The 269,794-nt window shown below is 41.0% G+C and overlaps 4 protein-coding genes, 1 non-coding gene and 1 pseudogene across 10 annotated transcripts; 3 read left to right on the forward strand and 3 right to left on the reverse strand.

The window, feature by feature from the left end:
• Positions 1-71,853: 71,853 nt before the first annotated feature.
• On the reverse strand, positions 71,854-72,515 carry LOC130867986 (glutathione S-transferase A2-like; annotated as a pseudogene).
• Positions 72,516-85,491: 12,976 nt separating this feature from the next.
• LOC130867597 (trophinin-like) lies at positions 85,492-96,580 on the forward strand. 3 transcript variants are annotated; one of them, XM_057759656.1, is made up of 13 exons: positions 85,492-85,756; positions 87,062-87,133; positions 87,409-88,563; positions 89,166-89,270; positions 89,380-89,443; positions 89,609-89,688; positions 90,146-90,237; positions 90,884-90,963; positions 91,051-91,093; positions 91,493-91,555; positions 92,008-92,122; positions 92,875-96,203; positions 96,381-96,580. In XM_057759656.1, exons 2-12 carry the CDS (start codon positions 87,089-87,091, stop codon positions 96,190-96,192), a joined length of 5,160 nt encoding a protein of 1,719 aa, XP_057615639.1. In that variant the 5' UTR covers positions 85,492-85,756; positions 87,062-87,088; the 3' UTR covers positions 96,193-96,203; positions 96,381-96,580. The 3 variants fall into 3 exon arrangements, with proteins under 3 accessions (XP_057615639.1, XP_057615640.1, XP_057615641.1); XM_057759657.1 differs by lacking the exon at positions 85,492-85,756 and adding an exon at positions 85,964-86,084; XM_057759658.1 differs by lacking the exon at positions 85,492-85,756 and adding an exon at positions 86,831-86,952.
• Positions 91,725-91,849, forward strand: LOC130868740 (small nucleolar RNA SNORA11). Its single transcript, XR_009056556.1, has one exon. It is a non-coding gene; the product is annotated as a small nucleolar RNA SNORA11 (small nucleolar RNA).
• A 2,185-nt stretch (positions 96,581-98,765) lies between the features above and the next one.
• Pfkfb1 (6-phosphofructo-2-kinase/fructose-2,6-biphosphatase 1) lies at positions 98,766-162,158 on the reverse strand. Of its 3 annotated transcripts, XM_057759566.1 has the most exons (16): positions 162,143-162,158; positions 161,472-161,571; positions 160,429-160,560; positions 132,455-132,580; positions 127,260-127,353; positions 126,205-126,271; positions 125,193-125,267; positions 124,717-124,773; positions 122,149-122,270; positions 115,936-116,143; positions 110,584-110,730; positions 108,312-108,416; positions 103,409-103,538; positions 100,580-100,642; positions 99,393-99,457; positions 98,766-99,063 (listed from the first exon to the last, which is right to left on the reverse strand). In XM_057759566.1, the coding sequence occupies exons 3-16, from the start codon at positions 160,454-160,456 to the stop codon at positions 99,004-99,006; spliced, it is 1,347 nt and encodes a 448-aa protein (XP_057615549.1). In that variant the 5' UTR covers positions 160,457-160,560; positions 161,472-161,571; positions 162,143-162,158; the 3' UTR covers positions 98,766-99,003. The 3 variants fall into 3 exon arrangements, with proteins under 3 accessions (XP_057615549.1, XP_057615548.1, XP_057615551.1); XM_057759565.1 differs by lacking the exons at positions 160,429-160,560; positions 161,472-161,571; positions 162,143-162,158 and adding an exon at positions 155,477-156,284; XM_057759568.1 differs by lacking the exons at positions 98,766-99,063; positions 99,393-99,457; positions 100,580-100,642; ... (2 more) ...; positions 161,472-161,571; positions 162,143-162,158 and adding exons at positions 106,845-107,055; positions 155,477-156,284.
• On the forward strand, positions 158,460-176,642 carry Apex2 (apurinic/apyrimidinic endodeoxyribonuclease 2). 2 transcript variants are annotated; one of them, XM_057759564.1, is made up of 9 exons: positions 158,460-158,954; positions 160,491-160,690; positions 161,577-161,694; positions 162,278-162,638; positions 163,232-163,315; positions 164,188-164,368; positions 164,875-165,021; positions 165,687-165,756; positions 175,482-176,642. In XM_057759564.1, exons 4-9 carry the CDS (start codon positions 162,485-162,487, stop codon positions 176,397-176,399), a joined length of 1,554 nt encoding a protein of 517 aa, XP_057615547.1. In that variant the 5' UTR covers positions 158,460-158,954; positions 160,491-160,690; positions 161,577-161,694; positions 162,278-162,484; the 3' UTR covers positions 176,400-176,642. The 2 variants fall into 2 exon arrangements, with proteins under 2 accessions (XP_057615547.1, XP_057615546.1); XM_057759563.1 differs by having other exon boundaries at positions 161,577-162,638.
• Positions 176,643-177,521: 879 nt separating this feature from the next.
• On the reverse strand, positions 177,522-201,215 carry Alas2 (5'-aminolevulinate synthase 2). The gene is made up of 11 exons (XM_057759638.1): positions 201,162-201,215; positions 196,169-196,364; positions 194,842-194,964; positions 193,815-193,925; positions 190,444-190,666; positions 189,551-189,735; positions 187,097-187,276; positions 183,201-183,365; positions 181,952-182,220; positions 180,582-180,744; positions 177,522-177,804 (listed from the first exon to the last, which is right to left on the reverse strand). Exons 2-11 carry the CDS (start codon positions 196,347-196,349, stop codon positions 177,641-177,643), a joined length of 1,764 nt encoding a protein of 587 aa, XP_057615621.1. The 5' UTR covers positions 196,350-196,364; positions 201,162-201,215; the 3' UTR covers positions 177,522-177,640.
• Between the last annotated feature and the right edge of the window lie 68,579 nt (positions 201,216-269,794).

Consider the following 269,794-nt stretch of genomic DNA (forward strand, 5'->3'; position numbering starts at 1 on the left):
GAGGGCAGAGACCTGTGTCCGCATCACCTTCTCCCCAACACTGCAAGACCAGTCTGCCTTCTCCAGCTCAGGCATCATGGCTGACTTCAGAGTCCACTATGATGTGGTCATGGAGGACATCATTGGAGACGTACAGGTACCTGGACCTGGGACATGCAGAGTTCTTTGGTACATAGTCACTCGGGTCAGGGTCATGGTCTGGGCTACAGGAAATGTCCCTCTGAGCCTTACAAGGTACCTGTGAGAGCCAGTCATCAGGAACAAGGTGAGTGACTGCATTCCTTGGGAATCCTGTAAGCAGGCCACAGGGACTCAGAGCTGGAGGACTTGAAGCAGGGCCCGAATGGACGCCCCTAGCTGTGTCCTTCATTAGCCAGCTCAGAAGCAGGCAAGGCATTGCTGAGTATTCTGCCTTCCATGCTTTCTGTAGCTCTCAGACTGTCCTGTTGTCCTTGGCTTTCTTGCTGTGGTTGGCTTCTGAACACTTGTTCCCCATCATGAGGCCCTTTCCTGCACAGGAAGTGTGTCAACTCTGAGCCTGCACACCCCTGGAGAGAGGGGAGCTCCAGTGTTACAGCTGAGCAGGGCAGCCCTGACCCAAGACCTCACCCTTTCCCCACCCCGGGCTTGCTGGTGAGGTTGGCCAATGACTGGGAAGTCAGTTCCCGAGGCCTTTCCTGCCTTTCCTCCTTCCAAGCACAACCCCACCCTGCTGAAAGGTTCCAGGGCACCAAGCACCTTTCTCTACCACTACCTGAGCCAGTCCCGCAGAGCACAGGAGCAATGATTTGCTCAGGCTCACTGATGCCCTGGGTGGGATTCCTCTACATCCTCCACTGCTCAGCATCTGCTTTTCCACCCTGAGTCCCTGGTAAACTCCTTCCTATCTATATCCACTCCAGATCTCAGCATCTCCATCCCCTCTTCATGTCTGCATCTCCATCCCCTCCTCATGTCAGCATCTCCATCCCATCCTCATCTCACCATCTCCATCCCCTCCTCATCTCACCATCTCCATCCCCTCCTCATCTCACCATCTTGATCCTCTCCTCATCTCACCATCTCCATCCCCTCCTCATGTCAGCATCTCCATCCTCTCCTCATGTCACCATCTCTATCCCCTCCTCATCTCACCATCTCCATCCTCTCCTCATCTGATAATTTCCATCCCCTCCACATCTCACCCACAGTTGAACTCCGTCATCCCATACAGTGCAGGGGACAAGCCTGGTCCTTCATCCCTCTCTTGATACCCTGCAGCACAACTACTCCAGCCTAGGGACCAACTCATTGCCGCTGGACACTCAGAAATGATTGGACTGAACTCCCTCTCTCTCTCTTGGCAAGCTCCTGATAGTGTAACAGACAGATCCATGTTGGCATCAGAGATAAATACCCTGTAGGTGCCATGCTATTCTGTGTTCCCAGGCCTGGAGGCTCAGGACAGTCTGCCTGAAAGAGCTAACAATCACAGTTCTATGGCTAAAGTGAGCAGATCTTGCTCAGAGTACAGGAAATGCCTCAAGGGTGGGGTGAGGCATGAGAGCAGATGCAGGCTATGGTAGAGTCACATATGTAGACTCATGGAAGACATGACCGTTGCAAAGAGGCAGGGATGGAAGGACTCCAGTAAGACCAGGAATCTGACAAAGGTCAGTCTTCACTGTATGTCTTGGGGTGCCCGGATCCAAATTCGAAGGGCCTGCTCAGAGCCACTTGTCCCCAGCAGCTTCTTTCACTCTCTTAAGCTTCTCCTGTGAGGGAAACTATCTGGAAAACTTTGGAGAGCTGTATTGACTGGGCTGGGGATGAAGGAACCCAGAGAAATAGCTCTGAAGAGGTGGTCTGTGATGGCAGGAGAGAGCTCAGAGTCTCAGAATCCCGAGGTTACAGGTGGGCAGCACATCAGTGAGGTGGGGTCTGCTCAGAGCCCAAAGGCATCTACTGGCTCTGGAAACAAGCTTGTCCCAGCTGCCTTGGTGTCAGAAGCATGAGTCCAGGGTGGGAGTAGCACATGCTGTGGGTTCAACAGGAATGAATTATTGGTAGGGGACTCTTGAGGCTACCCATGTCTTCAGCCTAGGATGCTCCCAGTGGGAAAGAAGCTGGTTAGCAGTCTGAGGGCAACTGGGAGCAAGAGCTTGTGTCAGTATGTGGAAAGCACACACTTGCCCACACTCTGAGGAAGACCTGGTGAGCTGCATGCCGGGAGAGCAGTTGACACAGAGATGAGTGGTTGGCCTCATGCAGGGTCCATGGCAAGAAGACATGGCCCTCTTCAGGAGGCACGTGACCTCCCATGATCCAGGTGCTTATGACCCGGTGCCCTTCAGAGTTCTCAGGGGCTGGGATCATGGCCTGGTTGACGAAAAGGGCTGTGGGAGTTGCTGGGCACTTTGTTGCACCCAGGCTACAAACTGGCCGCAGGAGATCTGGTTAGAAGGCAGGCCAGTATGGTGGGCACACAATCATCCCCCATGTATGCCAGGTACATGGGAGCCCCCAAGGATTCTGCCCATAGCTTGACAGCGACAGGGTCCTGAGTGACAAAATCCTTGGGGAAATGGAACAGGGAGCCAGGACTGTGGGAAACAGGCCTGCAGTGCCTGTGAATTAATTCAGAGGCAGGGATGGAGGGGCAAACATTTTCCTCTTCCCTTTATCCTGTCCTCTGGAAAAGAAGGGAGCTCCCAGGCTGACTGAAGGAAGACAGGAGCAAATCCTGCTTTCCCTGGGAGGCCTCAAGCCTTAGGCCGAGAGCTGTAGGCTCCGGGCTTGCTCAGACCCGACCCCTAGGCAGCCTAGGCCTCCCTGGCTGGAGAGGACACTGGTCCTGAGGGGCCTCCAGGCCCTTCTCCTTCCCTTCCCCTCCACTGACCCAGCCCTCAGGCTCTGCAGAGGGAAAGATGGAGTGTGGGGGCAGGGGGCAGGCAGCCAATCACATCAGGACAGCCCAAGGCATCTGTACCTGGTGCTAACCAATCCCCTCTGCACAGACAGCTCTGCTGGCCTCTGCTTCCTCCTCCCTCCCTGCTCTGCCCAGCAACAGCAGAAAGGAGTGTTTAGGAGGAGAAGGAGGCCCTGCAAGCTCCCAACCCTTGGCAGCAATGAGCTGGGCCCCCGGCTCACTGTGTTGAGGGAGGTTAAAACAATACTTTCCGTTCCTGGAGCCCAGACAAACGTCCCCGGGGACTCTCAAGCCTGTGCAAGTCCGGCTGTCTCAGGGACAGGAACTCACATAGTACAGAGATGCTGACCCTCGTAGGCCTGGGCCCCAAGCTTGTCTTCTCCTCTCTGCTGCTCTGAACAAGGCCTGGGATGAAGGGCTCAAGAGCAGAGGCTCAGTTCTGGTGTGCAGACCAAGGTTGAGCCAACTGACAACCAGGGAGAGGGAGCTGGCCTGGGAAGGAGAGAGCAGGGTGTTATGCAGGAGGGTGAGGGGCCTGATTTGGCCTAGCTTTCACCCTTCTTCTTGGCTCCTTTCTTTCTGTCCAGATCTATGGTGGCTATTTCATTCACTACTTTGCCCCCAGAGGCCTCCCGCCAGTGGAGAAGAATGTGGTATTTGTTATAGATGTCAGCGGCTCCATGTTTGGAACTAAGTTGCAGCAGGTAACAAGATTTCCCCTTCGGCCTCTGAAATCCATAACTGTCTCCCGTTTTGATAGCTTCCAATGACTGTTAGTTCTCCTTTTTTAAACACCTGATGCTCTTTTTCTTGTACTAGCCCAGTCTGCCCTCAGTCTCATAATAAGTAGCTGAGGATGACCTTGAAATTTCATCCTCTGGCCTCGACATTCTCAAGTGCTGGAATTATAGGTGTGCACAACCGTGCCCAGTTAATGTGCTGTAGTGATCGAATATCAGGCTGTTCTATTCACTGCTTTGCCCTTTGAGGCCTCTGGTTCCTAGAGAAGAACGTGGTGTTTGTTAGCGATGTGAGTAGTTCCATGTTCACAACTAAGTTAATGCAAGTGATTCGTATCCTGTTAGTGTTTCTTAGTTCATGCATTAGACAGCACAGAAAAATACCTGGTTAGGACAGTGGGACTCTGATCCAGGTGTCTTCCTTTCTCTCCATCCTGGGTTTTATGTGTCCTCTCTCAAGCCCTGATGCTTTGCATGATAGGAAGTCTATAGTTCTTCAGCCACAGAATCCTAGTACAGCGATCTCTAGGCCGGACACTATGCAGAGCCTCATCCATTTTGGTCCAGTCTCGGTATTGTCCTTAGTTCACAGATCACCTAAGCTTGGGTGGTCTGCCATCCCAGGCTTCTCTTCCAGTGCAACCTTAGTTATAAAGACTGTGATTCTTCCTGAGGACATTGGTTTTGGTACCTTTATTTTTTTTTAATCTCCAGATTTAATGGTTTGCTCTGCTACCATTATTGTGCTAATAGCTGTAGGGTTCCGCGGCCATAAGCTTGAGTATATTTGCTATCATATCTGCTAACCTTGAGTTAGCCCATTAGACCACAGCTCAAAGACAACTGCACTCCATTGGCTCCTTTTTGTAGTGTTCCTGCTGTGATGTTACAAATCACGATGCTTGTATCCCTAGATAGAAATTTCAAGTGTCCCGAGACACTGATCCTTGGTACTGTAAAACTTTTGGGTCCAGAGTCCTTGAGATATAAAGAAAATGTTCTTTTTAGCAGAGTAAACTAAGCTGTGGGAAGCAATGGTCAGAATCCAGGAAGGCAATGCCCAACTCAGGCCCTCTCTAGCCTCCGTTTCCTACTTGAACGGTTCAGGGGTCTGAAGCACTGGTGAAGGCCTTATCTCAGAGTCACTAGCTCCCTAAACAGCTGAGACCTAACCATGGAATTACTTCCTGTTCCCACAAGCTGGCATAGCACACCAAGTGGGCTCTCGTGACTAGCTTAAAGAGCTGTAATTCTTGGGCCTTATTAAGAAACAATCCCGGGGCTGGAAAGATGGGAGAGTTCAAAGTCCATGCTGGCCTTGTGGAGGGCTGGAATTCTGTTCCCAGCATTCATGTAAGGTGGCTCCTCAGTGTCCATCTCCCAGCTCCAGGAGATCCAGCACTCTTTTCTGGCGCTGTGCCCACATCCACATCCATGCACAAGTACACATAAATTGCATAGAAATGTTTCAAAGGCATCAGTCATTAGGGAAGGGCAAAATCAAAGGTACATACAAACCAACAGACGCTGAAGTGAGTTTTAGCTTCTGACCCCTATAACTACTGCCAAATGTGTGTAACTCCTAGCCAAAGCAGGACAGGGCCTCACATTAATAGTCTGTTTTCCATACTTTCGTTGGCCTGATACATTAGGTCTGTTTGGCTGTAAAATTATGAAGGCATGCTGAAAGGAATGAGACCCACCCCCCTGCCATATAGAGATAAATATGGCAATATCAGCATTCTCCAAAAAGTGAAAGAGCTTGGGATTTGCAGAGCAAGAATTTATTTTTATCTGCTATATTCTGCTTTATTTTATGAAGGGAACAAAAACATGTCTGACAATCTTCCACATGAAATTATTATTATCAGTTTGTAACCTTTGTCTATTCTGTCATAACTGGGCATTTTTTTAATTCAGGGAGCTATGCCATTTATTGTTTGTAAGTCATTATTCTTAGTATATTCAGGCATATAATTTTACCAATCTATTTAAATATTACTAACATTATCAAAGCTAACTTATAAATGAATAATTAACACATAATTTCATCACTTTCCCCCTTTCCTTTCCTCCCAAGTCCCGTCCTTCCAAATCCCTCTGTTCCCAGCCTCACTCTCAAGTTGATAGCCTCCTTTTCTCTGATTATTATCTTTATATGTATGTTTGTAACAATTCATAAAAACATACATGTATAAGTACTCACAAATATGTAAACTCAGCCTGCTGAGTCTGTTCTTCTTGTTGTTTTACATATATGTGCTGCAGGCTGACCACTTCGTCTTGGATAACCAATTAGGGCTCCATCCCTAGGAGAGGTTAATGCTCCCTCTCTCAGTAGCCATCAGCTGCCTGTAGTTCTTTGTCTAGAGGTGGGACCCAGTGAGATTTTCCCCTTCAGTGTTAGCATGTCTCTTGATATGGCTATTGTTCCAGTCTTGTTTGTGCAGCCATTCCTAGGAGAGACTGTTTCACAGTAGACTTTCTAGTGTTCTACCTCTTTCAATCTTTTTCACCCCTCTTCTAAAATATTCCAGGTCATACTTGTAGGAGCTAGGGTTCAGATGTATCTACTGGGACTGGGGTCCTCACATTCCATTAATCTGTGCCTTGTGTCCAGTTATAATTTTCTACGATGATTTCCATTTTATGTAAAGAAAGGCTTCTTTGAAGAGGGGTGATAGTTATACTTATCAGTGAGTATAAGAATAAGATTTATTTAGAATGTAGTAAGAAGCATACTGGTCTAGCAATGTAGCAGTAGTAGATTCTCTTCTACGATTCTCTACCTTACTAGCCCTGGGAAGTTAGTTAGGCTCCAGTACCAGGCATGTTTTCCCTTCTCTTCAGTGGGCTTTAAGGCCAATTAGACAGCTGTTGGTCACTGGAGCAACAGCTGCGTAGGCGTAACATGAATAATAAAAATCCAGAGATAGATATAGGGCTTAAAGTTGAAGATCAGAGAAGCAGAGCAGTAAGCCACTAGAGAGACCTTTTACCTGTCCCAAATCTTCAAACTGAATCCTCAGACTCCACACTTCAGTGAGTTCCTGTCTCTTCCCTTTTATATGCCTCTCTCCACCCAGCCGTATCGCTACTGTCTCCACCTCCCTAGTGCTGGGATTAAAGGTGTGTGACTCCAAACACTGGGATTAAAAGTGTGAGCCACCACCTGGATCTGTTTCTGGATCAATCTTGTGTAGCCCAGGGAACTCACAGAGATCGGTCTGCCTGTCTCCTGAGTCCTGGGATTAAAGGGTGTGTCACCACTGTTTGGTCTCTAGTGGCTTAGCTCTGCACTCTGATCTTCAGGCAAGCTTTATTTATTAGAACACAAATAAAATAGCACTACAGGTAGGACTATTAATTGATTCCCTCTCTTGGCAGCTTGCATGATACTTTCTGGTGCCATGAAAGCCAGACCTCAGGAAGAGGCTTTTACATTAGAAGCCGGAAGGAGGCTTTCACAATAGATCAATCTTGAATAATCGAGTCCTGTGTCCTAAGTGTGCAGCATTTTTAGCAATAGGGACTTAAGAGTCTACCTCTTAGAGACAGTCAAAAGGAAGAGCCATAGTCTACATTGTTTGTGAGTCAATTACATCTTGACAAACTATTCTAAATGAAGTTTCTCATCCTTGGTATTGGAGTTTTTGTTAGTGTATGGTTCTTGGGGGAACATCCTCAGCTCTAGTATGTATATATATATATATATATATATATATATATATATATATATGCACACACTTCTATGCGTTGTGTATAATTTTAGGTAAACATAAAATAAGATTCCCTGAGGCTTTTAAAATGAGAATTCTCAGACAATGAATAAAGAAATAGAAGAAAACACTAGAAGATGAAAAAACTGTGCTCATGAAATTGTAGTATTAATATTGTGAAATGGCCATATTACCAAAAATGATCTACAGATTCAATGCAAGTTCTATCACAATCAAGGTAGGGTTTTATTCTTTCTTGTCAGCTACTGCATTTGGGCTTGGTTTGTTCTTGTTTTTCCAAATTTTTGAGTTTTGAGATGAAGTCAGTTATTTGCACTTTTCTGATTTCTTCTTTGTCTCAGTCATTATTCAATAATGTGTTGTTTAATCTTCACGAGTTTGTGTAATTACTAGAGATTCATTTGTTATTGCCTTTAAGCTTTATTGCATTGTGGTCAAACAGGATATATGGAGTTATTCCAATTGTCTGAGTTTGTTAAGATTTTCTTTGTGCTTAACTGTGGATCTCTGTATCTGCTTCCATCAGTTACTGAATGAAGGTTCTATGATGACATTTACGGTGGTCATCAATCTGATTTATAGGGGAAGGCCAGTTCAGGCACCCTCTGCACCATTGCTTAGGGTCTTAGCTGGAGTCATCCTTCTCGGTCCTGCCTCAAAGTGATGAGCCAGACTTTGTTGACTCCCCATGGGAGTGCTGAGACATGGATGGGGGTGGAGTGGGGGAAAGTGGGATGGGGAGAGGGAGGAGGGGAGGGAGAACTGGAATTGGTATATTAAGTGAGAAAAGATTTTTATTCAAAAAATAAAAGATTTCCTTTGTGTCTCAGTATGTGGTATATTTTAGGGAAGCTTATTTGGTGTTCCTGTGAAATATTCTATAGATAACTGTTAGTTCCACTTGATGTCATTTAATTATGATATTTTTGTTTATTTTCTGTTCAGAAAGTAAACATCTATTAGAGAAAGGGAAGTATTGGAATCACCCGCTCTTATTGAGTTGGAGTTAATCTGTATCTCTGAGTTCAGTAGTGCAATTTTTATGAAATTGGGTTCACCAAAGTTTGGTGCATGTATATTTAGGATTGTAATGCTTTGTGGGTTAATTGTTCCTTTATTAAAATGAGGCATCCCTTAAAAAAAATCTTCTGATTAGTTTTATTAGAAGTCTCTTTTGTCTGACACCAGAATAAAGACACCTTTGTTTATTTCCTGTGCCCATTTGCTTGGGATAGTTTGTTATTTTAACCATTTTTTCTTTTTTTATGCAGATTGTATTTGTGTATTTAAGAATATATACACATATATGCATATGTATATACATATATAATACAACAACAATCAAAAAAAGAGGCCATGAATTTGAGAGAGAGCAAGGGGAGGTACATAAAAGGGCTTGGCAGTGGGGGGGAGAAATGATACGATTACATTATAATGTCAAAAATTATTTTTAAAAATGTATATTATTTATCCTTGTATTTTTAGCATCAATTACCATGTTTTCAATTTAAGGAAGGTTGTGCCTATCTTTGAAGATGAGTTTCTTGTAGAAGATAGAAATAAGGATTTTGTTTATTTTTGTTTTTATTGAGCTATATATTTTTCTCCACTCTCCTCCCTTCCTTCCTCCTCCCCTTCTACCATCTTTCATGATCCCCATGCTCCCAACTTACTCAGGATATCTCATCTTTTTCTATTTCTTATGTAGATTAGATCCACGTATGTCTCTCTTAGGGTCGTCTTTGTTGTCAAGGTTCTCTGTGATTGTGAATTGTAGTATGGTTTTCCCTTTGCTTTATGTCTAAAAGCCACTTATGAGTGAGTACATATGATATTTGTCTTTCTGGGTCTGGGTTACCTCACTCAATATGTTGTTTTCTAGATCCATCCATTTGTTCACAAATTTCAAGATGTCATTATATTTTTCTGCCGTGTAAATGTACCACATGTTCTTTATCCATTCTTCAGTCGAGGGGGCATTTAGGCTATTCCCAGGTTCTGACTATGACAAATAATGCTGCTATGAACATAGTTGAACACATGTCTTTCTGTTCATCCATTGGGTATATACCCAAACGTGGTATTGCTTGGTCTTAAGGTAGGTTGCTTCTTAATTTTCTGAGAAATCACCATACTGATTTTCAAAGCAACTGTACCATTTTGCATTCCCACCAGCGATGGAGGAGTGTTTCCTTTACCCTACATCCTCTCCAGCATAAGTTGTCATCAGTGTTTTTTATCTTGACCATTTTTACAGGTGTAACATGGAATCTCAGAGTAGTTTTGATTTGCATTTCTCTGATGGCTAAGGATGTTGAGCATTTTCTTAAGTGTCTTTCAGACATTTGAGATTTGTCTGTTGAGAGGTCTCTGTTTAGGTCTTTACCCCATTTTTTTATTGGATTATTTGTCCTTTTGATGGCCAATTTCTTGAGTTCTTTGTTTATTTTGGAGATCAGACCTCTGTCCGATGTGGGGTTGGTGAAGCTCTTTTCTCATCCTGTAGGCTGTCGTTTTGTCTTGTTGACTGTGTCCTTTGCTTTACAAAAGTTTCTCAGTTTCAGGAGGTTCCATTTCTTAATTGTTTCTCTCAGTGTCTGTGCTGCTGGGGTTATATTTAAGAAGTGGTCTACTGTACCAATGCATTCAAGTGTACTTCCCACTTTCTCTTCTATGAGGTTCAGTGTGGTTGGTTTTATGTTGAGGTCTTTGATCCATTTGGACTTGAGTTTTGTGCATGGCGATAGATATAGATCTATTTTCATTCTTCTACATGTTGATATCCAGTTATGCCAGCACCATTGGTTGAATATGATTTCTTTTTCCATTTTATATTTTTTGCTTCTTTGTGAAAAATTGGGTATTTTTAGGTGTGTGGATTGATATCCAGGTCTTGAATTCGTTTCCATTGGTCCTCCTGTCTGTTTTTATGCCAATACCAGGCTGTTTCCCATACTGTAGCTCTGTAGTAGAGTTTGAAGTCAGGGACTGTGATGCCTCCAGAAGTTCCTTTATTGTACAGGATTGTTTTGGCTACCCTGTTTTTTGTTTATTTGTTTTTGTTTTTTCTTTTCCATATGAAGTTGAGTATTGTTCTTTTGAGGTCTGTGAAGAATTTTGCTGGGCTTTTGATGGATATTGCATTGAATCTGTAGATTGCAGGATTTTGTTTCTTAATTCATTCAACTAACCTTTGTCCTTCAATTCAGGAATTGAGACCATTAATATTTAAAGTTATTATTGAAAAGTGTATTGACAGTAGTCATTTGGTTGTTGTTTTTCTGCTTGTGTTCTTATTCGTATTTTGTGCTTCAGTGATTACAGCATCATTTGCTTCTATAATCTTAGCTATCCTTATTCCTCTTTTAGTCCAATGTATTGATTCCAGCATTCTCTGAAGGGTTGGATTGATGAAGACAAATTCTTTCATAGCTTCTTTATATCATGGAAAGTTTTTCTTTTTATCTTCAACTATGGTAGATGCTGTGCTGAGTACAGTAGCCTAGGTTGACACCCATGCCCTTTCAGAACTTGTTATATTGCTTCAGGCTCTCCAGAAGTTTAAATTTCCCGTTGAAAAATCAGCTATTATTCCTGTGGGTTTTTCCTAGATATGTGCTTTTTAGTTTTTCTCTCAAAGCTTTCAATATTCTTTCCTTATTCTGCATACCTATTTTGTGTTTTAACTATTGTGTTGATTATTTGTATTAGTGATTAACTCTGAGTTACCAAAATGTATTGGTGTTAGATTAAGGAAAGAAATAAAAGCTCTTCTCCTTGGAATTCTTACGAGCAAGACCAGATTTCAATTCTTTACTTCATGTTCTCTGTGAAGTCCCATCTTCGGTCTGTCCATGAATCTGAACCTGTGCCTGCCTGAAGAAGGCTGTCTTGAGAATCATATCTGTGTCTTCTGTTTATGTATGTTTGTCCCTAACAAGAGGTTTCAGTCTTTATTTATTGAAGAACACAGAAAGTATCACATGGGGGAAGGAATGGGATAATTTACAGAATTCTTTAACAGTTTTACAAGGGATTAAGTCACTGGCTCCAACTAATCCCAGCTGATAAAGACATCAAACATTATTGTTGATCAACCGATATCCACAAATTGTTGCTTTCAGCCTTTAGGGCAGATTTTAGGAAGTTGTTTTCAACTTCTGTGTTTGCTGCTTTCAGAAAGTGACACACATGCATTACACTGGGTCAGGGACATGAAAAAAAGTAAGTAAATAACTTAAGATTGTAGCTAGGCATTGCCTTAGGTTGTAAAAGTTGATTACATGGGAAATCCAAGGCAAATAAGGTCGGTTGTTAAAGGCAGGTTAAACAAACAGGGTGAATACACAGTAGGATAGCAGTCTTAAGTGACCTCAAGGTGTATTATTAACTTCGGCTGTGAGGTCCAGCAAAATTTCTAGTCTGTTAGAATATTAGAGATATTTTTATCATAATGCATCACCACAAACTGTAATATAGGGGAGCTTCTTTTTCTGTTCCTGTCTATTTAGTGTTCTGGATGCTTCTTGTATCTGAATGGGTGTATCTTTCCTTAGTTTATGAAAGCTTTCTTCTATAATATCATTAACCTGGGGTTCTTCTTTTTATTCTACATGTACAGTTTGAAGATTTGGTCTTTTCATGGTATCCCATAGTTTCTGCATGTTTATGTGTTTAATTTCTTTTTTCATATCCTTTTATCGAATGGTCCAAATTCCTCTACTTTATTTTCAAGTCTTGATATTCTAGTTTTTACTTGATCCATTTTCCCGGGATGGCTTTCCCCAGAGTTTTCTAATTTGATTACTATTTTTTTTGGGGGGGGGAGTTCCACCTTCAATTCAGTTTGAATTCTCTTCAATTTTTAAACTCTTCATTAAAGTCAGTTTTTAAAACATGATTTTGTCATCTCATCTATATACACACATACATAATGCATATATACATACATATATACATACACACATGTTTCCCTGGCCCTCACTCAAGCATTATTTCTGACCTGATTGGTCATGACTTCTTAAAATTGCATGCATTCTTTATTAAGTTTATGATTAAACTCTGTGTCCTGGAGTTCATCTAGGTAATTCTAATCGGAGAATGTATCTGTAGAAGTAGTGGGTTGGCAGCAGGAGCATATTGCCTTGTCTTTTGATTTTTGTGTTTTTGCAGTGGGACCTGGCCATGTAGTCTTCTTTACTTGGTTGTGTGTCTCATGTGAGAGTCCAGCCTGCTTCAGGCTGGGCTACTGTAGGAGCTGCATGATCAGAGATAGACTTGAAAGGGTGAAGATGGTGAGGGCAAGCTTGACTCTAGGATATTTTCAGTATCTGGAGCATGCATCTGTCTCTGCATTCACAGATTTTCTTGCAAAAGAAAGTTTCTCTTTTGAAGAATGAAAGTACAATTTGTCTAAGTATAAATATAAGTATATAGAAGACAGCTTGGAAATATATCAATTTAGCTAAACTATAATTGTACATACCTCCTAGGACTTAAGACCTCCTTAGTCATGGGATCCCCTCTTGTGAATTTAACCTCAAAACCACTCAGAGTACTTGATTGCTCCCTTAACTGTCATGTCACTATTGCACCAATGGGCACACCTTGCCTGGCAGACCTGTATTATAGTCCACAGAATTCTCATTTGGATAAGACCACTGGATGTGTTTCCTCTCCTAGCAGACTACGTAGCCTGTACTGTTTTGGAAGCCACTGGAGCTCTTGACTTAGAACTCACAAGGAGGTATCCTGAAGCTGGCACTGAAATTTATTTCTTTTAGGCAGGGAAGAAATGGATTCTGTTATCTGATCCAACTAGCCAGTCTGCGTATTTTGACAGAGTGAGACCATTGATATTCAGACTTATTATAGAAAGGTGTGTCATATTGTTCCTGTCATATCATTGATTGTTTAATGTTTGTTATTTTCTTAGTCCTCATTTTCTTAACAACTTTCTTAGAATATTTCTGGCCTACCTACATTGAGTGGGTATTTGAATATGTACTACCTCAGCTTGGTTAGTTTTGGATCAGCTAGGTAATGTTTCAAGTTTAGTCAAGAAAATACTCAGTACCGATTTATGAGTGGAGTTACTGCATTGGTCCATATTCACCTAGTGGTGTCCAATCTCTTACTTCACTAGCAGGCATACTGTGTGAGATGTCCAGGGTCAGTAAAGTGTGGGTTCTGACATGAGTAGGAGTAGTTCCAGTGGGGTATTTTGCTTAGAGTCATGGAGGTTGAAGTGCCATAGACCATCAAGGGAATAATATTGATCTGGGGAGCAGACAAGTACTTTGCGTGGTTCTGAGTGTCACTGAAAGTGTGTGGTCTCTGACCTAGGGAACAGGTGGCACTCCATGGGATCCTGCGTTTGGTCTGAGGTGGGAGCTGGAACGCTGGACATTGGTGGGGTTGTGTGGTGTAGGAGGTTCTTCTGTCTATGTGTTACTTTCATTGGCCAAATAAAGAGACTGCCTTGGCCTTTTGATAGGGCAAAACTTAGATAGGTGGGGAAAAGAGAACTGAATTTTGGGAAGAAGGCAGGCAGGGAGAGCCGCCCACCATGAAGCTGCTAGGTTAGACATGCTGAACCTTTCCCGGTAAGCCACGGCCTCATGGTGACATACAGATTATTAGAAATGGGTTGAATCAAGATGTGAGCGTTACTAATAAGAGTCTAGAGCTAATGGGCCAGGTAGTAATTTAATTAATACAATTTCCATGTGGTTATTTCGGGGGGTTAAGCTAGCTGGGTGGTGGGACGCAGCCCGCTCCCCCAGACTACAGTTGTGGTCTCTGACCTGGAGAGTGTGATCTTTTCAGTGTGTTGTTAAATTTGATTTCTTGGTATCTTATTGAGTTTTTTTTGTTGAGTTTATGTTCATCAATTACATTTGCCTATAGTTTTGATGTTGTTGTTGTTGTTATATCTTTACCTCATATATCCAGTCCTGATTCTCTTCTTATACAGTGATCTTTTGTAGTATTTGGTAATATTTTATAATATTAAAAATTAGAAAAGATTTGATATTCTCTGTGTTTTTAAATATCTACAATAGAGCCAGTGAGATTTCTTATTAAAGGGACTTATACACCAAGCCTCAAGATTCAAGTTTGATCCCCAGAAATCACATGGTGGAAGGAAAGATCCAATTTCAAATAAATGTCTTCTTACCTCCACATGTGTGCTGTAGGCCATGCATGTGTACATGTGTGCACACATATATAAGCATAAATATAAATGAATACAACTCCCAATGGCATGATATTTTAGCTCATATAGTTTTTCTTTTTCTTTAGGGTATGGTAAACATGAATACAAGAATCAGTGCTTTTGCTTTTCTTGCTAAGGAAATTGTCAAAAGTGATTGATAAGGTTTTTATAGTATAGCTTAAGGACATATTTTTCCTCTAGTTTTTGCTCTCAAACAAAATTTTCCAATTACAGATCATGTGATAGTTACTTGGGTCTCTTCAGAGAATTTATCCTGTTGTACAAGAACTATTTAATTCTGACCAAGGAATATATCTATATGTGTAGATGGCTTATGACTATGATAATGAATTACACTTATATTTCCTATGCCATCTATGCTACACTGGGATACTATTTCTTATGTGGGCATATGAACATATACTTGTCTATGAACCCTATCATACCTTTTTTATTCAGAGGAGGGTAGAATCTTTTAGATATCTAAACTCTAAACTTTTTAGTGGATAATATAGCCTTCTAAAGGATGTTTAAAAGCTTCCAGAGTGAAGCTAGCACATATTATTTAGGAGAACTTTTAGGATTCATGACTGATTCTCTTTTGTGTATACTCCCCAAACAATAATTCCCACACTGGACTAATACAAATCAAAGAGGGGCTCAAACCTTCCTTCTAAGAGTACTGTAAGACATAACTAATACTATGTCTGCTCTTGCAGCTCAACAAATTCACATAATTATATTGTCATATAGCTCTTTATTCCCAAATGAAGCGGCCAAGAAGGAATTTGATCTGTGTCAAATCCTTTTTATTATATCTCTATAAAACTTCCTAGTAAAGTAGGACAATCTGAGTAGGTGAGGAGAGAAAAAGATGGGATCTCTAAATTAGAGATGGATTCTGTGACAATTTGCATTGCCTATGTTTTGTAATTTAGGTTCATAATATAGAAACCAATGACAAAGGCTAATAGTTTTGTTTCCAATGGCTCTTTTACCAATAGCAGCCTACAGATTTGGTACAATCTTTGTAGAATTCTAGTGACATTCTTGTAGAACAACAACCAAAAAAAAAAAACCCTTAAAATTCATATGTAAACTCCAAAGACCCCAAAAGCTCAAAGTAATCCTAAGCAAAAAGAACAATGCTGGAGGTAGCACAATATCTAAGTTCAAATCAAACTACAGTTCCATAGAAACAAAGACACACTGTATCAGCACAAAAATACATAGTGAAGTTAAATAGAAATAGAAGGCCAGGAAATAAATGCACACAGCTACATCTTTCCAATTTTTGATATAGGTGCTGTTTTAGCTAGGGTTACTATTGCTGTGATAAGACACCATGACGAAAGAAACTAGGAGAGGAGAGGGTTAATTCAGCTTATGTTTCCACATTACAGTTCATCATCAAAAAAAGTCAAGACAGAAACCGAAACAGTAGGATCCTGGAGGTAGGAGCCAATGTAGAAGCCATGGAATGGTGCTGTTTAATGGCTTGCTCCCCATGACTTGCTCAGGCTGCTTTCTTTTTTTCTTTTTCTTTTTAGTTATAAACTGATTGGCCCATTAGCTCAGGCTTCTTATTAACTCTTATAACTTATATGGCCCATTTTTAGCTCATTATTCTTATCTGTGTTAGCCATGTGGCTCAGTTCTTATTCAGCGGGGCAGTCACATCTTGTTTCTTCTGTGGTCAGGTCAGGACTCTGCTCAGGCTGCTTTCTTATTGAACCCAGGATCACCAGGCCAGGGATGACACCACCCATAATGGGCTAGGCCTTCCCATATCAATCACCAGTAAGAAAATGGCCTATGTACTTGCTGACATCTCTATCTTATAGAGGCATTTTCTCAGCTGAGGCTCCCTCTTCTCTGATGACTTAGATTGTGCCAAGTTGACATCAAACTAGCCAGTACAGGCATGAAAAATTCATTCTAGAAAAAGACAGCTTCAACAAATGTTTCTGACAAAACTGGCAATTTACATGCCAAACAATGAAATCACATCCTTATATCTCAATTAAAAAAGAATCAAAGACCTTAATATAAAAGCCCAACCAGCGAAACTGCTGGTCTAAAACAGGGAAACACTCCAAGATGTAAGTATGGTATTCCCAGGGATCCCATAGGCCACTCTAGCCAGGGAAGCAGGTAGGCTGACCACAGAACTTCACCTCTCCTTGCAGATCTTCACTTCCCTTTTTGCTCCTCCAAATATAACCCCCCAGTCTCATCCCCAGCTTTATAGCAGACCACCTGCTGCAGCCTCCTTTACCCTCTACCCCATCTCCAGTGATCATGCAGATCTTCCCTTCCAAACACACTTTGACCCACTCATTGCTTTATTCTAGACTACAACTCCAGCAGGCATTCTCTAGGAACCCTCCAGCCAAGCCTGCCAGAGAAGCAAGTTGGCCAGCAAAGCAGGTAGGGAGCTTCAGCTCTCCACTTTCCCTCCTTTCCTCCATAGCTAATCCTCCAGTCTCATCCTCAGCTCCATAGCAGACTATCTGCTGTTCCTTCTTCTCCTCAGACTCTGCTCCCATTCCCAGGGGATGAAACAGATCCTGGTGGAGCACCCTGGTTTCCCCCTTCCTGTGGACTCCCTCAACAAGCCCCTCAAAGCCTATCCCGATTTCTAAGTGTCAATTCTTCAAACCTAAGAATATATTTTATTAGGAACCTCCAGAAGCCACACCTATCAGGATCCCAGATGAATTTCTTACCAGGTGACACACAGCCATCACACGCTCTGAAAATCAGAGAGGAAACAGACACCAAGGAAGAAAACACCCATCCAACAAAGACAGCCCCTAGAATCACAACCTTCTCAAACCCAGATGCCCAGATACCAGCATAAACACACAATTAATAAAAGCCAGGACAATATGTCTATACTAGAGCTCAGGATCCCTTCTACTGGAGACTCTGAGTATTTCAACATAGCTGAAACATGAAACAAAGACTGTAAAATACCCTTTATGCATATTATAGCAGTCCTTAAAGAAGAAATGAATGAATTTCTAAAAGAAATCTATGAAAATACAAACAGTGGGAGAAATGAATAAAACTGTTCAAGCCCTAAAAGTGGAAATAGAATCAACAAAGAAAATTCAAACTGAAGGAAATATGGGAATGAAAAAATTAGGAACTTGAACAGGAACCACAGGGATAGGCTTCACCAACATAATGCAAGAGATGAAAGAGGGGGTCTCAGGCACTGAAGACATGATAAACGACATGGATACTTCAGTCAAAGAAATTATTATATATAAAAAAATCTTGGGGAAAACATTCAGGAAATCTGGGACACAAAAAAGACCAAATTTGAGAATAATGGGAATACAGAAAGGAGAAGAAACCCAGGTCAAAGGCCCAGAAATGATTTTTAACAAAATCATAGAAGAAAATTTTTCTAGCACATAGTAATCAAAGCTTGAAATGTACAGAACAAAGAAAGAATATTAAAAACTTCAAAGGAAAAAGACCAAATAAACATATAAAGGTAGATCTATTAGAATTACACCTGACTTCTCAATGGAAACTCTAAAAGCTAGAAATGGCCTGGACAGATGTGTTGCAGACTTTGAGAGACCACAGATGCCAACCAGCCCAGACTACTACACCAAGAAAACATTTCAATCACAATAGATGGAGAAAATAAGACATTGCATGAAAAAAGCAAATTTAAGCAATATCTGTCTACAAACCCAGCCCTACAGAAGGCAACAGAAGAAAAATTTCAACCTTAGGATCATTATATCCAAGAAAACAGAAGGAATAAATAACCCATCCCCCCTCACACACACACTACCACCACTACCACAATAACTGAAATCAATAAACACTGTTCATTGATAGCAATAGTCTCAATTTCCCAATAAAAAAGACACAGACTAACAGAAGGGTTGCATCCAAGAAACACACCTTAACCTCAAAGATAGGCATCACCTCAGGGCAAAAGATTGGAAAAAGATATTCAAAGCAAATGAACCTGGGGTACAAGCTGGTGTAGCCATTTTATTATCTTATGAAATAAAATTCAAACAAAAACTAATCAGAAGAGATAGAAAAGGACTGATTCTTATCAAAGGGAAAATCCGCCAAGAGAACATTGCAATTCTTAACACCTATGCCCAAACATAAGGGCACCCAAGTTAATGAAAGAAGCACTACTACAGCTTAAATCTCATATTGACCCTCACACACTGATAGTGGGGACTTCAATACCCTGCTGTTGCCAATAGACAGATCATATACACAAAACTAAATAAACAGAGAGATGCTGGAGCAAAATGCTTTTATAAACTAAATGGACGTAACAAATATCTTACAGAACATTTCATCCAAATGCAAAAGAATGTAACTTCTATTCAGCACCTCATGGAACTATCTTCAAAATTGACCACATTATCTGTCACAAAGCAAGTCTCAATAGATAAAAAAATTGGAAATAACTCCCTGCATCCTACCAGACCATCACAGATTAAAACTTCATATAAACAACAGAAACAACAGAAAGCTTACAAGCTCATGGAAACCAAACAACTCTACTGAATGAAAAAAATGGGTCAAGACAGAAATTAGGAAAGAAATTAAATATTTTCTATAATTAAATGCAAATAAATAGACAAACTTTCTCAAACTTATGGGGCACAATGAAGCTGTTCTAAGAGGTAAATTCATAATACTAAGTACCTACATAAAATATTGGAGAGATTTCATGGTAGAAAATTAACAGCATGCATGAAATAACAGTTCTACATTCAAAGAAGAATTAATGCCAATACTCCTTAAATTATTCTACAAAATTTAAACAGGAGGGACATTGCCTAATTCTTTTTAATAGGCCACAATTACCTTGACACCTAAACCATATAAAGATCCAACAAATAAGAAATTATTTTCTTATGAACAAAAGTTCTCAATAAAATAATTTCAAACTGAATCTAAGAACACATCAAAAAGATCATTCTCCGTGATCAGGTAGGCTTCATGCCAAAGATGCAGGAATGACTCAACATATGTAATTCTCCTCCCGGCTTTTTTGTTGTTGTTGTTGTTGTTGTTGTTGTTGAGAGGGTTTTGATGACAGCTTCTACTTTCTTGCAGATTGTAAGTCTATTTAAATTGTTCACCTGGTCTTGATTTAATTTTGGTATGTGGTACCTATACAGAAAATTGTCCATGTCTTTTACATTTTCCAATTTTGTGGAGTACAGGTTTTAGTAGTACAACTTAATGATTCTCTGGATTTCCTTGGTGTCTGTTATTATGCCCGCTTTTCAATTCTGATTTTGTTAATTTGAATGTTCTCTCTCTGCCTTTTGATTAGTTTGAATAAGGGTTTGTCTATCTTGTTGATTTTCTCAAAGAACCAGCTCTTTGTTTCATTGATTCTTTGTATTGTTTTCTTTGTTTCTATTTTATTAATTTCAGCCCTCAATTTGATTACTTCCTGTCATCTACTCCTCCTGGGTGAGTCTGCGTTTTTTGTTCTAGAACTTTCAGGTTTGGCATTAAGTTGGTAGTATAAGACTTCTCCACTTTCTTTATGTAGACACTCAGTGCTATGAATTTTCCCCTTAGCACCGCTTTCATAGTGTCCCATAGGTTTGGGTATGTTGTACCTTCATTTTCATTAAATTCTAGAAAATCTTTAATTTCTTTCTTTATTTCTTCCTTTATCCAGGGGTGGTTCAATACTTCACTGTTCAATTTCCATAAGTTTGTAGGTTTTCTGAAATTAGTGTTGTTGTTAAATTCTAACTTTAAACCATGGTGATACGATAAGATTCAGGGGTTATTCCACTTTTTTTGGTATCTGTTGAGTTTTTCTTTGTTACTGAGTTTGTGGTCAGTTTTAGAGAAGGTTCCATGAGGTGCTGAGAAGAAGGTATATTTTCTTGTGTTTGGGTAAAATGTTCTGTAGATGTCTCTTAAGTGCATTTGAGTCAGGACATCTGTTAGCTCTCTTATTTCTCTGTTAAATTTTGGTCTGATTGACCTGTCCATTGGAGAGAGTATGGTGTTGAAGTCTCCTACTATTAGTGTGTGGGGTTTGATGTGTGATTTAAGCTTTATTAATGTTTCTTTGACATATGTGGGTGCTTTTGTATTTGGGGCATAGATATTTAGGATTGAGACTTCATCTTGATGGATTGTTCTTGTGATGAGTATAAAGTGTCCTCCTCCAAAGAAGGGAAACACACACACTACTACCAAAAAATAACAGGAATTAACAACCACTGGTCATTAATATCTCTTAATATCAGTTCACCTATAAAAAAATCACAGGCTAAGAGAATGGATATGAAACAGGATCCAGCCTTCTTCTGTATACAAGAAACACACCTCAACCTCAAAGACAGACATTACCTCAGAGTAAAGGATTGGGAAAAGGTTTTCCAATCAAATGTACCTAAGAAACAAGTGGATGTGGCTATCCTAATATCTAACAAATTAGACTTCACTAAAATCAATCAGAAGAGATGGAGAAAAGGACACTTTTTACCTTCCATGGAAAGAAAAAAGTCTAGGATAGCCAAAGCAATGCTTAATAATAAAAGAATTGCTGGAGGTATCACTATCTCTAATTTCAAGTTGAACTATAGAGCTATTATAATTAAAACAGCATAGTATTGGCACAAAATAGTTAGGTTTATAAACTGGATCAAATTGAAGATATAAATAAAAATGCACTCACCAATAGACTCCTGATTTTTTATAAAGGAGCAAAAAAGTGGACAATGGAAAAAAGACATCTTCAACAACTTTAGCTGGTCAAACTTAATGACTACATGTAAAAGAATCCAAATAGACCCATAGATATCATCCTGAACACAACTCAATTTCTGTTGGATCAAAAACCTTAACATAAAACCAGGTACACTGAACCTTAAAGATGAGAAAGGGGAAATAGCCTTGAACTTATTGGCACCGGAAAAGGCTTCTGAACAGAACATCATTGGCACTGGCACTAATAAACAATTAATAAATGGGACTTCATGATATTGAAAAGATTCTGCATGGCAAAGGACACTGTCATTCAGACAAAGCAAATGCAGAGAAGGTGCCACTAAGGAGTGGGCAGAGGATTGAGAGAGGAGGACAAAACAAACAAATAAAACAAAAAGCATATATGAAATTATCATAATAAAACTGATTATTTTGTATACTAATCCATAAAAAACAAAAATAATTTTCTGATAATTTCCTATTTTGCAGTTGGCTGACTTATACTATCCAAAGTCTTAAATGCCACACACATCTACTGTCATGTCAGAATAGCCAATAAATGATCTTCCAATAACAGGAGCAGGAAAGACTAACCTTGAAACAAGTACAAGTGACATTCAGGAGATATCCTTCTTATCTTAATTAACCAAATCTCGGCAATGGTGAAATCTGGATACGGTAGATTACTGTCCTACAGTCTGACTTTGTCCTTCAATGAAAATGGAAAAAAGCCAGAAGGAAGAGAGCAGCTACTGACATCCAGTAACTGTTCTGGATCTAAGGCCACATTGTTCTCTTACTAGACATAAATAATTCTGCTAAATTTTGACTCTACTTTGATAATATAATAAAATGAGACCTAGCTTATAAATAACAGAAATGTGTTTTCCACAGTTCTGGTGGCTGGAAATCCTGACAGGAAGGTACTGGAAGATTTGATATCTAGCAATGGCATGCTTACTGGTTTGTAGATGGTCATCTTTTTGCTGTATCCTTACATTGTAAAAAGGCCAAGAAGAATTACCGGGTGTATTATCTGTAAGGAAACACATTCCATTCACAAAGGCCCTATGCTTATGAGCTAATTACTTCCCAAATACTTAACCTAAGTTGCCAGGTTGGGAATTAGGATTGTAACATACAAATTTTAGGGAACACAGATATTCAGTTCAGGACAGAAATACTGTTACAAGCTTATGTATGCTATAGAAAATCCTACAGCCAGTAACCTTTAAGTTACCCACCAACTTGGGCAAGGCCTCTTATACTATTTATGCTGATGTAAAGTGTACATCTCTCTTTTTCAGCTGCAGGATTCTGATTTGTGAGTCTACCCCTAAAAAAATAACCCTCAATTATTCTCAATTCTGAGCTAGTGTGGGATTTCTTTTAAGTGTCCATCTTCATCAGGCACCCATGTGGATTCGGACTCCACACCTACCAGGTGGACAACCTAAAGGCCTAACCGGTCCATGGCCCAGAAAGTCTCCCAACCTTGCCTTCTTGGCTTGCTTGTACCTAAGCAGTTGTTTGTAGAACCCCCACCACAGCAGAGCTACTGCATGCAGCGACTTGGAAATTTCCCAAGCTCATGCATGGCCCCTGCCCCGCACTGCCATATTCCCTGGCATGGTTCCCTGGCATGGTTCCTTGCCACGTGGTGACTTGTTCAGCTTTCAGTTTGTACTCCCTTCCCATGAATTCTGGGTTTCTTGCTCCGTGTATTTCTTATTATTTAACCAGTACCAAGGCAGTAAACTAAAGTGGCTCAGAACCATTCCTATCACCACCGGTTGCATCACTGCTAGTCACAACTCTGCAACCACGACACTTGCTGGACAATAAAGATTATTACACCTAAACCAATTTATCGGCTCTCATAACAGTTAATTAATAAATCAATATGGCAGACTACATTAATATTGAAACCTTTAGTAACTTTTTTTTTGCTAATACTATTGATTGTATTCTGCAAGGCTTATATGGTTATGGTGATACTTCCATTTATTGGATATAGGGACTCAGTTTTTTCATCATATTATATCCTTAAAAAAGAATGTGGCACTTTCAGGAATGATACAGTCTTTATAGATTAATAATGAACAGCTATTTGACAAGATTAATACCATAAAAAATCAAAAGTTACCTGAAAAATTAACATATTAAAAAGGGTAACATTAATTTGATAGACAAAATTGAATCTATGTCTACAGGTACTGAGAAATTATCTGAAAGAATTCACAGTATTGAATTTGACAATCAAAATTTGTTTAAAAGTTATGATAGGAGGAGTCGCCATGATTCTCCCACTCCAGACAGACGCAGGTTAAGATTCTCCCTGGGCTTTTCATGATAATGAGACACATCTGCTCCTGGCAGCACCAATCTACTTCAAGAGGAAGATGGGCACCGAAGAGGCTCCTTATGGAGTTTGATAGCCATTTGGACAAGAAACTGCTCTTGCATGGACTGATGCATAAACTGGACACAAAGAACCCGCAGAGAGAGGACTGCTAAACTTGCCTAAAGGTGAGATGGTCTTTCGGGGTTCCTGACTCATGAAAGAGTCTGCAAGACATTCTGCAGGACACAGCAAAAAGTGACTGAACTGTCTTTGAAATTTCCTGCTTCATGGAAATGTCTGCTGAAAACTATGGGCCTGTAGGCCGAAGATGGATGCCCCAACGGTACAAAAAAACTTTGGGTGACTGTCTAGGCAGCAAAATGTTTCTGTCATTTCTAAAGTTTTGGATTTCTTGTTTACTCAGGTAATATTATATCCTTCTGGAGTCTTTGATGGAGTTAAAGAATGGATAGATAGTTATAGTTTTCCTTAGTTATGATAAGAGATAAAATAGATATAAATATTGTAACTGTAATTCTTGCTTGATAACTGTTTTGCTATATGTAATCTTACTATGTTAAAGTGAAAACCTTTCTTTTTTGTTTAAACAGAAAAAGGGGAAATGATGGGGGTGGTTCTTGTATTTTATCTGTTGCTTTCATTGGTTAACTAATAAAGAAAACTGCCTTGGCCCATTTGATGGGCCAAACCTTAGGTGGGTGGAGTAAACAGAAGAGAATGCTGGGAGAAAGAAGCCGAGTCAGGAGTCGCCGTGATTCTCCCACTCCAGACGGACGCAGGTTAAGATTCTCCCTGGTAAGCCAGCTCGTGCTACTACACAGAATATTAGAAATGGGTTGGATCAATATGTAAGAGCTAGCCAATAAGAGGCTGAAGCTAATGGGCCAGGCAGTGATTAAAAGGAAAAAAAAAAAGTTATGATAGGTTAGCAGATAGATTATCTCTCCAGGATGGCAATCTGCATGCTATCCAAAAGATGTCCAAGGATGAGGTGTTATTTTTAAAGGAGAAAATTCAGACCTTAGAATCACATGTGCAGAATGAGGACCAGGTACCTCAATGAAATCGCTAGAAATATGTACAGGCCAGGAGATCCAGGCTTTACAAAAAACAATAGTAAAAAGATTTGAAATGATTGAGGAAATTATTGGAACTGATGAAATTAAGTAAGCTGTCATAACTTATGGCTTGCATTCCAAGACATGGGCTTTTAGCATTAAGGTGACACCACATGACTGGCTTCAGTTAGCTTCAGCAGTCCTGGATGACAGGTCTCAATTGATGCTTAATTGTTACTTCAGGGAAGAGGCTAAAATCTTAGAACAACAGGAAAAAGCAAAATGACTTGAGAATTCCCAAAATCAAATTTTTGGTGAGGGCACTTATGCTGACCCACAGGTTCAAGCTCTTTAGGATGAACAAATCTTGTCCCTGTGCCACAAAGCAGCCTTAAATGCTTGGGATAGAATTCAGGAACTAGGAAAACTAATTAAATCATATACCAGGATTAAACAGGGCCAGAGAGAAACTTTAGTGACTTTTTACAAAGATTAACTAAGTCTGTACAAATAGGAGTATCAGACCCAGATGCTAGATGAGTACATATTGAATCTCTGGCTTTTGAAAATGCCAACTTAGAATGCAAAAGATACTTGGGCCTTTAAAGGTTAGATTGGCACCTATGGATAAATAGATCCTGCATACAATGAACATTAAGACATTTGACTATAATTCTGAATCTTGGGTAGGAGAAGCAATTTCCAAAGGAATGCGGAGACATCAAAATGTCAAATGTTTTAATTGTGTTAGAATAGAACATCTGAGAAGGGTCTATAGACAAGGAATAATATCTCCTCTGGGAATGGCCTATATACATAACACACATACGATCCCATACAGGTCTGCCAGGTCCTCTAGCACAGGTAATGTAGAAATTGATCAATTATTGATTGGAAGCATGTTGCTGGCCTCAATATTTCATAAAAGACATCATATCAATCAATAGTAAAGGTTTAAAGAAAGAGTTTTCTATTACATGCAACAAGCTAAGGAGATTATAAAGAAATGTCATATTTGCTCTTTCTAAAACCAAACATCATTGCCTGCAGGGACTAACCCAAAGGATACTCAAAGGAATAAAATCTGGCAGATGGATGCATTCCACTTTGCAGAATTTGGAAAATTAAATATGTACACCACACCATTGACACTTATTCATGTTTTCAGTGGGCAACTGCTTTGAGCTCAGAAAAGACTGATTCAGTTATCACACATTTATTAGACGTTATGGCCATCATGGCTATACCTGCACAAATAAAGTCCAACACATGTCTCTAAGAAAATGAAACAGTTTTTTACTTATTATAATTTAAAGCATATTACAGGTATACCACACAATCCTACAGGTCAGGCAGTCAAAGTAAGATCAAATCTAAGTATAAAAAATATGTCAAACAAACAGAAAGGGATGGAAAATACCCCCAGAAATAGATTACATAATGCTTTATTAACCTTGGATTTTCTTAACACTAACAATAAAGGGACAACAGCAGCGGAGAGACAATGGATAATAGAAAAGTCTTCTGAATTAAATAGCCAGTGTATTTCTAGGATGTGTTGGCCTCACAATGGAAGTCAGGAGATGTGCTACGTTGGGGAAGGGGTTTTGCTATTGTTTCCACAGGAGAAGAAAAACTATGAATACCATCAAAATTAATAAAGATTTGTCTTGAAAAAGAGAAAACTCTTGAGAAAGAGAAATGACAGCTCATTCACAACAGTCACAACCATACAAGCGGTAAGGAAAGCATAGGGGGTTGGGGCAGGGCTCTGCTCTTATCTTTACAGAAAAAATACACATTTTCAAAAATTCAAGTGACCCTTGATGTTTGAATGCTGATAAATGGAAAAATAACTATCCACTAAGGATCATCGAGAAAAAGGAATACGACTTATGAGGTCCAGGTAAATGATACACATACATTTAAACACACACACACGAATATATAGAGCTGGCTTTGGAGTTGTACACTGACTCTGTTGTTAAATAAAAATTCAGAGTTTCTGTCTCATGTCAGGAGCCATGATATGGAACAGAAAGAAAAAAGAATTTAGAAAAAATTTTACTTTTTTTCATACCTATTTTTGTCTCTATCGTGCCTTTTCTTGAATATATATGTCTGTATATGTATATATAAATAATGTTTAAGTTTTCCACAATGAACAATGAATGCTCCTGCAGTAATCTTTGAAGTTTCCAGAAAGAAGATGAGGCCCCACAGCAATGACTCCACCTGGTTGATATGGCATCATGATGCTGATAGCGCTACTATAAGACTTGTTTTGGGTACCAGTTGCTCAAGATGGTTCCAACTTGGCTAGCTGAAATGGTATACTTTTTTTTTTTTACAACATTCTGGCCAGGACTCCAGATAGGAACCTAAGAAAACTCCTACCAAATACTCAGAGACTATTTGCAATTATTCCAGACAGTAATCTTGGAATTTAACCATCATTTTACTTTCACAGGATCCCATAGAAAGAACATCGCCCCCATGACAGCTGGAAGTAATTCTAGAAGATGATATCCCCTCTAGCAACAAAGTTTGTCCTCCGGGTTAGGGACATCATTTAGGGGTTGATTATAATTGGTATGGGGTTGGGGCTTGGGGGGAAAATTATGTAGGCTCAGGGATCTCCTTACAAAAGGTGGGGGGATTGAATGGGATAATAGATTAGTGTGAGCTTACTCACTCTAATAATAATAGTGAGTAATAGGGTGAATACTTGTGAGCTATTATTTATAGGCAATTTACATTGGTGTAGATTCTGGTATATTGATACAAACAAATTATATTGAATATGTTCCTATTTTTGTCCACAATGTTTGTATACCTAGGAAAAGTTATTTGTCATATTGTATGCATGCATGCTTCTACCTCTGCTTAAGATATTTTGTATATTGATACAATTTTAGAATATATTTATCATATTCCAATGTACATTTCTACCTCTGATCGAGATACTTATACATTGTTTATATTTTGAGGTCATGGACCTCATTTGTTGCACAGTTGTTTATTGTATAATCTTTCAATATGAAGTCTTAGTCTTTATGTTATATAGGTATTAAGAGTTATAAATCAATAGTCATCTATGTTTGTCATATTTATATTTAGATTAATCAGGTTCTTTAAATACATAGAGATTGTATTCTGCATAGATAAGTAATGTTCAACCACTTCAAAGAACTGTAGAATATGACGTTTAAATAACTTAGGGTTCTGTTTACATGACACACAATTGCTCCTGGCAGCACCGATATATTCCTGACAGAATGTTGAGCACCAAAGGCGCTCCCCTTGGAGCTTGTTTTCTTCTTGGCAAATTGGCCTTTGGGCAAGGAACTGCCCATGCATCAATCACTGACAAGGTACATGGTATCCAGAAACGAATAAGCAGGATTGTCAAATCTTGCCAAGACAGGGTAAGACGATTTTGAAAAATTTCCTGCCTCTGAAAATCGTCTGTCAGTTATCCTAGGCCTTAGCCAAAGTTGGTTGCTTCGACATTGCAAATGAGACTTTGGGTGATTGCCCAGGTAGCCAGTTGTCTCTGTCATTTGTTGCACATTTTGGAAGTTGTTTGATTCCACTTCCTTCTTACTCAAGTAATAATATTTCCCTTCTCGGATCTTCAATGAGTTTGGAGACTAGATAGTTGTAGTTACTCTCCTCTTATGATTTGGCCAAGTTATTTATTTATTTATTTATTTATTTATTTATTTATCTATCCTAAGTTATTTATTATACAAGACTTAAACTCTTTAGGATAGGATAATTATTGAATATATTTGTTCTTATTGTATATACTTTTGTATTAGGCTTAGAATGCTCTTATTTTAACAAAAGAGGGAGGTGATGCAGTAAAACCTACAACCAGTAGCCTTTAAGTTACCCACCCACTTGGGTGTGGCCTCATACTATTTATGCCAATGTAAAGCATGCGTCCAGTCTCTTTTCTGGCTGCGGGATTCGGTTGCTGTTCTCCATTCCAGCAGAGAATATTGATTTGTGAATCTACCCCTAAATAAATAACCCTCTATCATTCTGAATTCTGAGATAGTGTGGCATTTCTTTTAAGCATCCATCTTTACATGTATTTCCAGATAGACTTACAGTTACAAACATAAATGCATACATACGCCAGGGAATTAAGTAAAAGGTAGAAGCATAAAATAAAACAGAAATCTATGGAACTATGCTGACAAACTAAACGAGTGAGGCCATAGAGGCTAAGAGAAAGCTTTTTTGCTTTAGTAAACTGTTGATTAATAAATGTAGGCTAATAATGAAATTAGAAAATTACTGTTTGGAACATACCATGGCCTTAAATGAACGGATCATCAATGGATACTAAAATAATTAGATAAAAAGTTGATGATCAGCAAGATTTTATATGTTCAAACAACTGCACAAAACATACTTACACAGTTGAGACTTGCAGATTAGAAGGGAGGAAGGAGGCAGACATACTAACAAAACAATCAACGTTACTAATGGTACAAACATGTTCCTCTTGAAAATGCACTGAGGGCACAGCATTGCTTATGTGATAGATACTCCAGCAGAACGTGAACCTACTTGCACATAAGCAAATAATCAAGTGAAAATTCTTTGTGTCCCCCAACAAAGAAAGCCGCGTGTGGCTATATTGAAGATGGAACCTCAAAAGAAGTAAATAAGGCTAAATGGTACCAATCATTGGAAGGTCCTGATTTAATAAGCTCACAGTCCTAACAAAATGAGATACCAGAGAACTCTCTTCTCTCTCTCTGCTCATGTGCATGTGTGTCTGTCTGTCTGCTTGTCTGTCTTAGTCAACGTTCTAGTGCTGTGAATAGACACCATGACCAAGTCAACTCTTAGAAAATAAATCATTTAGTTGGGGCTGTCTTATAGTTTCAGAAGATTAGTTGTCCTCATGGAGGAGCCAGGAGGCATGCAGGCAGGCACTGGAGCAATAGCTGAGAGTGCTACATTAGGATCTGCAGGCAGGAGGAAGAAAGAGAGTTAGGCCCGGTTTGGACTTTTGAAAACCTCAAAGCTCTCCTCCAGTGACACCCTTCTCCCAACAAGATCACACCTTTCAAATAGTGCCACTCCCTGGTGACCAAGTATTCAAATGTATGAGCCTGTGGGAGGTCATTCTCATTCAAACCACCATGCTGTCTGATTTTCTCTTTTTGAAACACACACACACACACACACATACACACACACACACACACACGGCATATGAGTGTAGAATATTTCAAGGTAATTTCACCAGAGAACACAAGGACACTCTTTAAAGCCTAATAGAAAGTCTATATTGCTGATGAGCAGCTTCATGGGGAACTTGCCCCAAATCATGCAGCCCTGAGCTCCATTGTCTTTTGTGCACAACACCCACATCATGGTTGACACACTTCAGTAAGCAAGAAGAGTTAGCAAGAAGCAAAACTACAGAAGCAATAAAGCAATGTGAAGTTATTGCATTTCGGGTCTTTCCTGGATCCTGAACTATGGACTAAGTCTTTGATGGATTAGGTCTTTGCTCCTGTTTTGGCAGATGTTGGAGTCTGCATGCTGGGTTCTAAGGTCAGAATGGTGCCTCTGGCATGGTGCCAGTTGTGCTCAGGTCTCAGGGCAAGAAGGCAAATTCTGGAAAACAGTTCCTCCTTCTATGATGTGGGTCCTGGGGATCAAACTCATGTCATCAAACTTGGTGCCAGGCTTTACCTGCTTGTGCCATCTTCCCAGCCCAAGACATGTGGTTTCTATTCACACTGAGATCTCAGATCTGTTTGGGATTTATCCTTGTGCCAGTTAGTTTTCCACTTGACACAAACTAGGGTCGCCTGAGAAGAGGGAATCTCAATTAAGGAATTGCCTCCATCAGACTGTCTTATGGGCATAACTGAACTGCTTGTCTATGTTTTGCTTTTTGTCTCATGTGTCAGTAGCACAACGTTTTATTTTCTTAAGTAGTATATGACTCAATTTGAAGAGTTTTATAGTATTTTAAGAAGTCTTGTATGATTTGTAGTTTTCATTCTTTCCCTTCTCTTCTCTGACCAAAAGTATCTTCTGAATGCATATCACTTTTCACCAATTGCAAGCAGAAAAGTCGAATGTTTAGCCACATTAAGTCAGGTATGATCCGTGTTTTTATATACTTTTATTTATTTAAATAACTTTTTTCATTTATTTTACATACCAACTGTGGTTTCCCATCTCTCTTCACCTTCCACCCCCTCCTCTCCTCCTGTCCCATGATCTGTATTTTAATTTGAGTGGAGGTGGATTTACAGCTTTTTAAACTTTATTCTCAACAACAGGTAATGGGACTGATGGCTTATTCATTATCACAAAGCACCTGGAAATTCCGAGGATCTAGCTCAAAATAAAAACTGGAAAATTCCTTCTTTAAAATCATTGATAATATCAAGACCGCCAACAGTAATGCTGTAAACCACTATGAGGCATTTCTAAGTCTGGAGCCAGACCTGTGAAAATGTGTGGCTCATACACCCAGGAAACCGCCCTGGTTATCTGCGATAGGAAGAAATCATTCCTTTTCTTTGTCTTCTGGCTAACGGATTTACATCTTTACAGTGTTTGGTTGTCCAATATAGGAAAAGAGAGTCATTGATGAGGTCATTGTATTAACATTCAGGATGATATATGATAAACAACAGAATTTAATTTCACACACTTTTGGAGTCTAGAAAGTCCAAGATCAAAATTCTGATGAATTTTGTACCGGATGGGAGCTTGGTTTCTGGCTCACTGTGACTTCTTGTGTTGGAAGGGTAAAGGAAAACTTCTAGACTATGTAAAGACAGAATCCCAAACACCCACTACTATACTCATTGATCAAAGACCTTTCCACAGGCCCCAGCTCCTAAGAACATCACCTCAAGGGGAAATATTTCTTTTTTCTGGTTGAAAAAGATTTTTTATACACTATATTTTTATCACGGTTTTCCCTCTTCAATCTCCTCCCAGATCTTTTGCACATCCCCATTCACCAAACTTCACACCCCTTCTTTCTCTTTCTTTAGAAAACAGAGGCAAGAAAAAAAAACCACAAATAAAAACACACAAAGAGAAAGCACAAGAAACACACACACACACACACACACAGAGTCCACAAGAATGCAAAATAGGAAAACGTAATATCAGTAAGATAAAATTGCCCAAACAAAGAAATATGAAACAAAAAGTCTATAAAAATACCTTCGGGTTCATTCAGTGTTGGCCATCTACTATTAGATATGGAGCCTGCCTTAAGTGTGATTTATGTGCCAGTGAGACTCCATTGGAGAAAACTAATTTTTCCTTTGCAAGTGATGTCAACTCGAGAAAACTTCCCATCTTAGAGTAGGAGCCTGTGTCCACTTCTTCCTGTCAGTTCTGAGACTTGTGAGGAACTATTTCAACAGATGAATTTTGGAAGGACACAGACACCAAGACAACAGTAGTGTTTCGACTATTCTATTGTGTACCTTGAACAGGAAATATAAGATTTGGGTTCTATCATGGGAAATCAAGATTTATAATACACAATGTGAATAGGGCATTAAAATGCTTAAATTACTCCAGGTAATGAAGATTTACCAATTTAAAAATTCGTAGATAAAATTTATCCCAGCCTAATATTGGAACCATACATAACATTATCCATTTACTTGGAAGACAATATAAGTGCTTCAATAAAAGTTGTGCTGGCACAATTAGAAAGCCATTTGAGATTCAAAGCTATCTGTACGTTGGCCCCATGGATCATGGCATATTGGAAAGAGACAGCACAGAATGGGGTGCAGATTTTGCCTTTGTTATTAATTTTTTGTTCTTAGAGCTGGTGTAAATTGCATTTCTGTCTACAAAGGAAAAGAGATCCGAAAGGATCACTGGGGAAACAAGCAACAATATCTGCAAAGCATTTGGCTGTAGCCAAAGAAAGGCAGCAGAACACAATCGGAGCATCTACTTAGCATGTGCATTCTGTGAACTAGGTCCTGGGCAAATGCCTTCCACAGATGGTCTCATTAAAACTCTGTAATTGCTTTCCTGTATGAATATATCTAGTTTCCCCAGAAATAAAATTCTGAATCCTTTCTTTGTGTAGTACATGTATTGAATATAATTTGCATGTTTCTCTTTATCCGTTTCAGATAATAAATATTTCTCCACTCAAAAAAAGGAAAGTAGACCAGTTGAAAAGTGGGTGCGTGTCCCACCTGCCAGCTGGACTGTCACCACCCTCTGTGTTTTGTTCCCCCAAGACCCAGTCTGCCACCCAGCCCTCCCTCATCATCCTCCTCCCTTTGGCCATCTCTTCCTCACAGCTCTGGCAAACTCCAAAGGCCCAGGTACAGTTCATAGCAGTGGAAGAAAAGGTGAGTGACCTGCCTCCCAGCTGAGCTGCGCTACTCCCCAGACCCTGATCTCCAGGGTATTTCCTGAGGTCGTTCCTTTCATCCACAGCCCTGGAAGCTTTCCTAGAGACCAGGCTGTTCCTAGGCACCCCAGGTAAGACACAGTACACTGCCCTCTAACACTCCTTAAAGTTCGTCCCCAAACCCCAGACTGTACCTTCTCCCCTGGGCTCCATATTCCTGCCTACAACATTAGAAGAAGACTGGCTACACTGGATGCCACATCGGATCTAGGGACCCAAGGTAAGACACCACCTATCATCTGGTAACATTCCTTAAAGCCTGCTCAACATCTCCCAACAGCACCCCCTCTCCTAGGCTCCATACCCTAGCTTACAATCCCATCAACTGTAGAGCCCCAGAGGCCAGGCGGTTCCTAGGAACCTCAGGTAAAACACTGCTCACTACCATTCATTAAAGCCTGCCCAATAACTCAACCCAACACTGCACCCCTCCCCTGGGCTCCATATTCTCATCTACAACTTCAGAAAAAGACTTTGGCTTTACCAGAGGCCAGGTTATATCTAGGGACTCAAGGAGGTTGATTATAAATGGTTAATGGTCACAGTTTCTTTCTAAAGAAAAAAAAAAGATGTGATATAGAAATGAATACTACATTGGCAAGAACTTTGGTCTATTGATACAAATTTAAAGTCAATATTGTTATTTGTATATTTCTACTCTAGTTTAAGGTATTATATTTATACAGCTCATTTAAAATGCAATGTATAATTTTAAATTACGTATTAATAGATAGCCACATATAATAGTCAAACTTTTAGTTAAGTTAGTTAGGTTTTCTAGATATACAGAGATAATTACAGTTAGATAATCTTCAGCACTTCAAAGACCTACAGAATATGGCATTTAAAGTGTTTTAAGAAATTGGCTCAGAGGTTAAGAGCATTGCCTGTTCTTCCAAAGGTCCTAAGTTCAATTCCCAGCAACCACATGGTGGCTCACAACCATCTGTAATGATGTCTGGTGCCCTCTTCTGGCCTTCAGGCATACGCACAGACAGAATATTGTATACATAATAAATAAATATTTAAAAAAAAGAAATTACACTTTTCTCAACAATGAGACATGTCTGCTTCTGGCAGCACCAATTACTTCAGAGAGGTTGATGGGCATCAAAGACACTTGTTATGGAATTTGCGTTTATGTGACAAGGCTTGCCATTTGAGCAAGAAACTGCTCTTACCTAGACTGCTTGATGGTATGCGATATAAACTGGACATGCAGGACACACAGAAAAGTGACTGCTGAACTTTCCAAAAGACAGGATGGTCCTTTCGGGTTCCCCCTTCATAGAAGAAACTGTTAGACATTCTGCAGGACATAGAAGAAAACAACTGATGAAATTTGCCAGTATAAGTCAGAAAAGATCTTCAAATTTACTGATATCCTGAAAAGTGCAGATATTATGGGCCTAAAGGCTGAAGGTGAATGTCCCAAACTTACAAAATAACTTTGGGTTACTGGTCAGGCAGCAAGATGTGTTGGTCATTTCTAGAATGTTGGAAATTGCATAAAATGCATTTCCTGTTTACTTGGGTAATATTATATCCTTCTGTGGTCTTTGATGGAGTTGAAGACAGATAGTTATAGTTTTGCTTAGTTATGATAAAAGATAAATTAGATATAAAACTTTAGACTCAAAAGATAGGATAAATGATAGACTATTTTTCTTTTTATATTGATTTTATTGAGCTATTCATTTTTCTCTGCTTCCCTACCTGCCTCTCCCCACCCCTTCAACCCTCTCCCAAAGTCCCCATACTCCCAATTTACTCAGGAGATCTTGTCTTTTTCTACTTCCCATGTAGATTAGATCCATGTATGTCTCTCTTAGGGTCCTCATTGTTGTCTAGGTTCTCTGGGATTATGATTTATAGGCTGGATTTCTTTCCTTTATGTTTAAAACCACTTATGAGTGAGTACATGTTTTAATTGTCTTTCTATGTTGGGGTTACCTCACTCAAAATAATGTTTTATAGCTCCATCCATTAGTCTGCACATTTCAAGATGTCATTATTTTTTTCTGCTTTGTAGTACTCCATTGTGTGGATGTACCACATTTTCCTTATACATTCTTCAGTTGAGGGGCATTTAGGTTGTTTCCAGGTTCTGGCTATAGCAAACAATGCTGCTATGAACATAGTTGAGCACATGTCCTTGTGGTACGGTTGAGCATCCTTTGGAATATATACCCCAAAGGGGTATTACTGGGTCTTGAAGAAGGTTGTTCCCTAATTTCTGAGAAGTCGCCCTACTGATATCTAAAGGGGCTGTACCAGCTTGCACTCTCACCAATAATGCATGAGTGTTCCCTTTACCCCACAACCTCTCCCGCATAAGCTGTCATCAGTGTTTTTGATCTTAGCCATTCTTACAGGTGTAAGATGGAATCTCAGAATTGTTTTGATTTGCATCTCTCTGATGACTAAGGATGTTGAACATTTCCTTAAGGGTCTTTCAGCCATTTTAGATTCCTCTGTTGAGAGTTCTCTGCATACAGCTGTACTCCATTTTTTATTGGATTATTTGTTCTTTTGATGATCAATTTCTTGGATTCTTTGTATATTTTGGAGATCAGACCTCTGTTCCATGTGGGGTTGGTGAAAATCTTTTCCCGTTCTGTAGGCTGCTGTTTTGTCTTATTGACCGTGTCCTTTGCTTTACAGAAGCTTTTCAGTTTCAGGAGGTCCTATTTATTAATTGTTTCTCTCAGTGTCTGTGCTACAGGAGTTATATTTAGGAAGTGGTCTCCTGTGCCAAAGCCCTCAAGTGTACTTTCCATTTTCTCTTTTATGAGGTTCAGTGTGACTGGCTTTATGTTGAGGTCTTTGATCCATTTGGACTTGAGTTTTGTGCATGGTGATAGATATGGGTCTATTTTCTTTTTTCTACATGTTGATATCCAGTTATGCCAGCACCACTTGTTAAATATGTTTTCTTTTTTTATTTGATATTTTTTGCTTCTTTGTCAAAAATCAGGTATTTGAAGATGTGTTGTTTAATATCCGGGTCTTCAGTTCTGTTCCATTGGTCCTCGTGTCTGTTTTTATGCCAATACCAGGCTGATTTCAGTACTGTAGCTCTGTAGTAGAGTTCGAAGTTAGGGACTGCGATGCCTCCGGAAACTCTTTTATTGTACAGAATTGTTTTGGCTATCCTGGATTTTTTTGCTTTTCCATATAAAGTTGAGTACTGTTCTTTCGAGGTCTGTGAAAAATTTTGCCGGGCTTTGATGAGAATTGCATTGAATCTGTAGATTGCTTTTGGTAAGATTGTTATTTTTACTATGTTAATTTTATCTACACAAGAGCACGGAAAATCTTCCCATTTTCTAGTGTCTTCTTCAATTTCTTTCTTCAAAGGTTTAAAGTTCTTGCCATACAAGTCTTCCACTTGTTTGGTTAGAGTTACTCCAAGATATTTTATTCTATTTGTGGCTATTGTTAAGGGTTATGTTTCTGTATTTTCTTTCTCAGCCATTTATCATCTGTGTACAGGAGGGCCACTGATTTTTTTGAGTTAATCTTATATCCTGATACATTACTGAAAGTGTTTATGAGTTGTAGAAGTTCCTTGGTAGAATTTTTTGGGTTGCCTGTGTAAACTATCCTATCATCAGCAAATAGTGATAATTTCACTTCATCTTTTCTGATTTGTACCTACTTGATCTTCTTTTGTTGGCTTATTGCTCTAGCCCGGACCTCAAGAACTATATTGAACAGATATGGAGAGAGTGGACAACCTTGTCTTGTTCCTGATTTCAGTGGGATCACTGGGAGTTTCTCTACATTTTGTTTGATCTTGACTGTTGGCTTGCTGTATATTGCCTTAATTATGTTTAGGTATGTTTCTTGTATCCCTGCTCTCTCCAAAATCTTTATCATGAAGGGAATGTTGTATTTTGTTGAAAGCTTTTTCAGCATCTAATGAGATGATCATGTGGTTTCTATTTTTCAGTTTGTTTATGTGGTGGATTACGTTGACAGATTTTCATATGTTGTACCATCCCTGCATCTCTGGGATAGAGCTGACTTGATCATGGTGGATGATGGTTCTGATGTGTTCTTGGATTCGATTTGCCAGCATTTTATTTAGTATTTTTGCATCAATGTTCATGAGTGAGATTGGTCTGTGATTCTCTTTCTTAGTAATATCTTTCTGTGGTGTGGGTATAAGGGTAGTTGTAGCCTCATAAAAAGAGTTTGGCAGTGTTCCTTCTATTTCTATTGTGTGGAACAATTTGAGGATTATTGGTATTAGTTCTTCTTTGAAAATCTTGTAGAATTCTGAGCTGAAATCATCTGGTCCTGGCTTTATTTATTTATTTTTTTGGTTGGGAGACTTTTGATGACTATTTCTTCAGCAGTTATAGGTCAGTTTAGTTTGCTTATCTTGTGTTGATTTAATTTTGTTAAGTGATATTTATCCAGAAAGTTGTCCATTTCCTTTAAGTTTTCTAATTTTGTGGAGTACAGGTTTTTGAAATATGACCTTATGATTCTCTGTATTTCCTCTGTGTCTGTTGTTATGTCCCCCTTTTCATTTCTGATTTTGCTAATTTGGATATTCTTTCTCTGTCATTTGGTTAGTTTGGGTAAAGGTTTGTCTATTTTGTTGATTTTCTCCAAGAACCAACTCTTTGTCTCATTGATTCTTTGTATTATTTTCTTTGTTTTTATTTTGTTTATTTCAGCTCTCAATTTGATTATTTCCTGCTGTATAGTTCTCTTGGGTGAGTTTGCTTCTTTTTGTTCTAAAGTTTACAAATGTTCTGTTAATTCACTGGTGTGGAATTTTTCCAGCTTCTTAATGTAGGCATTTAGTGCTATAAACTTTCCTCTTGCCACTACTTTCATTGTGTCCCATACATTTGGGTATGTTGTGTGATTATTTTCATTGAATTTTACAGAGTCTTTAATTTCTCCCTTGGCCCATTGATGATTATTCTGATAGGTCTCCCTTTATATGTTGTTGCGGGAGGTCCTTCTGCTCCTCCAGCCAATAGCCGCTGAGATACCAGCCCATTGGGGCGTGGTCTCTTTCCCTTTAAAAAAGCGGCTACTTCCCTCCTCTCTCTCTCTTTACTTCCTGCTCTGGTTACGGCGACTAGACTTCTTCCTAATTGCGCAGAGGGCTGTTGTCTGGGACGGTGATCTGTAAGTTTATTCCCCTTTAAATAAATACCACCCTATTAATCATAATTCCAAACTGGTGTGGGATTGTTTATGACTTGCGCCTTCAATACGTTACTTGGCCTTTTCCTTTGCATTTCTTAATATTCTTCCTTTATTCTGTATGTTTAGTGTTTTGAGTATTATGTGACCAGTGAACTTTTTTTTTGATCCAGCCTATTTGGTGTCCTGTATGCTTCATGTGTGCCCCGACCTGCAGAGGACCTGGCCCAGGCCTACTCCTTCAGAGATCCCAGACTCAGGCCCTGACCTGCAGGGATCTCTGGTTCCTGCCTACTCCCTCGGAGGTCCTAGACTCATGCCAAGACCCACAGGGTCCTGGCTCAGGTCTACTCTCTCAAAAGTCCCAGATTCATGCCAGGATCAGCAGTGGTCTCTGACCTCTAATTCTGGCCACTTACTCAGAGGTTGCTCCCCTGTACCTGCTCCTATTGAGTTTGCTGTCTTGGGTCTGCTCTGGTCCAGGTTCAGGATGTCCATGTTCACAGTGTTATCCTGCCAATCCATGATCATGGGAGGGCTTTCTGACTTTTGGTAGCTTCAATTTTGCTTCTTCTGAGTCCTGAACTTTTCATTATACAAGTCTTTAACTTACTTGCTTAGACTTACTGGAAGATTTTTTCGAAGGGTGAGAGCTATTGCGAATGACATTGTTTTCCTGATTTCTTTCACAGTATGCTTGTCTTTTGTGTTTAGGAAGGCTACAGATTAATGTGAGTTCATTTTGTATCCTACTATTTCTCTGAATGTGTTTATTGGTGTAGGAGATTTCTGGACTCTTTGGGGATCTTTCATGTATAGAATAATGTAGCATGACTAATAAAAACCCAGAGAGACATATTGGTGTTCAAGCTGAAGATCAGAAAAGCAATGTAGCCAAGCCACTAGAGAGATCTGATGTGGGAGTGTCATATCAATCTGTTGATTTCATTGGTTAAGTAATAAAGAAACTGCTTGGCCCTCATAGGTTAAAACATAGGTGGGTGGAGTAAACAGAATAGAATGCTGGGAGGAAGAGGAAGTGAGCTCAGATGCAGGGCAGCTCCTCTGAGAGACAGACGCCATGCTCTCCTCTCCAGAGCAGACACGATGAAGCTCCGACCCAGGATGGACGTAGGCTAGAATCTTCCTGGTAAGCGCACCTTGGGGTGCTACACAAATGAATAGAAATGGGCCAGGCAGTGTTTAAAAGAATACCGTTTGTGTGTCATTATTTTGGGGCATAAGCTAGCCAGGCAGCCATGAGCTGGGCTGTGGGAAGAGGCCCGCAGCCCCTACTACAGAGATCTTACCTCTACCAAGGCTCAGACAAACAACTGGAGATCCTGCAATGTTCTCCACCAACCTCAGACTCCAAACTCCACTGAGTTCCTGTCTCTTCCCCTTTATATTCTTTTCTCTGCCCAGCCATATCATGCTTGTCTCCACCTTCCTAGTGCTGGGATTAAATGCATGTGATCTCAAGTGTGGGAAGCACCTTTGTATGAGCTCTGGTTATCTTTTAGACAAATTCAATTTTGTGTATCCCAGGATAACCTTGAACTGACAGAGATCCATCTGCCTCTGTCTTACAAGTCCTGGGATTAACGGTGTGTGCCACCACTCTATGGCCTGTGTGGCTGACTGGTATGACTGATTTGCTCTCTGATGTGGTATGGAGAGCATGGGGCCCTTTTGTTCCATCCCACCCAGCTATCTTACACCCAAAATAATCATACAGAAATTGTATTAATTAAATTACTTCCTGGCCCATTAGCTCTAGCCTCTTATTGGCTAACTCTCACATCTTGATTAACCCATTTCTATTAAATCAGCATATCACCACATGACTGTGGCTTACCGGCAAGATTCTAACCTACATTTATCTCAGGCTGGAGATTCATGGCATCTGCCACTCTGCCCTCCCTCCCAGAATTCTGTCTTCCCCATCTTCCTGAGATATGCCCTATCAATTAGGCCAAGGCAGTTTCTTTAATCAACCAACAAAAGCAGCACAAATACAGAAGGACCTCCTACATCATTTCTCCTTTTCTGTTTAAACAAAAAGAAAGGTTTTAACATAGTAAAATTACATATAACAGGTATCAAGCAAAAATTACAATTACAATATTTATATCGCCTTTATATTTTATCATAACTAAGGAAAACTATAACTATCTATTCTTCAACTCCATCAAAGACCCCAGAAGGATATAATATTACCTAAGTAAACAAGAAATAAGCAACTTCCAAAACTCTAGAAATGACAGAGGCATCTTGCTTCCTGGACAGTCACCCAAAGTTCTTCTGTACCATTGGGGTATCCATCTTCTGCCTACAGACCCATAGTATCCAGCAGACATTTCCATGAAGCAGGAAATTTTAAAGACAGTTCAGTCACTTTCTTTTGTATCCTGCAGAATGTCTCGTAGACTCTTTCATGAAGCAGGAACCCCGAAGAGCCATCTCACCTTTAGGCAAGTTCAGCAGTCCTCTCTCTTTGGGTTCTTCATGTTCAGTTTATGCAACAGTCCAGGCAAGAGCAGTTTCTTGCCCAAATGGCTAGCAAACTCTATAAGGAGCCTCTTCGATGCCCATCTTCCTCTGGAAGTAGATTGGTGCTGCCAGGAGCAGACGTGTCTCATTGTCATGAAAAGTCCTAAGTTATTAAACATTTTAAATGCCATATTCTGTAGTCTTTGAAAGATATAAAGAATACCTATCTAACTGAAATATATCTCTATAAATCTAGAAAAATCTAACCAACATGACTATAAGCTTGACTATTATCAATGATTATCCATTAGCAACCTATATTTCCTAATTATACATTACATTTTTAAATGAGCTACACAATCACAATACCTTAATCAAGAACAGAAATACATATACATATAACAAAATTGACCTTAAACTTGTATCAATAAATCAAGATTTATACCAATGCAAATTATTTATATCTATATCACTCTGATCTTCAGGCAAGCTTTATTTATTAAAATACAAATAATATACCACTATATTTCCCTTTTGTCTAAAATAAAAAGGCTATAACTAATATAAGAAAAACTATATACAGTAAGTACAATAACTATATACAATATATACAGGCAATAAATCCATCAACAATGTCTAGTCCATTTGCATTTGACAAATTCAGAGAAAATATTCCATATCTATCCTATCTTGGTGAGTCCAAAGTATTTTATCTAATTTACTTTCTATCATAACTTGCTTTCTTTGTCTGGTAAACAAGGAAAACTATAACAATCTGATCTTAAACTCCCTCAGAGAACCAAGAAGGAAATAACATTAACTAAGTAAGGAGGAAGTGCAACCAAGAGAATTCCAAAAAATATATCTTTGTTTGACCTTGAAAACATACCTAATGTTACTATATGTTCAATTATAATAGGTGATTAACTATTAACCACTGCATTTTCTTATTATCCTAAACAGTTTGTAACAAAAATTTTCAAGGGCTAGAAATTTGTATTACATTGTTAAATGAATTGTATAGGTACAATACCTTGAACAAGAGTAGAAATATACATACAGTATGTCGTAACAAAAGTAATCTCAAATTTGTTTCAGTATACAAAATTTGTATATAATATACAAACATCCAATTCAATGTAAAACATTTAAAACTAGTAGTTGCTTTTTTAAAAGTAGACTCAATAATCTAACTTTTTATCTTATCACATCTATATCCACCTTTTCCTCTTCAGAATTGATTCAATAATGTGCCTTTTATTCTATCATATCTATATCCCCCTTTGTTCTTTTCAAAACAAGAACCTTGAATCTAATTTCCTTTGTTCAACTTTCCTCCCCATAATCAATAACAACTTGTAACCAATCTCTTGAAACGATGACAAATATCCATAACCCAATGAATGACAAAAACCACCCACTCCACCTCTTGGGAAATGTGGGCATCATATACTTAAATTTACTTCCTGCTGTCTGGGGGGGGGGTGGTATCTTTATGGGATTCTAAAAAGGAAAATTTGGGTTAATTTTTAGGTCCTGCGAGAGGTAGCTGTATCATTTGTTGTCTACTCTCTACGTAATGGGAAGGTACAAGGCTTGTCTCAAATCCTGGCTAGAGGGGACTGTGAGGCTGGATCATCTCAGCTAGCTATTTCAAAACTGTTCTGAGCAATTTGTTGTCCAAAAACCCATCTTTAGGTGGTGTTTTTCAGCTTAGTGGCATTATCACTGTCCTGGAGGAATCATCATTGTGCAGACTTCAAAGTTGCCGTTAAACATGCTTATGGTTTTCTGCAGAAAATTGATGGAGACTCTAACCAGAAGTCATGTACAGGAAGATAGAAGAAACCTTTTTCTAGAATTAGTACTCTATATGACCATTAATATCATGATAAAAATTTAGAATGTATGTGTGTCTGTGTGTGTGAGAGACTATGTGTGTGTCTTTTTTTAAATTTATTTATTTTATTTTTTTATTCTTTTTTAATTAATATTTCCACCTGCTCCCCATTTCCCATTTCCCTCCCCTCCTCCCAAATATTGCCCCCTCCCCCCACTCCCCTCCCCCATTCCCACTCCTCTTCTCCTCCCCCCACACCATTCCCCCTCCCTCTCGATACTGAAGAGCAGTCCAAATTCTCTGCCCTGCGGGAAGACGAAGGTCTTCTATCTACGTCCAGGAAGGTGAGCATCTAAACAGGCTAAGCTCCCACAAAGCCAGTTCATGTCTTAGTCTTATAAAAGTTATTCCTTGCCGGGCGGTGGTGGCACATGCCTTTAATCCCAGCACTTGGGAGGCAGAGGCAGGCGGATCTCTGTGAGTTCGAGGCCAGCCTGGTCTACAAAGGGAGTTCCAGGACAGGCTCCAAAGCTACAGAGAAACCCTGTCTCGAAAAACAAAAAAACAAAACACACAAAAAGTTATTCCTTAAGTAAAGTTTTTAGGCACACAGCAGACCAAGAGGCAAGTGGTCAGTCATCTAGCTGGGCACCCCACTCTCTAGGCCCTCCGTACCAGGGCAAAAGCCCGGGCCCCTCTCCCACCTGCCTCAGCTTCTCTAGTCAGCCAGCAGGCAAGCTTCCTACAGGTAGGCTGCTTCAACAACCCCCATTGATCAGATCCTGTAAGCTACAAGGCCCACTATATCCCCAAACCCACCCATCCCCTGTCTTCTCAGAGGACCTCTGAAGCACAGGCTGCAGCTGCACACAGCAGACTAAGAAGTGAGTGATCAGCCAGATGCAAACATAACCAACAGAATACAAGAGATGAAAGAGAGAATCTCAGATGTTGAAGATACTATAAAGGAGATAGATTAATTGGTCAAAGAAAATGATAAATCCAACAAATCTTTTTTTTTTCCGAGACATAGTTTCTCTGTGTAACAGCCCTATCTGTCCTGGAACTAGCTCTTGTAGACCAGGCTGGCCTTGAAGTAACAGAGATTTGCCTGCCTCTGCTTCCCAAATGCTGGGACTAAAGGCATACACCACTGCCCAATTTTTTTTTAAATTCAGCAAATTCTTAACAAAAAACATCCAGGAAATCTGGAGCACCAAAAAAAGACCAAGCTTAAAAATAATAGGGGTAGAAGAAGGAGAAGAATTCCAACTCAAAGGCACAGAAAAATATATTCAACAAAATCATAGAAGAAAACTTTTCTAACCTAAAGAAGGATATGCCCATGAAGGTACAAGAAGTTTAAAGAACACCAAATAGATTGGATAAAAAAGTCCTCTTGCCATGTGATAATCAAAACACAAAACATACAGATTGAAGAAAGACTATTAAGAGCTACAAAGGAAAAAGGCCAAGTAACATATAAAAGTAGACCTATCAGAATTACACCCAACTTCTCAATGGAAACCATGAAAGCCAGAAGTTCCTGCACAGATGTTCTACAGATACTAAGAGACCATGGATGCAAGCCCAGACTACTATACCCCGCAAAGTTTTCAGTCACCATTGATAGAGAAAACAAGATATTCCATGACAAAATCAAATTTAAATAATACCTACCCACAAACCCAGCTTTACAGAAAGTACTAGAATGAAAACTCCAATCTAAGGAAGCTAATCGCACCACCCCCAAAATAGGCAACAGATAGAGTCACACCAACAATCCCCAAAGAAGGTACAAAGAAATAGAAGTCCTCATTAAAAGCCCCCCCAACCAAAAAATGCCCAGGGCCCAATGGTTTTAGCACAGAAATTTACCTGAACTTTAAAAAAGAGCTAATACTTATACTCCTCAAATTGTTCCACATAATAGAAACAGAAGGAAAATTGCCAAATTCTTTGTATGTATGAGGCTACAGTAACCCTGATACCAAAACCTAATAAAGACTCAGCCAAGAAAGAGAATTACAGACCAATCTCCTTCATGAACATTGATGCAAAAATACTAAATAAGATACTGGCAAATTGAATCCAAGAACACATAAAAAAAATCATCCACCATGATCAAGTCAGCTGCAATCCAGAGATGCAGGGATGGTTCAACATACGAAAATCTATCAATGTAATCCACTATATAAATAAACTGAAAAAAAATCATATGATCATCTCATTAGATGCCAAAAAAGCATTCAACAAAATCCAACACCCTTTCATGATAAAGGTCTTGGAGAGATCAGGGATACAAGGAACATATTTAAACATAATAAAAGCAATATACAGCAAGCCAACAGCTAACATCAAATTAAATGGAGAAAAACTCAAAGCGATTCCACTAAAATCAGGAACAAGACAAGGCTGTCCACTATCTCCATATCTATTCAACATAGTTCATGAAGTTCTAGCTAGAGCAATAAGACAACAAAAGTAGATCAAGGGATACAAATTGGTAAGGAAGAAGTCAAATTTACTAATTGCAGATGATATGATAGTATACATAAGTGACACCAAGAATTCTACCATGAAATTCTTACAGCTGATAAACACCTTCAGTAATGTGACGGGATACAAGATGAACTAAAAAAAAAAAAACCGTAGCCCTCCTATATAAAAATGATAAAGAAGCAAAGAAAGAAATCATAGAAATATCATTATTCATAATAACCACAAATAACATAAAATATTTTGGGCTAACACTAACCAAAGAACTGAAAGACCTGTTCCACAAGAACTTTAAGTCTTTGAAGAAAGAAATTGAAGAAGATATCAGAAAATGGAAAAATCTCCCATGCTCTTGGATTGGTAGGATCAACATAATAAAAATGGCAATCCTACCAAAAGCAATCTACAGACTCAATGAAATTCCCATCAAAATGCCAACACAATTCTTCACAGACCTTGAAAGAACAATACACAACTTCATATGGAAAAAAAAACCAGGATAGCCAAAACAATTCTGTACAATAAAGGAACTTCCAGAGGCATCACTATCCCTGACATCTAGCTCTATTATAGAGCTACAGTAATGAAAACAGCCTGGTATTGGCATAAAAACAGAGGTTGACCAATGGAATTGAATTGAAGACTCAGATATTAATCCACACATCTATGAACACCTGATTTTTGACAAAGAAGCTAAAATTACACAATGGGAAAAAAGAAAGCATCTTCAACAAATAGTGCTGGCATAACTGAATGTCAGCATGAAGATGAATGCCAATAGATCCATTGTCTGAGGTTTTCTGTCTTGCCCGGTTCCCGCAGTTGTTAAGTCCCAAAGAAATTGCACAGAGGTCTACATTAACTATAAACTGATTGGCCCATTAGCTCAAGCTTCTTATTAACTCTTATAATTTATATTAGCCCATTATTATTATCTATGTTAGCCACATGGCTCAGTACCTTATTCAGTGAGGCAGTCACATCTTGCTTGCTCTGTGGCTGGTTCAGGACTGTACACTAGGACACTAGGATTTCCTTCTTCCCAGAATTCTCCTGTTCTTATTGACCTGCCTCTACTTTCTGTCTGGTTGTCTCACCTATACTTCCTGCCAAGCTACTGGCCGATCAGCATTTATTTAAAATATAATTGATAGAATACAGACCATTGTCCCACATCAATCCATACCTATCTCCATGTACAAAATGCAAGTCCAAATGGATTAAAGACCTCAATATAAATCCAACCACACTGAACCTGACAGAAAAGAAAATGGGAAGTAACACCTCTCTAGTGGTGGGATACTGGGACTAAAGGTGTGAGCCACCACCATCTGGATCTGTTTCTAGATTGGTCTTGTGTAGCCCAGAATACCCTTGAACTGACAGAAATCCATCTGCTTCTGTCTCCTGAGTCCTGGGATTAAAGGTGTGTGCCACCACTACCTGGCCTGTATGGCTGACTAGTATCACTGCTTTGCTCTCTGATATTTAGGAAAGATTTATCTATTAAAACACAAACAATATACCAGTATAGAATCATATCGGCAAGTTAGAATACTTTGATTTCTCCCTTTCATATTTGTATCCCCTTTATCTCTTTCTCTTTTCTTGTTACTCCAAGACTTCAAGCACTATATTAAACAAAAGAGGAAATAGTGGATGGAGATATTTGTGTTGTTCCTGATTTTAGTGGAAATACTTTTTGAGATTTTCTCTATTTAACAAGATGTTAGCTGTAGTCTTGCTGTATGTTACCTTTATTATGTGGAGATAGATCCGCTGTGTTCCTAGAGTCTATAGAACATTTATCACTAAGGGAGGTTAGATTTTTGTCAAAAGCCTCCTCTGTTCTAATGAGACGATCATATGGTTTCTGTGCCTAACTCTATTTATATGGTGGATTATCTTTGTTGATTTATGTATGTTGAATCATGCCTACATCTCTGGGATGAAGTTGACTTGATCATTATAGTGGTCTGAATGAGAATGACTCTCATAGGCTCATATGTTTAAATAATTGGTTCCCAGTTAATGGAACTGTTTGGGAAGGATTAGGAGGTGTGTCCCTATTGTAGTATATGTGGCCTTGTTGGAGCAAGTACGTCAATGAGTATAAGTTTGAGGATTCAAAAGTCCAGGCCATCCCCAGTCTTTCTCTCATACTTGAGTTTGAGGATGAGGATGTGAGTTCTTGACTACTGCTGCATTGCCATGTCTGCCTGCTGTCATCCTCCCCTCCATGATGGCCATGGATTGACTCTCTGAAATGTAAGCAAGGCCCCAATTCAGTGCTTTCTTCTATAAGTTCCTTTGGTTATGGTGTCTGTTCACAGTAATAGAACAGTAGTTAAGGCAATCATGATTAATTATTTTCTCATGTGTTTTTGAATTGGGTTTGTAAGTAATTTATTAAGAAGGGGTTGTGGGGTAAAGGAAACACCCCTGAATTACTGGTGGGAATGCAAGCTGGTACAGCCCCTTTGGATGTCAGTGTGGCGATTTCCCAAAAAATTAGGAAACAACCTTCCTCAAGACCCAGTAATACCACTTTTGGGTCTATATCTAAAGGATGCTCAATCATGCCACAAGAACATATACTCAACTATGTTCATAGCAACATTGTTTGTCATAGCCAGAACCTGGAAACAATCTAAATGCCCCTTGACTGAAGAATGGATAAGGAAAATGTGGTACATTAACACAACAGAGTACAACACATCCAAAAAAAAAAAAAAAACCAACAACAAAACCAACATCTTGAACTTTACAGGCAAATGGATGGAGCTAGAAAACATCATTTTGAGTGAGGTAACCCAGACCCAGAAAGACAATTATCACATGCACTCACTCATAAGTGGTTTTTAAACATAAAGCAAACCAGCCTAAAATCACAATCACAGAGAACCTAGACAACAATGAGGACCCTAAGAGATCTAATCAACATGGGAAGTAGAAAAAGACAAGATCTCCTGAGTAAATTGGGAGCATGGGGACTTTGGGAGAGGGTTGAAGGGGTGGGGAGAGGCAGGGAGGGGAACAGAGAAAAACGTAGAGCTCAATAATATCAATAAAATAAAAAAGAAACATTTTCATTCATGTTTATCAGAGATACTGACCTATAATTTCTCTTTTGTGTTGGGTCTTTGTCTTGTTTTGGTATCAGGGTGAAACTGACTTCATAAAAACAAAGTAGAAATGTTATATTTTTTCTATTTTGTGGATTAATTTACGGAGTATTAGTGTTAGTTCTCTGAAAGTCTGGTAGAATTCTGCGCTGGATCTATCTGGCCCTGTGACTTGTTTTAGTTAGAAGATTTTAAATTACTTCTTCTATTACATTGGATGTTATAGGCCTATTCAAATTATTTATTTCATCTTGATTTAGCTTTGATTGGCCATATAAATCTAGAAGTTTATCAATTTCTTTTATATTTTCCAGTTTGGTTTGGCAGAGTATAGATTTTAAAGTGTGTCCTTATGACTCTTTTAATTTCTACAGTGTCTGTTGCGATACCACTCTTTTTGTCTTTAATATTATAAATTTGGATCCTCTTCCTCTTTCTTTTGACTAATTTGGTTAAAGGTTTGACAAACTTGTTAATATTTTCAAAGAATGAACTCTATTCAATTGATTCTTTGTACTTTTTTTAAAAATTAATTTCAACCTTTATTTTGGTTATCTGTTCCTATCTACTTTGGGGAGCATTGTTTTCGCTTATTTTTCCAAGGCCTCAGGTGCATTATTTGCTTATTTATCTAAGATCCTTGAATCGTTTTGAAGCAGGCACTTAGTCATATGAAAAAAGTTTATAGCAGCGTTTTCATTGTGATTTTGGTATGTTGAATTTTCATTCTCTTTCAATTCTTTTAAATTTTTTTTCTTCTTTCTTTCTTTCTTTCTTTCTTTCTTTCTTTCTTTCTTTCTTTCTTTCTTTCTTTTTTTTTTTTTTTGGTTTTTCGAGACAAGGTTTCTCTGTGGTTTTGGAGCCTGTCCTGGAACTAGCTCTTGTAGACCAGGCTGGTCTCGAACTCACAGAGATCCACCTGCCTCTGCCTCCCGAGTGCTGGGATTAAAGGCGTGCGCCACCACCGCCCGGCTAAATTTATTTTTTTTATCTTTCAAGGTAAAGCTTTTTTTATTGCAAAAAAAAAATTCCGCCTCCTCCCAGCCTCCCATTTCCCTCCCCCTCCTCCCCCTCCTCCCCCCTCCCCCCACTCCTTTCCCCCTCCCTCTCCAGTCCGAAGAGCAGTCAGGGTTCCCTGCACTGTGGAAAGTCCAAGGTCCTCCCCCCTCCATCTAGGTCTAGGAAGGTGAGCATCCAAACTGGCTAGGCTCCCACAAAGCGAGAACATGAAGTAGGATCAAAACCCAGTCTCATTGTCCTTGGCTTCTCATCAGCCCTCATTGTCTGCCATGTTCAGAGAGTCCGGTTTTATTCCATGCTTTTTCAGTCACAGTCCAGCTGGCCTTGGTGAGTTCCCAATAGATCAGTCCCTCTGTCTCAGTGGGTGGGTGCACCTCTCGCGGTCCTGACTTCCTTGTTCATGTTCTCCCTCCTTCTGCTCCTCATTGGGACCTTGGGAGCTCATTCCAGTGCTCCAATGTGGGTCTCTGTCTCTATCTCCATCCATCACCAGATGAAGGTTCTATGGTGATATGCAAGATATTCATCAGTATGGCTATAGGATAGAGCCATTTCAGGTTCCCTATACTCAGCTGCCCAAGGAACTAACTAGGGACATCCCCCTGGGTACCTGGGAGCCCCTCTAGGTTCAAGTCTCTAGCCAACCCTAAGATGGCTCCCTTAATTAGGATATATGCTTCCCTGCTCCCATGTCCATCCTTCCTTTATCCCTACTATCCCAATTCCCCAAGTTCCCCCCATTCTCCCCTTCTCACTTTTCTCTCCCCATTTCCCCTTACCCCTATACCACCCCACCCCCAAGATCCCAATTTTTTGCCCGGCAATCTTGTCTACTTCCCATATCCAGGAGGATAACTATATGTTTTTCTTTGGGTTCACCTTCTTATTTAGCTTCTTTAGGATCACAAATTATAGACTCAATGTCCTTTATTTATGGCTAGAAACCAATTATGAGTGAGTACATCCCATGTTCATCTTTTTGGGTCTGGGTTACCTCACTCAGGATAGTGTTTTCTATTTCCATCCATTTGCATGCAAAATTCAAGAAGTCATTGTTTTTTACCACTGAGTAGTACTCTAATGTGTATATATTTCACACTTTCTTCATCCATTCTTCCATTGAAGGGCATCTAGGTTGCTTCCAGGTTCTGGCTATTACAAATAATGCTGCTATGAACATAGTTGAACAAATGTTTTTGTAATATGATAGGGCATTTCTTGGGTATATTGCCAAGAGTGGTATTGCTGTGTCCTGGGGTAGGTTGATCCCGAATTTCCTGAGAAACTGCCACACTGATTTCCAAAGTGGTTGCACAATTTTGCATTCCCACCAGCAATGGATGAGGGTACCCCTTCCTCCACAACCTCTCCAGCAAAGGCTATCATTGGTGTTTTTGATTTTAGCCATTCTGACAGGTGTAAGATGATATCTCAAAGTTGTTTTTATTTGCATTTCCCTGATCGATAAGGAGGTTGAGCATGACCTTAAGTGTCTTTTGGCCATTTGAACTTCTTCTGTTGAGAATTCTGTTCAGTTCAGTGCCCCATTTTTTAATTGGGTTAATTATCATTTTAAAGTCCAGTTTCTTGAGTTTTTCATATATTTTGGAGATCAGACCTTTGTCAGTTGTGGGGTTGGTGAATATCTTCTCCCAGTCAGTGGGTTGCCTTTTTGTCTTAGTGACAGTGTCCTTTGCTTTACAGAAGCTTCTCAGTTTCAGTAGGTCCCATTTATTCAATGTTGCCCTTAAAGTCTGTGCTGCTGGGGTTATACATAGGAAGCGATCTCCTGTGCCCATATGTTGTAGGGTACTTCCCACTTTCTCTTCTATCAGGTTCAGTGTGTTCAGATTGATATTGAGGTCTTTGATCCATTTGAACTTGAGTTTTGTGCATGGTGATAGATATGGGTCTATTTTCATTCTTCTACAGGTTGACACCCAGTTGTGCCAGCACCATTTGTTAAAGATGTTTTCTTTCTTCCATGGTATACTTTTAACTCCTTTATCGAAAATGAGGTGTTCATATGTTTGTGGGTTAAAATCCGGGTCTTCTATACTATTCTATTGGTCGACTTCACTGTTTTTATGCCAATACCACACTGTTTTCATTACTGTAGCTCTGTAATAGAGTTTGAAGTCAGGGATGGTAATGCCTCCAGAAGTTCCTTTATTGTATAAGATTGTTTTGGCTATCCTGGGTTTTTTGTTTTTCCATATAAAGTTGATTATTGTACTCTCAAGGTCTGTGAAGAATTTTGATGGGACCTTGATGGGGATTGCATTGAATCTATAAATTGCCCTTGGTAGAATTGCCATTTTTACTATGTTGATCCTCCCAATCCAGGAGCAAGGGAGATCCTTCCATTTTCTGGTATCCTCTTCAATTTCTTTCTTCAATGCCTTAAAGTTCTTGTCAAATAGATCTTTCACTTCCTTGGTTAGAGTTACCCCAAGATATTTTATGCTTTTTGTGGCTATCGTGAAAGGTGATGATTCTCTTATTTCCCTCTCTGCTTCCATATCCTTTGTGTATAGGATGGCAACTAATTTTTTGGAGTTGATCTTGTATCCTGCCACATTACTAAAGGTGTTTATCAGCTGTAGGAGTTCTTTGGTGGAGTTTTTGGGGTCGGTTATATACACTATCATATCATCTGCAAATAACGAAAGTTTAACTTCTTCCTTTCCAATTCGAATCCCCTTGATCCCCTTATGTTGTCTTCTTGCTATTGCTAGAACTTCAAGCACTATATTGAAGAGGTATGGAGAGAGTGGACAGCCTTGTCTTGTTCCTGATTTTAGTGGGATGGCTTTGAGTTTTTCTCCATTTAATTTGATGTTAGCTGTCAGTTTGCTGTAAAATTCTTGATTTGATTATTGACCCAGTTATTATTCAATAGTGTGTTGCTTAGTTTGCATGAGTTTGTCTTCTCTCTGTAGATCATGCTGCTGTTAAAATTCAGCTCTATTCAATTGTGATCAGTTAGAATGGAAGATGTGATTACAATTTTCCTATATTTGTTGCTTTATGTTCTAATATTTGGTCTATTTTGGAGACTCCTACAGCTGACAAACACCTTTAGTAGTGTGGCAGGATACAAGATCAACTCCAAAAAATCAGTTGCCCTCCTATACACAAAGGATATGGAAGCAGAGAGGGAATCAGAGAAGCATCACCTTTCACGATAGCCACAAACAGCATAAAATATCTTGGGGTAACTCTAACCATGGGCTAGTGAGAAGCACTTCGATACTTGGGTGAAATTTTCTATAGATAACTGTTAAGTCCACTTTATTTGTGATATATTTTAATTCTAGGGTGTCTGCATATTTCTGGATTACCTATCTACTGTTGAGACAGGATTACTGAAATCACTATTACTATGCTGGGATCAATCTTAGATTGACTTCCTTATTTCATTAATCTCCTTGTCTTTTTTGTCTGACTATGGTTATGTTCACGCTTTTGAATTCATTAAGATTAGGGGTCATTACCATGGATGGGATTTGCATTTTTGGAAGGTGATATATTTCTTTGGTTGTGTGTGTGTATGTGTGTGTGTGTGTTTTAAATTTATGTATTGGAATTGGTGCTTTCAAGTTAGTTTGCTGCTTGACTTTTTATTTCCTTTCTGTTAAAGTCATCTTTGTTCTTTTGGCAGAGGTGTTTAGGATGAGACTAATAAATAGTATGTTTGAAAATTGGACTTCTGTCTGGTAATTGGGGATACAGCCGCTATTCTGACCTGTTTCTCTGCTACAGCCTGATGTCATCAGTAATTTGGTCAAGAAGCCCTGGAATAAGTTTCTCCTGGCACTGTAGACTGATTCTGGGTCTCAACACTGGATAGGGAACTGGAGAATTCCATCTGAGCAACTAGCAGGGCACTAGGACGCTGGGTCACGTGTGACGGCTGGAGGGTCCATGGTGGAGATTAGGCTGTGATGAGGTGAGTCCTGGAGGGAGGATGAAGAGCCCAGAGGTGGGTGTCCTTGGATAGCAGTCAAGGGACTTGGCCACCCAAATGAAGGGTGGCAGAGATTGAGAGTACGGGAGCCTACCCAGGCCTACAACAAGTGTGGTGACGATAGAACCCCTGATAGCAAGAGAGTCTGGTATAAGGAGAGTTCCAGAAGGAGGGAGACCAGCTGAGATGCTAGTGTGTCTGGCAAATAGCAAAGGACTTGGGTAACCCAAATGGAGGGTGTCATGAAAGGGGAGTGCTGGGAATCAGGATTATGTTCTCGGTTACTGCCACCTCGGTCTCTGCCACATGTGGTGGCCACCCTGACTAATTTAATTTAGCACAATAGTCGTAGTATTTCCCCTTGGTTGGTACATATCTCCTTTTAGTTGTTAATACTTTTCTGCTTGCTGTGAAAGTATACTTGTCCAAAGCAACTTAAAGAATGAAGGGTTTCTTTTGATTTACAGGCCAACAGGGCTATGAAAGCAGCTCTAGATGGCGGCAGGAGTGTGAGGGGCTGGTCACACTGTGTATGCAGTGAGGAAATGTTGCAAGGAACCTCTTGTTCATTCCAGCCACCTAGAACGGAAATAACCACACAGAAACTGTATTGATTAAAACATTGCTTGGCCCATTAGCTCTAGCTTCTTATTGGCTAACTCACCAATTAACTTACATCTCAATTTAACCAATTTCTATTAATCTGTATATCACCATGAGGTCGTGGCCTACCAGCAAAGTTTCAGCACATCTATCTCCGCTGACAGCTCCAGGACTCTCTCTGACTCAGCCCTTCTTTCTCCCAGGATTCAGTCCAGCCCTCCTTACCTAAATTCTATCCTATCAAGCCAAGACAGTTTCTTTATTCATTAACCAATAAAAGCAACATATAGACAGAAGGAATTCTCATACCAAGCAAACAAAGAGGAGAATTCCACACAATTTTGTATCCCCACCAAAATGGGTACAACTAGGATTCCAGTTTCTGAAGGTCTGCAGCAATTTGGGGTAATGGCTATGCCAACAAATATGAGGCAGTATTTCATTGTGGTTTCGATTTGTATTTCTCTGTGGCGATTTTGAGTATCTCTTTACATATCTGTGGGTCATTTCTATGTCTCTTTAAATAAACGTCCATTCAAATCCCTAGCCCATTAAGATTTATAGTATGACATTGTTTTGCTTCTGAATTATAGGAGGTGTACTTGAGTGTTAAATATACCATGTCAGTTCTGGTTTAGTTCTCACTGACTGATACTTCTCTTCATTATCTGTCAAATACTCTTATTTTTGGATTAGCTGACATTTGGGTGCTGATACCATTTATTTATGTGGATATAATTTATCTTTATCCTGGAACAAAGTTAATGGGGAAATAAATAATGCTTAATTATTTGAACTTACCTCATTTGTTGCTCATTTTTGAGGATACTTTTCTTCTACTTTCTAATAACTGAGATCTTCAAACCTGCTATTCCATTAATTGTGACCTTTAGGGGCTTCGTTAAGTGGTAGAATATGTCAATTTATTGCTCTTTCATCTTTTCCAGAAGCAATACCATGAACAAATATTCTTAAGCCTTGAGATATAAATCCAGCACCTTGGACCCTTCTTATTAAAACGTAAAAGCTAAGAGAAGAAACTATTCTATAAGGATAAAACAAAACAAAGAGCCCTGGAAGGAAGGAAGCACAGGGAATGTATGTGAGCAGGCTTCTCAGAGCATGGGGGCTCAGTTTGCCCCTAAGCTTCCTGACAGCTGTAGCAGGAAGGAGGGGGGGTAGAAGTCCCCAGGCACCATTTTCTGGAGAAAAGGAGATATTTCTAAATGGACACTTGTCTTGAAAGAAAATTCCAGAGGCCTTGATCTTGCAGTTGGTTCAGAGAACGTCCAGAAGCAAAAGGCAGGAGTGATTTCAGGAGACCCTACAAGGCTCATTCACATGGTGATTCTGTGTGGCAGGGGCAGAGGGAGAAGAAGAGCCAGGCCTGTGTCCCAGAGGAGATCCCTACTATCCTGCCCTGTCTCACAGCAGGAAGGACAGGAGAGGAGCCCAGCCCTGCCCTGTGTCTGTCTCTGTCCTCCCCACCCACTACACTGTCCCTCTAGAGGAGGACACTGAGATCCTGGTGGAGCTGGGGACAAGAGAGTCCTCCAGAGACAGGACTTGGGTTGGGTGCGAAGTGAGGCAGGGGAGGTTATGAGTGAAGGACAGACCCTCCACCTCCAGTGCAGGAGCTGAGGGAGGGCTGGGTCTGGCAGGCAGGGTGTGATGAGTGGGAAGGGCAGGAGCTGGCCACAGGGCTTGTGACAGAGTGGCAATGGGGAGCTGGAAGGGCACGCTAGGCAATTCGAGCAGCTGCGGGAGTGAGGGATGGCCTCCCCACCCTCCACACAGTGCCCCTCTCACTGTCCCCCTTCCATGGCTTTTCTCTTCATGCCACCTCAACATCCATACAGGTGAGGGTGACTTGCCCCCATCTACCAGGATACAGAGGGCAGAGACCTGTGTCCGCATCACCTTCTCCCCAACACTGCAAGACCAGTCTGCCTTCTCCAGCTCAGGCATCATGGCTGACTTCACAGTCCACTATGATGTGGTCATGGAGGACATCATTGGAGACGTGCAGGTAACTGGACCCGGGACATGCAGAGTTCTTTGGTACATAGTCACTCGGGTCAGGGTCATGGTCTGGGCTACAGGAAATGTCCCTCTGAGCCTTACAAGGTACCTGTGAGAGCCAGTCATCAGGAACAAGGTGACTGACTTCATTCCCTGGGAATCCTGTAAGCAGGCCACAGGGACTCAGAGCTGGAGGACTTGAAGCAGGGCCCGAATGGACGCCCCTAACTGTGTCCTTCATTAGCCAGCTCAGAAGCAGGCAAGGCATTGCTGAGTATTCAGCCTTCCATGCTTTCTGTAGCTCTCAGACTGTCCTGTTGTCCTTGGCTTTCTTGCTGTGGTTGGCTTCTGAACACTTGTTCCCCATCATGAGGCCCTTTCCTGCACAGGAAGTGTGTCAACTCTGAGCCTGCACACCCCTGGAGAGAGGGGAGCTCCAGTGTTACAGCTGAGCAGGGCAGCCCTGACCCAAGACCTCACCCTTTCCCCACCCCGGGCTTGCTGGTGAGGTTGGCCAATGACTGGGAAGTCAGTTCCCGAGGCCTTTCCTGCCTTTCCTCCTTCCAAGCACAACCCCACCCTGCTGAAAGGTTCCAGGGCACCAAGCACCTTTCTCTACCACTACCTGAGCCAGTCCCGCAGAGCACAGGAGCAATGATTTGCTCAGGCTCACTGATGCCCTGGGTGGGATTCCTCTACATCCTCCACTGCTCAGCGTCTGCTTTTCCACCCTGAGTCCCTGGTAAATCCTTCCTATCTGTATCCACTCCAGATCTCAGCATCTCCATCCCCTCCTCATGTCAGCATCTCCACCCCCTCCTCATGTCAGCATCTCCACCCCCTCCTCATGTCAGCATCTCCATCCACTTCTCATGTCAGCATCTCCATCCCCTCCTCATGTCAGCATCTTCATCCTCTCCTCATCTCACCATCTCCATCCCCTCCTCATCTCACCATCTCCATCCCCTTCTCATGTCAGCATCTCCATCCCCTCCTCATCTCACCATCTCCATCCCCTCCTCATCTCAGCATCTCCATCCCCTCCTCATGTCACCATCTCCATCCTCTCCACATCTTACCATCTCCATCCCCTCCTCACCTCAGCATCTCCATCCCCTCGTCTTCTCACCATCTCCATCCCCTCCTCATCTCACCTTTTCCCCAACACTGCAAGACCAGTCTGCCTTCTCCAGCTCAGGCACCATGGCTGACTTCATGGTCCACTATGCAGGAGGCAACAAGCAGTGGTGAGGCTTCAACTTCTCACCATCTCACACACTATTCCTCTTGTCGTCTCTATCTCTGACTTTATAAAAACCTAGACATCAAAACAAAGCAGCTGTACTTCTTAACAGGATATCATCTAATGTTTTAGTATGCACACATCCTATAATACTTAATATTTACATCATTCATTTGTCATTTCTTCATGACGAAAATTTCAAAATTGTCTTTCCTTTTTTAATTTTTTTTTAATTTTTACTTAAAAATTTCCACCTCCTCCCCTCCTCCTCTTTCCCTCTCCCCCATTCTCTTCCCCCATCCCCTTCCCTTCCCTTTCCAGTCCAAAGAGCAGTCAGGGTTCCCTGCCCTGTGGGAAGTCCAAGGTCCTCTCCCTCCATCCAGGTCTAGGAAGGTGAGCATCCAAACAAACTCTGCTCCCACAAAGCCAGTACATGCAGTAGGATCAAAACCCAGTGCCATTGTCCTTGGCTTCTCAGTCAGCCCTCCTTGTCTGATATGTTCAGAGAGTCCGGTTTGATCATATCCTCCATCAGTCCCAGTCTAGCTTGCTTTGGTGAGCTCCCATTAGATCAGCCCCACCTTCTCAGTGGGTGGGTGCACCCCTCGTGGTCCTGACTTTCTTGCTCTTGTTCTCCCTCCTTCTGCTCCCCATTTGGACCTTGGGAGCTCAGTCCAGTGCTCTAATGTTGGTCTCTGTGTCTAGCTTAGAAATGTCCAGTGTATTGTTTTCTGTCATCCACCATGCTCCCTGCTCTAGTTAAGACTCCCGGTGCTCCACACTCCCATTCCTTGTCTTTTTTTTTTTTTTTATCAAGTTAGGGTTTCTCTGTAGCTTTAGAGCCTAACGTGGATCTCACTCTGTAGACCAGGGTGGCCTTGAACCCATGGAGATCTGCCTGCCTCTGCCTCCCGAGTGCTGGGATTAACGGTGTGCACCACCAGCGCCCAGCTTCCTTACCCTATCTTTTGTGCCTATTGAGTCCTCCTTTCTCATTCACTCGAAGCACCACTGCATAGAGGTGAAGATGACTGGCTCCCATCTAGGAGGACTTGGGGAGGGTGGACGAAGCCTATATTTATATCACCTACCATTTACCACTTCAAGCCTAGTGGTTTTCACCAAATGGGGCGTTTTGGAAAACTTAAGGTCCATCATTGGAGATGTGCAGTTGAGGAGTCCTGGAGAAATAGTGAGGGAGTGGGCTCTGGAATTGATATTTCTTCTCTGTTCCCTAGCTACATAAGTGTAGCCAAGTCCCATAGTATGCTAAGGTCTCTAAATTCACAGGTGACTAGAATACTTAACATGAAAAGCCAAAATATCAAGTCACATTTGTACTAAACAAAATGTAATTTAAGCTTCACGTTACTGAATGGGATGAAGAATGTTGCCAATGATGACAACATGTTCCACTTTGGGAGGAATTATAGAAACATAAGGGCCAAATTACTGCCACAAGAAACAATAGAACAAGAAGTAGAAACATGCATTTACTGTAGACATTTACATTCTGTTATGTCAAAATAGAGCACATCTAGCAGGAAAAAATAAAAGAATTGAATTAACCTTTATGGGTGAAGTAAAAATATATAATTACATCTTTATAATAAAGACATTGATTTTTCTTTACATAACCCTAGAAACATGTTCTTGAACAATCCCTGAGCTTTCACAATCTGTCTGGCCTCTGCTTTCTAAGTTGGAAACCTCAGGATTAGTTGAACTTAGATTCTTGCTCTTGATGAGCTAACCATATTTGAGAAGGCAGATATGGAGGAAGTGAAGGGAATATTTGATGTGGATGACACTAAGACATCAATATTAACGGAATACAAGGGAGAAATTCTACATATGCTAGAGGTGAGACACCATAGACGGGGAAACAAAAAGTGCCTCGCTTTTATTTGATTGTCACGATTCTTCAAGGATGGTCCTAGTCAGAGAGGACATGATATGGAGAAACACCACATACAGAGGACCATGAAACAACATGGCAAATGGATAGAAACCTTACACCCCTCAACACTGAACAGAGTATACTGCCACCAGGTGGCTGGAAGAGTTAGTTTACTCTCTGGCAGATGTGATTATTCAACTTAGAAATATTTGGGCTTCACCCCTGACACTGCCTGGAATGCCAGGACCCAGAGGCTGGATGGCATGGAGACGTAGGGTAGAACCAAACACGATTGAAAAAATATCAACACAGTGATGCCTAACAATATTCTTCTATACTCATGGAGTGGTGCGTAGCCCAATTGTCATCAGAGAGGCATCACACAGCAACTGATAGAAACAGATGCAGAGACCCGCAGTCAAACATTAGGCTGAATTCAAGGAATCCTGCGGAAGAGGGAGAGGAAGGATTGTGTGAGCCAGAGGGGTCAAGGACATTACAAGAAAACCCATAGAAATAACTAACCTGGCTCATAGGAACTAGCTGAGTCTGAACCAACAACCAGTGGGCAAGCATAGGACTAACTGAAGTCCTTTACTAATATGTGACAGTTGTGTAGCTTGGTGTTTTTGTGGGACTCCTAACATGGGAGCACGGGCTGTCACTGACCCTTTTTCTGTTTTTGTTTTTTGGGGGGGAGAGACCTATTCTTCATACTGAGTTGCCTTGCCCAGTCTTAATACAAGGGGAGGTGCTGAGTCCTACTCCAACTTTACATGCCATGTTTTGTTGATCTCCATGGGAGGCCTGCCCTTTTCTGAACAGAAACAGAGGAAAAGGAGTGGATGGGGGACAGAGGGAAAGTGGGGAGGAGGAAAGGAGGAAAAGCTGTGATTAAGATGTAAAATAAATATTTTTTTTAAAAAAAATAGAAATGTTTGGGCTTTTCCATTTACAACCATTTCTAAACTTACCTGTGTTAACAGTACAGAATCAGACCCACCACTTTAAAGGTATAAGATGCACTTGTCTGTTTCTAATGTTGATCCTTTCTTTCACTATCACATTGGATGGTAGACACTTAATTTTATTTACTTGATCACCCCTTCCCCTTTTGACCCTCTGCTGTTCATATTTAAAATCGGGAGCAGAAGTGTGGAGTTGGGAATCTAATATTTCAAGTTCTTTATCTACCAATACTGCATCATTGAGATATGTTCTTATTCTTTGGCTTTTGGTCATTTTTATGCTAGTCTCTCATGTATCTTTGTTTTCCAATCATAGACCAGTTTCCTTTCCTAGGAAATATGCCATTGTCTATGTGGTGCTCTCAACTACAGGAAATACGAATAGGTCTATTTGCCTAAATCCTACACAGACAATTCTTTACTCTTGTAAAATATGATGCAACAAGATTTTGGAACCTTGCCAGATACTTGGGGGGGGGCAAAGTGGGGAGAGGCTGTATTTTATTCTCTTTTCTGATTTTCAGACCAATATGTGAGCTTGACATCTCAGCCTAGGTTTTACCAAGGTTATCGTTTCTCTCTTCAGAATCCATAGTGACACATAAACATTCTTTATAGTTAAGACTTCCTGATCTCTCTCTCTCTTTCTCTGTCTCTGTTTCTCTCTCCATATATATGTGTGTGTGTGCAGTTTTGATATGCTGAAAATTAGTAAGGATTAAATTATTTTAGTTTATGTTTCTACTTCCTATCATTTTTCTAAATCTAAATGGTTCTTGGCTTCTTTGCTAAAATATGGTTTAAATCTGTATCTCCCTTCTTAAACTGAAGGAAGTTAGTTAATCCAATCTTAAAGGAAAAATGTCTGGCTGTATGGGGGAATGCCTCACTGCTAGATCAAGGCTTTTCAGAATCAGTAGTCAAGAATTTGCTTAGCTATTTTCTTCCTTTCTCTGCAGCAACCTGGTTGAGATATAGAAAAGGCAGAAGACATTCTAAATAGGGATATATCTGATAGAGCTACGTATCAGAGTGGGACAGAAAGAAAGCAAAAGAGAGGTGCGGATGTGGAGAGTGAGAGGAGCTGCTGAGCACAGAATTACTACTAAATTCCAGGCCATGCATGCGAGGCCTCAGGAGAGGCTGGCACAATGGACCGGCACTGAGTCCTTCCAGGGAAGTGAGTGGTTCCAGACAAAAGATCTGGAGGGAGCTAGCTGAGGGACTAGTTTGTGACTGGGCGGTTTGCGGGTATTTCTAAGGTCTGTGGGGAATGCTGCTAAAATTACTGTGCTGAAGACAGAGCACAATAATATATGTTTATCTTCAGAACAATAAGCCATTTCAGATTCAAGCTGTTTATTATTTATATGGACAATAAATGGCAGCATAATAAAACATGCCAGTTCCCCACAGCTCTTGTCTCATACATTTAGAAGAATGACATCACCACAAGGAGGTCACTTTGTGACAGCACAAACCGTGGCATCCCCCAGGACTGAGGAGGCAATTCCACACTTCAGCTACCCAGTGTTCTTCATCACAGTTCTGAAGAAGGTAATGCCAGACGCTCCACACCTTATCAGAACCTCTCGGGAGAGTCAGGAAAGCGAGGGGAAATGGTTTTGTTCCATGCACCTCACAGGCCTCCCATCATTTCATATTTAGGAAGCATGCTATTCAACCACGATATGGCCTAACTAAAGTTAGATAGATATGTGTTATATAGGTTTGAGGCCAGTCTGAGCTTCATAAGGAGCCTCCACTTTAAACACTACAATTTAAGACTTTGCTTATATGAAAGAATGTCAGAGTGCCATGGCAGAGACTCCTGCCTACTGTCCTTTCATCTCTGAAGAAGGAAAAAGCAGGCTCTAGCACTGGAGTCATAGAGTGATTGAGGGCAGGGAAGAAGATGGAATACTTTCCCAAGGTAGGATTTCAGGCCTCAGACTCAACACTGCACGGTAGCCTCAGCCCTCAGTCAGCCATGGACTCCCTGGCTGAGTAGGTAGTGGCCCTCAAAAGCGGCAGGGGTGGTAGTGCTGCTGGCCTTTTCCCTTCCCTCCACTGACCTAACCCTCTGGCTCTGCACAGGTAGAGGTGGAGGGGGGCACGGGACCAGCAACCAGCCACATCAGGAGAGACCAAGGCATCCACACTTGATACAACCAATCCCCTCAACACAGCAGCTCATCTGCCTTTGCTGCCTCCCCCACCCCTGAGCTGCCCAGGAACTGCAGGAAATGGAAGAGGGAATCTCTGCAGGCTCCTAGCTCCTGATAAAGACGGGAGCTGTACTCAAGGCTTATTCTCTTCGGTAAGTCTTGCTGTGTAACCCAGCCTGTTCTTCAACTCACAATCTTCGGCCTTCGTTTCCTGAGTAGAATTACAGGCATATGCCACTATGCATGGCTTCCAAGCTCACTGCTCGACAGAAAGAATATAGTTGTGTAGTGCTCAGAGCCCAAGATCACTGTGGTTACATATTCATGGAGACACTCATGCGTTCTTAACTCTAATATCTTGTAGGGGGGACTAAAGAGTAGTGGGAAGAGTGAAGTATAAAGGAACATTTATTTATTCAAAGTCCATGAGCCTCAACTTAGCTGGAGAGACAGGAGTCTTAAATTAGAGAGGACCGCATTTTCCATGTAGAGTCCCTGCCTTGCCTCAGAGAATGATGATCCTTCTCCCCACCACTGTGGTGACCTTACTCTCATTTCACCATTATAGATCCAACCTGGGTTTGTAATAGAGAACATGCGGTATCAAAAGACAAGAAAAGCCAGGAGGTGGTGGAGCATGCCTTTAACCCCAGCACTCAAGAGGCAGAGGCAGGCGGATCTGTGAGTTCGAGGCCAGCCTGGTCTACAGAGTGAGTTCCAGGACAGCCAGGGCTACACAGAGAAGCCCTGCCTCAAAAAACAAACAAAAAGGATAAGAGAGCCATACAGGGCCTGATGCAATAGGATTTTTTAGTTGGCACCACCAGACTAAAAGGGATAATAAAATCTCTTGTGACCTGGAGACGGCTCCTAGAAAAGTACTAGGCTTTAAGGAAACAAACTTCCAGAATGGGAGCCTAGCTACAGGACTAGGAAAAAGTATCTTGGGATAAAGAAGAATGACACCAATTAAAGGTTCTGTGGACTTGGCTACTGTGCAGGAGAGGCCCAAAGATATAGTGAAATTTTTTGTGCCATAAAAAGCTCGTCTTGTTGTCAGACCATGAAAGGGCTAAAAACGGAGAGATTCTGTAGAGGAATCCCTGGCCTGCCTTTGGATGCACTGTGTACAAATGGGAGAAGAACTGAGAGGAAGCAGAACCTCTCCCCGAGGTCTTTGATAGCAGCACTGAGGCTTACTCACTGATTTCAGTGCAGACTGGACCTAGATCCTCCCCGCTGGAAGAGAAAGCAAGATCGAGACACTCTAGTCAGGGATTGCTGGGGATTTTATAACCACATTGTCAAAACTACTCATCTCTGGGGCCAGAGGCTCAGCAGTTAAGAAAACCTGTTCTTGTAGATGACCTGGGTTCAGTTCCCAGCATTCCCATACTACTCACAACTGTCAATAACTCCAGTTCAAGAAGGCTTGCTCCCCTGACTTCCATGGGCACCAAGCATCCATGTGGTGGTGTACAGACATACATGCAAAACACTCATACACATAGAACAAATAAATCTAACAACAACAACAACAACAACAACAAAACCTTCCCAGCTCCTCTGGAAACTGAGAAACAACTCACTGTGGTGTTGAGCTAAACCCATGTGCACATTGGGAAAATGGCTTTAACTAGATTTGGAACTGACTCAGATCATACAAGGGAATGATATAATTTTAGCGTAGGTCATCTGGGGCCAATGCACGTTCAACTGCTGCTAAATGAATTGCAGGAAGAGATGTGTTAAGTATGTGCAAAACTTCTCTTGCTTCTCGATGATATTCCAAATGGGGAGAATTCACAATTATAATAGCACTAGTTGGTAAGTGCACCATTGAGAGCCTGCCTTGCTCCTCCAGCCCACTCACACAACATCAGTAAAACAGGTTAGGAAAGCCAAAAAATGGAAGATAACAGGGAGGCATACCTCAGTCCATGGGAAAGCGCTAACAGAGGTAGTAATTTCTAATTCTGACTGTGCTCTGTCTTCCTCACAGAATAATGGACTCAATAACAGAATCACAATGAAGGGAATGCTATTCTTTGTACAGAGAATAAGGAGAAACTAGGAGTATTGGCTCACAGATCAGCTTCTAGTCTGAACAAAGAACGGAAGTCCTTTTAAGAGCAAGGGGTTGGAAGGAAACACCCAGGAATTTACAAGGTTGACCGCAGCTAAGACTTCTAGAAATAGTGGATAGATAGCCTGAACTGGCCATCTCCTGTGACCAGGCAAGACTTCCAGTGGAGGGACTGGGACACCAAGCCGGACACACAACCTTTGTCCCACAGTCTATACTACCTATGGGATGTGCTGGGGTAAAGGTCGTGCAGAGATTGTGGGAGTGGCCAACCAATGACACACAGCTTGAGACCCATGCCACAAAAGTAAGTCCATCCCCTACACTGCCTGAACTACCAGGACCCAGAGACTGGATGGATAGAACCAAACACGACTGGAGAAAAAAATGTCAGTGTAATGATGACAAACAATATTCTGCTACAGTCATAGATTGGTGACTACCCAGCTGTCATCAGAGAGCCTTCATCCAGCAACTGATGGGAACAGATGCAGAGACCCACAGCCAAACATTAGGCCGAGCTTAATAGAGGGAGGAAGGATTGTAGGAGCCAGAGGGGGTCAAGTATATCACAAGAAAGCCCACAGAAACAACAAACCTGGGGTCATAGGAGCTCACAGAGTCTGAACTGACAACCAGGGAATCTGCACGGGACTGAGGTAGACCCTCTACTTATATGTGACAGTCGTGTAGCTTGGTGTGCTTGTAAGACTCCTAGCAGTGGAAGCAGGGACTGTCCCTAATGCTTTGGCTGGCTTTTGGGACCCTATTCCTCATGCTGGGTCACCTTGCCTAGTCTTAAAGCAGAGAGAGGTACTTAATCTTACTGCATCTTGATATGCCATGTTTTGTTGATATCCATGGGAGGCCTACCCTTTTCTGAATAGAAAGAGAGGAGTGGATGGAGAGAGATGGGGGAGGAAATGGGAGGAGAGGAAGCTGTGGTTGAGATGTAAAACAAATAAATTTAATAAAAACGAGTTATAAAACAGAGCAAGGGGTTGGTAATAAGGGAGAAGGTTATACATGACTTCTTCATGGAAGGAGTGACTAGACGGTCAATTTGGCATCTTTCATGTCTCAAATTCATTTCGTTTGGTTCTGTTCAGCATCTGGTTTGCAGCAGCAGTAGCTGCAGCAGTAGCAGTAGCAGCAGCAGCAGCCACAGCCCCAAATGTCTGTTTGGCTGACTAGGTATTGTCGGAAACGAAACACTGGTTAGCAAAAGGAATTGTCTTTCAGGGTTTGGGAGGATGTTTTTCTAGTGATAACAGAGACAAACTTAAGAAAATGATTATACAGACTGCACGAACTACCTTTCCACTTGTATCAGTCATTCTCAATGAGCCGTTTAAGCTCCCAGTGTCAGTGACTAAGGAGTATACGAGTAAGTGGTGACAATACCATGTGGCCAGAAGCCTATGGTGCTTCCTGGGGTACTGGACACAGAACTTGTCATACATGACCACATTATGTACCCCATTTAGCACTGCACAAGATATAGTAATTGATCTGCAATTCAGAACCGGGCCCCCAAACCAAGATGTAGTCATTCCAGAACACAAAGCCTGAAAGTCTGACAAATGTTAGACTAACAGAACAAAGCCAAATGAGAAAGGGGGGGCACATATGCAAAGGTACAAGACTTAACCATTTATGGAAAATGGGGTAGCTATTTACAGCCTACACTTTGGTTTTGTGGTGCTGAAGACAGAACCCATGGCCTCAAATATGCTAAGCAAATGCTTTACATTGAGCCACACCCCAGCCTCCCTGCCTCTTGAAAATACTATTGGCTCCTACACTGACTTCTGCAGATAACATTTAATGATATGTTGCTGCCATCTCTGTGGACTGGGGTTTCTGTCCCACCAGGTCCCTCAGTCGTTCATTCCCAAAGAAACACGCAGAGGTTTACATTAATTATAAACTAATTGGCCTAGTAACTCAGGCTTCTTATTAACTCTTATAATTTATATTAGCCCATAATTCTTGCCTGTGTTTGCCACGTGGCTTGGTACCTTTTTTGGCGAGGCAGTCACATCTTGCTTCCTCTGCGTCTGGGTGATGGCTGCAGACTGACTCTTTTCTCTTCCTGGAATTCTTCTGTTCTGCTTGCCTTGCCTCTACTTCCTGCCTGGTCACCGGGCCTATATTTTCTGCCTGGCTATGGGACAATCAGCGTTTATTAAAAATAATACAAGTAACAGGATAAAAGACCATTGTCCAGCAGCACTTCTCCCCCCGTTTAAAAAAACACACAAGAACTCTGAATCTAATATCCTTTGTTTAGCTTTTCTCCTGACCATTATCCATAACAACTTGTAACCAACATTCTAAACAAAGGCAAACATCCATTATCCATTTTATTGGGGAACGTGGGCATAGTTTTCCAGGATACTTCCTGCTTATTGGCGGTGCTAATAATCTTATGGAGACCTAAAGAAAATTTTGAATTATAGTCAAGTCCTGAATGAGATATTCTGTGAGGCTTGATCATCTCAGCCAGCAGTCTTGAAACTGTTCTGAATGCAGAACTCAGAGGGAACTCCAACAGACGTCCTCTGAAATCTTGGATCATCTGGACCATCTGCTCCTATTGGAGATTCTTCAGAGGGTCTTCCTTGGTTAACCCTGATTTTTCTTAGCACAGAATGAATCCACACAGCCTCTCATTTCCTGTGGAAACAAAAGCAAAACTTCTTCTCCAAAGTAACATACGTTTTGACTTAAATTTTGAAGTCAAGGCATTTTCAAAATACATATGTTGGATTAATCAGCAGCATTTGTAATCAAATGTCTTTTAGCAGCTGTTGCTTCTTCCTCAGCATTCAAACAATTCAAAGACAACACAATAACATACAGTGTCCAGACTCTCTGTGTATTTTCCATCTTTATGTGACTTTATTTTAAACTCAATTCTTCTATTTTTATTTTTAATTTTTGACTTTTTGAGACAGGGTTTCTTGGTTTATCTTTGGCTGTACTGGAACTCACTCTGTAGACCAGGCTGTCCTTGAACTCACAGAGATCTGCCTGCCTCTGCCTCCCAAGTGCTGGGATTAAAGGTGTGCCAGCACACCTTGAGCTCACAGAAATCTGCCTGCTTCTGCCTCCCAACTGTTGAGATTAAAGGTGTGTGCCACCACAGCCAACTACTCTCTTTCTTTCTTTTTTATTTTAAGGACTTTATCCTTTTTCTTTTCTCTCCCAAGTCCACATATATTTTTAAGCACACTGTAAACCATTTAGAGGTTTTCTTCATCTTTGAATCTATCTTTACCGTATATCTCTCTTTTACTGACCACATGAGTCTTTAATTTGGTAAGCGATATAGCTAGGAATAAAGCTGTGGTTTTGACGGCTGAATTCAACTCATTTCTTAGCTTTCTGAGAGTATATCCTCATGGCAGAGGTATTGACCAGAGCCATATTTATTGCCACACTCTATGGAGTTTCAAGGTCCCTGCCACCACCAAGAAGCATGCTATCAGCTAGTTATAAACACCATTTAAGTGTTTGGTGGTAGGACCTCTTAAAAGAGCTGCAAGGTTTTTGCTTCTAAAGCTGAGTCAGAAAGTCTCTCTTAAATGAGATGCACTTGCCTCTAGCAAACAGAGCAAACCTGAGAAACTGCTGCTACCAAGAAGCCATGCTTAACGCTGTTATTTTGTGACTAGAATTACTTCCCAAGCTCTCTCAGGTTTTCTGTGGATGCAGTTGTCCACACATTGGGCACCACTTGTTGACAGAGATTTCTGTTCTGCCTGATTCCGCAGCCATTTAGTCCCAAAGAAACACACAGAGGTCTACATTAATTATAGACTGGTTGGTCTAGTAGCTCAGGCTTCTTATTAACTAATTCTTACATCCTACATCTTAACCCATTATTCTTGTCTGTGTTAGCCAGGTGGTTTGGTACCTCTCATCAGTGAGGCATTGTCATCTGCGTCCTCTGCATCTGGGTGACAACTGCAGACTGACTCTTTCCTCTTCCCAGAATTGTCCTGTTCTCATTGTCCCACCTCTACTTCCTGCCTGGCTGCCCCACCTATACTTCATGCCTGGCTACTGACAATCAGCATTTTGTTAAACAAGTACAAGAAATAAATCTTTACATGGTAAAACCACTGTCCTACAGCACATCTCCATGTGATTAACAAATGTATATGATAGTATCTGATGAGTCTTAAATTATGTTACATATTTGAAATGTTCTAAACATAATATCAGACATTGGTACTGCCTTTATAGCGAAAACTGTTCAAAAGAAAGAAGGACCATAGATATAATTTTTATTGCTTTTATTGAGCTATATATTTTTCTCCACTCCCCTCCCTTCCTCCCCCCTCCCCTTCTGCCCTCTCCCATGATCCCCACATTTCCAATTTATTCGGGAGACCTTGTATTTTTCTATTTCCCATGTATATTAGATAAAAATTAGATAGATAGATGATAGATAGATAGATAGATAGATAGATAGATAGATAGATAGATAGTGTGTGTGTGTGTGTGTGTGTATGTGTACATGAGTGTAGTGCACTCTGAGGCCAGAAGAGGATAATGGCTTCCCTGGGTCTGGAGTTAAATGCAGTTGCAAGATATCTGACATGGATGCTGGGAACTGAACTCTGGTTCTTTATAAGGGCAACAAAAGTCTTAACCACTGACCCATTCCTCTAGATCCAAGGTAAACTCTTAAAGTAGAAAAATCAAATCTTGAGGATGACCATGACATATCAGTGTAATATACGTTCAATACAAGCAGTTTGGTTTGTGACCCAATAGGGTGCATGCACTTAAACTGAATGTTTAATTATGAGGTTGGGCAGAGTGAAAAGGTCCTGACTAATTTTAGGTAATGAATTCTGTTTCTAGGTTTTTCCCTGCCATATCTGCCCATGTGTAAAACAGCCATTGGAATTTGCAAACAGGCACAAGTTATGAACAGGTAGGTGATTTTTCTAATTTCAACACGTATTAATATTACATATTAATAGGGGTTCTATGTGATATTTGACACATTCACGTAATACACACTTATCAAATCTGGTGTTTATCAACCATATGCCTACCTTCCTAATCTCTACTGAGGGCCATTCTACAGTAGGATATTTGCCTTCTTGTTTCTGATTTGTTTAATAAAACTTAATATTTTCCAGTTTCATTCTCTTATAGCTAATGTATCTATATTATATCTATATGATCATATTTTTCTTTATCCATTCATCCAGACATGATCACATTTCTCTTTACCCATTCATCCAAACACCTAGATTGATGCCATTATCTTAGTTATTGTGAATAGTGCTGGAATAAACATACAGATATCACCTTATAGGATCATTTGGAGAATACTTATTAGTTCTTATAATAAAAACAAAGTAGATAATACATTGTATATTTACTCCAGTGTATTATTCATATATAAATAGAAAAAATAAGCTTAATATTTCTAAACAAAATGGCCATTAACTTTTATACAATACCAACTCCATACAAGAAACTGAGATATTTTTCTAAAGTTGATTGCATAGCTAATTTTTTCCCCAAATAAAACTATATACATATACACAATTTGTATGCATGTAAATAAATTTTAATGTTTTTATTTATTCTCTGATAATTTCACATAATATATTTTTATCATAATCCATTTTCTCCACAGCTCCTCCCAGATACTGCACTATGCATTGAGGAACAGAATTACTGAGGCACACAGGGTTAACATCACAGAATTGGAAAGATTACAAAAAGCAATGAAGTGATTACTATAGGGTCTAGTCATATTGATCATGTGAATGTAGAAAGAGAAAAACATCCATGAATAACAATAAGAGAACGTTTCTTTAACTTGGGGTGATGGAGGATCCATTTATGAGTTTATAAATGTTTGCACCATTAGTTAGAGGAGTATGATTTTTTTTTTGTCTGACCCTGAGTCATTTACATTAGGCACGCTTAAGCGCAGCACAATTTGGTGAAAAAAAATTCCTGGTGATAAACTTAATCCCCTGACCACAATAAAGCGTAAGACATGACTACATCAAAACTCTTTGTAAAATACATGTCGCATCTTCCCTAAACATGGGTTCTATAGATTGACAAGCTCATGATAAGGGTCTGGTTGAGGCTCTGGTGTGGTCTTTGATACACAGATAGCTCAAAGGTCAACAGGCTGTTAACTATGTTGGTTCCCAGGCTCCTGGGTGGGAAACAGTTCGTGGATCCCTCTCTTTGAAGGGACAAAGGGGTCCCTTTGAGGGCTGTGTGTTTAGCATTCCTGGTTCCTCAGTGCTTATCTGTGAGCATAAGGGCCTCTGTGCTTCCCACAGCTGGGGGAGGGGCTGGACTTGTGTGCACGATGTGCATCCTGGCCTGAGCTGGAGGCTGATATGACAGTGGAAGTGGAGCTCACCAGAATACACCAGGACAATGGTGTGGAGCCCAGGCTAGATCTGAGGAAGGGGGAGAGTATGCAGAGAGTAGGATTAGGAAGACCCTCCAGGCTAGACCTCAACAGAAGTTGTGCAGGACAGGACTGGGCCTGGATATTTAATGTTGCATATAAAGGATGAAGTCATGGGATTCCAGTGGTGGGAAGGAAAGAATATTGTTTTGCATTATTTGAGACAGGGCATCACTATTCTGTATCTCTGACTATCCTAGAATTCACTATGTAGACCAGGCTGGCCTCAAGCTCACAGAGATCCATGTAGCTCTGCCTTCCAAGTGCTGGGATTAAAGTTGTGTGTCACCGCACCTGGTTGAAGATAAAAAAACATTTCAAAGATATTGTCTGTTGTTATTTTGTTTGAATGTGTATTTTCCCTCTCTTTTATTGTTACTATGAAAATATTTTAAATTGTTATTTTATGTGTTGAGGTGTTTTGCCTACAGGTAGGTATGTGTATCACGGGTGTCCAGTGACCACAGAGGTCAGAGAACATCAGGTTCTTTGGAGCTGGGGTTATAGATAGTCATTAGATGTCATGTAGATGCTGGGCCCTAACCTGGGTATTCTGCAAGAGCAACAGTGGGTATTGCCTCTGAGTCAGCTCTCCAGATTTGCTCTTATTATTTTAAATTTTGTCTTCTCTTTTCTTCATTATTTTTTCCTTTTTAAAATTTTGTTTCACTAGCTACCTAATGCCTGTCCACCAAACTTGTAGTCTTAAAAAAAAAATTCCCCATTTTTCTTTTTGTTTCTTCCACTTGGAAATTAATTTTACTTTAAAAATTTTGGTCTACTCTACATTGATATTAGTTACTCCTTTTCTTTAGCTAGTGTTTCTTTTATTTAGTTTTTCCTTTGTTTTTACAAGTTTTGTTTTTATTTGTTGTGATGACTGTTTGCTGACCTCTTCAAATGTGATGCACACAACCCCAGTGCAGTAATTGATCACATGAGATACACATACCACGTGTTCATCCTTATTATCTCACAACAGCCAGGACCCACACTAGCTTCTCATTTTTGCAAAACATCAAAGACTGGTATCTGTGGCCTCCATCAATTCAGCTTTACTTAATCTTGAAAGCCTTCTTTGCCTTTTCAATTCTTTTCTTATCATAGGGAGGCTTTCTCTGGCTGCCAGGCTGTAGGATCTTCTTCACATTGGGCAGGCTGCTGATTCTGCTCTTCAGAGCCTTCAGCAGGAGAAAGGGGTCAGAAGGCTGGAGTCAAGCTCTTCAACATAAGGAAGAAGTTCCGGCAGGTGAATGTCCACCCTGGTCAGCCTGTTGCCAACAGGTCCATGGCTCTTCAAGACTTTTTCATAGGCAGGCAAGTACCACGGTTTGGTCCTGTCTTTTGCCAAGGAAATCTTGGCTTCTTTTTCATCTGGTGGACATAGTGCCAGCTGCATGGTCATTTCAGTCAGATCTAAAATATCCTCTGTATACATGTCAACCGGGGCTCTCTCCTTTGCATCCGTCCCGTAAGGGTTGTATTTTGTGGCAATGTAGTTAAGAATTGCTCTGCTCTGTACCAGTATCATCCCATCAGTCTCCACCATGGGCAGTTGCAAAAACATCAAACACCCATCTTTAATTAACTCTTCCAAATCTTCTGAAGTTTCCAGATACTTCTATGCAAACTCCACCCCTGCGGTAGCCAGGAGTCACTTTATGCACTCCATTCTGCCCCTGGCATTGAAGTAGTAAAGCATGGGCCTCCCAGCCATGGCTGCAACTGTGGTTTCACTAACTGTGAGAGTACAGTCTTCCTCTCTACTCAGCGCCCCAACTCCTGCTCCCGAGGAGCATGTTATAGGTACGTCTCTGGCTCTTTGTTCTCCCCACCTCCAGTCTAAAAGAAATGGAGCCATCTGACAATGGAATAAAGCCATTGAAAACACGAGTCAAAATAAATGTTTTAGCCATTGAGTTGTTTTTCTCCAGCGTTTTGTTACAAACGAGACAGAAAGATTTTAAGAGCCAGAGGAGGGCAGGACTGGAGTGAAATAGTGTCTTCATTGGGCTCAGGAACTCACAGCGGCTAAGGTGGTCTGCTCAAGACCTGTACAAGATCAAGGCAATCAACATTCTAGCATGGGGAGGGAAGGGAAACTCCTCTCACGGCTGAAGGGCTATTGATAGTTAATGGCCTCTGGGGAAGAGAGAGTCTGTTCTCTTTGAGGGAATGGTCCTTATTAGGCTGACTAAACTCCAGGAGATGACCCTATACCTGTGAGTAGGTGCACAAATTGGACTTAATTTTCTTTTTTTTTTTATTCTTTTTTACTTAAAATTTCCAACTGCTCCCCGTTTCCCATTTCCCTCCCCCTCCTCCCACATATTGCCCCCTCCCCCCGCTCCCCTCCCCCTATCCCCACTCCACTTCTCCTCCCCCTAGTCCACTCCCCCTCCCTCTCGATACTGAAGAGCAGTCCAAATTCCCTGCTCTACAGGAAGACCAAGGTCCTCCCACTTCTATCTAGGTCCAGGAAGGTGAGCATCCAAACAGGCTACGCTCCCACAAAGCCAGTTCATGTATTAGGATCGAAACCTAGTGCCATTGTCCTTGGCTTCTCATCAGCCTTCATTGTCCGCCTTGTTCAGAGATGGACTTAATTTTCTTAAGAAGAGTGTGAGAAATCAGGGGCAGATAGAGAAGGAGCTGTGGGGAGTATAAAGAGGTAAATATGATCAAAACATATTCTGTGAAATTCTCAAAGAATTAATAAAACATTATATTACACAGTCCTTTAACCCCAGCACTCAACAGGCAAAGGCAGATGGATCTCTGTGAGGTCAAGACTAACCTGATCTATATTTAGAGAGCTTCAGGCCAGCTAGGGCAATACAGTGGAACTTTGTTTCAAAAACAAATAACAACCATCTCATTAATACAGTTAGTTACCCACAGGTTAGCATCTGTCAAAGAAAAAAATAAGTCAATACTAACTTTCAAAAGGGATTAACCTCTATATAAAACAACAGAACACTGAATTTCAAAACATTGATATAGTATCTTTAGCCGATACTTTTGTTTATTTACATAACATTTATTGTAAAGTCTTTAGAATAATAACAAACATTATATTGCTAAGGAGGGCTTTGATCAAGATAGGAAGTATGCAATTTATAATACTTCTTGCTGTGCCTAGGTGACATATGCAGCAATCTTGGCTGTGATTTAAGAGCTTGCCTCTGACTATTGGCCAAGTAGACCTGAGTGTACTAAGGAGAGATCTAAGGGATCTAATCTGGTTACCTTATGTGTGTGTGTGTGTGCGTGTGTGTGTGTGTGTGTGTGTGTGTGCATAAGAACGATGGACGAAGAGAGGCCATGAATTTGAAGGAGAGTAAGGGGGTTGGTACATGATAGGGGTTGGAAGAAGGAAAGGGAAGGGGAAATGACGTAATTACATTATAATCTCAAAAATATACTTAAATTTAGGAAAATTACACATAGTGCTGTTTTTTTTAATGTATCTGAATGATTAAGAACACAGGCCTGTTGGCCTGTCTCATCCCTGGGGGTCCCAGCTCAGCTCTGGCCACCCTGGGCTCTCTGCTGTACATATTCAAGACTAGTTTTTATTCCTTGTGGAGATGATATACTATTTTTGTTAAGCGTGTCTGTATTTATGTGTGAGGAGCTGCTGGCTTGCTGTGCGCGTGCACGTGGAGAGCTGATACCCAGAGACTGACAGCCTGGTGCTCCATCCCTGCCCTTGCCTGGGGAAGCCCATTGGGGGTCCTGGCTTCTGAGGGGCACCTGTCCCTCCCCTCCCGTCCCCTCCCCCTACACTTGTTCCAGCTCTTTGAAATAGTTTGTGTGAAGGTGAAAGTGCAGTTCAGTAATAAACGGTGTCGACTCTATGGGAAAAAAAAAAAAAGAACACAGGCCTGTGGGGATAGAGAAGTGAGTGGCTCAGCAGTACAAAACTATGTACCATTTTTGTACAGGACCTGAGTTTAGTTTCCAGCAGCCATGTCAGGCAGCTCAAAACCACCTATAATTCTGGGTGCAAGGGATCTGACACCCTCTTCAGGCCTCCAAAGGCACTATTTTCATATATGTGTGAATGCATGCAGTCACGCACATGTGTGCACATGTATACACACACATTCAAATAAAATCTTTAAAAATGTGGCTAGGATTTACTTAAAAGCTGGATCTTCTGTTTGTTGAATGAAGGTATAATTTTAGGCTAATCAAATGTAACATCATCTTTAAGTTGCAGCAAAAGTATCTTTTATAAGATTGAATTTCAAAGTGATAATCTATGTGAAAAAAATTACTTTACCTGAAACAAATTTATATCAATATTTAGTTCAGTATTATAATTTTTCATGGTACAAATTTGTCAGTTGTGGTGGTTTATGCCTTTAACCTAGCACTCGGGAGGCAGAGACAGGTAGATTTCTATAAGTTCAAGGCCCACTTGATCTACATGGTAAGCTTTAGGACTACACAGTGAAGATTTTGTCTCAAAACAAAACAAACAACTCAAAGCACACTCTTAAAGTGATTACGCTAGCAAAGGTTAGTTTGGAGGATCGTGCTAAAATGGTTAAGAGTGAATAAATTTATCGTAATATTTGGGTGAGCAATATTCCAGTTTCCCAGACGCTTGCCTGATTTTGAGTACTAAGAACCATATATCCCAGGAGTCTGTCTAGATAGAATGGGATGTAGTTGGCAATCATCCTTATAATGCACATTTCTAGCTGGAATTGTTGTTTGCTAATATTATTTCCATGTCTATAATTTTTATTTGTGATTTCTTCTTTTCCTTTATTAAAAAAATTCATACAACATATTCTGACCACAGTTTTCCCTCATCTATTTCCAGTTCCACCTCAACTCCCTACCCATCCAACTCCATGCCCTTTCCTTCTTGATGTCTATAATTTTTAATGGAGCAACTCCTGAATCAATTTTCAAAACACATAAAACTCTCAGTGTGTTTACTTCAAGAATGTAAATATTTATCTTGTTGGGATGAGATAATGAAGTGTCTGAGGCTGAATATTTTTCTTACCAGCCTCATTTAATTTTGAGTATCTTGTATAAGTCACACAAGAAAAGGTTTATGCCTATAGCTTAGTCTAGGTTGAATGTCTCTTAGAATACAAGATGAAGAAAGGTCTATAAAGATTTTCATAAGGTCATATCACATGCCACAGAAGTCAGGCTTATAAACTGATCAGCTGAACTCTCAAGTTGGTTTCTCAACACTGGTGTGTCTCACAGCTTGTGATATAATTATCTGCCCCTTTTTGTTTTGATATTCTTTTTAGTATACAGGACCATGTGTATACTGAGTTGGTACCTTTAGGCCTTCTTCCTACCACTGTCTATGTATTTAATAAATCATAAATCTAAAAGTAGTTAATGCAATATGTTGGTCAAATAAGTCAGGACTTTGCTTTGGCTCTTGTCTTATGTCTCCTTGAGAAGATATCTTTAAGAAGCCTTCTGTTTTCTTTATCAATTTTATGACAGTACTGAAGGATTAGGGGCAGCTGGTTCTTTATCATATTGCATTCTAGCACAAATCTGCAGATGGCTCTTTTATGTTCTGGCCCTGGACTGCTAGGAATGCATGTTTATGTTTTAGTAAAATGTAACACATTTGAAACCTTTTAGTGCCTCCAGAACAACTGATCTCCTTGTGAGAAAGTCATTCATCTCACAAGGACCCTGTGAGACAATGTTCAGTGACTGAAAAATATTTCATAGTAAAATTATAATAAAAATATTTGTATAATTTACAAACTAGAAGTAATTCTATGCCCAATTCCATGATAGAAATTTGTTTTTATGCATCCAACATAACAAGAACATTATAGCAGTATTATTTTAGAATAGCAGAAAGAAATGCAAACGTCCACTAACAGAATGCACATAAAGTATGTAGTGTCTCCATATAATATGAATTTTAATTCTTATTTTGCTGATTTCATTATTCAAATCCCTATGAGTATTTAAAATTAAGAACATGTATGTGAGGAAAGATTACCCTAGCTTGAAATTTCTGTAATTTTAAAAATACTTCGGATTTTGGAAGGAGTTCAGATTTACAGGAAAGTTGCAAAGATATTGCAGATAATTGCTGTACACCCTTCTTTAAATTGTGACTAACGTTACTACTTTGTATCGGCAGGACATGTTTATGAAAACTAAGAAACCAACATGTGTATATATTCTACGGTGGTATGAAAGAAAATTATTCCCAGAGGAAGTATCACTAATAGGAGGTGGGCCTTGTTGAAGTAGGTGTGGTCTTGTTGGAGGAAGTGTGTTGTTGTGGGAGTGGGCTCTGAGATCTCATATATGCTCAAGCCACATCCAGTGAGATAGATCAGTTCCTACTGCTTGTGAATCAAGATGTAAGAACTCTCAGCTCCTTCCCCAGCACCATGTCTGCTTTGTCTCCCACCATAATAATGAACTGTAAGCAAGCCACCACAGTTAAATGTTTTCCTTTATAGGAGCTGCCATGGTCCTGGTGTCTCTTCACAGCAATGGAAACCCTAAGACATAGCCCTAATTAAATTCTAGCCTTTTGTTTTTGCCTACTAGTGTATTTTTCATGTTTTAGAATCCAAACCAGGAAGCCATATTGTATTTATTAGATGTGTCTCCCAGTTTCCTTATGTCTGTAACTGTCTTTCTTTATTGCTCATGATACTGACAATTAGGAAGAGTACTAGACTTATAACTAGAGTTATGAGGAGTTTGTTGACTATCCTTCAATTTGGGTTTATTTGGTTTCTTTCTTGGTTAATTAAACTATGGCTAAGAGGCACATCATATTGGAAGTGAATGGAAGCTACACGATATTAGTGGTGTTAGCCTTGTTCACTAGCTTGTGGTAGTATTTGTTTAGTTTATGCAATGGAAAGTTATTATTTTCCTCTTTTGGTGCATTCTTTTTAGAATGATCGCACTACACACAACCCAAATCGAAAATGTGGAGGTGGGATTAGCACCATCTCTTATAAGAGGAAATCTGCATATTTTACTCAAAATTCTTCACCAAGAAGGGCTTCTACATTTAGGCATTCAATTATTCCTATTGGTAAGGACATGTGGCTGTTTAAAACTTTGTGTTTTATATTGTTTTATAATCTAATACTGTATCATTTACTTTCTCACCAAGCAATCTTGTAGATAGACTGCAGTGTTATTTTGACATAACCCTTTCTGCATTTATAGTTTGGGTGGTAGAGGAAAGCATTTTAAATAGTTTAATTGAGATTTAAGTCACATTTCATTTGATTCACAATTTGAAGCATATAAATGAGCTCACTACGTTGTTACATAGTCACTAGACTCATCATGATGATAGCACCACACTACTTAGGCTCTCCAGCCATTATAATCATGAGTCAAATAAATCTCTCTACTTTACAAGTTACTCAGATTAGGGTATTTGGCTCAAAGAATGCAAAGATCCAGCCCAGGTCTCATATTTAGTACCCTGGCCTCATTAGGTCACCCATGCCTTCACCATAGCCAATATTTGGGCTTTGGCCAGGACTCACCCTACTTATTCCCCCAACTCACAGACCCCTATCATGCACATACAACTTATCAACCCACATCTATTACCACCAGCCCAGTCCCCTCTGTCCACCTGACTTCATTCTACTTAAGCCATTTCCAACCTAGAGGCCCACATACCCACAAATTCTCTCTTCTGCAATAACCTTCTCTGTGCATATCAGATATAGAACTAACAACAGAAGTCCACATGCTGAGCTCTCCTCACAAAAATACAAGCAATATGAAATGCCAAGCCAGTTTCACCTTTCTAAAACCTACCAATCCCTTAGAGAGTTTTTGGTCACTGGGAACTATCTAGACTAATATCAGGACAACAGAATTTAAAAGAATAATCATAAACTTCATCAAATAATTTGGGAGTTTAAAGAAGAGGTAACGAAACATCACAATAAAATCAAGGCGAAAGAGCCGAAGGAGAACAAACATAAGGCTGGTGGACACGATGAAGACAATCCAGGACTTGAGAAAAGAATTCAATAAAAAGATATAAACATTGATGAGGACTCAAGCTGAAATTGAAAAACCCAATAACATAACTAGAAAACGCAAAGAAAGCCTTAGAAGTAGAATCCATCAAGCAGAAGATAGACTATCAGGACTCAAAGTACAAGATATAGACCAAGTAAACAAGCAATATGAAAATTTTCAGAAAACACAGGAAAGGAACATATAGGAAATGTAGGAAACCATAAAAAGAACAAACCATCAAATTAAAGGCATATACGAGGCAGGAGAATCACAAGTCAATGGAATAGAACAAATCTTCAACAAGATCTTAGAAAAAAACTTTCTAATTTTGGATAAACATATTCTTACAGATACAAGAGGCACATAAAGCACAAAATAGCCAAGACTAAAAAAAAAATTCCCATGGCATATCATAGGTAAAACAGTAAGTATACAAAACAAAGAAACTGTATTGAAGGCTGCAAGAGAAAAATCACAAGTTACATATAAAAGAAACCCATCAGACTAACAGTGCCTTCTGAATGGAAACTTTGAAAGCTTCAAGAGCATGGAACAATAGATTACAAGTCCTAAAAGATCATGATAGCTGGCCTAAACTGATATACCTAACAAAATAATTGACTATAATTGGAGAAAAGAAAACTTTCTATGAAATAAACAGCCTAAGAAATATATATCCAACAAACAAAACCTAAAAAAATACAGGAAGCAATATTTTGTGCTAAAGAGAGGAATGAGCATAACCAAGAGAAAGATATTCAAAGCCATAACTACTAAAACACAAAGTACCATTGAAAATACAACACTACCAAAAATCAACATGACAACCAAAATTAACACAAACATATAAATAATAACTTTAAATATCAACACCAAAAGCAATCTACAGATTCAATGCAGTCCCCATCAAAATTACAACACAATTCTTCACAGACCTTGAAAGGACAATTCTCAGCTTCATATGGAGAAACAAACAAACAAACAAAAACAAAAAACAGGATAGCTAAACAATCCTGAATAATAAAATAATTTCCAGATTTATCACTACCCCTAATTGGAAGTTGTACTATAGAGCTATAGTTATAAAAACAGCATGCTATTGGTATAAAAAACAGACATGCTGATCAATGGAATCGAATTGAAGACCCAGGCATAAATCCACATATATATGGGCACCAGATTTTTGATAAACAATACAGAAATACACACTGGAAAAACACAACAGTCAAACTGGATGTCTGAATGTAGAAGAATGCAAGTAAATCCATATTTATCACCCTGCATATAACTCAAGTCCACCTGGGTCAGAGACCTCTACATAAGAACAGATACACTGAACCTGACAGAAAAGAAAGTGGGGAATAGCCTTGTACTCTTTGACATAGTAGAAGACTTTCTGAACAGAACACTGTTAGCACAGGCACTAAGATCAACAAATAATAAATTGGACCTCATGAAACTGAAAAGCTTCTGCATGGCAAAGGTAAATGTCATGTGTGTAGGGTAAAAAGAGACAGCCAAAAAAAAAAAAATACTCTGGCCCTGAAACCAGAATCAGTGAAAGAAATCCACCCTGGCCTTGAAACCAGAACCAGTGAAAAAAACCTACTCTGAGTTGGTGAAAGAAACACACTTTAGCCCTGAAACCAGAACCAAAGAAACACTTTGGCTATCGAACCAGAGTCAGTGAAAGTAACATACCCTGACCCTAAAACTTGAGCCAAAAGGCTAAAAAGGGGCAGTGAAGGAAACACTTTGGCCCTAAAACCAGAGCCAAATCTGCCCCTGACCAACTGAGCATGAAATCACCCAATCCCTGAGCATGAAATCTAGCCAGTCTGAACTTATCCAAGATCAAGGTGATTGAAATTCTACCAATTCTCACCCTGAAAACCTCCACTCTGGAAAAACTCTGCCCCTTAAGAAGTCCTATAAAAGCCCTGTGCCTGTTCTGTTCTGTTTGCTGCTGCCTTTTTCCACCCTGGCAGAGGCAGGCCTCCCCTCTTGGATTCTTCCCTCCTAAATCCCTTGAATGAGGTTTGGGTGAAGACCTTCTTTCGCTGGAATGGAGTGGAGCAGAGAAGTAACAACTTTTCCCTGGAGCAGGCGTGGAGCAGAGCACAGCAGAGCAGGATGGATGTAAAAGTTTGACAGAGGAAACCTCTGGGGTACTGAGCAGAATTTTAACAACTTTACTAGGGAAACTCTCCGCTGCAGGGTCAGCCATTGTTACATTGAGGAAATCTTTTCCTGGAGCAGAACTGTAAATTGCTGAGCTTACAGCGACTTTGTGGTATTTTTTGGCTCCTGATTACCAGGATCCCTTTCCATCTGAGCTGTAATGCTTACAATTTGAACAAAACTGCAGCCTATAGAATGGGAAAAGACTTTTAGCAACTCCACTTCCAATAGAGGACTAATACCCAAAAAACATAAAGAACTCAAGAAACTACATATAAAAAAACACAAACAATCCAATTTAAAAATAGGGAACAGAGAACCCAAGTAAAAAGTGCTGTATAGATCTAAACAGAGAATTTTAATAGAGGAATCTCAAATGGGTGAGAAGCACTTAAAGAAATGTTCAACATCCTTAGCCATCAGGGAAATGCAAATCAAAAAGACTCTGAGATTTCATTTGTCAGACTGTCTAAGATAACCATAAAACATAACTTTTACTGGTGAGGATGTGGAGTAAGGGAAACACTCCTCCATTGCTGGTGGGAGTAAAAACTTGTATAGCTACTATGGAAATTAATATAGTGGTTCCTCAGAAAGTTGAAAATTGATCTACCTCAAGACACAGCTATACCATTCCTGGGTATATACTCCAAAGAGACTCCATCTTACCACAAGGACACTTACTCAACCATGTTCATTCTGGCTTTATTCATAATATCCGGAAACTGGAAACAACTTAAGATATCCTTCAACTGAAGAATAAATTTAAAAAAGTGGTACATTTACATAATGAAGTATTACTTAGCTGTTAAAAATGACACCATGAAGCTGGGTGGTGGTGGTGCTTGCCTTTAATCCCAGCACTCGGGAGACAGAGGCAGACAGATCTCTGTGAGTTCGAGACCAGCCTGGGCTACAAAGTGAGTACCAGGACAAGGCTCCAAAGCTATACAGAGAAATCCTGTCTTGAACCCACCCCCCAAAAAATGAGATCATAAAATTTTTTAAAATATTTATTTATTTATTATGTACACAATATTCTGTTTGTGTGTCTGCCTGCAGGTCAGAAGAGGGCACCAGACCCCATTACAGATGGTTGTGAGCCACCATGTGGTTGCTGGGAATTGAACTCAGGACCTTTGGAAGAGCAGGCAATGCTCTTAACCTCTGAGCCATCTCTCCAGCCCCAGACATCATAAAATTTGCAGGCAAATTAAAAACAATCATCTGTAATGAGGTAACCCAGACCCAGAGAGACAAATTTGGTATGTACTCACTTATAAGTGGATATTAGCTGTAAATAAATGATAACCAAGCTACAGTCCATAGATTCAGAAAGGTTAGGTAACAAGGAGGGGTCTAGGGGTGATTCAAGGATCTCTCTGGGAGGGAGAAATAGATTTTGTGAGCAAACTGAGGGCAGATGAGGACAGGAACAATAGGTAGGGGGGATGGCATGGAAGCAGAGAGTGCAGGGAGAGCCAGCTGCAATTGAGGAGGCATTTAGTGGGTGTGGAAACTCCGTTCAGTGGAAACTTCCTGAAATTTATGAAGATGATCCTAATAAGGACTCCTAGTAATGAGGGATACAGAGTTGCAACTGGCCATCTCCTGCTGCCAGGCGAGGCTTCCAGTGGCAGAACTAGGTTGCAGTCAATTGAGTTGTTGGCCAAAGGGATCCCCTGGAAATTCCCAAACAACCCAGGCTGTCGCTAAAACAAGGGATTGTTCTCTGCAAATAAACAGCGAGGCCTCATTGCTGAGGACAACACACACACAGCTCATTGAATTTGAAGATGATGAGCTGGTCCATAATACATGAAGCCCTCACCACTTGGTTCTAGTTACTCCTAGGTGTAGAAAGGTATTCTTCAGGCTACCAAAATAGAAACATCAACACCAACCCAGATACAAAATCTTCCACCTATGGTCTGTCCTGCCTGGAAAATATGCTAGGGCAACGGTAGCAAAGGAACATGTGGTAGTAGCCACCCAATGTCTGATTTGATCTAAAGTCTACTCCATGAGAAGGAACCCACATCCAACACTGCTTGGGTTCCAAGAACCAGAGACTAGATAATCCAGAGACTTATGGTAAAACCAAACACTACTGATCAAAAAAAAATTAATGAAATGATCCCTAATGATAATCTACTATACTCAGAGATAAGTGCCTTATCCAGTCATCAGCAGACAGGCTTCCTCTGGCAGCCGATGGGAACAGATGCAGAGACCCACAGCCAGACATTATGCAGAGAGTTTAAGTTGAATGTCTTCACTGTATCCCTCCCCCCAGAGCTCAGGGAATCCCATGGAAGAGAAGGCTAAAGATTATAAGAGCCACAGGGGATGGAAGACACCAGCAAAATAAGGTTCACTGAATCAACTAAGCAAGGTGCATATGAGCTCATAGAGACTAGAGCAGCAAGCCTAGTGCCTACACGGGTCTGCACCAGGTCCTCTGGGTATATATTATAGCTATTAGTTTAGGAATTTTTATGGGACTCACTCCCGAGTGTGTGAAGGAATCTGATTCTTGTAACTGCAACTGGAGTCTTTTCCTTTTGTTGGCTTGCTGTGCCCAGTTTTAATGTGATGATTTTGGTTTTATCTTGTTATATTTTATTTGCTATGTTTGGTTGCTATCTCTTAAAAGCCCATTCTTTTGTAATGAGAGACAGAAATGGGGTGGATCCAGAGATAAGGGAAAGTCAGGAGGAACTGGGTGGAGGGAGGAGAAACTATAAACAGAATATATTGTATGGTAAAAAAATCTATTTTTAACAAAAGAGCAAAACAGGAAAACAATAAAGAAATGTACTACCTAGAGGACAGTATATTTATAGGGTTTCCTTTGCCCTCATTTTTATAGTATCCAGTCAATCAGTTGTTCAAATATATTAAGGTAAATTGTTCCCCTTTTCACCTTTTGCAACATTACTTAGGTGCTTTCAATTTTCTTTTTTCCTTTTTCATCATAAAAATGTGTAACTGCAGGATACTTTTGTAATAAAGTTATATTTATCTGTCACAGACTTCATGTGGCCAAGGGATCACTGTATGTTGTGACTAATTTCACTGTATATATTAAAGTTCACATTTTGTGGTGTACAGTTCTATGTGTTTTGACAAATCCTCTCTTAGATTTGTTAAGACTTGTTTTGTGGTCCTACTTAGGGTCTGTGCTGGAGAGTGCTGCATGTATATTTGAGAAGAATGTGTATTCTGCAGCTGTTGCTTGGAAAGTTCTGTAGGTGTCTGTTAAGTTCATTTTGCCTAAAGTGAAATTCAAGCCCATCTTTTCTTTACTAGTTTTCCATCCAGATAATCCCTACATCACTGGAACAGGGGTATTGAAGTTCTTTAGTATTCTTTTACTGTGCTCTATCCCCCATTCATTATTAATATTGTTTCATATATCCAGGTTCTTCAATGTTGAATTCATACATATTTGTCATTTTATATGGTCTTTATGAATTTTCTCTTATTATATAGTTTTTTAATGCAGGAACTCAATATGTAACCATGGCTAGGCTCTGAACTCAGAGATCTGCCTGTCTCTGCCTCTGTAATCCAGTCTGTAATGTCATTCTTTTTATAATGTGTCCTTTTAGTTTTTGACTTAATGTCTTTTTTTATCTGACATAATTATCTCTATCACTTTGGCATAATTGAATGAAAAAGTGAATACCACAAAACGTTTCTTGCCCTGGGGAGTAGTGCACTATATCACAGGAAAAAAAGACATTCATGTATATTTGTATGTGTCTATCTAATACAAATGTACAAGTGTGCATATATGCATTATATATGCATTTTATGTATCTAATTTTTTCTTTATAGTCTCACTGTAGAAGGCTATATTTGAACTCAAGATCCTTCCACATCTCCCTCCCAAGTAGTTCTGGAATTACATCAGTGCTTTGTTAAATACCCATTCCAATATTTTTCAAATAATTTGCTTTTTAAAAGGCAACAATGCAATTATTTTGAGATAAATTGAAACATCCAGGGATTGTTTTATTACATTTTTATTTGTAATAAATAAAGTGTGTGTGTGTGCATGCACGTATGTGTTTGTGCACAAGCAGGGCTGTCAGGACAACTTGTGGGAGTAAGGTTTCTCCCTCCACCATGTGGGTTCAGGGACTAGACTTTAAGTCCGCAGGCTGAGTGTGGCAAGTGCTTTTAACCGCGGAACCATCTGACCTTCACCAATTGATTTTTCTTACATTTACTTTAAATATATAAGTATATATATGAAATATATGTTTAATTTATTATATTTAGATTATTTGGGAGCATCCTGCTAATGTTTAGAGACTCTAGATATCTTAATCTGGTCTTATTTGAAAGTCAGCAATGGATGTGATTTAATCCTCTGCTCTCACAGTGTATCACGCCGTGTAATTAGTGTTGTCGGGACAGGCGTGGGAGCTCTGAAGTCATTCTCTTCAGGAGAAACAGAAAAATCAAATAAAAACAGGGACACAGAATGGGGAACGGAGAAATGAAATGGAAAATAGGTGTGATGCTGAACAAGAGGTAGTAAACAGAAAAGAGGAGCTACACGGAGGAGATCGGGAAGTCGTTAAACAGAGAGGGGGTGGGGCAGGCCGGTAGGGACGGAGACCCCCCTCTGGAGGCGGAAAGAGGCAGGACCACTTCCGGCCAGGCGGTGCGGGGGTAACAAGCTCAGACCTGAGGAGAGGCTTGGAGAGAGCAGACGTCCTCTGGACTCACGAGGGCGAGGTGAGCTGAGGTGGCTAGCTTTGGTAAAGACCCTGTGGGGCCTTAAAGGCTGCAGCTTCGGGGTGACTGGCTTCACACAACCTTAAGGTTTGAAGAAAACCTGCCGGGGTTTGGGATCTAGCGGCTTCGGTGTGGTGGGTTTAGAGGTGCCTGAACCCAGTTCTAACGGTAGAAAGGCGGGGGCGGGATCTCTGGGCCAAGGGAAGGTCTGGACTCAGTTTGGCGGTGGGAAGAAGGGATGCGAACCTGTTTGGGGTTGTGTAAAGGAAACGTTGAGAAATCGTTCTGGCTGTAGTGAAAAGGAAGGAGGATCGAGTTCAGGAGGGAGGTGAGGGACGGAATTAACGGATTAAGCCGAAGAAAGGGGGCTGAACCCCCTCTGGGCTACGGAAAGGATGGATCGGATCGGGACTAAGAAAGGAGCGGCAGAATCCTTTTTAAACGGCCCAAGTACCAGACTTGGAAGGGAGAAAGGGCGGGCTTGGATCCGGTTAGCACTGGTTTGAAAGGGAGAATGACCTGGTAGGGTTAGGGAGCTGGGAATCCACGAAGGGTAACCCTGTTGGATTTGGGGGTGGGGTATCCATATTGCAGAAAGGGCGGGGCTGGGCCGTTGCAGACGTGGACTGAGGTGGGGGGGGCAGTGTCGGCGAGGCGACTGCAGCGTGGGGGGAGGGGGCTTGCGGAGGGGTGGGAGGTGCGGAGGACTGCGGAACCACAGCGAGGGTGAGTGGCTGACAAGCGGCGCGGCAGCAGAGGAATGGGGGGGGGAGCTTCTGGGGGAGTGGGGAGAGGGGGCGGCGCGAAATGGCCCTGCAGAGCCTGAGCCATTCTGAGGGGGAAAGGGTGGGATGAGAAATGGTGTAGTTAGGGGGAGGCGGCGGGTGGGACCGAGATGTTCTGTAGCTCAGGGGGAGGGGGGCATGAGTGGAAATGAGATGGTTAGAGATGGTCCTGTCCACCAAAGCGCATGCGTACTGAGGGCCCCGAGGACCAGGCTCATTTGGGAAACCTGTGATCCTGCTTGCGTGCGTTGTGTGTTCGTGTGTTCTGTGCGCATGCGCACTGTCAGGTTGCGGTGTGGTAGAGGGTGTATTCAGGTGTAGGTCGTAGAACTGATTTGCCATCTTGGAAGTGAAAGATACCGGAGCTCAGAAACGAGATGCCCTGGGCGTCTAGATAGGCAACCCAAAAAGGTCTGGGGTCCAAAATTAGATAAATTCTTTCCCCCTTCAGACTTAGCAAGACATTGGATGAATTTCCCTGCTCCTTTATTTTCCTCTAACTCAGCCCTATTTCTTTCAGGCTCAGCTATTACAGTCTCTCAGGAAGATGGATAGAAGAAATGACTATGGTTTTCGGGTGCCCACATTCCAGGTGAGACCTCTCTGCATTCTTACCCTCCCCCATCTACCCTCCCCCAAATTCACTTACCTCTCTGGAGTCCACTACCATGGTGTGGTTCCATAATTCCCTACCTAACCTGTCTCAATATTACTTTGCATGGTGCTGGGAAGAGGGAAACCTGCCTGACTCTGTCTCCAGCTCCCTGTTTGTTTCCCCACACCCTTTCAATCAAACTGTTCAGGAACAGGGGCCACTGTAAAGAGGGAGGCCAGATGTTCCATAGGATCATAATCCTAAGTATGTAGGGCCCTCTGCCTCCCCCTGGGAGCCTAGGGCTTCCTTTCTCTCCAGATGTACAGACTGAGAACACAGAGAAGGACAGTGTCCTGCTGATGCATACCCTGTTGTCAGCATCCAAGGACCCACCGATTGCCAGCCGGCCTAAGAAAAGCAAGACCAAGAAGACTTCTATTAAAGCTATCACTAAGACCACACCCACTCCCCCTCAGGTTCCATCTGCCAATGACATTGCTAGCAACAAGCCTAAAGTAACTCTGCAGGCTTTAAACCTACCAATGTTCACCCAGATCAGCCAGGTTTCTGCTACAACTGAGGCAGCCAATATCCAGGCTTCAGTTACTGCTCAAAACAAGAAAGCCAAGACAAAGAGAGTTACTCCCAAGGTATCCCTAACTGGCACTGAGGATGTCACTACACAGCTCAAGTCACCTTTACAGGCCCTAAACCTGCCAGTTACCTCACCAACTATCCAGTCTCCAGTTGCCAATGAGTCAGCTAATTCCCTGGCCTTGATAGCTGTCAGCAAACCCAAGAAAGCTTCTAAGGCAAAGAAGGCTGCCAATAAGACCATACCTAGTCCCACTGAGATCTCACTGGCTTCGACTACCACCCACACAGCCACTACCCAAGGCCAAATTGCCAAGGAGACAGCTAGTATCCAGTCCTCAGCAGCCACTATCCGAACCAAGAAAATTTCCAAAGCTAAGAGGACAACTGCTAAGCCCATGAATGCTGACACTGAGTATGGAGAGCCCTCAAATGCTATTGAGGGAGTTAGCAGACAGATTGAGGCTTCAACTGTAGTTCTAAGGCCCAAAAAGCCCAAGGGTAAGAAGGTTGCCAATAAAGGCCCAAATTCTGCTTCTGAGCTCTCCGAGGCTCCACCTGCCCTTCAAATGGTCCCAAACCATGCCCTATCAGTGACTGTACGGATCAGGAGAGGGTCTAGGGCTCGAAAGGCTGCCACTAAGACTCGGGCAACTGAAAGCCAGGCTCAAATCAATGAACAAGGAGCTCAGGCCAAGATGGCTACCTCTCAGGCCAGCATAAGTGCCCTTGAGACTCAGGTTGCTGCTGCTGTTCAGGCCTTGGCAGATGACTACCTGGCTCAGTTGAGTTTGGAGCCCACAACCAGAACCCGGGGCAAGAGGAACCGGAAGGTAAGATCTGTGATGTTATCCTTAACTTTGTGCTGCTTTCTTACTCCTATACTAGGTTGTTCATTTGTCTTATGTTTCTTGAGTCATTTAACTTCAGGAGTGACCATGTGTTCATATAGGCTATAGGATATGCTGAGAATATGACACACTTTTGTTTGCTCATGGATTGGTAGGGAAATGCATTTGTGAATTTAGTCAAGACCTATTTGTAACTCACATTATATTTACCCAGATTATATGTGGATTTCTTAAGAAGAATTCTTACTATTTGGGACTTAAGTACCAGTTTTACAGATAAGAAAAGAAAGTCCTGGAATGAAGTGATCTGTCTAAGGCCTGTAGCTAGCAGAGTATGGTGGTGGCCAAAGAAAAGGGAAAATCCCCAGGCCATGTCCTTGGTTGGCTTGTGCCCTGGGAGGTGAAATAAACGGTTGCCTAGAAGCCAGGGAAAGAAGAGTTTGGGACTCAGGATAGCCAGGGTTAGGGCCACACCCCTCTGTAGGGGAGAATCCAGGCCCACCCACTAGACTCTTAGGGGGACTTTTTGAAAGAAACAACAATCTCTTTCATTTGGTAACTCCAGACATTTTTTTTTGATAAAGTCTAAGCATCCCAATGGAGAAGAAAGAACTGGGGGCAATTTCAGGCGGATCCCATGGGGCCGGAGGCCTCCACCACCCCGAGATGTGGCCATTTTGCAGGAAAGGGTAAGAATTCAATCTGCTCAGGTCCTGTTTTTCTTTTTTTTTCATTCTCTGATAGTCTCCCTAGTGTTTTGCCACTGTACTGATACCTCCCCAACTGTTACTCTTTTAGGCAAATAAATTGGTGAAATATCTGTTGGTTAAGGACCAGACAAAGATCCCCATCAAGCGTTCAGGTAGTCTTCTTGAGCTCTTCTTCACCATTCTTTCCCCATGGCCTGTACCGCATCAGCTGCCACACTCCTATTTCACTATAGCTACCCTGACCACACAGGGCTGGGGAAAGACCGCAGTCATCTGACCTGTACAGTTTAGCATCTTCTGTCTCCCCTTTCTTGTAGACATGCTGAAGGATGTCATCCAAGAATATGATGAGTATTTTCCAGAGATCATTGAACGAGCAAGCTATGCTCTGGAGAAGGTGAAGGGGCAGTCCTGGGGGTGGGTGCACTGGGGAAGCCTTAAACAGAGGAAGGGTATATTATCACCCTCCTGGGGGGAAGAGCAGAGACCTAATACATTGCCATCACCGTGCAAATGAGCACACAGTGGCCTAGGGAGGGGCAGCCACTGATCACAAGTCACTGGTGGAAACAGAGCTGGTACTAAAGCCATGCAGCTGAGCCCTGGCCTCTGTCTGCTGCTGGATATACCATCTCATGTGTGGCGGTTGCTCACCTCTGTCTCCCCAAATGCCCACAGACACCATTGATGACTACTATGTTTTTTATATGTTTAATGTGTGCTTTGTACTGAACTATATGCTTTACATGCATTTTCTCTCATACAAAACCCTTACTTTTCTCAGAATGCCCAACATGCTAATTGATACCTAAGATATATTTTGCAATCTCACAGGTTATTCTTTTACTTGGCAGATGTTTCGAGTCAACCTGAAGGAAATTGATAAGCAAAGTAGCTTGTATATTCTTATCAGCACTCAGGAGTCCTCTGCAGGCATACTGGGAACGTAAGCTGGGACAGTGCCAGGGTGGGAAGGGGCTTCTGCTTCCTCTAGAAGCTCAGGAAAGGTGGTCTAAACGCCCATGTCCCAGCTCCCACACATGGCTGGATCCCTGTGAGCAGTAGTGGTGCCAGATTATGACTGGCAGAAGGGTTTCAGAGCCTGGAGTGGCCTTTGCTGCTGTCAGGTTTGCTTGCTGACAAACTCCCAGGGAATCAGCCTTTTGTTACTTATCTCTTCTTCGGAGTGCCTGGCCTGGCTGTGGAAGTCCCTCAAAGGGGGGAGGGACTTCTGGTGTGGACCATGATGCTTGAGAGCAGGAGTGTCACTAGGGTTCCATCTAGAACTTCTCAGGGCCGGGGAATTTGGGAGAGAAAGAAAAGACTCCTGTTGGCTGAGCTTCCATGTGGTGGACAGGGCTTCTTCCATGTCCTGGTAACCTTGGGTAGGGATAGTATATGGTTTCCCATTTTACTGGAGACCTTGGCTCAAGAGTGAAAGCACCTTCCCTTGGGTCATTAATAGCTGGGACCACAGAGTAGGCTGAATTCTCTGTATCTGGGGAATCTAGGAGAGGCTGGTCTAATGAGCTGTGTTGTATAGGTGATGACTTATGATCATTAACTTTCTCTTTGTCCGGTATTTCTTTTAGGACCAAGGACACACCCAAGCTGGGTCTCCTCATGGTGATTCTGAGTGTCATCTTCATGAATGGCAACAAGGCCAGTGAGGGTGAGTAGCTGGCTGGGCATGCAGCTGAATAGGTGGCTGGTGTCTGAACTCCAGGTGCTCATTTTCTGTCCTTGTCTCCTCATGCAGCTGTCATCTGGGAGGTGCTGCGCAAGCTGGGGCTGCGTCCTGGGTATGATTGGGCTCTCTCAGCGCTTGCTGTCCGTGTTGTCTTTTGGCAAGAGAGGACGGTCCCAGGATTGCATCAACCTGGTGGTCTGGTGGAGCACGGGGTGGGGGTGGGGGATTTATTACCTGGATAAATGACAAATGGTTATGAACTCTGCTTCTTTTCTCATTTATGTTTTCTGTCTGTCTGTCTGAGATGAGGTGTAAGGTGGACCTTCAGGCATCCCTGACAAAGTGCCATCTGGTCTCCACTGTTTTCTTCTAGTGGCCATATACTCACTACTGTCTTCACTTCGTTGAGACTGCCTCATTGGCTATAGAATCTGCTCCATGTTGGGAAATACCTCTACCTTCATCTCGGTTGTTCTGCTCTGTATTCACTGATTATTTTTTCCTTTGCTAGGGTAAGACATTCACTCTTTGGAGAAGTGAGGAAACTCATCACAGATGAATTCGTGAAGCAGAAGTAAGTAGTGTTCAAGGCTTTGTATAGCTCTGAAGTGCTCTGGGTGTGGTTATCTGGTTCAAAAAATATACCTTTCTTACACTCTTTGTAGATGATAGGCATTCTGTCACCTAGACCCCAAGTCCTATCTACAATTCTTGTGGCCAAGCCCCATTAGGACCCTTGCAGTCGGGTGTACTCATAGCACGGTCCCAAAATGGCCAATCTATTAACAGCACACCCAAATGGAATCCGGGGTTAGTCTTTATAGGAGACAAAACACATCTGTCTTCTGTGGTGTCATGTTCTGTATATGTATCACTATGGCTTTGTATGGAAGCCATGTTTGTATGGGAATGAGTCTGGGTCTGGATTCCAGGTGTTTGTTAAGAGGAAATTCCTTCATCTGAGGCCTAGTGGTTAAACAGTAGTTTTGTTTGTTTAGAAGCAAGTTTCATTTTCTTTTCTCTGAGGTATCTGGAATACAAGAGGGTCCCCAACAGCAGACCACCTGAATATGAATTCTTCTGGGGCCTGCGGTCTTACCACGAGACTAGCAAGATGAAAGTCCTGAAATTTGCATGCAAGGTAATGAACTTCCTGATCTTGGTACATGAAGGGAATAGGATGCTCCACGCTGAGGCAGGCTGTGTGTATTTAGACAAGTATGGGACAACATATGGTTTGTATATAAAAATATAAAGCCTCAATAATGTCCCAGATATATATTGCAAGACATACATCTTTGTCTAGTTAAGTTTTACATTCTATCAGTTCAGACTGCCATTAAAAATGTTATTAATAGCTGGAGGTCTTAAGATACAGAAATCGATATACTCACAGTTCTGGAGATAAAATCCCTAGATCAACATCTAGTACAGTTTCTGGTGCAGAGTCTTTCTGACTTACAGAGGCTTTTTCTGAATCTTCACATAGCATAGAGCAAGCTTGAGTTCATTTTCATGTCAGTCCTATTTGATCAAGGCCTTATTCATTTAAGGTATACCCATAAAAGACCCCATCTGAAAATACAGTCATGATTAGGGGTTGGGTATTCAACATAAGAATTCTGGGGAAATACACTCAGCCCATAACATGCTTGGTTTCTTATACTTTCCCATATTACAAATGGGGACATTTAGGTTCAGGAATATAAAGTAACTTGTCTAAGGACATAACTTGTATGCCTCAGTTATCCGGGCTGAAGTTTGATATCAAGACTTACTCATTAGAACTCTAGAAAGATGTCTTTTTTTATTTACCACTATTAGTTATAGTGGGTTCTTCACACATAAGTATAAGGGTTATTTTTCTTCTAATAATTATAATTTCCATTTTAGGTACAGAAGAAAGATCCTAAAGACTGGGCTGCTCAGTACCGGGAGGCAGTAGAGATGGATGTTCAGGCTGCGGCTGTGGCTGTGGCTGAGGCTGAGGCCAGGGCTGAGGCAAGAGCCCAAATGGGAATTGGAGAGGAAGCTGTGGCTGGGCCCTGGAATTGGGATGACATGGATATTGACTGCTTAACAAGGGAAGAGTTGGGTGATGATACTCAAGCCTGGAGCAGATTTTCCTTTGAAATTGATTCCAGAGCCCAAGAAAATGCAGATCCTACCAACAATGTCAACTTCAACCAAGGAGCTAGTACTAGAAATAGCTTCAGTGATGGTGCTAGTATTAGCTTTGGTGGCATGCCCAACCCCAGTGGTGGCTTTGGTGGCATACCCAACCCCAGTGGTGGCTTTGGTGGCATACCCAATTCTAATGGTGGCTTTGGTGGCATACCCAATTCTAATGGTGGCTTTGGTGGCATACCCAACTCTAATGGTGGCTTTGGTGGCATACCCAACCCCAATGGTGGCTTTGGTGGCAGAAATGGCATTACCTTTGGTAGTGTACCCAATACCTCTGCCAACTTCAGCAGTGCAGCAAGCATTAGCTTTGGAGCCACATCCATCACTAGCACTAGTTTCAGTGGTGGAGCCAGCATTAGCTTCAGTGGTACACCCAGTACTAGTGCCACTTTCTGTGACACAGCAAGCATTAGCTTTGGTGGTGCATCTAGCACCAGCACTAGCTTCAGCAGTGGAGCCAGCATTAGCTTTGGTGGTGCGCCCAGCACCAGCACTAGCTTCAGCAGCACCGCCAGCATTAGCTTTGGTGGTGCGCCCAGCACCAGCACTAGCTTCAGCAGCACCGCCAGCATTAGCTTTGGTGGTGCGCCCAGCATTAGCACTAGCTTCAGTGGTGGATCCAGCATTAGCTTTGGTGGTTCTCCTACCACCAGTACCAGTTTCAGTGGTGGAGCCAGCTGTGGCTTTGGAGGCACACTTAGTAGTACAGCTGGCTTTGGTGGTGCACTCAGCACAAGCACCAGCTTTGGCAGTGCACCTACTACAAGCACTGTCTTCAGTGGTGCAGTTAGTACCACTACTGGCTTTGGAGGCACACTTAGCACCAGTGTCTGCTTTGGTAGCTCCCCCTGCTCTGGTGTCGGCTTTGGAGGCACACTCAGTACCAGTATCTGCTTTGGTAGTTCTCCTAGCACCAATACTGGTTTTGGTGGTACACTCAGCACCAGTGTTTCCTTTGGTGCTTCTTCTAGCACCAGCTCTGACTTTGGTGGCACATTAAGCACTAGCGTCAGCTTTGGTGGCTCTTCTGGCACCAGTGCTGGCTTTGGCGGTACACTCAACAGCAGTACCAGCTTTGGTGGTGCCATCAGCACCAGTGCTGGCTTTGGCAATGCACTCAACAGCAGTGCCAGCTTTGGTGGTGCCATAAGTACTGGCTTTGGTGGTGTACTCAATAGCAGCGCCAGCTTTGGCGGTGCCATCAACACCAGCACCGGCTTTGGCAGTGCACTCAACAGCAGTGCCAGCTTTGGTGGTGCCATTAGCACCAGTTCTGGCTTTGGCAGTGCACTCAGTACCAGTGCCAGCTTTGGTAGTGTACTCAATGGCAGTTCTGGCTTTGGCGGTGCCATCAGCACCAGTGCCAGCTTTGGTAATGCACTTAATAGTAATGCTGATTTTGGCAGTGCCATCAGCACCAGTGCCAGCTTTAGTGGTGCACTCAGTGGCAGTACTGGCTTTGGCAGTGCTATCAGTACCAGTGCCAGCTTTGATGGTGCACTTAGTAACAGTGCTGGCTTTGGCAGTGCCATCAGTACCAGTGCCAGCTTTGGTGGTGCACTCAGTAACAGTGCTGGCTTTGGTGGTGCTATCAGTACCAGTGCCAGCTTTGATAGTGCGCTCAGTAACAGTGCTGGCTTTGGCGGTGCCATCAGTACCAGTGCCAGCTTTGGTGGTGCTCTTAGTAACGGTGCTGGCTTTGGCAGTGCTATCAGTACCAGTGCCAGCTTTGGTGGGGCACTCAATAACAGTGCTGGTTTTGGTAGTGCCATCAGCACCAGTGCCAGCTTTGGTGGTGCAATCAGCACCAACCCTGACTTTGGTGGTGCATTCAGTACCAGTGTTGGCTTTGGTGGGGCACTTAGTACCACTGACTTTGGTAGTACCCATAGCAACAGCATTAGCTTTGGTAGTGCTCCCACTACCAGTGTCAGCTTTGGTGGTTCTCAAAGTACTAACCTCTGTTTTGGTGGAGCACCTAGCACCAGTCTCTGTTTTGGCAGTGCATCTAACACCAACCTATGCTTTGGAGGCTCTTCCAGCACCAACTCCTGCTTTAGTGGTGCTACCAGTGCCAATTACAGTGAGGGCCACAGCACCAGTGCCATTTTCAGTTTTGGGAATGGGCTAAGTACTAGTGCTGGCTTTGGAAATGGATTGGGCACCAGTGCTGGCTTTGGCAGCAGCCTAGGTACCAGCACTGGCTTTGGTGGAAGCTTAGGCCCCAGTGCTAGCTTCAATGGTTGCCTGGGCACCAGCACTGGGTTTGGTGGTGGATTAGGCACCAGCAATGATTTTGGTGGTGGACTAAGTCCTAATGCTGACTTCAGTGGGGGACTGGGTACCAGTGCTGGCTTCAATGGTGGACTAAACACTAGCACTGGTTTTGGTGGTGGACTGGGCACTAGTGCTGGTTTTGGTGATGGACTTGGCAGCAACACTGGCTTTGGTGGTAGACTGGTCACTAATGATGGCTTTGCTGGTGACCTGAGTACCAGTAATGGTTTTGGCGGCACACTTGGCACTGGTGCAGGCTTTAGTGTAAGCCTCAGCACTGGCGATGGCTTTGGCAGTGGGCCTAATGCCAGCTTCGACAGAGGACTGAATACCGTCATTGGCTTTGGCAGTGATTCCAACACCAGCAGTGGCTTTACTGGTGAAACCAGCACCGGCTCCAGCTTCAGTAATGGACCCAGTTCTATTGTTGGCTTTAGTGGTGGACCAAGCACTGGTGCTGGCTTCTGCAATGCACCAAGCACTGGTGGCTTTGGTGGTGGACCAAGTACAGGAACTGGCTTTGGTGGACCAAGCACTGGAGGTGGCTTCGGAGGACCAAGCACTGCTGCTGGCTTTGGTGGTGGACTGAGCACCAGTACTGGCTTCGGTGGTGGTGGACTGAGCAGCAGTGCTGGCTTCGGTGGTGGACTGAACACCAGTGCTGGATTCAGCGGTGGACCAAGCACCGGTACTGGCTTTGGTGGCGGAGCCACTAACCTCGGTGCCTGTGGCTTCTCTTACGGCTAGTGAAGTTTCAGGTAACTGCAATATTCCCATAGCCAGGATCCGTGGGGATAGCTATAATAGTTGGGAGATACTAGAAGAAACCCTAAGCTGGGGTGGGGGTGGGGGCAAGTGAGAAAAAAAGGAAATAAAAGGAAATGGGTTTTGTGCTAACATGTGTTTCTGGGTATTTTGCTTTGTTTGTTTTTCAGGTTTGTTGCGTTTGTTACCCATGTTTACAGGTAACACTAACGCAGCAGTACTTCCCATGGAGCCAATGTGCAGCTTTGGAATCTTTGTCTACACAGCAGCCTAACCAGCTACAACCCATTAGCTGAGTGAAACACTAAGAAAAACCTGCTGTTCCTGCTTTGTGTTTGCTTCTTGTGTTGTTGTCATATTTTGGTATCAGAGTTACATTAAATTTGCCAAAGGAATCTGAGTTTATTCCATCTTTTAATATGGCTAGATGCGATGTCTGGGGTTTGTAGAACAACTAGAGTTAAGCTTAGCTTTTTGGGGACTGTGGGGATCCAGCTAAAAGGCAGATATTTCTAAGGGTCAGGGAGCTCTGGGAAAGTGTGCTTGAGCAGATATGAAAGGGGGAAGCCTAATATAGAATGAAACAGAAAGAACTGTGGATAGTAAATTCACACTAACTTCGGGCAACTGTGTAAGAATAGAGGGATAAGAAGGAAAGGAACTAGGAGTTGACATGGGAGCAAGAGGACATTCTCTTGGGATAGGAAAGAAAAATAAGTATGGACTGTAGGACTAAAGTCAAATGAGAGGCAGAGGATTGATATGGAAGAGTCAGGAATTGACTGAAGTAGTATGAGACACTGGAAAGGGACAGGGTGCCAGAAAATAGAGGGTGATCCTGACTTTGAACAGGATTCAAGGGTAGCTGTGGAAGTAGAAAAATAGATCTGTTTCACACAGTGATCTCCAACCCTAGTAGACCCTAGAAAAAAGGTATGGATGATTCAAGGCTTGGATCTAACTGGGTGGTTGCGCTGAAAGGACTAGGAAACAAAGCAGCAAAGTTATGAGTCTCTATCATATGGACACTAGCACCTGGCTCACAATTGTTAGTGTATGCATTGTGGCTGAAGAGGAGGTCCAAGTTGGTAAGGGATAGAAGAATATTGAGAACTAAAGAACTAGGAGAAAATAGAGGCCTCAAAAGGAACATACTGATGAACAAGGGTAGATATTGTTCATTTAGGAAATACTACATAAATGCCTGTGGTGTGGAGGCATACTGCTCAAGTCTCAAGGATGATAAAATTTTACAGACTTGAATGAACAGTAAGCTTCCAGGCAATAAGTTAGCCCAGAGAGAGGATCCTAGAGAAGCTAAATAAGAAGGTGAACTCAAAGAAAAACATATAGTCATCCTCCTGGATATTGGAAGTAGACAAGATTGCCAGGCAAAAGTTGGGAACACGGGGGTGGGGGTGGGGTGGAGGTAAGGGGGGATGGGGAGAGAGAAGGGGAGGATGGGGAGAGCTTGGGGGAATGGGATGGTTGGGATGGAGGAAGGGTTGATATGGGAGCAGGGAAGTAGATAATTAAGGGAGCCATTTTAGGGTTGGCAAGAAACTTGACTCTAGAGGGGTTTCCAGGTGTCCAAGGAGATGTCCCCAGCTTGTTCCTTGGGCAGCTGAGGAGACGGCGCCTGAACTGGCCTCATCCTATAGCCACACTGATGAATATCTTACATATCACCATAGAACCTTCATCTGGCGATGGATGGAGATAGAGACAGATACCCACATTGGAGCTCTGGACTGAGCTCCCAAGGTCCAAATGAGGAGCAGAAGGAGGGAGAACATGAGTAAGGAAGTCAGGACCGCGAGGGGTGCACCCACCCACTGAGAAGGTGGGGCTGATCTAATGGGAGCTCACCAAGGCCAGCTGGACTGGGACTGATGGAGCATGTGATCAAACCAGACTCTCTGAATGTGGCTGACAATGAAGGCTGACCGAGAAGCCAAGGACAATGGCACTGGGTTTTGATCCTACTGCACGTACTGGCTTTGTGGGAGCCTAGTCTGTTTGGATGCTCACCTTCCTAGACCTGGATGGAGGGGGAAGGACCTTGGACTTCCCATAGGGCAGGGAACCCTGACTGCTCTTTGGACTGGAGAGGGAGAAGGAGGGGAGAGGGGAAGTAGGGGGAGGGGGAGGGAAATGGGAGGAGGTGGAAATTTTTAATAAAAAAAATAAAACATAATCACTAAGTTGAGGGAGTCACATCCCTGGGAGGGAGGGTGTTGACGGCATCATTAACATAGGCAATGAAATTACTCAGGATGGTAGCAAGAGTTGGAGACTGAAGCTTTTAGCCTGGGTACTGGATTCTTCTTGAGTATAACAATGAATATATCCTGTCCTCATGTACCTTGACTACCAAGGAACAAAACTAACAGGAACTCACAGGACCTATTTTGTCCATGTTTGAGAGTGCTACCCCAGGACTCTTCAATCTCAGATGTCCTCACCCATTCTTCAATAGCACCAGAGTTGGGTCAGAACCAAGATCTTGAGAACAATGGGAGAAGCCTTATAGCATCTTCCTGTCCTATAGGCAGGAATACATGTCTTTATTGATCAGGAAATAGTTATTTAAAAAGAGCTTTATCCATGAATAAGTAGGTTCCTTAGTTTGAGCTAGGAACTGAGACCTGTTTGGGAGCTGCTATGGATTTCTTCACTGGAGGTAGGGCACTCTCAGGCCAAAGACAGAGTCTGCTTAGGAAGAACAAGGGCAGCAGTTCCTACAGGAGAAAATCAATGAGGACAGAGGCAATCTGATCACTTGGAAATGGCTCAGTAATGGGCAGGGACAGTGTCCAGTGCTTCCTCAGGTTCACGGGTGATGTCCACATTCTAAGGAGAGAGCCCAGGGTTAGTAGGAAGTATAGAATCCCAGTTCTGCCCTGTCTCTTGACCTCACTGCCAGGCATACCTCTGAGCAGGGCATGGGTCCTGGTTGTCTTCTTAGGCATGCCTGGGGAATCAGTCAGAGGCCTGTTTAGCAAGAATTGTCACATCCCTGAGTCTCTATGGGCCTGGACTATGGTTTTTGCCATTTCTGAGTGCTGGTTGATTTGAAACACCTGGGATGTCTGGGGCTGGAGGTAGCCTTCTCATGTGCGAGGGTACTTTCAGAGTATATCACGTTAAAAGCACGCTTGGATACAGAGCACCCCACCTACCTCAGGCTTGTCCCGGTGTGTGTTCACAGCCTCCACATTCAGGTAGATGGACTCTATTCTGCAGCCTCAGAAAAAAAATAACTCATATGTCTACAAGCACTCAGGATAAGCCTGGGTCTTCCTTAAGGTATTATTTCCCCTTTCCCATCATCACTACCCACACCCCAGGTCCATACTCTCCAGACCAGTAGTTCTCAACCTAGAGGTCACAATCCTTTGGGGGGTTGCATATCAGTATCCTGAATATCAGATATTTACATTATGATTCACAATAGTAGCAAAATTACAATTAAGTGGCAACGAAAATAAATTTATGGTTGAGTCACCACAACATGAGGAAGGTTGAGAACCACTACTCTAGATTATACCTCTCCTGAAGGTAGGGGAGCTGTAGGATGTGTGGGAAAGATTCCAGGCCCAAAAGCCCTAAAGTCAACAGCCATCTTCCCAGAGTGTCTATTTGCTCAGTTTCAATTGCTTGGTTGTATATGGTGAAAGAAATGAGAGGAGATGATCTTTGTGACCTATAAGACAGTAGTCTAATCTATTTATGATTGACAGAGGGCTGAGGGTACTCCAAGCCATGCTAAGTGGAAGAGTCCTAGGCTATAGTTCTGGGTACTGAAACCCAGGCAAGGTTTATTCAGAAGACACCTCTAGCAATACTAGAGCTATGATTACTGGGAAGTTCTAGGGAGCCTGAAGAAGAAGGGCCTGGGGCTAACAGGAGCTCCAGTGTTCAATGGTAGCCCCTTCAGCACCATTCCTGTAGGCTATCATATCACAGGTTCCAATTGGTTCTTTTATCCTGTTCACACCCTGGACTACATTTCAATCTATCCTTTCCCTGCTTATGAACCTTTCATAAGTAACTAATGCCCCCATTCTTTAATATGTCCCCAACGTATAATTTTCCTAAGGTATCTGGGTACACCTCTGCTCAACACAAATAGAACAATGTTCTGTACTCACTGCCCAGGCAGAGACAGACAGAGACAGGCTCCAGATTTGGATGCTAGCTTAGCTTTTTCCTCTTAGCCTATGGTCACCAGCTGCACCTCTGCCAGGACATCCTGCCAGCCACCTAGGGACCTCAGCCAGGAGCCTCCTAGAGCTCCCTGGTAGACACTGGAGGCATACCCCTGGCTTCTATGTGCTTTTCCTTAAATGAAAGTGGATCTACTTACCATAAGCCACAGGTGTGAGTTTGAGCACTGTGTGCAGAGGACACTTGAGATAGGGCAGCTCATCTGGAAAGGAGGAAGCAGCAGCCCTGAGAGATACAGTACTGAGCAAAGGACAACATGCAGGCTTGCTGGGTGCTCCTACTTCTACCTCAGCTTTCCACTTGGGTCCCAGCGCAGACTCACAGCTGGTATTCTCTATGGTGGGTAATCACAAGAGCAAGCTAAGCAGGGCAAAAGAGAGCAACCTAGCTGCCTGGAAACAGGAGCAAGACAGTCTTGGGAAAGTGGACAGAGTGTGAGTCCCATGGGAGGGCTAAGTACCCACCTAGAGGCCTCAACTCTACTCAGAATGAGCAGGAAAAAGAAAGCCTTCCTCCTGCTCCAGGCCAACTTTCCACAGATCCTACGCCCGCACCCCTAACTTTCCTAAATACTACTTCCATGGCAGAGGCACATGTGGTATTGTTTGTCTACTACACCCTTTCTTCCAAATCAGGCAGCAACCCCCACCTCCCACCTGTCTGTCTCCGTGTGTGTGTGTGTGTGTGTGTGTGTGCGTACGATTCTTACAACTTCTTTATGGACAAGAACTGATTGATTCACTGGTTTCCTGTTATTGATGATTATGCAGGAAGTGACTCTGAACGTTTTGTACAATTTCCTGTCAAGACCAGTGTTTCTACTTTTCAGACAGATGGAAAAGAAGAACAATCTAGCTCATTTTATAGATAAGGAAATGGGCTTCAAGGGGAAATGTACCATGGCTAGAAAGTGGCAGCTTAGGGCCTCAAACTTAGGGTACTCTGAAGACAAGAAGCCTAGTCTGTCCTTGCAGTTTGTAGCTACCACGGAGGGACTCACAGAGTACTGGGATGCACACCTTTGGGGGCACTTTATCTTGATATCCACCTCACCACTCTCCAGGCTGCACTATATATCCTTACTTCCCTTATTTAGCTGGAACACCATCACTTGTGATGACTTCTTGTCCCTTAGGTTAATTGTAGGCTTTGAAGGCATGCTACCATCCTCCCAACCTCCTGACATATATCAAGATGGGTCATTTTCCTGGAAATTCATTCTGTTCCTCCCCACTGTCAATCATTATAATTAAGTTCTGGATCAATGACTTTTTTGTATGTATGACCACACTATACCCTCATTGATGCCCTGGGTCCTGTCCACTGTCATTTTCCATATGAAGAAACAGGGCTGGAGAACAGAAGTAACTTGTCTACAGTCTCTGACCTAGCCCTGCCACTGTTTCTTCTCTCTCTGGCCCTCAGTGTCCCCATTTTACAGAACAAGTTAGATTAGCCACAAACCACAGGTGCCCTAGCCTTGTAGTTCTGTGGGTATGCATTCTAGCTTATGTAATTTATCTGGGCATGCTTTCATCACTCTCCTGAATACTAAGGGCAAAACTATCTGCCTAGCCCTGAATAACCTTGCTCCCAGGGGAAGTTGTGAACAGCTAGAATGGTCTCTGTGTGAAAGATGGTAAAACATGGAGACGTTAGGAAGTAACTACAAGGCCCCTGTGTATATTTGAGAGGGGAAAGCCACTGACAGATATCTGGGATTAACTCCTATCCCATGAATTTGGGAAAATCATTTCACTGCTCCAAGCCTTGGTTTTCTTATCTGAGCAATGGGAATAGTTCCTGCCCCACAATCTCAAAATTCTAAGACTGAAAAGACCTCCATCACATAGTCCATCACCTATTTCAAGTGGGGACATTTTCAAGTGGGGATATTGAAGATCAGGTAGAGAATATGACTTATCCAATGTCAAACTCTCAAGTTCCCTGGATTTCAATTATTTCTTGAATTATTCCATATTTTATATATTCTTTATTTTGAAATTAGCACACAGAATTTAATCAAGAGTTTGGGACACTATAGGCATCAAGTAGTATTTAGCATTGCTCCCAAACAGCTTCAAAATATCCTGGAAATGCCAACATTTCAGCATCCACATTAGAAATGGATTGTCATATGAAGGTAGTGCCAGGCCACCTGAGAAGTAGATGTAATATATATATATACATATATATATATTTTATATAAATTCTGTATATACATATGTATGGCAGCATATGTAGTCTGTATATATATATGCATGGTTGTATATGAAATCTCTTTGTGTATATATGGCAATATAGGAAGTTTTCATATATATGTATATATATTAAGTAGATATATATACATATACACACATATGAAGCCTGTGTATATATGAATGACAGCATAGCATAAGTAGTCTGTTTATATATATGTATGGCAGTATATAAGCCTGTACATACATACTTTCATAAATACAGGATGCAGATGTTTTTAAAGATAAGTTATAACTTGAAAAAAATTAAATTATAGACATTGCTATCTTGGAGAAATTATTCTGATAGCAAGAGCACAGGTCTCACATCAACTGAGGTCAGAATGCTTCAGAGATATACTGGCTCAGTATGTGAAGCTGTGGCAGACTATTTATGATGGTTTTCAATATGCAGATTCTACAGATTAGCTAAGAGAATACTAATAATGGCAATAATCCATAAATGCATCTTCTGTTCTAGGATTTTTAACATGTTTATTTCAACCTTACCATTAATTCTCTCCATTTTATAGTTGAGAAAACAAGCTGAGGGGGGCTAACAGTACTTACTGAAGGTAGCACAGATACAGGAAATAAGTTTGAGCTTAGATATCCTTCTTTTAAATATTGTGCTTTTAACCACTAAGACATAAACTTTTAATTGCTGACATCAGCATCCCAAATCATATCCAGCTCTTTACACCAGGAACAGAGCAGGAGGGGTGTGTTACCTGAACTTTTATCCAGGAAGTATGCCAGGAGGCACCGCATGACAGCCTGGTGACAGATCACCAGTACATTTTCTTGTCGTTCTAGCTCCATTATAACTGGCTCAAGACGCTGAACCAGATCCTCATAGGACTAAACAAAAGATAAATACTTGGTAAGAAGTGGGGATGGGGTGAAGCACATTTACCCAGAGAAGAAAACTTGGTTTGGGAGCCAGTTGAATTGTTGACCCAACAGAATGACTAAGGCAAATCCCTTGTTTCTTGGGATTTTAGTTTCTCATCTGTTAAATGAACCAATCAATAACTGTGGGATAAAAGACAACACTATAACTCCCACTATAAAGTATATACTTAACTGTACATCTGAAATTTCAAAAAATAAGGAAAATTCTGACCTGTAGTATTCCAAAGTGAAAAGTTTTTTTTTAAAAATTGGGTATAGATGCCACAACTAGAGTAGGACATTTGGCAATCTCATTAACCAAGAAGCTGGTATTTCAGAAACCTTATAGAAATAGGAGTTAAGCTGGGAGTTGGGACTCAACATAAATCTGACACTCTCAGAGAACAAATCCTTACACCGTAAGTCAAAGTTTAAAATAGAAAAAGTCAATCCACAGGAAAAAGGGAAACAGTAAGAAAATACATCTGCCCCTCTGATTCTGATGGAAAAACATGAAAAGCTTCCTGTAACAATTATCTTAAAAGGCTGATGGCATAAAGAACATGTAGAAAGAAAAAGAAAGAAGGAAGGGAAAGGAAGGGAGGGGAGGGAAGGGGAGGCAAGAAAGAAAGAAAAGAAAAGAAAGAAAGAGGAGGGAAAGTGGAGGAATGTTGAAGAGAGGGGAAGAGAGGGGAAAGGAAAAAGGGGACTAAAGAAATATAGAGAAGTGGAAGGAAGAGTGGGGAGGAGGGGAGAAGAAAAGGGGAGAAAGGAGAGAAGAGGAGACGAGACAAAAGGAGAGGAGGGGAAAGAGATGAAGGGCAGAGAGGGGAGGAGGGGTGGGAGGGGAAATCAAGTAATATCTAGACATAGGCGAGTTAAGCTTAAAGGCTTAAAGATATAAAAGCTTCTCACTTAACCAATGACCAAAGAAACAATAATGAAACTGAAAAAAATTCCTTAACCACAGTGAAACAATAAAACAATGAGAGAGATAGCTTTAAAGTGCTAAGAAAATGACAGTCCAACTGAGAGCTTTATATGCAATCAATTATCATCGAGGATTGAGGATGCACCCCAAGATAGTTTTAGATAAAAGGAAAGGTGAGAGTACTAATGACAGATTTTCATTAGAGAAACTGTATGATAAGATGGAAAAATGAAATGAGATAGAAACAAGAATAATCAAAGGATCAATAAACATTTAATTAAATGAATAAATGTAACAATAACAACAACGCCAGGAATAGTTCATTTGGGAGTTAAGAGATTAAGGCTATGTGAAAATATAAAACATGTAAGTTAGGATAGGAAGCAACTGCAGTTTGAAAGATCTTATTTAGGGGCATAGCAGAGACACTGATTTTTAGACCTTGTTAGTCATGTATATTAAAGTACTAAATGTTCCTATTCTAGTTTCACCTTTGTATCTCCATAACACTGTAGTTTATTTCTTCTTCCTTGGGAAGGGGTATGGGAGAGCAGGGTAAAGGAGGGAATATGTATGGTAAGGGATAACTAACTCTAAAGGTCTTTTGAGAAACCACATAGAAACCTTTTTACTGTAAAAGCTTCCTAAAATATATACATACATGAAAGGAATTTAAACAGAATCACCATATAATAAGGGAGACAGTGTTCCATTTAAACATCTTATGTTATCAAGTAAAACCTCCAGTCCCATGAATGGTTTACATCTGTTGAATCACTGATCAAAGGGGTCCCACAGAATCCTACAAAACATTGCAGGCTATTGGTTTTTCTCTGCAATTTGATAGTAAGGCCCCATTTCTGAAGACACAACTTACTATGTCATCAGATGTAGAGAAGTTCAGTTGGTGTTCAACTAAGCTTTACCCCTACTGACTAGCATTAATGGTGCTGGAAGGTACTCTGCACACTACCAAAGGAGAAAGGGTGACCATCAATATCACTCAACTACAAAACCTGTGACTTGTAACAGTGACCTGCATGCAAGATATACTAGTGCACTGATGGCACAAACCTTATGGGAATAACAAACCACTTTTTGATTGAATTTAATGCTAATTCTATGAGATGGAACCTATACTCGACACTGCTAAAGTGTCCGAGACCCTGCGACTAGATAGGTCATTGGTCTATGGGAAAATCTAGTATTATTATTCTGTTGAAGGAGCATAACTATAAAATGACTCCTAATGACATATTGCTATACCTGTAGATGAGTGCCTCACTCAACTCTCATCAGAGAAATTTCTTCTTGTAGTAGATGAATGATGGGAGAGAGTCTTTTGTTTTATGTTAATTTTATTGGTTAAATAAAGAGACTGCCTTGGCCCTTTTGATAGGACAACAGCTTAGATAGGCGAAATAGACAGAACAAAATGCTGGGAGAAAAAAGCCGAGTCAGACAGTCCCCATGATTCTCCCACGCAGGTTAAGATCTTTCTTGGTAAGCCAGCTCATGATAATACACAAAATATTAAAAATGGGTTAGATTAATATGTAAGAGCTAGCCAATAAGAGGTTAAAACTAATGGGCCAAGCAATGTTTAAAAAAATACAGATTCCGTGTAATTATTTTGAATGTAAAGCTAGCCGGGTGGCGGGACACTGCCCGCCGCTCCTACTACTACAGATGAAGGTAAATACAGACCCATAACTAGACATTGTGTGGGGTTGAAAGACTTTGGAACACTCAGTCATCAGTGGGATATCTTTATTAAACCCCTCCCTTCAAGGCTTAAGGGATCTTATATTGAAGAGGGGTCAGAGAGATTGTAAGAGTCAGGGGTGATAGATGACTTCCAAAAAACAGTGTCTCCCAGACACAATAAGACTGATACACATATAAATCTATGGTAGCATGCACAAGACCTACATAGATTCAAGTAGTCAGGGTTTCGGCACTGAGAGAGGGAAGTAGACATGGGGTCCAACCCCTAACTAAGAAGTTATCTGCAACTGACACCTGCTGGCAAAGGGAAAATGAATTTTCTCCAGTGTATAGTCAAGCACACTTCAGAGCAGAACCTATGCCCAAGAGTAGTTGGCCAATGCAAAATTAACTCCATGTTTTGTTTTGGTGAGCATTCTGTTTTATTTTGGCATTTTCTGTCTTACTGGATTTTTGTTTGTTTTAATTTTCATTTTTGTGTTTTTTGTGGGTTTTTCTGAAAGAGAGAGAGAAAGAGAGAGAGAGAGAGAGAGAGAACAACATAAAGTTGGGTAAGTGGAGGATCTAGGAGGGGAAACATAATCAAAATATATTATGTGAAAAAAATAATTAAAAAAGAAATATAAAAAGTTAAAGTTCAAGTTGATTGTATAACAATACACAACAAATTATTCTGAGTGATTTTAAAGTACAATATTTTGACCTCATACCCTTAGTGGGATATCTTCAAAAACAGAAAGAACCATGATGAATTTTTAAAGTAAAGCGTAACCTCCACAAGAATCTGGAAACAGATTATAACACATATTGATGAAAAACTCAACCCTAAGGAAAGCAAGAGAAAAATAAAGTAAGCATAGAAAGTTAAAGACAATAGAAATAAATGTTAAAAAGTCAGTAATAGCAATAAAATATATACAGCAGGCTTAGCATTCAAAAGACATCTTTCAGTTTGAATTAAAAACAACAAAATCCAACTATAAACTGCATATAAGAGACATAAATAAAACAAAAGTACCCAAAGAAGTTGAAAGTGAATAAATAAAGATGAACTAAGAAAAAGGTTAGAAGATACCATGTAGAGCTAGATTTGGGTTAGGAAAATGGCATTATTAAGGAAAAAAGTTAAGTCATTCTCACTAAAATATGTGTAATTCAGTGAGAAGACAACATTGCTTTTAATTTGTATGCATCTAATAACACAGTCTAAAATAAATATAAAGGAATTGGGAGCAAATTAGCATTAACTTAATAAAGTCCCTTCTGAGAATGAAGATGAAAATATTAAAGTGATTTGTGACTGAACATAACACTCTACTATTTTATCTTCCCAGATGTCCATATTTTCAGATAACTGTTGATACGGTTTTGGATCAAAGATAGAGTATGACTAATAAATACATTAAAATGCAGAACTGGCTAAGTAGAGGCTGGATTGAAAGCAATAAGCACTCATCTCACACAGAGACAGGAAAATTATAGCCTGGCTCATATGGTAGCCAAGAAGTTGATTAAACTAATAGCTTTTGTTCCTTGCCAACTTCTGAAAGAGCTTGTAACTTTAGGCAAGTTGGCAATAAAATATTACAGAATTAGAGTATATTGAGCTATTTTAATTTGTCCAGTGAGGAAATGACAAATACAAGGCATTGGATAAAGAGTGTTCTTCTAAAAGTACGTAGTGCCTATAAGTAGGCAAATATGTAGCTTTTAAAAAAGAGGAGCAGCAGGTCATAACAATTATCACTCAACCTGATGACCTGAGTTTGATCCTTGGGATCACATGGTAGAAGGAGAGAACAGAGTTCCATGGGTTGTTCTCTGACCTCCATAAGCATGCGGGGCTCAGCATGCATGCATGCATGCACACACTGAATGAATGAATGAATAAATAAATATTTTTTAAAAGAAGAGGAATGGCTTGCCTAACAGCTAAGGATCAGATAATCAAGTACTTTGACAGGTAGCAGCCATTGAAAACATGTTTTTCCTTGTTTCTAAAGCTATTTAGGAAACTCTGGCAGTTGGAATGAAGATACAGGGGAAAAGTCCTAGGAGTTCGGCCACCCCTTCAACTTTACCTCTCCCTTGGGATAGCGGTAACGATATTTATCCTGGTCTCGTAGTGCAAATTCTTCAGGGTAGTGTTCCTGGATTTCTTCATAGGTCATCTCCTCACAGACACCCTATTAAAAATTATTTGTGACCAATATATTTACCACATAGCGTTTTCACACAATTCAGAGACCAATGATTATAGAATAATATAGCATGTGGGTTTCTATCAAAGTAGCTCTTGAGTTGTTCCTGTTGCCTGTGGTGCATTATGTGTGTGTGTGTGTGTGAGGTGTGTGGGTTGTGTGAGGACAAAAGAATGGGTGTGTTCAGACTCAATATATGATATTTTCCTATGATTGCCTCAATAGTTCTAGATGTGTATGTTACATATAAGTATATATAAAATGAGGATTTACTACTGTGTTTGTAAGCATGTGGAGCATGCTTATTATGTGTGCTGTTGTGTGATATCTTGATCACATTCTGACAATAAAGTTAACTTTGAACCAGAGGGTGGAGCTAGCCACTAGCTGACCAAAATTAACCATAGAGGTTTTGGATTGAGGGCAGAGAGGAGACAGGAAATAGTAAGGTAGGGCTGAGAGAGAATCTCAAGACCTCTGGTTTGAAGATTGGAACAGAGAGGAGGTGACTGGTGGCTTCTCTGATTCCCTGATCATTCAGGTTCTTACCCCATATCTGACTTCTGATTTTTTATTGATAAAGAATAATTAGATAAATTCATCAGTGTGATTGAGATATGTTCAAAGCCTTGTGTTTGCATGTATATTTTATATCTAATTTTGCATATGTTGTACACTTGTATTCTCTGTGTGTATGTACAGAGTGTATAAGTATCTGAGACTATGCCCATATGGGTTACTCTGTAGTATCTATCTTCATGTGTATTGGTGACATATATCCGCGAATGTGTACATTCTACATTATGTTTCTGCAATATCATTTGTATATTTATGTCTATGTCTGAAGTCTGTGAATGTGGGTAATATGCCTGAAACTATGTATTAGTACTGTGTACATGTCAAATGGTTTGCTCATTTGGTCTATATTCAATACATATATGTATATGATGTACCTATATTTATTTCTAGAACTGTGTGCATATATGTTGCAGATATGATTGACAGGAGAGGGTTGCTGTGACTGTAAAGTACATGTGTGTACCGGTAAGCATACTTGTGGCTGGTATCTGAAACTCTGTATGCAAGTATATAAGACAGTGCGATTCACCCATTGGATAGCCTTCCTTATCCTTCCTGTCCTGCCCTCTATTTTAATATCTCTTGGAAAAAATCTATCCACAGATACTTCCTAAGGTAAAAACTAGGAAATTTTTTAATGGTTTCAGAGTGGTCCTAGGAAGATAAATTCTGAGAGCTTCCAAGTTTACTGAGAAATCCCCATAGGCAAGGCTACTGGTGCTGGTGGTAAAAAGAGATGTTGTTTTTGACATTTCCTTCAAAGTGTGTAAGTTTTAATTAAACCCTGCTTGTTTGGTGCCTGGGGTCATCAGACTCTGGCTCTTGTCTTTTTGACTATCAGGCTTCCTTCAGGGGCACAGAATAGAACATTTACAAATTATAAACAGCTTTGCAGTGTCAGGCTTTCTGAATGAACATTGCCCATAGGAAAGAAAGGACACAAAGATCCTTTTAGACTGTTTTAAGCTTCTGTTCTGAGGCTTATTGTGAGGCCCTTTGCCTATGGAAATGATCATTGCCTTCTTATTTTGACTGTAGGCAATATGCTTAACATCTCTGAGTTTTATTTTCCTCATCTGCAAAATGCAGAAATTAACAACAACCTTATAGAAATTGTCTAGTTTGGTTTTTATTGCTGCAATAAACCATGACCAAAAACATCTTAGGTAGGATGACAATCCATCATTAAAGGAAGTCAGGACAAGAAGCATGGAGGAAACATGATTACTTGCTTACTTTTAGGTTCACATTAAGACACCTTTCTTACACAGCCCAGATCTACCTGCCGACATATAATACTGCCTACAGTGAGCTTGTCTCCCTATATAAATTAAAAATTCGTGAAAATGCCCCATAGACATTCTCATAGGTCAATCCAATGCTGAATTTCACAAGATCTTCAAGACACAGAATACTCTCTTATACATGGTTGCTTGACAAAAACAAACCAAAACAAAACAAACAATATAAGGTTTAATGAACTAATTAGGTTCCCTGGAACAGAGGTAACCACGAGATAATCTTAGAATTACCATCTCCCTATACACTAGGATATTAACCCTTTCCATCTTACCGCATCAATCTCATTCAGGGCTTTCCACTGTTCATAGGGGACACCTAGGGCCTCAGCAGTCTGAATGGTCCTCTTCATATGACTGGTCCACACCTTCAGGTTGCTGATACCTTGAGACTGAATGAAGTTGGCCAGGGCAAAGGCATACTAGGGATACAAAGAGGGAGGAAAAAGGAGGCGATAAGGGAAAGACCAAGGGAGCTATAAGAACAGGTTCAAATCTCTCATGAATGGTGAAGTACTAAAGGAACAAAATAAAAAATGAGGATTAAATTTATATAAAGATAAACCTGGGACTATACCTCAGAGGTAGAACATTTACCTAACAGATATTGAGGTGCTGGGTTCTACTCATAGCACCACAAAAATTACATAAAGACATACTCTTGAAAAGGTGGGATACAGAGAGGTTTATCAAAGGATACAAAGTTACACTTAGGAGAATAAGTTCTGATGTTCCAAAGCACAATAGATAGGGTGTCTATCATTAAAAATTGGTGCTGTATATTTTAAAACCCTTAGAAGATTTTGAATGTTATCATCACACACAATGTTAAACACATAAGATGATGGGCTACAACTCTTAAACACCTCCAGTAATGTATCAGGATACAAGATTAACTAAAAAAAAAAAATCAGTAGCCTTCCTTTACATGGATGATAAATGGGCTGAGAAAGAAATCAGAAAAACATCACACTTCACAACAGCCACAAATAACATAAAATATTTTGGGGTAACTCTAACCAAAATCGTGAAAGACCTGTATGACAAGAACTTTAAAATTTTGAAGAAAGAAATTGAAAAAGACACCAGAAAATGGAAAGCTCTCCCATGCTCTTGGGTAGGTAGAATTAACATGGTAGCCGGGCGGTGGTGGCGCACGCCTTTAATCCCAGCACTCGGGAGGCAGAGGCAAGCAGATCTCTGTGAGTTCGAGGCCAGCCTGGTCTAGAAGAGCTAGTTCCAGGACAGGAACCAAAAAGCTACGGAGAAACCCTGTCTCGAAAATAAAAAAAAAATAATAGAATTAACATGGTAAAAATGGCAATTTTACCAAAAGCAATCTACAGATTCAATGCAATACCCATCAAAAATCCCAGCAAAATTCTTTACAGACTTTGAAAGAACAATACTCAACTTCATATAGAAAAACAAACAAACAAACAAAAAACAGGATAGCCAAAACAATACAAAACAACAAAAGAACTTCTGGAGGCATCACAATCCCTGACTTCAAATTCTACTATAGAGCTACAGTAATGAAAACAGCTTAGTAATGGCATAAAAACAGAAAGGAGGACCAATGGAACCAAACAGAAGACATGGATATCAATCCACACCTCTTCGAACACCTGATTTTTGACAAAGAAGCTAAAATTATACAATGTAAGAAAGAAAGCATCTTTAACAAATGGTGCTGGCATAACTGGATGTCAACCTGTAGAAGAATGAAATAGATCCATATCTATCACCATGCACAAAACTCAAGTCCAAATGGATTAAAGACCTCAATATAAATCCGACCACACTGAACCTGATAGAAGAGAAAATGAGAAGTAGCCTGCAACACATGGGCACAGGAAACCACTTCCTACGTATAAGCCCAGTAGCACAGACATTAAGAGCAACAATAAATAAATGGGACCTCCTGAAACTGAGAAGGTTCTGTAAGGCAAATGGCACAGTCAACAAGACAAAATGAAAACCTACAGAACGGGAAAAGATCTTCACCAACACCATATTGGACAGAGGGCTAATCTCCAAAATATACAAAGAACTTAAACTTGACATCAAAAGAACAAATAATCCAATAAAACTGTGGCTACAGATATAAACAGAGAATTCCCAACAGAAGAATCTCAAATGGCTGAATGACACTTAAGGAAATTCTCAACATCGTTATCTACCAGAGAAATGTAAATCAAAACAACTCGGAAATTCCATCTTACACCTGTCAGAAAGGCCAAGATCAAAAGCACTAATGATAGCATATGCTGGAAAGAATGTGCGGTAAGGAGAATGTTCCTCCATTGCTGGTGGGAGTGCAAACTTGAACAACCGCTTTGCAAATCAGTATGGCGATTTCTCAGAAAATTAGGAAACAATCTACTTCAAGACCGAACAATACCTTTGTTGGGTATTTACCCAAAGGATGCTCAATCATACTACAAGGACGTGTGCTCAACTATGTTCACAGCAGCATTATTTGTATTAGCAGAACCCGAAAAGAACACAAATGCCCCTCAATTGAAGAATGGATAAGGAAAATGAGGTACATTTACACAATGGAGTACTACATAGCAGTAAAAAATAACGACATCTTGAAATATGCAGGCAAATGAATGGCTCTAGAAAACATCACACTGAGTGAGGTAACCCAGAGTCAGAAAGACAAATATCATATGTACTCACTCACATGTGTCTTCTAGACATAAAGCAAACAAAAAAGAACCAACCTAAAGTTCACAACCCCAGACAACCTAGACAACAAAGAGGACACTATGAGAGACATACATGGATCTAATCTTCATAGGAAGAAGAAAAAGACAAGATCTCCTGAGTAAATTGGGAACATGGGGGTCATGGGAGAGGGTAGAAGGGGAGGGAGAGGAAGGAAAGGGAGCAGAGAAAAATGTACAGCTCAATAAAAACAATGAAAAACATAAACAAAATAATCATTAAAATAATAAAATTAACATTTATTCCCCTCACAAAAAGATGGACCAATATACAATTAGCATGGAAATAGTAAATTATATCTAACAAATATGTGCAATTATAAAGTGTCAAAAATAAAAGTCATATCCTACCCTGAACCACTAAGGATGAAAGAAAGAGAAAAAGAGTATCTATGTTGATATTTGCTCACTGAATCCCCTACTAGATAGATCATTCATTCAAACAGTCCCACCTCTAACATACGTTGAGCCTAAGAACAAATGGATCCACCCCCATGGTCTGTATTCTTTCTCCTTCCATTTCTGATGACATGTAGTACTTCTAGGTATCTTCACTACATGTGTGAGGTTAATCAAACCACATCATCAAGTTCTGGTTATGCTCCATCTCCAGTGGTCCTCTTCTACAGAGTAACCTCAGGGATACACTGGGCCTAAAAGTTAATATTCCTGTGACCATGGCCTGACCTCACGTGGAAACTATCAGATGGGTGCATACAGTCACTGAATCAGATTATCAGGCCATCAGAGAGGGGTTCCAAGGCTAGAAGTGCCCAGTTTGTGGCCTGGAAGTATGGACTAAAGGATCTGAAAGACAGTTCTCTGACGCTTTGAATTCCTATTGCTAGAATGGGGATCCTGGTACCCAGTTAAAGGTCATTTGCACAAGCACTGAGTATTTATGGCCCTATTTTGGATGCTGAAATGTTAATGCTATCCAGATCCAGCCACTCAGAGAGAGAACAATGGCAGTGCAGAAGGGAACCACAAAAGGTCATGGGAGCCGTATGTACAGGGTGTTATTAACCAAACATGGCATGTCCTATCTGTACAAATGGGCACAGGCACAAATTTGTATGATAGATGCAAGTCAGCAGTCAGTGTTCATGGGTAGAAGCCCTTGCCTAAGAGAGTAACAGAAAGGCAAATCCCAACAGCTTACACAGTGCCCATCTCTGATGTCATATCATACCTATAAAATGCAAACACCACTTATCCAGCCTTGTCTCTGAGCTATGTGGAAAGCAAACTATTTCTTGGTACATAGTAAGTACTAGTTAAATGAAAGCTTTAGAGATCGGGGTGGCTGACTTTTAAAACCAGGCCTGGTGCAGTGGGCTGACGAATGTGAAGGTTAGGATCTGATGCGTACTCATATATACATATTTGTGTGTGCAGGCGGTACTCATGATTTCATGGCTACTTTTTCAATGGACTCTTAGCTGTGCAAGTAAGAAAGAGTAGCTATAGCCAAGAAGTTCTGGAGATGAAAAAAATACCTCAAGTGATCTCAGTCTCTGTTCTGGAGAGCATGAGAGGTAAGAGTCAGATCAGAGGCAACCAATCTCCTGAGGGAAACTTCCAGTCCATAGGGATCAGAAAGGTTCGCTGAGGACAGGGCTTCAGGGGCAGTCCTAGTTTGGGATATCTCCCTCCTATCCAACAGGGGTACTGAGGCAAGGCAGGAAGGCCTGGTTTTCAGTCCTGCCTATGTTATCTTTTACTGACCATATGACCTGAAGCTGCTCTCTGTCTCTGTTGCTCAGCTTCCTTATCCATAAACAATGACAGTTATGCTCAGTTCACACTGCTGATGTCATTCAAAAAAATAGACGTGGATGTGGATGGTACTGTGGCTATGCATAGGTGTCCAATAAAAGACAGTAAGGGCTTGTAGAGTTGACTCAGTATTTAAGAGCACTGGCTGTTTTGGTTCCCAGCACCCATATGATGACTCACAACAAGCTATAACTCCAGGGGATCTTATGCCCTCTTCTGGTCCTTGTGAACACCAGACATGCACACAACGCACAGATACACATGCAGGCAACCCCCCCCCACACACATACACATAAAATAAAAGCAAATAAAACTTAAAAAAAGACATTAAGAACCAGGAATACCTCTCCTACACTTCATTTTCTATCTATGTTATCACCAAGTGATTTTCTCCAGCAACATATGTGCTAACAAGCCTGGGTAAAGGACCAGAAGCTAGGAAGTAAATCCAGAACCCAGAATGGAAAGGTTACTATATCAGGCAGAAAACAGGGAAAGTCATGACTTGAAAGAGTCAGTGATAGACCAGAATGAGGAGAGATATTCCCAAAGGTCAGTGACTCATGGGATAAGCAACGAATAGGGAGGACTTCCTGGATGACTAGATCTTGGAGCAGGATCAGGGCCTTGGAAGGAATGGAGTGAGCAAGGCAGTAGGAGGCTGAGGACAGTGGGGTTTCTCAAATGAGTTAGGGGGCAGCATCAACACTGAGTCATGAAGAAGAGGGATTCAGGCTGAGATCCAAAGGTCACTTATCTATGTACTTGACAGTTACCAGCTAACAGAGGGACCAAAGAGGACAGCAAGCTGGGCATGGGCAAAGGGCAGAGTGGTGAGGATGATGAGGGGAGACATCCAGTAGGGGAAGGGTGATGGAGCTTGAGAAGCAGCTATATTTAGGAAACCTTGGAGGATCATGCTACTGATCTTGCAGAAGCAGTATGCATATGAGAACCATTCAATATCTGTGACAGAACTCAGTGACTAATATTGGAAGAGACTGATCATAATTTGATCCTTTTCCACTGAGGGATACTTCTTAAAATCCAGTCACTGGCCATCCCACCTGGGTTAGCCTAGTCTACCCACCTGAGTCTTTGGCGCTAACTTACCTGCTTGCCCCGAGCTGAGAGGCCAGAGTCACCTCCAATGCGGCCTCTGAGGTTGAGCTCACTCTCACCATGCCGGCATAGGTAGATGGATCGGGGAGTGACATGGATGTTCATGAGGTAGTAGGCTGTGCGGCTCTGAACATGGTCCTGCACTCGATTTACCATGTAGCGTGTGCCCACGTCGAAGATCTTGATGTAGGACAGGTGGCTGGGCCAGACCCAAGGAGAAGCAAACATCTTAGGTGCTGATGGGAGGGAGGGTTGATCCCAAGAGAAATTCCTAACCACACATCCTGCTCCCAATCCTCCTCTGGAGTTTGGCTCCTATCTAACAAGATGTTATACCTAGTCTTGCTCTTGGTATATATTCTAGAGATTTTGTTCCTGACAGCCCCAGGGACCTAATCACTGTGGGCTACCATCTCCTTTCTTCAGCTTGAATCAACTTTTTCCCTTTCCCAATCACAATGCAATTGGCTAAGATTCTTCTCTATAGTCTACACCTGCAATTCACAAGTACTTTTATCTAAATTAAGGCACTGTGCTTTGGGTAGAGGATATCTGCCCTTTAGGAACTCTTAGAACAGTCAGAAACATACACTTGTATACATGAATAATATTCAGCATTCCTGTCACAACAGCACAGTATGCCAAGTATTGGTGTGAAGGGATACAGAAATAGTGCAGAACATCATTAGCAAACTTGTGGTCCTGGCCCCAAGTTCCTGGTAGTTCCCTTAGTTATGTGTTCAGCTCTAGTAACAATAGACTGGGTACTAATCAAATACATCAATCTGCCTCTGAAGGAGCTGGGAGGCAGGGGGAGGATACCAACAGCTTGGAAGATTAGAGCCATGAAGTAAGACTTCTACAGCTCCTGGAACAGCCCCAAATCCTCTAGTTGACTGTAAGGAGCTAAGAGAGCTCCATGGGAAGAGGTGTGGGAACTGGAGTCATAGGGTGACATAAGCAACCCTTAAGCTGTTGGTGGTTTTGGTTTCAGAGAGCCTCTTCCTTGATCTTCCTAGAAAAGGCCTTTACATTTACAGCCTCATCCTTCACAACTCTGGGATCCAAGTGCAGTGGATCCCAAAGGACACTCGAATTTGTTGAATATTGAATATTTTCTGTCTATCTTGCAGAGACTGGAAGATTTTAAGATGCACAAATCTTCACAGCCATTATTCAGAGTAGAGGTCATCATGTAGAAAATTGAAGCACACAGAGAAGCAATTTTCCACAGAATGTGTCTCACTCCAGTGAGCTCTGATGTGATTTTGTTGCCTGGGTATTGCCTGTACCAAATACTAGACTCTCTGTAATTCGAAGGGAACTTTCAAATTCCATAGCTTTGTTATCCTAAATGATTTTACAGGCTGTCTGGAGTTGACCTCATCACACAGCACCATACCTAACCCATGGTATTTTAATTCCTGTATTGCTGGTATACTTGGAATATTCTCTGTAGTCCTCTCCTCTTTTCATACTAAGAACTAATTAGGCCAGCTGTCTCAAAGTACTTTTCGTTTTGCTTGAAATGATGTACCTTGCTGATTTCCAAATCTTTCCTATCTTTCAAAAGCTAGGACATTTACTCTCTCCAAAAAATCTTAGATTTAGAGCTATATAAGTTCATTTATAATTGCTCAATAACAAATTATTATAAAAGTTTCATGTTCATCTCCCAAATTATGTAATTTAAAATAAAATATATAAACTATACTAATGAGAAGGTCCTGGTTTTATTTTTCTACTTTTTCATGTTGCTGTTTTTAAATACTAATTGTCAAAAGGTTGTAGGAAAGTTTTCCTCTTATTTTTGAAAGATCCAACATTGCTTGCCTACCCAATAATCCAGTTCTTACAATAATTCTTGCTTAAAGAGTTCCTTCAGTCATCTGGCTTACTGATCCCAGAACTGGAGTCAACTGTGTATACATCACCTTCTCCAAATTACTGGGCATTCTAGCAAAACATGAATAGCCTTGCTTCTTTGGCCTCCCTAGGTAGTGCTAAGGCTGGCCATGATGCATAAGCTATAAATTTCTATTAAATAAATAAATTTATAAAATAATTAGATGGGAGCAGATGTAGAGATTCACAGCTAAGCACTGGGCTGAGCTCCCGGAGTCCAGACAAAGAGACAGAAGGGTGATAATATGAGCAAAGGGGTCAAGATCATGATAGGGAAACCCACAGAAAGAGATGACCCGAGCTAGTGGGAGGTCACTGACCCTGGATTGACAGCTGGAGAGCCTGCATAGGACTGAACTGGGCCCTCTAAATGTGGGTTACAGTTGTGTGGCTTGGGCAGTTTGTGGGTCCACTAGCAGTGGAAGCAGTATTTATCCCTAGTGCATGAATTGGCTCTTTGGAGCCCATTCCCTATAAAGGGATACCTTGCTCAGCCTAGATACAGGGGGAGGGCCTTGGTCCTGCTTCAATGTGATGTGATAGACTTTCTCGACTACCAAACGAATGCCTCAACCACTCTGTGGAGTGGATTAGAGGTGGGATGGTGTGGGGAAGCAGGAGGAGGGACAGAAGAGGAACTGTGGTTGGCATATAAAATGAAAAAGATTGTTTATTTTTTTAAAAAGAAAAAAGGTGGTGTTTCTCTAATTTCCCTCGTAGCTTCTTTATCATTTGTATATAGGAGGGCTACTGATTTTTTTGAGTTGATCTTGTATCCTGCTACATCACTGAAGGTATTTATCAGCTGTAGGAGTTCTCTGGTTGTGTTTTTGGGGGTCACATATATACTATCATATCATCTGCAAATAACAAAAGTTTGATTTCTTCCCTTCCAATAGAATCTCCTTGATCTCCTTTTGTTGTCTTATTGCTATAGCCAGAACTTCAAGCACTATGTTGAAGCGATATGGAGAGAGTGGACAGCCTTGCCTTGTTCCTGATTTTAGTGGATTCCTTTATCATTTCTCTCTATTTAATTTGACATTGGCTGTCAGCTTCCTGTATATTGTTTTTATTACATTTAGATATGTTCCTTGTATCCCTGATCTCTCCAAGACCAACGGCCAAAAGATACTTATGAAAATATTCAACATCCTTAGCCATCAGGGAAATAAAAGTCAAAACAACTCTGAGATACCATCTTACACCTGTCAGAATGGCTAAGATCAAAAACACCAATGACAGCTTATGCTGGAGAGGATGTGGGGTAAAGGGAGCACTCATCCGTTTCTGGTGGGAATGCAAACTTGTACAACCACTTTGGAAATCAGTATGGCGGTTTCTCAGAAAATTGGGAATCAACCTACCTCAGGAGACAGCAATACCACTCTTGGGCATATACTCAAAAGATGTTCAATCATACTACAAAGGCATTTGTTCAACTATGTTCATTGCAGCATTATTTGTAATAGCCAGAACCTGGAAACAACCTAGATGCCCCTCAACTGAAAGAATGGATAAAGAAAATGTGACACATCTACACATTAGAGTACTACTTAGCAGTAAAAAACATTGACATCTTGAATTTTGCATGCAGATGGCTGGAATTAGAAAACACTATCCTGAGTGAGGTAACCCAGACCCCAAAAGATGAATATGGTATGTACTCACTTATAAGTGGATACTAGTCATAAACAAAAGACATTGAGTCTATAGTTCATGATCCTAGATAAGCTAAATAATAAGGTGAACCCAAAGAAAAGCATACATAGATCTACCCAGAAAGTCAAAACGGACAAGATTCCCTGACAAAATTGGGAGCATAGAGGTGGGGGAGAAGGGATGGTGGAAGGGAAAAAGGAGGGGAGAAGGGGAGGGGTGAGAAGGGAGAAAGGGGAGGATGAGGAAAACTTGAGGAAAGAGATATCTTTTTTTTAATTTTTATTTTTTTTGATTTTTTGAGACAGGGTTTCTCTGTGGTTTTGGAGCCTGTCCTGGAACTAGCTCTTGTAGACCAGGCTGGTCTCGAACTCACAGACATCCGCCTGCCTCTGCCTCCCGAGTGCTGGGATTAAAGGCGTGTGCCACCACCGCCTGGCCAGGGAAGAGAAATCTTGATTGAGGGAGCCATTATAGGGCTAGCAAGAAACATGGCTCTAGAGAAATTCCCCGGAATCCACAAGGATGACCCCAGCTAAAACCCTAAGCTATCGAGGAGAGGGGGCCTGATCTTGACTTGCCATGTAGTCAGACTGATGAATATCTTAAATGTCACCATAGAACCTTCATCCAGCAACTCATGGAAACAGAGGCAGAGACCTGCATCAGAGCATTGGACTGAGCTCCCAAAGTCCAGTTGAAGAGTGGGAGGAATGAGAATATGAGCAAAGAGGTCAAGACCATGATGGGTTCACCCACTGAAACAGTCTATCTGAGCTGATAGGAGCTCACCAACTCCAGCCAGACTGGAAAGGAACAAGCATAGGAGGGTCAAACTAGATCCTCTGAATATGGTTGATATTTGCATTGCTGGGGAAGACTGAGGGGCCACTGGCAGTGGCACCAGGATTTATCTCTACTGCATGTTCTGGCTTTTTGGGAACCTATTCTCTTTGGATGAATACCTTGCTCAGCCTAGATATAGTAGGGAGGGCCTTGAACCTTCCCCAAAGCCATGTGCCTTACCTTCTCTGTGGAGTGGATGGGGGTGGGGTCGGAAGGTGTGTGGAGGGAATGGGAGGAGGGGAGGAAGTGGGAACTTGGATTGGTATGTATAATGAAAAACAGATAGTTTGTTTTCTTTTAAAAAAAATAAAAAAGAAAAAATATTTTTATTAAAATAATTAAAACTGGCCTTCTATATCTATCTTCTTCAGGCTCAATGAGCTCATCAAAAGAATAACAGAAACAAACAAAACTCAACAGTGCCCCTCTAGGTGTCTAAACTCAGGTCTATTGGTTTTCTTAATGTCATTCTTTCCCTTCAGCCCCCTTCCTGCAAGATCCTTCCATCATATCTTCCATCATATGCCATTATCCCACATAATGTCACTGTGGAATCTGAAAAAGTCACTTTTCTCAAGCAGAAACAACCTAGTTCCATTGCATGTCTCCCTGAAAGAAACATGTATATGTTTGGTCAAGGAACATGCACAGTGAGCATCTGCAAAATTATACACGAAGGCTATGTGCCTTTTGCACTGAATTTTTAAGTCCCATTTGATATTTCTTGTGATTCAAGGATGTGGAGGGTTAAATTAGGCTGTAATTTGGTAAATACAGGCTTCATTCAGTATAGACTGTGTTGTTGCTGACTCAGACAAGCCTTTGACCTGATCAATCCGTGCTTGTCAGTTTCCCGAACTGTGAAGTAACAATACCCATTCTCTTGCATTTCTAGTGGAGAAGACTGAAAGGATGCATTTAAACTTCTTAGGGTAATAATGACCAGTTACAGCCCTTTACTCTTCAAACTTGGGTCTCAAAGAGTATGGGTAGCCGAAGTCTGTTTTCATTAGAACCCATTTTGAAAGAGAGCAAGTTTCTTTGAACATTTTACAACTAAACTCACATCTGCTTTACACTGCCAGCCAATACTTCTCTATCTGTAGCTAGTATTATGCAAGAAAATCTTATTTTATAGCTTTATAGGTCTTTTCATATGTTGAGTCTCTGTAAAAGTCACCTAAGGACAGAATCCATCTCCTTTGACTCTATTTATACCTTCTGCGTGTAAAGTTTCCCAAAGACTTGCTGATTGAAGAGATCCATGAGGGGTATGAGAGGAGAAACAATAGGAGACAATACATGGTTAGACTTCTAGTGCCACATATGACTTATGGTGGGAGCTTGGGTAGTAGCTTCAGCTTTCTAAGATTCGGTTTCCTCTTTTTGGAAATTTAGGATATCAGCTCTACCACAGCCTCCTTTATGGAAGTACTATAAGGATGTGATAGAAGAAAGAAGGCGAATCTGTTTAGATACTAAGGTGACATTCATGTGAATAGTATTTCTGCAATAGCAGCACAATAGCCACAGAATGGAGGCATTTGTTCTCAGGGAGCAAAGTCCAAATCTGTGTCTATTGCATAAGAAGGCACTACTTTAGTCAACTTATGAATACTTTCCATAGCAAAGAATCACTGTCTCAATGAAAACTGGACTGGAGGGGGTCATAAAGATATATCAAGTCCCACTTCTGATACTATGGATAGAAAAGTTAAGGCCCCCAAAGGTGGACATTTTCTTAGGTCCCATAAGACATCAAAACTTGACTTTGGGTTGTTGTTAGGCTCTTACCTGTCCAATTCTTCATCCAAAGGTTGGTAGTTAATCTCATAGCACTCAATTCTCTTAAGAAAGTCTTCCAAAACCTTTTCTTTGTCACAGTCTATGTAATCAGGGCTGCCAAGTTTCACTTGCTGTGAGAAGGTGGGAAGAAGATAAATGTGGGGAATAGAGACTCTGACATTGTATTTGGAAAGGGCCCTTATAGACAACTGACTACCATACACCCCATTACGAAGGAAGGGAACTTGGAGTTTGAACAAGGGTTTTGCCCAAGTCAAAATTAGGCAACCAAAGAGGAGCTGGGCTATATTTTACAATGTGTTTACTCCCAGTGCACATATTGCTTAACACCATCTATAAGAGACCAGGAAAACTGTGATGAGGAAGAAGAATGAGATATTTTGACTTTATATCATAAACACTTTCATGTATTTACTCATTGCTGAGAAAACAGGCATGTTGTCATTGGCTTTTTCAGAGACTGGCATCTCCTAATCCTCCAATATCCACCTTTTCTTCTTTTTTTCCCCATTCCTCCACTCAATCACTTGAGCCTACATGGAATCTCACTTGCTAGCAGAAACTAAGCCTCTCTAATCTTTTTTTTCTAAATAGACAATCTCTTTTGCCTATGTTCACTACAGCTTTGTGACTGATTGCTGGTAGCCAGAAAGATATCTTCTTAAATTTCAGTTCATTATTATTTTATTATTATTATGTGCATGTACATGTGTATGATATTGTGTTGGGAGACATATGCAGGTCACAGTGAGTATGAGGACAACTTTGTGGAGTCAGTTCTCTCCGTCCACATTTATATGAGTTCTGAGGATTGAACCCAGGTCATCAAGCTTGTGACTGAATCATCTCACTAGTCCCAGAAGAATATTTCATTTATTTATTTATTATTTCTCCAACAAGGATATTTATAACACACACATTTGACAATGGGACTCTCCTCTTTAAACTCCTTCACCATTTCCAAGTGTCTTTTAGGACAAAGTATAAGCTATTTTAGCAAGTTAGATCATGACAAGTCCAATTGCCTTTTCACTACCATCCCTATTGCTCTCATATTTGGACACTCATTTTGCCTTTTCAGATCCAAAATACTGATAGTTCCCTGGACATATTATATTTAATGTATTTTACTCCCCATTTAAATTCTTTACCTGCAAAAACTCCTATGCATTCAACAGGATATTGCTGTTACCTCCACTTGGAGGTCTTCCATGGCATTTCCCCGCACATGCAAGATTGACCCTTACCACTGTGTTCTTACAACCTTCTCTTTCTCTTTACCTCATCTCCAATCCTAAGGGATCTAGTTATATATCTGTCACTGTCCCTAACTAGACTGTGAGTTCAAAAAAAGGGCTTTCATTGTTTCTATATCTTTAATGCCCACATTAGCTATTCAGGTGTGCAGTTTCTACTGAATCAATAAATGGATGGATAATTGGGTGGATGAAGAGGAAAAAGATTTGAACATGCTAAATATCCCAAGAGATAAAAAATAAGAGCAATGGGTAGAAGTTACAGGGAGACAAATTTCACTTTGATTAGGCTACACTTTTTAAAAAGACAATGACTATTTGTTACTACAGGTATGGACAGAAATATAGACAAATACTTAGCTGAGATTTTAAGTGGTTGGTGAAAGGTTGAAAGAGATGTTCTTTAAGGTCTCTTATGCTCCTAAGCACCAGTAATTTAAGGGACAGAGAACAACAAAGGTTTATGAGTCTATTTCTAGTTAATAGGCTAAAAGCAATGATTATGATGTGAAATGTGGGGCACAATATAGAATATTGACTTTTGAGAAAGACAGCCAAGCCAGGTTGCATTCCTACTTCCATCTGTACCAGATCTGTACCAGTCTTTGCCAATTTAACTCTTTGAGCCTCAGTTTCTCTTCTAAACAAATATGCAGGTTTGTTGTGAAAAAAAGGAGTCAAGCTTAGTGTTCGATGCATTCTAAGGGCTCTATATATGCTGTTTTCATCTAACTTTATAGGAACACTGTGGCAAGCAAGGGAGTGCTTCTTATACAAAGTAGGAGGAGCATCTCAGAGAGGAAGGCTTTAAGTTTATAGTTGTCTTTTAGGAATGATCCAAGCCTAAGACAGAATAAGGAAGATTGAGGGTTGGGGAGATGACTTAGTGGTAATGAGCTTGCCACACAAGTATGAGAACCTAAGTCTGGATCCCCCAAACTCACATAAAGCTGGATGTGGTGGTGTGCATTTGTAATCACAGAGTTCCTATTGTGAAATGAGAAGTGGAGACAGGGGGATGCCTTAAAAGCTTGACGGCAGGCTAGCTTGGAATATGCAACAGAGAACAAGAAGAGACCCTATCTCAAACAAGGTGGAAGGTGAGGACTAACACCTGAAATTATCTTCTGATCTCCACATACACACCATGGCATATGCATTTCACATTTTACACATTTCATACACAAACACACACACGCGATGTATGTGTGCATATATGCACATGCATACATGTAGATTTAAGATGTAAATTAAATTAAGACTTACTTTTAAAAGAATAAGAAAGAGTGGTGTTCCTTACCTTGATGTTTTCTGCAATGACGTCAGGGTCATTACAAATAGACTCAATAAAAAAGACCTAGAAGAGAAAAAGAGCTTTCTAGCAGAGGATTATGTTTTTGGGGAGCCACACAAGCACAACCATTCTTGATATCCCCGAGTCATCCTAGTGACATTTCTAAAAACAATGCTTTTATACAATGGTGTTTTCAGGATTCTGACTCCTATGAGGCAGCCTGGCTCTAATTGAACTGCCCCAGATTTCGGCTGGGTTTTGGATATTACATGTTTCTTCATCATTGCCACCTCACTATCCCCAGTATGTAACCAGCTTCCATTGCCTGACCAGGCATGTCTGTTTTGTTCTTCTCTGCTGTTTCTCAATTTACCCTGGAAAGCTAGATGTTGAGCCTACGGTGTTCAAACTGGCTGCTCTAAGTGCCCTACTTTGTACTTCTTTGTAATTTGCTCTAAGTAAGCATGGCTGTGTCACTCTACCTTGTAACCATGTTCTTTAGCAAACTGCAGAATCAATGATCGTCGTTCTCTGGTAGTGTTGGTGGCATCAAAAACCTAGAGACATTTAATAAGATTGTCTTAATCTTAATCTAGTGTTAATGTAATACCATTCTTCATTCACCGTTGTTCCAAGTGGAGGGCTTCCAGAAGGGGACAGAACTTAAAGAAAGTTTTCAAGAAAAAGAAGGGTTTGGAATTGGCCTGTATTACTTTCAAAAGCATTCACTGAGCCCTTACTGTCTGCTCAGAAATATCCTCCACCCTATGAATGTAATAAAGCATGAGAAAGCTTGGAAATTTTTCTTAGGATCATGTTACAGGTCAAGTAACAGGCCTAGAAGAAAGATTGCTCTGATAACAGCCATGAATTGCTAATAGAACAATAATAGAGCTGCTACTCCAGATGAGGCCTGTCCTTCCTAAAGCCTTAGAAAAGTTCAGAAACAGGAAAAATTCTCTATCCTTAGCATTCACATATTTGAGAATCTCTAACCCACGGAATTAAGACATAAAATTGCAAATCACTGTCTAAAAAAACAAAACACATGCTTCACAGCTTATGTTTCACAGTGTATGAAGTTCATGAAGTTGTGTAGACTTTGGGTCTTGTTATTTTTGTATGGTATGTTTGTAATTGTTTGCAAGGACTTTTAATAAGAAAGTTTATAACATTTTGAAAAAAGAAAAGAAAGAAATGTTTGTACTTCAGTCTTAAATATTTATACTGCTAAATCTTGAGGACAAATCAATGAAGCATGGGGCTTAAGAGTATGGATTCTGCAAATACTGCACCACCCTGGAAAATAAGTTAATCTTTCGGGATCTAAAATAGAGCATAATAATGATGACTATCTCATGGGACAGTGTGAATTAAATTATTAATATAAACAAAGTACTTAGAATGATGTATGGCATAAATAAATGCTTAGTACATATTATCTATTTTCCATAATGACAGACAGCCTGAGGGGGGAAATGGAAGATTATTTACCGCAACGTGACCTTCCTCACAGCTAAGATATTTATGGACGTCCTTTAGGGCTGCCAGAGCACACTGCCTGAAAAACAGAAAGAAGCAGACAATCCCTATTCCCAGGATGAGTTCCTCTTACCACTGTTCTCTTATGAACCATCTCTATATGCTTTATAGTAAATTTTTCATCTGTTGAACATATACACAGCATCCTTTGTTCTAGGCATCATGTTAAGTATAGAGAGGTTATAGTTCAAACTGGCTCTGTGTGTACAGCTTAAGGGCATGTAAAAGACATGTACAAGAAAAAGTGAGCAATAAAAGTATCCTAGTTTTAGGACTCTAACTGTGTGCTAATGGAGCTCAAGCTGAATTGGTTGATGGACACAGTTAAGGACTAGGAATATGGTCTTTGAGTTAAAATGACTTTCTGGCCTAGGCAACATTGTAAACATGGGTATGAAAGAGATAATGTACTTAGGCTTTCAGCAAAATACCATCTCTTTACTAGTTACTGGTTATGGGGTTCTATAAAGAAGACACGGATAAAAAGCTGAGAGCCAGGTTGCACCTAGAAGTACTTACAGCCACATTGGTAAAAGAGAGTTTAAGAGTTGAAAGGATGACACTGAAGAGAGTGAGGAGGGCTGAGCTCCTGAAACACTCAATCTCAATGCTAGAGTAAGACATCTCTATGTTCTCGTACCAGAAATGGAAAACTGTAAATGCTTCTTGATAGGGAATGGCTATGATTAGAGCAGACTTCAAGTAGGTTGACAAAAAGGCTGGACAAGGCGGTATTCAACTCATGGCCTAGGGTAACTATGAAATGCGGCCAAACACAAATTATAAACTTACCTAAAACACTGAGACTTTCTGCATTTTTCCTATTCATAACTTGACTGAGTAATTCTCAAGCATGAACATTGTAGAAGACCACACTATGCTGAAACGTCAAAAGTTTGAATAGCCACAGAAGAGCGGGCTACCCTATCCTACTCCCCTAGTAGGATATGAAGAAAGGTCCCTCTTAGTCAAAGGGCACCACAGGTTCTTAAATGTTGGGCACTTACTTCCTGATAAGTTGAGCCTCCATGTTGTCTGGGAGAAAGAATTCATAGTTCCTGTAGCTCACTGCCTCTCGTCGATACTGGCCTAAATTAAACACTGAAAACAGGAAACCCTAGTGAAGAGGGTGAGAAGATTGTAGTGGCCAGAAATATGTTCTTGCTGAAAGGAACCTCAGAGGTAGAAGGCATAATTTATAGGAAATTGTACATATAAAAGTAAAGTGTACATATAAAGCTTCAAATTAGTCCTGAAAAGTAGGGTTAACTATTTCACCTTTACAAATGAGGAAAGTAAAGCTCAGAGGTACAAAATAGCTTCCAAGTTAATAACTGGCAAACTAGAATTCAAACACAAGTCTGTTTGATTCTAAACTATTTTATTTTATCATAAATCCCAACCCTTTAAATGTCCTATTCAATAGAGAAGATAAAGAAATGGTCAAAACAAGAGTGAATTGATAACATATACAGACTGGGTCTCCTGATTTTTAGCTACCAAGGTTATTTTACCATTTTATGTCATAAGGGAAAATCTAAATGTAAATCTCTAAAAAGCACTTTCCTACTTGTAATGAGGGAAAAAAAGAGAAGATTGGAGAAAGAGATAAACAGTCAAAGAAACTATATTTCATTAATTCATTCATCTAAGAAATAACTTTAGGATATAGTGGTGGATGGAATAAAAGTGGCTCCTGTAGGCTCATAAATTTGATTGCTATATTTGACTGCTTAGTCATCAGGGAGTGGCACTATTTGAGACAGATAAAGAGGTATGGCATTGTAGGAGGAGGTGTGGCCTTTCTGGATGAAGTGTGTCAGCAGGGGTGGGCTGTGAGGTTTCAGAAGCCTATGCTAAGCCTCTAGTCACCCTCTCTTCCACCTGCCTGTGGATCCGAATGTACAACTCTCAGGTACTTTTTCAGGTCATGTCTGCCTGCCTGCCACCATGCTCCCTTACATGATGATAATGGACTAAACCTCTAAAACTGTAAGCCAGACCCAATGAAATGTTTTCCTTTATAAGGAAATAGAACAGTGACAAAGACAGAAGTTGGTATCAGGTAGCATTGCTGTGACCGACCTGACCATGTTGTTTGTTGGAGGAATATGGAAGACTTTGGGACTTTGAACTAGAAAAGTGGGTATGATGTTTTAAGAAAGACCTAGGACCATCCTAGTAGGAACATGGAAGGCAGTGCTGAGGGCGATTTAAACTGTGGGGCCCCAGCTCAAGTTACAGAGGGGAAGATAATTAACAAGTGACCTAGAAACCATTCTTGTCATATTATGGCAAAGAAATGTGGCTACTTTTTGCCTTGTACTAAAAATCTGCCTCAAGCTAAACTGAAGAATTTTAGATTAATGGCACCAGCAGAGATTTCAAGGCAGACTAATAATGACTATGTCATGTAGTTATTAGTAATCAGTCTTATATAGATCTACAATGAAAAGGAGCAAGCTGAGCAAGGAAAATCACAAAATGTAGTTTGAGGAGAAAAGGGGCACCAGGAAGTATAATGGAGAGCTAAGTGGTGCTCAAGGAGATTAAAAGTTCAAAGAAAAGCCTCATAGTAAATGGAATGAAGGGACTGGTGACCTCAGGAAAAGGCCCCACCAAGATAAGATTCCAACTTGTGAAGAGGAATTAACGAAAAGCTTAAGTAGTGAAAAAAGCTAATGAAAATGTATTTGAACGAGGGGGTCATCTTCCGGTCCCAGCAAGCAGAAAGACTTGGCAGCTTTGGCCATGTGGCTCTGGCTTTGGAGTCCAGGATACAAGAAAGGGGTTATGGGATTTCCCTCTGTGGCTAAGGAAAGTAGCTGATGCTAGGAGTGTGGCAGTAGAATCCCTGCATGGAAGCCCTGAGAGGCCGTTGTGTAGAAGCTGTAAAGGTTAAGTATGGGTTGTACTGCAGACCCCAAGATGTTGATGTCAGCGTTGTAGGATACCTGCCAAGGAGAACTGCAGACAAAGTGTGGAAGCAGGCCAACAGAGAGAAGGGTGTTACAGTCAACAGGAGCTGGAGAGCTGAAGAACACTTGGACATTAGACATGTCGATACAGAATTTGGAGTTTGCTCTGGTTCAGTATTTCCTCACTATGCTCCCTTTTCTCTCTTTTTGAATGGTAAAGTATATTCTGGTAAAGTTTGTTAGAATTATATGATCTGCTTTTTTTAAATTTTGATTTGACATGGAGTTAATGTTAAGAGATTGCCATGAGTCTCAGAAGTCTTTGAATTTTGGACTTTTAAACAGTGTTGAGATTGTAATACACTATGGGGATTTTTGAAGTTGGATTGAATGCATTTTGTATTATTATATGTCTACAAGGCTATGGGGATCAGTGTATGGAATGTGGTGATATGAATAAGAATAGGTCCCATAATCTCACATATCTGAATGTATAGTCATCAGGGAGTGGCATTAGGCACTACTTGAGACGGATTAGGAACTGTGGTTTTGTTGGAGTAGGTATGGCCTTATTGGAAGAAGTGTTACTGAGGTGGGCTTTGAGGGTTCAAAACCTAAGCTAGGCCCAGTGTCTATCTCTGTGCCTGTGGATCAAAATGTAGAACTCTCAGCTACTTTTCCATTGCCATGCCTGCCTGTATGCTGACATGCTTCCTGCCATGATGATAATGAACTAAGCCTCTGAAACTATAAGCAAGTCCCCAATTAAATGATTTCTCTTATAAAAGTTGTCATGGGCATTGTGTCTCTTCACAGCAATAGAACAGTGACTAAGTCAGATACCTACTCTATAAAGTGAGATATGACTTCTGGGACACATGCATAAACATACACATATAGATTTTTGTGATAGGGCTCTCAAGAAGTTCATAAACTACAAAGTCAGACAGCAACCAAATCAAGTAACAGTGGAGCTCCCGCAGAGTCCTATAAGTGCTCCAACAGAGACAATATTGAACTAAGCAGAAGAGTGGGGGTGAAGGAAAAAGTTACATTTTGGGTTAGCTTGGAGTATCTTAGAGAAAGCAAAATTTGAACAAGTCCTTTTAGAATAGGTATCTTTTACTAGTGAGTATGAGGGTGAAGGTGGGAAGCAAGGGCACTGTAGGTAGACTACAAGTACGTAGACACTCCTTGAACAAAAGTATAACATCTGCAGGAAGCAAAGTATGTTTTGGAGAAAGGGGTAAACCACTGTGGCTGGGGCCTGAAAAGCTAGAATAAGTCATCTGTGGATGGATCTTGAAATAAAGGGGTTTGGGTTCAAAACTTTAGATCAAGGAGACCCTTTAGAGACTATAGGTATAAAGTTGAACAAACAGAATAAAAGTGGGATCAAGACAGAGACACATCTGCTACTATGCCATGTGCTTCTTAATCTGGCAGAAGCTCCTCAGGCTTGCAGTTCTGTAAAGAGGGGTTCTTTCCTGCCTTCTTTGCCTCAACAAATGTTCCCTTCTTTCCACAGGACCCATCTCAGACATATTCTTACCCATGAAGGTTTTGACACCTTGCAGTCAACAATTCCCTCTGTGAGCACCCTCAGAATATTGTCTGAGTCCTAGTCCACCCTAGGACTTGTGATGTACAACATTTAGAGTTAGAATTCTTCCAGGAGAGGCCTCGAGTCTCATTCATTTTATTTCTTTCCTAATGCTTGGCATGGGCTTTGGCACTTGGGAAACTTTAGTGAATTAATTAGAGAAAGTAGATAAAGGGCAAGGAAGGATAAATGGAGTTGGGTGGGGAAGAGAAGATTTGGCACCAGGTGTAACTTGGTAGCAGAATATACGCTTTGTTTATTATAAACAAAGCTCTGGGTTCAATCCCTTGCTGTGGGACAATGCTCTTGTACACTGTAAAGATTTGTTACTCATATTGGTTTAATAAAACGCTGATAGGCCAGTAGCCAGGCAGGAAGAATAGGCAAGGCAACCAAACAAGGAGAATTATGAGAAGAGAAAAGCAGAGAATAAGTCACCTGTCAGACACAGAGGAAGCAAGAGAAGAATGGTGCACTGAGAAAGGTATCAAGACATGTGGCTAAACACAGATAAGAATTATGGGTTAATTTAAGTTGTAAGAACTAGTTAATAATAAGCCTGAGCTAATAGACCAAACAGTTTAGAATTAACATAAGCTTCTGTGTGCTTCTTTGGGACTGAATGGCTGTGGGACTGAGAGAGACAGAAACTTCCATTTACAATCCCTTACACACAAAAAAGAGGAGAATTAGCTGGGTGGTGGTGGCGCACGCCTTTAATCCCAGCTCTGTGAGTTCGAGACCAGCCTGGTCTACAAGAGCTAGTTCCAGGACAGGCTCCAAAACCACAGAGAAACCCTGTCTCGAAAAACCAAAAAAAAAAAAAAAAGAAAAAAAAAAGAAAAAGAGGAGAATTAGAAGATTTGATGGGAATGAGGGAAGGGGGATTGGATGGAATGGAGATGCAATGTTGGGTTGAACAAGACAAAGGATTAGAGAGAAATAATGGATGGAGAGAGAGAGAGAGAGAGAGAGAGAGAGAGAGAGAGAGAGAGAGAACAGGGTCCCTTTATCTTCCCTTCAATTCAGCCATGCATTAGACCTAGCAGAGAATGTCAGATTTGAAATTAATCATACCCTGTTTCTGTGTCCAGAGTATGAAAAAAGAGGGTATTTCACCTCTTTGGCCTTATTTTCTCACTATGAAATAGTGAAAAATTATAATGATAAAAATAGTGTTATTGGGGCCTGGAGAAATGGCTCAATGGTTAAGAATACTGACTGCTTGCTCTTCCAGAGGACCCAGGTTTAATTCCTAGCACTGACATGGCAGCTCACAACTGTCTCTAACTCCAGCTCCAGGGGCCCCAACAACCATGCAAAACACTAATGAACATAAAAAATAGTGTTATTGATGAGACAACGTAGTTGTGATGAAAAGTCCTTGCAGTACTCAGAGGACTGGTTTGAGTTTGTGAGCCTTCTTAAGAGCCGATTTAGGCTTAATACTACTTGTTTTATGCCTAAAACCCAGCATGGCATTAGGCACAGAACACAGTCTCATGAAATGATATAATATGTAAGACCATTGTGACAGTGGTAACAGCAGTAGTAGAAGGTCTAATCCTGGAAACAGGGGTGTGCAGCATTTTCTGTACTGAAAGGTTTGGCCTTCTACTTTCCTCAGTTTTCAGTTAGTGGCCTGTGGTGGGGATATATAGTAAATTATTTTGAGACATACCTTTAGTTGGTGTTCCTATCCAGTTGAGATATCGTGTGAGCTTCGTTGAGATGTAGGTCTTGCCTCGAGCTGGTAAACCCACCATGATCATCATTGTGGGGGAATTGGTGAACTGCGGTATGGATGCTGGAAGACAGACAGATCTTCAAAAGCTTATCCCTACTCTTAGAGGCTCTTCTGCCATTAGCTTAGAGATATAGGGTTGGAAACCACACTACTTCCAACATTATGAGAGAAATGGAGGAGGTTAAATGGGCATCCCATCTTTTCTTAGACTCATCAGAAAATTGAGGTTGCAGTGCAGATAGCCAATTTAAACTTACAAGAACAGGGATCTGCAGAGGGCAATAGAATTCAGGTATTTCTTAGTTTATACAGACACTGCTGAACAACATACAAACTCATAAAAAGGTTCAGATAAAAATGACTACTGAATTGCTAAAGCTGGTTGTGGGCCAATGTGATGTTCATAAAGACTACAGACAGATAGCTTTCCATATTTTTCAATTTTCCTCCAGCTGCTAGTAGAGAAGATTGAGAAAAATCCTGGGAAAAGTATTGAAATTTTTGGCTTGGGGAGGTAAACAGAAAAATAACCATTGCTCAAATTCTTTCCAGAAAATTTGCTCAATTTTCATGTAGAAAAAGCCTTACTATTCCGAGGAAAAGGCAACAGGAACTGTATCTTAAAGTACGGGTGGTAACTTACTGCACCTGGCAGCCAATCCCAATCTATCCCCTTCTCTCCTGGAACTCAGGCCAAAGCAATTTACCTTCTCTCACCTGGGAGGGAAAACATTTCAGTCTGCAGGAGGGGAGACAAAAGTTAAGGGCACTGATGCAAACTCTCTGAAGTGGGAAGAAATACAGAAAATGTACCTGCCAAGCATGGTGCTAGGTCTACTTATTACATTAGGAGGACAAGAATAATTGTGACGGTCACACTGCCAATAATACACAAGGTCAACCTGCCAAGGACTGAGACTTAATAACATAGAAATCTTACTTCCCCATTCTTCACTACCAAACTAAATAACTTCATTGAAAATAGTAGTGAAGGGGGCTGGAGAGATGGTTCAGCAGCTAAGAGCACTTGCTGCCAATTCCAGCCAGACAGGGAAGGAACCAACATAGGACCAAATAAGTCTCTCTGAATGTGGGTGACAGTTGTATGGCTGGGGCAGACTGCGGGGCCACTAACAGTGGCACCAGGATTTATCCCTACGCTTGTACTGACTTTTTGGGAACCTATTCTCTTTGGATGGATACCTTGCTCAGCCTAGATATAGTAGTAGGGAGGGCCTTGGACTTTCTCCCAAAGCAATGTGCCTTACCTTCTCTGAGGAGTCGGTGGGGGGTGGGGTGGGAGAAAGATGGAGGAAACTGGAGGAGGGGAGGGAGTGTGAACTGGGATTGGTATGTAAAATGAAAAAGATAGTTTGTTTTCTTTTTAAAAAATTAAAATAAACAAATGGAAAAAAGAGCACTTGCTTCTCTTGCAGAAGACCCAGGTTCAGTTCCTAGCAACCATGTGTCAGCTGAAAACCATCTGTAATTCCAGTTCCCGGGAATCTGTTGCCTTTTGCTGACCTTTGCTGACCTCCACAAGTACATACACATGCAGCAAAGCACTCATACACATAAAATGCTTAAAGAAATCTAAAAAAATCCAAGATGAAATAGTAGTGAAATGTATCTTTATGAGATACAAGAGATGTACTGTCTGTTGGGAGCATCACAAAGGGGGAAGAATCAAGACCAAACAAAAAGTCTGAAGAGAGAGAGAAAGCATCAGAAACAGACTTAGTTATGACATGGGTGCTGGAATCCTCAGACTAGGGATTTAAACTGGCTATGACTATTGTGTTAAATGCTTTATTTGAACTGTAATCACACATGATGAGATAGCTATCTACCACTGATTTACTAAACCAGCATAATCTCTAAAAATAATCTAAACATTTGTCCTTATACTCACATATAAGTACAGTCCTCTCTCTTCATCAAGGAAACTTCTCTTTGTAACATACTGACACCACTACAGAAAACCACAACCAATAAAAATGCAGAGTTATAGAGCCCAGTTCCAATGAATACTGCTACACCCAAGGCTCAGGAAACAATGAGGAACAGAAACATTGCGAGCAGAAAGAATATAACAGCCAGAGAATCTGTGGTTTGCAGTGAGATTGTGTCTCCTAGTAATTTCAGGTGGTATACTCATGAAGTCTCACCAGCATGACTGAATAAACATGAGCTGAACAATGATAACAATAAAACTGCCAAGGCACAATGAGGAAAGACTACAAGGCTTCAAGCCTACCAAAGAATTACATAGAGACAACTAAGGAATGCTGAAAGCAGAAGCAATATAGTCTTACCAAAGGAAGAGTACATCAGCTGGTAATTCAATGCCAAATGGTCAGTTCTGAAAACACACGTATGAGTAAAATCATATGGACTGATAAGGTTGCACTGAAAAATATATATGTATATACATCTGTACATATAACAAGAATCAGTGAAAAAAGAGGCCATGAATTTGAAGGAGAGTGGGAAGGATATATGGGAGGATTTGGAGGGAGGAAAGGGAAGGGGCAATTACGTATTTATAATATCAAGAATAAAAGAAAAGCACAGAAGACCACAAAACTATGGGACCTTAATAAAGAGTACAATAATGTGCTTAGAAGAGGCAGAAGAAATACTTTGAAGACACAATGGACTAAAGTCTCCGCAATTAGTGACTCACACAAAACCAGAGATCTAAGAAGCATAGAAAACTCTAAGTACTCTGTGTGTGTGTGTGCATGAATGTAAAGAACCATATGGAAACATACAATTAGAGACAATTAGTATAAAAATAAAATCTTGAAAGCAGTCTGAAAAGAGTGTAAATAGAGACCATATTCCCTACAGAGACACAAGAATTATACTGCTTTTTCCTACTGCCCCTTTCAGTCTTATAACCCAGCTCCACTCCTCTGTGACACCAGCAGACAAAACACCACCACAGCTAAATCACATATTGACCCCAATGCAGTGATAGTGGGGGACTTCTGTTGGGCTTCATGGGGCCCAGGTGTGAGGTCCAGTGTAACTTCCTGAGCCTAACTTGAGTTTGGTGAGGCCTAGTGTATCTTCCTGAGCCTGGCTCAAGTTTGGAGACCTATCTCTGGCTACCTGGCCTAAATATGCCTCTGCCCAGCCACCGCTAGTGTGGCAGAATATTATTGGCCCTTATTCCTTACTCTACCTCAACCCATACCAACCCTATATAAGTTCCTGCCTGATGACATTAAATGAGATCCTGCTTCAGTAGGTGTGTTTCTCCCTGGTGGCCAGGGAAGGGGGCAGGACTGGGTCATTCAACACTCACCATCCCACTCAGCCCCAGGGAGAGTCTGGCTGGTTTGGCTGTGCCCCTGCTCTGTCTGCCAGAGAACCCAGCAACTTCAATACTCCCTTCTCATCAAAAGGTATATTATTCATACATAAATTAACAGAGAAACAATTAAGTTATATAATGTCATAAATCCAATGAACATAACAATATTCCACACAAACTCCAAAGAATAAAATTTCTTCTCAGAAGCTCATGGAAATTTCTTAAAACTGAACACATATAAGAACACAAACCACTTCTCGAATTTTGCGTGCAAATGGATGGAAATAGAAAACACTATCCTGAGTGAGGTATCCCAGACCCCAAAAGAGGAACATGGGATGTACTCACTCATAATCGGTTTCTAGCCATAAATAAAGGACATTGAACATATAATTTGTGATCCTAGAGAAGCTAAATAAGAAAGTGAACCCAAAGAAAATCGTATAGTCATCCGCCTGGAGAGGGGAAGTAGACAAGATTGCAGGGCAAAAACTGGGAACTTGCGGGTGAGGTGGCAAGGGGCAAAGGGGAAATGGGATGAGAAACATGAGAAGGGGAGGATGGGAGGAGCTCGGGGGATTGGGATGGTTGGGATATAGGAAGGGTGGATACGGGAGCAGCGAAGTATATATCCTAACTAAGGGAGCCATCTTAGGGTTGGCAAGAGACTTGACTCTAGAGGGGTTCGCAGGTGTCCAGGGAGATGTCCCCAGCTGGTACCTTGGGCAACTGAGGAGAGGGAACCTGAAATGACCCTATCCTATACTGATAAATATCTTACATATCACCTTAGAACCTTCATCTGGCGATGGATCGAGGTAGAGACAGAGACTCAATTTGGAGCAACGATCTGAGCTGTTAAGGTCCAAATGAGGAGCAGAAGGAGGGAGAACATGAGCAAGGAAATCAGGACCACGAGGGATGCACCCACCCACTGTGACAGTGGATCTGATTTATTGGGAGCCCACTAAGGCCAGCTCGTCTGGGACTGAATAAGCATGGGTTGAAACTGGACTCTCTGAGCATGGCGGACAATGAAGGCTGATGAGAAGCCAAGGACAATGGCACTAGGTTTTGATCCTAATACATGAACTGGCTTTGTGGGAGCTTAGCCTGTTTAGACGCTCACCTTCCTGGACGTAGATAGAAGACCTTTGTCTTCCCGCAGGGCAGAGAATTTGGACTGCTCTTCAGTATCGAAAGGGAGGGGGAATGGTGTGGGGGGAGGAGAAGAGGAGTGGGGATAGGGAGAGGGGAGTGGGGGGAGGGGCAATATTTGGGAGGAGGGGAGGGAAATGGGAAACGGGGAGCAGGTGGAAATATTAATTAAAAAAGAATAAAAAAAATTCACTTAAAAAAAAAAGAACACAAACCAAATCTCAATAGATGTAAGAGAAATTGAAATGACACTCTGCATAGTATCTGACCACATTGGTTTAAAATAGGATATCAATATAACAGAAATATCAGAAAGCATATGAATTCATGGAAACTGAATGAAAATTGAATCAAGACAGAAACCATAAAGGCAAGCTTCACCCACCAACAAAATAGAAGACATGGAAGAGAGAATCTGGGTCACTAAAGACATGATATAAGAAATGGATACCTCGGTCAAAGAAGTTAAATATAAAAAACGTCTTAGCACAAAACATCCAGAGAATCTGGGACACACACACACACACACACACACACACACACACAATCTATGAATAACAGAATAGAGAAAGGAGAGGAGATTCAGGTCAAAGGCACAGAAAATATTTTCAACAAAATCATGGAAGAAAATTTCCCTAACCTACAGATGGAGTTTTCTATAAAAGTAAATATAGTATACAGAACATCAAATAGATTGGGCCAGAAAAGGAAGTTCCTTCAGAACAAAACAATCAAAACATTAAATGCACAGAACAAAGAAAGAATATTAAAAGCTACAAGTGAAAAAGACCAAGTAACATATAAAAGCAGATCTATTAGAATTACACCTGACATTTCAGTGTAGACTTTAAAAGCCAGAAGGGCCTAAAAAGATATTCTGCAGACTCTAAGAGACTACAGATCAGAGTCTAGACTATTACACCCAGGAAAACTTCCAGTCACCATAGATGTAGAAAATAAAAAATTTCATAAAAAATTTAAGCAGTATCTATCTACAAAGTCTACAGAAGATGCTAGAAGGTAAACTTCAACCTAAGAGGGTAACTTCATCCAAGAAAACAGATGTAATAAATAATCCCAGATCAGCAAATCAAAAGAGAGGAAGCATGTGAACACACACACACCATCAGCACCCCCACCCCCATCACCCCCACCCCAAATAACAGAAATAAAATTATTAGTCAATGATATCTCTCAGCACCAATGATCTCAATTTCCTAGTAAAATGATACAGACTGCCAGAATGGATGTGAAAATAGGTCCACCCTTCTGCTGCATCAAAGAAATACATCTTAATATCAAGGACAGACATCACTTCATGGCAAAGGATTGGAAAAAATATATTCCAAGGAAATGGAACTAATAAACAAGCTGGTATAGGCATTTTAATATCTGACAAAAGAGACTTCCAAACAATATTAATCTAAAGAGATAGGGAAACACACTATATACTCATCAAAGGAAAAAAATTTACCTAGAGGACACTGCAGTTCTTAAGAACTATGCAAACCAAACACAAGGTCACCCAAGTTTGAAAAAGAAACACATCTGCGCCTTACATCATATATTGATGCTCACACACAGACAGTGGGAAACGTCAATGTTCCACCCATGGCAATAGATAGGTCATCTAGACAAAACATAAGGCATAGATATGCTGAAACTAACTGACACCATAAATAAAATGGATATAACAGATATGTACAGAACATTTTATTGAAACACAAAAACTCTAACCAAACAAGCAAAAGACTTCCATGATGAAAACTGCAATTCAGTGAAGAAAGAAATTGCAGAAGATATCAAAATATGGAAAGATCTCTCATGATCATGTCACAGGATTAACATAGTAAAAACACCCATCCTACCCAAAGCAATATACAAATTTGATGCAATCCCCATCAAAATTCCAACACAATTCTTTACAGACCCGGAAAGGACAATACTCAACTTCATATGGAAAAACAAAAAATTGAGGATAGCTAAAATAATCCTGAATTTAAAATAAAACAACAAAACAAAACAAAACTGCTGCCGTTATCACCATCCCTGATTTCAAGTTGAACTAGAAAGCTATGGTAATAAAAAACAGCATGGTGCTGGCATAAGAACAGACATGTTAACAAATGGAATCAAATTGAAGACCAGACATATGGACAACTGATTTTTGATAAAGGAGTCAGAAATACACACTGGAAAAAAGACAGCATCTTCACCATATAGTTCCTGGTCAGACCGTATGTCAGCATATAGAAGAATGCAAATAGATCTGTATCTACCACCCTCCACAAAACAAACTCCAAACGGGTAAAAAAAAAATCATAAAACCAGATACACTGAACCTGATAGAAGAGAAAGTAGAGAATAGTCTTAAATTCGTTGCCACAGGAAAAGACTTTCTGGACAGGAAGTTAGCACAGGCAATAAGACCAACAATTAATAAATGGACTTCATGAAACTAGAATGCTTTTGTGAACCTTTGCCTCATATGGTATTTCCTTGCTCAGCCTTAATATGAATGGAGGTACTCAGTCCTACTGCAACTTGATATGTCATGCTTGGTTGATATCCTTGGGATGCCTGCCCTTTTCTGCAGGGAAATGGAGGAAGAATGGATGGAAGAGAGGGGAGGATTAGGTAGGGGAAACTGCAGGTAGGATGTAATATAAGAGAGAAAAATAAATTTAAAAATGGGTACAGATCTAAACAGAGAACTCTCAATAGAGGAAACTCAAATGGATGAGAAACACTTAAATGTTCAACTTCCTTAGTCATCAGATAAATACAAATCAAAACTACTTTGAGATTTCATCTTATACCTGTCAGAATGGCTAAGATCAATAATGCAAATGATAGCTCATTCTGGAGAGGATGTGAAGCATGAGGATCAGTCATACATTCCTCGTGCGAGTGCAAAGTCATATAACCACTCTGGATGCAGTTTGAGCATAGGAGATTTCAAAACACACACTCACAGTGACATACTTCTTTCAAGGCCATACCTACTCCAACAAAGCCACACCTCCTAATAGGGCCACTCCCTATCAGCTTATGGGGGTCAGTTACATTCACACTACCCAAAGGATGCTTCATCCTACCACAAGCATACTTGCTCAGCCATGTTCATTGCTGCTCTATTCATAACAGCCAGAAATTTCAAACAACTTAGATATCCCTCAACAGAACAGAAAATGTCAAAGAAGAACATGAAGATGTCAAAAGTTTACACAACGGCATATCACTCACACTTTTAAAACAATGACATCATGAAATTTGCAGGGAAATGAATAGGACTAGAAAACTTCATCCTCAGTGAGATAACCGAGACCCAGAAAGATAAATATGGTATATATTCACTTATATATGGTTATTTGCTATGAAGAAAATGATAACCAAGCTACAGTTCTAAAACAGCAGAGGGTAGGTATAAAGTAAGAGACTAGAAGGAACACATCTCATTAGGAAGGAGAAATATAATAGATAGTTCTGGATGGATGGGGGTGTGGAGGGGAAGGATACATTGGGGAGGGTGAAGGGCTGTAGGAGGGAATACAGACAGAGAGCTAAAATAAAGAGGAATCTGAGGGGTAGTATGGAAACCTAATACAATAGAAGCTTCCTAAAATACATACATATATAAAAGCAACCTAAAGGAAATTGCCAAATAATAGGGGAGACAGAGTCCTAAGTAGCCATCTCTGGTCATCAAATGAAGCTTCCAGTTCTGGGATTATGTTACATCTAATTGAGCTGTTGGCCAAAGAGAACCCATGGGAAACCCTAAACAACCCAGGCTGTTGCCAAAACTATATGTTGCTCTTCACAGACTGACATCAAGGTCCTATTGCTGAAGACAGGAATGTAATCTGCATGCTATAAAAAGAGAAACATAAACACCAAGCCAGTCACAAACCCTTTGACCTATGATGCTGTCCTGCCTTCAAGACAGGCTAGTGCTATGGTGGCACAAAGCATATGGGAGTAACCAACCAATAACTGATTTGACTTAGACCCACTCCATGAGATGGAACCCATACCTGACACTGTTTTGGTGACTAAGAACCTGAAACTGAATAGCCCAGAGACTTAGGGTGAAACCAAATAATAATGATCTAAAAAAACATATAGTAATAAAATGACTTGATAATATTATGCTCTACTCATGGATCAGTGCCTTATTCGGTCGTCATCAGAGAAGCTTCTCCTGCAGCACATGGGAACAAATACAGAAACCCACAGCCTGACATTATACACAGCATGAGAGAGACCTTGGAACAATCACAAGCCCTGCATGGGTCTGTACCAGGTCTTCTGCATGTATGTTATGGCTTCCAAGTTAGTGTTTTTATGAGATTCTTGAGTGGGTGAATGAATGGGTCCCTGAGTCATCTTCCTTCTCTTGGGTTTTTTCCTTCTTTTTGTTTGTCTTGTCCAACTTCAATGTCATAATTTTATCTTATGTTTCATTTTGTTATATATTTTTGAAAGAATTAATGGGGGAGTGAAAACCTAACTACTAAGGGTAAAGGTTAACCACTGAACTGTCACTTATACCTGCTGGCAGAGGAAAAAAATCAATTTTCTCCAGTGGAGTGACACTGGGTCTATCAAACACTCAGGAAAGGCCCCATTTTCAGGAGTAGCTGACCAACATATAATGAATTCCATAGTTTTTGTTTGGTTGGGTTTGTGTATGTGTGTGTGCTTTTATTTTGTTATGGTTTGGTGTTTTCTTTTATTTTGGGGTGTTGTTTTCTTGGTTTGAAGGTTTTGTTGTTGTATTGGATTTTGTTTGTTTTAAGAGAAAGTAAAGCTGTGTAGGTAGGGATGGGGAGAGGATCTGGAAGGACTTGGTGGAGGGAAGGAATATGATCAAAATACATTTAAATTTAAAAATTGTTTTAAATAATAAAAATACAATAATAAAAAGACTGAAAAATCAAGAAGGAAATTTTTAAAATTTTCGAATTTAAAAGAATTTAGTTTTTAAAAATTTAAAAATTATAGAATGAGAATGAAAACATACCATGCACAAACCTAGGGAATACAATGAAGACAGTTATAAGAGGTGAGATCACAGCACTAAGTGCCTACATCAAAACATGGAGAGATATTATTAACTTAACAATGTACCCAAAAGCTGTAGAACAAGGAAAAACAATATCTGAAAAGAATAAATGGAAGAAGTAATCAAACTCAGGGCTGAAATCAGTTTTCATAAAGACAAACAAACCAAATTCAAAGAATAAATGAAATAGTTTTTTTTTTTTTGAAAAAAATCACCAAGTTGATGAATCTTTAGCCAAATTACCCGAAAGACACACAGAGAAAAGATGGAAATAATTTTTAATGACAACAAACGTTGGTGTGGATTGGGAAAAGGGTTCAAGTGTAAACTTGCACAACCACTATGGAAATTGGTGTGGTGATTCATTAGGAAGCTGTGAATAGATCTACCTCAAGATCCAGCTGTATCATTCTCAGGCAGATATCCAAAGACACTTCATCCTACTACAGAGATGATTTACTCACCCATGTTCGCTACTGCTCTAGTCCTAGCAGCCCTAAACTGAAAATGCTAGATATCTATCAACTGGTGAACAATGTATATTGGTACAGTTACATAATGGTATATTATTCGGCTGTTAAATGAAATCATGAAATTCTCAGGTAAATGGGTGGAGCTAGAGAAATCATACTTAGTGAGGTAACCCAGACCACAAAAGACAACTGTTGCATGTTTTCTCTCATATGTGGATAAGCTTATCCGCACGTGTGTGCGTGTGTATGTTCAGGAAAAGCACAGATATTAGGTACTTGGTAAGGAAACAGGAGGGAATTAGAATGTAGTGCTATAAGAGATAAAGGGGAACTAGAATAGGATTAAATGAGGAGGGAACAGGAGAGCAAGGTAAAAAGGGAATACAGGGAGGGCCAACTAGCATTAAAGGCCTTTTGAGAAGTCACATGGAAACCTACTACTATAGAAACTTCCTAAAATTTATACAGATATGAAAGGAATCTAAATGGAGATACCATATAATATGGGAGACCATGCCCCAACAAGACATCTTATGACACCAAGTAAAACCTCTAGTGACAGAAATGGGCTATATCATGAGTCATTAACCAAAGGAACACCATAGAAATTCCCAAATACCACAGGCTATTGCCAAGGATATTGGTTACTCTCCATAACAAGATAGTACTTATGTAATTGAACACTGAGAGACTGAGCTGGTGTCCAATTAGAAGCTTCACTCCTACTAACTTTCATGGTACCAGAAGGTACTTTACACATGATCAGAGGAGAAAAGTAATCATCAGCTATCACCCAGCTACAAATCTGTGACCCATAACAGAGACCTGTCTGCAAGGTACACTAGTCCAATAGTTGCACAAATGCTATGGGAACAACAAACCACTTTTCAATTGGATATTAGGCCCATTCCATTATATGGACTATATGACATTTCTACAGTTTCCAAGAACCTGAGACTAGATAGGTCACAGGTCTAGTAAAAAAACTAATAGTATTATTTTGCTAAAGGAGCAATAGCCATAAAATAAGTCCTAATGACATATTGCTACACCCATAGAGCAGATCACCACTCAACCCTAATCAGAGAAGTTTATTCTTGCAGTAGATGGTAATTAACACAGAGAACCACAACTGGACATATTGCAGAATGTAAGAGACTTTAGGGCACTCAGTTCATTAAACATCTACCCTTGCCGGGCGATGGTGGCGCACGCCTTTAATCCCAGCACTCGGGAGGCAGAGGCAGGCAGATCTCTGTGAGTTCGAGACCAGCCTGGTCTACAGAGCTAGTTCCAGGACAGGCTCCAAAGCCACAGAGAAACCCTATCTCGAAAAACCAAAAAAAAAAAAAAAAAAAAAAAAAAAAAAAGCTACCCTCCAGCCTCAAGGATCTATGTGTAAGAGGAAGTAGAAAGATTCTAAGAGGCAGAGGTGGTGGGTGTTTTTCAGACACTACAAGACTGATTCACATAGGAACTTACAGACTGTGACAGCATGCACAAGACCCGCACAGGTTCAAACCAGACAAACTTCTGGCACTGGGATGGAGAAGTGGACAAAAATTCCCACCCCTAACCAAGAAGCTATTTGCAGTTGATACCTGTAGGAAAAGGGAAAATCAGTTTTCTCCAATAGAGTGTCACTGCGTTATATCAAGCACACTAGAGGGCAGGTCCAATGCCCAGGAGTAAGTGGGCGAAGAACAAATGGATTGGGTGGGGTTTTTTATTTGTGCGTGCATGTGTGTGTGTATGTGTGTGTGTGTGTGTGTGTGTGTGCATGTGCTTTTTGTTTTGTTTTTGTCTTATTTGTTTTCTTTTTGTCTATTTAGATTTTTGCTTTTGTTGTTTTTCCCAGCTTTTTTTTTTTTCTTTTTTGAGAAAGAACCTGAAGTTGGGGTGGGTTGGTGGAGGGATGGAAAGGACCTGGAAAGTTGAGGGGGGGGAAGAATATGATCAGCATATATTGTATAAAAATAATTTTAAAGTTGGGCAGTGGTGACTCCCACTTTTAATCCCAGCACTTGGGAGGCAAAGGCAGGCAGATCTCTATGAGTTCGAGGTCAGCCTGGTCTACAGAGCTAGTCCTACGATAGTCAGGGCTACACAGAGAAACCCTATCTCAAAAAAAAAAAACAACAAATAATTAATAATAACAATTCTAAAAATTAAAAATGAATAAATGTTAAAAATTGGGGGCTGGAGCAATTTATGGATCGATAGTTAAGAGTACTTGATGCTCTTGTAGAGACCAGGTTTTCAGGTCCTGGCACCCACATGGCAGTTACTCCTCTTCCTGGAATTACAGCACCTTCTGGCCTGTGCAGACAGTGTGTGCACACAGATTTTATACATGCATTATATACATGCAGGAAAATACTCATAAGCATTAGTAAAATAAATTTAAAACATATTTTAAAATAGACTAAATATTTTAAAATCCTTTATTCTAGCTTTTAAAAGATGCAATATATGCTAGGGACATAACTGAGTAGTAAAGCACTTATTTGGCTACTACCTTCCAAGTCCATTTGATCCTCAGAATTGCAAAAATATATGTTGAAATTAAAATATGTAGTACTTACAGTATATAGTTCCCCTAGTATAACAGTACACTAAAATTCATTCATAACTAAGTATAATTTAATACCCATTAAGCAACCTTAAACCAATGCTATCTGCCTTTCTTTCTGCAGTCCCTGATAACCATCATTCTACTGTCAACTTCTACAGAAGCAACTTTATAAGATTCTGAATGAAATCATGTGAACCTTGTCCTACTATAGTGGTTAGTTTCAGGAACCTCATAAATATGGGCAATTTTATTTAAAATTATTATTATTATTATTATTATTAACAATGTTTCTCTGTGTAGCACTGCCTGTCCTGGAACTTACTATATAGACCAGACTGACCCCAAACTCACAGAGATTCACAGCCATTAACTCATAAGAGCTAGAGTTAAAGGTATGCATCACCGTGCCAGATATATTTTAAAAATTTAAGTGGCCAAATATAATAAGAAAACATAAGAAAATAGAAAAACAAAAAAATATGAAGAGGAAATGCAATGTATATATACTTATTATGTACATATGGAAGCAAGACTGGGCAGAAGAAATATTTGAAGACATAATAAAGAAAAGTGAATATGTACTATGAATAGGAAATAACAAGAACAAATATAATGAACAGAAAATGCTTCACAAGATGGGAGAATTTTTCAGGGAAAGTTATGTGTATTTTGAATAGGGTCTTGCTAGGTACCACACCCTGGCCCGAAACTCATGATACTCTTGCCTTAGACTCCTGAGTGCTGATTTTGCAGATGGGCACCCCAATGTTCACCAAGATGGTGAGTTTTAATCCATGTATATCAGTAATGACTTTCAATATAAATTGCCTAAGAACATCAAAGACAGATATTCCAATACCAAATAAAGAAATAATATCCAACTATATGCTTTCTACAAAACACATATAGCCTGATCTTACTGGAATCTTCTTCTATCTATATCACTTACTAAAATATAAAATGCTAGGAATTGAACTTAAAGCAAGTACTCCATCACTGAGGTACATTCCAGCCTCCCTTGGGTTTTTATTTACTTTATATCTTTGGGTCTATAATGAAGGAAGCAACAACAAAGGCATCTCAGAAGTAGAAGTGGCCCAGAATAGGACCTTATAAGAATCAAAAACCCTGTGGAATGAGAATATTTTTAGAATTTGAAAGAGAACACAAGCAGACTTCATAGAAGTTTTCCCTTTTCCCCCTCTTTCTACATTGTTTTTAGAAGGAATACGACCATTACTGTGAGTAGTTTCTGATCTGAACATAGTACAGAAAATAATAGCCTAAGAAACTGGAAGCACTGAAAAGAAACAAAAAAAATGAGGTTACTTATAACTTCTTAGTGTTTTGGTCCTAAATAGCATACCAAATCTGGAGCTCAATTATCTTTTAATACTTCTATCCAAGAACCAAACAGGCCACTAGACGGTATATGATATGGGATACACTGTAAAGATTTGTCACTCATATTGGTCTAATAAAATGCTGATTGGTCAGTAGCTAGGCAGGATGGATAGGTGGGACAACCAGACTAGGAGAATTCTGGGAAGAGGAAAGACAGAGAGTCAGTCACCAGCCAGATGGAGAGGAAGCAAGATGAGGATGCCTTACTGAGAAAAGGTACCAAGCCACATGGCTAAACATAGACAAGAATTATGGGTGAATTTAAGTCATAAGAGCTAGTAAGTAATAATCCTGAGCTAATAGGTAGAATAGTATATAATTAATATAAGCCTCTGTGTATTTCTTTGGGACTGAATGGCTGTGGGACCAGGTGGGACAAAAAATTCCATCTACAAATGGTGCCCAAAAGTTTGGCAAAAATTTCCACATAAAGCCTGAGAAAGCTTTTTTTTTTTTTTTTTTTTTTTTAAAGGATTCTAGACAGACAAGAACAGAGACAAGTACAGCTTCTTGATAACTGTTTTTTCTCTGGTAGGCTCTGTTTACTGGCTGCAAGCAGAGGCATGGCTCCTTTAAGAGAAGCTTCCTGTAATACTGATTACAACTCGGAAAGCTACAAGAGAGAGAGAAGCGACTTTCTCTGAAATATGACCAAAATGGAAGCTCAAAATAAGTCACTAAACAATTTTCTAATCTCTGGCAACTATAATTGTAACTAATTCCACAAAAAGAAAGAAGAGATAATCTTGAACGATATCATAAAGAGAGCAGGGAGAGGCACTCAATCTATAAAAGAACAATGATGGAGATTTCAGAGGCTTATCAAAAGACAGAAGCCAGTGAAGTACAATTAAAAAAATAAACTGTCAACCTAGAATTCCATGTTAAGCAATATGTTCTTAAAAATCAATTCAGTGTTAACAGGTCTGCTCTATAATCAATGCTGGAAGGTACTTTAGACAACTCTGAAGGCACTTTAGCTCTTTAGATCGATCTAAGAAATCTAGATCTATATAAAAAAGGAAAAGACTTGGAAAGTGACTTAATAAAGGTAAAATATTTTGATTTGTTCATAGTTTTAATGATGGAAAACAGAATTGTATATTTTTAAATTGGGGCTATTGTAAAAGGCATATAGTAATGAATCACTAGTGCTATTATTTGCATTTTCCTGAAGACTACTCCCTTTGTATGTGTATTAGTATGCGTATGTGTGTGCATGCATATGTGTGTGGATGAGTATGCCATGACAGTGCATACGGAAGCCAGAGGTCAATGTATTGGGTGATTATAGCAGATGGATAAAGGAAATGATAATGGCAAAGTCCCAAAAGTAAAGTCAGAAGAATTAGGAATCCTTGGGTAAAAGCTATCTATGTTATACATGAAGTGATATTTGAAGATAAACAATTTATTTGAAGATAACCTTAAATATTTAAATGTATGCTGTAAAGCCTAGGGCAAATGCTATGACTTGAAGATGTTGCTTTCAAAACTGATACACTGAAAGTGCATGGCGAGTGGGATGGAATACTGAAATGAAAATATTTCTGAAATACCAAAGTCAGACAAAGATATCAAAAGAAAATTACAGACCAATATGTCACCTCAACAAAGTACTAGTAAATTGGATCCAGAGAAGCATTAAACAATATTATATGTATATAATAATTAAAAATAACAATACAAATGTTCATGAGGATATGGAAAAACTGAAACCCTCATATATTTCTTTGGGATACAAAATATGATGAAATCACTTTTAAATGCAGTTTGGCAGACTATTCACTCAGATCATTGTAGACAGTTTCTATGATTTAGGAATTCCACACTTAAGTGAAAGAAAAACTATGTCCATATAAAAATTTGTACAGGAATGTTTGTGACAGCATTATTCAGAGTAGACAAAAGTGGGAACAACCAAAATGCCAATCACTTTATGAATATATGAAATAAGTGGTATGTTCATACAGCAGGATAATAGTTGCCTATAACATGCTATAAACATGCTACAACATACATTAACCTTGAAAACATTATGCGCAACAAAACAGATCAAACACTAAAGGCCACAGGAGATGTGTCCATTTCTATGGAATGCCTCAAATAGACTCAGCCATTGAAGTGGAGACTAGGTTAGTAGTTGCCAAGGGTGGAGGGAAGGCTGGAATGGAAAAGTACACTAAAAAGCATAAAGTTTCTTTTTCCTACAATGAGTTTTAAAATAACTAGTAGGGAGGCTGCAATACAAATAAATGATAGATATCTGAGATGATGAATAGACTAATTTAATCTGATCATTCACACTGTATATATATATTGAAATATGCTGTTTCCCACAAATGTGTAGTTATAAGTCCATTAAATCTGAAAATATTTTTGAGAATTTCATACATGAATACAATATATTTTTTATCATATTCATTCCCTTGATCTTCCAATGCCCCAAGGTCCCTCCAATTTTTAAATACATATTTTAAGTGTTGTAGAATTAGTGATCATGGTTGTACAACTATATGAATACATTCAAAACCATTTTCTTATACACTTGAAGATGGTGAATTTTATGTTATATGAATTGTTTATCTATCAAAAAACAATTTCAATGTGTGTGATGGAACATGTCTTTAATCCTAGGACTTGGAAAGGAGAAGCAGGTGGATCTCTGAAAGTTCGAGGTCAGCCTGGTCTCCATAATGAATTTCAGGACAGCCAAAACTACTTAATAGAGACTTTGTCTCAAACAAAATAAAACAATTTTTAATGATAGAGGGGATCCCAGGTGTCCACGGGGATGTCCCCAGCTAGGTCCTTGGGCAGCAGAGCAGAGGGTGCCTGAACTGTCCTTGTCCCACTATCACGCTGATGATTATTTCCAATATCACCATAGAATCTTCATCCAGCAACGAATGGAGATAGAGATAGAGTCCCTCATCAGCGCAACGGACTGAGCTCCCAAGGTCCAGTTGAAAGGCAGAAGGAGGGAGAAGATGAGCAAAGAAGTCAGGACCGTAAGGGGTCGGTCCACCAACTGAGGCAGTGTGCCTGTTCTAATGGGAGCTCACCAAATCCAGCTAGACTGGGACTGAATGAGCATGTGATCAAACTGGACTCTTTGATTGTGGCTGACAATGGGGACTGACTGAGAAGCCATTGATAAAGGCACTGGGACTTGTTTTTACATGTTCTGGCTTTTTGGAACCCTAGTCTATATGGATGCACAGCTCCCCGGGCCTGGATGTGTGTGGGGGGGCCTTGAACTTCCCACAGGGCAGGGTTCCCTGCCCTCTCTCAAGCAGGGTGGGAAAGGGAGGAGGGGGTATGTAGGAGCAGGAGGGGATTGGGAGGAGGAAAGGAAGTGTAAATAATTGAATGGAAAAATAAAAAAAATAAAAATAAAAAAAGACTGCATAGTATCCAAATTATGTATGGTTAAACATTTTGTAAAAACAAATAAACAAAAAATGCTTTATTTTTATTTTTCTAATAGAAATACTTACATTGATTCTGAATGAAATATCAAAATAGAAATTAACATTTCACGCTTCTTCAAAAAATATAATAAAATCTATATTTGTAAATAAAAAAAGAAAAATAGATCAGGCAAACATTAAACTTAATACAACTGAGTGTATGTATATTAATATCACAGGAAAATAAGATTGTAGGGCAATATGACAATAACTATTTGCTATTCCCAAAGATAGAGCAGTGAAAAAAAGAAATAAAAAGGAAAGGAAAGGACATGACTGCTCCTAGGAATGATGGAGAAGAAAGTTTATTATAGAGATATGTGAGAGAGCATAGTCAGAGAGAGGGACATCAGGGAAAGTCCAGAGTGAACATAACCAGACTGAGTTGGGCCTTGTGGGGAGAAGAGGAAAGGCAGGGAGAGAAAAGAGGGGGGAATCAGGTGCAGAAGCCAGGAGGCCAAAGGTACAAAAGGGCAGGTAATCAAAATGCCTGGATTATACAGGGAAGAGCCTCCGGGGGAAGGGCAGTCCAGACCCTGGGCCAGAGAGTTCAGGGCAGAGGGCGAGGTATGCCAGTCATATTCAGAAACAGGTAGGGACTGGACTGAGGGATGCTGGGAGAACTTGCCTGTCAGGTCCAGCTTTGATATGTTAAATAGGCAATTCAGCTCCTTGTCCCAGGTTTGAATCTTAACCAGCAGTCTAAATTTATTTGTAACTATCTAAATTTATTTATAACAAGCTGACAAATTGGCAAATTATTAGGAGACTTTGACCAATTATCCACAATGATAGGCAGCCCAAACACCAGTAGAATATTAGTACACTTCAACCAGAAAACAAACTTTGTATGATCCCAGGGCCTTGATATATGCTTTATGTAGCATTTGGTGACTATTCTCTGAGCACTTGAAAAGATTGTATATTTTACCTTCGTGTTGTGTTTATCTTAGGTTTTGTTTGTTAATATCTTGCTTGCTAATATGGAATTTCAGTGGATATGGCAATGGCAATGACCTATCTAAACAGAAGCTGGCTCAAGGGCTGGCACTAAGTAGAAGAGGTGTCCAGCTGCTCCAAGCATTAACCTCTTAGCTGCTACACGACAGTCAGGAGAGCCCTAGCAGTGCTGGAATCGACATTAAGGCAAGGGGGGTAACTGGGGAAGTGATAGACTTTGCAAATCTATGGCAGTATCTAATTATCAAATGGTCTAAAAGACCTATGCATACATACAACACAAGCCAGGTTTAGTAGACCAATTGTAGATCAGAAAAGAAAAAAGCCTGAAAATAAATGAGATGACCATCTAAATCTGTTAGTTAAAAAAATATTCAAAGAGAGTAAGACATGAATAGTTACTAGAAAGCAAATTAACCAAAAAGTAAAGGTAAAGGAAGAATAAACAAAAAATGAAGCTTAAAGATACAAAGTCCAAAGCTGTTTTTTTTTAATTTTAAAAAGAACCATACAACTTATAAACTGTTCACAAAATTTGCTAAGAGAGACAAAAGCAAAGGTACAATAAAACAATGTTGTTAGAGAATCTATTCTGTGAAAGCTTTCAACAAAAAATAAATGAATCTTAGAAAAAGAACATATAACAAAAACATACATTTTTAAAAGATATACATGCAAACTTTAAACTTGAAAACTTGTGAAATAGAAAATTCTAAGAAAATCATAACAGTGAGTATTAATACAAGTACAAGCAGGAAACAAAACAAACTCCCTAACTTTCAAAGAAACTATAATAGTTAAAAGGTTTAAAAGACCCACTAGGACTAGACTGTTTGATCTGGAAGTACTGCCAAATATTTGAGGAACAGACAGTTCTGGGACAAACCCTGTCAGAGATGGAACGAAAGAAAATAGTTCTCATCTCACTGCATGATGTTAGTATAACCTTGACACCAAAACCAGAAAATGACAACATGAGAATAGACTCTCCTGAAGAAAATATGAAAGGACTGAACAAAATTTTGGTGAACTGAATTCAGAAGTACTTTTAAGTCCCAGGACTGCAAGATTAGTTCATAATAAGAAAAACCATGCAGCACAAAAACAGCTAAAATTAAAATAATCATGCTGTATTTCAAAAGACACAGAAAATATATCTCATAAATTTCAACATCAACTCACTATGTCATTAGGAATAATGAGATACCTTCTTAAGAGGTATCTGCCAAAAAAATATACATTCAATTATTCCATGGTCAAACTTTCAAAAACAGTCTCTTTTAAAGTAGTATCAAGATAATGAATGTTCATTATTAACATACTTACAAAAACTACATTGTATTATGTGTGTGTTTATATGTTTTGGAGGTGGGCTCTTAGCAATTAATATAAGAAAATATAAGCATTAACATAAGAAAAAGGTATTTAAGAATCACAAGGATAAGGATTGCTGCAGAGAAATGAAAGCTGGAATTTGTATACAAATTGCCAAAGCCAATAAGCAAGTCTAGTAGGTTTGCCAATTTTTGTTTGTTTGTTTTTTTGAGACAGGTTTTCTCTGTGTAGCTTTGGAGCCTGTCCTGGAACTTGCTCTTGTAGACCAGGTTGGCTTCAGACTCACAGAGATCAGACTGCCTCTGCCTCCCAAGTGCTGAGATTGAAGGCGTGGGCCACCACAGCCCGGCCGGTTCGTCAATTTTAAATTCACCATATACTACTTTAAAACACAACTTTTTACAAAAGTACTGTTTATAGTAACAATAAAAATAAACAAGAAAAACTCCTTAAAACCCCGGGCCAGAGGCCAAGGACAATGGCACGGGGGTTTTGATCCTACTTCATGTTTTGGCTTTGTGGGAGCCTAGACAGTGTGGATGGTCACCTTCCTAAACCTGGATGGAGGGGGGAGGACCTTGGATTTTCCACAGGGCAGGGAACCCTGACTGCTCTTGGGACTGGAGAGGGAGGAGAAGAGGAGTGGGGGGAGGGGGAGAGGGGCGGGAGGAGGGGGAGAGGGGCGGGAGGAGGGGGAGGGAAATGGGAGGCAGGGAGGAAGCGGAAAAAATTTTTTTTCAATAAAAAAAAAGAGGAAAAAAAAAACCTCCTTAAAATGATGTGCAAACCCTTCCTAGAAAAAATAATAAAACATCACTCCAAATAACATGAAAAAAATCAAAATTTTTCAAGAGATATATCATGTTTAAGGAAAATTAAATAACACAAGATGGTTATTCTCCCCACATTGATTTATAGATTGAGTGTAATTCTAATCAAATCCTTCAAATATTGCCTCTCTGTGTGTATAACTTGAAAAGACGATTCCACAATTTATGGGGAAGAGCAGTTGGCCAAGAATAGTCAAGATATTCCATAAGAAGGGCAAGATGGAAGTTTACTCTACCAAAATAAATGTTCACTGCACTACTGTTTAAAGCTAAAATTTAAAAATTACCTAACGCTCATCAGTAGTAAGATAGATAAACCACAAGTTAGTCATAAAATGTAATAGTACACCGCAAGGAAAAATAAACAAGCTATGAATACACACAAAAATAATATGAATGGCTTGTATACATATAATATTGAGTAAGAAAGTGCAGCTATCCAAGCACTTTATACATGCTTATACATTTAATAGTCAGAACAAAATGATTGATTCTATACTCCAAAGAGGATGCTATAAGCAAAGAGAGTCAAACCTTTCTCAGGTCAATACCTGCCTACCTAGCCTGGGAGGAAAGGCAGACATTGCCAAAGGCCCTGGCCACAAAATTCAGTTAATCATTAAGGAGTGTTGTGAAAACAGTGATAGTAAAAGTAAAAAGCCAAGTGATCATTGACAGAGCATCTGTCCTGGGCCAGGCTCAGGACTTCACACTGGGTATGATGGTGAATAAGAGGAGGCGACCATGTTTTTGTTTCATAACATTTCCTGAGTGCATGCTACGTGCTGGGCATTCTTCTAAGTACATTACCCACTTCAGCTTATCTCATCTTTGCAACAGCACTACTATCACTATCAGTTTACAGGTGAGGCAACAGAAGCAAAAAGAGGCTTGTCTACATTAACAAAGACAGGAGGTGGGACCCAAAGCTACACAGCCTTGCATCTGGTAAGTATTACTCTTACGAACAATTAAGGAATATGGTGCTCAGAATTAAAATAAACACATATTTTTCTGTTTTGGGCAGGGTTTGTTCTTGTATTGTTTTTGAGATAGAGTTTTTGAGCTATAGCTCTAGCTGGTTGAGAACTTAATGTATAGCTAAGATTAGTTCTCAAACTTACAGCAATCCTCCTGAATCTGCATCCTGAGTATTAGTTAGATTTCTCAAGAATATAAGGGGTTTCACTCTGGAAGACCTATCTAGCTATGCAGAATGGTTTCACTGCTTGTCAGCTAAACCCAAGAGGATCAAGAGTAGCTGGACAGGTAAGGGTGGAATGAGCTTCTATCTTATATAAACTCCTATATTTCCAGATGAGTAATGAGAATTGCTGATGAAGATAACAATGGAGAACATGACATTGGGTTTTATCCTCCATTCTGCTTCCTCTATACATATCCTGCATCCTATGCACTAATCTAATATTGTACGTCTTCTTGGAACAGCTATGATGAAGTAATACCCACAGTATGCCTTAGGACTACTGTCGTCTAACATTGGGTCTAGTAGCTTCCTCCACAGCTGCTTGAGCTGTCTGAATCCTGCAGTTTACCGATGTCTTATCTCTAGCCCCCTTCTGCACTCTCAAGCTGGGTTGGAAACACCTGGTTGCACAAGTATCTCAGTTATCTATGAGAAATGGCATACTTCAGTTTCAAAGCCTATTTCCAAGCTTTGCTTACTTTCCCTCAGCCTGTTCCTTAAAATTTCAAGTTGAATAATAATACACCAGTAGACTTGGCTTGGTGATACTGTCTTTTCCCTCAGCTCCTCAGAAAAGCAAGGCTATCTATAAATGTCAAGGCCAGGAAGGCATACAGGAGCCCAGTACTTAAGTCTTCCCCAGCCCAGGCAGGTACAGACTTATTTTTAAAAGGACGGTGAAAGCAGAAGGGCAATGCTGACATGGTAGTGCTGTGGACTCAGCACCTATCCTCCAAGACACAATGCCAGGAACCATCACCTTATTTCACCCTGGCATAAATTAAACAAAATCCATTTCCAGATCCTTCATAAAAGAAGTCAAACTAAAATATTCTGAATAGTACTATACTAGAACCTTCACATTCTAGAAAGAAGCATTCCAAACAAGCTCCCAATTCAAGGGGGAAAGCCCTTAGTCTGGGGTACCTATAGTTTAGGTGCTCTTTATCTAATCTTCATTCTTTATGTTCTCTGCCTGCCTTTCTTTCTTACTTCCTTACCCTTTCTCTTATTAGCCTCTTGTTATGTTCCAGCTATTTTATTCAATTGTTCATCTATTCCAACTATGTGAGAGCAGGAGTGGACAGGGAGCACCGTTTATTTTTCTAGACCCCCTACCACCACCACCCACAAATGTAAACCCCACTTACAGCCCCTTCGCCGTTGAAGCCTGCTGCTGCTGTGTGGAATCCAGATCTTCTGTAACCTGGTTTGAGTGAGTTCTCCCATCTCTTGAGACATGTTAGACGTTGCAGCAATGACAGCACTGACCACAAGGTACTGGACCTCACTACCTATGTTCCTAGCTGTCCTTTCTGATGTCGCGGCCACAGCAGCAGGTGGGCAGGGCTGGGCCAGGGAAATCACTGGGTTTCTGAGCCTCTCAAAGACTATCTCCAGCTCCCTCTTTTCCTTCTGCTCCTGTATGTACAAGTTGGGACGTGGGTGCTGAAAGCCAGAGGCTAGGCAGAAGTCAGCAGAGGCCTCTGAACTCTAAGAGCTATGTACATAGAAGATAAGTTGGAGCCCAGCAAGGAGGGCAGCCAGCAAGACAGCCCAGGTCTGACCAGTTACTTCCCGCCAATGAAGACAGGACTAGTAGAGTATGCAAATAAAAAACCCAAAGATCATGTGCTTACATCCTGTGTGGTGTGGCATGACAAAGGTGATGGAGATAGGTCTCAGCTTTGAAATAAAAAAGCAGGCCTAATTACAATGTGAAGCTCCATCACAGAAAGAGATTCACACCAGAATTATATGAACCCTCAAAACAAAAACACAAACATAATGGCCCTAATTCAAAATGCAATGTTTTGAGCTAGCAGTTTAAGATCCAAACTGGAAGTAGACTTTCACTACCTCACTGCTCATCCTACTCAACAAGGCATTGCAAAAATTGTCCTTCCCTGGAGTTTGCTGCCTGCCTCTCCACAAGACTTCTCCCTCTTAAAATGAGCTGTCCGGGGCTCCTCAAAGAGATTGGCACTATCTGATCAACTTTATACTCTCTCCAGCCAAGGTTAAATAAATCAAGTAAATCTGACACCTTGGGAATAGGAGTGAATGCAGCCATTGCTGGGCAGAGAGCCGATATGTAAGCGCAGTTCACATGGCTGTCAATGCGATGAGATGACCCAGCAATAACGGCATCACAATCTAATCCAAACCCCAGCTAAAGCTCATCATGCCAAGTTGTTGGGATGGGGGCTTAGGAGAGTGGAAACTGCACTGAGCAAAGTATGCATGAGGGACAAGAGACAATGACTTATATCTAAACAGCACAAATTCACATGCCAGAGCCACCTCATCCAGATGCCTCCCCTTCGCTTGTCCCCACTCTTCTTGCCATTCCCCTGGTTATTTTGAGACTTTTATCTGTAGAATTCATGCAACTGCACAGCTCGCCTGGAAGATGTCCAAGTGCCCTTTTACTCCATTCTCTGTAACCTTCCCACCCCCAACAAACCTCCAGTGATTGGGTATTAGGAAGCTCAACTTTCTTCCACTGAGCTGGACTACGCAAGGGCAGTCTCTCAGGAAAAGAAATCTCCAGGCCCTGCCCTCAAATGCTCCCAGCTCCACTCTGCCTTTTAAGAAGCTTCCTAAAATACCTTCTCAGAACTTTCTTCTATTCAAGGGTTAGATTCCCTCCAGTTGCTGTGTCTACATCATATAAGACTTTCAATACCAAAGTCTACCTACGACAATGCACCTACTGTGGCAGTGGATCACAACAGTTAAGAACAATGGAGTATGAAGCCACACTGCCTGGGTGGAAACTCACTTTGCCCCATTGCTGGATCTAAGAAACTGGGCAGAAGGCTAACTTTTCAGAGACTTAGCTGTTTTTTGCTTTGTTTTGCTCTTTCATTTGGTATATAGGGAAGGAAAGTAGTGCCTTACTAGCCTTCAGGGCTAGTAAAGAGCCAACATATTGATATACATAAAGAAACCTGGGAAATGTTGAATATATATTATTCAACATTGCTGTTCCATTTGTGAAGTAAATGAGTCGATTCTTTCAAGTAATCTGTAAACTCTATCATAATATTATGACGCAGGATTAACATTTGCACCATGAAGAGTTCCTGAGAATCAATTAAAGAGGTAAACTCATTTTCGGTTTCTGTTAACTATGTCTGGCATAGAACGTCAAATCCTACATGTCCTCACTTATTTGCAGAACCTAAAAGATGTTGGTAAGAAGCTGAGTGGGGCCGGGTGGTGGTGGCGCACGCCCTTAATCCCAGCACTCGGGAGGCAGAGGCAGGCGGATCTCTGTGAGTTCGAGGCCAGCCTGGTCTACAAGAGCTACTTCCAGGACAGGCCCCAAAAGCTACGGAGAAACCCTATCTCGAAAAATCCAAAAAAAAAAAAAAAAAAAAAAAAAAAAAAAAAAAAGAAGCTGAGTGGGAAAAGAAGAGGGGAAGAAAGAACAACTGGTACAGGATTCGGGTAGAGAGCAGGACTAACTTCTGATATTCTAAAGCTGTGCATCAGAAGGATAACAATATTTGAAAGCAAGTAATTATAATTCTAAGTAGCTAGTAGAGAGGAGAAATGATATTTGAGGTTATACCTATCCAAATTAATCATCGCACATTATATGCATGTATTAAAATATACAGTACCACACAAGTATGTATAATTAGGTGTCAATTTAAAGTTAAAAAATAGCTAAGTCTTTCAGATTAGCAGAGAACCCCTAGAGTCTTAGAAACAGACTTTATAAAACACAAGTTTCTTAACTCTAATAAGACACATAACTAGTGTAAGTCTATTTTAAAGATCTTACTAGTCTCTGTGGTTTCAAATGTCCACAAAGCATCATTTCATTTATCTTACTTGTTCCTTTCAAACACCCACAGTAAAAACACAGGGAAATGGGTCTGAGGAAGGGACAGCTTGTCCAAGGTAATCTAGCCAATCACATGAACATAACTTTTATGTTTATAAATTTGTCCTTATGACACTGCCAAGAATCAAGAAGATAATTTTAGTAGCAAGAAATCTGAGCTAGGTGGCTAGAAGGCCTCTGACAAGATCTGAAAGGGTAAAAGTCAGGGTCTGGGTTTGATAACCTAATTTAAACCTGTCTATGAAACTTTCCACCATTCTCAGCCCAGAAACAGAATAAAACAAGCCTTCTAGAAATGCCCCAGACTAGCATTCAAACCTCTGCTAAATCTTCCCAACCTATCTATTCAGTCTGCTATCCCTCAGATCCCATGTTTAACTGCACTGGCTGATTCACAGGGCCCAGAAACAGCATTTTCCTGTCTTTAAGCTTTTGCTTAGCCTGGAGCATCTTCTATTCTCACTGAGGTCTGTCGTGCTTGTCAAGATCTGTTTTAGTGTTTCCCTTCTCTGAAAGTCAGCCTTGGAGCCTTGAGAGAGGCTTTGCCTTTGATTCTTATATTGCACATGTATCTCTATATGAGAAAGGCTTTCTCTTTTCCTAACTAGACTTTGGGCTCCTTGAAGATGGGGCCTGAATCCCTGTGATCTACTAACTGCTCATCTCAGACTCTGGCATGGAGGACAGTTGTGCAGTGACTATGTTTACAGCCTACATCTCTCTGCTGCAGATGAGATACATAAGGCGATAAGAAATCCCAGTTCACCATGGTATGTATAACACCTTTCAGGGAATGTGGGGGGGGGGGCGGCGATTTGTCTGAGGTAAAGAGGGACATCTAAGAAAGTTTTAAAACTTTGGGATGGAATAGAATAAATAAAATTATGAAATTCCCTCTAATAAGGTTTAATGTATTGGTTATAGACAGAGTTTACTCAGCATCAGATTCACACTCAAGGCTAAAGGTTGAACCATAAATTTTAAAGTGGGACTATCTCTAGAGAAGAAAACTATAAAGTGTGACTTTTGAAGACCCGTGGAGAGTGTTCCCACCTCCGAGTACAGAGTGTGGAGAGGAATCTCATTTAAAGCATCAGAACAGTTCGCATGGGCAATAAAATGATAAATGGAAAGCCAGGTTGTAGTGGCACATGCTTTATTCCCAGTACTTGGGAGGTAGAGGCAGGCGGATCTCTGTGAGTTCGAGGCCAGCCTGGTCTACAGAGTGAGTACCAGGACAGGCTCCAAAGCTACACAAAGAAACTCTGTCTCGAAGAACAAAACAGCAACAACAACAACAATAACAATAATAATAATAAATGGGGTCTGGTTTTGGCAAGTGTTGAAATGTGTGGTTGTGAATGCATTTGCTACAGGCTAGAACACTGACAGATGGTTGAGCACATGCTTATGGGTTAGATTCACAGGTGAGCACATATCAGGACTTCTCTGACAGCAGCCACCCTGGCCCCCCACTGTTTACAGATTCACATCTGGTACGCAAAGCTCACTGCATTCTAGTCATAGGAGTGGCTCTTCATTGACCATAGTCAGTCAGAAAGGAGCACACTAGAGGGTTGTGGGTAGTACTACCTGTGGATGCCACATAAAAGCCAAGAGCACTAATCTCAGATACAGCATGAAAGTCCCGAAGTGTCTCTCCAAAGAGTTTTGGATTCTGCCTCCCCAAACCCCACCTTTTCTTGATCATCAGGCCAGACCTCTGTGGGAAGTAGGCTAGGTATTTTAGTAAGGTGCCTATTGCCACCCAGAGAAACTAAAGAACTTATCAAAGTTTCATAGCAAATCAACCCCACTTTATATTCGAGAGGACAGGTCAGAGATAAAGTCTCTATTGTACGCTGAATTAAAAAATATACTACATAGTTGGAAGCTAGTCTGGGTGGATCACACAATCACAGCCAGTCTGGGATAAAGTTTCGGGCCAGCATGGGAAACATAGTTAGACACTGTTTCCAAAAATGAAAGAAAATAAAATGAAAATTGAAATTTCAAAGATGTAGGGGATTGCCCTTTAGGCTAGTGTCCTACAAAGTCAAGTACAACTGGATTTTAAAATAGTGAGCGATAGATTAGAATTACATTTCATCTTTTCCCAACTCTCCAATACCCTTTAATATATAGCTCAATCAAACTCCTTTGCAAAGAAAACCTTCCCAAGAGCCTTAAGCAAGGATTTTGACCTGTGAAACACCTATCTACTTTTCCTTTTTTCTCACCTACCTGTTCTCTTAGAGGCTTTTTCTTCCATCGCTAATTATCCAATGGCTCTCCTGCATTTACAGACCCCCAAAGCAGGTCCAGTGGGTGGCATCAAATAGGAAACCCGGAGACATTCGTTGGTTCCTGGGAAGGCTGAGGAAGCGCCCTTGTTAAGGGGTGTGTGCAGTGTTGAAATATTAGCTGCTGTGGCTGCCAAAGAAGTTCCTGAGCCACCCACAGCCTTTTCTCTTCAGTCCAACCATGTGTTCACCTTGCCCCAAAGGTCAGTACTAATATTAACAAGTCACTGGAGAATGGGGAAATTAAATCAGCTATTGAGGTGAGCAAGAACTGGATTTCCTTGGGGCTGGGCTTCCTATCTGACTTCAGTGCAGTCTGGGCGAAATCTCTTGCTTGAAAACAATCTGGCAACACGAAGAAAAATGTTCATTTCCCTTGTCCTAGTTAACCCACTCTTGGGATTCAATCCTTAGCCAGCAACTCCCAAAGCATGGACAAAGCTCAAGGCACACAGCCTTTTCTTAATTACAGAGCTATTTTCTGATGGCAATAACTAGTAACCTTTAAGTCCTCTGGGGGTGGGAGAGCAGCCCACTGTGGCTCTTTCTGCAGCCACAGAGGATGATGGCTCTAAGGCTGTGAAATTCTGAGGGTATGTGTGCTCAAGCACAAAGAACTGCAGCATTTTCAGTGAAAAACATTCGGGTGGGAAGTAATATTTTCCCCTAGAAATTGGGCTATGCCTGTTAATTCTGTTTCTGTGCGCTCAAAAAGAAGCCAAGAACCCATTGCTATTGCCCTGTTTATACCCATCTGCTAAATACCTATTCTCTTATCATATATGCCATGTCAGAGATGGCCACTGCATTCAGGCTGTTGCAATCTAGCGACTACAGAAATCATTGGGAGTTTGCATTGTGGTAAATGCTAGGACAGAATGGACCACAGAGTGTAGGTGTACCCACAGGAAAATACCTAAATGCAGGGGTGCGTGGACAGAAAATTTTAACTCAATTAAAAAAAAAAAAACCTCGATCGTTTACCTGAGTAAGAAGGGTTTAAATCTTGGCTCTACCACTTCTGTGAGACTGGGACGAATTTACTCAACTTCTACTTAGCTTCGGCGCCTTTTTCTGGTTTATCCTAAGAATGAAAGGACACAATGTAGACGGGAAAACCACAGCTGCATACAGAGACAATACTGTTCTGAAGCTTAAATTTTCCAGGCCTCAATTTTGCTCATCTGAGAAATGGAGCCAAATGCAAGTATGTGTTCTGTGTCATCCTTTACATGCTATAAGAATAAGGCTATACAGGGAGGATTTGAGGAAGTCTCCTGCCTCCAGGCTCAATAAAAACAGAGGTCATTCTCCTAAGCCTTACCGTAGTAGCTAGGTTCTTAATTAACTGCTTCATCTTCCAACTGAAAAAGTTCTCTATGCCATGGCCCAAAGGACACCAGGGGCCGAGGCCACTCAGCCACCGCCAGGGGCCGCCCACTTAAACTGGAGTTCTGCCTCGATGGGGGGCAGGGTTTTGGCTGAATTTGAATTCCCAGAGGCCCGCCCTTTGACAAAGTGACAAAATCCCATTTGTAAGTAACCTGACGCATCAAGGGGACTTTTGTGTCGAGAACAGCAGTCAGACTCAGGCGTCCAGGCCAGCATGCGGCCAGAATTTTCTTCTGGAGCCCAACCAGGGACGCGCTTCTCACCAGTCACTCTTCACAGGCTTTGGACTGGGTCTTGTTATGTAGCCCAGGCTGGCCATAAATTCATGACTGCCCGTGCCTCAGATTCCTGAGTACTGGGGTTATAAGCTTGTACGACCAAGCCCGGTTTTCCTACAGCTTCGACCTTAGTTCCGTCTCCCGCCTGTAAGAACTGAACTCGAAGCCCCGCCCTGCGTGCGTCCTGCCGTCGCGGAGGGGGCGGAGGGACCAGATGAGAACGCCTGCGCACACGCGCGTGGAAGGAGGAGCTCTAGCTCACTTCCGGGAGGTGGCAATGAATTTCCGCGCCTAAGCTTGCTTCGTGAAACGGGACAGTTTACCAAAATGTTGCGTGTGGTAAGCTGGAACATCAATGGGATCCGGAGTCCCCTGCAAGGGCTGACATGCCAGGGACCCAGCAACTGTCCCACAGCCTTGCGACGCATTTTGGACAAGTTGGATGCCGATATTGTTTGTCTTCAGGAGACCAAAGTGACCAGTAAGCATTCGAGAATCCAGGACTTTTACCTTTTTTTCCTTCTGCTAACTTTCGCTTCCTGCTCCACCTCATTTCACTTTTCCGTTTATCGATACTTAGAATCCTGCCCTTCTACCCACCTGAAAGCACTAATCCCTTTCCCGTTTAAACCCCCACCCCAGCTAGTGCCCTTAATTCCCACTCCTGTTCTGCTCTCCCAGTTGAAACCCTCATGCACAGATTCCCGCCCATTCTACCGCCCCAACTCCATGCCTTGAATTTTCTCCTTCCACGCCCCCGAGGCAGATTCCTTAGTTCTCCATCCCTGCTCCCATCTCAGTTCCACTGCCAGCATCCTTCCAGCAATCCTCACATCACCTAGACCATAAGACTTAGCTCTGATTTGTTCTCCTCAGTTTTTCCCATCTAATTTGAATATCATTTACCTCCCTGACCTTTCTATGTTTCCAGCTCCTGTCATCATAAACACTTCCTCCCCCTAGTTATGGCTCTGATGTACACTAGTAATTAGCCTGTAACTGTTATTCTAGTCTTTCATGGGTCCATGGTGCTAGTTTTACCTCTGACTTTGTATTACATTTTTTTTTTCCCAGGAGATGTACTGACAGAGCCCCTGGCTGTTGTTGAGGGCTATAACTCCTATTTCAGCTTCAGCCGCAGCCGTAGCGGCTATTCTGGTAAATGGGGTCTTCTGGGGGTATTTAACTTAATGTTGGTGATGGGAGCAAGTAGCAGTGAAGTGTTTGGGTATTTAACGAGAAGGTAATATATTCCAACTTTTCATCTCCAGAGCTAAAGCTGCATAAAATCTGAGGTTACATTAATATTTATGTACCAGATTATCTTTTTGGCCCTCAGAAGTACAGTAAAAATTGGGTGAGCTCTGGAGCTGATCTGCTAGGGTTCAGGCCGTGGCTCACTTCCTAGCTGTGTTTTTGCTGGAAAGTTACTTTACCTTTGTATCTCAGGTTTCTTATCTAGAAAATGAGGTTAATGTTTACTTTCTAGGCTCTTACAAGGGTTTAGACATTTATGCATGTGTTAATACTAATAGCCAATATTTTATCAGCATTTGTCATGTATCTGTGTAATATACATTGTTGTTGTTCTTGTAAAGTAAAACATTCTGTGGCTTTTTTGTTTTTTTTGTTTTTTGGGTTTTTTTTTTTTTTTTTTTTTTTTTTTTTTGGTTTTTTGAGACAGGGTTTCTCTGTGTAGCTTTGGAGCCTGTCCTGGCTCTGGCTTTGTAGATCAGACTGGCCTTGAACTCACAGAGATCCTCCTGCCTATGCCTCCCAAGTGCTGGGATTAAAGGCATGTGCCACCACTGCCTGACCATTCTGTTGTTTTTTTTTTTTTTTACATGAATCTGAGGCCTCAGGGTATGGGTTGGTTGCTTCAGATTTTACAGAGCCATATAATGGCCCTTGAGTTACATTTAACAAAGATATCAAAAACTATTCCCTGTATGGGTACATTTAGAGTGGAACAGGCTGTACAGTAGTATTTTGGTTGCTGATCCTATTCAGAATACTCTATTTGTCCCCAGGTGTGGCTACGTTTTGTAAGGACAGTGCTACCCCAGTGGCTGCTGAAGAAGGCCTGAGTGGTGTGTTTGCCACCCAGAATGGGGATGTTGGTTGCTATGGAAACTTGGATGAGTTCACCCAAGAGGAACTCCGGGTTCTGGATAGTGAGGGCCGGGCCGTCCTTACCCAGCACAAGATCCGGTAATAGCCTGTATCTTCCTACTACAGACCATCTCTGGTTCTAGTCAGTGTCCATAATATAAGGTCCATCTTATAGGTATGCAGTTGCTATAGTTCCCAAACTTTCTTTTCCTGGACTCTAGTACTGGGTGGGCTAAGTGATCCTGGCAAATCATGCTTCCTTTTGAGCCTTGTGTTCCCCTCTCTACAGTGGGAGTACAGCTAATTACCACAGGCTACTCAAAAGCTGCTTAGCCAACACAGAACTCATTGCTCCAAATTGGATTCTTTCTGGGTATCTCATCTTCATAAAAGGCAGAATTATCCCCCAGTTTACCTGGACTCTTAAGCCCTCCTTACTTCACCCAGAGCCTATCCCCTAGACCTGCTCGTGCCTGCTTGCTTGTGTCTCCCTAACCCTTTTTCTTCTATCCCATGGGCAACCATTAACTGGGAGCTGCATGGTGTAGCTGTGGACGGGGAGTCTTAGAACTGAACTCTTTGTGTGGGGGCTCTTTTCTCCCCAGCACATTGGAAGGGAAGGAGAAGACCTTGACTCTCATCAATGTGTACTGTCCCCATGCGGATCCTGGGAGGCCTGAGCGGCTGACCTTCAAGATGCGTTTCTATCGCCTGCTGCAGATCCGAGCAGAAGCGCTCTTGGCAGCTGGCAGGTATTGTAAATCTAGGCAGCCGGGCTTGGTTGAGTTCATCTTGGTGACTCGCCTTGTGTCGTGCTCCATAAAAGGATATAGCATTTTGTCTTTGAGTTCCTTTATCCTCTAATTTTGAACACTGTCGTGCTGACCTGAACAGGCCTTGGTGTCTTAAGAGCTGTGGGGACAGAGTAAAGTGACATGAACACTGTCTTTGTACTCCGAGCTCTTTGCTCAAGGGTAGCTGTGGTCCCTGTTCTCTTTTTCCAAACGCCTACCCCCAGAGAAGAGTTTTGAGGATAAAATGAGGCAAGAGTGGTAAAGTGCCTAGTTCCAAGGATGGACAGGAAAAAAGTGGGAGGAGGTTAAAGTAATCAAGGGGCACTTCCTCCAGGCAGTGGTGTCTGAGCTCAGCTTTGAAGGACGAGAAGGATGGCATTAGATAGAGGTCATTGAAGCATTCATATCATATGCAATAGTGTCAACTCTGCTGCTCAGAATTTGGTTCCTCGTGCGTGAGAAGTGTCCAGATGGGAGAATGGAAGAGGCGCTCTGCTATGAGTATTTGGTAGCAAAAGCTCTAGGGGGAGGTTGCATCTCCAAGCTCTCAGACCTGGGGGGAAAGTACATGGGACTCCTCATTCTTGAATGTCCGGTTGACAACCCCACGTTGTGTTTTTCAGCCATGTGATAATCCTGGGGGACCTGAATTCAGCTCATCGGCCCATTGACCACTGTGACGCAGGCAGTCTGGTAAGGCTCCCTCGAAACTCTAGGCCCCTCCCTCTCTGGTTCTGTTCCTTCAAGTATCCCATGCAGTACTGGGAGTTTGGCACCAAAGGTGCCTTTATGGAAAAACAGTGCTTGGTTTGAATGTATCCTTTTTTATTCTGAAATTACATGTAAAAATTGTACATATTTATGGAATATGATATAATATTTTGGCATGAATAATGGTCAAATGGGATAAATTGCCTAATCTGTCACCTCAAATATTTGTCTTTCTGTATGGGCAAGCAATGAAAACTTCTTTGAACTACAAGGTTTGAAATATGAAATAATTTATCGCTAGCTCTTCCTATACTGTGGAACACTGCTAGGTCTTTATCTTCCTATCAAGCTGTTCACATTAAGCAGCTACTCTCTCCCTTTCTTCCTACCTCTCCTGGACTCTGGTAACAACTGCTCTACTCTGCTCCATGAAATCAACATTTTAGACTTCCATACATGAGTGAGATCACATGACATCTCTCTTTCTGGGCTTCCCTTGTTTTCATGTCTTTCAGTTCCATTCATTTGCTGCAAATGATATATATATATATATATTCTTCTTTCTGGAAAAATAGTATTGTATTCTGTATGTGTATTCTATTTTCCTTTTGTTCATTAATGAATATGTAGGTTGCTAGTGTATTCTTCTTTTTCTTATATGAGCCTCTTATTCCCTATAGGCCAATGTTTCCTTAACCCTTAAGTGCATATTAGAGCAAACCTATCAATACCTTAATAGTACACCAAAACAATGGAATCAGAATCTCTTAGGTGTAGACCCACGGTGATGGTGTGTTTGAAAAGTCCTACAACAGACACAAGCTCGAGAAGCACTACTTTAGAATTTATATGAAGTCCTCATCTTGACCATCTCATAGAAAACTGCTGTGCTACAAAAGCAAACTGCCTGTTTTCCTCTGCTCTCATCCTATAATAACCAACAGAAGACTCCTGTGAGCTCAAAAGGGGTGGAGATTTCTCCTTACCTCCAAGCAAGCCGACAGCTTTGCATCTGTGCACATCAGCTAGTTGTCCTTTAATACTGTTCAGTTAACTTGGCCCATTAGCTCTAGCTTCTTATTGGCTAACTCTTATATGCCCCAAACATGGTCAGACCCCACAGGTTGAGGACTACTCTCCAAAACTGTCACTTCAGACCCAGTCACAGTTGGAACTTCTGAACTATAAATTGAGGTTCCCATGACCTCATCTGTGTGTTAATTTGCTAGAGCAAAGAAATACTCAGCCACTCTAACTTAAGTCTAATGATTATCCATAAAGAATGTTTGAAATAATATAAATAGACAGATGAAGAAATACATGCAGAGGAAAGTCTGGAAGGGTCATTTGTGCCAGCTTCTGTTCCTGTGGAGTTGGGTGAGTCATTCTCCCAACACATGGATGAGTCTTCATTTGTCTTCTTGCACCTCTACATGTTGAGCTGTCCAGTTCTCTGAACCCTGCTTTTGGGTTTTATGGAAACTTCACTGCCTAAGTATGTGCTGAAGGTGGAATAGGGAAGCCCATCAAGGCCTGTGGCAGCTTTTCATCATTCCTTCCTCAATGGTTCAGGGATGGATCCTCTGGAATGAGGATCTTTTATTTTATTAAAAATGGATTTTTTACACAATATATTCTGATTATTGTTCCCCTCCTTCATCTCCCAGCTCTTCCCCTCTTTCCGTATTCATGCAACTGTACACCTTCCTTACACACACACAGAGGGAGAAAGCATAAAAACACAAAATTGGAAAGCATAATATGTAAGCAAAAGGCCAGTAAAGAAAAAAAATACTCAAAGATCTATAAAAGTACCATCATGTTTGGTGTTGGCCACTTACTGCTTGGCATGGAGCCTTCCCTTCAGGGTGGTTAACATATCCAGTGACATTCTATTGTAGAAAACTGAGTTTTCCTTTGTGAGCAGTTGTCTGTTGTAGATTGCTTTGTGGTTAGCGGTGATGTCCATTTCCCACTTTCAGTGCTGGAACCCATGTGGCTTGGACCTGTGCAGGCTCTGTACAAACTGCCCCAGTCTCTGAGTTCGTGTGTGTGTGTGTGTGGCATTGTTTCCTTTCTGTCTCCTATCCCCCCGGCTCTTTCAATTTTTCCTCTTTGTCCTCTGCATATCTCCCTGAGCTCTGAGGGGAACAGTTTGATGAAGATATCCTATTTAGGTTTAGGACTGAATGTTCCATGATCTGTCACTCTACACATTGTCCAGTTGTGGGTCTCTGTATTTGCTCCCATTTTCTTCAGGTGAAAGCTCCTCCGATGATAGCTCATCAAGGCACTAATGGGTGTACAAGTCATTATATTGCTATATTCCTTTAGCAGAACAATGGTATTTAGTCCCCCCCCCCCCTCGAGTCCCTGACTATTTAGCCTCAGGTTCTTGGCCACCAGGGTAGTGTCAGACATGGGTAAATCCAATCAGAAAGTGGTTGCTTACTCCCAGGACTTCTGTGCTACTATTACAGAAGAGTATATCGTGCATTCAGGTCACCATTGTTTATCAATGGGTTTATATCTGAGTTGATAATTACCTTTGTCCTTTGGTAATGTGCAGAGTACTGGCTTTCGTAAGGCACCAGCTTGACTTTTTTGTGTTCAATGAGATATGTTTGTGTTGTCTTTACAATAGGGCTTTACCCTCAATTTGTAAAGAGCAATCAATAGCCTTGGAAATAGCCTGAATTGTGTTAGGGTGTCCATGGGGCTCATTTGGTCAACAATTCAATTATATGTAACCCATTCCTGGTACTGGAGGTTTCAATTCTTAGCAGGAGGTGTCTAGTTGGAGCTTGCTTGTCCGTTATTTGGTGATTTCATTTATACTTCTTTCATTTATGAGTATATATTAATAAGCTTATACTGTAGTAGGTTTAATATGACAACTTGGATTGCCTTTAGTCTTAGCTGTCACTCAATGTATTCTTTCTTACCTTCCTCTTTTTTCCCTATCTCTATTTAATCCTCTTGCTTCAGGTCACACCCAACCCCACCTCCCACCCACCTCTCCATAACCATAACTGTATTCTATGTATTCTATTTCTTCTTCCTTAGGAAATACTTCCATCCCTCCTAATCCCTTACTCTATAACTAGTGTGCCCATTGAAAGCTTAAAGACTAACATACACATATAAGTGAATACATGTTGTATTTGTCTTTTTAGGTCTGGGTTACGTCACTCCAGATGATTTTTCTAGTTTCATCTATATAATTGTGGATTTTATGATTTTATTTTTAAATAGCTGAGTAATACTCCATTGTGTGAATGTATCACATTTTTATTAATTATTTGTCTGTTGATGGACACCTAGGCTGTTTCCAATTTTTGGATGTTATAAATTGAGCAGGAGTGAACATAGCATGGATGAGCAGTGTCTCTTGTAGGAGGAGGGCCCGCTTGTTCATCCCAGCTGCCTGGCTAGCTTAGCCCCGAAATAACCACACAGAAACTGTATTAATTGAATCATTGCTTGGCCCATTAGCTCTAGCTTCTTATAGGCTAACTCTTATATTAATTTAACCCATTTCTATTAATTTGTGTATTGCCACATGGCAGTGGCTTACCAGGTAAAATTACCAGCGTCTGTTTCTAGCAGCTCCATGGCATTTCTCCAACTCTGCTTTCCTCCCAGAATTTAGTTCCATCTTCACTGCCTACTTAAGTTCTGCCCCATCAACAGGCCAAGTCAGTTTCTTTATTCATTAATGAAAACAACACATAGACAGAAGGACCTCCTACACCAATCTCTGTAGTAGGGTGTAGAGTACTTTGGGTATATTCCCGAGAGTGCTGTAGCTAGAGCTTGAGGTAGATCTATTCCCAACTTCCTGAGAAATTGCCACACTGATTGGAATAGTGATTGGTCAGGTTTGCACTCCCAACAGCAATAGAGGGATGAGTATTCCCTTTACTTCACATCCTATACAGTGTGAGCTATCATTTGTTTGATTCACCTTGACTATCCTGACTAGTGTAAGATAAAATCTCAGAATGATTTTGGCTTGCATTTCCCTGATGACTAAGCATGTTAAAGATTTCTTAAGTGTTTTTCAGCCATTTGTGTTTCATCTTTCTATTTAGGTCTGTACCCCATTTTTTAAATGGGTTATATTTTGTCCACTTCTTTAATTCTTTATATGTTAAAGCTATTTGTCCTCTATGATATGTAGTTGGTAGTTGGTGAAGATCTTTTCCCATTTTGTAAGCTGCCGCTTTGTTAGAATGATGGTATCCATACAGAAGCTTTTCATTCTGATGAGGACCTATTTATTGTAGTTTTTAGTACCTGTACTATCAGTGTTCTGTTCAGAAAGTCTTCTCCTGAGCCATTGAGTTCAAGGCTATTCCCCACTTTCTCTTCTATCACATTCATGATTTCTGACCTTATATTAAGGTCTTTGATTTATTTGGAGTTGAGTTTTATGCTGGTCGTTAAGTATGTATTGTATCTATTTGCATTCTTCTATCTGTAACCATCCAGTTTGACCAGCCCTGTTTGTGAAAGATGATCCTTTTTTTCTGGTATGTATATCTGGCTTCTTTATCAAAGATCAGATGCCCATAGATGTATGGACTTGCATTAGGTTCTTCCTTTCTATTCCATTGGTCAACATGGCTGTTTTTATGCTGATGCCATGCTGTTTTTATCACTATAGATCTGTAGTACAATTTGAGATTGGGAATAAGGCCGTTGTAGCAAGGAGGAGGCAACTCATTGGTTCCTGGCTGCTTAGCTCCGAAATAACCACACAGATACTATATTAATTAAATCACTGCTTGGCCCATTAATTCTAGCTTCTTACTGGCTAACTCTTACATGTGAATTTAACTCATTTCTAGTAATCTTTGTATCATCACGTTGCTGTGTCTTACCGGGTAAAGTTTCGTCCAGCTCCAGCAGGGCTACATGGCTTCTCTCTGACACTGCCTTTTTTTCTCCCAGCATTTACATTAGTTTTCCCTGCCTAGCTTTGTTCTTTTGCCCCATCATAGGCCAAGATAGTTTCTTTATTCACTAACCAATAAAAGCAACACATAGAAGGACCTCCCACACTATTTCCCCTTTTCTGTTTAAACAAAAAGGAAGGCTTTAACTTTAACATAGTAAAATTACATATAACAAAACAGGTATCAAGCAAGAATTACAGTTACAATATTTATAAACTACTTTCTATTTTTTAATTCCGTCAAAGACTCCAGAAGGATATAATATTACCTAAGTTAATAGGAAGTGCATTGTAAGCAACTTCCAAAACTCTAGAAATGACAGAGACATCTCGCTACCTGGACACTCACCCAAAGTTCTTCTGTAACATTGCAGGCACCCATCTTTAGCCTACAGGTGCATAGTATCTGGTAGACATTTCCATGAAGCAGGAAATTTCAAAAACAGTTTTGCCTATTTTGGCAGTTTGTCAGTCACTTTCTTCTGTGTCTAGCAGACTCTTTTATGAAGCACAAACCCCTAAAAGATCATCTTACCTTTAGGCAAATTCAGCAGTCATTTTTCTGTGGGTCCTGCATGTCCAGTTCATCAAGCAGTCCAGGCAAGAGCAGTTTTTTGCCCAAATGGCTAACCAACTCCGTAAGAAGCCTCTTAGATGCCCATTTTCCTCTTGAAGCAATTGGTTCTGCCAGGAGCAGGTGTGTCTCATTGTCATGAAAAGTCCTAAATTCTTAAACATTTTAAATGTCATATTCTCTAGTTTTTGAAATATTTGAAGAATGCCTATCTTACCAAAAACAATCTACAGATTCAATGCACTCCCATCAAAATACCAACAATTAATTTTACAGAAATTATAAGGACAATATTCAGCCCCATAAGGAAATACAAAATACCCGGGATAGCTCAAACAATCCTGAATAACAACAACAACAAAATACTGAAGGTATTTCCTGAAGAAGGTTGTTAATATATACTGTTTAATTTTGGTTTTATTATGGAATGTCTTTCTCTGCCTGTTGTGAGTACAACTTTTGCTGAGTATAGTAGTCTGGGCTGGCATCCATGGTCTCTTAAGGTCTGCATAATGCTTGACCAGAACCTTCTGGCTTTCAGAGTTTCCCTGAGCTGTCAGGTGTAATTGTAACAGGTCTGCCTTTATGTGTTACTTGGTCTTTTTCCCTTACAACTTTCAATTATCTTTCTTTGTTCTGTATGTTTAGTATTTTGGTTATTCCGTGCCAACTCTTTATTTAGGGTGAGGAAATTTTCTTCTATGATTTTATTGAAAATACTTTCTGTTCCTTTGACCTGGATTTTTTCTCCTTTCTTTATTCCTTTTATTCTTAGATTTTATCTTTTCTTAGTGTCCCAAATTTCCTGGATGTTTTATGTCAGGAGTTTTTTAGATTTAACATTTTTTTTTGGTAGATGTGTCCATTTCTTCTATCGTGTCTTCAAAGCCTGAGAATCTCTCTTCCATCTCTTATATTCTGTTGGTGAGTCTTGCCTCTGAGGTTCCTGTTCGAGTTCCTAAATTTTTCATTTCCAGTTTTATCTCAGTTTGAGTTTTTTTTTTTTAGTGATTCTATTTCTACTTTCAGGTCTTGAAGTATATTTATTATTTGATTCCACTGTGTTTTCACAGACTTCACTAAGGGATTTATGCCTTCTTTAAGGTCCTTGAACATAATTTATAATAGCTATTTTGAAGTCTTTGTTTTGTGTTCCAGTTATATTAGATTTCTCAGGGGCTGCTATAGTAGAGTTATTGAATTCTGGTGGAGCCACACTGTCCTGGTTATTACTGTGTTTTTAAGTTGATGTCTAGGCATTGGGGATTAGGAAGATTGTAATTATAGGTGCTATTATTTGGTCTGGTCCTTTTTGGGTGAGTGTCTATTCCTTGGTTTCTGTTGCCATCGCTGGATCTTAGGAAAGTGTGATGGCTGTGCATTGCTTGATAGTGTTTGCTCAGACACTCTGCCACAGTGTGCTGGGCTAGGAGAAAAGACTGAGAACACCTTCAGGAAAGAACCAAGGGGATACTGCTCACACCTAGAGATAGCATTCACAGGGAGTTGGGAGGTGTGGTGGGAAGAGGAGACCTATCAAATAGGTTGCAGTAAGGCAAAGAATTATGTAGAAAGGCAGGCATGAATGGGCTAGGTTGACCCTAGGTTTGAACCAAGAGTTGGAGTCTCCAGTGGCTAGAGTTGAGGTAGGAGGAGGAGCACTCTCCACAGGTTGTTTCCGGACTGAGGCTGAGAACGAAGAGATCGCAATAGAGGAACTACGCTGTGATTCAACTAATTGAATCCCTGCCATGTGTGGCCAGTGCAGTTTCCCAGTAGAAAGTGTTTTTAGGTATTGGGTACTAACATAAAGGAAAGGGGTGATGAAAGGGTCTCCAGGAAGGAGGCAAACCGGGTCTGCTGCACGGTTTGGTGGAGTCCCTAGGGAACTGAAACAGAGTGGGAGGATCGGCCCCGGCAAGTGGTCTGCTACAGGGCCGAGGATGGAACCAGAAGAATTACAGCGGAGAACAGGAAGGAGGGCAAGATGATCCAGCTGCTTTCCAGATCAGTGTGGACACTGGGCAACCAAATAGAAAGGGTCTCTAGGTATCAGCAGTTGACACAAAGGAGCAGTAGAGGGTTTGATAGGGTAAGGGTTTAGGGGTTCACGGAAAGTAGGGACGTTAGGTTTGCCTCAAGGCTTGGTGGTGGAGTCTATGGGGAGTAAAAGTAAGGTGAGAGGACCATCTCCTGTAAGTATTCTGCCCCGGGGCTGGGGGTGAGTCTGAGGAATTGCAATGTAGGACAGGAAGGAGAGTGAAGATGGTCTACCTGCTTCCCGGGCCAGCATGGCACTGGGTTCCCAGGTGGAAAGTCTGGGGTGGGGGTCTAATGCCCTAACACAGACAAGGGTCAGACCAAGACTTCTCACTGGCTGTCAAAATGTGGAGAAGGGTTAGTTTATACGGTCCTCCCTGGGGGAAAAAAAAGTGGTAGTTTCTAAGATTTGCTGTGAGGTGGAATTATCATCTAGAAAGTATGGATGAAAACAAAAACTGTATATCAACATCCAAGGCGTGGTCAGTGTTGACATGGTACAGTCATCCCTGGAGGTGCTTCAGAAAGGGGGCATGGGAGGATTACTTGACTGGTGTTGAAGAGAGCCACGGACAGAAACACAGGTATGGCTCTTAGCAGAACTTGGCTAATGTGGCGGGGTGGCAGCGTGGCAAAGATGATAAACCCTGCCAAGTGCGAGCTTCTCTCCAGAGCTGCTCTTCTTGTCCTTTTCTACCCCGTCCCCACAGCCGGCCACGTTATCGTGATTGTATTTTACGTCCTCTTTGGCACCATGCTAGTTCCAGTAGCCATCACCTTTTACTTCATGGACAGTGGCAGTCTCACCCTACTAGAATCTTCAGTCTGGTGTTCCCTTGGGTCATTTAGTTTGCGCAAACCCATCACAGAGCTGTTATTTCAGTTTGGCACTTCCTCTCCTGAAATTACTACCACATGGGCTTCACCTCTTGTTTCCAGATCATTTCCCCAGAGTAACAGCCTTTGTTACCAAGATCTACTCTGCGCCAGTGTCAGTTCTGCCACTGAACAGCTGTTCTGTGACTATGTTGTTGCACCAAATCAGTGGGTGTGTAAGTGGGCGAACTGGATAAATGCATGGGCGGGTGGATCAGGGATCAGACATGGATGCCTGAATCCCCCAAGCTCCAGAGGGAGGAGGGATGTCAGTGAGGACATTGACACATAACATAAATCGATTGGCATGGAGTGGGGAATCTTAAAGGAAAAGTAGCATTCTTCCAACTCCTGATTTTGGCTTACTTCTCTCTAGAGGCACCACTTTTATTTATTGTGATGAGGTCTTACAATATACCCAGGGTGGCAGTCCTCCTGCTTCAGCCTCCTAAGTGCTGGGATTCCAGGTGTAACCAACATGCTTAGTTTTGTTTTTCAATCTTTTGTAAAGAATTTTGGGAATTCCTTTGATTAAGCAAACAACAGACCTTCAGATGGGGCTTTTATGTCAGGGTAAGCATAATGTGGGATAGAGAAAGACAAACAGGAACTTCTCAAAAGATTTATTTTTATTTTAAATTATGTGTCTTATAGAGGTATCTGCACATAAGTATAGGTGTCCACAGAGGCTAAGGGACATTGGATTCCCTGGAATGATGGGGGCGGGGGGGAGAGGGTTGAGATTTCTATGTGGGTGCTGGTACCAAACTCAAGTCCTCTTCAAGAGTAGTACTCATTTTAACCACGGAGCCTTCTCTCCAACCCCAGGCTTTGATTTCTAACATTCTTTATTTAAAAGCTCATGCTTGTCAGAGATATGGTTCAGCTGTGAAGAGTGCTTGGTCCTCTTGCAGAGGACCTGGATTAGATTCCCAGCACCCACGTGACAGCTCACAACTGTCTGTTACACCAGTTCCTGAGAACCTGGCAACCTCTTCTGGCCTCCATGGATACTGTATGCACATGGTGCACAGATATACAGGGAGGCAAAACACCCATTCATAAAATGAAACAAAGGAAGCAAAAAAGAAAAGAAAATACACCAAAGCCTAGCTCTGCCTGGTCTGGACTGTATGGCATTGAACCAAGAATCTTTAGAACAACCAAATTTTATTCGTAAAATGAAGCAGTTAAGTCTAAATTTCTTCCTATTTTAAGAATCTAGTTTTGGCTTTTAATTCACTTTTCCTTCCCCAGGAGTGCTTTGAAGAGGACCCAGGACGTAAGTGGATGGATGGCTTGCTCAGTAGCCCAGGGATGGAGGCTGGATCCCACATAGGGCTTTTCATGGATAGCTACCGCTGGTTCCATCCAAAACAGGAGAGGGCCTTCACCTGCTGGTCAGTGGTCAGTGGTGCACGCCATCTCAACTATGGCTCTCGACTTGACTATGTATTAGGAGACAGGAGCTTGGTCATAGATATCTTCCAGTCCTCCTTCCTGCTCCCTGATGTGATGGGTTCTGACCACTGCCCTGTGGGAGCTGTCTTGAATGTGTCCTGTGTGCCAGCAAAACAGTGCCCAGCTCTGTGTACCCGCTTCCTCCCTGAGTTTGCAGGTACCCAGCTCAAGATTCTTCGCTTCCTAGTTCCTCTTGAACAAGAACCTGTACGAGTTCAGACAGTCCTGCAGCCCAGCCATCAAATCCAGGTACAGAAACACCCAAGCAAAGCTCGCATGCACTCAACCAGGCCTCGGAAAAGTCAAGGTGTCTCCCAAAGGAACCAGAAAAACCTGATGAGTTACTTCCAGCCTTCCTCTAGCCTTCCCCAGCCTTCTCCTGATGTGGGGCTACCTAGTCTGCCTCTGGTGGGCCCTCTTACAATCCCAAAGACTCCAGAAGAGGTGACAGTGGCCACAGTGGTGGAAGACAAAGTCAAGGTTTCAGAGGCCAAAAATGAGAAGGAAGTACGGACCTCCTTCTGGAAGTCTATGCTGAGTGGGCCCTCCCCTATGCCCCTTTGTGGAGGCCATAGGGAGCCATGTGTGATGCGTACCGTGAAGAAAGCAGGACCCAACTTGGGCCGCCAGTTCTACATGTGTGCTAGGCCACGAGGTCCTCCCAGTGACCCCTCTGCTCGCTGTAACTTTTTTCTCTGGAGCAGGCCCAGCTGAAACAACTGAGGCCTAGGGATGTCTGACATGGTTACCCTATGTACAGTGTCTGATGCCAGGTCATTGTCTCTGAAATTGCCTTCTCCCTGAGGCTTCCTTTCTTTCTCTACTTCCTCTTCTCTTATTTCCCTCTCTCCCTTCCCTTCTAATGCCTTCTCCCTCTTCTCACATATCTACAGGGAACTAATTTAAATCCCTTCTGCCCTTGCTGGACACTGTATTCATTCATAAATAAAGTCTTTGTTTCAGTGTACCATGTTGAGTGGATATTTTGATGTAATCTAGAAAGTTGAGTCAGAGAGGCTCTCTCAGTACTAGTAGGCTTTCTGGCCTCCATACTGCCAAAGCAACATGGTAGCCAGAGGAGCCGTGCTCCTGAGAGAGGCTGGTGAGCTCTCGGGATTATCTGCAGCTCTGAGGTTGGATCAGTGAGGAAGGTGGGTGTGGTGTGGGTTGTGTATACTTAAACAATAGCTTCCCAAGTAGTGTGTTCTTCAGCTGTGACAAATTGTCATCAGAGAGAAAAAAGGGGTGTTTCAGCCCTCAGAGTTACAGAGCCTGAGATACCATAAGTCTCAGGGAAGGTGACCACCTCAACCAGTAGGATTATTAGTTCCCTGCTGGGAACCTTGTGTAAAGACATTGTGTACTATGGCCAAGCCTCTTCCTTCACCTTGAGAAAAGCTTGTAAATCCTATAACATAGTATTGGAAGAAAAGAGGATAGTGGATCATGAAAGACATATGTTCCTTGTTCTGAAAGATTTCTTGGTTTGGGAAAGCCATTATTCCCAAAGAACAACCAGTCTTTAGTTGAGACCCACTCTGCTTCTGACATCAGAGGCTACCTGGGACTCAGCTTTCCAGGTGAACTAGTGAAGAGGGGAGTCCTGAATTTTTGTTGAAACCATTGAGAAAGCCACTTCAAGTCTGCTAAGGGGTTTGGCTTTTTGTACAGCTTTCAGTACAGTTTAGGGGCATTTCTTTCCTCTTCCTAAATGTGGCTTTTCCTGGTCCAATCAACAAGTAATCTGTGCTTTCCTTGTGGGGCTAGGGCTTGTCTGAGTGAGTCAGTATAGTACTGTTGCCTGTTCTTTGTTGACCAAAGGGCTATGGATGCTTCAGGTTGCTCTTTATTTTCAGAATCAAATCAGCTAGAAACACACAACAAAGCAGAGAGCAGGAAGAAGCCCAGCCCCAAATGGAGTGCAGGTGGCATGGGCATTCAAGGCAGCTGGCTTCTTAGGCATAGGTGGTAACATATTGGGGCCCCATGTTCCCGAAGTAGGATCTCTCCCACTCACTCATAAGCTCAAAGTGTACAGGACGATGACAGAAATTGCATGCAGCTGCAGACACATCCTGGAGGGGCAGCCCCACCTCAGTCCAGACTAGCAGCAACTTCTCTGAAAGGAGATAGAAGAAGAGGGAAAGAATTAGTTAGACTTGCTCTACTAAAACCCTTGTTGCTCTGAATGCACCAAGATCTTGACTCCTTCAATCTTTGAGGGAACTTAGGTCCAGAAGTGGATTTATGTGTTTGCTTCAGTGTGACCCATTAATACTATCATTTGTCTGTTGATGCTGAGAAATATGCCTGTGACAGGATTTAAAACCATGCTGTACTAACCTTTACTACTCCCTACATGTAAGCCTAGCAGTGGCTCTCTGCTTAGAACATCCTAACCTGACCAAAGGGACACTAATAGTAATCCTACTGTGGTATCAGTTTTGTGAGGTAAGGTGGGGGGGGTGCATTCCTGAGCTGCATAGGGACCCTGAGGAGGAAATGTGACCCAACTGTAGGAAGTACTTAAGTTGTAGCCCTGGTGTCCATTTTAACCCCCCCCCCCCCCGCCTTTTTTTGCCCATCCCTTGTGGTACGGTCTGGTCTTCTGTTCTTAAACACCATCTGTGCTGATGGTTCCAGCTTTCCTAGAATTCTGCATCGGTTCCCAGACTTGTATATCCAGTAGCATTTCTGCATCTCTATTTGGCTACCTAGTAGCTATCTAACATCTAACAACATGGGCCCAACTGAACTGTTCATATCTCTGTCCTTCACAAGCCCGTTCTGCTCACTTTTTGTGCCACTTTATACCATCCGTCTACACCCATCTTGTTCCCCAAATAGAAGAGGGCTATTTCTGTCTTTGGGTATTGACCTTAGCCTGTTCTCTGGGATGTCTGTTAGTTATTTACCCAGATAATCACAAATAGTACCATGTAGAAGCCATGAATGCCATACTAAGGAGCTTCAACTTTGTTCTGTAATCCAGGGGTTTCTACAAATTTGGGGCTAAACATCCTTATTGGTATAAATGGTTTAGCAGGTACCCCCAACCTTTACTTATTTGTATATTATGTATATTTGTTGTGGTCGTCTTGCATGTTAAGATATTTTCTCAGCCTATGGATCATCTTGGGCACCTTACCTTAGAGTCACTGATCCAGGGGCTTAGAAAACAGAACACCTGGCAATGGAGTGGTATTGTTGGGTTTTAGAAAAATCCCAAAGAGAAGCAAGGAAAAGAGGGGGGAAATATGTTGATATATTTTCAAGAAACAACACCAGAGGAGAGAAACTAGGTTTGAAAGAAGTTAAAGAGAAGATGTGCAGGATTCAGGATGAGTTGACTATGGGATTGAGTAGCTACATCTGCAAAAGGGAGCACGTGGAGCCCTAAGCACTGAGAGCTCCAGGACTAATCCCAGAGCTAGAGAAGAGACTGAGCCATAGAAGCCCAGTAGCTATGACCTAGTGCCTATGTGACCGTGGACCTGTAACTTTTTATACTTCAGTTTGTACTTAATACACAATGAAAATTATAAAAGCATCTCTATCTTATGTCTTAAGTGGGTTAATACATTTAAAACAACGCTTGGCACATGGTTAGTAATGGATATTAGGCAGCTTTATTTGATTTTTTAGATGAACAAATGGATTATCAACACTTAATTATCTTCTTTAAAAAATGCTGCCTCTGCTCTAGACAGAATGACTTGTCGATAACATGCCCTCGGCTTTCCTATCTACTTAATTCTTTTATTCTAGAGTCTTGGTGTTATATTCACCTGTAGTTCAAGGTGAACCACAAAGGCTTGCTCACCTGTAAATCCTTTCTAGTTTTTGCTTGCACTCCATAGCCACTCAGCTCATCATATTAGAATAGCTGTGTCTATCTCCTCTGCCATTGATTGTCTATGGATATTTCATCAAGGAGACTTAGAATGAGCAACTGCTATGTGCCAGGTCTTAGGTCAAAAAATAGACCCTACCAACATACATACAAGTCACAGTATATGGAACCAACAGGCTATATTTAGGAATATATATGTATTTTTGAAGGGGACTGAGGAGGGGAACTTGGGAGGGTGTGCAGGGAGAAAATAGAAGGGAGAAACGTTGTGATTAAATTACAATCTCAAAAATACACCCAAAAGAAATACAATAAATATTGGGTGAATACACCAAATTGTGATATTTCAGGGTAAAACTCAAACTACTCAGCTCGACGCTACCAGTCTCTAAACCTAGATCTTGTTTATGTTGTCTTTGTAGCTCTAGATTGACCCACCACTATCCTGCTCTCCTTCATTCCCGCAGTTCCTGTTCTTAGTGGTTGCTTTTGAGACTTGGCCTCCCTAGTCCGCACGCTGGCTGGCCTTAAACTAGCTGTGGCCTTGAACCCCTGATCACTCTGCTTCTAACTCCAAAGTGCTGGGGTTTGTGCAGGCAAGCTCAGCTGTTACTGCTCTTCACATGTAGTGCCTCTGCCACTTCCTCCTTGCCTTTCTTTGTGTTCTTTCCTCCTCTGGGAATACCTCTTATCAACCCTCTTCTCTTGGTCCAAACCCACTCACCTAGTAAGGTTCAGCTTGGAAGTCCCTCCCCCTAGGAAGGCTATCTTGAATCCTGAAGGTTAGTTTAGTACCCTCCTCTGTGCTCCCACAACTTCTCCAGGTACTGTCTTTCTTAATCTTTGATCTCACCTGATAGCATTGTTTGTATCCACTATTGTTTGCTGTTTCCCTTTCATTTGTGACCTTGGTGCAGAGCCTGGTACACAATGAATGCTTCTAGAAACGTTTTCCAAATCAAGTGGAATCTAGCCTCTCAAGCTTCTTTGAATCCTGAGACTTAAGGGATAGGAAAGTATAGACACCCATGCTGAGAACTTACCCACAAAGTTTTCCATCATCTGCGGGCTGTGGTGGGGGGAGGGTGCCAAGCGCAGCAGCTCCTCGCCCCGCGGCACAGTTGGGTAGTTGATGGCCTGCACATAGATGCTGTGCTTGGAGAGCAGGAGGTCACAGATCTTGCTGTTGAGTGCTGCATCGCCCACCTAGGCTCAAAATAATGGCCTTTCAGTACCTCTCACCCTGAGCCACCATGGCACACTAGCTCTGTGAAGGAGGGGGAGGGACCCAGATCAAGGAACAACCACTGAATTTGGGGTCAGATTGTTTTTCATAAAGGGCTGAGGCAGTGATGCCTCTGGAATCTATCAAGGGGAGCCCAGAGCCAGCAATGCAATTTGAAGGAGGGATGGAGCTGGTGTCTTGTGTTGATACTATTTGTACAACAAGCACATTGGTGAAATTGGAGTCAGAAAGCCAGGGTACCTCTGAGCTGCTGTTACTAGGTTAATTTAAAAATTGCAGTTAAAGGGAGTGACTCCAGTTGGCCCTCTGTATATCTGTGTTCTTCGTTCAAGTATTTACCCAGCCTCAGATTTGAAAAAAGAATGTCTTTCTCTCCTTGTTGATGTTTCCCAAATAATACAGTTTAATGGCTAAGTAGTTTTTGTTTGAATTTGGTATTACTGGTGATCTAGCAATTAAATGTATTGTGGAAGACTGAATAGATTCTATGGAAATGTAACACTGTTTTGTACAAACTGATGAGAGTATTTCTGGATTTTGATACGGGCTGTGGGAGGTCCTTCATGGATACTGAGAGGTTGCTGTTCTCTGCTTCTCATCCCCAAAATTGTCACAAGAAGTGTCCTTCTTAGACCCTGATTTAACTGACTTACATAAATAGATGTCATTTAAGAAAGGAACAGTGGTTGATTTTAGAAGTAAGAAACATTTAAACACAGCTGGCAATACAAAGTACCAGCTAGTTCTGTGGCTGGTTTTTGGGTTTTGGTTTTTTACCTCAAACCGGAACAAATTGGTAGCCTTTGCTTCAACATTTTCTAGTCTGTGTTTCCCTATCTTGAGTGTAAGTATAACCCACTAAACTGATTCCATGACCCACTAATAGTTTTTAATAAACAATTTGAAAAACACTAAATTATAAGCTTATGATTTTGAGGATCAGAGCAGTTTAGTAATAGCAAGGCAATGATTGATGAAAAAAGACAGGTTAATCTATAATAGCTAACTTTTCAAAACAGAGACCAAAGGTTTAAGTCTCTGGTGTGTGTGGCAGGGGGGTCATAAGAAAGCAAAGTGTTGATTGAAGGGGCAAAGTGGTTTACTGGAAATAGGAAGGCTTCAGGAAACAGGAGGTGGGGAAGGCAGGGGGAATGATGGAATTCTCACCCTGATGGGGATGATGTGACTGGGACAGGGGATAACAGGAAACCCCCTGTCCATTAGTAGCTGGCGCATATGCTTGACGTTGCGCTGGTGTGCCCGCCTCAGGGCTTGCCCCTCCTCTCCCTTGAGTAGACGCACAGATTCTAGAGCCCCGGCGAGCACCATGGGAGGCAGGGAAGTGGTGAAGATGAAGCCTGCAGCATAGGAGCGCACCATGTCCACCAAGTCCCGAGTGCTGGCGATATAGCCACCAACGCAGCCAAAGGCCTTGCCTGCAAATGAGCAACAGAAGTTATGCACAGACCTGATGAGCAGTCCACAGAGGGGCAGAATAATGCCCCTGGTAACACAGGCAGGTAGACCAGAAGCTGGGCCTCCAGACTCCCTTCCCAGTGCTCTGCACATTTCTCCTGTGCATGGCAGAGTTGATAGTTCTGTGGTTCTGAGATAGGACTGCCACATACTGCCATATGCAGTGACTAGATAGGAAGGAACAGGGTGGGGACCTTTAGTTGGTTAGAGCCTGAAAAATAACTAAGATGAGACTTGGGGCTGGTGTTGGGAGGGAAGGACTTTTCTTCTTATTCTAGTTGGATCCAGCTGTCTGGTCCAGCTCAGGAGCCTTTTAGAAAATCTTTTCTAGACTTTCTCCGTGACTATGCAATGGGATGGGGAAGAGATGACTTGGTAGGGCAAAGCCTGAGGTTATAAATTCTTTCCCAGCCACTCCTGTGGCTGTACACAGGAAGGAGAAATGGATCTGGAGGGGCATTTCTCTGGGTCACATGTAAGGGAGCCCCGAAGTGTTTGCTCCCTGCTGGCTAGTTTTATGTCAACATGACACAAGCAAGAGTCATCTGAGAAGAGGGCCCTCAACTGGGAAAATGCCTCCGTAAGACTGGGCTTGTAGGCAAGTCTGTAGGGCTTTTTCTTAATTAGTGATTCATGGATGATCCTGTCCATTGTGGGTGAAACCATCCCTGGGCTGGTGGGCCTGGGTTCTATACGAATATAGGCTGAGCAAGCCATGAGGAGCAAACCAATAAGCAGCACTCCTCCGTAGCCCCTGCATGAGCTCTTGCCTCCAGGTTTTCACCTGGTTTGAGTTCCTGCCTTGACTCCCCTCTTCCTGCCTTGACTTCTCTCAATGGGCTGTGATTCAGAATTTGTAAGCCAAATAAGTACTTTTCTCTCCCAAGTTGCTTTTGGTCTTGCTATTTCATCGCAGCAATAGTAACCCTAAGACACTCACCAAGAGTTCCAGAGATGATGTCAAGCTTGTGCATAATTCCATCACGCTCCCCAATCCCTGCACCCCGGGTTCCGTACAGTCCTACAGCATGGACTTCATCCACGAAGGTCAGGGCCCCATACTGGTGGGCCACATCACACAATTCTTCCAGAGGACAGATTGCACCTGAGAAAAGCCCAGGGAAAAGAGTAGGAAATCATAACCCTTCCTCAGCTCCATTTCCTAGATGGAATTTTCTTCTCATTTAAGTTTACTTTGACTTAGAAAAAAACGTGTTGTAGCCGAGGAGGACGGTGTCTGCCCTCATTTGGGAGTATGCCAAGTATCAACCACTTGAACCCCAGCCATACCCCAGTCCTTCGTGTTTGTGTTCTGCCCCACCCCATGTATTTATCCATTCTGTCATCATTTTTACTTCATTTTAACAATGTTGTTTCTATCATTTTTAACCTCTCTGCTGCCCCCACCCCTCCTGGGATTATCCATTGCTGTATAGAGGTGGCAGTGGCCTGTATTCTACCTGTGTTTAACTTGACAAAAGTCCATGTCTGCTCTAATTGACTGCAGTCCTCACCGCAGAGCCACTCACCCCCTTGGTCAGCTACAGTTGATAACCCTTCAGCATTTTTCTCCCCTGGCCCTCTTTGTTTCTGTCTTTGTTGGTTTCTGTCACTATCTTCTTTTTTTCCTGTTCATTTTGGTTTCTGTTTTTCTGTCTCTGCCTTTCTTCTCTCCTACCTCTGCTCCTCACTTTCTCATCTCCTTACTTCCTCATCTTTTCCTCAGTGTGTTCCTTTCTACTTCAGGTTTTCTCTGGACCCTCGTATTTCATTCCAAGTGTCTTTAGGTTTCTGCTTCATTGAGTTTCTTGTGTCTCTGTGAGTGTAGTTTTTCTCTGAGGAACCTCTCCTTCCAGTTCTGTCACAATGTACCAAATCAGAAGCTATCTCAAGTCTCTTCCATTCCCCCCTACCTATTTACTGTTTCCATGCTATTTTAGATGTCATCTAAAGAGACTTTGTGGCCATTCTTAATATTCTAAGACCATACTTTTGCTTCCTGGAAATTGCTGAGGTAAAGGAAGTTGGAATACAGAAGAAACTTTTTCAGATGGAAGCAGGGGCCCTGGACCAGGATTAAAAAGTATAATGGGGGGAAAATGTACCAAAGCATAAGGGCCAACCAACAATAGGAGATGGAACTTGAGACAAGGCACTTCGATGATTCTTGTATCATTTCAGAAGCAGAAACCCACATCTAGAATTGACAGGATAGGCAGGTTCCACCAAAAAACAAGGAGCAGTTCATTTGTAAGTATTAAGTAGTGTGATTGCAGCCCATCAGAAAAATGCAAATCAAAACAAATCCGAGATTCCGTCTTACACCTAAAAGAATGGCCAAGATCAAAAACCCTGATGACAACTTATGCTGGAAAGAATTGGGGTAAAGGGAACACTTCTGCATTGCTTGTGGGAGTGCAAACTGGTACAGCCCCTTTGGATATCAGTAAGGTGGTTTCTCAGAAAATTAGGAAACAACCTACCTCAAGACCCAGTAACACCACTTTGGGGTATATATATCCAAAGGATGCTCAATCATACCACAAGGACATGTGCTCAACTATGTTCTTAGCAGCTTTGTTTGTCATAGCCAGAAACTGAAAACAACCAAAATGCCCCTTGACTGAAGAATGGGTAAGGAAAATGTGGTATATTTACACAGTGGAGTACTACACAGCAGAAAAAAATAATGACATCTTAATTTGCAGGCAAATGGATGGATCTAGAAAACATCATATTGAGTGAGGTAACCCAGACCCAGAAAGACAAATATTATATGTACTCACTCATAAGTGACTTTTAGACATAAAGCAAAGAAATCCAGCCTATAATACACAATCCCAGAGAACCTAGACAACAATGAGGACTCTAAAAGAGACATACATGGATCTAATCTACATGGGAAGTAGAAAAAGACAAGATCTCCTGAGTAAATTGGGGGCCATGGGAGAGGGTAGAAGGGGAGGGGAGCAGAGAAAAATGTATAGCTCAATAAAGAAAAACCTTGCACTAGGAGCTGATGAAATGGCTGAGCAAGTGACAATGCCTGCTGCACAGCCTGGTGACCTGATAGATTTGCAGAACCAAGATGGAAGGAGTGAACCAACTTCACAGAGCTGCCCTCTGACCTCCACATGTGTGCTGTGTCATGGGCACCCACGTAAACTTCATATACAATAGTAATAAATACATATTTTTAAAACTTGCTCAAGCTAATAGTTATGCTAGTATTCGAACGTGGACTGTTTGTGAGTGATGTTTATAGTGCTGTGGTTATAGAAATCAGGAAATAGTGAGGATTCTCTCATTTTATTTGAAAAAGTGGCACCTTGACATGAAATGAGGACCTCTACCTTAAATAAATCCGGAAACAGATACCTAAAACACATGACTTCTGGTGCACAGAACCAGCAATAGACAGCTCTCATTTCAGTTACCGTAAGAGAAGAAGTGAGAAGCTGGGTGATGGTGGTGCACGCCTTTAATCTCGCACTTGGGAGGCAGTGGCAGGCAAATCTCTGTGAGTTCAAGGCCAGCCTGAACTACAAGAGCTAGTTCCAGGACAGGCTCCAAAGCTACAGAGAAACCTTGTCTCAAAAATAAAAAGGAAGGAAAGAAGGAAGGAAGGAAGGAAGGAAGGAAGGAAGGAAGGAAGGAAGGAAGGAAGGAAGGAAGGAAGGAAGAGAATAAAGTCATTTATTTCTGTTAAAGTGTAGTAAATGGAATGACTGCCATTCCCTGTAATTCTACAACCAGACATTTTACCCCGGAGAATATTGGGGCTCAGAGAGTTTCAGAATTCCCCAAGTTCATGCAGATAATATGTGTCAAAGATTGAATTTTAATCCAAATCTGTCTGACTTGAAAACCTATTTTGACTCCAGTGTTTCCTAGAGGACCATGGAATCCTCAGCAAGAGTTTATAAAATTTGCCACTGCAGAGGACAGACACTGCCATGACTGACTTGCATATCATTCCTTATGGGAAGATTGTCGTGCAGGGAAATAAGAGTTATGTAGCCTAGTAAGAAAGTAATCATTTACCGTCAAATTGATGGAGCACTAAGACAAACTTTGATGTTCTGTGTGGACTTTGTTTCTTTGTATATTAGAATGTAATAGCTTGTACTCTTCTTCTTCCCACAAGAAAAGTAATATAGCTCATAGGAACTCACAGAGACTGAACCAACAACCAGGGAGCCTGCATGGGACTGAGCTAGGAACTCTGTATATGTGTGACAGCTGTATATTTTGGTCCTCTTGTGGGACTCCTAACAGTGGGAGCACGGGCAGTCTCTAATGCTTTGGCTGGCTTTTGGGAACCTGCTTCTCATACTGGGTTGCCTTGCCCAGCCTTAATACAAGGTGGTGGTGGGGTGTTTAGTTCTACAGCAACTTGATATGACATGCTTTGTTTCTTTCCATGGGAGGCCTGCCGCTTTCTGAACAGAAACAGAGGAGTGGATTGGGGGGTGCAGAGAGGATAAGAGGAGGGAATAGGAAGAGTGGAAGGGAGAAAGCTGCAGTTGGGATATAAAATAAATAAATACATTTAATTAATAAAAAAGAATGTAATAGCTCCCTCTCCTTTTGCATTTCCTACCTGTATGACCTGTGACTCCTCTTGTTCATGTCTCAGTTTCCTCATGTAATAGTAATGATAATAATAGAACCTACTTCATAAAATCATCATGAGGATTTAGTGAATTAATACATGTAAACTATGAATAACTGAATAGCATACTAAACATCATATAAATGTTAGTTGTTATTATCATCATGTCTTTGTGAGATATTAGTACTAGTAAACATGCACCCATACACATACATACATACCATCCATGGAATGGACAGTCTCAAAGGCCACGATTTTGGGTGTCTTGGGATTGGACTTCTCAAGAAGTTTCTTCAGGTGGTCTGGGTCATTGTGCCTGAAGACAAACTTGGCTACACCACTGTTGCGAATACCTTGGATCATGGAAGCATGATTGCCTGCATCTGAGTAGATCTCACACCCTGAGGAAGCAGATGTGTAATTGTTAAGCTTCTGTCTCATTCCCCCACTTCTACACTCCAGGTATGGCCTGGCAGGAGAAGAAAGACATGGACGCCTAGCCGTGGCCTCTGACTGTCTTGAGGGGAAAGAAAATTCAGCTTCCCAGTAACTTTGAGTTTCATAATGACAGAGTTTAGTTCATTCTTCTTGACACTTGGAAAATCAAAGCTTGGAAACAGAGATTAACAGAGGATGCTTGTAGTCTCAGACCTTGCTACTAGACTCTCCCTGATCTAGTTGAGACTTCCCCTTTTCCAGGTAGCTCCATCTGTTCATAATTACAGGGACAGATGCGTATCAGGTTTCACTGTGGGAATCGTATGAACATGAACAGTTCACAGCAAAAAGAGCAAACAGTGATCACTTTACTGTACAGGGCACACGCTAAGCACCACAAAAGGGTTTTTTCTACGACATGAATGCAGAGATTCTTACTGGGCTATACTGGGAGGCTAGGGAGGGGTGAAATGTGGGAAAGGGATCTGTCTGTTCCATAGAACCCTCAATTTTCACAGACATCAAAGAACTCTGGTCTTTAATAAAATAAGGGATAACTTCTATTTGAGAAAAATAAATCATGGTTTCTTCCAGGGCTTGACCTGCTTAGCTGGAAGTTTCTTGAGAGCAAAGTCCAAATCTTTTTATCCTTATATTCCTTGTTCCCAGTATAAGATACATATAAAGCAATGGAAATATTTTTAATGAGTGAATGCATAAACAAATGACTAATTTATAACTTGAAATTTATCAAGTGGGAGAGTATGAGAGGAATGTCAAAAGATGACATCTTAGGATTTGGTTTAGTTAGAAGCTATGATGTGGAGTTTACATTTGATCCTAGGGGCCAGTGGGATCCATTAAAGAATTTTAAACAGGGAAAGGAGAAAGATAGATTTACATAAGGAAACATTGTTCTGAATGTAGGAAGAATAGACTGTAGAAGGGGAAAGAACAAACCAAGAAAATAATGTTGGTTAGACAAGTATGGTGGTAGTAGAGAAATGAAAAGGTGCCGAATTATATTGTTTGAGGAGGAGTAAAGAATTGATCCCCCCAAGATGGTGACTTTATTTAGGGGTTCGGGATGACCTTAGAAGAAGTGTTCACAAAGTAGTGGTGACTTCTGAAGTGTACAGTGAAGTAGCATACAGCAAGTCCAAACACTTCTCATGCATTGTGCGTCTTACGGGCAGGAGAGAGACCGACTGGTAGCTAGAGAGTGATGCAAAGCTTGAGGCATATTGAAAGAGAGTGAGAGGCTGAAGATGTGGAGGGATCGAGGGACAGATGGATGGAGGCGGCTTGGGAAAGGGGACACACGCATGTGCATGTGCAGTGGGGTGGAGGGAGAAGTTACTGGATAAATAGTGGGCAATGGCCAGCGCACCAGTGGAAAAGACTAGTCAACAAGAAAAAGGGGCATGAATGAGAGGAAAAGTGGAGGTGCATGTAAGTTGGCAGGTGCTGATGCTGTCTGGTGTTTTCTACTTTCAGTGTAGCAGGAGGTAAAGATGTCTGCTGAAGGGAGAGAAGAGAAGGGGATCCGGCACAATTGTCACAGACACTTGAAAAGCTCTGAGGAGAGGTTAAGGAATGTGACATTTTAGTGGGGCCTCTCTAAGGACTCATATGAGCCCAGGATTGGCATGGATGTGGAACATCGTGTCCATCTGAGATTCAGACTGATAGAAGGCATGTGAGGGAAAGCGTGGACTAGAGCGTGGAAAGGGAGAAGATGGCTTCTAGCACATACTTGAAGGAATGCCTTTAGGCAAAAGGGAAGAAATATACTTCACAATAAAGGGAAACAATGAAGAAATGTTGGTGAACAGATAGGTTTATAGTTGTATGTCAATAAGTAAGAAAACCTATCTGGTGGTTTCTGCATTATTTTTGTAAGACCTGGGTTATATATTAAGAGTGAAGGGTGGAGGTACAGGTTTTGCAGAAACATTTTAAAAGCTCTGTGGAGACAAGAGACTATGTGTATTAGAGATGGTAAATTTATGGTGTTACTGTCTGTGATGTCAGGCGCATCCCATGACGCTGGCCCTCAATCTAGGTGTGGTAGGAGTGAAAGCAGAGGAATGTAATCATCCACTCCTAAGTATGTGTGGCAGGTGAGAGTGAAGAGCAGAAGAAGCAAGTGAGCCCGAAATAGAGGGGGCAGCAAGTGAGACCAGATGCTCTAGTGCTGGACACCAGCCTCGAACAAATCTCAGGCCTGCACTCACCTGGCAGAAGCTTGGCCAGTGTAAAGAGAGTAGAATCATTGGCCACAAAACAGGAGGAGAAGAGCAGGGCTGAGTCCTTCCGGTGCAGCTCAGCCAACTCCTGTTCAAGTTCTACATGGAACTTGCTGGTACCTGAGATATTGCGAGTACCACCAGCTCCAGCTCCATGATTTTTCAGGGTCTCCCTGACCCCAAGGAAACAGAAGATAAACAAAAACAAACCTTGTTAGGCACTGAGCAAATACGAAACCCTTCTTTAATGTGGTCAGTGTTAACTTAAGTAGTCCTGTGTAAATGGTGTCCTTTGTGAGGAAATAAACCAGTGGGTCTCAACCTTCCTAATGCCGAGACCCTTTAATACAGTTCCTCATGTTGTGGTGATCCCCAAACATAAAATTATTTTTGTTGCTACATCATAACTGTAATTTTGCTACTGTTATAAATTGCAATGTAAATATCTGGCATGTAGGATGGTCATAGGCAAACCCTGTGGAAGGGTTGTTCAGGCCAAAAACGAGTCACGACCCGCAGGTTGAGAACTGCTGAAGTGGGGGAAAGAACGGGAAAGGTAGAGATGGAGGTAGAACTAGATACAGCTTGAGTGGTTTGGAAAAGCTAAAGGAAGTTCTCCCCCCCTCTCTCCCCCCCCACCCCATTCTAGATCATAGACTCAGGGAGCCTTTCTTAGTTTCCATTATCATCCTGCACACCAGACAAACAGTAGTTTAGCGAGTGTGTGTTGACTGACTGAGTTTGTATCTGAGGCATAGATAGATGTACTGGGAAGACCTTGTACAAAAGAGATGCTGCTAGAACCAAGGTGTCCACTGCTCACATGGCTCCAGATCTTTAGATGTGCCCCCACAGCTCATAGTGCACACTCTGCTACTCACTGTATGGCCTGCAAGACACGAGGGTGCCTGCTGATGCCCAAATAGTCGTTACTACACCAGACAGAAACATCCTGTGAGGCCATAGATGCCTCAGAGAAGTGTTGGGCAAAGGGGTAGGCATCAGCCCAGCGATTCACAGTCTTAAACACACGATAGGTGTGGTCCTGTTTCTTCTCCATGATCTTGTCTCTGAAAAATTGGTCATAACCAAAGACCTGGCTTCCTGCAGGAGTAGAAATAGAGAAAGGAATAATTCAACTCAACTCTCTTCCTGACTAGTCTTTATTTTACTCTTGATTTTGAGCTTTCTAATTCTCTTCCCATGTATTCATTTATTTTTTCAACAGATGTCTTACTGGTTCTTTAACTCTTTTTTTCTTCTGTTGTTTAATATGATATTAATGCCTGTTGTTTAATATGATATTAATGCCTGTTGCTTAATATGATATTAATGCCTGTGTATGTGCACATGGTCAGGTGTGTTTATGTCAGGGTGCATTGTGGAATTCAGAGAACAGCCGCAGGCATCAGTCTCTCTTCCTCCTTTGTTTGAGAGAGGGTCTCTTGTTCACTGTGGCATGCAGCAGACTAGCTGACCCTTCCATTTCTGAGGATTTTCCTATCTCTGCCTTCTACCTCTCAGTAGGGGCATGCTGAGATTATCTGCATTTGCTTGCCCGTGGGCTCTGGGTACTCAAACTCAGGTTGTTGTGCTTGCACAGCAAGCATTTTACCCATGGAGCTACCTCCCCAGCCCTGGCTCACATTAACCCTCTATTTCACTCAGCCATCCCTTTGCTAACTCACAGATTTAGTCAGGCTTCCCATTCAGCATGGCCTCACCTTTCTTTCCAGAGTTAGTGTGGAAGAGGCCTTACAGGAGTTACTGCTTCAGTCTCAGAGAAAGGAATATTGCTAGGTCCGGTTTCTACTCATGTCTCTTCTCACCTGATAGCTATGTGACTCTGAGCCAGCAAAGAATCCTCTTTACTGCAAAAATTAAACACCAGAGAACTCCCTCGAATCTTCCAATTGGTAAATGGGCTGATGAACTGAATGAAAAATGAACTGGATGAAAAATTCAAATGGACACTAAATACTTCACATCCTTAGCCACCAGGGAAATGCAGATTTAAGCTGAGTTTCAATTCCATCTCACTTCAGTCATAATGGCTATTGTCAGGAAAACAAATGATAACAAATTTTGGCAAGTAGGCGAGCAAAGAGGAGCTCTTATACACCAAGGGTCGGAACCTAAGCTGGTTCAGCAACTATGGAAATCAGTATGGAAGTTCCTTGGAAAAATAACAGGGATTAGAGTGATGATTCAGCCACTCATGCTGCGTCAAGCATTCAGCAACCACATCAAGTGGCTCACAACTTCCTTTAACTTCAGCTCCAGGGGATCTGGCATATCTGGCTTCCAAGGGCATTATCACACATGTGCATGCAGAAGCAAATGCATGCATGCATGATTTTAAAATGATAAAAATAAAACTTCAAAAGAATCAATTAAAAATAGGACTACTGTATGACGTATTACTCCTAAGCATATACCCAAATGACTCTAAGTCAGCATACTATAAAGATACTTGTACTCCCATGTTTATAACTACACTATGCACAGTTGCTAGCAAACAGAGCCAGCCATCAACAAATGACTGGATAATGAAGATGTGATACATATAAAACAATGTAATTTTGTGCAGCTGTAAAAAATGGAGTCATGTTGGAAAATGGATATAGCTGAAAATCATTATGTTAATAAAAGCCAGACAGAATGGCAAATGTTCCATATGTGCTTTCATATATATGTGGGACCTGAATTTAAAATTGTGTATATAGTGTATACGTTTGTACATGTGTATTTGTAGGTCAAAAATTAGAAAGGGAACCGTAGGTGGTGGAAAAGATCTTCAGGGAAGTGGGAAGTAGAGAAGGCAATAGAGTACATGTAACAGGAAAGCAAAAAGAAAGGGCTGACTAGTGAAGAAGGGGGATCAGGTGAGGGAGGAACACATGAGAATAAAATACAATAACATGTATATGATAATGCCACGTGAAACTCATTGCTTGGTATGCCAGCCAAAACAACTCAACTTTAAAAAATCTTTGTAAAAAATCATCTTTTTTTGTTTTTATGTCCTCATATGTAGAATGGAGCTTAGAATTCTTTCCTTGCTTAGTTGTGAGAATCCAATGACAACACTAATATTTGGTATGTGGTAATAATACTGAACTCAGAGGTCTACTAATAATAGTGGTTGTAATTAAAAATAGCTAGTGTTTTATTATATTATCATAGCCAGCATTAATGGATGCCTAATACATGTAGAACCTACTTCCAGGAACTGTAAAGATGCTAACTCATTGATTTCTCACATCAACACTATATGGAAAGTTCTATTAGTATCTGTATTTTTGTTTGAAAGAACTAAGGCATAAAAAGATCAGCTAACTTGACCAAGGTCATATAGCAATTAAATGCCCAGCAAGTAAGTGTACACATTGGTTCAAGTAATGAAAAAGTTAAAACCATGAATTTTCTTTGGGTATATTCATATGGCTGTAAAACTAGCATGCAGTCTTAAGTGGAGGAATACAAAAGCATTAGCAACAACCTTAATTACAGGTTCTTATTTAAATGAATAATGTCGTGTCCACACTATGGAACACAATTCAGCCATTAATGATCCTTATGCAGCTCTGTGTTGATGGCCATGAAGTAAGTAATAATTGATATGAGGTCGTATTCTTAAGTGAACAAAGCAGCACAGTAAACTCTGGAGGTAATAGGGTCATAGTTCTGAAAAACCATGAGTATGATTAAGAGACTGGATGGGAAATTCTCTCTGTCTCTGTCTCTGTCTATCTTGTGTATGTGTAGCCATAGGAAGGTGTGTCTGGGCGAAAACACAACAAAAAGTTAATGGTGGATGGTAATTTACTCTTTATTTCTCTGTATCTCTTAGAACTAATTCCTTATTCATATACTAGAAAAATGAATCAATTCCACTGTGAAAAATGGATATAAGAGGCAGGGAATCTGTGCAGGGTAAGAAACTTTGAGGGAAATATGGAAAAATAATGGAGGTAAGCTTAATTTTTAATGAGACCTCATAAAAAGCTAGGAATACTACATTGCTATAAGTGTAATTTATTTTTCCTTATAAATTATTGAGGTAAGTGTTTGAATGACGTGACTTAGTTACAAAAGCCACAGATCCAGCAAGACCAGCACTAATGCATAATTTTAAAATCTTTTTGGTTTAAAAAAATAATTCCATTTTCTTTTTTATCCTGTGTCATGCACCCTTTCAGTACCTACTTCGCTCTTCCCACGCCCCTTCTTCCCATCTTGACAAACTCACCAGTCATATTGTTGTGAATCAGGTGTGTAATCGCCCCTTCAATCTGCTCTGGGTCCTGGAAACTAGGGAATGGTTGACTTGGGATGCTTGAATCCGAGGAGCTCAGCAGGTCTACGAGGGAATACGGAATTCATTGGCATGAAGAGAGGAAAAGAGATAGTATCTGTTGTCCTCTTTAGGTTCAGTGTAATGCATAGCAATTCAAGTTTAGAAAGTAGAGACGCCTCCTGGGGAATGCTTCTGCAAAGTAAGCTTCCACTCATTTTCCCAAGTAGCAGCTCCAAGAATGTCTGGAAGCCTTCCTTAAGGGGATTCACTTCCCACTGAGAGTTGCCCTTGCATAAGGTAACCAGGAAATGCACCCTAGGCCCTGCACTTGAGAGATGGGTGTGTTTTAGTCTTCTTTTTTGAACATCATTAAATTTCAGTCTCTAACTATTTTGTTCTTAGTAATAACTCAAAGTGACCTGTGAAAGATGCCAATAGGATGGCCAGGTGTGAATTGTCTTGAGTGCTCTGTCTAGGTTGTCCTTGAACTCTCTACCCTTATAAAAGAATAATTTGTTGAAAACAAAAACTTTATTTGAATTTGTTTTAATAAAATTGATAATTCTAAATACTTTTCCGGGAATAAAGGCTAATTAATTCACACTATGTCATGTGAAAACTAAAGGATGTATCTATTCTCTACCCCTTTTCCTTCATACAAACCCAGACTCTCATAATATGGTCTTGCTAAACTTGGGATCCCAGTTCTTTGAAATCCATTTAGCTGCCTGGGAGAGAGGAGGGCCCATTTTAGACTGATAGCTAAAAGTTACGGGAGTTTGTACCTGTGTATGTGTTGAGGAAATGCACTTCAGTGCATGGTCTAATCAACTGCCTCATATGACTCCCTGCAAAAGACTCAGACTGTCCATCATGGAATGTATACAGTCTTCCCTTGGATTTGCTTAGCCCAAGAGTATGATAAAGTGGGATCAGTCATTAGGAATAGAGGTTGGATAGGGTGGAGGTTGACTCCAACCTGTCTTGAAAGTCTTGACATCCTCTTGGACTTCTGGGGCTGCCTTCTGCACAATCTTGCTCTTCCCATCTTGGAGTTCTGACATCATGAAAGGACAATGGCTCTTGGCCCAAGATGGAGAGTCTACGCAAAGGTAAGAGAGTAATTGGAGGTTCATTCCTTAGCCATACATTCTACTCAGCAATGATTACTGAGACTTACTGTATCCCAGAACTCTAGCTCAGGCTATGATACAGACGAGAAGTTAAATGAATCTGGTCTTATTGCTGGCAGAGTTTCTAAGCAGGGAGAAGTAGCACACTCTGACAATACTTTGGGAACGGTGGGATGGGAGAAAGGACAGGACAAATGAAATCTAGAAGATCTAAGGGATGGGACTAAGAGTTGGTATTGGCTAGGCTAGTGGTCTAGGCAGGCTTTGCAGGAGCAATAATGCCCAAATTCAGTGTTGAATGAGAAGGAGGAGAGGAGGTAATAGTATAGGGAAGGTCATGTGTCACAAGCAAAGGCAAGGAATCATAGGACAAGAAAATCAATTTGAGCAATTTTAATCTTTTTAGCATGGGTGAAGTGTAGTTTGTATGCAAAGAACATGAAAATAAGACTCAACAGCAGCGGTTCTCAGCCTGTAGATCAGAACCCCTTTGGGTAATGAACGATCTTTACAGGAATGGCATAGCACGTATCCTGTATATTGGATATTTATATTACAATTCATTGGTCCTCTTGTGGAACTCCTAACAGTGGGAACAGGATCTGTCTCTGACTCTTTTACTGGTTTGGGGGACACTTCTCCCCATACTGGGTAACCTTGCCCAACCTTAATACATAGGGAGGTTCTTAGTCTTACTGCAACGTGATATGCCATGTTTTTGTTGATAGTCATGGAAGGCCTGCCCTTTCCTGAACAGAAACAGAGGAAGAGTGGCTTGGGGGATGAAGACAGAGGGTTGTGTGGTGGGAGTGACTGGGAGGAGAAGAAGGAAGGGAAACTGTGGCCTGGATGTAAAATAAATAAATAACAAATAAATTTATTAATAAAAACAGTTTATAACAGCAACAAAATTATAGTTACAAAGTAGCAATAAAAATAATTTTATGATTGGGGGGTTACCACAGCATGAGGAACTATAAAAAAGGGTCACAGAATGAGGAAATTTGAGAACCCCTGCTCTAGAAAGACCCTGGCAGAAGACACAGCCAGAGTCTATTGTTTTAGGTCAATTCCTTTTGTCTTGAACTCTCCAAGCTATTAAGTCATGATATCAGACCTGGAACCTTGTCTTTATGACCCAGACATTCCCTTCTGCCAAGAACCTCTCCTTACCTCCTCCAGCTTTGGTTGCCTTACGGTGGATTTGAGAACAACTTGGTCCATGGGTGGCCAGGATGGGGCAGCGTCCAGTACCAAATAGGAACTGGTAAGTCTTAGCCACTTTACCTAGGAGGCCTCGGGGGCCCCGAGAGAGCACTGGACAGGACTGTAGCAACACAGCGGCTGCCACCATCTTGAGCCCAGAGTCCTGTAGAAATTGTGAAAGAGAGATTTCATCATGAGGCCAAAACCAGTTAAGTCGTGCCTGTGTTTAATTCTTTGCCTTTAGTTTCCCATTCAATGTTTACTGCCTTCCTCAGAGGTCCTCTATTATCCTTCTCAGAAAAGAATCGTGATATTAAATATGAGGGAGAAATGAGAGGCACCAGTAGATAAAGGGACAAGGGAGAGATTTCTAAATAGAGATCAGAAAACCTGGACTCTGACTTACTCTGACACCAGCTGCTTAGTGATTGTGAATAACATCTGACAGTCAACCTTTGATCAACACTTGAGGTCACTGTCTTTCTAAGGCTATTATCCTCATCAGGGCATCATGGTGCACACCTTTAATCCCAGCACTTGGGAGGCAGAGGCAGGTAGATCTCTGTGAGACTGAGGCCAGCCTGCTACAAAGTGAGTTCTAGTACAACCCAGGCTACACAGAGAAACCCTATCTTAAAAACAAAAAAAGCAAAACAAAGACTATTATCCTCCACCAAATGAAAATTTGGCCTGTTACTGCAAACAGACACTGTTCACCAGAGCTTCTGGGGAGTGTTCTGCTTTGTCCTGAGAATGCTCTACCAGTGACAGAGAAAGATATTGAAGCCAGATGTCAACTTTAGGAGATCCAGGAAACAGGAAAGGACAGGCATGCGCCCTATAGGTTGTGTACCACCAGGTTGGTATTTTGATATGTTTGAATTTTCTCCTGACTTTTGGTTAGACATAGATAAAGGAGGTGGTGAAAATAAGACCTAAGAAGGCTGAAAGACATAATCTGTGTGGATCAGAGAAGAAGACAGAGGCCAAGGTAGAGAAAGATAGGAGGAATCAATAGAAAAGACAGAACAAATGACATGTAACTGTTGGTGAGTATTGGCTGAAATTTGGAGTAAGTTAATAACTATGATCTTAAATAGAGAGAGAAGGGAAGAAGGGGACGAATCAAGACAACCTCAGAAAGATAGAGATAAAAAGAAGAAAGAAAACAAAAGTGTGATGGTGGAGGAGGAAGATCAGAAACTGAGAAAGACTTCAAAGCTGGAAAGAAGGGAACAAGGTAGGTAGAGATAAAACAGCCGTGGAGAGGAAGACTGATACTGAAAGACAAGGCAAGAGGATAATGAAAAATACAGAAGATAGGGAGAGATAAAAAGACAAGAGAAAGAGAAACAGGGAATATACCAGTAGGGACAAACAGAGATACATAAGGGAAATTGTGTAGCCTACAGTAATATATAAAGACTGAAAATTAAGCAGTACAGCAAAGAATCCATCAATGGCAGAGTGGGACGCCAAGATGAAAGGGGAGGGTTAGACAATAAAGACTTAGGGGACCATGACCCTATGGGGATGGTGGAAGAGAAACTGCTTGAAAAAGATAAGTGGATTTAAAAATAAATCAAAAGATCAAGAGAGAGTGATAGGGGTAGAAGAGATGGCTCACTGGTTCCAAGTTAGATCCCTAGTGCTCATGTAGTATGACTCACAGTTGCCTGTCACTCCAGCTCCAGGAGATCTGATGTCTCTGGCGTCCATAGGCCTGGTACTCACATATACACACCTCTCCTCAGAACCACACACATACACATAATTTAAAATAGTAAATCTGTATTTAAAAAGGAAACAGGTGAGCATAGGGGAGGAGGAAACATATAAAGAGGTAAGATTGAGAGAATGAAAGACAGAGAGAACAAGAGTGAGAAACAGATTGGAAGAAAAGGGCCAATTGTAGAGCCAGAATCAAAGGGTGGACAAGATAAAGAATAATACAGAAGGGGAGATGTGAGAGAAAGTGGGACGACTGAGGCCCCAGCTCTGCCAAGAAAGCTACTGAGCACAGTCTACAAGCACCCTCAGTGTATAAAGCCTTATTATGGGAGGGACAAAGGAGTAGGAGGAATTCCTGGGCCTATCCTGTTGGTAACCTCTTTCATCTCCCTAATGTTCCAGCGCAATCACACACCTCTTACTTTACAAAGCAATCCAGTCATCTTATTCCATCTTAGAACATCCTCCCTCTCTGTCCCAGGCTGTCCCAGCAGCCTGAGTTAGTTTGTGGGCCTGGGCATATGGGCCCTCTAGCAGCAAGAAGCACACAGCTGATGGGAAGGATTAAATGAAAAAACAGAAACAACAAAAACCATGTGAACCCTTCAGCATAAAAAGTTTGATTTTCTTATTTAAATTCTGTCTTCCTAGCTTCTTTGTTCAATGTTTTTGGGCAAGGCACTTCTCCTTTCTGGTTTTGGCTTTGATGAGTCGTCAACTGTGAGGTAATTATGTCTACATCATTCCATTGATTGGATCCAGTGCCTACCTCATATCTAGAAATAAGAGTCTCCCTTCTGACTGCCTGCCCATGAAGGTTAAAGCACTCAAGGCTGAGCCTGCAGACCAAAGATAAAGCCCCCAGAGTTTATCGCCTCAGGAGTCTGACCACTCCCTAAGATGAGCCCAGGGTGTGGGAGAGAAGAAGAACCCCTTCTTGGAATCACGTCTGAGCATCTGGCCAAGGCTGCCTCTGCCAATCTGTAGTGAGTCAAGATGGATAGCCCAGGTCCTTGCAAGTTCCTATGAACTTCTCTGACATCAACACTGACAACAACAGCAACAACATTGAAGTATGTAGTAAGAAGGAAGGCCCTTGAGACTGGAGGCAAAATATAGGCCTGCCCTGAAATGATGGGGGATTAAGACCTGTTTCCCATGTACAGAAACTGAAAAGGTCAAATATACTCATTATCTCTATGGAGCTATTCTAGTGAGGATCCTGGGGAAAATACAGAGTACTTCTTGACATGGATTGAATTCTTGAGTTACTATTGAGATTCAGTTACCCCTTCTCTTGTCTTTCGTGATCTTCCTGGGCATCATTATGACCCACAACTTTGTTATTTTGGGCTCTTTGTCCACTTCCGAGCACTACTTAATGGGAGAAGGGAATGGCTGAAGTTGAATACAGGCAGCATTTCAAGCAGTTGAGGGTATTAAGAACATAGACTCTTGGCTGGGCATTTTGACATGCAGGAAGCTGGGACAGCAGAATCCTGAAGCCCATGGCAGCTTGAGATGTATATTTCCAAGCCAGTCAAGACTCAGTAGCAGATCTTTTCTCAGTAACAGACCTAAACTCTGGAGCCAAGGAGTCGCACCCTGACTATGTCAAGCCAAGTATGAAAAACTGGAGATGAGATTTTTTTCTCTTACTACAATTTACTGTGTGTGAACTTGGGTTTCCTCTGGCCTTTGCCACCCTTCATATATCTTCTGAACCTTCATTTCCCTACAGACATTGGGTTAGATAGGAAATTTCATAATTTCCCTTCTGGTTCCGATATTCAAACATTAACTGAGCTTTGACTCTTGTAAATGCTCCAAATACAGTGACTTATTCATTTCTCAGGACAATGTTGTGAACCTGAGGCCCCCCAAAGATCGAATGACTCACCCAGGTCAAAGACCTGGTAAGTGAAAAAAAGCAGGGTTTCAACTCAGCCAGTCTGGCTCAAGAGACCCCTAGCTTAGGCACTGTAGATCCATGATCCAAACATTACATATTTTCTTAGCTGGGAGCTTGATGGGCTTGACTCTAGACACCAAGCCACTCTGCTACACTAATACAAGTCCCTTTACTATGCATTTATCTTTTATGGCAAATGCTTTCCTCCAATGTTCTAAAGTAGGATTTGAGGTACTATTGAACATTTATTAATTCATCCCACCATTTAATGATTTTCACACCCCACTGTGTAGAAGAGATTGTCTAAAACAAAATGAAAGAAATTGTGGTGAATTTTCAGGCCAGGTGGCATCATTCCTTAAAGGTTTGTCCTGCATCTCTACAATTCTACAATTTTACGTCCATTTGCATTCCCATAGGCCAGAGAGGCCAGCCACGACTTCATCCCCATGGAGAAGTTAGAAGCCACCCTTGCAGAGTTTCTTTCCCCTGGCTCCCATTACTTGTGGCCTGCTTTTAAGAATCATTTAAGTCTGGAGGAGAGCCTGTTATTTCTTCCAGGAGCTGGAAGCATCAGGCCTTACCGCCTCTCCTAGTTCCGTTTCCTACCGCTGGAAATCAGAAGAGAACAGAAACAGAAGAATTTAGATCCCCAAGCCAAAACTAAGATTTGTGGAAACTGTGGACAGGTGCTCTTGCCACAGGATACATGGCCTGCCTGGGGTCTCAGAGTGAATTAAGATGAGACAACACAAGTCTCTTTCCTTTCTGCACAGTGACAGCGTTTCTTTTCCACCTTCTTCCCTTTATTTCTGCTAATTATTCAGCCTCTTGATCCCTCCCATCTTGCCTTAGCATTCTTAACCACCCTCCACCAAACCCTCCAGTTCTCCTTCCCTAGGTCTGACCCCCCCCCCAAGGCTCTTGCACTCTGCTCTAGGCCAAGTGGACAGAAAAGGGTCAAATGGGGGGGGGGGGGAATTTGGAAGAAATGTTAAGATGCCTTCTAGAGAAACAGAGAAGAAGAGACAAGAGAAACAGAAGGAGACTTAAGATACAGAGTTGAGGAAGGAGGCAGGGAGGGGGAGGGGAGGGGGTACAGACAAAAGTACATTGAGGGAGAAGAGAGAGCATGAATGTCCGGTGAGTGAGATGAGTGATACTGAAAACTAATAAAGGAGAGAGAGGGCAGAGAAAGGAAAGCCCAAAACAGAAGCGACAGTTTCTGTAAAATTCCAGAGTTAGGTCTAGTCAGCCAAAGTCAACATGCAGTGGTGTGGGTGGGAGCCCAGAAAGAAGGCTGGAAGCAGCTCTTACCTGTTGCCCTGCACTGAGGACGAACCAAAGACGGTGAGTGCTGTGGGCCAGAAGGCAGAGTTTACCCCTGTCTCTGGCTCAGCCCCGCCCACCCCGCCTTCTGCCTTGGCCCTAAGGTTTCCTTGGCCTCTGCTAAAGATAAAAAACAGAGTAGCTTCCTTTCACCTACGCACTCCCCCTGTTCTGTCTTTTCCCTTTCTGTTTTCTTCTTCGCCCTCTGGGGTGGTCAAATTTAGTTATTTTATTTTGATATCAGACCATCCATATAGAGCCTTCAGCAGAATCAACCTGAATACCTCGCCCGTAAAGCCCAGAAAGGCTAGTATACGTGCAGAGGGCCCTGAAGTCAGACCTAGAAAACACTTGCTCTTAAAGTTCTAAGTTGTCGGCCTCCATGGGAAGCTGTGTCAATTCAAAAGATGTATCCCTCCAATAAATGTGTGAACATTTGGCACAGTGCCTAGTCGGAGAAATAACAGCTAGTGTTGATTGCCATTACTTTGTACCTCATGGTCTTAATTGCTTTACATTGATTACTTAGCCTCATAAGAACCTTAAGACAGAGGCACTGTTATCTCTCTGTTACAGATAAAGAAACTAAGGCTTGGGGCGGGGGGGGGGGGGGACCTGCTGATAATTAGCTGACTAGAGAGTACGTGGCCCAGCTACAAACTCAGAAAGTACAGTTAAAATTTTGGACTTTTCTGTTTTCTAGTACCTACTCCTTATCTCTTTTTCTCTTATTTCTTATTCTCCATTCCTTTCTCAAGCCTAGAGCATTGGGACTATGTCGTAACTGGTAATTTCATCTCTATGGCAAGTTGTTATCATTAATACTATATCTGCATAAATAAGATGATGGTCCACAAATTGCCATTTCCTTTATCCACATGGCTATATGCCAATAAACAATGGAGGTCTTTCCATGTGAATCCACTCTTTAGTGGAGCTGCAATATTAAGGAATCCAAAGGTATTATAATTCATTAAAACATTCCCTCACTGATGGAAATCTAGAACAGTCCTAGGAATTCCCTCTCTACATTAGGAATAATGTTCCAGTAAATTACTTTGACCATTTATGGAACTGTTCCTTCTGAAAGAAAAATCCTGGGCCTATGAGATGGCTCTGCAGGGTGAAAGTGCTTGCTATGCAAGCCTTGGGACCTGAGTTCAATTCCTGGAAGCCATATGCCGTTGGAAGGAGAGAACCAACTCCACAAAGTTTCCTATGACATTCACATGTGTTCTGTAGTTTCCCGCTCCCCCTCACAAGACATAAAATAAGTAAATAAAACTTTAATTTCTGGTATAAAGGCATAAAGAGATTTCAATTTTGATGCTGTCAGTTTGCCTTACCCATATAGTATGTTTCCCCACCAAGTGGTGAGAGAAGAGGGCGAGGGATACACACACATGTGTGGGATAATTCACCAATTCTATTGTCAAATGCATAAATCACTGTTAAAATTATAGGCACTGAAAGTACCTATAATCTCTGTGTTGCTTTTGTTTCTTTTTCTTAGATTACTAATGAGATTGGACATCTTTTCACACATCTCTTGATGTACCTCATCTGAACCACTCAATTTGGTTTTTGCCCATTTGGGGATGAGTTGGCAGTATAAAGGTAGGTGTTCTGGAGTCAGACTCACCCACATTATTTTATATTAGTGTGGTTCAGTAACTCCTTATTCCTTTTCTGTAAAATGGGACTACCGTAGCACATATAGTAGATGATTGTTATAAAGGTATGTCATTCATATTATTAGTTTTTTATAGGTTGTTAGCTATAGCAGTCCTTTAAGCAGTATGTATATTGTCTTAATTAGGGTTTCTATTGTGATAAAATGCAGAAGCAACTTGGGGAGGAAAGAATTTATTTCATCTTACTGTCCATCACTGAGGGCAGCTAGGGAAGTAACTCAAGGCAGAAACTGACGCAGAGACCATGAAGGAGTGCTGATTACTGACTTGTACATCATGGCTTGTTCAGCCTGCTTTCTTATGGCACCAAAACCACCAGCTCAAGAGTAGCATTGTCCACCCTGAGCTTCAGCCCCCATCAGTCATCAATCAGAAAATGTACCACAGGCTTTTCCACAGGCCAATCTGGAAGAAGCATTTCCTCATTTGAGGTTCCGTCTTTCAGAATTACTCTAGCTTATGTCAGATTGGCATAGAGCCAGCCAATACATCGATTAAACCTTTTTCTGTGCTATTTGTTGCCCCATCTTGATTCATTCATTAATTCATTAAATATTTATTGATTGCCAACCAACGTGACATTTGTGGTATTGGTATGCTAAGTACTGAAAATCTTGCCGCACAGAATTGGAAACTGTGGGTATACTGTGATATATTTAACCATCTTTTAACAATTGAAGATAGTTTCCAGTTCTGCTGGCAGGTATTTAAAATAGAGATACAATAGACAGGTAAGATGGCTCAGTGGGTAATGGTGCTGGACACCAAGTCTGACAACTTGAATCCTATCCCTGATAACCGTATGGTAGAAAGAGCAAACCAGCTCCTGCAAATTACCCTCTCTCCTCCATACATGTGCTGTGGCACAATGCTCTTCCCCCACACAAAATAGATCAGTTAGTCAATGTAATAAATAGAACTATAATAACTCCAACCTCCAGTTCTTTATCTAGCTAACCTCTTGCTGCATTGGCTCTTGAGTTCAGATTATCACCCTTGAGAACCCCCCCCCCCAACTCACACAGGATATAGTTCCCATTTGGGGAACTCTCTTCCCTTCCAGAATTTATCATATTGTGTCCTAGTTGAATTGCTTTATGTCTTTTCCCCCCATCAGATGCTAAGCAACTTGAGAGGGCTCAAAATCACTAGCAAAAAGGTCTCAGAGAAGGGTTTGTTGTATTCATTTGCATCTTTTTCTAATCTCACCCTATTCTGCCCATGCTCAGGGAAGAACTGGGAAGATAAAACCCACCCAGATTGGCATAGCTCCGGAAGTGAAGAATGCTAAGTGACCCAATGGGAGAAACTGGAGCTTCCCCGGCTATTGGGAAGGATGCTTAAATTGAAACTAAGGTATTCTGTGGCAGGCTAAGAATGTGTTCTGTTGTAAGTAATTTATATACCTAATGAAATATCTTAACAAGCCCAGTATGGTAATGCAGTGTGGTAATCACAGAACTCGGGAGACAGAGGCAGGAAGATCTCTCTGGATATATAGTCCTGCATAGTAAAACCCTGTCTCATATAAAGATATTTTGGGCTAGAAAGATGGTTCTGTGGGTAAGAGCACTTAATACTCTCACAGAGGACCCAGATTAAATTCCCAGTACCCACATGGTAACTCAAGACCTCCTTCATCCTCTTCCTGGTTCAGATGAGTACTCGAGAATGGGCGGCTTCTCCCTTCTCCTCCCTTCGCTTCTCTCACTCCCCTCTTCTCCTTGTTGTCCTCCTTCTCTGGTGGTTACATGATTCTCCGCTTCCCAAGAGATCAAGTTGTGTGTGGAACAGACCATGTTCCAGCCCCAGATCTCTATGTGCTAGGTGCTCAGGGACTGCTTCCCTAACTCCTTTCCACTGTTCCGGCTCTACTTGGATTAACTTGTTCTATGCTTTTGTTGACGTCCTACTTGCCTCAGAATTCCTCTGTAGTTACGGTGCCATTCACGTCTGCATTTCTGGTATCAACCTGACAAAGAAGTAGCTATTCAGGTGATGTGAAGTCGAAGAGACTTTAGTGAGCTGGCTCTTTCAACTATTTGTAGTGCACTTAGTTGCATGGCAGCGACTGTCATAGTATCATCTGCATTTTAGATTATTTTTAGTATGACTTTTCCAGCAGCTTGTTGAAGCATAGTTTATAAACCATAAAGTAAACTCATGGTAGAGAAAGGGAGGCTTCAAGAGATGGGTTGTAGAAGACAATAGAACACATGAGATAATAGAGTGGAAGTAAAATATTGGGAGTAAATGAACACAGTGGGAAACAGAAGGTCAGAGAGATGGGGGAGGAGTGGAGAATCAATCAAAACAATGTATGAAAATGCCACGAGGAAACAGTTAATTTATATACTAATTAAAAACATAACTCATGTTAAATACACAATTCAATGATTATTTGTGTATTTACATAATTGCACGATCATTACCTTCAATGCACAAAGATTACTATTGGTTTTTAAGAGTGGTATTATTTGATTAAAACATATGGACACTTTAGAAATTAAATTTGTTCTTTAACAACTTCATACATATATGCCATGCATTCTGTTCTTCTCTCAGCCCCTGTACTCTTATCTCCTTCCCTCCCCTGTCCGCCCCTGCTTCACAACTAATCTCTTTCCCACATTCATGGCTTTTCACTTTGTTTGTGTCCCTCTGGATATGAACTTCTTGAAGATTCTTATACATGTTATCAAGTATTTCTTTTAAAAGCTGTAGCAGTTAATGATAGTATCGATAGTATATGACAAATCAGAGTTGAGAAAGATACATGGAGCTTTGTTGAGCATTCTGGTGGGTCAGGCTCACTATTATCTTTCTCTTTTATTGGCTACAATGCCTACCCAGATTCTGGAGTGTATATTAGCAAGTAGTTGCTATCCTCATGATTCCTTATAATCCTGTTTCAAATGTACTATCATTCCTTATTCTTGCGAACAACTTGATTTCTGGGTTAATTTAAATAATACACTTATTCTCCATCTATATTGTAAGATTTGATAGAGCAAGGCAGTAAAATGATTTGGTACCCAGGCCATTTGGTAGTGGCAGTTAGGTCACTCTTTAGCAACTTTTTTTTTTTTTAAAAAATTTTTTTTTATTTCATGTGCATTAGAGCTTTGCCTGCATGTATATCTGTGTGAGGCTGTGGGATACTCTGAAACTGGAATTACAGGCAGGAATGAGCTGCCATGTGGGTATGGGAATTGAACCCGGGTCCTCGGCATGAGCAGCTAGTTCTCTTAACCGCTGAGCCATCTCTCCAGCCCTTTAGCAATTTTTCTGTGATATTCTTGACTGTTTGTATCTTTACTTCTTTCCGTATCAGTTTTTAGCAATTAATGTTCTTTAAGTGGTATAGAGTAATAATATTTGGAGTTCACTTTTGATATATGGTTAGGTATATATGAAATTTCAGAGTATAAAACTCCCACTCAAAGTGCTGTAAACATTTTTTCATGAGTATATAAACTTGGTTTTGGAGTTAAGGTGATTTATGACAGACTAAGAAAGGATACTTACTTTTATACGTAATTTATATACCTAATAAAAATGTCAACCAGGCTTGGTAGCACACACCTTTAATCCCAGCACTTAGGAGACAGAGGAAGGATCTCTGTGAGTTTGAGGTCAGCCTGGTCTACAAAATGGCATCTAGGACAGCTAGGACTATTAATCAGAGAAACCCTATCTAGAAAAAGAGCCTCAAAAACAAAAGTAAACAATAAACATAGCCCAGTATAGTGGCACATGCCTTTAATCCCAGAACTTGTGAAGCAGAAGCAGGAAGATCTCTCTAGTCCAAGGCCAGCCTGGTCTACATATCACGTTTCAGGATAGATGGTGCTACATTATGAGATCATGTCTCATAAAAAATATTGGAGGCTAAAGAGATGGTTCAGTGGTTAAGGGCACTAGTTGCTCTTTTAGAGTACCGAGATTCAATTCCTACCACTCACATGATAGCTCAAGACCATCTGTAACTACAGTTCCAGGGGATCCAATGCCTTCTTCTGACCTCCACAGATATTGTGCACACATGTAATATGCAGGCATACTTGTAGGCAAAATACCCATGTACATGAAATAAAAATAAATCTAAAAGTAATTTTTTTAAACTGTTACTATCAAGCCAGGGAGATAGCTTAGTGGGCAAAGGCATTAGTTGTATAATCCTAATGACTGGAATTTGATTCTTGGAGCCTGAAACACAATGAATAGAAACCCAGAGACAGAAATTGGAGTTCAACCTGAAGGTCAGAAAGCAAAACAGGTAGCCACTAGCTCTTACCTCTACCTTAGTCCGAAATGGTGATCCTGCCTCCAGGACCCTCAGAATGAGACTGAGACTGAGAGCTGTCTTCTTCCATTTTATAATCCTCTCTAGTTCTGGGATTAATCGCGTGCACAACTACCACCTAGTTTCTAATGGCAAATTAGTGTGGCTACTGGGATTAAAGTTATGTATCATTGTGGCTACTGGGATTAAAGGGGTGTGTCATTGCTGCTTGGTCATGTGGCTATTTTACTTTTCTGATCCTCAGACAAGCCTTATTTATTAAAATACAAATGAACTATGACTACAGGAGCCCTCATAAAGGCTGGATGCAGTGGTAGGCATCTGTAAATACAGCATTCCTTCAGTGAAATGGGAGGTGGAAACTCAGAGGCCAGGTAGCCTAGAGTATGCAGAACAGGACTGGATCTACTAATTTATTCCCTTGATTTCTGTGTCTGCTTTGGGCCAGCACCATGATGTTTTTATTATGCTAGGTCTATAATGGAACTTGAGTGCGGGTATGGTAATCCCTCAAATACAGCTATTGATATTTGACAAAAATGCAAACTGAAGGAAAGACTTTATCTCAACAAATGGTATGGCAAAGTCATGTCTGTCACTCTGTGCAAGAATCAACTGCAGCACCAGGTGTGGTGACATATACTTTTAATCTCAGTACCTGGGAGGCAGAGGCAGGCAGAACTCTATGAGTTTGATATCTGCCCGATCTCCATAGTGTAGTGAGTTCCAGGACTGCATAGAGAGACCCTGTCTCAGAAACAAAACAATCAACTCCAAATGGATTGAAGACCTCAATGTTAAACCTGAAAGATTGTAATTTCTAGAAGAAAACATAGGGAGTACCCTATATAATATAGGTATAGGAGATGACTTTGCTCAGGAACTAAGGCTAACTGTTGATAAATGGGACCTCCTAAAACTGCAAAGCTTCTGTACTGCTAAGGAAACAGGTGAAGAGGAAGTCCACAAAATGAGAGAGAATCTTTGCCAGCTCTTCATCTCATAGAGGATTAGCATATATGAAGAACTAAGAAAAAACAAAACCCAAAACTCTAAACACCAAAACAAACAAACAAACAACCCAATTAGAAAGTAGGCTATGGAACCAAACAAAGAGTTCTTAAAAGGGGAAATAAAGATGTTTGGGAAATATCTATGAATGTATTCAGCATCCTTGACCATCAGAGATATGCAAGTTAAAATGACATTGAGATTCCATCTTACCCTAATCAGGGTGGCTAAGATCAAGAAAACAACTAACAAATGTATGCAAGAATGTGGAGGGGGAGGTGAACCCTCATTCACTGTTGGTGGAATTGCAAACTGTTGTAATCCCTCTGGAAATCAATATGGAAAACTCTCACAACACTAAAAATAAATCTATATGACCCAGATATACCACTTCTTGGCATATGCCCAAAGGACTTGACGTCCTGCTCCACAGATCCTTGCTCAGCCATGTCATTGTCACTTTATTCCCAATAACTGTGAAATGGAAGCAGCCTAGATGTCCATTGACTAATTAATAAATAATCAAAATATACATATACAGACTAGAATTCTATTTAGCTATAAGGAAAAATTAAATCATGAAATTTGCAGGTGAACAGATCTGACTGGAAAGTATTATAGTGAGTAAGGTGGCTCAGACAAACACTGCATGTTCTCTCTTATTGTGCATCCTAGCTCCAAATCTTTAGATCTGAGTATATGACTTTGAATAACTACAGAAGCCAGGGAAGTAGAAAGGGACCATAGGGGAGAGGGAGAGAGGGAATATTCAAGAAGGGGAGAGGAGGACATAGGTTCTATGAATCGAGTTAGAACATGCAAGATGATAATGTTCTTCACAGGAGCATGGACTATCTAACAAAATCCCCAGTGCCTAGCTGGGTAGTGGTGATGCACACCTTTAATCCCAGCACTCAGGAAGCAGAGACAGGCAGATCTCTGTGAGATCCAGACCATGCTGGTCTACAGAGCAAGTTCCAGGCCAGCCAAGGCTGCAGAGTGAGATCCTGTCTTGAAAACAAAGAAAAAACCCAGTGCCAAACAAGGGAAACCTCCCTTCAAGGTTGGTCACAGGAGTCCATGAGACCCGCAAAACAATATAGGTTATTGCCTTTGCCCTTGGCTGTCTCCCAGAACTTAGAGGTAATATTGCTGAAGAAACCACATACTTGAATTATAGGACTTGGATGAAGTTGCTGCTGACCTAGACAAACTCTCTCAGAATCAGAAGATGCTATTGCAAGTGCCAAGGAAGAAAAGTAATTACAAGTCTCACTAGGTATAAAGCCTACAAACACAATGACTGGCATGGCAAGACATCCCCAATGGTCCAAATGGCTGGCATGGCAAGACATTGCCAGTGATGCAGTGATGGCACTTTTGATCTTGGGCATAACCAACAGCTGTCTAATTTGACTTAAGACCTGCTCAGTAGGAGGCAACTCTGCCTGGTATTATAAACCTAGCCAACTACCTGCAGCTGGAGAGGCCATAGACCCTAGAGGAGAACTGACTGCTACCACTTTCCTAAGCCCATGTAATTTCTAACTGCAATCTAAATACTTATTCTCATGCTTACAGATAAATGTAGCTCTCACATGTTATCAAAAAAAAAGCTGCTTTTGCATCAGATGGAGACCACTGCAGAAAGCCACCACTTGTCAAAATGTAAAGAACAACTGGCCTCAGAGTGCCCATCCTCAATTGGCACATTTGTAACACAGTCTCTATACCCAAGGTTCAAGAAACAACAGAGGGTGGAAAGATTGTAAGAGCCAGAGGACCAGGATGCCTGCTCTGGGATAAGTGACTTCTATATATGACAGGGAAGCTGTACCCATGAAATATCAATAATATGGTCCCCTAAATAAGATCTGTATAGTGACCACTTCAGTCTTCATGCCAGCACAAATGGGGGGATTCTAATTTCACAAGCTCCTACCCCTAGAGGAAGAGCTACAGGCTGTCACTGGCTCCTAAGAAAGGGAGAATCAGTTTGTTCCAGAAGCAATCCCTCTGATGTTACCCAATCCCAAGTGGTCAGCCCTATACATATGACCAACATTAAAGGTCTCAGGTTTTATATATATGTGGGCTTGGGAGGTGTGCGTATGTGCATGTGTGTGTGTATGATTATAACAAAAATAATTAAAGAAGAAAAGGTCTTGAACTTGAGAGTTAGTTGGGGCACATAGGAGAAGGTAGCATAAGGAGGTTGCAGTGAAAATGATGGGCATGCAGTGTACTTGTGTATGAGATTCTCAAAAATGGTATAAAAAGTAAATGAAGTTTTTAGAAAATATTTTTTATTGAAAATATTTTTTATAAAATATATTCTGATCATGGTTTATTCTCCCCCCCCCCAACTCTTCCCATATACTCTCTACCTCCCTATTTGCACAACTCCATGCCTACATTCTCCCTCTCTATAGGAAATAAACAGGCAAAGAAAATAAACCATAATAAAAAATAAAAAGCAGAAAACACACACTCCATAAAAACACAAATGTGGACACCATAATATACAAGCAAAAGGTCAGTAAGGTAAAAAAAAAATGCCAAATCAAAGTGACATGAGACAAAAAAATATCTACAAAAATATCATTGCTGGGCTACTCTTAATTGTGGGTTCAGTGAGACTCCATTGGAGAAAACAATTTTTCCTTTACAAGTGGTTGTCAATTGGAGATAATTTCTTGCTTAGGGAGGGAAGCTCACATCCACCTCCTCTCCTTAGTGCTGGGACCCCAATTGGCCCTGTGCATGCTGCCGTAGTCTCTGTGAGTTCATATGTACATCAGTTGTGTTGTGTCTAGAGGGCATTGTTTCCTTGGCATCTTCCATCCCTTCTGACTCTTACCATAGTTCTGCCTCCTCTTCAACTGAACTCTCTGAGCCCTAAGGGGAGGGGTTTATTGAAGACGTCTCCTTAGTGGAAACACTAAGTCCTATTCTTTGCCCACTGTGCAGTTGTGGATCTCTGTGTTATTTTCCATCTACTACAAGAGGAAGGCAGCTTCTCTGATAATGGCTGAGTGAGACATTAATCTGTAAGTATAGATAGCAGAATTGCACTAGGAGTCATTTTATTGCTTTGTTCCTTTAGCAGAGCAATAGTATTTGGTTTTCTCCTAGGCACATGGCCTATCTACTACTAAGTTCTTCGCCACCCAAGTAGTACCAGGTATAGGTTCCATCTTGGGGAGTGAGCCTTAAAACCCAATCAGAGAGTGATTACTTCTCCCACATCTGTACCACTACTGCACCAGTACATCCTGCAGGCAGGTCACCATTGTAGATCACTGGATTTCTAGCCGGATTGGTGACTACCTTTCTACTCTGGTAGCATGCAGAGTACTTTCTAATACTGCAAACACTCATTAGTAGGGATGAAGGCTCTGGTTAGGTACCAGCTCGACTTCTCCATGTTTAATGAGGTAGGAAGTGTTGTCTTCAGCAGTAGGACCTTACCATGATTTTGTGGAGAGCAACCAATTTCCTTGGCAATAGCCTGCATTGTTTGGAAGTTTCCGTGGGGCCATTTGACCAACAACTCAACTAGATGTATTCTAATCTCAGAACTAGAAGCTTCATCTGGACCGTTTGCTCCCCATTTTTGATGATTCCATTTATATTTCTTTCACTTATGTATAAATATTAAGAAGCTTCTGGGCTGGAGAGATAACTCAGCAGTTAAGGGCACTAGCTGCTCTTCCAGAGGACCCAGGTTCAATTCTGAGCAATGGTAACTCATAACTGTCTGTAACTCTAGTTTCAGGAGATTTCACACCTTCACAAAGAAATAAATGCAGACAAAACACCAATGCACATAAAATAAAAATAAATAAATCATTAAAAAAAAGAGGCTTCTACTGTAGTAGGTTTCCATGTGAAGAATTGTTAGAATTTGGATGGATATTGCATTGAATCTATAAATTGCTTTTAATAACCTGGTCATTTTACTATATTAATCCTGCCAATCCGTGAGCATGGAATGGTTTTCCGTCTTTTGATATCTTCTTCAATTTCTTTCTTCAAAGACTTGAAGTTTTACCATACAAATCTTTGACTTGATTGGTTAGAGTTACCCCAAAGATATTTTATATTACTTGAGGCCATTGTGAAAGGTATTGTTTCCCTTATTTCTTTCTCAGTCCATTTGTCACTTGTCTATAGGAGGGCTACTGATTTTTGTGAGTTAATTTTGTATCCAGCCTCTTTGCTAAAAGTGTTTATTAGTTATAGGAGCTTCCTGGTGGGATTTTAGGGTTGATTATGTATACTATCATACCATCTGCAAATAAATTTTTTTAAACTTCTTTCTTCCCAATTTGTATCTCCTTGATCTTTTTGCTTTAGCTAAGACTAAGTAAGTAGTATATTGAATAGCTATAAAGAGAGTGGACAACCTTGTTTTGTTCCTGATTTCAGTGGAATTGCATTGAGCATTTAATTTGATGTTGACTATGGGATTGCTGTAAGATACCTTTAATATGTTTAGGTATGTTCACTATTTCTCTTATATCTTTTATCATAAAAGTCTGTTGGATTTTGTTAATGACCTGTTCTGTGTAGTTTTTGTCTTTTGGTTTATTTTTATGCATTACATTTTCAATTTACATGTATTGAATGATCTCAGCATCTGTGGGATGAAGCCTAATTGATCATGGTGGGTAATCATTTTGATGTGTTCCTGCATTTGGTTTGCAAATATTTTATTGAGTATTTTTGCCTCAATGGTCAAGAGGGAAATTGTTCTGTAATTCTCTTTGATGGGCCTTTACGTGTTTCAGTGCCAGGGTCCATGTGGTCCAGTAAAATGGACTGAGCAGTGTTCCTTCTGTTTCTAGTTTGTGGAAAAAATTTGAAGAATAATGATAATTTTCTCTGAAAGCCTGTTAGGCAGATTTTAATGACTGCTTCTATTTCACAAGGGGTTATAAATCTATTTAAGTTGCTTATCTGCTCTTGATTTAACTTTAGCAAGTGGTATGTATCAAGAAAGTTGTTCATTTCTTTTACATTTTCCAATTTGGTGGAGTACAGGATTTTAAAATATGTCCTTATGATTCTGTTGCTTCCCTGGGTGTCTGTTGTTATGTTCACCTTTTTATTTCTAGTATTGTTAGGTTGGATATTTTCTCTCCACTTTTTAGTTAATGTGGATAAGGGTTAGTCAATCTTTCTGATTTTCTCAAAGAAGAAACTCTTCATTATTTGTATTTTTTTGGCTCTTAGTTTTTATTTTATTGATTTCAGCCCTCAGTTTATTTCTTGTCATCTACTCCTCTTGGGTGTGACTTCTTTTTGTTCTAGAGCTTTTAATTGTGCTGTTAAGCTACTAGTATGAGATGGCTCCATTTTTTATGTAGGTACTTGGTGCCATGAACTTGTCTTACCACTGCCTTCATTGTGTCCTGTAAGTGTGGGTATGTTGTATATTCATTTCCATTCAATTATAGAAAGTCTTTAATTTCTTTTGGAACTTCTGTCTTGACCAGTTTATCAGTAAGTAGTGAGTTGTTCAGTTTGCAAGAGTTTGTAATGTTTCTGTTGTTGTTGATATCCAGCTTTAATCCACGGTGGTCTGATAGGATGCAGGGTGTTATTTCGATTTTCTTGTATCTCTTAAGACTTGTTTGTGTCCAAGTATGTGGTCAAGTTGGAGAAAATTACATAAGGTGCTGAGTAGAAGTTCTTTTGTGTTTGGGCGAAATCTTCTGTACATATCTGTTAGGTCATTTGGTTTATAATGGCAGTTATTCCCAGCTTATTTTGCTGTTTAATTTTTTCCTGGATGACCTGTCTACTTGTGATAGTCAGGTATTGAAGTCTCCCACTATTAAAGGGTAATGGTTAATACATGGTTTAAACTGTAGTAGTGTTTCTTTTACAAACTTGGGTGCCCTTGTGTTTGTGGCAGATATATTAAAAATTAAAATGTTTCTTGGTAGATTTTTCTTTTTATGAATATATAGTATCTTTCCCTATCTCTTCTGATTAGTTTTGATTTCAAGTCTATCTTGTCAGACATCAAAATGTCTACACCATTTTGTTTCTCAGATCAATTTGCTTAAAATATTTTTTCCCAATCCTTTATCCCGGGGTAATGTCTATCCTTGAAGTTAAGGTGTGTTTTGCGGATGCAACAAACGGATGAATCCTGTTTTTACATCGATTCTGGTAGTCTGTGTCTTTTTATCAGGGAATTTGAGACCATTTATGCTGAGAGGTATCAATGACCAATGGCTTTTGATTCCTGTTATTTTGTTGTTGTTTTTTCTGTGTGTGTCTTTCTCTTCTTTTGACTTTGCTGGTTTGGGATTATTTAGTTCCTGTGTTTTCTTGGATGTAGTTCACCTTTTTAGGTTAGAGTTTTCTTTCTGTAGGGCTGGGTATATAGATAGAAATTGCTTAAATTTGACTTTATCATAGAATGTCTTATTTTCTTTATCTATGATGATTGAAAGTTTTGCTGGATATATTAATCTGGGCTGGCATCTGTGGTCTCTTAGAGTCTGCAAAGCATCTGTCCAGGCCCTTCTGACTCTTAGAATCTCCATTGAGAAGTCAGGTGTAATTCTAATAGGTCTGTCTTTATATATTACTTGATCTTTTTCCCCTTGCAGCTTTTAATATTCTTTCTTTGTTCTGTACGTTTAGTGTTTTGATTATTATTTGCTGAGGGGGACTTTTTTCTTGTTCAGTCTGTTTTTTTTTTCTGTATAATTCTTGTACTTTGATAGACATCTACTTTTTTTAAGGTTAAGGAAATTTTCTGCTATGATTTTATTGAAAATATTTTCTGTGACTTTTACCTGAGTGTCTTCGCCCTCCTCTTAGATATTGTCTTTATAGTGTATTTCAGATTTCCTTGATGTTTTGTGAGAGGAGTTTTTTTGGATTTAACATTTTCTTTGACTAGTATATCAATTTCTTCTAATGTGTCTTTAACACCTGAGATTCTCTCTTCCATCTCTTGTATTCTGTTGGTGAAGTGTGGTGACATGTAATTATGTCTAACTTTAAGTAAAATGTAAAGCCTTTGTGTCTGGCTTTGAGAGAAATGTTTTAGCAAAGCCTTTGTTATGTCTGGGTTAATCAGTACAGGCTGAGAAATTGTTTTGAGACTTTAAATCTTGAAGAAATGTCTTTTTGGAAAATCTGCACTTGGTGTTACTGCTACGTGAGAGCTTGCAGGTGCACCGACCCTGCAAGACACCCCTGGCAAATCTGGAGTTCTTACGTTTGATTATGGCCATAATCAAAACAGACTGAGATTTGTGTGGGTTGTCTGCTCTTGTGGGCAGCAAGAACAAGATGACTTTGGTAGTTGGAACCTTTCCCAGCCCCTATTAGCCGTACACATATTTGAATAAAGTAACTGGAGTGAACTAACTGGGTGTTACTCTTTTCCAAGAAGGCTAAACCTCTCTGCTCTTTTGACAAATGAAGACTTAATATCTTGGTGAGCTTTTTTATGTCCTGGGGCACCTGGGACAGATGTCAAACAAGAGTGAAGCTGGCCTGCGTGGTTCCTGTTTGAGCTCCTAAAGTCTTCCGGTTTCATCTTAGTTTGAGTTTTCTTTATTGATTCTGTTTCCACTTCATGTCATGAACAGTTTTCTTCATTTCCTCCCACTGTGTTTTCCTGGATTTCTTTAAGGGATTTATTTTTCTCTTTAAGGAGCTTTATCATATTCATAAAGGCTGTTTTTTTGCATAATGATGTGACCTGTTTATTTAAAATGATTTCCCAATTTGCCCAATGATTTAGCAGGCTTTCTTTTACTTTCACCTCAAACAATCAACATACTTTTGTATTTTATTTTAACCATGTGTGCTATTTTGACATTTTATTAATACCAGATTTCAATATGTTGACCAATGAGTAGTACAGATTTCAATTAGACCCTTGGTAGCTATGGTCTCATTGCCTGATTCTTGGGATTTTGGTGATGGTGACTGTTCCTTCAGGCCCTATCTCCAGACTACTTACTGTAAGACTTAGGCAGCACACTCCTCCATTCAAAGCCTCTTTGTTGTCTTCAAAATATAAATGTAGATTTTTGTCTGTAGGTAAGTCCATGAGGCTATGGCCCATCACTTTCATATACTCTCTTTTGTTTCTGTTCTTTGATGAACAGAGCCTGGTCTTGCTATGTAACCCCGGATGGTCTCAAGCCTCAGGTATTCCTCTTGCCTCAATCTCCAGTGCCATTCCACGTGTGATCCATCACAAATGTTTTACTATTGCTTGCATTTTTCCTTGTTTTCAGTTTATTTTCTCTCGTTTGCTTTTATTTCATCTGTATTTGCTACTTTTTTATCTATAAAGCATAACTTTCCACACTCAAACAAACATGACTTTATTAAAATAAGCATGAAGCCAAATGTTCTTTTTTTTTATTGATTTTTATTGAGCTCTACATTTTTCTCTACTCCCCTCCCTGGCTCTCCCCTCCCCCCATTCAGCCCTCCCCCAGGGTCACCTTATGCTCCCAATTTACTCAGGAGATCTTGTCTTTTTCTACTTTCTACTTCCCATGTAGATTAGATCTATGTAAGTCTCTTTTAGTGTCCTCATTGTTGTCTAAATTCTCTGGGATTGTGAACCCAAATATTCTTAATCTAATGCACTTAGATCAGTAGATAAGACTGCCTTCCTTAAATTTTCATTGATTCCTACCTTTAAAAGCCAACCATAAAGTCATGCCTGAAAAATAAAGAATCTACAAGGACAAAGTAGGCATTTCCAAGACAAAAAATGCAATGATCCAATTTACTGTACAATTTATCAAAGTCAACAGAAGACAGTATAAGAACAGCCAACTTCAAATATATCACTTACAACTTCTCCGAAATAATATCACTGAAGAACATGGATTTTCAGATATCTGTTCATCAGCTCCAAGAAAAAAAATAGAGAGATATGCGGGACAGAATGGGAAGATAAGTTTTATCTTCCCAAATAAAACTACATGGGTATCAGGAACTTAAGATTAAAGTTCTAAAGCAGAATTTTAGACATAACAATTTGTTGGCTCTGGGGATAAATCACAGTCATAGATAACATGGGGTTTAATCCCCAGTACCACTTCAGGAAAGGGGGGATGACTTTTTCCTTTTTTGGACAGAAACAGGACAGGGCATTTCTCAATAACAGTTTGCTAATTATGTTAAAAAAAATTGGACATGCCCATTCCACCCAGAGACAAATGAGCTCTTTCCATAACACTGTCTCTCACATTACTAAAACAGTATGAATTATTTGGGTCAATTTCACGTTTAAACTATTTTAAATGATTAGTGTATGCAGAATTATTGGGGTTGAGTTATTTAAAACTATTTGAATCATCATGATTGTATTTTCTTAGGCAAATCTGAGTGTCTGTTCTGACAGTGATGACCCTTGAAATCTTCCCTTTAAAAACATATAATCTGTGTGATGCAAAGAAGTAAGTTGCTCACATCTTACATCTTAACAAAGAACTGTGTGCAAGCCTTACGAGGAAAAAACTAGTAACAACGTGCACTGCCTGTTTTAGCACTGACACCCTACATAGGTTAAGAATGTAACATTAAACAAAAAATGAAAACAGATATCTGTTCATCAGCTCCAAGAAAAAAATAGAGAGATATGCGGGACAGAATGGGAAGATAAGTTTTATCTTCCCAAATAAAACTACATGTCATTTTACCAAAGTAATAAAACAGAGAACGGAAGAAATGAGTCTGGTGTGGATCCCAGAGATCCCATTGAATCTGAACCAAATTTTAATACAAAGGCATCTACGTACAACTTTTGTGACTGTTTCTTCTAGAAAGATTCAAAACAGATGAGGCGAACATGGCCTACCTCGTCAAAGACAAATATCCACATAATCCCGTAAAGTGCCTCAGCAGACTACATCATCCCCCTACTACTTGAGGTACGTAATAAGTGAGGGGAACTGAAAATGACTTATTTGGCTTTTTGGAATCCTATTCTCTTTGGATGTATACCTTGCTCAACCTAGATGTAGTGGGGAGGGCTTTGGACTTCCCACAGGGCAGGGTGCATGGCCCTCTCTTAAGATTGGAGGGGGTGGGGGAGGGTGTGCGGTGGGAGAGGAGGAGGAGGAGGGGAGGGAGTCGGTGTTTGGATTGGTATTTTTTTAAAGTAATAAAAAAAGAAAATGACTTACTGTCTACATTCAGAGGCAAACGAGACAATGAATGTCTTTTCAAATCTAATACTTCATAATTAGAGAAAAGCAATCCTAAATATACTATCTTTAAAATTCTAGAATTAACCCCATTATCTTTAAATACTAAAAACACAATGGGCCTACACAAACTAGTTGTGGTTTACTTCTCCATAAAGGCTGTTTTAAGGTCTTCCTTTTATGCTCTGTTGGAATATTTGGGGCCTGCTACGATAAAGTTGCTGGGCTCTGTTGGAGACATATTGTCCTGGATGTTATTGATTGTATTTTCGTGCTGGTGTGTAGGCATCTGGGATTTCAAAGACTGTAATTCTAGGTGTAGACTGATCTTTGTTAAATGTTCTTGTCTTTGTTGTGTGGATGTTTTGTTTCTTGGTTTCTGTCTCCTTTCTGGTTCTTAGAAGAGTGGTGTAGCTGTGTGTGGCCTGTAAGAAAATCTTCTGGGGTACTAATAGGTGTAGACACTGGGGGTTCCAGGCAAAGTGTGTTTCTGGGTATTGCACCCTGAGACTTAGTGATGGGCATGGACTTAGGTCAGTGGAGGAGCTTCACAAGAAGTAGGTGTTCCACCAGGTTCTGCTTAGTTTGTCCCCTGGTAATGAGGGCAGAGTGCTCCAAAGCTGGGGATGAGACTGGGGGGACTGGCCTTGGAGGAATGGAGGGAGAGGTGACATTCTGCATTAACCTACTTGCTTCCCTGGTTAGAGTGGCCTGTGTGTTCCTAGGGGGTGCCTGCTGGAGTTTGGGGCCGGAACAAAGCAATGTTGTGTGGAAGGAAGTTTGAAGATGGAGATGGGAGTGGGGGGGGGGCCTGCAGTAATGTTCTTCTGCAAAGCTGAGGGTGAGGCAGGGGCATTAGACCTGGGGGAGCAGAGGGAGAGGTGAAGATCTGCAGTCAACCTACCTGTTTTCCTGCCCGGTGGGGGGCATGTGACTTACCAGGCAGTGCCTTCTGGAGTTGGGGGGTTGGACCAAGGAAAGAGTTGGGGGAGGGAAGTTAGGAATGGAAGATCTAAGGGAATCCACTGGAGATGGGGGAAGGGAGGAGAGAGCCTGCAGCAGTGTTCTTGTGGGGAACTGGGCATAAGACTAGGGGCTTGGATTTGGAGGAGCTGAGGAGCAGGTGGACACCTGAGGTTAACCTGTTTCCCTGGCCAGTGTTGCCTGTGCCTTTACAGGGAGTGCCTGCTGGATTTGGAGACTGGAACAGAGCAATGAGTTGGAGGAAAGAGGTTTGAAGTAGAAGATCTGTGAAATTCACCAGAAACGAGATGGGGGACGACTGCCACAGTTTTCTTCCCCCTGCGGAGGTGAGGATGAGGCTGGGGGATTGAACTTGCAGAAATGGAAGGAGAGATGAAGATCTACAGTTAGCCTCCCTGCTTCCTTGGCAGAAGCATGTTTTCTTTCTCCATCCCATATTGAACTAGCAGGGGAAACCATATGGATACAAGAAAATGTTGAAACTTACTGTACTTCTGGAAACACATCAGAGGACCCATGATATTTCAAATGGTGTTTAAAGCATGCATGTACCAGATAACGAAGAAGGAAGTAGGCAATCCAGGTAGAGTATGTTATAGCAATGCAATCAAAGTGATATGATTCGTGAGCCACGAGTTCCCTAGACGTTGAAGGGGAAAAGAATTCGTGATTGCCTGCTAATTCACTTTCTGGTGGGTGATTTGGTGGGTGATCTGGGCCCTTAGTTCTTCTGCATGTCATTGCAGGTGAACAGTTGATAAGAACTTGGTACCTGCTCTCCATCTGCCTGGATGAGACATACAGGACTTATTCATTGCAGAACTTACATTGACCTTGCCATAGTTTAGTCTTCATCATCTCTTCCCTTTCTACCAACTGTTGGTACCTTTCTAGCTCAGAAATCTGAATCTACAATCTGCTATAGATGCCTTCTCTAGTGGTCAGAAAACAACCTTTGTGAATGTGTTGGAGTTTCTTTAATCTTGCCTGTTGTCCTGAGTCCACCTATACTTCTTTTTCTACTGTATGTTTTTAACAGTTTCTTCCTTTTTTAAACAGTCGTTGTCATTTGGTTTAGCTTATGAAATACTCTTTAATACTCAGTTCCGATGCCATCTATCTAAGAGACTATTCTTGTTTCCATGTCATACAGGCTGTGTCTCCTCTGTGCCTCCTGGGTTCTGTCTATGTACCTGCTGCTGCTGTTTTTCTTTTTATTGTCCTTTTATTATTTCTTCTTTATATTAGTTCTTTCAGGATTTCACAAATATATTTTGTTTACATTCACTGCCCTCTCCCAACGCCCCCCCCCAGGTCATCCCCCCCCCCCCGTACCCACCCATCTTTGTGTATTCTCTTTAAAAACGTCAAGTCTAAACTTCACTACTCCTATACTCTCAGATCTGTTGCCTTACAGTGAAACCTGGTTAACCTGCCCGAGGCCATTCAATGGGCGGCTTGCCCTTTACTGAATGGATGGGGAGGGGTTAGATTGGAGACTGGAAGGGAGGGCAGGAGAAGAGGGGAGGAAACTGTGGTCAGTTTGTTAAACAAATGAAAAAATTTAACTAAATAAATAAAAAGAAAATGGACAGTTTAATTATCCCCTCAGCTAGGAATGGGACTTTGTGTCATCCCCCTCTCTCTGCTGGGACTGTCTCTATGCTGTCTGTCTTGAGCTCGTGCAAGCCTTCTGCATGCTGTCACAGCTGCTTTGAGTTCGTCTGTGAACTCAGTTATGTGAGTTCAGTTACCCTGCTATGTCTGGAAAACACTCGTTCCTTGCAGTCATCTATCACCTCTGGTCCTTACAGTCTTTGTCCTATCAAACCCGTGCCTGCCCTCTTAAAAAACTTTGAGCTCTTCGAGAACCGGACTCTGGGTTATTTGTCCTTTTTTGTATCCTTAGCCATCTAAACATAGGAAGCATTCAACACATGTCTGTTAAAAGAATGGCTGTGAAAAGAGAATATAAAATGTTTGTTTGTGACAGTGGTTAGCTATCTGAGACTTAGCAGAGTTCACAGGGTTTTCTTAATTGGACACTGCCTTAAAAGTACCAGGCTTAGAATTCTATCTTCAGTCCCTAATACATGTGTTCCTACCCCTATTTTTTGTGACTCTTAAGAACCCATTTCTAAGTTCTTTTTTTTTAATATTTATTTATTTATTATGTATACAATATTCTGTCTGCGTGTATGCCTGCAGGCCAGAAGAGGGCACCAGACCCCATTACAGATGGTTGTGAGCCACCATGTGGTTGCTGGGAGTTGAACTCAGGACCTTTGGAAGAGCAGGCAGTGCTCTTAACCTCTAAGCCATCTCTCCAGCCCCATTTCTAAGTTCTTAAATGCTCACTAATCTATTGCTATGTTTGTCTTTATATAACTATATATCCCATATAGACAGGACTGACTTTTTACAATATTTTTTGAAATTATAATTGCATCATTTCTGCCTTCCCTTCCTCTGGTCCCTCCCATGAACCCCTGATATCTCTCTCTCTCTCTCTTTCTCTCTCTCTCTCTCCTCTCTCTCTCTCTCTCTCTGTTCACACACACACACACACATTTATATATGCTTAAATATATAAATACAACCTGATGAGCCCATATAATTTTACTTGAAGCTATGTTTTCAGGGATGACTAGTTTGTACTGGATAACTAATTGATGTGCTCTTCCCTGGGGAAGACTGTTTCTCCTGTTGTCAGCATTCATTAGTTGCCCGTAGTTCTTTGCATAGAGCTGGGGATGCATGATCTTCTTCCCACTCCACTTTGGCATGTCTGTTGTTGTCCTGATTGCGCTCATGTTTAGGCAGCCATGTCACCTGTCTCAATAAATGAGCCCATCATCCAAGCCTGGGTAAGAAACTTCTTGACTGTTTTACCAACTTTCACGTTTATTCTTGTCGAACATGCCACAGAAATGTCTATGATGATCTCTGTGCCCTTGAAATTAATGGCTTCGTAGAGAAGAAAAGCAGTGCATAAAAATTATATACGTGTATATGATAATTGCTAAGAAGAAAAGCTTAGGATACAGTCAGCACAAGGCTAAAAAGCGCCTAGCAAAGGCTGCATCCAGCGAAACGGGGAGTGATTTCCAGAGTGCTGGATTCTGCACTCCTTTACTCAGCAAACAGTAGAAACTTACTGCTCGCCACAAAGGAATGGGCACCCTGGCTTAAAGCCTGACCTATTCATAGCTTATTTACCATGCTTACATTATACCCACTATTATTTTCAAAAAGAGTGTTCTAATAATAACAAAAAGTAGAAAGTACAAGTTAAGACGCTAGAGAAGAGTTTGCCCCCAAGAAACACATGAGGCTTGAACTAGTATGACTCATAGTATCTCTTCAATAGCTTACTTTATGGATTTTCTGGCCATTCATAAGCTTGCCCTTCTGATTAAGGCTCACCACAGTTCCCAGTTTTTCTATTACAGATTGCTGATGCTTAATCGAGGCCTGAGGCCTTCCAGTGCACAGATGCTGCTCAGAAAGGCTTCTGCATACCTAGGAAGTTTCTGAGTGTTATGAAGTTTGACCCTCAGGTAAGAGCCCCCCGAATACTGTGTTTGTAAGGTATGACTTCAGCGTTGGTTCCTTTTCTCTTTTAGCAAGATGAAATGTTCTTGCTCATTTATAGAACTTTTCACGATTATGATTTTTTTGGTAGAGAATAAGAATTAAGTCCCAGCAGTTTCCATGACTTGCTGGGTAAAGCTAGTGCAGAATTCAGTACTCCAAGTCACTCCTAATTTTGCTGAACTTAGCTCTTGTTAGATGTTCTTTGTTTTTGTGCAAGATTTAGGCACACAAATTGTGCTGTAGATGTGTATCAGATGGGACTGGCTGCCACACAATCTCTGTTCTCTGCCTTTCAATCAGTTTTGGTTGTCAGTAATGGTCTCCAGATATGTTACATATCTGCATGTGATAACAATTAATGAAAAAAGAAGCCATGGATTTGAAAGAGCAAGGAGAGGGGTATTTGGTAGGGTTTGGAGGGAGGGAAAGGAAGGGAGAAATGATGTAATTATCATTATCATCTCAAAATAAAAGGAAAACGGAGCTTCCTCCATAGGAACACAGAAGTCATTAGTTTGTGTACTTGAAAACCTTGGGTATTTTATTGTTTTTGCATGTTTGGTGTGTGTGTATGTTCATATGTGTGTGCATGTGAAGTATAAAACGTTTGAAAAGAACAATTATTAAATACTGATTTATTGGTTTATTTCATGAATTTACTTAAAGCACTGCTTGTGCTGTCTATTCAAGAAGCCTGACTCCAGTTGCTCTCTAGAACAGAATGACCTGGAGCTACAGCCAAAACAATGGGCTGTTGCCATTAGCAACATATGCTTCTGTAAACTCCTGCTTGCCTGCTGCCCCACCTGGTCATTTTAGAGTAGAAAATGAGAATAGAAATTGGACCCAAGTACCAAAGCCTTTCAGAAAGTATCCTGGCTTTGGTCCACTGATGACACCTCCTCTCGTCCACTCTCATTGGTGTTGGAGTGCTTATTCCAGAAAGATTCGTGCAATATATGCACACATGTACAAGTGTACATGCACGTGCTTTCCCCTTTTGCTCAAGAACGCGGAGGCCTGAAGTTCACATTGGCTGTCTTACTCAATTGCTCTTGCTCTCTGTTTAGCAAGTTAGCTGCTCTGACTTGCCCTGGGAATCCCATCTATGCCTCCCAAGTGCTGACAATACAGGCAGCCACCGGGACTGTTCAGCTTTTACTTGAGTCCTTGGGATCCTTGGGCAAAGCACTTTATCTAGTCAACTATCTCCTGAGCTCTGAAACCTTAACTTGTCTCTTCTCTTTCTTTTCTTTTTTGTTGTTGCCTTTTGAGACAAGTTCTCCTTATGTAGTCTTTTTTGTTCATTTTTTAGATCCCAACCCTACTTCCCCTCCCTCCCCCTTCTTATTCTACCCCACCCCCACCCTTCTCCCCACTATACCCACTCCCACACTATCCACTCCTTCTCCACTGTTTCTCTTTAGGTACAGCTGGGCCTCCCATGGATATCAGCTGCCCATGGTATATCAAGTTGCAGTGAGACTAGGCACCTCTTCTCCTCTTAAGGCTGGATGAGACAATCCAGTAGGAGGAATAGGTCCCCAAAGCAGGCAACACAGTCACAGACAGCTCCCTGCTTTCACTGTTAGGAGTCCCACATGAACAACAAGTTACATAACTGTAATATATGTACAGAGAGCCTAGGCCAATCCTATACAGGCTTCCTGGTTGTCGGTTTAGCCTCTATAAGCCCAGGTTAGTTGATTCTCTGGGTTTTGTTGTGATGCTCTTGAAACCACCGGATCCTACAATCCTCCCTCCATATCCTCCACAGGATTCCCAGGTCTGCCTAATGTTTGGCTGTGGGTCTCTGCATCTGCTCCCATCAGTTGCTGGCTGAAGCCTCTCTGATAACAATTGGGCTAGGTACCAGTCTATGAGTATAGCAGAATAGCATTAGGAGTCATTTGAATATTTTAGCATTTATGTTTGGTTCTATCCTAAGTCTCTGGGTCCTGGTCCTTGGGGATAGGCTCCTTCTCAGGGCATGGGTCTCCAACTGTGCCAGTCATTAGTTGGTCACTTCAACAATTTCTGTGCTATCTTTACTCCAGCACATCTTGTAGACAGGACAAATTGTAGGACAAAGGGGTTTGTGACTGGGTTGGTGTCCCAGTCCCTCCACTAGAAGTCTTGGCTGGTTACAGGAGATGGCCAGTTCAGACTCCATATCCCCCATTGTTAGGAGTCTTAGCTAGGGTCACCCTCATCGATTCCTGGGAGTTTCCATTGCTCTAGGTTTCTAGCTCATCCCACAGATGCCCCCAGATTTCAGTTTTTACCAATACTCTATCTCTCCATCTTCCCCACACTTGATCTTTGTTTCCATCCCCATTACCTACTTATAGGCCTCTCACCTCTTCCACTGTCAGTGTCCATTCTGTTTCTCCTTCCCAGTGAGGTTTATGCATCCCCCTGCTGAGCCTTCCTTGTTATGGAGCTTCTCTGGGTGTGTGGGTTGTAACATGGTTATCTTTTGCTTTACATCTAATATCTAGTTATGAGTGAGTACATATCATGTTTATCTTTCTGGCTCTGGGTTACCTCACTCAGGATTATCTTTCTTAGTTTCATCCATTTGCCTGTAAAATTCCTGATATCACACTGAGTAATACTCCATTGTGTAAATGTACCAGATTTTCTTTATCCATTCCTTGACTGGGAGACATCTAGGTTGTTTCCAGGTTCTGGTTATTGCAAATAAAGCTGCTGTGAACATAGTGAAGCAAGTGTCGTTCTGATATGATGGAGTGTCCTTTGGAGTAGTATAGTTGGATTTTGAGGTAAATGCATTCCAAATTTTCTGAGAAACCACCATATTGATTTCCAAAGTGGCTGTGCAAGTTTGCACTCTCACCAGCAGTGGGGGAGTGTTCCCCTTGCTCCACATTCTCTCCAGCATAAACTGTTGTTGTGACATCTTTTATTGCTTTATTAAAATAAAGCTAGGATGTTAAATATTATGCAAATAAACTTGAGAAATCCATGGAAAACAGAGAAGGGATCTTCTGCTCTCTTCTCCACCTTCCCCACTCAAAAAGGCCCTCATATCTCCACTGGCCCTTCCTTCTTCCTCCTCTGTGTGTCCTTCTAGCTTCCTCTCCACTGGCCAGAAAACCCTATGGTCCATTCCAGCCAGTTTAGTGTGGACTCCTCCCTTTGAACCAAGGTCTAACTCCATTGACTCAGAGCAGCAGCATCACAAACAAATCAGCAACATTTCCCCCTTTTGTCTAAATAAAAAGGAATGGTTTTAACTTTAAAATAGTAAAACTATATACAATAAGAACAATTACTAAGTAAGAAATACCTAGCTATTCTAACAGGTGTAAGATAAAATCTCAGTGTCATTTTATTTGCATTTACCAAATGACTAAGGATGTTGAGCATTTCTTTTAGTGCTTCTTGGCCATTAGAGATTTTTCTGTTGAAAATTCTCTGTTTAGATCTGTACCTCATTTTTAATTGTCTTTTTTGGGGGTTGGGAGACTTTCAATGACTGCTTCTATTTCCTTCATATTAAGTATGAATCTATTTAAATTGTTTATCTTATCTTGATTTAATTTTGCCAAGTGGGTTCTATTGAGGAAATTGTGTATAGGGATAGATATGGACCTATTTACATTTTTCTACATGTTGACATCAGTTATGCCAGCATCATTTGTTGAAGATGCTTTCTTTTTTCCATTGTATAATTTTAGCTTCTTTGTCAAAAATCAGGTGTTCATAGGTGTATGGATTAATACCTGGGCCTTCAATTCGATCCCATTGGTCAACCTCTCTGGGTTTTGTTTTGTTTTGTTTTTGCTAATACCAGGCTGTTTTAATTACTGTAGCTCTATAATAGAGTCAGGGATGGTGATGCCTCTAGAAGTTCCTTTATTTTACAGGATTGTTTTGGCTATCCTGGGTTTTTTGCTTTTCCATATGAAGTTGATTATTGTTCTTTCAAGGTCTGTGAAGAGTTGTGTTAGGATTTTGATGGGGATTGCATTGAATCTATAGGTTGCTTTTGGTAGGATTGCCATTTTTAATTTGTTAATCCTACATATCTAACAGCATAGGAGATCTTTCCATTTTCTGGTATCTTCAGTTTCTTTCTTGAAAAACTTAAAGTTCTTATCAAACAAGCCTTTCACTTCTTTGGTTAGTGTCACCACAAGATATTTTATGTTATTTTGGGATATTGTGAAGGATAATATTTCTCTGATTTCTTTCTGAGCTTCTTTATCATTTGCATATTGGAGGGCTACTTTTTTTAGTTTGATCTTGTATCTTGCCACATTATTAAAGATATTTATCAGCTGCAGGAAATCCCTGGTAGAGTTTTTGGGCTCACTTATGTATACTATCATATCATCTGCAAGTAGAGATAGTTTAACTTTTTCCTTTCCAATTTGTATCCCCTTGATCTCCTTTTGTTGTCCTACTGCTCAAGCTAGAACTTCAAGAACTATGTTGGAGAGATATGGAGAGAGTGGACAGCCTTGTCTTGTTCCTGATTTTAGTGGAATCCCTTTGAGTTTTTCTCCATTTAATTTGATATTGGCTCTCAGCTTGCCATATATTGCTTTCATCATGTTTAGATATGTTCACTGTATCCCTGATTTTGCCAAGACCTTTATCATGAAGGGGTATTGGATTTTGTTGAATACTTTTTCAGCATCTAATGAGATGATCGTATGGTTTTGTTCTATCAGTTTATTTATATGGTATATCACATTGATAGATTTTGTGTGTGTGTGTTGAACCATCCCTGCATCTCTGGGATAAAGCCAACTTGATCATGGTGGGTAATTTTTTTTTGATGTGCTCTTGGATTCGGTTTCCCAGTATTTTATTGAGTATTTTTGTTCATGAGTGAGTATTTATGTTCATGAGTAAGATTGTTCTGTAATTCTCTTTCTTGGTTAAGTCTTTGTGTCATTTTGGTATCAGGGTAACTGTAGCATCATAAAAAGAGTTTGGCAATGTTTCTTCTGTTTCTATTATGTGAAACAATTTGAGGAGTATAGATATTAGCTATTCTTAGAAGCTTTGGTAGAATTCTGCACTGAAACCATCTGGCGTTGGGCTTTTTTTGGTTGGGAGGCTTTTGATGACTGCTTCTAATTCCTTGCAGGTAATAATAGGTCTATTTAAATTGTTAACCTGGTCTTGATTTAATTTTTTTGTATGTCGTACCCATCCAGAAAATTATCCATTTCTTTTACATTTTCCAATTTTGTGGAGTACAGGTTTTTGTAGTATGCCTTAATGATTCTCTGGATTTCCTCTGTGTCTTTTGTTATGTCCCCGTTTTTATTTCTGATTTTGTTAATTTGGACATTCTCTCTCTGCCTTTTGATTAGTTTGAATGAGGGTTTGTTTATCTTGTTGATTTTTCTCAAAGAACCAGCCCTTTGTTTCATTGATTCTTTGTTTATTAATTTCAGCCCTCAGTTTGGTTATTTCCTGTCATCTTCTCCTCCTGGGTGAGTCTACTTTTTGTTCTAGAGCTTTCAGGTGTGCTATTGAGTCACTAGTTTGAGATTTCTTCACTTTCTTTTTTTTTTTGAATTGTTTTTATTGAGCTATATATTTTTCTCCACTACTCTCCCTTTCTATCCCCTCCTCTTACCTCCTCCAAGGTCCCCATGCTCCTAATTTACTCAGGAGATCTTGTCTTTTTCTATTTTCCATGTACATTAGATCAACGTATGTCTCTCTTAAGGTCCTCATTGTTGTCTAGGTTCTCTGGGATTGTGAATTATAGGCAGGTTTTCTTTGTGTTATGTCTAAAAGCCACTTATGAGCGAGTACATATGATGCTTATCTTTCTGGGTCAGGGTTACCTCACTCAATATGATGTTTTCTAGATCCATCCATTTACCCACAAATTTCAAGATGTCATTATTTTTTTTCTGCTGTGTAATACTCTATTGTGTAAATGTACCACATTTTTCTTATCAATTCTTTGGTTGAGGGACATTTAGGTTGTTTCCAGGTTCTGGCTATGACAAACAAAGCTGCTATGAACATAGTTGAGCACATGACCTTGTGGCATGATTGAGCATCTTTTGGATATATACCCCAAAGTGGTATTGCTGGGTCTTGAGGAAGGTTGTTTCCTAATTTTCTGAGAAATCGCCACACTGACATCCAAAGGGGTTATACCAGTTTGCATTCCTACCATGAATGCAGAAGTGTTCCCTTTACCCCACAACCTCTCCAGCATGATTTGTCATCAGTGTTTTTGATCTTGGGCATTCTTACAGGTGTAAGATGGAATCTCAGAGTTGTTTTGATTTGCATTTCTCTGATGGCTGAGGATGTTGAACATTTCCTTAATTGTTTTTTAGACATTTGAGATTCCTCTGTTGAGAGTTCTCTGTTTAGGTCTGTACCCCATTTTTATTGGATTATTTGTTCTTTTGATGACCAATTTCTTGAGTTCGTTATATATTTTGAATATCAGACCTCTGTCTGATGTGGGGTTGGTGAAAATCTTTTCTCATTCTGTAGGCTGTCATTGTGTTTTGTTTAGCATGTCCTTTGCTTTACAAAAGCTTTTCAGTTTTGGGAGATCCCATTTATTAATTGTTTCTCTCAATGTCTGTGTTACTGGGTTTATATTTAGGAAGTGAGTCCTTGTGCCAATGTGTTCAAGTGTACTTCCCACTTTCTCTTTTTTTTTCTTTTCTTTTTTTTTTAATTTTTTTAATTAATTAATTAATTTAATTATTAAAGATTTCTGCCTCTTCCCCGCCACCACCTCCCATTCCCTCCCCCTCCCCCAATCAAGTCTTCCTCCCTCAGCCCAAAGAGCAAGCAGGTTTCTCTGCCCTGTGGGAGGTCCAAGGACCACCCACCTCCATCCAGGTCTATTAAGGTGAGCATCCAAACTACCTGGGCTCCCACAAAGCCATTACGTGCAATAGGATCAAGAACCCATTGCCATTGTTTTTCAGTTCTCAGTAGTCCTCATTGTCCTTTATGTTCAGCGAGACAGGTTTTGTCCCATGCTTTTTCAGACCCCGGCCAGCTGGCCTTGGTGAGTTCCCGATAGAACATCCCCTTTGCCTCAGTGTGTGGGTGCACCCCTCGCGGTCCCGAGTTCCTTGCTCGTGCTCACTCTCCTTCTGCTCCTCCTTTGGATCGTGAGACTTCAGTCTAGTGCTCCAATGTTGGTCTCTGTCTCTCTCTTCTTTCATCGCCTGATGAAGGTTAATATTCAGGCGGATGCTTATATGTATTTCTTTGGGTTCACCTTCTTATTTAGCTTCTCTAGAATCACGAATTATAGTCTCAATGTCCTTTATTTATGGCTAGAAACCAAATATGAGTGAGTACATCCCATGTTCCTCTTTTTGGGTCTGGCTTACCTCACTCAGGATAGTGTTTTCAATTTCCGTCCATTTGTATGCAAACTTCAAGAAGTCATTGTTTTTTACTGCTGAGTAGTATTCTAATATGTATATATTCCATACTTTCTTCATCCATTCTTCCATTGAAGGACATCTAGGTTGTTTCCAGGTTCTGGCTATTACAAACAATGCTGCTATGAACATAGTTGAGCATATACTTTTGTTGTATGTTTGGGCATCTCTTGGGTATATTCCCAATAGCGGTATTGCTGGGTCGAGAGGTAGGTTGAACCCGACTTTCCTGAGAAACCGCCACACTGCTTTCCAAAGTGGTTGCACAAGTTTGCATTCCCACCAGCAATGGAGGAGAGTGCCCCTTTCTCCACAACCTCTCCAGCAGAGGCTATCATTGGTGTTTTTGATTTTAGCCATTCTGACCGGTGTAAGATGGTATCTTAATGTTGTCTTGATTTGCATTTCCCTGATTGCTAAGGAAGTTGAGCACGATCTTAAGTGTCTTTTGGCCATTTGAACTTCTTCTGTTGAAAAGTCTCTGTTCAGCTCAGTGCCCCATTTTATAATTGGATTGATTAACCTTTTACGGTCTAATTTCTTGAGTTCTTTGTATATTTTGGATATCAGACCTTTGTCAGTTGCGGGGTTGGTGAAGATCTTCTCCCAGTCAGTGGGTTGCCTTTCTGTCTTAGTGACAGTGTCCTTTGCTTTACAGAAGCTTCTCAGTCTCAGGAGGTCCCATTTATTCAATGATGTCCTTAGTGTTTGTCCCACTTTCTCTTGTATGAGGTTCAGTGTGGCTGACTTTATGTTGAGGTCTTTGGTCTATTTGGACTTGAGTTTTGTGTATGGCGATAGATACTGTTCTATTTTCATTCTTCTACAGGTTGATATCCAGTTATGACAGCACCATTCTCCACTTTCTTTATCTATGCACTTAGTGCTATGAACTTTCCTCTTAGCACTGCTTTCATAGTGTCCATAGGTTTGGGTATTCTGTGCCTTCAGTTTTGTTAATTTAAATTTAGAAGTCTTTAATTTCTTCATTTCTTTCCTTGTCTGCCTAAGGCACCTGATAGGTCTAATAAAAAAGCTGAATGGCCAATACCAATAGAGGAGGAGGTATTGACAGGATTTCTGGGCAGAGAGAGTAAGTAGGAGAAAGAATTTGAGACTCAGGGGAAGAAGAAGAAAAAAAAAGATACCAGGGAGATTCCAAGGTCCAGCCAGCCAGACAAGAATGAAACAGGAAAGTAGGACATACAGAATGAAAGAAAGGTAAAAAGTCCCAAAACAAAACATAGATGAAGAGAAACAGGTTAAATTAAGTTAAAAGAGGTAGTGTGGTAAGCCTTAGCTACGGCCAACCAAGCTTAATTAATGAGTGTCTGTGTCTTTATTTGGGAGCTGATTGGCAGCCCAAAGAAAATTCCAACTACAGACTTTGTCATGAAATATCTTTTTTTCCTCCATCTATGATGATTGACAGTTTTGCTGGGTAGTAGTCTGGGCTGGTATCTGTGGTCTCTTGAAGTCTGCAAGAGATCAGTCCAGGACCTTCTGGCTTTCAGAGTCTCTGTTGAGAAGTCAGGTGTAATTCTAATATGTCTGCCTTTATTTGTTACTAAGCCTTCTTTTCTTGCAGCTTTTCATATTCTTTCTTTGTTTTGCATCTTTAGTGTTTTGATTAAGTTACTCGGGAATTTTCTTTTCTGATCCAATGTGACTTCGTCAAGGAACAAGGCCTGAGGATAACATGAACAAGCTCTCCTTATGGCAAGACCCTAGAGACCCTGACCCATTTGGCAAAGCCTATGGACAGTTCACTGCATAATTCTGTTAATGACGCCAGGAACATATTGCTATGTGCTCTCCTTTTGCTATCAAAGTCATATTGCTGGCTGCCTCTAATTTCAGTTTCTCAGAGTTACAGATGAAATAGCTATTACAAAAGGAACACTATCCCCTGAAGACTCTCCTCTGGGTGCGCCAGAGGGAAGGCTGTTAAAAATAAAGAGTAGGCCTGATTCAGCCCCTAAATAAAGCCTTTGATATGTCAGGTGTGACCATGAATTCAGGCTTCTCAAGAACAGGATGATGCCTTTCCAACATAGCCTGTGACTAACTGGAAGAGTCACAAAAGTTCATTGCATATTTGCATAACTGTTTTGGATAAAAAGATTTTAACCACAAGAGCCTTGGAGAAATGCTAATAAATAGATGATATCAGGAGTTAATGGGAACAGTCTAGAGACAGGGAATGAAGGAGAATCATAGAAACACACAGTTCTGTCATAGCTGTGCAAGTACCCCCTAGAACTTAAGAGAGATGAACATGAGAGCAAGGGATAAAGAGTCCCAACTTTTAAGAGTAAATTTCCAAGTTATGTTGCCTTTGGATAAATGGAAAACCCTGGTTTGTCTCCATTAGAGCTATGGATCAAATAGGTAATGGTTACAGTTGGGAAAAGTGGAAGACAGGAGGAGAAAAAAACAGAGATACAAACTGGAAATTATTGTAGCCATTTTTAGAAACTTAAAGGAACAAATCTGATTGTAAAACTGTTCTTGCAAAGCATTGAAATTGTACAAATAAATATGAGTCAAGCTATCCAGGGCCACTTGTTTAGAACAGGTAGTCACAGTTTCTTTGTTGTACTGACTTCATCTGTCTATCCCAGGTCAATGGACCTGTCTGGATATGGGCCTCCAGCACAATCTATCTGGTGTTCTGTAAGCTTTTTGTACCATTCTTTGAGGTTAGGAAAATTTTCTTCTGTGATTTTTTTTTTAGTATATTTTCGGCGTTTTTGTGCTGAGATTCTTCTCTTTCTGTTCCTATTATTCTTAGGTTTGGTCTTTTCATGGTGTTCCAGATTTCCTGGGTGTTTTGTGTTTGGAGTTTTTCGGATTTAATATTTTCTTTGATAAATCTGTTTCTTCTATTGTATCTTCAACTCTGTTTCTTCTATTGTATCTTCAACACCTAAGATTCTCTCTTCCATCCCTTCCCGATCACTTACCCAGATTTTTCATTTCTTGAATTCCTTCAGTTTGTGTTTTATTTATTTCTTCTTTTTCAATTTTCATGTCATGAATAGTTTCCTTCACCTGTGTGTTTGGTTTGTTCTTGGCTTTTTGGCATTCTTTAAGGGCTTTGTTGATTTCCTCTAATTTTTTATCTTCCTCGATTTCTTTAAGGGAGTCTTTCATTTCCTCTTTAAGAAACGTCATAAAGTTGGTTTTAAGGTCATTTTCTTGTGTTTCAGCTGCATTGGAATGTTCAGGTTTTGCTGTTGTAGGATAACTGAACTCTGGTGATGCCATTTTGCCCTGGCTGTTGTTGATTGTATTTTACACTGATTTCTGAGTTTGCCTTTGTTGGGTGGGCGTTTTTTTTTTTCCCTTGGCTTCTGTTTCCTCTTTGGTTTTTTCATCTTTGTGGACTGGATTTCTGGTGTCTGGCCTGATTCTGGTCTAGTTGGGAGTCTCTGTCCAAGTTGTCTCTTGTTCCTCTTGTGCTTAGTTTGTCCTTTGGCACAGGGAGTCTGTTCTCCTGATTAGTGTAGCCTACACCTAACAGCTGTGACCTGATCAAGTTGGTGTGGTTTATACCTGTTCTGACTGGTACAACTTGTACTTGAGTAGCAGAAGTTCCCTTGGGGTTGAGGGCAGAGACGGGGACGGGGACGGGGGGGGGGGGGGGGGACGGGGGGGGGGCGTTGAGAGGGGATGAAGTAGACTGTGGGAAAGGCCTTGGAATACAGGATCTAGGGAATAGGGTAGTTTTGCCGGGTCACTCACCAGTTCTGTTCTGACTTGGTGTGGCCTACTGCTGAGTGGCAGAAGACCACTGGGTTGGGGCAAGGGCCCAGCAGTAGGGCCAGTGACAAACTGGGATGGGATGGGCCTTGGGAAGTAGTCTTGGGGGACAGAATCCAGGGAATGTATGTAGTCTTGCTTGGCCTGAAACTTGCTGTGTAAACAGGGCTAGCTTTGAAATCATAGAGAGCCATTTGCCTCTGTCTCTGCCTCCCAAATGCTGAATTAAAGGTATGTGTCACCACACCCAGCTTAATCTGTCTATTTTCACGACAATTAGAAATTATAAAAACAGCCGGGCTGTGGTGGCGCACGCCTTTAATCCCAGCACTCAGGAGGCAAAGGCAGGCGGATCTCTGTGAGTTCGAGACCAGCCTGGTCTACAAGAGCTAGTTCCAGGACAGGCTCCAAAACCACAGAGAAACCCTGTCTCGAAAAACCAAAAAAAAAAAAAAAAAAAAAAAAAAGAAATTATAAAAACAGTCTATAATCCAATAAAAGTTACTGAACACTTAATAAAGCTAAGACTCCAAGGGCAACACAATGTACAGAGACCCTGATATTCTGATTGGATAAATAACATTAAATACTACTTCACTGTATAGGAGTCCCAAAGAACATGGAACATCACAGTACCCACATTAGATTTAGATTTTGGAAAAATCCCTTGCCGATCTTACAGAATTTTATGTAGATATTGTTACTTCTTTTTATTACTATGATAAAGCATATATAGGTAAAACTTTTGCCATTTTAGCCACTTTGATATGTACATTGCAACTGTTGTAGCCATCCAGTCCATCTCCCAACTGAAAATGTATACCCCTAAGTTGATAGTTCCCCAATCTCTGGCATCCACCCTTGTACTTTCTGACTGTGTGCAGCTGACCACTGTACACCCCCTCCCTCTTGTCTATGGAATCAGATGGTATTTCCCTTCAACACAATGCTTTCAAGGCTCAGCCACTTAGCATGCTCAGAATTGCTTTTCTTATTGTCCCCTTTTACCTATACAAATTTTGAATTTTAACACATTGATTTTCTTGTTTAGTTTTCCTTTATTTTTTAGATAAGGTGGCTGTCCTCTTTCCTGAACCTCCTAAGTGCTAGTATTCCAATAGCATGACATATACACGGAGTGACTTTTCCAATTAGGGAAGGTCTCTCTGCTGCTGCTTCTCTGATGATCAGTACTGGAAACCAGTCTGCCACTGCTCAATGTTATGCCTGCTGGCATTCCTGGGGCGAAATGGGCAAGACTGAGTTGAAAGGCATACAAAACTTTCTCTCTGTTTGAAGACTCCTTTTTCTTCATTGCTCGATTGCTGCATAACATACATGTTTTCCAGAGATCCCACAGAGTTGCTTTAAACAGTTTTTCTGGTGAACAAAAACTTAGAGGTCTGCTGTTTTGCTGTCACTCCTTCCTACTCTTTTTTCAGATTGATTTCTTTTCTATGTATGGGTTTTGACTTGCGTGTCTGTATGTGTGCCCATGTACATGCCTCGTATGGTGGATGTCAGAAGAAGAAGGTGGATCCCTTAGAAGTGGAATTATATCTATCATGTGAGTACTGGAAACCAAACTCGATCCATTATAAGAACAACAAATGCTCTTAACTGCTAAACCATTCTTCATCCCCCCCCCATGTGTATGTGTTTTTACATTCCTCTGTAGAGTCAGAGAGAGGATTTGTTTTATATATCTCCTTTGAGGGATGACGGCTTGCATCACATTTCCTCGCAGAAGATGTGTCACTTAGCTAGTTGGTATGACTCACTTTGTCCCCTCTGTGCTCTAGATAGGCTTATAGAAAACAACTTATAAAACAGAATATATAAATCTATACACAGATGCAGCTTTCTTGAGTCATTGCCTATGTTGGGGTGAGCTTTTCAGTGATGTGGCTGCTTTTGAGTCATCCCTTCTATGGTTAGTGTGGTGGTTTGAATATAATTGGTCCCCATAAACTCATAGGGAATGGCACTATTAGGAGGTGTCACCTTGTTGGAGTGGGTGTGGCCTTTTGGAGACAGTGTGTCACTGTGGAAGCAGTCTTTGAGATCTCCTTTGCTTAAGATGCGCTCAGTGTGACAGTTCATTTCCTGTTTTCCTTTGGAGCAAGATGTAGGACGCTCAGATCCTTTGCCAGCACCATGCAGGTAGGTGTTTCCCTCCATGGGGGTGATGGACTAAACCTCTGAAACTATAAGCCACTGAATTAAATATTTTCCTTTATTAGAGTTGCCATCGTCATGGTATTGCTTCCCAGCAATAGTAGGCCTAACTAGGACAGTTAGTATCCCAATAAAAACTCATTGGTTCACCAAACTGGACTTTGGTATAATCGTTACTTTGGTCTGTCATTGTTGATGAAGTGGTGGACTGCGTTCCCGCCCAGCTCCCACATGACTAGCTTATGCCCCGAAATAACAACACACAAATTGTATTCTTTTAAACACTGCTTGGCCCATTAGCTCTAGCCTCTTACTGGCTAACTCTCACATCTTGATTAACCCATATTTAGTAATCTGTATAGCACCACGAGGTGTGGCTTACCAGGAAAGATCTTAACCTGCGTCTGTCTTGGAGAGGAGAATCATGGCGACTGACTGACTCGACTTCTTTCTCCCAGCATTCTGTTCTGTCTACTCCATCCACCTAAGGGCTGGCCTATCAAAGGCCAAGCAGTTTCTTTATTAATTAACCAATGAAAGCAACAGATAGATAGATGACACTCCCACATCATGTCATAGGCTCCCTTTCTGAGGGGAGTAAACCTGTATGTGTGTCATCTTCTCAAGAAAAGTCTCTCACACAGCATGTAGCATCAAATTTATGTATCATAATTTATTATAGACTGAGTAGTCAGGTGGATCTCTATGAATTTGAGGCCAACATGGTCCACATATCCAGTCCCACGACTGTCAGTGAGATACTTCCTGTCATCCTAACGAAGAGGTAGCATGCAGAATGGGAAAAATGTTTACCAATTATTTGTCTGACAGAAAGTTAGGATCTAGAATATACAAAGGACTCAAACAACAACCCAATTTCAAAATAGGGTGTGAAACTAAACAGAGGTCTCAAAAGATGAAATACAAGTAGGTGTATTTCAAAAATGTTCAATGCTCTTAACCATTAGGGAAATGTACTTAAAACTACTTTGAGATTTCACCTTACTCAAATTAGCATTGTTAATTTTTTTCTCATTTTTTTTATTCTTTTTTAATTAAAATTTCCAACTGCTCCCTGTTTCCCATTTCCCTCCCCGTCCTCCCACATATTGCCCCCTCCCCCCGCTCCCCTCCCCCTATCCCCACTCCTCTTCTCCTCCCCCCAGTCCATTCCCCCTCCCTCTCGATACTGAAGAGCAGTCCAAATTCCCTGCCCTACAGGAAGACCAAGGTCCTCCCACTTCTATCTAGGTCCAGGAAGGTGAGCCTCCAAACAGGCTAAGCTCCCACAAAGCCAGTTCATGTATTAGGATCGAAACCTAGTGCCATTGTCCTTGGCTTCTCATCAGCCTTCATTGTCCGCCATGTTCAGAGAGTCCAGTTTCAACCCATGCTTATTCAGTCCCAGTCCAGCTGGCCTTGGAGAGCTCCCAATAGATCAGTTCCACTGTCACAGTGGGTGGGTGCACGCCTCGTGGTCCTGATAATGAGGAGCAGAAGGAGAGAGAACATGAACAAGGAAGTCAGGACCATGAGGGGTGCACCCAACCACTGAGACAGTGGAGCCGATCTCTTGGGAGCTCACCAAGGCCAGCTGGACTGCTACTGAAAAAACATGGGATAAAACCGGACTCTCTGAATGTGGCGGACAATGAGAGCTGACGAGAGGCCAAGGAGAATGGCACAGGAACTTTCATCTGGCGATAGATCGAGAGAGAGACAGAGACCCAATTTGGAGCAACGGTCTGAGCTCTTAAGGTCCAAATGAGGAGCAGAAGGAGGGAGAACATGAGCAAGGAAATCAGGACCACGAGGCGTGCACCCACCCACTGTTAATTTTTATTTATAGTAAATATTGGCTTAGGTATGAGAGAGGGGAAAAAACTTATTCATTGCTGGTGGGAATGCAAACTTGTACAGTCACTATGGAAATCAGTGTGGAGGCTCCCCCAGAAGATAGAAATAGATCGGCCACATGATCCAGCTGTGCCACTCTTGGTCACATATCCAGAGGAATCTATTCTGCCACAGAGACACTTCCTCATTCATGTTCATTGCTGCTGTAGTCACAAGAGTCAGGATATGGAAACAGCCTTGGTAGCTATCAATTGGTGAGCAGATAATGAAAATGGGGTACTTTTACATAATGGACTTTTAGTCACCTGTTTAAAGAAATCATGAAATCTGCAGGTGAATAGATGGAGCTGGAAACAATCTTTCTTAGTTAGGTATCCCAGCCCCAGAAAAACAAATACTGCATTTTCTCTCCTTTGTAGATGTTAGTATTGAATCTTTAGATATGTGTTCATCATTTGCAATACCCATAAAGATTACAAAATTGGTAAGGGGACATAAGTTGGGAACAGTGGCTTTCAAGGGAGATGAGCTCAATGATATAAGTGGTTAAGTGGGAATAAACAAACAGGGATGATGAAAGTGGGGTTGGGGAAGGCAGAGTAGAGGAAGAAATATGGGTAGAGATAAATAATGTAAAGAGCCTTTGAAAAGGTCATACGAAAAACCACTGCTGTAGAAAGTATCACATATATATGTGTGTATGTGTGCATATACATACATATATGTGTATATATATATATGCTTAAAACAGAGTTATCTTGTAACGGGGTGACAACCCCCTTTCTAAACACTACAGGCTAACAAATAAAAACGCCAGTTACTTCTTTTAGAGTTGCTGTCCAATGAGGTCCCATAGACTCCCAAACATGTCAGGATATTGCCAGTTCTCTTGCTTACCTTCCAGGACTGGATGATAAGTCCCTATTGATGAAGATGCCATAGACTTGAGTCAAAGAACATGGAGAAATCAATTTGCTAGTCTTCTCTTGGAAGCTTTAACTATACTGCCTAGCTTTCATAGTGCTGGAAGATGCCATGCTTCCTATTGGAGGAGAAAAATAATCAGCAAACTTCACAAAGCTGTGAACCCTGCAAGTTATTGTATAATTCCTTGCCTAGCAAGACATCCTCACCAGCTCGAGAGAGGCACAAGTATTGTACTAATAATCAACCACTTCCTGATTGGATTTGAGGTCTGCTCCACAAGTTGAAGCCCATACCTGGCACCATTATCAAGGCCAAGAACCTGTGACTATACAGGTCTCAGGCCTAGGGGAGAACCTACTAGTATTATTCCACTAGTGAGAAATAGATTTAAACAGATTCCTAATGATTTATTGGTAGGCCCATACATCAGTTCATCTCTCAACCCTCATCTGAGAAATTTACTTGTAGAAGATGTACAACTGGTCACAGTGCAGAAAATAAGAGACTGTAGAATGTTCAGCTCTAAATGAAACCTAAGTACCACCAGCCTCCTCCCAAGGCTAGGAGATCATTGCAGAAGAAAGATCAGATATACTGTAAGACCAGAGGTGGTGAATAACTACAAGGAAATTGTGATTCGTGAACACAGTGAGACAGTTATACACAAGAATTCTACAAGTGCAGTTCAGCCCTGCTGGCTGAGAAGCTATTGGCAATTGATGGCACCTGCAAGAGAGAGACAGTTTTCTTTACTGCAATGGCCTCTGGTAGGTCAACCAGGCTCCAACGGAAGGCCACACATCTAAGAATATATGGGCAGGATAAATTGGACTTGATGGCTGTGGTGGTTTGAAAGAAAATGGCCCCTACTATTAAGATGTAGGACTTTGTTGGAGTAGGTGTGGCCTTATAGAAGAAAGGGTGTCGCTGTGGGATGGATGGGCTTTGAGGTCTCCTTTGCTCAAGCTACGCCCAGTGTGGTAGACAGTTCATTTCCTGTTGCCTGCAGATCGAGATGTAGATCTCTCAGCACCATGCCTGACCACATGCCACCATGTTTGCCACCTCATGATGATACTGTAAGCTGGCCTTAATTAAATGTTTTCCTTCACAAAAAGTTGCTGTGGTCATGGTGTCTCTTCACAGCACTGGAAACCCTAACTAAGACAATGGGTTTTAAAGCAGGAGGACATAAAGTTGGATGGGTAGGGAAAGGGAGAGGATCTGGGAGGAGTTAGGGGAGTAGAAGTGGTTATTATCAAAATACGTGGTACAGAATTTTCAAAGAACTTACAAAAAGAAGAATAAAATTTAAAACGTAAGACTTATTTGTTGTATAGTTTTTATACATTTATTTATGTGTGTACATGCATACTTATGTGCATGCACATGTATGTTATGATACATGTGTGTGGATGCCCAAGGACAACTTTTGGGAGTTGGTTTTCTCTTCAGCTATGTGGATACCAGTTATCAAATTCAGGTTTTCAGGCCTGGAGTCAAGTACATTCAGCCATCTCCCTGGCCCTCGTATTGCTATACAATACTGAAAATGCAGTTTATTTATTTTTACTTTTTTTATTTAAAAAAATTACTGAGGATGTATATTAAGCTGAGTATAGACTCAAATGCTTTATTTAATTCTGGATGTTGTTGTTTGGGTTTTTTCATTGACAGTGATTCAAATTAGTACAATTTTAAAATTTCATGTTTGGGAATGGCAAGGTGGCTGAGTGGATAAAAGCACTTGCTACCAAGTCTGAGGACCTGAATGTGGTCCCTAGGACACGCATGAAGAGTGATTCCTGCCATTTGTCCTACACACTCACACAAACACACACACACACAGCAGGTTCCTGCATACATGCACGCACTGAATAAATTTAAATGTAATATTAAAAAGCTTGTCATGTTTGTCTCAAGATACTATATGGAAAGTTGGTTGTTATTGTCTGAGTATGGATGGAGGTTGCTGATGTGGAGTATACTCGAGGGTCTCAGCATCAGAATAGGAATATTGAAATTGAGTCCTCTGAAAAGCAAAGCAGGGATACGTTTAAATTAGTATAGGTGCCTGGGTCATTTGGAATTATGGAGTGGGGAGGAAATTAGGGATACATTGTCAAGCTTTACCCTCACCCAAGCTTTCTTCTTTAAATCACTTTCTACAGGGTGGATATCAGTAGTGTTACCTTTATCCTGCCTCTCCTCTGAGTCCTTATGGATTCTGGAACTAGGAGAACTTGGGGAGGGAAAGTACATAAGAGAGAGGTGACAGAAGATGTGGAAATTCTGAAATCTAGGTCCTTCCAGGAATGAGACAGGAGAGACAGGTTTTCTTTACAGGTATGGTCTCAGGCCACACAGGAAAGAAAGAACATTTTCATAGTAGTAATTTATACCAATAAATAGAGGACCTGAGTACTTCCTATGGCAGCTAAGGATTAGATGCCAGAGACATAGAGCCGTGATAACAACATAGTTGGGGCTTGCTAGCATTGAGGCATATCCTAATAAGTTGGACTTGTTTTGTGTGTTTTGCTGAGACAAAATCTTGCTGTGTATCACGAATAGACCTGAAGTCATAATCCCCCCTTCTCCTTCCCAATTTCTACCTCCAAACATTTCCTGAGATGATAGTTGTGTACCATCATACCAAGATTTTAATTTTGTGTGTGGAGGTGGTGAGGGTGGTGGCAAGGTCTCACTATGTAGTCCAGGCTGGTCTTGAACTTGCACTCCTCATGCTTCCGTCTCTCCAGTGCTGGGATTACAGTGGGACACCATTATACCCAGCTAGAAAGTTGGATTTCTATGAAACCCTGTATGGATGTCATAAACACTGCAGAGAGGTCACTTGTGGAAGGGTTGGTGATGGACCTACAGGAATGGAAGGGTTGGTGATGGACCTAAAGGATTGGAAGGGTAGGGTAGGATGTTTTCAAGTGAGATCGCATGCAAGGCTAGAGAAGATGGGGGCAAGGCTCCAGCATGAAGCTTCACTTCAGAGAACAAGGCTGTTTGATACAGCCTCAAATCATAAGATTTTATAATTACCTAAAATGCACAAGAATATATGTAAGTGTGTGTGTTTGTGTGTATTAGAGAAAGTTAAGCTATTTTGCTCTCCACAAGAACCACAGACTAACAAATACCCCTGTGCCAAGCATAAGAAACCTCCTTTCAAATGGTTGACCAGAGTAGTCCAAGGGACTCCCAAAATAATGTAGATTATCAATGTAGCCCTTGGTTGCCTCTCAGAGTTTTAGGGTAGGCCTCTATTGCTGAAGACACTTAGGATACATGACTCAGATGACTTGAGTTGATTGTGACCTGAAAGCCTCTTTCCTGAGGTCTGGCTTCCACTGTTCCAGAAATTACTATGCAAGCTGCCAAGGGAGGGAAACAATTAAAGACACCCCCCACCCGGCTGCAACACTTAAGAACCAGGGCAGTTACTTCATGGAGATGCATGAAGGTGTAATAAGTGCAACTCACACATCCTTGGCAACCAACAGCTCTCTCACTGACTTAAGGGTCAGTCAACAGGAGAGAAACCATGCCTGGTACTGGAAACCTAGCCAACCTCCTAGAGCTAGTGAGGACATAGATCTTTTTTTTTTTGTTTTTGTTTTTGTTTTTCGAGACAGGATTTCTCTGTGGCTTTGGAGCCTGTCCTGGAACTAGCTCTTGTAGACCAGGCTGGTCTCGAACTCACAGAGATCTGCCTACCTCTGCCTCCCAAGTGCTGGGATTAAAGGCGTGCGCCACCACCGCCCGGCTCAAGGACATAGATCTTTCTTTTTTTTCACTTTTTTTTTCTTCTTTTTTTAAAATTTTTTTTATTAATTGATTAATTAATTAAATTATTAAAGATTTCTGCCTCTTCCCCACCACCACCTCCCATTCCCCCCCTCCCCGAATCAAGTCTTCCTCCCTCCTCAGCCCAAAGAGCAAGCAGGTTTCCCTGCCCTGTGGGAGGTCCAAGGACCACCCACCTCCATCCAGGTCTAGTAAGGTGAGCATCCAAACTACCTAGGCTCCCACAAAGCCATTACGTGCAATAGGATCAAGAACCCATTGCCATTGTTCTTCAGTTCTCAGTAGTCCTCATTGTCCGTTATGTTCAGCAAGACCGGTTTTGTCCCATGCTTTTTCAGACCCCGGGCAGCTGGCCTTGGTGAGTTCCCGATAGAACATCCCCATTGCCTCAGTGTGTGGGTGCACCCCTCACGGTCATGGGATGTACTCACTCATATTTGGTTTCTAGCCATAAATAAAGGACATTGAGACTATAATTCATGATTCTAGAGAAGCTAAATAAGAAGGTGAACCCAAAGAAAAACATATAAGCATCCTCCTGAATATTAACCTTCATCAGGCGATGAAAGAAGACAGAGACAGAGACCAACATTGGAGCACTGGACTGAAGTCTCATGATCCAAAGGAGGAGCAGAAGGAGAGAGAGCACGAGCAAGGAACCGAGGACATAGATCTTAAAAGAGAATCTACTACCACCACTTTGCTAGACCAGCATAATTCTTACTACATCCCAAATCTTATCCTGAACCCACAATAAGTGTAGCCACACCCCTCATCAAAGAAGTCTCTCTCTACAGCAAATGCAGACCATCACAGAAAACTAGAACTGGACACAACATGATGAACCCAGCCCCAATGGATACATCTTCGTCATAGCTCTTGCATTTATGGGTCGGGGAACATTAAGGAAGAGGGGCTAGAAAGATTCAAAGAGCCAGAAGACTAGGAAGTCTGCTGTCAACCTCCTCTAGAAATGGCCATGTTATCATTCAAGGGGAAATTCTCAGGCTCCCACCCCTAGACAAAGAACTGCAGACAGCTAATGACTGCTTAGTGAAGGAGAATTAGCCCGTACGCGTGAGCCCTCTTATTTATTAGTTGTCCCAGTGCAGCATGGTCAGCCTTGAAACCATAAGCAACAACAAAAACAGACTCAGAAGGCTGTGTGTGTGTGTGTGTGTGTGTGTGTGTAACAATTATAACCAACAGAAAAGAGGCTATCAACTTGAGGATAGGAGTATGGAAAGGACTGGAGTGAGGAATGGGAGGGGGAAGTGATGTAATTCTATTTCAATTAAAACATTTTTTAAAAAGAAATTAAAATTTTTAATCTTTGTATTTTTTAAAATATCTAAGCATTTCAAATATGTTTGCATAGGACTCTACTAGCTGATGAAATACAAATACCCATTAGTTAGACATTAGAAAGATCAATAATTTGGTTATATTTTCTCGTTTTAAGAGAATTTCTTGGGGAAGGTTTTGGTATCAGGGTTCATATTTTTGTTGTTTTTAAAGCTAAAAGAAATTATGGTTCCACCCTTAACTCTTTCTCCTTTGGCTGACTCCATGATGTGACCGTTCTAGTAGGATTTCATCAGATGGTGTGTGTGTGTGTGTGTGTGTGTGTGTGTGTACCCTTCAGAGTTCAATGAAGATGCAGTAGTGGGATTCCCCAAAGCATGGTTTTAGAAAGCCACCACCTGGGGATTCCATGAGAACTACCTACCTCTGTCTCTTCTGTGGGTCATTCTCATCAACACTTATTTCAGTAAGATAGAAAGGGAAGAGGCAGGAGAGCAAATTCAGGTGGTGGATCATGCTGATGACTAATCATAAGAAAAATATATTCCACCTAGTCTGTTTGGATGCTCACCTTCCTAGACCTGGGGGGAGGGAGCGGGGAGGACCTTGGACTTCCCACAGGGCAGGGAACCCTGTCTGCTCTTTGGACTGGAGAGGGAGGGCAAGGGGGAAGGGGGGGAAGGGGGAGAGAAATGGGAGGAGGGGAGGAGGTGAAAATTTGTAATAATATAAAAATAAGAAAAATTAAGAAAAAAAGAAAAATATATTCCAGAAATAGAGGTGGGGTGGCGTACAAGGGAAGACATCTGTTTTGCTGAGGATTTTACTAGTTAGGACCAAATTGATGCAGAGATGAAGGCAAAGATACATACAGATGAACGTCATCTCACTGAACCTCACCAGCCTTTTTTTTTTTTTTTTTGTGGTGGGGGTTGGGGATGACAATGACAGAGAAATAGACTGCAGTAAGAAGTGGGGGAGGGGGCACAGAAGAGATGACATTTTCTAGCCTGCTTTTTCTAGTCCTGTATTTTTTCTTTTCTCTCTTATGACCAGAAGCCTAGATAGGAAGCAGAGGTCGGTTACCAAGGAAACTGAAGCTCAGTGTGTTTGATTGGTTAACTTTGAGATAACAACAAAATTGCTATTCAGAATGCAAGCTCTTATGGGGGATGGGCATTAAGCATGTAGGCATCTATTAATCCTTGCAATTATTTCTCATGCGCGTGCGCATGCGAGCACACACACCACACACACATGCAGTCACACACACAGTCACAAATGCATAAACAGTAAAACCAGATTTTCCTCCAGGGTTAGTTGGGACTCTTCAGAAAGACCTTGAATTCTACCCCTGGTGCCTTCTATTCTTTCTGCTGGCCCCACACTGTTACCCGCTCATTGTGCTGCACACCTGATCCTGATGAAACCCTACTAGAACTGTCTCATGGCGTCAGCTGGAGGGGAAGGAGCTAAGGGGGGAACATAATTTCTTTTAGCTTTAAAAACAAAGATATGAACCCCAACACTAAACCCTTCCCCAAGAAATCCTCTTAAAATGAAAAAATGTAACCAAAATATTGATCTTTCAGACGTCGAATTAATAGGTATTGGTATTTGGTCAGCTAGCAGAGTTCTATGCAAATGCATTGAAATGCTTAAATACTTTGTCATTCCTTATACACTGCTGCCCTTAGTGTAACAAATAGTGACTGCACCCTCTGGGCTGCTGAAGGGTATTAAAGCTGTTTTTTTTCTTTCCCTGTTTGAATGTTATATACAGAGCTTTAGCCTTTTATCTATGTTTCTCAACACGGTTGAATATCTCTGTTAATAGTTTTTATTATGAAAAACCAAAAAGGTAGTCAGCCATGGCCTTATGATTCTGATGGGAAAATAATATATGTCAATTACTTTCTGATGTAAACATTGTCTGTATAAGAAACGATGTTCAATTTTGACAAACCCATCCTTTGTATACTCTGAGATGACTTCAGAAAATTTTTACTGATGTCAAATGTGTTCTAATAATGTCATTTTTCAGGGAATTTAAAGGTTAATGTGAAGCCTGCTTTAAAGTTTTGGGCAAACAAGGTGTGTTCATATATGACTAAAGTGTCTTCTAAGATTGGGAGCCTTGTCCTAGTAAACAAAAAGCTTAGATTAGGGGTGTGTGTGTGTGTGTGTGTATCAGTGTGTATGTGTGTGTGTGTGTCAAGAGGATAAGCTTATAGTGATGAGAATGTATTGTGTACCACCACTAGCTTTGCTAGAATTTGCATTATTTTATGTGATATTATAATCGTAAGAAGTTGTGTATCTTAACTAATTTGGCTCTTGCAAAGGAAATTACTTGTTTCTCTGAGGCTAACTTCTTGTGAATGGCAAAGTGAACAGAATTGTTACTGATGCTAAGACCTCTCTGGTACTTGTAGTTATCATAGCCCTTCGTACTTCGGAGGAAATGCTGCTGTGAAATTAATTTTCATGTATCAGGGTCAATTACCGTGCAGTACTTTCCCTACCAATCATCTGACATAGGCATTTGTCTTCCTCAGTTTACAAAGGAGGTATCACATGAAAATAAGAAAGTCTTCCCATTCTGAAGTGTGTGCTTTGAAACCACACCTTCCCATGTCTGCCTGTCCAGCTCCTCCATTTTCCTCTTGTAGCAGAGTGTTAGTTTTTTGAGACAGGGTTTTTCTATATAAAGAGTCCTGGCTGTCTTGGAACTTGCTCTTGTAGACCAGGCTGGCATGGTCACAGATCCACCTGCCCCTGCCTCCCGAGTGCTGGGATTAAAGGCGTGCGCTGCCACCACTTGGCATCATATCATAGTCCTTTATCAAAAAGACCATTATATAGTGATGTTCTATTTAACAATAGGAAAATTTTTTTGAAAAGTGTGCTGTTTGGTGATTTCATGACTATGTAAACATCCTAGAGTGTACTATGACATCACCAGATATTGTACTCTTATGAAACTACCATCACATATGTGGTCTGCTGTTGAAAGAGATGTCCTTATGCAGTGCATGAAATACAGATGTAAATTAACTGACCTGGGCCCAGCGGTTGCATGCTCACTTCTTCATTCACCTCTTTCATCACTGGTGGGGGGACGGGGAGTAGGTACTGAATGCCTAGAGGATTCATAAGTCAATTCAGATGAAAATCTAGGATACTGGTGTAGTGTCTTAGCTTGCTGAGGATGCTGTAACAAAATATCACACAACAGATGTGGGTTAGACTTTTCATCACTGACAAGTAGCAGAGAGCAACAGTTCGAAGCGAGATTTAGTTTGGCTCCCAGTTTGAGTCCGTGGCTTGTTCTGCACTGTCGTGAGGCTGTGATCATCGAAAGTACCTTAGCAGAGGAGCATGGTAGAGCAGAGCACCTCCTTGCATGGGAAGACATAGCCCTCAGAGGAATTCCCCCTAGAGCATGCTTCTGGGTGGATACATCCACAGCTATGCATTGAACTTAAGGCCTCACGTGGTAGGCAAGTGTTCAACCCAGAGCTATGTCCTCAGACCATTTTGTTGTTGTTTTTGAGACAGTGTCCAGGATGGCCTTGAACTTGTGGTCCTTCTGCCTTAGCCTCCCAGTATTTAGGATGACAGGCCTGAACTATGGGGTCCAGCTACTTCAAAACGTTTGAGGAAACCCCATACTGTTTCCCCTAATGACTATGCTAATTGACAGTCCCAGAATTTCTGTGCAAGACTTCACCTTTTTCGAATCCTCCTCAGCACTTGTTCTGTCTTCTGTCTTTTGACCATGGCCTTTCTAACAAATAGGAATCTGTATCTCGTGGCTTTAATTTGCATTCCCCCTGATGATTAGTGATGCTCAGCACATTTTTGTTTTACTTTTCTCCTCACTGTCAGCAAATCCCTGAAAAGATGTGAGTTGTGGGAAGAAGCATCTCCTTAGCCTCAGTTTATGACTAGTCTGTTACTGAGGGAAGATGTGAGTGCAGGATTGATTTTGTGGCTGTCGTGGCAAGGTTGCCAGACTGTGTGCTTACAGCCCAGTGCATCGGGAAGGGAGGGGGGAGGGGATACGGACATGAGAGAGAGGGGAAGCAGGCAGGCAGACAGACAGACAGACAGAGAGATGCTTAGGACTGGGCTTATAATACTGAAGACCTGATCTCCAGTGAACCACTTCCTCCAGCAAGGCTGTGTCTTCTAAAGGCTCTACACCACAAATATCACCACCAGCTGGGGATTAATTGTGCAGACATATGAGTCTGTAAGGTATATTTCAAATTGAAACCCTAATAGTCTTCTCTGGAAAAATAATGATTCAAATCCTTTGCCTTCATTTTTTTTTTCCTGCACTGGGAATTGAACCTAGACTTCACACATGCTAAGTAAGTGATCTATCACTAAGCAATTAATGTGTCCTCAGGCCCCTTGGCTCACTTTTACTGGGTTCTTTTTATCGCTATTAGATTGTCTAAATCCCTTAGATCTTTAGGTTATTGACACTGTCTATGGTATGGTATATGACAAATGTTCTCTATGAACATTGCTAATGGCAGTGATTGGGTTCTGAATGCTCTAACCTAGTCAATAAATAATTGATCGGGTTTATACTATGATGATATTAAGAGATGGGCATATTTGGAGGAGGGTGGATTCTTCACTGCCTCTGTCCTGCCCTTGCTCTGCCCTGCCAGCCACCCCTACTACTTGACTGCTGTGAGGTAAGCAACTTTGCTCTGCCACACGCTCCCCGATAGTGTAGCCTATTTTCACACCGTGTTGATTTTTCATTTTTCAGAAACTCTTTGGTTTGGTGCAATTTCATTTGTATAATTTTTTTTGCTCCTGTTGCCAGTGACTTGGGGAACACATCAAGAAATCTACCAAACCAATGTCCAGAAGATTTTCTATGTTTTCTTTTATTAGTTCAAGGTCCTAAGTGTGTTTAATTGATTTTGAGTGGGTTTTTGTAAATAGGGTGAGAACGTACTTTAATTTCATTTTTTTTCATGCTTTCCCAATTTATGGTAGAGACTCTCCCTTTCTCATCTGTTCTGAGATGTGTAGATTTATTTCTGTATATGACACATACATATGGGGGTATTGGGATTGAACCCAGTACCTTGTGTAACACTTTCCCACTAAATATTCAGCCCTCTTTTTACTTTTTTTTTTTTTTACCATGTACGCACGCTTGTGTGTGTGTGTGTGTGTGTGTGTGTGTGTGTGTGTGTAGATGGTAGCTGCCATTTTGGCTTTGCAAACACAGAATTTTAGGCTGGTACTGGCTTCATCCCATACAGGAGGTGCCATTTTGCCATGGAATAAAGGCAGAAAAGCATCCTAGATTCCCAGGGCTCAGGTATGTCTCCATGGGAATTGTTAATAAACAAAAAAAAGAAGCTGGATTTTCTTTCAGGCAAGGCTTGCTTGTTAATTCTATACAAATGTAGGTTAAAGTATAACATGGATATCAAAATGAGTCTTAAAATTATACATAATTTTTTAAAATTATGTTTCTCCCATTTACTGTCTCAGGCAAGGCTTGCTTGTTAATTCTATATAAATGTAGGTTAAAGTATAACATGGATATCAAAATGAGTCTTAAAATTATACATAATTTTTAAAAATTATGTTTCTCCCATTTACTGTCTCAGGCAAGGCTTGCTTGTTAATTCTATATAAATGTAGGTTAAAGTATAACATGGATATCAAAATGAGTCTTAAAATTATACATAATTTTTAAAAATTATGTTTCTCCCATTTACTGTCTGGGTTCCCCGCTTTCCTGTGCCACTTTCTCTGACCCTTCATTATGTCTTCGTAATTATTTGTGCAGGAAGAATTACTTGTGTGTACACAACAAAGCCCTTCTAATGAACACATAAGAATCTCAATGCATGATTGTGGGTGGATGAAAATTGGTCTGCCATTCAGTTTGTATTATACTTGACATTTTCTCCCTCATGACTTTGATAGATTCAGCTTCGGTTTCCCTGACAACAATCATTATCTTTTTATTTCAGCCTCTTAGCACTGAACAACAAAGAGGAAGGTAGGCTGTTACCTGATCCTGGTTGCCAAGCACAGTGCCCCTGCCTCACTAGAGATGAGAAGCAGAGCTGTTACTAAGACAACAGAATCATGGATCCATCCCCTCTGTGAGGCACCCTTTATTTGTCTTCTTCCTCTCATATCAAGTAAGAAAAGGAGAACTCTGGGATAAAAGTACTGGTAGTGAACAATGAAACCATGAAATGATGCTTTTCTACATTTCAGTAATGGAGCAATTACTTTAGAATAACATTTAAATAGCAAAAAATAATTTTCAAATGAAAAGTTCTTTATAAAACATACGGTGACTAATGTATACTTGAATGATAACAAAATATAATATGAAATCAGACTTTGTTAAAAAAAATAATGACAATAGAAATGGAGAGACTGCTTTAGACTTATCAAAACCTCCAATAGGGCATCATGGAAAGGTGACGCCTGAGCCCCATCCTCCGAGATACTGATTAAGTACATATGAGATGTGGCCGTGGAATAAGTGCCAGCTGAAAATTCTGTGTGTGAAAGCCAAAATGACAGCTACTATCCAGAAGAAAAACCAGCCTTTAAGAACGCTTTGGGGTAGACAGGTGTTGGTGGCACATACCTTTAATTCCAGCACTCGGGAGGCAGAGGCAGTTGGATCTCTGAGTTTGAGGCCAGCCTGGTCTACAAGAGCTAGTTACAGGGCATGCACAAAAAAATAAAAATAAATAAAATAAAAATAAATTAAAACACCAACAACAAAGAATGCTGTGGGGGTATCCGCCAGAGAAGACTGCTTAGACATGGGTTTAAGCCAATAGAAAATCTATTAGCTAGCCTATGATTACACTGAGTGTTTAGGATCCTAATGTAGCCCTGACCCTGAGAATTTACAAATAAGACCACATCCTGGGTTAATATACTTCAGTTAACAAGAACAGTTAGCCAGAAGCAGAACTACAAAAGCCAAAAAGCAAGTTAGTACATTCGGAGACTTTCCCAGAACTATGGACTTTGATGGATTGGGTCTTTGTTTTAGGTTTGGCAGGTGATGCTGTCTATGTTCTGAGCATTACAGCCTGAATGGTACTTCCATCATGGAGTCAGTTGTGCTAAGGTCTCTGGACCTTCTAAGTCTGGGGTCCTGTAACATTCCCCACTGGTCTTAGTGAATGAGTCAAATCATGGACTCATCCTGCTTGAAAGTGGTGGAGTTGGTCCTGAGGTCAATTAATTTTATTGACTATATAATTGACCATATAGTTTAAGATGCAGGCTCTGCTGTTAATCCAATAAAAATGAGAATTAAAGGCCCAGCCTGTGCTGAAAGTAGAGTAGTTAGGCAGGGAACTAAGAGAACAGACTGGTACCAGTCTGTGGTGGTTTGAAGGATGCCCCCCAAAGGGAGTGGCACTACCAGGAGATGTGGCCTTGTTGGAGGAAGTGTGTCACTGTGGGGATGGCCTTATCGTCGCCTATGCTTAAGCTCTGCACAGCCTTACAATTCACTTCATGTTGCATGCCAGTCAAGATGGAGACCTTCAGCTCCATCTCTAGTCCAAGTTTGCCACCTACTCAGATGATAATAGACTAAACCCCTGAAACTGTAAGCTGGCCTCCTGAAATGTTTCCTTTAAAAAAGTTGCTGTGGTCATGGTGTCTCTTCACCATGAAGAAATTGAAACCCCAACTAAGGCAATGTCTTTTTAAAGGTTTTTTTCCAACCATGGTCATATATTTTCTGATTACTCCTGATTGATTGGCATAAAAACAACAGGTTTTCCCCAAAGCCATATATAGTCCCCTTCTTTCATGAGAAGTACTTCTAAACCTCACTAATTTTATAGGACCATTTCTGTACGGGAATCTAACTGTTATTTTAACTCAGAAATGGAAACTTTTATTATTTCTATGTCTGGTCAATCTGTCTACTTAGTTTGGAAAACATCTCAGGGGCTCTGTAATATTGCTGTTATCCAGGTGAATTAACCCATAAGTCAGAATAGCATACATCAGAGTAAGGAGAAGTGCCTAGGTTAAAGGTTTTCGATATTAGACACGTTTCAGCCCCTTGTAAGTCCTCTAACATTGATTCGGCCTGTCCCTATTATAGCAAATTGTCAGTCAATGGACTGACAGTCTGGTTAGCACCTATCCCTTTGTAGTACAGGGACTGAGTATCTGATTTCTGGATAGGAATGATCTCTATCCCCCGAGACCTTTCCTGTGACATAGAGTCTGATTTCCCAGGTTTTTCCTGTTTCCCAAAGGTCAGAATGTTTTCTAAGGAATTTTTCTGGTAGCCTAAGTTATACAAACCAATTTTTTTTTTTGCAATGGAAACCACTTTGTTGCTAGCAACTAGGGGACCCAGCTGCAGGGCATGAATAGAACTGTAAACTCTGTATTTCTATTTCAGATGACGAATTCCCACATTGTTCCTTTCTCCATACAACCAAAGTGGGCATCAGTGAGCAAAGATGAAGAAGGAATATGCGTTGCTGGTCTGTAGTCAGACTAGCTAAAACCTTTCCTGTATCTGTTTTCCTTAGTTCTCAAGTTTCCAGTCCAGTCCTGGGGGCTGTGAGGGTTGGACCATGACCCTGTATTCATACCCATAGTGCAAAACACAAGACTCAGGAGAAGGTAGAGGGGCAGGGAGTGAAAGGGCCTGGCCCCCATGAAACCTTCATTCTTCTGCTTTCTTGACCTGGGTGTGGTGGATCTGTGGTGCGATGCCAGCTTCCTTCACTGCCGTGGAGTGGAGGGAGTCACTGTGTAGAGTCCTTTTCAGGATAGTTCCCCTGCCCCTTTGGCTCCTCGCTTGGCCCAGATGGTATCACTGGACTCCAACAAGGGGAAACTGGTGGTGCACTCGGAGGTCAGCTGGACTTTTCACACAGTCCAGTGAATAGCTTTTGCGGAGAACTGGAGGTCCTGTAGTGACTTGAGAAAGGAATGGTTAGAGAGTTCTACCAAGTGCCGGTCTCTGAGCCTGGGAAGCAGTGGGGAAGTCTTCCAAACATACTTGCATAGGAGATAGATCCCTCCCTATATGGGGTGCAGAAGGTCAAAGCAAAGCAAAGGAAGGAGGCCTATCCAGCCTTTGCTGGACTCTAATGAGAATTTTTTTAGAAATTCTTTTAATGTTCTGTTTATTTTTCTTAACCTGCCCAGAACTCTCAAGTTTATATGCACAATGAAGTTTTTAATCTGTGCCTAAAGCTTTAATTGGGAGGTTTTGGCTGTGAAAGCTACTCCGCTGTCAGTCTCCATTGCTAGGGGGAGGCCAAATCAGGGACCGGTTCCTGGAAGAGCTTTTTAGCTACTATTTGAGCAGTTTCAGTCTGGGTGAGGAACACTTCTGTCTACCTGGAAAAAGTATAAAAAGATAAATAAAAGATAAAAACTAACAAATACTTTTATCCTCCCCAGCAGGCCGGATCTTGGTGAAGTCAGTTTCCCAGAGTTCTCTGGGGGTGTTGATCTCTTATTTAAACACTTCCTGGGTAGGGGCTCTCTGTTTTGCATTCACTTGAGCACAAAGCTGGCATCTGGCTGAGATGTCCCACACTAGGCTGTCTAACACTAACACACCTTGGCCTGAGCAACTCAGAAAGTTTTGTGGGTCCCGGATGAGTAGCCTGGTGAAGGTCAGTTACCAGAGTCCTGCCAGTTGTTTCTGGGAGAATGATCTTTCTCTTTGGCTTCCTCCATCAACCTGTGGGTTTGAACTGTCCATTTTTTTTTAACCACAGTCTCAGGCCGCACTGAGTCAGGTGTTTGTCATCAGAATATCAATAGTTTGTTGGACAGCGAGGCCTGGCAGTGGAGGACAGCAATTCATAGGGCAAACCAAATAGCCTGTAGGAAGGCCAAGATTTTCTAGTGTTCTTTTTTTCCAGCAGTGAGAAGCCCTCATTCTCCAAAGATCATAAAAGCATAGTAACAGTCTGTGTATGTGGTGGTGACGTGGTGACCGTTTTTTCCCCCCATCTGAGAGCCTGGGTCAAATCAATCAATTCTCTCTGTACTGTGGTACCTGGCTTGGGCCCAAATCAATTCAATTAAAGTAACTACTATAGCTCCCACATTCCTGGTTTTATCTTTCATCTCTTGGCAGTCATGGATGAGCACTTGGATCATCAGGAAGAGGATAACCCCATTCAGACTCAAGGGTGGTTCTGGAGTATGGCCTGGTACTGGGTCGCACGGTCATTAGACAGGCAGTGTTCTGGTGTTTCTCAGAGGAGGGCCTCAACCGTGTCATGGGAAATTGCAACAGAGGCACTCTGTGAGGCTGGATAACCCGGACCACCCATTTTCATTGGTGTCTGGCCTCCTTGTTCTGAAATCACATAAACTTTCAAAGGTAGCATACATATCTGCATTAACTCAAGTATGTACTGTGTGTTGCACACAGGCAGCCAAAGATGATTTTTTTTTGTTTTATATTTGAGTAAGTAAAATATATGTTACCTGTCTTGTAGTTTGGGGGTTATTTCTCTATGTCTGCAGCCATAATTTTCAGGGAGTTTTCCCCAATCAAATCTGATCTCTGTCAACCTTGAATGAATCCACAACTTTTTGTTTTGTGTGGAAACAAAACCATAACCTTTTCCCCAACACAACATAGTTTTTACTTCGATTTTGAAGTCAAGACATTTTAAAAACATACAGATTGGTCTAACTTAGTCGTTTTTCTAATCCAATGTCTCTCAGCAGCTATTGTTCACTCATCAGCATTCAAAAAATTTAAAGTCAATACAATATCATTCAGGATCCAAACTACCTGTGCATTTCCCATCTCTACGTGGCTTTTTTATTATTTATAAATGATTTACATTTTCTATGACTGTTTTTACTCCTCTTCTTTTCTTTCTTAAGCCTATGCACATTTTTAGACCTGTTTAGTGGGGTTTTTTTCCCTCTTTGGATCTGTCTTTCCTGAGCACTTGCAGAGTCCTAGGATCACATGAGACACACTGTAAACTGCTATGTCAACCATCTGTGCAGCTCAACTTAGCGCACAGCACCGGCATGTGGTGCTGATGCCAAGCTCCAGCCCACAGGGAGCAGCTGCTAGATGCACCTCTGTATACCGCCAAGCACAAGCCCGCCTGAGAGACTGCAGGAGTAGGAAGCTACGTCCAGCTCTGTGTCCAGAACTTCTTTTAACTTTCTCAGGTCCTATGTAGATATACATGGCCCGACATTGGACATCATTTGTAGTCAGTCTTTCTTTGTCCCAGCTGCCAGCCCCCCAGGCATGATGTTGAAACTCATTATGAAAGCTCAGCCTTAGCTTAGGCTTCTTTCTAACTAGCTCTTATAACTTAAATTAGCCCATTTTTATTTATTTGTTTTCTACCTCATGACTTTATTACGTCATCTCTGTAGTGCCCATCCTGTTTGCTCTGCACCTCCCTGGTGTTCCCACCTTCTTCCTAGCCTCCTCTCTTCCCCCCAAAATCTTGCCTGGTTATTGGCTGTTCAGCATTTTATTAAACCAATCCAAGTGACACATCTTGACAATGTATAAAAAGATTATTCTACAACAGATATTCTTCTGACAGAAGGTAAGACACCAAAATTTTGCTGGCTATCTGTAAGTCTAACTGCATCTCATAATCAGAAGGTGATGGTGACTCTCGATTTGTACAAAAGGCCTCATCCCAATCTCTTGTTAAATATCTTTTGAGCTACCTCAAGTAACTGGGATCTACTTATACCTTTAAAGTTTTCATCTTTTATAACGTTTTTAATATCTGGGATCCAACTGGCTGACAAAGGACATTTTTAGCAGCTGTCTTTAATCCTTCTAAAAAGGACCCTATCTGTATTGGACAGAAGGGAAAACCTATTCTATCCAGACTGCATTGTCTGGCAGTGATCCCCTTGCCTGGCCTAGGGGTAATTTCTGCCCCCCCCCTTTTTTTTAGAGAATGGTGGGTTTTGAGTTTTTTTTTTTTTTTTTTGGTTTTTCGAGACAGGGTTTCTCTGTGGTTTTGGAGCCTGTCCTGGAACTAGCTCTTGTAGACCAGGCTGGTCTCGAACTCACAGAGATCCACCTGCCTCTGCCTCCCAAGTGCTGGGATTAAAGACGTGCGCCACCACCACCCGGCGGTTTTGAGTTTTTCAATGATCCAGATTACTGGTTCATATGGAGACATCAAACATGAAAGAGGAAGGAGTGAAACTTTCTTTTGTTTTTGGGGCTCAGCCCAGGGGAACTGTTCCCCTTCCTTGGGACTTCTTAGGGGGTAATGTGTGCCTTGCGGGATCTATTTCCCTCTCCTTGTGTACATTCTGCTTAGATGGCAGGGTACCCTCAGGATGGCAGGCCTGGCCTTTCATCACTTCCACCTGGGGGTCAGAACCAACCCTGACCCTGAGCAAGAGAGTCAAGTGATGAAACAAGTGAGCATTCTGTAAGCAGAGCACACAGAGCTTTGTTTTATTTTGTTCTCTCTGGGCAACCTAGCAGAGCCAAAAGGATTTGGCTTCTCAACAGGAGGGAGCACAGGTCTTACACTGGGGGGAGGGAGTGTCTCACAGTAGAGAAAGCCACTGGATACAGGGAAGCAGAATTGACAGAAACACACACACACACACACACACATATATATATCTTTGCTTGTTTTTTTACTCTCTCTCTCTCTCTCTCTCTCTCTCTTTCTCTCTTTTTTTTTTACTCTCCCCCCCCATCCCTCCTGGGCTCCCTGCAGAGACTCTACTCACCGCAGACTGCTTCTCTCTTCCTATCCCACCCAGCTTGCATCCAGAACCCTTCTTCCTTCTGTCCCCTTCCCTCTTTGGGCACATAACACCACCTAGCTCAGCCTGTCTGGGCGCTGGGGGCGAATCCTCAGGGCAGAGAGAGAGAGAGAGAGAGAGAGAGAGAGAGAGAGAGAGAGAGAGAGAAAGAGAGAGAGAGAGAGAGTACATTCATACACCTGAACAGACAGAGGGATACAATGATGTGTTGTGGTATATTCCTTTACACTGTGTGAAGATACATCACTGTGATTGGTTTAATAAAGAGCTGAATGGCCAATACCTAGACAGGAAGAGGTTAGGCGGGGTGTCTGAGGACAGATAGGTCTCAGAGAAGAAAAAATGAGAGTCACTAGCTGGATGCAAAGGGAGCAAAACATGCAGGAGGAGAGGAAAAAGCCGCAGGTCATGTGGCAACACATAGATGAATAGAGATGGATTAATTTAAGTTATAAGAGTTAATGGGACAAGCCTAAGGTATAGATCATACATTCATACATAATAATAAGTCTCTGTGTCACTATTTGTTGACAGTCCCAATGAGAAAGTTCATCTACAGTGACATCTCACATGGATCCGAGACACTGGATCAGTAGCTGTGTTGGACCTCTCTTATGTGTCCCAACAGAAGACACCTTAGCCAGATTCAGCTCCAGAGGTGACAGACCAGGTAACTTTCTAATTTACTTGGGGGGGGGGTGTTAGACTCCTCTAAAGTATTAGACAGCAGTTGATCAAAGTGAATCTTGGGGATGTGGAACTTAGGTTTTCTACCACCTAAGGAGTCCCTAGACCAAAGCACTTTTCCCTGCTCTAAGGGGCTCTGAGATTCCTTCCCCGTGTCTCAAGGTTTGGTCTCTAGAGATCTCAGTTGAATCTCCAGAAAATGTTATAGGGTATCTACATACTTTTGTACATTGTGAAGATTTGTCACTGTGATTAGTTTAATAAAGAAGGTGACTGACCAATAGATGAACAGGATAAAGTTAGGCAGGAGAGCCAGACTAGGAGAATGCTGGGAGGAAGAAGGATGTAGTCAGAGGAGTTGCCAGCTAGGCACAGAGGGAACAGGAGATGAACATGCATGCTAATAAAGGTACTGCCACGTGGCAGAGCATAAATAAGGAATATGGGTTAACTAAAAATGTAAGAGTTAATTAGTAGTAAGTTTGAACTATTGGCCAAGCATTTATAATTCATATTCAGCCTCTGAGTAATTATTTGGGAACAGGTGGTCAGGACAAGAAAACTCTACCAGAGAAGACTGCTTGGACATGGATTTAAGCTAACAGAAAGTTTTTAGTAGCTGTCCAGCGACTCCATTGGGTGTTCAGGATCACAGTGTAGCCCCGAGCCTTTCTCAGGGTGAACTTTTAAGCACAAAACCATGTTTCAAGTTGACATACTTTAGTGAACAAGAACAGTTAGCTAAAAGCAGAGCTACAGACGCCAAAAAGCAAGGTTAGTACATTTAGAGACTTTCACAGAACTATGAACTTTAATGGATTAGACCTTAGTTTTAATTTTGGCAGGTGGTACTGTCTATGTGCTGAGTTTTAAAGCCTCAATGACACTTCCATAATTGAGTCAATTGTGCTAAGGTCTGGGGACCAGTTACAGCCCTTAGTATATGTCAGAATCCCAAAGAAGTAGGCTCTAATGCCAGTGGAGAAATAAACTTGCCAGTGAGAGTGAGGGCAAGCTGACAAAGAGGAAATGCTTCCTTCTTCTACGTCCTTTATATAGGCTACTACCCGAAGGTGTGGCCCAGATTTAAGATGGGTTTTCATATCCCCAATGATCCAGTCAAGAAAAATTCCTTACAGGTTTACTTATCAGCTTAGGGTTTTAGTTTATTCTAAATATAGTCAAGAACAGCCATCACAAATTCTCCCCTTGTCAACTTGATACACAATCATATCTTCTTATGTTGTGCTTAATTTCTAAATGAAAATAATAACCAGGTCATGAGTATACGTGGTATGCTGTAACTGTTCCATGTACAACTCTAAACACATTTTATATTTTAGAATAGTGTCTCAAAGCCTAAATATGTGTATGAACCACTGATACTCTCTTAACTGATGTTACATTAAATGATAAAGAAATCAAGGAAAGAAAACACAAATATCTGTACCACACATCCTTAGCAAAACATGACAGAAATGCTCATGACAGTTATGATCCCAGTTCCTGGCCCTAGCTGGTGTTGATAGCTACCTTCCTCTACTATGCATTCTGTATTTCCTCCACCCTCAGCAAGCTCCTCAGCAGCTCTTGGCTCTTTTCCTGGATGACTGACCCATACCTTCATTCCTGACATGTCTGTACCCTTTGTCACCCTGCCTGGATTAAGCTGTTGTAGTTTCCCATTGAATTTAATCACAGGATGTGGTAGTACCAACAGATGCCCTAAAGGATCTCCTGCACTGCAGACATCATCTTCCTTACCTCCATTGTAGAGAAACAATCTAATATCCCCTTGGTAATCTGGATCAATCACCCCTCCTAACATTGTTATTCCTTTCTTAACTGGTTGGCTTAAGGGCATCAGAAGTCCAAAGTGACCAGGGGGACGTCTGAACATCCACTTCATTGGAATGTTTGTTGTGGTAACTGTGACCATTCCATCTTTCTATTAGGCCAGTTGATTCAGGACTGCGTAGTAAACCCCAGGTTAGCCAGGGCTGCATAGTAAGTTCCTATCTCAAATAAATAAATACATGAATATATAGCATGTTAGACATTTTTGGGAAACATTCTCAGGTGGATACATCCCCCCCAATTATATTGACCTTAATGTCTACTAAGTTCCTAAAGCCCAAGGTCTGTAAAATAAAAATTCTTAACTTTAGGAAGGAAAGTGACATCTTCCTTTTTTATGTAGGCTTCTAGTATGTGGGTAGCTGTCAAGGTTTAACACACATTGAATATACAGTTGCATTTGACTTAAAACATAAATTAGCCTATAAGTTAAAGATGAATTATATGGTAAAGATAAGTTAGTATTTATGCTAATTATTACTAATTCTCTTCTGTTTTGTTTTGAGATGGAAGTCTGGTTTTACAACCCAAATGGCCCAAGTTCTTTGAGTGACTAAAATTCTAGGTATGTGCCACTATACTAGGATTAATTCTTATTGACATTAAGTTATGTTGTGGATTATTGATTAAAGATGTGTTACATTTATTTATACTCTGGAACATGTGTTTAATAATGCAAAAATGTGTTGCATTCTTTTATATTGCATTTGTTTAACTCTGTGAAGCTGTGTTACCTTACTTGTCTAAAACGCCTGATTGGTTTAATAAATAGCTGAACAGCCAATGCCAAGGCAGGAGAAAGGATAGGTGGGGCTGGCAGGCAGAGAGAACAAATAGGATGAGAAATCTGGGAGGATCAAGGAATGAGAAAAGGAGGAAAGGAGGATGCAAGGGGTCAGCCACCCAGCTACACAGTCAGAAGGAAACGTCTACAGAGTAAGAAGGAAAGAAAGGAATATAAAATAGAGAAAGATAAAAGTCCAGAGGCAAAAGGTAGATGGACTAACTTAAGAAAAGCTGTCTAGAAACAAGCCAAGCTAAGGCTGGGCATTCATAAGAAAGAAGTCTAGATGTATTTTGTGTGTGAGGGGGGAGCTGGGTGGCAGCGCCTCAAAGAGCCAAAGAGCCAAGAACCAACTAAAAAAAACCTTCATTTTAGCATATAAATGTGAGACTCGAATATTCTTAGGGTTTGAGAAAGCTAAAAAAATAAGGAAGAAAAAAGATACGTCTCCTTTAAGAAATTCTGCCATACAACAGATTCACCATGCAGGGCACTAGCATTCTACAGTTGGGGGGTTGGATGCAGCTCCTGGTCAAATGCCCCTCTGACTTGTTTCCCTCTCATGAACCTAAAAATGGGCAGAACCAGCCAGCTGATAGAGCCTTTCATGGGACCCATTGTAGCTTAGTAATTTAAAATTTGCTCATATGGCCAAAAAGGCTAAAAGATGCATAGTAAAAAGAGGTTCAGATGGAAAAAAAAAAAAACCCTCTGAGCAGGTTCCAGTGTCTTTCACAATGTGTGTAGGCTTAAGAAAGAAAAAAGGGGCATAGACAGCCTCAGAAAGAAATAAATAGTTTAAAAATAATAAAGTCTATAAAGAAGTAAAAGTAATATAAAAGAAAAAAGCCACGTAACAATGGGAATTATACAGGGAGTCTGGATCCTGTATAGTATTGTGTTGATTTTGAATTTTTTGATTGTTGATAAGCAAACAACAACTGCTAAACGACATGTGATTGAAAAGACTGCTGAAGTAAACCAACCTAAATATTTTAAGAATGCCTCAACTGATGGGGAACCTCCTTCAGCCTTTAAGATGCTGGACCAGGTTAGGGCGTGAACTTTTGGGTATCCAGAGAAAAACCGCCAGCCCACCCAGGGCTCTCTCTCTCTCCCCCTCGTTCCTGCATTAAACACATGAGGTTGGACTTCTTGTTCATTTTCCATGAATTTGCCCCTTATACTAAAGAAATATAATTGGAATCTTTTGGACTTAGCTTGGGATTCTTTGACTCGCGTCCTCATCTCCCATTTCCAGTAACATCTGACACCCAAATCGTGGGTCGTGAAGACCAGTACATCCCCTTTTCAGAACCCCCGCGGCAGAACGGCAGCCACTTGGTGCATTTGGGCACCGACCCTCCCTGCCTGCAGCTCCAGCCGGCAGCTTTTGATTCACAGCCACAGTGTGGCTCTCTATAGGCCACTTCCTTTCCAGCCAGGCTACAACTGTGACACCTGCTGGCTGTTAACGGTTATTGCACCTACTCCGACTCACTATAATCACCTTATAACAGGTGAGATTTATAAGGTTAAAATGACCAATTATTTAATGATCCAAGAATTCCATAGCTTTTTAAACTTATACTATGGATAGTATTCTGCAAGGCTTCTGTGATTTTCCTCCTACATCCCTTTATTTGATTCTAGGGATTAGCTTTGCTTTTCATATTCTTTCATTAAAAATGGTTTAATAATAGAGACAAGAATGAGGCACTTTTAGAAATGATACAGTCTTTACAGACTGATAACAATCAGATAAAAGGGAAAATCAGCACTCTGGAGAAGGATACAACCAATTTGATGAACAAAACTCAGTCAATGGCGGAGGGTGCTGAGACATTGTCTGAGAGAATTCATGCTGTTGAATATAATAATCAGAATCTGTTGAACAGTTATGATAGATTGGCAGGTAGGGTGTCTTTCTGGGAAGGTAATATGTACACCATCAAAACTATGTCCAAGGATGAGACGTTATCTTTACTGGACAAACTTCATACCTTGGAATCCTCAGTGAGAACATTCGAACGGAATACCAGACAGGAGATCCAGACTTTATAGAAGGCAATGATAAAAAGACTTGAAAAATTGAGGAATTTATCAAAATTGATGAGGATACAAGGATAGGATTTAGCCTCATAAGTGCATGCCAAACTCCGGGATGACTTACCCAGAGTTCTGTCTATCCAGTTAGAACTTGGAAAGATCATCTGGCACAAAGTACCCCAAGATAGTCAAAGAATATACATGGAAACCTATATGTGTGAGTGATCTAAAAGACATTAAACAAGCAATAGTGGCTTATGTATTGCATTCATAATTTGTTAGGGAAATGGTGAAAACGTGGGCCCTAGGCAATAAAGCTATCCCACACAATTGGCTTCAATTAATCTCAGCAGTCCTAGAAGACAGACATCATCTGTTTTGGAAATGTTATTGGAGAGAAGAGTCAAAATTTATTGGAGAGAAGCAGCAAAAATTTTCAAGCAACAGGGAAAAGCAAAAGGACTTGAGGTTTCCCAAGATCAAATTCTTTGCAAGGGACATTACTCTGATCCTCAGGACCAGAATCTACGTCCAATGCACCTTGTCCCTATGTAGCACAGCAACTTTAAATGCTTGAGATAGGATTCAGGAATATTTGAGTTAAACAGAGAGAACCCTTCAGTGACTTTTTACAAAGATAAACTAAGACTTAGTAACAGATCCAGTAGCTAGACATGCACATATTGAATCTTTGACTTTTGAAAATGCCAACTTAAAATACAAAAAGATCATTGGGTCTTTAAAGGTTATATCAGCACCAATAGATGAATGGATCTTGCATACAATGAATGTTGAGACATTTGACTATAATGCTGAAGCTTAGGTAGGAGAAGTGATTTCCAATGGTATGAGGAGACACCAAAATGCCAAATGTTTTAATTCTGGTAAAATAGGACATCTGAGAAGGGATTGTAGACAATGGTTTCCTAGGAATAATGTCTTCTCAGGAATGGCAAGAATAGGAGGACTCAGGCTTCAAGTGTATGTAGAAGGTGTGGCAAAGACTGACATTGGACCAATGAATATAGGTTGATGAAAGACAGACAAGGCAACCCGATACCATCAGGAAACTCCTTGGTGGGCCTCTAGCAGGCCCACAAGTCAAACGTGGTCCAGTCATTCTCAGTCACTGTGGAGAACATGTCTCACCAGGAAAATTTAAAAATCCAGTGCCTACTGTAAAAACCATACTGGTCTGGATGATGGAATAGACATGGAGGATGAATTAAAAACTCCAGTAGGGGGTGGCGGTGGTGGCACACACCTTTAATCCCAGCACTTGGGAGGCAGAGGCAGGTGGATCTCTGTGAGTTCGAGACCAGCCTGGTCTACAAGAGCTAGTTCCAGGACAGGCTCCAAAACCACAGAGAAACCCTGTCTCGAAAAAAACAAAAAAAAAAACAAAAAAAAACAAAAAACAAAAAAAAAAACTCCAGTAGGAAATAAGAAATTTGACATATTTGACAGATTTTTATAAATGATCAAAGACCAAAACTAAGGTTCCATATAAATGGCATTGTAATTGTGGGATTGATGGATACAGGTGTGGACATGAGTATCATTACTCCAGAATCCTGACATCCAAATTGCCCTCTTCAAGAGGCAAATGTTCAATTCATAGGAATTGGAACCCTATCTCAAGTGAAACAAAGCACAAGATGGGTTTAATGCATAGGGCTAGAAGGATAGAAAGGAAGGCTGAGGTCATATGTAGCAAATATTGCAGTGAATTTATGGGGACATTGTAACACCTGTGCCTGAGTTACTCTTGGTACAGTTCATGCACCAGTATACCATATGCGAGCTGGGCAAGGGCCTGGAGATTGAAAGAACACACAAGAGACCTGGGTCATTCAAAAGGAGATCAGCCAAATGCTGTTTATTCAAGATTAGGAAAATCCTTATATACCTAGCTGCTGCACAAAGAATTCCCCCTAGGCTGGAGGAAAATTGCCACACCCAAGATGGAGTAAACAATGCCCTATAGCTAATCATCAGACGGGGCAGAGGGAGCACAGGAACAAACAGGATGTTTTAGCTGGCTGGCCAGAAACTGTCCTCAAGATGAATCCTAGGAGCAGGGGTAGACCCATGGGCCCTACAGGTACCCCTTTAATATAAATTATATGACTAGGCCTGTCTTAGGTGGCATTGGACATCAGGCAATACCCCTTACCCATCATGGGAAAGTGTCCAGGTCAAAACACATTTCCTGTCTTAGGTTGGGGCAACCCCCCAAATACCTTACCCGTCATTGGCTCACTAGTCACAACTGAGTTCAGCCAGATTTGTGCTGAAAGGTCCTCTGGGGAAATAACTAAGAGGACTCACCAAGTGGCAACATTGACCTGAGCTTGCTTTTGGCTCTGGCACCATGAAAACATGAAGATGATGCTACAGCACATATAAGCACTGTATATAACCTATATATAGCCTCCATAAGGAGGCTATGCCTGCTCAATCTTTAATGAGTCTGTCTGCAAATTGGAGCCCTTTAAGTAAGGTCTCAGTGCTGGTGGGAGGAGCCCTGATATAGTTAACTAGAATAATATTAAGAGCCAATTTGTAAATTGTGTACTCCAGGGTTCATGAATAACAGCAATAAGCCTATAACTGTACAACCTAGCAGTAGTCTTTAACCAAAATCAATTGCATAATTAACTGCAATATTCATTTGTAAACATAGCTCAATTTGAGTGGCCAAGGCATTTGCAACCTGCCCTGATAAGGTATCCCACAATGTGCTAGCAGAAGCAACTGACTGACTAATGGAAAATCCAGCAGCCGTAGCCACTCTGGCAGCCACAGCAATGACTGCCATTATCATGGGATGGGTCGATAGGTAGGAACAATCCTTGGCACTTGGACCACCACAGCCAGCTCCTCAGGAATCCAGCAACTCTTCAGTTGACAAGCCAGTGTCTATTTGATCTCTTGGCTCTGTCCTGTCTTCAGGCTTTTGGACAGGAAAATCCATAGCACACACCAGACGTTCAGGTACCCATATTGGATTGTCAGCATCCTGTGGGAAAACACAAACAGCCCCTCTTCCCCACACAGGTACAGGATCTGTACCACACCAAGTGCGATCTGCTAGATTCTTCCATTTGACATGAGGCATCCCGGAAGAAACTGGCTGTTGGTAAGCAGTGGTATGAGATTAAGCATCAACAGTCAGAAATTTTAAATGTATAAAATAAAAGACAAATGGTCTCTGGGGGTGAAACCATAGTCCCCCTTTTTTGTTTTATGCAAATAGGCTTTGAACGTACGATACACTTGATCCACTATAGCTTGTCCTTGAGGATTATAAGGTATTTTTGTTTTATGAGAAATAGAGAAGTTAGAGCAAAATTTAGCGAAGCCAGTGCTGGTGTAGGCTGGCCCATTGTCAGTGTTTTTTTATTTTGATGCAAAGTAATGGTGAAAAAACAATCTTTTAGGTCAATAACTAAAAGATAGCATCTTGCAGGAATACCCACAGGCTGAGGCAACCCAGGTTGACTTGCCCCCTTTATTTCCATACAATCATTTACTGCTCTAAGATCTTGAAGCAGCCTCCATTTACCAGAAATTTTTTTAATAACAAAGATAGGAGTATTCCAGGGAGAAGTGGATGGCACCTTGCATCCTGCCTCTAGCTATTTCTGGAACTTATTTTGTAGATCAGGCTGGCCTTGAACTCACAGAGATTTGCCAGCCTCTGTCTCCTCAAGTGCTGGGATTAAAGGCATGCACCACCACACCTGGCTTTTTTCCTGGGCTAATTAACTATCCCTTTACCCACAGGGCAATTCCTTTTTATGTATCCCTATCTTCCACATTGAAAACAATTCCTTGATCTAGCTCCACCTTGACTCTCCCTAAGGGCAGAAACAATTACTTGACCCATCCCGTGAGTGCCATCAATATCCCTGTATAACTGGATAAAGTCATTTAAGCTCTTATTTCTATGGGGGCATAGAGACTCTTGACAGTATTTGTTAGCATTTTCATGGGCCAATTGCTTTATGACAGGCATAGCTGAGTCCACATCCCCCAAACTGCAACTTCCCAGCTGTAACAGGTGGTCAACAAACTCAGAATAAGGTTCTGGAAGTCCTTGAAGGACCTTTGACAGTTCTTCCCCTGCTCTTTTGTTAGGTAAAGTTTTCCAAGCTTTAACATCCATGGCAGCTATCTGAGCATAAACAGCAGGGTCATAAGCAATCTGTGCTGCTAAGCCAGCATAACACAGCTGCACCAGTTAATACATCAAGGTTATGATGGGAAAACCTGCAGTGGCGTTACACAGTGTGGTCTTTTTGCAATTTTTCTGCATTTCGCCTCTCCATAACAAATAATCTCCCCCAGAAAGACAAGACCTGAAAGCTGCATCCAGTCGCTGGGTATAAGGTTGAGTTCTGCAAAGGATTCCATTAAAGCCACAGTGAAGGGAGCCTGAGTTTCATAGGCCATAACTGCTTCTTTTAGTTGCTTAATGTCCTTAAAGGCTAGGGGGTTATGCTGCCTGATCCTGTCTTTGCTGATCAGTAACTTTCACCACAGGATAAATTTGCCTTTCTCTACTTAGATTATTTAGTCTATTTTGGATCTCTCAGATTTCCGCCTCTAACTCTATAGGGGCGGAAGCAGCAGCAAAAGGATTTGAAGTGGCAAGGAGTGGATTTTGTGGCAGAGGTCTCATGGAGACATCTTTGTTTTCTCCCTTCCTTTCTCCTTTTCCTAACTTCTTTTTTATCAGTGCAATCTTTTCTAAAATTTCTTCTTCCTCTTCTATACCCCTTTTAGTAATCTTAACTTCCTACTCCTCAAAACTTTTAATAGAACTCACAAATTCTACATCCTGAATCTCCTCTATGGTTTTGGTCAAATACTCTAATTGCTCTTTTACTTTTACTTGTTCCCAATCATAAATATTAAAGCCTCCTGCTTGTAGAAACCAGGGACTAAACTCTCTCTAAAATTAGGCAATAAACTACCTTACACTGTTGGACCCTAGTGTCCAATCACCGGGGAAGAGGAGTCGCCCCAAGAGACCATCTCTCACATCACAGCTGATGTAAAAGCATGAGGATTTTATTAATTCTGTCATGACAGGGTCTTCCAGCAGTCGAGAGGCTAGAAGCCCCTGATGTCTGGTACAGGCTATTTTTAAAGGGAAAAACCACAGAAGGAAGGGGTGTCTGGGGGTTGTTCTTTAACTATTATGATTGGCTTATTCAAAAAAGCTATTACCAATAATTAGCTGGAGAGTGGTTGCCAGATCAGATGAGGTAAAGGGAAACTTCTGAGGGTCACTTTGCCCCTTCCCAGGGACTAAGTCAAAACATCAGTAACTGAGTCAACACCTAAGGGTTATCTTGCCCCTATTCAGGGAGATGGAAAGTTCCCAACATCTCAGTACGTGCATGCATAGCTGTTATGTCCTTGGTTCCCAGGGGAGGAGGGGAAGTACTGAGAGTTGTCAGAAATGGCTTCAGAATTGTCTTAAAGTTCTACAACACAAAAGAAAACTGTCTTAAAGATCTCTTATACTGTCTAGCTTTAATATCGGTCGGTGCCTTCCTTGCCTTGCTTCTCTAAAAGAACTATCAATTGGCCCATCATTATTGAATTATTAGCACCCATTTTCAATTCACCCTCACCAATCAATTTCTTATCTGTTGGCCAGCATCTGAGGGTGATCTCTCAGGGGTCCCCTACTTCCCAAACTCACTGATGGGCCTCCAACTGTAACTCCTGATCATGCTGGTGGTTGTCCAACTGTAACGCCTGCATTACTTTCTCACAGTTCACACGCCATTGTACCATACATAACCTGGATCATTCGAAAGGAAATCAGCCAAATGCCATTTATTCAAGTTTAGGAAAATCCTTATATACCTAGATGCTGCACAAGGAATTCCCCCCAGGCATGTGAAAAATTGCTACACCCAAGATGGACTAAACAGTGTCCTATAGCTAATCACCAGGCGGGGCAGAAGGAGCACAGGAACAAACAGGATGTTTTAGCCGGCTGGCCAGAAACTGTCCTCAAGATGAAGCCCAGGATCAGGGGTAGACCTATGGGCCCTACAGGTCATGACTTATTACAGTAAGGAATATCCAGGTTAACATTCCTGCAGTCCAAAACACTTATGTTTCTGGGAAAGATATTGTAAGGTATTACAGACAAAGGTCATCATCCACTCAGGCTGTACAAGAATACAAAGCAACTAGCAAACTTTCAGAGGTACTAACGGCCCTGCCTTTATAATGGTTAACTGAGAAACCAATATGGGTTAAACAATGGCCTTTAACAGAAGAGAAACTGCAGGCTTTAGAACAGCTGGTATAGGAGCAACTAGATTCTCAACATATTGAAGAATCAAATATTGGAATTCTCCTGTATTTGTTGTTAAATAGAAATCTGGAAAATGGAGAATGGTGACAGATCTAAGAGCTGTCAGCAAGGTAATTCAGCATGGGCCCTCTACAATTGGGAATGTCTCTGCCTTCTCTGTTACCAAATGGATGGTCTCTCATAGATAAAGGATTGTTTCTTCACTATACCTTTACAAGAAAAGGACAGAGAAAAACTTTCCTTCACAGTGCCTACTTATAATAATTCTCAGCCAGCTAGGAGATACCAGTGGACCGTCCTCCCACAGTGAATGCTCAATTGCCCCACCCTGTGCCAATACTTTGTCAGTCGGCCATTGGAAATAATACATAAGCAATTTCCTAAGTCTATAATTGACCATTACATGAATGACATTTTGTTATCTGATTCAAATGCAGATACTTTAGAATGTTTCAAGAAGTAAAGAAAGTTTTGCCTAAATGGGGATTACAAATTGCTCCTGAAAAAATCAAAGAGGAATTTCTGTCGATTACCTAGGTTACAAAGTATGTTTACAGAAAATTAGAACACAAAAGGCACAAATTAGGAAAGACCAATTGCGGACACTTAATGACTTTCAAAGATTATTAGGAGACATTTCCAGTCTATGCCCAGCTGTTGGGATAACACCTGATCTAATAATTCATATATATATATATATATATACATATATATATATATATGATAATAACAAAACCTTAGATGGTGAAAAAGACTTAAATAGTCCCAGAGAATTAACACTTGATGCAGAAAATAATTGAAGATCGTTGAGGAGAAATTACAGGAGGCACATGTGGATAGAATGAATCCAAATCTTGATTATATTCTAGTCATATTGCCTTTCAGAATTTCCCCTACAGGAATTTTAATGCAGAAGAAAGATATTGTAAGGTGGAACAAAGCCCTTATAATTCTGTCCAGAATTCAGAGTTATATGCTATTTTCATGGTACTAAGGGATTTTAAAGAACCTCT

Source organism: Chionomys nivalis, chromosome X (genome assembly GCF_950005125.1).
Source record: "Chionomys nivalis chromosome X, mChiNiv1.1, whole genome shotgun sequence".
In the NCBI taxonomy this organism is placed as follows: domain Eukaryota; kingdom Metazoa; phylum Chordata; class Mammalia; order Rodentia; family Cricetidae; genus Chionomys; species Chionomys nivalis.

What these genes read in the sequence shown, in the direction of transcription:
- LOC130867597 (XM_057759656.1), top strand. Translation starts at nt 87,089, where the DNA reads ATGGATAGAAGAAATGACTATGGTTTTCGGGTGCCCACATTCCAG. An exon ending in TTCGGGTGCCCACATTCCAG is followed by an intron (nt 87,134 to 87,408) that starts GTGAGACCTCTC and finishes CTAAGTATGTAG; the next exon opens with GGCCCTCTGCCTCCCCCTGG. An exon ending in GATGAATTCGTGAAGCAGAA is followed by an intron (nt 91,556 to 92,007) that starts GTAAGTAGTGTT and finishes CTTTTCTCTGAG; the next exon opens with GTATCTGGAATACAAGAGGG.
- Pfkfb1 (XM_057759565.1), bottom strand. Translation starts at nt 155,567, where the DNA reads ATGTCTCAAGAGATGGGAGAACTCACTCAAACCAGGTTACAGAAGATC. An exon ending in ACCGCTATCCCAAGGGAGAG is followed by an intron (nt 103,539 to 108,311) that starts GTAAAGTTGAAG and finishes TCTTTTGTTTAG; the next exon opens with TCCTATGAGGATCTGGTTCA. An exon ending in ACTCACACCTGTGGCTTATG is followed by an intron (nt 99,458 to 100,579) that starts GTAAGTAGATCC and finishes TTTTTTTCTGAG; the next exon opens with GCTGCAGAATAGAGTCCATC.
- Apex2 (XM_057759563.1), top strand. Translation starts at nt 162,485, where the DNA reads ATGTTGCGTGTGGTAAGCTGGAACATCAATGGGATCCGGAGTCCCCTG. An exon ending in TCAGGAGACCAAAGTGACCA is followed by an intron (nt 162,639 to 163,231) that starts GTAAGCATTCGA and finishes TTTTTTTCCCAG; the next exon opens with GAGATGTACTGACAGAGCCC. An exon ending in GCGCTCTTGGCAGCTGGCAG is followed by an intron (nt 165,022 to 165,686) that starts GTATTGTAAATC and finishes TGTGTTTTTCAG; the next exon opens with CCATGTGATAATCCTGGGGG.
- Alas2 (XM_057759638.1), bottom strand. Translation starts at nt 196,349, where the DNA reads ATGGTGGCAGCCGCTGTGTTGCTACAGTCCTGTCCAGTGCTCTCTCGG. An exon ending in GATTCACAACAATATGACTG is followed by an intron (nt 190,667 to 193,814) that starts GTGAGTTTGTCA and finishes CTACTCCTGCAG; the next exon opens with GAAGCCAGGTCTTTGGTTAT. An exon ending in GATGATGGAAAACTTTGTGG is followed by an intron (nt 177,805 to 180,581) that starts GTAAGTTCTCAG and finishes ATCTCCTTTCAG; the next exon opens with AGAAGTTGCTGCTAGTCTGG.